The sequence below is a fragment of the Chiloscyllium punctatum genome, chromosome 3 (genome assembly GCF_047496795.1).
Source record: "Chiloscyllium punctatum isolate Juve2018m chromosome 3, sChiPun1.3, whole genome shotgun sequence".
In the NCBI taxonomy this organism is placed as follows: Eukaryota; Metazoa; Chordata; class Chondrichthyes; order Orectolobiformes; family Hemiscylliidae; genus Chiloscyllium; species Chiloscyllium punctatum.
Genome location: NC_092741.1, coordinates 64,076,128 through 64,284,542, shown reverse-complemented (window position 1 = coordinate 64,284,542; position 208,415 = coordinate 64,076,128). Strand labels below are relative to the sequence as shown.

General features: G+C 40.4%; 2 protein-coding genes across 11 annotated transcripts; one reads left to right on the top strand and one right to left on the bottom strand.

The window, feature by feature from the left end:
- Positions 1-6,798: 6,798 nt before the first annotated feature.
- On the bottom strand, positions 6,799-115,289 carry LOC140454088 (uncharacterized). The gene is made up of 4 exons (XM_072549028.1): positions 114,576-115,289; positions 89,859-89,987; positions 56,301-59,948; positions 6,799-16,979 (listed from the first exon to the last, which is right to left on the bottom strand). Exons 1-4 carry the CDS (start codon positions 114,613-114,615, stop codon positions 16,213-16,215), a joined length of 4,584 nt encoding a protein of 1,527 aa, XP_072405129.1. The 5' UTR covers positions 114,616-115,289; the 3' UTR covers positions 6,799-16,212.
- Positions 115,007-196,997, top strand: LOC140460005 (E3 ubiquitin-protein ligase RNF19A). Of its 10 annotated transcripts, none has more exons than XM_072554468.1 (11): positions 115,426-115,541; positions 169,137-170,002; positions 173,715-173,920; positions 180,691-180,835; positions 181,682-181,844; positions 184,737-184,851; positions 185,146-185,280; positions 188,969-189,167; positions 190,196-190,371; positions 190,664-190,842; positions 192,208-196,997. In XM_072554468.1, coding segments are annotated over exons 2-10 (1,626 nt in total). In that variant the 5' UTR covers positions 115,426-115,541; positions 169,137-169,517; the 3' UTR covers positions 190,666-190,842; positions 192,208-196,997. The 10 variants fall into 10 exon arrangements, with proteins under 10 accessions (XP_072410555.1, XP_072410535.1, XP_072410569.1 ...); XM_072554421.1 differs by adding an exon at positions 116,109-116,167 and having other exon boundaries at positions 115,441-115,541; positions 190,196-190,842; XM_072554428.1 differs by lacking the exon at positions 115,426-115,541 and adding exons at positions 115,575-115,679; positions 116,109-116,167 and having other exon boundaries at positions 190,196-190,842.
- Positions 196,998-208,415: the final 11,418 nt, after the last annotated feature.

Below are 208,415 nucleotides of genomic sequence, written 5' to 3'. Positions count from 1 at the left end.
TAGTCTTCTCACTGTTCATGATCAAGTTTTCACTTCAAACCTCTCACTGGTTTCTTCTTCACTGTACTCTCAAAGGTCCTGATCAGGCTTTCATATTAATCCACTCACTTCTCCCTTACTGCACCCAATCAGGTTAGTACTTGTAATGTACTCACTGCTTGAATCTAATAAGAGCAAGTGGTGTAGTGGTAATATCACCAGACCAATAATCTAATCTGCAGACCATTAGTCTGGGGTTTATCATTTCAAATCATTGTGGCAGATGATTCAATTTGAATTGAATAAAAGATGGTTGAATGAGAAAAATGCAAGCATAATTGATTTGCCATATCTGATTAGGATGGTATGTTGCCTCCCTGAGGCCAGGGTCAAGGATGTTACTGAACAGCTGCAGGATATTCTGAAGGGGGAGGGTGAACTGCCAGAGATTGTTGTTCAGATTGTGATCAACAAAGTTAGTAGAAAGAGAGGATCCCTTGCAACAAGAACATAAGGACATAAGTAGGAGATTGCATTACAGTTACTTCTGGAAAATATGTTACAAGGTTCAGAAATGGAACAGAATAAATCTGTGGAGTGTTATGACTTTGAAGACATGTACTGTATCTTTGAGAGTGAATGCTGTTTTTCACTAAGAGCTTACAAGCATCTTTTATAAGAAGATCTAGCAGTCTGTGTACTGGAAAATTGAAAATATGTAAAACATTTAGCTGTGAAATGGACACCTGAGTTTTGCTTGCTGTTTTGACAACAATTTGAATTTAACCAATCTGTTCAAACTGTGCCCCGGGATACTAAAACCCAGTTGAGTTTGAATTTTTTTTTGCCAATCTCGAAGCAATGAGACAATCAGATGTTTGTGGTATAAAGAACAAATGTTTTGAAAGTTAGACAGAGTGACTGCTAGCAAAACGCTGTCAAAGGTATCTTTTTCATGTAAAACATCTTCACAGAAAGACAACGACTCTGAGATCTTCAGCTGAAAGAAGAAAGACCCTGGCGATGACGGCTGCTGTATGGTTTTGAAATTGACGCAATTTTAATACAGGTTTTTATTGGAACAGTATATTGTTAGAGTTGGAGGCAGATAACAAGCAGTTGAGGGGGAGCTAAGAGTTGTGAATAGTTGTTTAATGTTCACGTTGAGTTAAAGAATAAATTGATATTTTCTTTAAATAGTGTAATTTGTACGTTTTCTATTACTCATTTTGATTAGATTAGATTAGATTAGATTGATTAGATTCCTTGCAGTGTGGAAACAGGCCCTTCGGCCCAACAAGTTCACACCGCCCCGCCGAAGCGCAACCCACCCAAACCCCTACATCTATCTACCCCTTACCTAACACTACGGGCAATTTAGCATGGCCAATTCACCTGACCTGCACATTTTTGGACTGTGGGAGGAAACCGGAGCACCCGGAGGAAACCCACGCAGACACGGGGAGAATGTGCAAACTCCACACAGTCAGTCGCCTGAGGCGGGAATTGAACCCGGGTCTCTGGCGCTGTGAGGCAGCAGTACTAACCATTTTAGCAGATTACAAGGCAAGGAGAGCTCTTCTGGGTGTTTGGTTTAATTAGCAGAAGGTTTCACTGCTGTGTTGTAACAGGAAAAAATTGTTAGTGCAGTTGTGGATGTATAATGTAGCAGAGGATGGGATACAGAGAGCAAGTACAATAGGGAGTGATGAACAGAAAAGTTATAGAACCAAGTTAATTTAGGCAGCATAAATATAGTAAAGGCTGGAGAGCATGGCAAGGCTGGTTGGCATTTGGTGCAGAGTCTTGAGGGTGTTGATTTGATAGAGGTGATTTTTTAAAAAATCACAGATGGTTGAGGGAGGGACAGGACTGGTAGCTCAACATTTTAGGGTATAAATCTGTGAGATGGGGGGGGGGGGGTGGTGGAGGTGAATGAGACATGTCAACAATATTGATCAAGGAGTTGGTGACTGCAATAAGGAGGAACGATGTCTTTGTTTCCTCAAATGGGCAGAACTTAGAGGGGGCAATAATAGTGGGGGTTTCCTGTAGACCCTCAAGCAATCAGTGAGAGATACCAAGACACGTAGCCAAATCTCAGTATATGACAATCGTACAGGATTTTAACTTTCCCATTTTTAACTGTGGGGGAACTTTTTGGTGACAGTGACCATAATTCAGTAAAAAGATAAATTTGGACAAGGACAAAGATGGGCAGGGAATAAATATTCTGAACTAGGAGATGCCAGTTTTAATAAGAAGGGATTGAACCAAAGTGAACTGAGCAGCTACCTGCAGGAAAGTCCACATCTCAGCATTGGGAAATATTCAAAAGGCTAATAGCGAGAATGTAGATACATGTTCCTGTAAAGGTAAAGGGTCTGTGGGGATCTATGATAATTTGGTAAACTTGAACCAAAATTGGCTTTGTGGCAGGAAGTGGAGGATGACAGTTGAGGGTTGGTTTTGTGACGCATAGCCTGTGTCCAGTGACATACCATAGGGATGGATCCTTTGCTATTTGCTTTTATGTACATTTATACCTCTTCCATTCATTCTTAGTTTATTAATCAGTAACTACATGGGTGACCTGAAAATTGATGATGCATTAAATTACAAAGCAGAAAGCCTTAGACTACAGGACAATAGAGATGTGCTGAGCAGTGGCAAATGGAATTTAATACAGAAAAGTATAATTTGATGCATTTTGGAAGGACTAACTGGGCAATTGCATACATTGCGTGTGGTCGGACCCTGGGAAATGCAGAAGATCAAGGGAGCTTGATGTGTATGTCCACAGAACCTTAGATAAGGTATTTAAGATTACATAAGGGCCTTTATTGAAGTACTGATTACAAGAACTGCAGGAACAATGTAATTGTGTGCAGAGGAAATTCACCAAAGTGTTGCCTCGGCTGGAGTATTTCAGATAGGAAGATAGACTTAGGCTGGAGTTTTTCTCCTTAGAACAGAGAAGGGCTAAGAGGTGATCTGCTTGTGCATGAGGTTTTAAGGACTGTGAGCAGGGTAGATAAAGAAGTCTTTCCCTTCAGTAAAGGGATCAATAACTAGGGGCACAGTTTTAAGGTAAGAATCAGGAGGGGGAAACGTTTTCATCCAGGTGATCAAAATCCCTACCTCAAAGGTAGAGGCAGAAACCTGCAAGATATTTAAGAACTATTTAATTTAACACTGGTCAGATTACTGGTCGGATGCTGGAAAATGGGATGAGAATGGATGGATGTTTGATGACCCAGTGCAAATATGATGGGCTAATGGGTCTCTTTCCATACTATAAAAACTGACCATATGACACTCCATCAGGCTTTCATGTTTAATCCATTTTCATTGCTCCCAATCTACCTTGGTCATAACCTGTTTCCATTGTTCCTGTTGAAGATCACCCTCTAATCCTCTCCCTGTACTCTCACTGCTCCTATTCAGAAGGTCGTTGTAATCCTCTCACAGCTTCTTCTCAAGCTTGTGCTTTGATCTCTCTGCCCCCTGTCATGCTCCAGATCAGGTTTGCACTTTAATTCGTTCACAATGTTAGTGCTGCTCCCAATCAGGCTTACACTTCTTCACCCTCTGTCAGTTAGCTCATGCTTCAGGTAGTAATCTGGAAATTATTACCTTTTTTGGATTTGCTTTCTAATTTGGCCCGTAATTGCTCATATTACCTCAATAGAATGTCTTTCCGCTTTCTACCTGTATCGTTCGTGCGCACATGAACCATGCCAACTGAATCTTGCCCTTCCCGTTCTAAATTCCTCTGCAGTCAAAATGAGAGCCTGGGCACGCGGCAAGCAACACAACCTTCAGGACTGTCAATCCTGGCCACAGCAAACTGTCAATTCCCCTGAATATATTATCCCCAATTGCAACTACAGTCCTCGAATGGCTCCCTACAACATGGTGTTATGGTCAGTTTGCTCATCATCCCTTCAGCCCTTGCTCTCATCCACACACTGAGCACAAATCTCAAGGGCTGAGGCGCCTTCAACACTATCTCTGAGAACATTCTACCTGCCTTGGCCATTGTCACACCCTCCTGTCCCTGACCACTGACTAAATTTGAGGGGTTACTATCTCCTGAAACACAACATTCAATAACTCACCCCCTTCCTGATGTGTTGCAGATTTTGAAACTCAGACTCCAGTTCATCGACTCTGACTAGGAGTTCCTCATGCAGCCAACACTTGCTACAGATGTGGTCACTATGAAACATAATGGGGTTCACAAGTTCATTGATTTCAGATGGTAAATCTTGTACCCAATTTGTATTTTCTTGTTTTTTAAATAATCTTTCTTCTTGCTATTGGTACAGCTTTTGTTTCTTTTCTTACCCTTTCCATTCATGATGGTGCTGGAGGACATGTTCTTTTGTCAATTAATCTCTGCTTCCACTCGCCCCATCACAGACCTGGATCCACACACCACTTGCTCAGATCTATTAGATCGTTAACATTTTTCTGTTTGACTTGAAATATTAACTTTTTCTCTCCAGATGTTGCCTAACCTGCTGAGTTTTCCCAGTATTTCCTGTTTCTATATCAGCAACTGCTGTACTCTGCTTTTTTGTGATAAATTGTAATGTTGATTCCAGTAAAAGTGGTATTACAATTGTGAAAGTTGCCAGGTTGTGTTAAAAGGCTTAGTGAGAACCTGGTGTGGTTGACGTTGAAAAAATTCTCATCTCTTCCTGAGCCACATAGAGGCTCACATCCGTTAAGGGGCTATTCCTTTTAGGGAATGTGGTATATGGTCTTCAATACCATGTAATCTGGTAGAACATATTCATAAGTATCTAAATGCGTAGTATGGGCCTAAACACACAGGCAGAAATTCAGCCGCAGAAATATTTTTGTAATAAGAGTTTTTACAAATACATTAAGGACAAAAGGATAATTAGGGAGAGAAAAGGGCCCCTTAAAGATCAGCAAGGTGGCCTTTGTGTGGAGCTGCAAAAGATGGAGCAAATATTAAACAAGTATTTTGCATCAGTATTTACTGTAGAAAAGGACATGGAAGATACAGAATGTAAGGAAATAGATGGTGACATCTTGAAAAATGTCCATTTTACAGAGGAGGAAGCGCTGGATGTCTTGAAACGCATAAAGGTGGATAAATCTCCAGGACCTGATCAGGTGTACCCTAGAACTCTGGGAAGCTAGAGAAGTGATTGCTGGGCCTCTTGCTGAAATATTTGTATCATTGATAGTCACATGTGAGGTGTCGGAAGACTGGAGGTTGGCTAATGTGGTGTCACTGTCTAAGAAAGGTGGTAAGGACAAGCCAGAGAACTATAGACCTGTGAGCCTGACATCGATGGTGGGCAAGTTGTTGGAGGGAATCCTGAGGGACAGGATGTTCATGTATCTGGAAAGTCAAAGACTGATTAGCGATAGACAACATGGCTTTGTGCGTGGGAAATCATGTCTCTCAAAATTGATTGCGTTTTTTGAAGAAGTAACAAAGAGGATTGATGAGGGCAGAGCAATAGATGTAATCTATATGGACTTCAGTAAGGCATTTGACAAGGTTCCACATGGGAGACTGGTGAGCAAGGTTAGATCTCATGGAATGCAAGGAGAACTTGTTGTCTGGATACAGAACTGGCTTGAAGGTAGAAGACAGGGTGGTAGGGAATGGTTGTTTTTCAGACGGGAGACCTGTGACCAGTGGAGTGCCACAAGGATTGGTGCTGAGTCTACTACTATTCATCATTTATATAAATGATTTGGATGTGAGCATGAGGTATAGTTAGTAAGTTTGCCAATGACACCAAAATTGGAGGTGTAGTGGACAATGAAGAAGGTTACATCAGATTACAAAGGGATCTTGATCAGATGGGTCAATGGGCTGAGGAGTGGCAGATGGAGTTTAATTCAGATAAATGTGAGGTTCTGCATTTTGGAAAAGTAAATCTTTGCAGGACTTATACACTTAATGGTAAGGGCCTAGGGAGTGTTGTTAAACAAAGAGACCTTGGAGTGCTGGTTCATAGCTGCTTGGAAGTGGAGTTGCAGGTAGACAGGATAGTGAAGAAGGCGTTTGGTATGCTTTTTCTTTACTGGTCAGAGTATTGAATACGGGAGTTGGAAGGTCATGTTGCGGCTGTACAGGACATTGGTTAGGCCACTGTTTGAATATTGTGTGCAGTTCTGGTCTTCCTATCGGAAGGATGTTGTGAAACTTGAAAGGGTTCAGAAAAGATTTACAAGGATGTTGCCAGGGTTGGAGGATTTCAGCTACAGGGAGAGGTTGAATAGGTGGGGGCGGAGGGGTGACCTTATAGAGGTTTATAAAATCATGAGGGTCATGGAGAGGGTAAATAGACAAAGTCTTATCCCTGGGGTGGGGGAGTCCAGAATGAGAGGGCATAGGTTTAGGGTGAGAGGGGAAAGATATAAAAGAGACCTAAGGGGCAACTTTTTCAGAGTGTGGTACATGTATGCAATGAGCTGCCAGAGGATGTGGTGAAGGCTGGTACAAATGCAACATATACCCAACCAGATGCCTTGTAAATGAATAGGAAGGATTTGGAGGGATATGGGCCAGGTGCTGGCAGGTGGGACTAGATTGGGTTGGAACAACTGGTCGGTAGAGACAGGTTGGACTGAAGGTCTGTTTCCATGCTGTACATCTCTATGACTAACTTTTGGATTGTGTTTAAAATATTTTAAAAGGGTATTCTGCTGAGGAAATAGCTAACTGATTTCAATAACACAATAAAATAATAAACAGTAAGGGATAAAGAGGGTTCTATAAATGATAATTCTCAATGTAATATGCTCAAATTTGAACATCACCTTTTATTAATATTTAACCAACAATTTCTGTATCTGAGCCATAATGGCTTTCACTTACAGACAGACTTAGACAAAGAATCTTTTCAGAGTCAAAACACAATATAATACCATACAATAAAAGACATCAGAATGACATGACATGATATGATACAGTAAATAAGACACTTAAATAGGTACAGTGAAATTAAGAAAAACTTTCGTGAGGCATGTGGTAAATAATCTACTGAATTTCTAAAACCTACAGCCATAGAGTTAATCATAAAGTGAACTCACCTGAATGATTATAAGATATCATGGGTGATTACAAAGAATAAAGGTACATCAGAACCAATGACAAATTTAAGGAAAGATGCTATTTCACAAGTACCACTATGCTGCACAGTGTGTTTTTTTTAAAATTAACCTAGTTTTCAAACCAAGCTGCTCAGGCATGTTTTTGCACACCACTGGAACAGGTTGCACTTGAACCTATACCTCCCAGCCCAGGAATAGGGATGCTACCACTGCACCACAGGACAGCCTATAATGTTGGTACTGATACACATTTGGCTGATTAATCACAAAGGTGAGGTAGATTCCACAATTCTTTCCAAAGAAATCAAGAACCTCCCAACACGAATCTGACTGAGGACTGAAAAGCTTCTGAGCGTTTGATTCTACTATCCAATAATAACTTTGTGTGGAAAAGTACTTTCTGTTATTAGTCTTGAACCTTTATCCGTTTCTACGATGTGCTCTCCTTGTAATCATAATTTTTGAAATGGGGCTCAATGTTAACATTGTTCTTATTCTAGTTGCTAGCTTGACAAGAATCCTTTTCATTGACCTTTCAAGGCTGAAGAGACACATATCCAGACGTCATAACTCAGTAGTAAATCAGATTCCAGAATTCAAATCTTTTCCTTGCACCTTTGTGGCAAAAAGTATTTTGCAATGCTCAAACAAGAAGATCCATCCCAGTCACAACATAAACCAAGTAGCTGTCTTTAAAATAAAAGATAATTTAAGCTGTTGTTGAACAGCCTTTTAAGGAACAATGAGATAGTTACACCAATGCATCAGTAAATGGAATATTACAATTTAACTTGGAGAAGCACCAGAAGAGGGATGAGGATATTTATTTGAACAATAAATAAGTAATTATCTTGTGAAATATGCTGTCTGAAAGGGCTGTGGAAGCAGATTTAGCAGTAACATTCAAAAGAAAATTGAATAAATACTTGGTGAGAATACATTATTGAACTATGGAAGAAGATCACTGAGACCAAATGGATAAGTCTTTCAAGAAACAGGCAGAGGCATGGTGGAGTGATAGATTTCCTTCTGTGCTGTATCAGTTTATGATTTTATGAAAGAAGTGGGTTTAGTAGATTGAAAATCACATTTCATTTCCACACTTTGTGTTCACAGTTCTGCTGCCAAATTTAGCTCTCATTTATAGATGTCTGATGTCTCAAGCACTTATGAGGTAGTTAGAAATTTTTAAAACATTTGAAGTTCTTGCCTCTGGCCTTTCTAAATATCCTATGCTGTTACTTAAAACATATATCTCGTAATTTGCCAGTTTTGGTGTAAGAGAAATCCTAGAGTGTTCATTTTAAACAACTGAAGGCAGATAGGAGGGTTTTGAACACTTGCTGCAAAGGGAGAGTAGATAGATGGATGAAGTTTGCACTGTTTTTCCTGGAGAGGGGATTTGACGGAAGTTTACAAGATCATGAAGGTCTAGGTGGAGTAGAAAGAGAGAAACTGTTCCTTATAAAAGAATTGAGAACAAAAGGACACAGATGAGACATAATTTGCAAAAGAAGCAATTTAAATAGGAATAGGAAGTTTCCTTCCATGGATCAAAGTGGGCAATGGGGAGAAAGTTGCAAAAATAGGGCAAAAATGAAAAAAACTCAGAACCTATCACATTCTCCCCATGTTTGCGAGGGTTTCCTCTGGGTGCTCCGGTTTCCTCCCACAGTCCAAAGATGTGTGGGCCAGGTGAATTGGCCATGCTAAATTGCCCATAGTGTTAGGTGCATTAGTCAGAGGGAAATGGGTCTGGGTGGGTTACTCTTCGGAGGGTGACTGGTTGGGCTGAAGGGCCTGTTTCCTCACTGTAGGGAATCTAATCTAAATCTAATCTATGCAACATGGAGACTTCTGAATCTTAATAAAAAGCAACCACTTTATTTCCATGCATTTGCACCTCATTTGTTGTTGAATTTCAACACCACTTCCAATTCTCCTCTTGTTTCTCGAGAAACTCAACAGCACAAATTCCTGACACGCAATCATGTCCTTGCTGTTAGGTGCAGCTCGCCAAATGCAGGCCTTTATTCAACTTTATCTTCACCGCAATGCAGCTGCATGTTTGATGACCACCATCCTCCACCAGCCTTCCTCCAAGCAAGTCAACACTGGCAAACCACCAGCCTCAGCACATCATCATGTCTGCGCTGGGTCCAGCTCTCAGCCCTTCAGAACTACAACCTGCCTGCTTCTGCCTGGTCACTTTGCATGGAGGGTCACACATTCACCTCAAAACAGTGCATCTTCTGGATCGTAGCTTCATTTATTTATTCTTCACGAATTTACATGTCATCCTTGGAAAAGCTACACTTATCTTCTCTGTTTCTCTCCAATATTAGTATGTGTATATAGCGTGCTTAATGAACAATGCTAGCCTCAGTGACTTGCATTGTTTATTCCTGCTTGTAAGCAGCACTGACTGTCAAGGGGGTGGACATGTTGAGATATAGAACCTGTTACATCAATATCACAACTACAGGCCATGCCAGCAACTCGTGTGTCGAACACCCTGCATTTTAAATTGCACTTCAACCAAATAACCCTGTGTGCAAGTCAAAGGGGATTAGTCCTTTGTAGGGTCAAAGCTAGTCAAGGATGCTGCCTCAGTTATTCAAGGGCTTGTCCAATTCTAGATGGTTAGTTATATGCTTGGTCCAATCATGTCCTTGCAATCATGGGATTGTGCCATGGTCAGTATTGCAGGTCAACTATAATGTTGGTAATTTCAGGAAGGTCAATTAGGGAGCTGGAATGTGCTCAGCTGGGGCTTGCTAAGTCATTCCGGTGTATGGATTGCAATCATTTGACGTGAAATTACAGAGAGGATGTGAAGATTTCACTCAGAGAAACTGAATGATTAATTCTTTCTTAAAATCAAACAATAACAGACCTGGAGGACTACAGAGAGTCATATTGTTCACCAGTCTAGGATAACCATGGAACCTATTGCAAGCAATTGTGTATGACATACACCAATCATTTAAAGTTGGAAAACAATCTAGAGATAAAATTGCATGCCTAAAATAAAAAAAAGTCACTATAGATGGTCATACATGGTCAAATAATTCAATTGTAAAACACCCTGACGGGAAACATCTGATGGACTGGATCAGGGAAATTTTCAATATATTAATGGCATTTGTAATGCCTGTATTTAAATAAGGTCTCATTGCTCTGCAACATTTCAGAAAGCATCATAACAAGTTACATCACCAATCACAACAGCAACATCCTCAAGTTGTACTCATTAATACCTAATTAAAGGAACAAAATATTTCAGATGTCCAATCACAGTGGAGCAGTAATCCACAAATAATTTAAAAAAAAATAAACACAGCTAGGAATAAGTCAGGAAAGGAGATTCTTAAGCTTTGCAATTTACTGGTCAAGAGTGCACCATATTAATGTCCAAGATGGTTCACAAAGATACAAGTGATACATTGAAGCCTTAGAGCTCGTACAAAAAAAAACAAGACTGTTACCTAACTTCAGAAGATCAACTTAAAGTGAAAGATCGTAAATTTGGGTTTTATAGCTGTTAATATTATTCAGTTATAAAGTAGATAAAATGGTATATGATACAAATTAAGTAGATCTGGAAAACTAATTGAGAAATGAAGACAAGGGAACAGAGGTAGGTAATGGGAGAGTCAAATTTATGTTAGATAAGATCTTCATACAAAGAGTCACTAACACAAGGAACAATAGTGATGCCAAGTGGGCAATGTTGTATGGGCCATCCCTTGTGCCACATTAACTCGAACTGGGTGGACAGTAGAACATGTAGCTGATACATTAGCATCTGTTTTTCATCTCCATTGAAGCATAAGTTACAAAGATGCTTCTGGTGCTTGTGGTTTTAAGGGTCAATGGGAATGATTGCTGTACTTAAATCATAACAGATGTGAATGTTATTATTGTTTACTAACTAAAGAATTTTACTCAGGAGAGAGCTGGCTTTGCTTATGTAATCCTGAAATACTGACTATGACAGACTTAGAGATCCAGCAAGCTGTGAATTCTACTCAATTAAAGGAGGGCATGTGGCGATGTCTGCATTTCTAGGTTACTGCGGTCACTGGTACATTTATTTTGTTCAGTGTTACAAAGTCAAAAGCATGTATGTTCACTTTAAAATAGAAAGTGTTTTCTGCATATTGAAGTAAACTTAAAGTGCAGGCTCAACTGCCTGAATGGAACAGCTGGGAGATGGGCTGTTCCAAAATAGAGTCCAGATTAGAGTGGGGCTAGATACGTGTAACAATTGGCTGTTAAATGGCTGTTACCTGAGTTTTGGTTGCTGTTTTAACAACAATTCAAATTTAACCAATTAGTTTAAATTATGACCCGGATACTAAAACCTAATTGAGTTTGAATTTATTGTTTTGAGAACAAAAATGACAGGGAACATTGTTGGGTGGTATAACACCAGGGCATTTTGAAAATTTGATTAGGAGAGCAATTGCCCATCGAAAATCTTGCTCTCAAAGAAATTAGATGACACTCTCAATCAGAGGTCCCTTTTCCTGTAGTAAAAAGAAAGAAAGAAGACCCAGAGAGATCCGCAGACAGAAGATCAAAGACAGTGGAGAAGAAAAAGAGCGTGTGGACTTGAGATTAAGTTAATGTAATGTTTAGTAAGTGTGTTATTGGTACAGCATTTTTATAGAGTTGGGGTAAGTAGTTAAGAAAAGGGGGCTTGGATTTGTGAATAGTTTTTGTTTAGTGTTTACTATTAGAGTTAGGAAAATAAATTGTTATGTTTCTTTAAGTAGTGGAAATTAGGAATTCTCTGTCACTCACTCACATTTTAACAGATCATGAGATGAGGCGAGCTTTTCTGACTGTTTAGTTTTAATTAGAGAGTGTCGACCTCGGCGTCAGAACAAGAGTGTGAGAAACCCATAAACTGAGCATAGCGTAGGCAATTTAAGAACGTCCATAGTGTAAATGATAGAATAGTGCTCCAGGACAGTTCAGTCTAATCCCCAATACTGCCGCAGTTACGCATTATGATTACTTTACAAATCCTACCACAAAGCCCTTGCAATTATGATCAATTAGAACTGCTGTGTGATCATAAACTTGATTGTTATGAAGTAGAGAGAGAGGCTGGCTTCACAATAATGCGACTGGGAAATGTGCAATGCGCATGATTTTGAAGGGTCCAGGTTTGATTGTTGTCTCCACTCAATTATCTGATCACAACTGGGACAACTGCAGAGACTTCTTCATGTTCCCCAAGTGAAAAGAACCATCAGCCAAGGGTCCAGCTCCTCACCATACTTCAGTGACCCTGGCTAGCTTTGAAATAAATGTGGATTTCCAGCAAGGACAGGATCTGGCCTCGTTCTGATGCCTACTCTGATTGGAGATCCTGTGGCTGGAATCATACAAAGAGTGACTGAATGATGTGTAGAATCACCTGCTTCAATTAAGGGCAGAAGACAACTAGGAGAAGGGAACAGAAGGTGGACTGTTTAAACTTTCTTGCATTGAAGGTCTTGATGCCACACACATAGGCCACTTTAACCAGGGGGCCTATTTATATGCATCAAGTTCGGGGACATGCTGGCATCATGGTATTATTACCAGCCTAGGCATCCATAGGCCCTGGGTATGCTCTGAGGTGGACATTTGGTGGCATTTGAATTCAATAATAAGTGTCGAATTGAAGTCTAGTCTCAATAATAATTTCGCAGTCACCATCATTGATTGTTGTAAAACTCCTTCTGGTTCACTCATGTTCTAATTAGAATCCCTACAGTGCGGAAACAGTCCTTTCGGCCTAACAAGTCCACACCAACCCTCCGAAGAGTAGCCCACCCAGACCCATTCCCCTACATTTAGCCTCTGACTAATGCACCCAACCTACCCATCCCCGAACACTGTAGACAATCTAGCATGTCCAAATCACCAAATCTTTGGATTGAGGGAGGAAACTGGAGCACCCAGAGGAAACCCATGCAGACATGGGAAGAATGTGCAATCTCCACACAGACAGTCGCCTGAGGCTGGAATTGAATCTAGGTCCCTGGCACTGTGAGGCAGCAGTGCTAACCACTGGGCCACTGTGCAGTTCCCTCAGGAAGGAAATCTGTCATCTTTAGTTGGTTTCACCCACGTGTGTCTCGAGACTCACAACATGATTGTTAACTCTCCACTGCTCTCTGAAATGGCTGAGCAAGTCACTCAGCCCTCAAGGTAGCCAGGTATTTATCATTCTCTTCGAATCGGGCTCCCAAGGTAAGAGCTTTTCATCAGTTTGTAGAGGATCAGTGCTGTCAGAGGAGGCTTCTGTATAGGAGGCTCTGCCTCCCTGCTTGACTGAAGTAGTCATTCTGGAAACATTAATACTGCATTGGAGCTACGTATGTGTCAGTGCAACATATCTGGGTAAAGAAAATACAGGTTAACCTTTCATTATAGACAGCAAAGTCCCACCTTCATGTTTCCACCTTTGTTAATTTGCTTACAGAATTCATAGAGGTCGACAGCATAGAAAATGGCTCTTAGGTCCATTGAGTCTGTATCAGTCAAAAACAAGCACCTAACTATTCTAATCCCACTTTCTAGACTTGTATGCCTTGCCGTCACAAGTGCACGTATAAATACAGTACTTCTTAAAGGCTCTGAGAGTTTCTGTCTGTTTACAGGCAGTGAGTTCCAGATTCCCACTAACATCTGGGTGAGAAAAAGATTTTCCTCACATCCCCTCTAAAACTCTGCTCCTTACCTGAAATCTATGTCATTGAACCCTCTACCAAGAGGAGAAGTTTCTTCCTGTTTACCCTATGTACGCCCCATGTAATTTTACACATCTCATTCATGGCCTCCCTCAGTCTCCCTTGCTCCAAGGAAAACAGCTCCAGTCTAAGTTCTCTTTATAACTAATTGTACACTTTACTGCTACTCACTGTGAGACAAATGTTTGCTTATCCACAAAGAAAAATAATTTCAAAGAAAACTTACTTCCTGGAATAGAAAGTGAAGTGCTGTACATGCACAGTCCATCATTTTCACAGTTAGCGGAAAACGACAATTTTCTGGGATTTCATCCACTGTGGGATATGAGTCTTTACCAGAAGAGAGGCAACTGTGATGTAGATATGAACCTGATACATTCATTTGTTGTTTCTCTTTGCAAATGCTGACTGACCTGTTTGGTTCCTGTTTTCATTTTGTTTCTAGTAAGATAAGTAAACTTCTTATTTCGGAATGAGAAATCATTTGTGTGAACTGTTACTGAAAGGGTTCCACCCAAAAGAAAAGTAACAACAGTGAAGGTGATTGAGGATGTTGCCTTTGCAAGAGCAGATAATTTCCAATGTTTTACTCCTGTTTCCATAGTTATGTACCCATTACCTACAGTCATATATGAACTGTGGTTTACGCAATTATTAACACTGCAACAGGATTGCCAGCAAGAGCCTCTTGCTTGTAAGTCAGAAATTCCAGCTTTCCAGAACCAAACAGTACATTCAGTGAATTGACTGATAGCAGCGGTCAGATTATTTTTTAAAATCCGGATCTGGTTGGAAGTCTGGAAGTTTCACAAGGCAATGTTTTACTATGAGAATGAGTCTCTCCTTTCGAGTAAGTTCCACTCAGGTACAGAAGAATGGATGAAGACAGTTTATTTCTACCCTATAGAATATCTTATCAGAAGGTAGAAGTGAAAGTAGCTTCCAGTGAAAAATAGTTGAGTGAACAGGTGATTTACTTCGCCCTTTGCTGCAATTACATTACTCCGTTGAAACCTTGAGGGCAATGGTACTTCAATCGGGGATTGCCACTTGTATAGCTATATAGCAGGTAGGTAAGTCTCAGAGGGTCCAGCTAACCTGTTAGTTATGATGTGATTTATAGCATCCTGTAATTGTCTTTCTCTCATATTCTCTGACAAACTGACATGAATTCTATGTCCAGAAATATCTATGCAACCTTGTGGCTTTCAGACAGAACGAGTAAAAAAAAATGAAAGCATGGTTAGTAAGTTTGCAGATGACACCAAGATTAGTGAACAGTGAAGAAGGTTGTCTAAGATTACAAAGAGATCTTGATCAATTGGACTGAAGAGTGGCAAATGGAGTTCATTTTGAGGTAAATGTGATGTATTACATTTTGGAAAAAAAAGACAAGATTTATACAACTAAAAGTAGGATCTTGGATAGTGTTGTAGAACAGACAGACATAGGGATTCAGGGACATAATTCTTTGAAGTTTGTATCACATATATACAAAGTAAGAAGACATTTAGCATGCTTGCCTTCATTGCTCAGACCTTTGAATATAGGAGTTGGGATGTTATGTTGAGGATGTACGAGATGTTAGTGAGACCTCTTCTGGAGTACTGTGTGCAGTTTGGTCCAGTTTGGTGCAGTTATAGGAAGGATATTATTAAAATGGAGAGGGTTCAGAAGAGATTTACCAGGATGTTGCTGGAAACGGAGGGTTTGAGTTATAATGAGAGGCTGGATTGCTTGGGACTTCTTTCACTGGAGCATAGGAGGTTGAGAGGTGACTTTATAGAAGTTTATATAATCATTAGGGGTATAGATAAGGTGAATGGCAGATGTCTTTTCTCTAGGGGATTTCAAGACTGGGGGGGATATTTTTAAGGTGAGAGGAGAAAGATTTTAAAAAGACATCAGATGCAGTTTTGTTTTACAGAGAGTATGTGGCTCGTGTGTGAAATGAACTTCCAGAGGAAGTGGAGTATGTGGATACAGTTACAGTATTTAAAAGATATTTCAATAAGTTCATGAATAAGAAATGTTTGGAGGGATTACGGGGCTGGTTTAGTTTGGGATTATGATCGGCATGGACTGATTAGACTGAAGGGTCTGTTTCTATGCTGTATGACTCTATGATTCTAGTAACCCGAGCAGGGTTTGGTGCAGGATGTCATGCTTTGGCGTACTGTCAAGAAGCACATGTTGTGAGACGGGTTTGATTATAAGTCAAGTATTCCTGAGGCTCAAGCGGTATGTACAAATCAGAGTTTTGCTTAGAAACAAAACCTCACAATAGAAGTCCAATAAAAATGGAATTCAACCATTTGTGTAGCACTGATATAGGTTCCAGTTGTTGACAAAACGTCCTGACAAAGAGTAATCAATCCATGTTCCTCAAGCCTGTCATGCCTGATTCTTGTCTTTGTTCCTGGAAGTCCTTCTGGGATCCATCCATCCATCCATGTGTCTTCTGGTGCCTTTTGTAGTTGTCCCAGTGTCCAGTGGTGTACTCGCACTGGGGACATTTGAACGGCTTCTCTCCAGTGTGCCTCAGCATGTGGCGTTTGAGATTCATGCTCTGGTTACAGCTGTAATTGCAGATATGGCACTTAAATGGTTTGTCGCCCGAGTGGATGCGTTCATGTCTCTTCAGGTTCGCCAGGTTGCCACAGGCATAATTGCACCGATCACACTTGAAGGGCTTCTCACCCGTATGAATGCGGACATGCCTCTTCAGATTGTCAAGGTGAGCTGAAGCGTACTGGCATTGCGAGCATTTGTATGGTTTTTCACCACTATGGGTTTTCATGTGCCTCATCAGGTGATTGGGATACTGAGAGATAAAAGTGCACAGCTTGCAAGGGAAAACCTTGTCACCTTTTTCTGGGCTGCTCTGTCCTCCTCCTAAATCCTCTCCTTCCCCTTCCTCCCCTAAACCATGGATCAAGCCATCAAAGACACACCTTGGGCAGTGCTGGCCGATCAAACAAGTTGCCGGTACAGAGTCATCCAGCACCATGCCACACCGCTGGCAAGTGAGAGGAAGCAACAGTCCTGGGAATGAGCCAGATTCCACCGCTCCATTCCCTGTGTCCAGCAGGTTTCCAGCTTCATCGGCACTCTGCAGGAAGTCCAAGACCTCGGAGTCTGCAAAAACAGAAAGAACACACAACACTGTCAGTGATTCCCTTTCAGCAGCAAATCTAGTGAAACATAATCTGTCCACTTAAGCATGTTGTGTCTACATTGTCAGGATGAGATAAAATTCTGATCATAAGATTTTCTGCAGTTTGTGACTGATCTACTGAACAACAATAGCTGATGTTTCTGTAGCACCTTCAACATGAAGAAGTGTCCCAAGGTGTTTCACAGACACTGAGCCACCGAAGGAAATAATAGATTCGATGACCAAAACCTTGGTCAAAGATATTAATTTGAAGGAATGCCATAAAGGAGGAAAGTGAGGTAGTGAGATGAAGGTAAAGAATTCCAGAACTTGGGACCTAGGCAATTAAAGGCACAGCCATCAATAGTGGAAGAATTAAAATGGGGAATATACCAAGATGATCATTAGAGGAGTATGAATGATATATCAGCAGGATGGGGGAGCTGGAGAAGATTACAGAGATGTAGAGTGGCAAGATGATGAAGGGATTTGAAAACAATGAAGGATAAGAACTATGAAATTAAGGCATCATTTGACTATGAGCTGATGTGCATCAGTGAGCACGGGGGTCATAGAGGAAAAAGACTTTCTGTGAGTGAAGAGACAAGGGTAAAGGTATAAGGTAAAGTCTCCATGGACCTCCTGGACCAGAGGCTCCTTTCTCATTAGAGAGAAGGAGTGGGAGATGACGTGAGGTTTAACCTGGGGGTCACCATGCCTTAAGTGAGCGGAGAATTTACCTTAAGCAGCAGAATTTTGAATGACCTCACATTTACAGAAGGTAAAATGTGGGTTGTTTTGGAATAATTAAGTAGAGGCACAAAGGAGGGTTTCAGCAGCAGGTAAGCTGAAACAAGGATGAAGTTGGGTGATATTATGAAAGTAGGAATAGGTAGTTCTAAAGATAGTACAAACATGAAATTTGTGATCTTGCTATTAAATATGACACCAAGGTTGCAATAGGCTGTTGCCAAAGAGAGGAATGGAGTTGGTAGCTAGAGAATAAAGTTTAGAGTAGAGATCAAAAACAGTGGCCCCAGTTTTTCAATAGTTTCTAAGAAACATATTCTGCTTAACCAGACCGGATGTCAGATAAGTAAAGTCATAATTTAGCAACAGTGGAAGAGTCAAGATGCACTGTTGTGAGATAGAATTTTGCTTTCAGATGATGGCGCCAAACAGCAACAGATAGATAAGAAATAGATGTGGCCCAAAAGGATGCATCGTCGAAGGCACCAGAGATAATGGTGAGTGAATGATGGCAAGTGAGTCTCTGACAGTGATGAAAGAAATAAGAGTGGAACCACATGAGCGCAGTCCCACCCAGATGGATAATATTGGAGAAGAATGACGTTGTAAACAGTGTCAAAGGATGTGGGCAATTACATCAGGATAAGGAGAGCAACCTTACCTTTGGCCAGTCAATTGGTTGTCATTTGTGCTTGGAAAAGAACCATTTTGCTCCTGAGGCAGGGATTGAAACATTATTGGGAAGCTTCAAACATGGAATTCTGGGAAAAATAAGAATTGATTTGGGAAGAAAGGGAGGTTGTAGCTGGGTGGGTAGTTTGTAAAGACGTTAGAGTAAAGAGGACTGTTTATTTGAGGTGAGGGACAAGGATATCAGATTTAAAGGAGAGAGGTACAACACCTAAAAAGGGAAAACTGCTTTCAGGAAGTAACATTGGAACCAGAAGGGGAAGATGGGTATTCAACAGTTTCGTGGGAATAGGGTTGAGCAACAGAAGGTTGATCACCTGAATGAGGTGAACTCAGAGAGGGCATGTCAATATCTCGGACAGGAACGAGAGAGAGATTGGAATTCAGGGTCGGGGCAAAGGCCAGCATTAAAGGATTTTTGGTTGGGTGTGCTTGAGGCAGAGTCAGCTGAATAGATTGAAACAATCTTAGTGACAAAGAAGCACAAAAATTAAATAATGAGAATAAAATGAGACTTTGAACATTTATGATGGCTTTTGCCATTAGCTGTAGTAGGCTTATAGCTCTCTGCTGTGCATGTTTATGTGGCATTGATGAGTTATATGATTACATTTAAAAAAAAACTTTAGTACAGCACATTTAAAGAAACAACTTATTTACTGTGACGCAATAATGAAAATTGTATGATTACATGAGAACAATATCAAGTAATTGACATTACAGTGATAATGATCTGTGGCTGTTCTCCATTTGCAGTTAGTCAAGGTTATCAGCACGACAGTTTAATCATGTTCTTATGAAACCATAACTATCCCATCTCTTTTTATTACTAATCATTACTTAGTTACCAGATAATCAAAAATATCAGATTTGGAGACTAAAACACTACTTCACCAGTTTCAACAGAATATCATAAAGCTATAACACAGAGAAGCAGAAGTAGAATTTGAGATGTACCAAGTTTGCTCTGCCATTCATTGAGATCATGGCTGATCTGATAACCCTCAACTCCATTTTCCTGCCTTTTCCCCAGAATCCTTAATTACCTTTCTAAATTAAAATCTGTCTATCTCGGCTTTGAGTATACTTAACAACACAGCCTGAACAGCGCTCTGCAGTAAAGAATTCTATGGAGTCACTACCCTCTAAGAGAAAATAATTCTCCTCATCTTTGTCTTAAAAGGTAATTCCTTACTCGGAGATTATGCCTTTGGAAGAAGGTGAACCAATATTTCCACATCTGTCCTATCAAGCCTCTTAAGAATATTATGTATCTCAATTATGTCTCCCCTTATTCTTTTAAATTGCAATTAATACAGGTCCAACATACTCAACCTCTCCCTGTAAGAAAATTCCTGCATACCTGGGATAAACACTTTGAACCTTCTCTGTGCTGCCTCCAATATCAATATATCTTTCCTCAGATAAGGGGACCAAAATGTTCATAGTATTCTAGGTGTGGTCAGACTAGTACTTTGCACGAGGTAACAACAATGACTGCAGATGCTGGAAACCAGATTCTGGATTAGTGGTGCTGGAAGAGCACAGTTCAGGCAGCATCCAAGGAGCTTCGAAATCGACGTTTCGGGCAAACGCCCTTCATCAGGAATAAAGGCAGTGAGCCAGAAGCGTGGAGAGATAAGCTAGAGGAGGGTGGGGGGTGGGGAGAAAGTAGCATAGAATACAATGGGTGAGTGGGAGGGGATGAAGGTGATAGGTCAGGGAGGAGAGGGTGGACTAGATAGGTGGAAAAGGAGATAGGCAGGTAGGACAAGTCCAGACAAGTCATGGGACAGTGCTGAGCTGGAAGTTTGGAACAAGGGTGAGGTGGGGGAAGGGGAAATGAGGAAACTGTTGAAGTCCACATTGATGCCCTGGGGTTGAAGTGTTCCGAGGTGGAAGATGAGGCGTTCTTCCTCCAGGCGTCTGGTGGTGAGAGAGCGGTGGTGAAGGAGGCCCAGGACCTCCATGTCCTCAGCAAAGTGGGAAGGGGAGTTAAAAGGTTGGGCCAAGGGGCGGTGTGGTTGATTGGTGCGGGTGTCCCGGAGATGTTCCGTAAAGCGCTCTGCTAGGAGGCGCCCAGTCTCCCCAATGTGGAGGAGACCACATCGGGAGCAACGGATACAATAAATGATATTGGTGGATGTGCAAGTAAAACTTTGATGGATGTGGAAGGCTCCTTTAGGAATTTATTGCCATGGAGTGCAGTGGAGGCTGGGACGTTGGGTGTCTTTAAGGCAGAGATTGATAAATTGTTGATCTTGTAAGGAATTAAGGGCTACGGGGAGAGTGCAGGTAAGGTGGAGTTGATTGGTGCAGGTGTCCCGGAGATGTTCCCTAAAGCGCTCTGCTAGGAGGCGCCCAGTCTCCCCAATGTAGAGGAGACCGCATCGGGAGCAACGGATGCAATAAATGATATTAGTGGATGTGCAAGTAAAACTTCGATGGATGTGGAAGGCTCCTTTAGGGCCTTGGATAGAGGTGAGGGAGGAGGTGTAGGTGCAGGTTTTACAGTTCCTGCGGTGGCAGGGGAAAGTGCCAGGATGGGAGATTGGGTTGTAGGGGGGCGGGGACCTGACCAGGTAGTCACGGAGGGAACGGTCTTTGCGGAAGGCAGAAAGGGGTGGGGAGGGAAATAGGGAAATATATTCCTGGTGGTGGGGTCTGTTTGGAGGTGGCGGAAATGTCGGCGGATGATTTGGTTAATGCAAAGGTTGGTAGGGTGGAAGGTGAGCACCAGGGGCATTCTGTCCTTGTTACGATTGGAGGAGTGGGGTCTGAGGGCAGAGGTGCGGGATGTGGACGAGATGCATTGGAGGGCATCTTTAACCACATGGGAAGGGAAATTGCGGTCTCTAAAGAAGGAGGCCATCTGGTGTGTTCTGTGGTGGAACTGGTCCTCCTGGGAGCAGATACGGCGGAGGCGGAGGAATTGGGAATACGGGATGGCATTTTTGCAAGAGTTAGGTGGGAAGAGGTGTAATCCAGGTAGCTGTGGGAGTCGGTGGGTTTGTAAAAAATGTCAGTGTCAAGTCGGTCGTCATTAATGGAGATGGAGAGGTCCAGGAAGGGGAGGAAGGTGTCAGAGATGGTCCAGGTAAATTTAAGGACAGGGTGGAATGTGTTGGTGAAGTTGACGAATTGCTCAACCTCATTGCGGGAACACGAGGTGGTGCCAATGCAGTCATCAATGTAGCGGAGGAAGGGGTGGGGAGTGGTGCCGGTGTAATTACGGAAGATCAACTGCTCTATGTTGTAATTACGGAAGATCAACTGCTCTATGTTGTAATTACGGAAGATCAACTGTTCTACATTGTAATTACGGAAGAGCAGTTGGCTACGTAGAGCAGTTGATCTTCCGTAATTTCGAAGCTCCTTGGATGCTGCCTGAACTGCTGTGTTTTCCTAGTACTTTGCACAGTTTAGCAAGACATCCCTATTTTAATCCTCCATTCCCATGAAACAAAAGCTAACATTCCACTTACCTTCCCCATTACTCAATGAACTTGGATATTAGCTTTTTGTGAATCTTGTATGAGGACCCCCAAGTCCCTCTGTGCTACAGCTTTCTGTAGTCTTTCCTTTTTAAATAATATTAAATCCTTCAATCCAAAATGCCCAACTTTATATTTTCCCACATGTTTCATCTGTTAGATTTTTGCCCATTCACTTAACCAGTCTGTATTCCTCTGTAGGTTCCTTCTGCTATCCTTACTATTTGATTTCCCACCTATTTTTGTGTCAGCAGCAAATTGCTGACAGTACATTTTCTTCCATCATCCATGTCATTGAAAGATATTGTTATTAACAGTGGGCAGAAGTTACAGACTGCCATCCTGAAAATGCTCTCTTTACCCGTACTTTCTGTGTTCTACAAGTTAGCCAATCCTCTATCCATGCAAACAAGGGGTGATGGCCATATTGGATTTGGTACTGGAAAATTAACCTGGCCAGATGTTAGATTTGGAGGTAGGTGAGCACTTTGGTGATAGTGACCATAATTTGGTTACATTTACAATAGCAATGGGCAGGGATAGATATATAGCACAGGAAAAGAGGTATTTCTGGGGGAAAGGCAATGATGATGCGATTAGGCAAGATTTAGGATGCATAGGATGGGGAAGGAAATTGCAGGGGATGGACACACTTGAAATATGGAGCTTATTCAAGGAGCAGCTAATGCAGGTCCTTGATAAGTATCTACCTGTCAGGCAGGGAGGTAATTGTTGAGAGAGGGAGCCATGGTTTACTAAAGAAGTTGAAGCTCTTGTCAAGAGGAAGAAGAAGGCTTATGTGAGGCATGAAGGCTCATTTCGGGGGCTTTAGAGTTATAAGTTAGCCAGAAAAGATCTAAAGGGAGGGCTAAGAAGAGCCAGGAGGGGACATGAGAAGTTGTTGGCGGATAGGATCAAGGAAACACTAAGGCCTTCTATAGGTATGTCAGGAATAAAAGAATGACTCGAGTAAGATTAGGGCCAATCAAAGACAGTAGTGGGAAGTTGTGTGTGGAATCTGAGGACACAGGGGAAGTGCTTAATGAATCCTTTTCATCAGTATTCACTTTGGAAAAGGGCAATGTTAGTGAGAATACTGAGATACAGGTTACTAGAATAGATGGGACAAAGAGGAGGTCTTAACAAATTTGGAAGATCTGAAAATAGATAAGACCCCTGGGCCGGATGGGATTTACCCTTGGATTCGCTGGGAAGCCAGGGAGGAGATTGCAGAGCCTTTGGCTTTGATCTTTATGTCATCATTGTCGACAACAGTAGTGCCAGAAGACAAGAGGATAGCAAATGTTGTGCCTTGTCTAAGAAGGGGAGTAGGGACAACCCTGGTAATTATATGTCAGTGCACCTTACTTTGGTTATGGTTAATGTGTTGGAAAAGATTATAAAAGACAGGATTTATAAAAATCTAGAAAGGAATAATTTGATTAGGGTAGTCAACATGGTTTTGTGAAGGGTAGGACGTGCCTCACTAACCTTATTGAATTCTTTGAGAAGGTGACAAAACAGGTGGATGAAGATAAAGCGGTTCATGTGGTGTATAAGGATTTCAGTAAGGTGTTTGAGAAGGTTCCACATGGTAGGCTATTGCACAAAATACGGAGTTTTGGGATTGAAGGTGATTTAACAGACAGAGGGTGGTGGTTGATGGGAAATGTTCACCTTGGAGCTCAGTTACCAGTGGTGTGCCACAAGGATCTGTTTTGGGGCCACTGCTGTTTGTCATTTTTATAAATGATGTGGATATGGGCATAGAAGGATGGGTTAGTAAATGTGCGGATGACACTAAGGCAGGCAGGGTTATGCATAGTGCCGAAGGATGTTATGGGTTACAGAGGGACTTATATAAGATGCAGAGCTGGGCTGAGAAGGGAAAATGGAGTTTAATGTGCAAAATGTGTGAGATAGTTCACTTCGGAAGAAATAACAGGAATGCAGAGTACTGCGCTAATGGTAAAATTCTTGGCAGTGTAGATGAACAGAGAGATCTCAGTGTCCAGGTACATAAATCCCTGAAAGTTGCCACCCAGGTTGGTAAGGTTGTGAAGAAGACATATGCTGTGTCGGCGTTTATTGGTAGGGGGAATGAGTTTTGGAGCCATGAGATCCTGCTTCAGCTATACAAGACACTGGTAAGGCCGCACCTGGATTACTGTGTACAGTTCTGGTCACTGCATTACAGGAAGAATGTGGAAGCTTTGGAAAGGGTTCAGAGGAGATTTACTAGGATGTTGCCTGGTATGGAAGGAAGGTCTTATGAGGAAAGGCGGAAGGAACTGAGGCTATTTTCGTTGAAGAGAAGAAGGTTGAGAGGTGACTTAATCGAGATATATAAGATAATCAGATGGTTTGATAGGGTGGACAGTGACAGCCTTTTTCCTCAGATGGTGAAGGCTAACGTGAGGGGATATAGCTTTAAATTGAGGGATGATAGATTTAAGACAGGTATCAGAGGTAGTCTCTTCACTCAGAGAGTAGTTGGGGCATGGAATGGCTTGCCTGCAACAGTAGTAGACTTGCCGACATTGAGGGCATTTAACTGGGCATTGGACATATGTATGGATAATAATGGAATGGTGTAGGTTAAGTGGACATCAGATTAATTTCATAGGTCAGCACAACATTAAGGGCCAAAGGGCCTGTACTGCGCTGTAACATTCTATATTCTATATTCAATATTCTACCTCCAACACCATGAATACTTATTTTATTAGGTAGTCTTACGTGTGGTACTTTATGAAACACCATTTAGAGAACCAAATACATTACAACAACTGATTCCTCTTATCTATTGTGCTTCTTACCTCCTCAAGGAACTGCAATCACTTTGTCAGGCATAATTTCCCCTTTGTGAAACCATGTTGACTCTGGCTTGATTACATTATGCATTTTCAAATGCTTTGCTATTATGCCCTTTATAATAGACTTTAACAGTTTCCCAACAAAAAGTATCGAACTGACTGGCTTATAGTTACCTGTTTTTCTTTTGTCTCTATCCCTTGTTGAAAAATTGGGTTACTTTTTCAGTCTTCCTGGACTTTTCCTGATACTAAGGATCCCTGGGAAATTACTACCAGTGCATCCATTATCCTGGGATGCATCCCATCATTTCCAGGGGACTTGTCGACCCCAGTTTACCAAGCACTTTTTCTCTCACAATAGTTATTGTATTTATTCTCCCTCCATTTTTTTATCCCTTGAATAGTTAGCAATTTTGGAATGCTATTAATGTGTTCTAACGTGAATAATAATGCAAATTATTTACTTAATTCCTTTGTCATTTCCTGGTTCTCCATTATTATTTGCCAGCCTAATTCTCTAAAGAACCTATGTAAATTCAAGAAGCTTTTGCAGTTGTTCTTGATACTATTTGCAAGTTTACCCTCAAAGTTTATTTTCTCCATCATTTCTTCATTGTTTGGTTGGTTTTTAAAACTTTCCCAATCTTCTGACTTTCCATTAATTTTTGCCAGATTGAAAAAACATTCTTATGCTTAACTTCCCTGGTTAACTGTGGTTGGCTTATCCCCATTACAGAATTTGTATTCCTCACTGGAGTATATCTTCTCTGTGAGCCATGAATTATTTTCTTAAACTTTTAAAATGATCCTCAACCATTTTTGCTGCTAAACTCCTTCTCAGTTCATTCCAGTCAGCACTGCCCTCATTCCTGGTGACAAGTGGGGTCTCACAGGGTTCAGTGTTGGGGATGCAGCTGTTCACTTTATATATTAATGACTGGATGAAGAGACTGAGGGCATTCTGGCAAAGTTCGCCGATGATGCGAAGTTAGGCAGACAGGCAGGTAGTACTGAGGAGGTGGGGAGGCTGCAGAAAGATTTGGACAGTTTAGGAGAGTGGTCCAGGAAATGGCTGATGAAATTCAATGTGAGCAAGTGCAAGGTCTTGCACTTTGGAAGAAAGAATACAGGCATGGACTATTTTTTAAACGTTAAGAAAATTCATAAAGCCAAAGTACAAAGAGATCTGGGAGTGCTAGTCCAGAATTCTCTAAAGATTCACAGATTGAGTCCATGATTAAGAAAGCAAATGTAATGTTGACATTTATCTCAAGAGAGTTGGAATATAAAAGCAGCAACGTGCTTCTGAGACTTTATAAAACTCTAGTTAGGCCTCTTTAGAATACTCTGTCCAGTTTTGAGCCCCACATCTCAGGATGGAGATACTGACACTGGGGCATGTCCAGTGGAGATTCACACGGATGATCCCTAGAATGGTATGCCTAACATATGATGAACGGCTGAGGATTCTTGGATTGTATTCACTTAGAGATTAGAATGTTGAGGTGAGATCTAATAGAAACTTACAAGCTAATGCATGGCTTAGAAAGGGTGGATGCTGGGATGTTGTTTCCATTAGGCGGGGAGACTAGGACCAGTGCGGACAGCCTTAGAATTAGAGGGGGTCAATTTAGAATGGAAATGAGGAGACATTTCTTCAGTCAGAGAGTGGTGGGCCTGTGGAATTCATTGCCACGGAACGCAGAGGAGGCTGGGACATTGGGTGTCTTCAAGGCAGAGATTGATAAATTCTTGATCTCGCAAGGAATTAAGGGCTATGGGGAGAGTGCAGGTAAGTTGCGTTGAAATGCCCATCAGCCATGATTGAATGGCGGAGTGGACTTGCTGGGCCAAATGGCCTTACTTCCACTCTTATGTCTTATGGTCTTATGGTAATTACCCTGATTTAAGCTTAGCATATTTGTTCATTGCTATCGTACTTATTCCATTAGCATGCAAACCAATTTATGATGATGCCTGGTATTGAACAGATGCTTGCTCCTGTGTTTGTGATGAGGAGACTGTTAAACCGATCATCACATTTTAGTAGACTTGCATCAGATTGCAACCAGTGCAAGATTCACATCTAAAGAAGGGTCGTCTCAGTGCATTTTATCTCTTCTACAGCACTTCTACAGAGATGATGACTCACAGTACTTTACGGGATAATTTAAAATGACTTAAATAATTTGAAGAAAGAATTTCAGAGTGGGCATATGAATGGAGGGCAACAACACTGGAACTTTCTGGAAAAGTGCTGCTCATCATGGAATGAAACGGCAAAGGATGTCAAGACGTTAAAACGTGGTTTCCAAAAACTACTGAGAAAAGGTTCTTTTATATATCGAATTATATTTCTGTGGACAACACCCTGAAAGGTTACAGTTTTTGAAATTATGTTTGACTAGAATTCCCTGATTGTTTATGAAACTTCTAATGTGAAAAGTATACAGTGCACTTCCACCCAGCTTCTCCCTATGTCTGGAAATCACCTGCATAGTTAAAACAGTTGATGCTTCAAGTGGCAGAAGGTATTTTATAGAAGCAGCATTTTAATGTTTCGATTAAAAGAAAAATGTGATAATATGTTTAAGCTCCAATTGGGCACCAGCCAAAAGTTCAGTTGTAGTGAAAGTCACAGTGTGCTGAGTTGATGACACAACATAGTTTTGTCAGTCAATGAGGGAAGAGTTTCATTTCAGTCATACAGTATTTGAATGGAGGCACAAAAGTTAGTGGCAGACAGAGAGTCATTGAGATATACAGCAAGGAAACAGACCCTTTGTTCCAATTTGCCCATGCCGACTAGATATCCCAACCCAGTCTAGTCCCACCTGCCAGCACCCAGCCCACATCCCTCCAAAACCTTCCTATTCATATACTCATCTATATGCCTTTTAAATGTTGCAATCTGGAAAGATTGTCTTGGTATTAACAGTTTTAATGAAAGTCACTGTGTGCTGAGTTGGTGACACAGCATAGTTTTGTTAGTCAACCCTGATTAATGTCTGTTTTATTATTAATTGCACCTCACTTTCATTTGAAAAAAGGTGCTCATTATTTCAATGGCTGCTGGTTGCAAAAGTTAAACATTTGTCATAAATTCAACAAAAGTTGCCCTGAATATTTGTCTGTGGATTGTGTTGACACATAGCCAGAGATTGGCAAGAAAGTTGATTGTATGATGTTGCTTACCAGAAACTGTTCAAACTTGATGCTCCCTAACTACTGTCGGTGTATTACAGTGGTGGTAACATGGGATGTGATGGCAGGGTGCGAGGCATTAACTAAAGTCACAAAAGTGATGTAAACACACATGTACACAATGAATTGGTGAGATCTACAAATTAGTAATAAGGTTTCAGATAACTTAAGCTGGGAGGAAATCCAAGTCTCCAAAATGTTTTCATTTTCCCCTTTATTTTCCCAATAACATCAGAAAGTTAGAAATTTGCATATACATAGCGCATTTCAAAATATCTAAAGTGCTTCAAAGTGAAATTTTTTTGAAGTGTCATTGCTGTTTTAATTAAGTGCAACCTGTGCTTCTATTGTGTTTTTTCTGTTTCATAGAGCTTTTATTGTACTAAAAATGTCAAAAGTACTTCACAGGCCTCAATCAGTAAAAACTGGCATTGAATCACTTACAGAGATACTAGGACAAGCAAGCAAAATTTGGTCAGAAGTAAATTTTAAGGAACTATTGAAAGAAAAGAAGGGTTACTGAGGCAGAGAGGTTTAAGCAGGAAATTCCAGACTTTCGGGTCGACATATCTGAAGACAGGGCTACCTAATGACCTGAAGTTGCTAACAGGCCAGAATTGGAAAGATGCAGAGATCTAAAAAGGGAACTGCATGTACATACCTCTCTCTGAAGGAGGGATGACATATTCTTTTAATGTTGTTCTTTGCAAACCGACGCATTAACTTCCCAATTCATCCCCAACCCAGAAGTGAGGTCTGAGTTCTTTTTTGGTGTAAATTGGTGGTGAAGCTTTGTATTTGTTTTATTTTGCAGAAAACATCAAGATCACTCAACTCAGGAGGTGAGAAAAAAAAACATTCAGGTATTGTCAAGAGTCAAATATATTCTGTGCAGCCATTTTGCTAAGAAACAGCACATAACTAGACAGACAGACGTTTGGAAACATTACTTCCATAACTAAGCTGCCATCAAATTTGGATGCTAGCCAGTTTTTTCAATGCCCTCACCACTTCATGTCACCTACACACCCCCTAATGGCACAGCTGCAGTACAGGAATTTGAAGGTAGATATTTACATCCCATAACCTTATAGTAATAACAAGAAGATCTCCCATTTGTAAGGTTTATAAATCATAAAAGCAAATTTTTAAAACCCATACTACAGCAGGATATCAGGATAAAGTTCATGCAACATCCTTTCCCAATCATTCAACAAACATCAGTTGCTGCTTTTTTTGAAGGGAGTGAGTCAGGTGACAACTAACAGGCCATCCCCCACCACCGAGGAAAATGTATCATACTGCCTGGCGATCAGCTCATTAAGAACCAACCAGTAGGACTTGACAAATCACAGGCCTTGCTGTTGGTGTCCCAGGTCGCCAGAAGCTGTTAGCCAATCACAGGCCAGTCCCGAAGTCTGATTCAACTGCATGAAGGTGTGTGCTTTATGCGCTTTTCTCATGGGTGGTGGGAGGAGGGAATCAGGAGAAAAGGGGCTAAGGGCAGTGAGGTGGCTTTCAAAGGGCACCTCCATAACCCCATCTGTGCCTCTATTTGCCCTTAACTGGGCTAATTGGAGTAAATGCCTCTGCCCACCTCACTACTCCCAGCAACCCCTCCACAACCCACAGACATATCACCACAGCTTCCGGATTGGGAAACTAACCAATTTTCATGCCTACCAGGGAAGCAAATGATCATGGAGGTGGTGGGTTGATGCCTTTCAGAAGCCATTCAATGACTGCTTACAGGTCTTAATCGGTCGTGGATGAAGAAAGATGCCCTGTACGATTTTGGGCTGCACTTTAACCTTTCAAGTCAAACATAATTATAGATATTTTCTAATCAACCTTTAGAGATATTATTACACACTCTGGAGCAAGTGGGACTTGAACCCAGGTCTCCTGGCTCAGAATAGGGTCATCACCATGCATCATAATAGACAATAGACAATAGGTGCAGGAGTAGGCCATTCATTATTATCATAGCTGATCATCCACAATCAGTATTCTTTTCCTACCTTATCCCCAGAACCCTTGATTCCACTATCATTTTTTTAGCATCCCTATAGAATGGAAACAGGCCCTTTGGCCCAACTAATCCACACCAACCCTCTGAACAGCAACCCACCCAGACCCATTCCCCTGAATGATGCACCTAACTCGACAGGCAATTTAGCATGCTTTGGACTGTGGGAGGAAACCAGAGCACCCGGAGGAAACCCACGCAGACACGGGGAGAATGTGCAAACTCCACACAGACAGTCACCCGAGGCTGGAATCGAACCCAGGTTCCTGGCGCTGTGAGGCAGCAGTGCTAACCACTGAGCCACTGTGCTGCCCTTTAAGAGCTCTATCCACCTTTTTCTTGAAAGTATCCAGAGACTTGGCCTCCACTGTCTTCTGGGACAGCGTATTCCATATATCCACCACGCTCTGGTTCTGGACTCACCCATCAGCAGAAAATGCGTACTGCTTCCAGAGTGTCCAATCCTTTAATAACCTTATATATCTCAATTAGATCCCCTCTCATCATTCTAACCTCAAGTGAATACAAGCCCAGTCGCTCCAATCTTTCAACATATGATAGTCCTGCCTTTCCGGGAATTGACCTCATGCACTCCCTCAATAGCCAGAATGTCCTTCCACAAATTTGGAGACCATAAATGCACACAATACTCCAGATGCGGTCTCACCAGGCTGCTGTACAGCTGCAGAAGGACCTCTTTGCTCATATACTCAATTCCTCTTGTTATGAAGCCCAGCATGCCATTAGATTTCTTCACTGCCTGCTGTATCTGCATGCTTGCTTTCATTGACTGATGTACAAGAACACCTAGATCTCGTTGTACCTCTCCTTTACCGAACTTGACTCCATTTAGATAGTAATCTGCCTTCCTGTTCTTGCCACCAAAGTGGATAACCACACATTTATCCACATTAAATTGCATCTGTATTGCACCCTTCCGCTCACCTAGCCTGTCCAAATTATCCTGTATTCTCATAACATCCTCCTCACATTTCACCCTGCCACCCAGCTTTGTGTCATTAGCAAATTTGCTAATATTACTTTTAATACCTTCATCTCTATCAGTAATGTATATTGTAAACAGCTGTGGTCCCAGCACTGAAACTTGTGATACCCCACTGGTCACTGCCTGCCATTCCGAAAGGAACCCGTTTAGTACTACTCTTTGCTTCCTGTCAGCCAGCCAATTTTCAATCCAAGTCAGTATTTTGCCCCCAGTACCATGTGCCTTAATTTTGCTCACTAATCTATCAAAGGCTTTCTGAAAGCCCAGGTACACTGCATCCACTGGCTCTCCCTTGTCCATCTTCATAGTTAAGTCGTCAAAAAATTCCAGATTCCCCATCATAAATCCATGCTGACTCTGACCTATCCTGTTACAACTATTCAAATGAGTCATAATTTCATCTTTTATAATTGACTCCAGCATCTTTCCCACCACTGATGTCAGGCTAACCGCTCTATAATTCCCTGTTTTCTTTCTCCCTACTTTCTTGAAAAGTGGGACAAGATTAGACACCCTCCAATCCGCAGGAACTGATCCTGAATCTATAGAATATTGAAAAGAGTTCAACTGTTAAAATTATAGACTGAAAGAACAAATTATAGTTTGAAAGAACAAATCTAAATTGTTTCTCATCCTGATTCGTTACAACACCCATTCCAAGTACAAACAGATAAGGACAAAAGAAGTGATTTTTAATAAAAGCAACAGTTTTCAGTTAGTGATTTCACTTAGTGATTCCAGTGTGCAACACTGGTTGACACTGCACAGATCTCTTGTTCTTTTCTGTTGAAGTTCTTCTTCTGTCTTCAGTTTTCCTTTCTTGTGCACAGCACTTATTAACCCTTACAGGCCAGCTAATGCCAGTTTATGATCAGAAACATCCTAAACTCTGTCTTATTAGTGCTGAACCCATTCATGGTCAACCTTAGATTGACTTGGTATTGGCTGTTCAATTTCTGATTGGTTTATTTCAAAATAATAATCATGTTCGTGACATCATTTCCTATCATTTCCTGACTGGTTCCTTGAGAGACCAATTATTGAAAGACCAACTCTTTTGCAGCAGATTGTCTCTCTTAGTAAGGATATATGGAGTTGGAAAGCTAAGATAATGCAATACAAATGAATAATTTATGCGTAGAGAAATTAGGAGCAGAAGTAGGCCTTTAATCCTTCAAGCCTTGTCCACCATTAAATATGATCATTGTTGGTTCTCTATTCAATGGTATTCCCTCATCTCAGTCCTAAATGGACTACCCTAGATCCTGAGACTGTGACCTTTGGTTCTCGACTATCCAACTACAGGAAACATCCTCCCTGCATCTCGCTTCTTCAGTGGAAGTGTGATAGTGGGAGATTCAGCAATGGTAATATCATTATATGTTCCTTGGTGAAACCCTGTTTAATCCACAAAGTGTCCAAATAATCCAATATCTTCCATTTCGCCACATAAATATAGATTCATGGTCGCAACATTTGAGAATGAGTCTCAACATAGAGAATGAGTCTTTTCCTGACCAAGGTTTTATCCAGAATTTTCCTGCACTGCAGAGTGATGTAAAGGAATTACAAATTCAGCCAGCTTTCATGAAGCAATGATTACAGGCTTTTACTCAGGACTACTTTTCAGCATTACAATGTTTTTTTGAGTTATGATGCTTTTTTTGCATCAGCTTTTCTTTAAATTGGTTAGTCAGATTTTCCAAAGTTTTGTAAAAAGGCATTCAGCATTCACGTCCAAGCATCTAATTTGAATGTCAGGTGCCACTCCCCCATTTACTAATATATGAGAGGTGAGGAAAGGTCAGGCAAGGTTGGGGTGTGGCGTTAACTCAGTCATACAATAATGTAAGTTTCAGTCATTTTCCAATCATGGAGATTGGAAATCCTCAAAGAAAGAGAATTGGGATTAGCCAACAACTGTAGACTATGGATCGAACATCTGCTGTGAGTTAGAAATATTAAAGAAAGCATAGTGAAATGCAAATAATAGATTTTACAAGAGAAAACCATGCTGATTGGTTAGCAATTGGTTGTCAATTCTTATTGTTGAGGCATTTAATGAGAAATCAAGGATGTTGCCAAGTTCCCAAATAATGCCTAAAAGACACAAGACGACAGATCCATGTTAAATGTATGTAGGTTAGGTGTGGTGTGAATGTTAACAGGTTATTCAAGAAATGTGAGATTTTGCAGGCAAAGGGAAATTCATTGGTTGCGAATGATTTAGTTTTCATAAAGGCATTTGTCACTGGCTTACAAAGATCCACAAGGCATCAACTAAAAACTAGCTTAACCAGAGCAAGTGTCTAACAGTTTTGATGGGTCTCTTACTGAAATATTTGTATCATCAATAGTCACAGGTAAGGTGCTGGAAGACTGAAGGTTAGCTAACAGGGTGCTACTGTTTAAGAAAGGTGGTAAGGACAAGCCAGGGAACAATAGACCAGTGAGGCTGATGTTGGTAATGGGCAAGTTGTTGGAGGGAATCCTGAGGGACAGGATGTACATGTATTTGGAAAAGGAACGACTGATAGGGATAGTCAACATGGCTTTGTGCGTGGGAAATCATGTCTCACAAAATTGATTGAGTATTTTGAAGACGTAACAAAGAGGATTGATGAGGGCAGAGCAGTGGATGTGATCTATATGGACTTCAGTAAGGCATTCGACAAGGTTCCCCATGGCAGACTGATTAGCAAGGTTAGATCTCACGGAATACAGGGACAACTTGCTATGTGGATGCAGAACTGGCTCGAAGGTGGAAGACAGAGGGTGGTGGTGGAGGGTTGTTTTCCAGACTGGAGGCCTGTGACCAGTGGAGTGCCACAAGGATCGGTGCTGGGTCCACTTCCTTTCGTCATTTATATAAATGATTTCGATGTGAGCATAAGAAGTACGGTTAATAAGTTTGCAGATGACACCAAAATTGGAGGTGTAGTGGTCAGCAAAGAAGGTTACCTCAGATTACAAAGGGATCTTGATCAGATAGGCCAATGAGCTGAGACGTGGCAGATTGAGTTTAATTAAGACAAATACAAGGTAGTGCATTTTGGGAAAGCAAATCTTAGCAGACTTATACACTGAATGGTAAGGTCCTCGGGAGTGTTGCTGAACAAAGAGACCTTGGAGTGCAGGTTCATAGCTCCTTAAAAGTGGAGTCGCAGGTAGATGGGATAGTGAAGGTGGCATTTGGTATGCTTTCCTTTATTGGTCACAGTATTTAGATTTTTAGATTACTTACAGTGTGGAAACAGGCCCTTCGGCCCAACAAGTCCACACCGCCCCGCTGAAGCGCAACCGACCCATACCCCTACGTCCACCCCTTACCTAACACTACGGGCAATTTAGGATGGCCAATTCACCTGACCTGCACATCTTTGGAGTGTGGGAGGAAACCGGAGCACCCGGAGGAAACCCACGCAGACACGGGGAGAATGTGCAAACTCCACACAGAGGGTCGCCTGAGGTGGGAATTGAACCCGGGTCTCTGGCGCTGTGAGGCAGCAGTGCTAACCACTGTGCCACCATGCCGCCCACAATGTTTGTATTGTATTGAGTACAGGAGTTGGAGGCCGTGTTGCAGCTGTACAGGACATTGATTACGCCACTGTTGGAATATTGCGGGCATTTCTGGTCTTCTTTCTATTGGAAAGATGTTGTTGAACTTGAAAGAGCTCAGAAAAGATTTACAAGGATGTTGCCAGGGTTGGAGGATTTGAGCTATAGGGGAAGGCTGAACAGACTGGGGCTGTTTTCCCTGGAGCGTCGGAGGCTGAAGGCTGACCTTATAGAGGTTTATAAAAATATGAGGGGCATCGATAGGATAAGTAGACAAAGTCTTTTCCCTGGGGGTGGGGGAGTCCAAAACTAGAAGGCATAGGTTTAGGGTGAGAGGGGAAAGATAGAAAAGAGACCTAAGGGGCAACTTTTTCACACAAAGGGTGGTACATGTATGGAATGAGGTGCTGGAGGATGTGGTGGAGGCTGTTACAATTGCAACATTTAAAAGGCATATGGATGGGTATATGAATAGGAAGGGTTTGGAGGGATATGGGCCGGGTGCTGGCAGGTGGATTAGATTGGGTTGGGATATCTGATTGGCAAGGCCAAGTTGGACCAAAGAGTCTGTTTGCAAGCTGTACATCTCTATGACTCTATGTGCAATATATTTGCTTCTTTTATTAACACAAAAGGGGCTGGATGATTTGGGAAGGCTAATGTGTGGAAATTGGGAAGTGAATGCACACTAATGGAGGACTGACTGAATACAGCATGCAGTGATGTTGAGATAAAAAAATAAGAAATGTACAAATGGATATGGATAGATTAGGTGAACGGGCTAAAATTTGGCAGGAGTCTAATGTGGATATCCATTTTTATCAGAGGAATAGAATGTTCTGAAGAAGGGTCATAGGACTTGAACCGTTAACTCTGTCACATTCGTTTCATAGTGACATGAATGTATGTCACTTTGAGCAAGCATAAATGAATCACATTATGATCTTGATGATTATCTTTATTTCTTTTTAGTGTAACTATAAGGACACGCTTGATGGTTCAGCAACAGTAATCTAGTTGTGGAATCATATCCATCAGCATGCATTTCCTTTTAGGTTTTGCAAACCCAACTTGGTTGAGTAAGTTCTGAACTGCATGTTCTTGCATTGTCCATTATGGAATGAATACAGACCAAAATCAATCAACCCATGCTTGCGAAACTAAAACCGAACATCTGCTGTAAGGTGTGATTTGGTGATTGCTCAGAAAGCTTTGAACAATCCTGAATGCACGAACAGTAACATGTAAAGCCAATTTAAGATAATGTAGTTCACTAGAAGCTACATATATTTAACATGGATCTGTTTTCTTGTGTCTTTTATGCATCATTTGGGAACTTGGCAACTTCTTTGATTTCTCAGTAAATACCTCAGCCAATAAGAATTAAGATGCTAACCAATCAGCATGCTTTTCTCTTGTAAAATATATTAGGATAATTTGAAATTTTGCATTCTTGTGTTGGTCATGATCATTGCAAAACAAATTTTTAGCAATATTCAGGTTCTGTGCTATGAAGTGTGCATTATTAAGTGAGTATATTAAATGAGTGTGATGAGTATTATGTTGTCTGTATTATAAGAAAACCGCATCAAGTGGGCTCATCTACCTGTGAACTGAAAACCAAAGTCAAACTCAATCTCATAACCTGGAATGTGTGAACCCTCATAGTCAATGAGCAGTCATCCTGAATGAAGAACTGCGCTGACTGCCCGTGGACTCAGACATTTCAACACTGATTTTGGATTAGAGTGGTGCTGGAAAAGCACAGCAGTTCAGGCAGCATCCGAGGAGCAGGAAAATCGACGTTTTGGGCAAAAGCCCTTCATCGATGCCATCAAGATAATGTATGGACCCTATATCCTTGGCCTCAAACAGGTGTGGAACACTTTTGTGAGACAGAGAAAATACCAGTCTCCAATGAAGAGAACATGTAAAAGAACTCCTAAACCATAATCCAATTGCTGATGAGGATGTGTTTAAGGAAATCCCCCAAATCTCCCTCAAAAATGATCTTGGACTCTCACCCAGTATGGCTGAAGTTGAAGCTATCATTAGACATGCGAAGAAGCAATAAGAGTTGCTGGGATAGCAGCAGAAATGTTTAAGCTTGGAGGAGCAGACATTATGCATCATCTCCATCAACTAGTCCTAAAAATTTGAAACAAAGAAGAAAACCTTACCGATCACAGGGATGCTGACATCACCACCAGCTATCAAGAAAGAAGACAAAGTGGACTGTGGGAACTACCATGAAATCTCCCTATTCTCCATTGCTTAGAAGATTATTGCCAAATCCTCGCCAGGCACCTTCTCCCTAGCTCGAAGGAAATCTTTCCTGAGAGCCAAGGGTAGCTTCCAATCAAACCATGTATCTATGGACATGATTTACATTGCTGAGTAACTCCAAGAGAGTTGTCAGGAACAACACCAACCACGCTACATCATCATCATCAATCTGACCAAGGCTTTTGACTCAGTCAGTCAATCAGGTAGTGCTATGGAAGACCCTTGTAAATGCTAGCTTCCTGTGAAATACATCAACCTATTCTGTCTCATCCATAACAAGATGTCAGCAATGATCCTTCCCAATGGTAAAGGGATCAAACAGCGATGCAACATTGTCTCCACCCTTTCTTACATCACCACCATGCTGGATCGTGTGGTGTGAACATTGACAACTTTCCTTCCATTCTGTAGTCAATATTAACCAGTTGAAGTCCAAGAACAAATTGAGGCCGACCTTCAGTCTGCAGATTACAGTGTCTCCTCTGCTCTCTTTGAAAAGAATCTTCAAGCTTCTCTGAATGCCTTCTTGAAAGCACACTGAAGAATGGGTCTCCGCATCAACCTCATGAAGACTCAAATCCTTTACCAACTCGGCTGGTCCAACCCTCCATTAAGATCAACAGAAAAATCCTCCCAAATGTGAAACATTTCCCCTACCTGGGAAGCCAAACCTCAACGAAGACTAACATTGACGCAGAATTAAAAAAAACACACAGCCCCAAGTTATAGTCCAACAGGTTAATTTGGAAGCACTAGCTTTTGGAGCACTCCTCCTTCATCAGGTGGTTATGCTGATGGCACAACTACCTGATGAAGGAGCAGCTCTTCAAAAGCTAGTGCTTCCAAATAAAACTGTTGGACTATAACCTGGTGTTGTGTGATTTTTAACTTTGTACACCCCAGTCCAACACCGGCACTTCCAAATCATTGATGCAGAGATTCAATGTTACATCCATTCTAAGAATACTGCCTTTGGAAGCATAAGGATGAGAAACTTTGAGGATTGTTACATTTGTACTGAAATCAAGATAATTGTACGTGCTTCAGTCATCCTTCTAATTCTTCTATGTGGCTGGACTATGTATAGATGTCACCTCAGCACGTTTGAGAAGTACCATCAATGCTGGTTGACAAGGTTTCTGTGCATCAGCGAGGAAGACTGGGATACTAATCTCAGTGTCCATGAAACCGCCAATAGCACCAGTATCAAGGCTATGATCATCTGAAAACAACTCTGGTGGGCGGCCAAGAGGTTGGGTTGCTTGAGTTCCAACTGCCAAAGCAAGCCTTCTTCGCCCAGCTGAAGGAAGGCACTCAAATGAGAGGAGGAAAAGAAAGAGTTTTAAAGACTTCTTAAAGACTTCCTGAAGATTTCCCCCAAATGCAATACAGATGGCAACACATGGAAGATCCTCATTCAGAAGAAATCGACTTGGAGGAAGCTGAATTATGTAGCTGGATAAGTGCAAAGAAACTGAGTCATGGTGTTTGAGAATGGAGTCCGAAGTTCAAATTCATGCTGGATTATACTGGGAGATGTAAAGCGGACACTGGGTCTCAACCTCCGTAATGGAGAGAAGACTCCGTAGTAGAATAGAAGAAGCGGTATCACAGATCACAGGAACTGGTGGCCATTCAGCCCACATACACTCACTCTAAAGATGCTGCAAATCTGTTCCAACTCTCCTGCCATTTGCACACACCCTCCAAATCTTCCCTTAAAAAGTTAAATTTACAAGTGGCCACAGATGGTTGCGGAGTAGGATGATTCACTAGAGCTCATCCGCTTCTTTCTGATTTTTTCCTTTTCTTTACTCCTGGCCTCAGTGTGGAACTGGTGAGGCGGCCTCTCAGCGGCCAGTGGCAATATCTTGGCATGCGAGCGAGTTCTGCCTGGGCACGTACCAGAGGCAGGAGGACGAGATCAGACAGGCAGCAGCTTCAACAGCAGCAACGAAGGCATCGTGGCCCAATGTGGAAAGAGTGAGTTGTGAGGGAGGCCCACCAGTATGTGCAGCAGCAGCAAGAACAGGCAGCTGAGGTCTCCTGGAGAATGTTGAACTTCTAACTTTATTCCTATATTTTTCTAGATTATATTAAGAAGGACTTCAATGTTAACTATTACTTTACTACTTTATTTTTCAACTTATTCTCTGAAAATGTTCAACTTTTTCAACTTTGTTTCTTTCACTACTTTGTACCTTTTTTTTGTACCTAGGTACCTTTGTACCCAAGATGGCGTGTGGTGACATTAGACACTTTTCACTTTTGACTCAGTCAATCGAGTAGTCCTATGGAAGACCCTGGTAAAGGCTGGCTGTCCAGTAAAATTCATCAACCTATTCTGTCTCCTCCATAACAAAATGTCAGCAATGATCCTCCCTGACAGTAAAGGAGTCAAACAGGGATGAGACATCAACTTCACCAACATATTCCACCCTGATCTTAAATTCACTTGGGCAATCTCAGCCACCGCCCTCCCCTTCCTGGACCTCTCCATCACTATCAACAATGACCGACTCAACACTGACATTTTCTATAAACCTACAACTCCTCCCACCCTGCTACCTGTAACATTGTTCCCAATTCTTCAGCCTCTGCTGCATCTGCTCCCAGGAGGACTAGTTCCACCACAGAACACACCAGATGGCCTTCTTCTTTAAGGACTGCAATTTCCCTCCCACGTGGTTGATATGCACATCTCATCCACTTCCTTGAATCCCACCCCTCCAACCACAACAAGGACAGAAGCCCCTGGTTCTTACCTTTCACCCCACCAACCTCCATATACATTGCATCATCCACCCATTTTTGCTACCTACTAACAGACCCCACCACCAGAGATATATTTCCTTCCCCACCACTATCCACTTTCCGAAAAGATCATTCCCTCTGTGACTACCTGGTCAGGTCCATGCCCCCCAACAACCCACCCTCCCCTCCTGGCACCTTCCCCTGCCACTGCAGGAATTGCAAAACCTGCACCCCCACCTCCCCCTCACCTCCATTCAAGGCCTCAAAGGAGCCTTCCACATCCAAAGTTTCACCTGCACTTCCACACATCATTTACTCTATCCATCACTCCTGATGTGGTCTCCTCTATATTGGGGAGACCGAATGCCTACTCACAGAGTGCTTCAGAGATCATCTCCAGGATACCCGCACCAACCAACTCTACCATCCCATGGCCGAATGCTTCAACTCACCTTCCCATTCCGCCGAGGACATGCAGGTCCTGGGCCTGCTCTATTGCCACTCTCTTACGACCCGACACCTGGAGGAAGAATGCCTCATCTTTCGCCTCAGGATACTCCAACCCCATGGCATCAATGTGGATTTCACCAGTTTCCTCATTTCCCCTCTCCTCACCTTATCCCAGTTCCACCTCAGCTCAGCATCACCCTCATAACTTGTTCATCTTCCTTCCCATCTATCTACTCCACCCTCTCCCTCCAACCTATCACCATTACCCCCACCTCCATCCACCTATCACACTCTCAGCTACCATACACACCCCCACCCAGCCCCATCCCCACCCCACTTCCATTTATCTCTCCATCCCGAGGCTCCCAGACTCATTCCTGATGAAGGGCTTTTGCCCGAAACGTCGATTTCCCTGCTCCTCGGAAGCTGCTTGAACTGCTGTGCTTTTCTGACACCATACTCTCAACTCTATTCTCCAGCATCTGCAGTCCTCACTTTGCACTGTACTCCTGTACTTGAGTAAATGACAACAAAATCTAAATAGAAGACTGAGAACTGACCGGATACAAGTTACCAGCATAGAAAGGATTTGATAGGGCAGATGTAGAAAAGATGTTTCTACTTGTGGATTGCACCAGAACTAAGGGGCAAAAACATTAGACAGTCATTAATCAATCCTTTAGGAATTTCAGGAGAACCCTCAATCCAGAGTCTAGTTAAAACAACAGTCTGAATGTAAAAAGCAGATATGCACTGAAGGATACTAAGTAAATATTAGAGAGCTATGGAAGGATATGCTGATGGGTGAGATAAAGGGGAATGGAAGATAGTATATAGCATATACACTAGTTATGCTGCATAACTTGTTTCATGCTTGAAATACCTTAATACTAAACGACCACATAGAATAGATAGTCACAATATTGTGTTAAATTCTATATGAAGTGAATGCTGAAAATTTGTTTTGAAATAACTTTTATTTAAATAGTGCCTTTCACAATGTCAGGACATGCCAAAGTGCTTCACAGTCAATGAAATATTGTTAACATTTAACCATTGTTGTACAGTAGGAAATAGGTCCCCAATTTGTGCACAGCAAGCTCCCACAATAAATACATGATCTGGATAAATGTTGACCTAGCCTTTGAGAGACCCTGCCCTTTCCCAACATTGTGTATTGCTATGTTCCTAGCTTGTTACCTATGACTATGACCAGTTGAGTGTGATATTACAGGATATTTGATAATACCTGATCCCAACAAAGGAATCAACAACTTAAAAGACAGAGCTGCAAATGAGAAAAGATAAGCAAGCAAAACTAAAGCTTTTATTAAAAGTGAGAAACAAGTTCATAATGAAAAACAAGCACATTTAGAAATGAATCAACTCATGGTGAATTTCCCATTGAGCTTGCAATCACATAACCTCCTACAACTTCCTGCTTTGAATGGCTTAGTTTTTAACTGAATATATTCATGGTGACCATCCAATGTTTCAAATTTAGTTAGGAAACAGCTTGTGCCTCTCATTAGTTGTTGTACAAAATATTCGACTGTGTGTGGAGGCAAATTAATTATACTTCAATTAAATCTATCAACATTGTCTCATTTGGAGGTGAAGTCACATGACACATTTCTGCAAGCTGTGTGAAAGGAGGGGGCCCAAGCAGTAATCTCACTTTATTTGAACTTCACACGCACAGCAGTAAAGTTTAAACTATTCTCTAGTGCTGTGTCTTCCAACATGATTGAGAATGTTTTAGCATCAATATTGAGGTCATGCCAGCTGTCCATAGTTAAATATAATTCAGATACTGATGAATGAAGCTTCATTGTGATTGCAACCACTCAGGCATACAATTCAAGTGCCTCTGCAATGTGGGGACTGACAGCATCGCTCTGATGGTTCCATATTTCAATACCCAAGTACCAAACTGTGACCGATCCTTGCAGAATAGGCGACCCCTTAAATGAAGTCTTGAACTAATTAATTTTTCCTCTGTTTTAGTGAAACCAGCAATTGTTTAGGCATTCCTCACTAGCAAAATAATGGATTCTGATTTCCACAAGCCTTAGGGATATTTACAAAATTTTGTAATGAGAAATTACAAAGTTTGATATTATCACAAATGCCTTCCTTTACACTGCAGAAACATTGACAAAATTGATTAGTCCTCTATTTGTATTGAATATATCAATTGAAGTTTGTGTCAATTACATTTACACAGCATCTTTAACATTTCAAAGTCAGTGAAGCTTCTCGAGCAAAGAAGTCACTGCTCAAGAGTGGAAACCAGTTAAAAGTGCTATCTAAATAGCATTGTGGGAACTTTCGCTATATTGAAATTACTAAAGTTGATCAATATCAAGTAGTGTAAATGTGGAAGCTTCAGTCTAAAAATGAACAATAAGTACCAATGTTAATGCACATTAGTGTAATATTTCAACATTTGATGAAACTAAGTAAGGCTTCACATGGTTTCAAACAGTAATTGATCTAAAGAAATAATTTCTAACCCGTGATGTGGCATTTGCACATTTTGCCAATGATTGCAGTCTTAAAACATGTCTTCACTTGTACAACTTTCTATTTGTATAATGCCTGTTTCCTCCAGTTTCTCTTCCATCTTCTTGGTTACATGGGCTAAAAGGCTTCAAGAATGTCATTGACACCCAGCTCCACATTAAACCCTTCAACAATTCCTTTTGATTGTGATTTCTGCCTCACATATATACAGACACTGAGTAGATAAAGAGGCTGATACAGTGTAAACATAAGAAATTGCAAAGCTATTCACTTTTGTCTTCAGAACAGAAAATTAGTTGATGAGAATTTGATATTCTTGGACAAGGAACACAGCATGCAGGTACAGCAGACAACTATAAGAGCAAATGGTGTATTAATATTTAGTACAGGGGGACTGGAATGCAAGGAATACTAAGCCTTGCTAGAATTGTCCAGGGCTTTGGCATGAGCATGCCTCAAAATTGGGTGCAGTTTGGAAGGATATACCTGTACTTGAGGCAATACCAGGTTCAAAGACTGATCCCTGGGATATCTGGGTTGTTCTGAACAGAAGCTGAATAAATTAGGTCTTTATTCTTCAGAGTTTCAAAAGAATGACAGGTGATCTCCTTAAAATATTCCAAATTATGAAGCAATTTGATAGGGTAAGTACTCAGAGGTTGTTTGCCTGGTTGGGAATCCAGAACAAGGTTTACATTTACATGAGACTAATCGCTTAAGACTTCTAAGAGGATTTTTCTCCTGCTCATGTAAAGATCTGAAAACTTTAGTAATTTTCTTCTTGACAGAGTTGTAGATGTAGTGTGATTAAGTATATTTAAGTTAAACATTACAATTTCCCTCCAAAACAGTTTTGGTTTGAGAGAACACACAAAACATGCAGGATGCATTGTCCAAAAGACCACCACATTCATGTCTATTATTAGACATGAAACAGAGGAAGACATCCACCAACCTAGCTGCCCTTAGGTCTATTAAGGGCCTTATGCAGCCAATTATTGCCGACATATTGCCACTGCCATAATACATTGCAGGGTGGCAGAAAGATGACGTTGGTTATTTGGGGGGCACCAATCCCAGAGATTTTATATACCTAGAGGGAGAAACTTATAATACACAAAAATTAATGTACTGATTGTAGTAGACCGCCATTCCAAAATATATGGATTGGGCCAGTGGGTGCCATTCAAAAGTTTTCCAGTTTATTTCTTCTAGGACCCACTTTGCACCTGCCCACCTAGCCTGGGAAACTCGCTCCTCTCCCTTGTAGGTCGAATCCTCCCTGACCTGAAAACCTAGGACTTACCTCTATCGCGTATCCTACTTTGATCTCTGTGGGGTTCCATACAGTGTCAGCAACACCCATTGTTGTATTGTGCTACTGCTAGGACTGTTAGAGCTGCCGAATTATTAGAGTTTTTATTAAATGTCATTAATTATTATTAAATGTTTATTAAATCCAGTTGTTTGGCACTGAGGAAGGGGAAGGGGAAAGATGATCTGTCCTTCTCCATCAAAATCCAATCCTTGGTCTAACATGGGATGAATGGTCATGAAACAGGCTGGGGTGGGGGGTGGTGTGTATGTCAACCCAAAGCTCATAATGACAGAGCACAATCAATGGACCATGTAGTCTTCTCTCACTCAAGAACCTTGCTTTCAGCGTAGTGCGATATAAGTAGTTCAAAAAGGGGAGTAGGGATAACCCTAGTAACTATAGGCCGGTGAGTCTCACTTCTGTTGTGGGCAAAGTCTTAGAGAGAATTGTAAGGGATAAGATTTATGAACATCTGGATAGGAATAATGTGATCAAGGATAGTCAGCATGGTTTTGTGAAGGGCAGGTCGTGCCTCACAAACCTTACTGAATTCTTTGAGAAGGTGACTAAGGAGGTGGACGAGGGTAAAGCGGTAGATGTGGTGTATATGGATTTTAGTAAGGCGTTTGATAAGGTTCCCCATGGTAGGCTACAGCAAAAAATACGGAGGTATGGCATTGAGGGGGAGTTGGAGGTTTGGATTAGGAATTGGCTGGCTGGAAGAAGACAGAGGGTAGTAGATGATGGTAAAGGTTCATCTTGGAGTGCAGTTACTAGCAGTGTTCCACAAGGATCGGTTTTGGGACCATTGCTGTTTGTCATTTTTATAAGTGACCTGGAGGAGGGGCTAGAAGGTTGGGTGAGCAAGTTTGCGGATGATACGAAAGTCGGTGGATTGTTGACAGTGAGGAAGGATGTGACAGGTTACAGCGGGATATAGATAAGCTGCAGAGCCAGGCAGAAAGATGGCAAATGGCGTTCAATGTAGGTAAGTGTGAAGTGATTCACTTTGGTAAGAGTAACAAGAAGATGGGGTACTGGTCTAATGGTCGGATACTTGGTAGTGTGGATGAGCAGAGGGATCTTGTTGTTCATGTACACAGATCTTTGAAAGTTGCCACCCAGGTAAATAGTGCTGTGAAGAAGGCATATGGCGTACTGGCTTTTATTGGTAGAGGATTGAGTTCCGGAGTCCTGAGGTCATGTTGCAGTTGTATAAGACTCTGGTGCGGCCGCATCTGGAGTATTGTGTCCAGTTTTGGTCGCCATATTATAGGAAGGATGTGGAGGCACTGGAACTGGTGCAGAGGAGGTTTACCAGGATGTTGCCTGGTATGGTAGGAAGATCGTATGAGGAAAGGCTGAGGCACTTGGGGCTGTTTTCATTGGAGAAAAGAAGGTTTAGGGGTGACTTGAGAGAGGTGTACAAGATGATTAGGGGTTTAGATAGGGTTGACCATGAGAACCTTTTTCCATGTATGGAGTCAGCTATTACGAGGGGGCATAGCTTTAAATTAAGGGGTGGTAGGTATAGGACAGATGTTAGGGGTAGGTTCTTTACTCATGAGTCGTGAGTTCATGGAATGCCCTGCCAGTAGCAGTGGTGGACTTTCCCTCTTTATGGGCATTTAAACGGGCATTGGATAGACATATGGAGGATAGTGGGCTAGTGTAGGTTAGGTGGGCTTGGATCGGTGCAACATCGAGGGCCAAAGGGCCTGTACTGCGCTGTATTTTTCTATGTTCTATGTTCTAAGTACCATTGTGTGCAGAATGAACCTCTGTAGAGGTGTAATCATATTTAAAAAACAATGAAACCCAATTAAAACAAAAAAAATGGTCAAATCAATTTCCTTTCTGTCACAACAGTTCATTTCCTGTTGTTATGATTAAGAATGTGCTACTAAGAGTGGGCGATATGAAGCCTCAGTGGTTAGCCTTGCAGCACCAGTAACTCAGGTTTGATTCCAGCCTCAGGCCATTGTCTCATGAGGTTTGCACATTCTCAGTGTCAGCCTGGATTTCCTCCGTGTACTCCGGTTTCCTCCACAGAGCAAATATGTGCAGTTTAGGTGGATTGACCATGCTAAATTGCTCAATGTCCAAGGATGTGCTCACTAGCTGGATTAGTATGGGATAAGCAGGGTTTCAAGGAAAGAGTAAGGGGGTGGGTGTTATGGTCTTTGAACAGTCAGTGTTGACTCAATGGGCTGATTGGCCTGCTTTCGGCGTGGCAGGATTCTATTTTGTGTGCAGCTATGTCTAAGTGCATCCATGTTCATGCCCTGCTATTTGCTGAAAAGGTGTGGGTGAGTATGGGTAAACCCAACAATTCAAGGCATGGAATTTCAATGAGCATTGCTTCACTTAAGTAACTTGCTGCAATGTCTTTATCACAAAAGACTAACTCAACAAACACCCAACTGGTGTCAATCGGGAGGGGGTAAATCAGAACTGGCAAGAGATAACATGCTTGTGATACTAAATATTGAAAGATAGATTTGCCTTGCTGTGAGCAGAGGTGGGTATGCTGGTGAAATGGCAACACAGCACTCTGACGGGATGGAGAGGAGCTCCTGGACAACAAAGAAATATAAAAATAAACCTTAAATCTTAATTTCTGATCCAGGATATGTTTAACTATTGATGCGGTTAGCACTACTCTCAGCTCAAACCTTTGATAGGTGTTGCAGTTTAGGTCAGCTCTACATATTCAAAACAGGAACCACAAGAACTGTGGATGCTGTAAATCAGAAACAAAAACAAAGGTTGCTAAGCAAGGGTCACCAGACCCCAAGCATTAACCGATTTCTCTTCACAGATGCTGCCAAACCACCTGAGCTTTTCCAGCAACTTACGTTTTTATAATTTAAAACAGGACTCCACTTCCTTTCTGCAACCCTTCTGTCCATTGGCTCACAAATGGCAAGAAGGACAGACTCCCTTTAGCAGAGAGGTAACTAGGGTAAATGAGTTCCTTTAGTTGACTGTCCACTATCCCACCCTCATCTTCTCATTTGGTTCCCCTCATCTGAGGCCAGTTAAGTCCAGGACGTGACAACCTTTCAGAAAAATAGTTGCAATTTAAACAAATTAAGTGACATGCTTAGAGTTTTTTTTAAAAAAAACAGAAAGACCAAAAAACTTCTGAAAAGTTTAACAAACGAGGCATGACGATAAAGGGCCTAAAAGATTAAATTTACTTTCCCTTACACTTCAAGGTTTTGATTTTCAGATATGTATTCATGTGTCTCTTTTCAAATTTAACAGGAAATACAACATGGAAATTAACAGAAAAAACACTTATTAGCAGCAAACATATGTAATTTAATATACAAAACTGGTAAATATATAACAGTAAGGATCATGTACTCTGTTTTCACATCCCAATGAAAGAAAATTCTAAATGTAGAACATTTCCCAAAAAAAAGCCGTACTCATCACTGGGATGTGCCATCAAACATTAGCAGACAGATTGTTACTTCATTTAAAATGTACATTTTGTAAGTTAAATTGAAGCTAAGAAAACTGGAGTAATGTGTGGCTCAAGTGTGGGAAGGACTAATTAGATGTTGCATTTGTGAAATAAAATTTTACATGCTCTTCTGTTTCTCAACCTGTGTGTTATAGTTTAGCAGCCTTATTCCTCCTTTAAATTTGCAACATTAGCAAGCAAAGAGACTTTTGTCTTTTAACGTCCAACATTTGACATTAGGTCTACTGTTTCACTTATCACAGGGATTTCTTTATACCACTGGAGAAAGAAAAGTGAAGAAACTTTGCATAATAGGAATACAACTCCATGAACAATATCCTACTAGCCATCAGACTGGTCAATTAATAGATCTAGTGACAAGTAACATTACAATATTATATGCTTTAAGAACCAGAATTTGTGAATTTTTCATGTTGGTATGACCAAATACTTTCACCAAAAAATTATAACTGATTTATGGAAATCAGTAATTGGAATTAAAATGCATTTAGCAAGTGAGGAAACACCATGGTCCCATGCAACAACCACACATACTTCACACAATCATTATAATGTCGGATTCGACCAGTGTAATCAGGATCTGAGATTGTTTTTCGAATTCTTCTATCTACAGGCTGATGTATGTGAACCGGCTACGTTTGGTATCTGCAATAACTGTGTCTTGCAGGTTCTTGCTTCTCAAAAGCACGAGAGTAATGGATAAACTGAAAAGACATTTGCATAACAAATATTACTTGCTGACCACTAGAACATATGAATTGAGAGCCTTATAACTATCTAGCTCCTAGTCATTTAAAAAAAAGATAAGTCTGATGAAAGTAGGCCTTGATGTTTATAATTAGATACATTTAACAGACTTTTTAAAAAAAACTCATGGGATGTAGTAGCACTGGCAAAAATAGGAGTTGTTGCTAATTCCTAATCGTCCTCAGGAAAATGGTGATCGGCCAGCTTATTGAACATGATATCAATACATCGACAGGGTTGTTAGAAAGGGAATTCCAGGATTTTGACCAATGAGTGAACAATGATTTTGTTCCAGTCAGGTTGGTGTATGGCTTGGAGGAGAACTTGCATGAGGTAATGGGTCCATGCATCTCCAACCCTTGACTTGGATAGTAGAGATTACAAGTTTGGAAAGTGCTGTCAAAGACACTTGGCAAGTTACTGTAGTGTACCCTGCATATAATACACATACAACCACTGTGCATGGTGATGAGTGAAAATTTACACCTGTACAGGGATAATCAACTAGTCTCCTTTGTGTTGGATGGCCTCAAGCTTCTTGAAGATTATCCAGATGAATGAAATTACTAGTGGAACATTCTTAACTTGTGATGGTTGACAAGCTTTTTGGAGTCAGGTGGCTCACATTTCCAGCCTCAGACTTGCTTTGGGAGTTACAGTATTTATCATAGAATATCTAATGTGGAAACAGCCATTTGGCTTAACAAGTCCACACCAACCCTCCAAAGAGTAACCCACCCTGACCCATTCTTGTACTCTATTATTCTACATTTCCCCTGACAAATGTGCCTACACATCCCTTAAGACTAGCATGGCCAATTCACCTAACCTGCACATCTTTGGACTTTAGGAGGAAAGCGGAACACCTGGAGGTAACCCATGCAGACACAGGAAGAATGCGCAAACCACCACCACACAAACAACCCAGTTCCTGGTGCTGTGAGGCAGCAGTGCTAACCACTAAGTCAATTTAGTTGGTCCAGTTCATTTTCTGGTCAATGATAACACTTGGATCTTATGCTGGGTGGTCATCGATGAAGTAGCTGAACATGGTTGGGCCTGGGACACCAGCCTGAGGAATTCAGGCAGAGGTGTCCTGGTTTTGAGATGATCACCTTTCTTCAACAACAACAACTTTCCTTTTGCCAAATAGGACTCCAGTCAATTGAGTTTTCTCCAATTATCATTAAATTAATTTTGCTAGGGCTCCATGATGACAACAAGGCAACATTTGATTTAGTGTAACAAAAATAATCACTTTTCTCTCATGAAGTCAGATCTTTTATCGACGTTTAGGCAGAGGCTTTGAGGTCTAGAGTTGAGTGAATCTGGCAAAGCCCAAACTGAGTACTGGTGAGCAGATTATTGATGAGTAAGTGCTCCTTGGTAACACCGTCAACAATACTTTCCTCACTTTCTAATGATGGACTACAGACTGATATAGGATTGTAAGAAGCTGGATTGGATATGTCCTACCTTTTGTGGCCAGGGCACCTCTGGGCTATTTTTCACATTGATAGATGCCAATGCTGTAGCTGTACTGGAACAGCTTGGCTAGGGGCACAACTAATTTTGGAGCACAAGCCAACAGTAGAGCTGCAAAGTTGTCAAGGCTCATTGATGGGTCCAATGTCTTTAGCCATTTCATAATATCAAAGTTAAAAAGAATCGATTTTTAAGGTTTCACACCTTTTGAATCACTTTCATTGTTAAAGTTAAAGCTTGATTCCGTTTGTAATTTATGAACTTTGGTGGTTACAAAAAATAGTTAATGTTAAGATTCTACTTTAGTCAAACATAATACACCAAGATCTCAAACCTTAGTTAGAAAACATGATGAACTGGTTAAGATCTACTATCCACGATCATTGTGTAGGAGAGAGAGAGCCAGGACGTCACCATATTAGATTTTATACTTTTAAGAAATGACAACTGTGAAGGATAATTTTAGTAATTTGGTTAAAACAAGTCCCCAATTTGTGTTATATTTAAAACATGGTTTTGCAGTTAATTTTAGTGAGTAATACAGAGAATGAAGTAAATGTGAACTACTGAGGGATATGATCTATAATCATTGCGTATCTCACTTCAGGGCTTTGATCATATATTATCATTGAGATAGTTATTGGCCCTCTTTTATATACAAAAATGATTTTCTTGATATTTATGTTTTAGAAACTTATAAACCTCTGACGTTGCGCAGAACCACACATTTATAACTTGCATAACATTGCATTAAAAAGTTGCACCAATAATTTGGAAATGTAAATATATTAATATTAGATAAGTATTTTTCAATGGCTTAAAATGCTTACTTTTACAACAGTAGTCGAAATCTTAATCCAGTAATTTGCACAGAAAAGCTACAATCCATTTCAATAATTATTTTTTCTCAGAAGAGTCAGTGATTTGCGACTATACAGATTGTTCTTTCAAACAGTTTCTTAAGAGAAAACATACAGTACTATTTGCTCATGAATGCCAGCTTATTAAAATAATTAAATCAGTTCAAATTTTGTCAAAAAATGAGAGACTGCAGTTGCTGGAAATTTGAAATATGACTGAAAATCCGAGAAATAGTCAGCATTGTCAGGCAGTATCTGTGGAAGAAGAGTTGGCATTAATGATGTTTAATCAAAACAGGAGGATAGAAGTAAAAGCTTTTAAGCCAACAGAAGTGAAGGGACAACATGAACTTGAGAAGTTCTGAGATAAGTTGAAGAGCAGGAGAGATTAACAGATGACTTCATGTGCAAAAGACAGAATAATACAGTAGAAAATTAAGATGCAATTCGCTATATTGCATATAAGTGAATGAAACACAAAAGGAATGAAAGATCAAAGTCACCTAACAAATGCAAAACGAAACCACAAACAGTCCATCACCAACATTACTCAGTAGCATTGTTTACTAACCATAAGATGCACTTCAGAAATTCGCCACAGTTCCTTAACCAACCTTCCAAAATCATAACCATTTCCATTAAGAACAAGATGATTAGCAGATAAATAAATCACCACTATCTGTAAGTTCCCTTCCAAACTTCTCTCCACCCTGATTTAGAAACGTTACTGTCATTCCTTCACTACTGCTGTTCAAAATCCGAAAATTCCCTCTTTAACAGCATTGTGGGTCTATCTACATCATATGCATTGCAGTAGTTCAAGGAGGAAGCTCACAATCACCTTCAAGGACAACAAATGCTGGCTCAGCTAGCAATGCTCATATCCAATGAGTGAATTAAAAAAGATACAGGCAGAGTTTAATGTTCTAAAATTGATGCAGTCAGAGAGTGCAGAAAGCTGTAGAGTGCCAGGATAAAAGATGAAGTGTTGGTCCTTCAGCTTGTGTTGTACTTTGCTGAGTACAAGAAATTAGCCTTAACCTCTGGCTACTTTGTCACCTGGCACTTAGCACTTTGGAAGATTGGGAGTGGGAAGGGGCAGGATGGGTGGTGGATGGGGCTTTACCTGTTCTGTTCATCACCTGTGCTACTTCACCTTTCTTAGCACACCTGGCCTGTCGCCTGAGGAATGTCAGGTGGACACTCATCTTAGTGAAGAAGGGCTTATGCCCGAAACGTCGATTCTACTTCTCCTTTGATGCTGCCTGACCTGCTGCGCTTTTCTAGCAACACACTTTTAAGCTATTATCACTCTGGCTTGGCATCATGAAATATTTTGTTAGTTAATCCCTCCTACTCTTGCAGACCTTCCTTTTGTTCTTCTAATCCATTGTTTCCCTCATTCCTGCCTACTGGTTTAAAAACTCATTTTTATCATCCTCCTGTTCTCAAAACAATAATTCGCTCTCTCCATGGACACTGTTTGGCCTGTTGCTACTTCCAGCATTTAAAAAATTACTTTCCCTGTTTTTGGAAGGACACATAATCTTGCATTGTCTTTTGAGAGAAGGAGATATTAGTCCGTATTCCGGTAGCAGTACATGTAGCATGCAACTCAGATTATAGACTGATATTTTGCTGACTATATTTTTTGACCTTTGTTTTACATTTACATGATTTTGCAATTGTGCCAGTGCATATCAGATCATTCTAGGATAATTATAGAAAATCAAATAAATTACCCTATGAGCTCACAAACAACTTTTTTTTAGACCAAGTACTAATGCCTTGAACAAAAGTTTAGTTTTCAACACTATACAATGGGTGCTGATGTAAGAATCCAAATATTGCCTGTAGTTTCGCTATTAACTAAACAAACCCATGGAAAATATGACATCCAAGAAAACCAAACTTTTCAAAAACCTTCTGAAAATTATGATTACACATCAATGTCAACATGGTTTTCAGAATCACACTTTTCTGGGCATTTTTTCTAAACTGAACTTATTTGTTCTTAAATTTTGAAAAACGATGGACATCATGTTCAATGAAATGTTTAAAGAATACTGAGAAATCCAGGAATGTCCCAGTTGTCAGTTTGCCTTCAGGTTAAATTAGTAAAATTACAGGGCTCTTAAGATATAGCACAACATTAAAGCAGTGAGGCTTGATGCACTCAGGTCGGAATTTTACAGTCCTCTGATGGCAAGTTTATAGAGGAGAGAGGCTCATAAAATGCCCAGATGGCCTTACTACTGACTTTTTGGGAGCTTGGGGTCTGATTCAGACATAACGCAAATAAATAAAAATTGTATGCAAGGGATAAAGACAAAATCTTCAACAATCATTACTCCATTTTTTTAAGATGAATTTTTTTTAAATAGACAGTAATTAAACTCAAACATTAAGTTAAGAGAGGGCACTCGGTCTGAGATAGACAAACCCAACTTGCTATGTGAGTACAGGCTATATGAGTACAGGCTTTATGTTGTTTAATGCATTTGGATGGTCAGCCAAACAGTGAAATGAAACGTTTGAACCATAAAACAGCGTACTCTAAACAGCAGCTACCAGATTTGCATGCTCAACCCCCATACCTGTTCCTCACCTGGTGTAGCTATGCAATCTTTGAATGAACAATGAACTTATTGTATTTCCAGCAAGTTCTGGCCCAATATTGCAGTTAGATAATGCCACTAACACAGACTGAAATTTACTATTGCAATATTTGAACTATTTCAAACTGCAGCTCCAATTCTGAATAAAATAATTTTGATATCAACATTTATTTTACATAAATAAGTTTTTTTTTGTAATGGAAGGTGTGAGATGTTTATATTGATAAATAGGCTAGATAATCAGAATTTAGTCCAATCACACTACTGTTAAAATCCTATAGAAAACAGCAGTGTTTCTTGCAGAAAAGCAATAACGTGGCTTAAATGTTTATTTTCTAAATGATTAACTTTGTTCAAAAGAAAACATTATCTTCCTTTCTACAAAAGCCACAAATAGTTTGAGCAAGTTCTCTTCTGGGGAATGAATTCAGAAGCATAAATCTTGTTATTTTCATGAGAGGAACCGTATGACTGTTGAATCTGAACATTATTTTCCATTTCCTAGGATGAAGGGGTTGACTATAAAGCGTAGCCAAACAAGATAGGCCCCTATTCATTAGCTTAGAAGAAAAGGGTCATCTTATGGAAACATACCAAATTCTAGGAGGGCTTGACAGGTTAGATTTTGAGATGATATCTCCAACTAGACAGAGAACTCTATTTAGGGAATATTTACAGAATAAGAGGGCAATAACTTAAACTTGAGATGCAAAGGAATTTCTTTAACCTGAGCTAGTGAATGTCAGGAATTCTCTGCACCTTAAAGCTGTGGAGGCTAGATCAAAGTATTTAAAGAGGAGGTAGATAGATCTTTGAAATAGCAGGAAGTTGAGGGCTATGGTGAGATGGTATGATAGAGGAGTTGAGGTTTGGGGCAAATCAACCACGATTTTGTTTAATGGTGAGGCAGTCTTGAGGTCTTCAATAGGCTACTACTGCTCCTACTTGCGTTCTTATTTATCAGTAAGTACTGATGAACAAACTTGCCAGCTACTTTGATTTGCCAATGCAAACACAGGAAATTCCAGGAAATGTACAGTACGCTGGGAAATATCTATGGAGAACACCAATATAAGCAACACTATTATGACCTGGATTCAATATGGACCTGCTTGATAAGTCATAAAGTTAAGCAGACAGACATTCTCTTTTCATTTAATCACCCCCAGCACTGGCTTCCAACACGTAAACTTGCAATTTACAAATCACACCTAAAATTCACTTTCAAAATTAAAATGTAAAAAAAACTATTGCCATTTCTCAGTAGAGCTGCACATCAGTAAAAATAAGCTAACTCAGGGAAACCCTGACTGCACAGATGTGGTTGCTGAGCCTTTAATACACTCCCCAAGTCAAAAGCATAAATAAAATATTCAACTCCTGAGCTTTTTTCTACTTATCAGATTTCATTGAAGTTATATGGATTTGGAACTAATACAACACGTAGAAGAGCAATTCCTTGACCTGAAATCTATATTAAGTATTAGTTCTTCCTGAATTGGAACTTATTTAGGTTAGTCCTGAACTACTCAAAACAAAAAAAAACATGATTTGTTACTAGGGTTACAGGCATCTGGTTTGTGCAGTCTAACTGGAACACCCATAATGCTTCACACATCATGTGGGAATATTGCAATCATGTACAATAAAGAGAGAATCTATGCACCACACACTAGACTGCGTCTTACTTGCATAAGCAGACAGCCTAGTGCAACAAAAACAAAATAAGAACTGCTCAAGATCTATAGAGGGGTTTGGGACCTACTGTTAGGGCTTTACTTCAAACTGACGGAAATTGCTAAATACACCTGCAAGTGAAGAATAAAACAGCATCCAAATTATCCATCTGCTGTAGAAAAACTGCACTGCATGGACAAGCCTACACTTGGAATCTAAAATGGTTTCAGCACAGGAGACCATTGAATCTGTTATATCTATGTTGCCTCTGCAACAACAACTCATCCATCCCATTGCCCTGCCTTCTCGGAACAGCGCTGCAATTTTTTTTTGAAGAAGTCATACAATTATCAAATTCCTGTTGGAAAGGCGTAGCTGAATCTGTCTCCAGAGACTGGCAGTGCATTCTAGATCCTAACTAGTCTACTCGGCTCTCTCATGGCATTGAGCACCTCTATCAATCTCCTCTCTGCTTTGTCTTTATCATAATTGCTAAAAGTGATATATTTTGGCATGTCAAGATGCATTTTAGAAGTATTTATATTAAATGAAACTCTCCAGTCAAAACTAAATATATAAGTTAGTGAAAAAAAAATCACAACCCATGCTTTATTTTTTAAATGATTAAAACGTTTCTTCAGATTTAATCTAAATCAACAAGCCCAGTGTAAATCTACTGTAGTATTCCTGGGAAAACTGAAGTTCAGCCTCCCTCAAAAGAAGTACAGGTACATCTTTGTATATTCAGCCAGTCACTGATCAATGCAAACCCACAAAGGAACAGCAGTATTTCCCCCATTTTCTAACATACATTCATTCATTAGGGTATTTAGCAATTAATGCCTATTTACATCATTTTAAACATAAGAAAATATAACATAAGAAATCTAAGTTTTATTTGGGGGGGGGGGGGGGGTAAGAAACAAAAATCAGTTCATCTCTTTAGTACCTGAACTGTCCCATTATATCATGAAGACCTTTAGTTTTTTTTTAAAAAAGAATATATCACCATTTATCATTCTTTGAGTAAAGCTCTTTCCAATAATCTATTTGAAGTGGACTTTTCACAGACAAGATTATGATGACCAATAGCCTTACGTTTGTGACTAAAACCTACTGGCTGCAAAAGAGATAAGCTGCATTATTCAGGTGGACATTCCACCAAATGGCAGTCTTCACTCTACTGGTGTTAAACAAAAAAAAATTAATGTGCATACAGATATATTTTTAAGATTTACAATGATTTCAAGTAAAGACATAAAAGTGGCACACAGCCTCTTGTTCATCAAAAACAAGTTCATACTATTTGGCCCTGCTGAATCTCTTCAGTCTCGTGGTGCTGGGATGTTCGTTCACCCACAGGTCCACCACAAGTGTTTGATCCTTCACTACGACATGTAGTAAAAACAACTGCATTGCTCCTTCTATCAATATCAAAGCTTTGAGTTCTGCTAATCAAAACTACCCAATTTGTTAAAATAGGCATCTCTGTCTTTCTCAATGGAGGCTTTTCCTTTATTGCACAGTTCTCCGTTAACTTGTGTGAACCCTGGCATGTCGCTTGAGGTTGGTCATAGAAGCACATGAGTAGTTACACTGGTCACACTGGAAAGTTTCTTTCTTTATATGGTTCCTCATATGCCGCTTAAGGTTGCCCAGTTGCGCAGAGACATAGTTACACTGTGAACATTTATATGGCCTTTTGTAGTTGTGTATGTTCATATGTCTTATGAGGTTGCTCTGGTACTGCGAGACAAAATTACACAATCTGCAAGAGAAGACTTTCTGTTCCTTACTAAGGCTATTTCCATCTTCCACTTCTTGTTTAATCTCCATCCTTGCCAGGTGTTTGTCTGTGTGGCGTTTAAAGGCTGCCTTGCTCTCGGATACAAACGCACATTGAGTACACTGATAGGATTCTTTTCCTGCATGTGTTCGAAGGTGCCGTTTGACATTGACCAATTGCGTGGAAGCATAATTGCACTGGCTGCATTTAAAAGGCTTTTCTCCTTTGTGGCTCCTGATATGTCTGTTAAGGTTCCCCAACTCTATAGTCTCATAATAGCAATGGGAACATTTATACGGTCTTCTCCGTTTCAAATTCCTTGAAACACGACTGTGGAAAGATCCACTTGATTGAGAGGAGACGTGTTCGGGAACATCATTTTCAAGCTTATCTTCCTGTAAACACAAATCATTCTCTTTTTCTTTTTTTATGCTAGTATTCTCCAGTTGTACATGATCAACTATTTGAGAAGATGAGGAATACAACTGGCTAGATGCTTGCTTCAAGTGCGTTTGTAAGTGCCTCTTCAAATTTGCAAAATTAATGGATGCGTAGTTGCATTTGTTGCATTTAAATGGCCTGACACCCAAGTGTACCTGGATATGGCGTTTGAAGTTCCCAGATTGTTTGGTAGTATAGTTGCAGTGGGAACACTGGTATTCACTTTTGCTGTTGCTGTGCGTTTTCATGTGTGTTTTCATGTGCATTATGAAGTGGTTTGGGTATTGGGTGACAAAACTGCACAACTTACAAGAAAATATGTTTTCACTACTATGATGAACAACAACTGTCTCTTTGGAAGGCACCTGGGAATCACTGGACACTGAGCCTGTGCTGTGTGTTTTCATATGTCCCATTAAATCATTGGGATATTGCGTAATGAAGTCACACAGATTGCAAGAAAAATATTTTTGGACATTTTCACACTCTCTCTCTTCCTTACAATGTAGCTCCCCTTCATTATCCATATGATTCTGCAAGTGTACCTTCCATCTGATTACACTACTAGTAGAGTAGATACATTTCTCACACCGGAAAGTTTTTTTACCTGTGCTTTTCCTCGTCGATTCTGCATGCGTCTTCACATGCCTTGCAAGTATACTTGGGTACTGGGCTTTAAAATTGCACAATACACAACAATAGGGTTTCTCGAATTTCACAGAACTGCTGCCTTCCCCCGAAAACGTTTTCTCTGCATGAATTAGCTTGTGCCGCTTCAAATTTTCCATGCGGCTACAGGTGTAATTACACTCATTGCATTTGAAGGGCTTTTCCCCAGTATGGATTAATATGTGCCGTTTAAGATTACCCTGTTGCACTGTTGCGTAGTTACAGTAGTGACACTTATAGGGTTTCTCTGAATTGTGCGTTTTCATGTGGCGCATGAGGTGGCCTGGGTACTCTGAGATAAAGTTACACAGCTTGCAGGAGTAAAGCTCTTGAGCTTTCTCATTTCCGTTCTCATCATCTTCCAACAGCAATTCTTTCTTGACATGACTCTCCTTATGTTCCTTCAATTCTATTACAGAGCTACAGGTGTAATAGCAGATGCCACATTTAAATGACTTGGGTCGAGAATGAGTTAATACATGACGCTTGAGATTTCCTGACTGGTGCGATGCATACTCACACTGATCACATTTGAAGGGCTTTTCTCCCAGATGAATCCGAATGTGCCTTTGAAGGTTCCCTGATAAAGAAGATACGTAATTACAGTATGTACATTTGTAAGGCTTCTTTTCTCCACTTGCGTTTTTCTCAGTATGTTCTTGCTGGTGTTGCTTTAGGTCTACCATGTTGTTACAGACATAGTCACATATGCGACATTTGAGCGATTTTCTGTGTGTGTGGGTCTGTCTGTGCCTCTTAAGGTGCCCTGACTGGTAAGTTGCATAGTCGCATTGGTCACATTTGAAAGGTTTCTCTCCCAGGTGAATTCGAGTGTGCCTTTGAAGATTCCCCAACAGTAGTGACGTATAGTCGCAATATGAACATTTATAAGGCTTTGCCTCTCCAATCTTTGTTGCAACTTGCTCAGGAGTATGGTTTGAGGCTGTATTGGTAACGCTCGATGTATCCTGTACGTTATTTTCCTCATCTTGTTGAAGCTTTCCTTTGATGTGAGTCTCTTTATGCTGTTTTAAGTCTAATAAATTACCACAGCTGTATCCACAATGGTGGCATTTGAACATTTTTTCCCGCGTGTGTGTGAGTGAATGACGCTTAAGGTTCCCCATTTGACAGGAGGAATAATCACATTTGTCACACTTGAAAGGTTTTTCTCCAAGATGAATACGGGTGTGTCGCTGGAGATTTCCAAGCAAAGGTGATGCATAGCTACAGTATAAACATTTATAAGGCTTTTCTTCACCATTTGCTTTAATTGCAGTTGCATCAGTTTCATTATTGCGCAGTAAACTTTTGTCATCTTTATGATTTTGCTTGTGCCGCATTAAATCTGCCATGCTATCCCCTGTGTAGTCACACTGGCTGCATTTGAAGGATTTTTTTCTTGTATGTATTAGCATATGACGCTTGAGATTTCCCATTTGACCAGATGCATAATCACATTGATTGCACGTGAAAGACTTTTTCTGTGTATGAGTTAGCTTATGGCGCTTCAAGTTCCCTGACTGGCCAGTTGCATAGTAGCACTGGTCACACTTAAAGGGCTTCTCTCCAAGGTGAATTCGAATGTGGCGCTGCAGGTTCCCCATCAATGATGATGTATAGCTACAATATGAGCAGTTGTAATACTTCTTTTCCTCACTTCCGACAGTAGATTGGTCACTTTCTGTCCGCAAGAGTTTACTTGAAAGAGTGCTCTTTCTTCCTAATGCAGGCTTATTTTTCAAGTGTTTCCTCTTGTGTCGCGTTAGGGTTACCACACGATCACAAGCAAAGTCACAGTAGCTACATTTGATGGTCTTTTTCAGAGTTGGAGTTTGAGTTTGAGTTTGAACAGGTGTTTCGAATTGGTCAGATGTATTGTCACATTGCAAAGGCTTCTGGCCTTCATGAATCAGGAAATGACACTTTATCTTACCCAACTGATTTGATGTATAGCTGCAGTCAGGACATTTATACAAGTTATCAGCCAGGACTTGGATTTTGTTCAGACCACCACAACCTGTGGAAGATTCATCAAAGCTACAGTCTTCTCCTAATATCGTGTCCACATTGGCTTCCATGCTGCTCTGATTGACCAAACCATTGGTCTGTTGAGGGGAATCAACAAAGCTGTCTGTGGGCATATCAAGTGGCCTTGGGGTAGATCCCACTTGGTTATCCACCATCTCAACATAATTTTGCGGCTCCTTCCCAATCTTGAGTCGTTTGCAGCTTGGTGAAAACACCCCATTGTCATTTGCATGAATAAATCCCAAGCTATCAGAACCTGCAAATAGAAATCAACACAAGCAATCAGTTAACTGGGCATTGCCAGCTGGCAAATTACACCAACAGATAAAATCTCATTCTATCATCAGAGCTACAATACAAAGTTGTGATGGGCAACAATCAAGACACGGAGTATCAAATGTTTCCCCTTGTGGGACAATCGAGATCAAGAGTCACAGTTTTAAGCTAAGAGACAGTAGATTTTAAACTGAAATGGTGAGAGATTACTTCATTAGAATTCCGACAGTGCAGAAAGAGGCCACTGAGTCTCCAACAACCCTCTGAACAGCATCCCACCCACACTCAACTCTCCCACCCTCTCCTACCCTATCCCACCCCATTAACCACAGCTAATCCACCTAGCCTGCACATCTCTGGATTGTGGGAAGAAATCACAGCATTCACTGGAAATCCACATAGACATCGAAAATGTGCAAACTTCACTCAGACGGAGAGTCACCCAAGGCTGAAATCAAAGCCAGGTTCCTGGCACTGTGAGGCAGCAGTTTTCCAAAAGGATCATGAATCCATGGGAATTCACTACCACAGTGCAGCGAGGATGCAAGGACAATAAATTTGAGGAGATCAACAGATTTTTAGTTAGTAATGGATTAAAGGGTTACTGGGATCGAGTAGGAAAGTGGAGTTGAGGTCAAGATGAGATCAACCATGAAAATAATAAGTGGCAGGGCAGGCTGAAGGGGCTTTATTCCTGCTCCTAGTTCTTATGACCTTAGATTAACACAACAGTATATTAACATGGTAGTTAACGTGCTGCATTTTCATTTCATATGCCCATTAAAAAAGGACTTTTTAAACAAAAACTGCTACTATATTGAGAAAGATGAAACAAAAAAAATCTATTCCCACACATGTTGCTCTGTGCAATGCACCAAATTGGATTGGATTAATAGCCTTTGTAATACAAAGATTTTCATTTCTCAGGTGGATATAAATTTAACCCAGATTAGTACCTTTGGGTTATGAAATAAGTACTGCACTTCAATTTTTTTTTTATTAAGTCATAGAATCAGAGTTGTAGAGCACAGAAACAGACCCTTTGGTCCAATTCATTCAAGCTGACCAGATATCCTAAATTAATTTAGTCACATTTGGCCTATGTTCCTCTAAACCCTCCCTAATAATGTATCCATTCAGATGCCTTTTAAAATGTTGTTATTCCACCAGCCTCCATCACTTTGTCCAGTAGCTCATTCCATACACGCATCACCCTCTGTGTGAAAAAGTTGCATCTTCGGTCACTTTTATATTTTTCCCCTCTCACCTTAAAGCTATGCCCTCTAGTTTTGGATTCCCCTATTCCTGGGAAAAAGACCTCGTCTATTCACCCTATCCATGCCCCTCATGATTCTTTAAGGTCATCCCCTCAGCCTCTTGACACTCCAGGGAATATAGCCGCAGTCTACTGAGCCTCTCCCTATTGCTCAAACCTCCAAATCTGCATTGAAATATCACAGAGAGCATAACAAAGGATTACAAGCTTCTGTTCTTTGCTGACTTTAAGTCATGTAATTAAAGATTAAAATAATCTGCAGTTGTCTTTTAAGGAATGCAAATCCTGCCAAAAAAAAGACCCAGGGAGACTGGGACTGCCACAGTGTTAAGGGATTGGATGGAGAGGAAGTTGTTAAGTGCGTACAAGAATATGTTTTGATTCAGTATCTGGACAGATTGACTAGCAAAGGTACAAAACCTTACCTCTTCTTGAGAAATAAGGCAAGTCAGGTGACTGAGGTGTCAATGGGGACACTAAGAACTTTCAAAAGCTTATTTGGGGCAGATGATTGCAGGTAACGGGATGGTTGGAAAAAGAAAAAGGTGGATAAATCCCTGCGACCTGATCAGATGTAACCTAGAACTCTGTAGAAAGCTAGGAAAGAGACTGCTGGGCCCCTTGCTGAGATATTTAGATCACTGACAGCCAGAAGAGTGGAGGTTAGCTAATGTGGTGCCACTACTTCAGGAAGATGGTAAGGAAAAGCCAGAGGACGAGAGACTGGTGAGCCTGACATTGTTGGTGGGCAAGTTGTTGGAGAGAATCCGGAGGGACAGGATTTACATGTATTTGGAAAGGCAAGGACTGATTAGGAGTAATGGGGTAGTCAACGTGGCTTTTTGCATGGGAAATAGTGTCTGATGAACATGATTGAGTTTGTTTGGAGAAGTAATAAAGAGGACTGATGAGGGCAGAGCAGCAGACGTGATCTATGTGGACTTCAGTAAGGCGTTCAACATGGTTCATCATGGTAGATTGGTTAGCAAGGTTAGATCACACAGAGGAAGAAGCGAAGGGGCGACTTTTTTTTTTGCAGAGGGTGGTGCATAGAAAGAATGAGGTGCTAGAGGAAGTGGTGTCGGCTGGTAAAATAACAACATCTTATAAGGTATCTGAATGGATAGAGGAATAGGAAGGCTTTAGAAGAATATGGGCCAAATGCTAACAAATGGGACTAGATTAATTTAGGATATCTGGTCAGCACAAACAAGTTGGACAGAAGGGTCTGTTACTGTGCTGTATATCTCTTTGAATCGATGACTCAAAGTGGAATAAGACAAGTGCCGGGGGCAAAAAAAGCAGTGATTTTATTTTTAGAATGGGAGAAAGGACTGACTACCTTTAAGGAGCATGATGGACGGGGTGTCAATGGCAGCGAGATGCAAGACATTCTTCTGGGGTGAAACTAAAAGTGATTTAATCGAGTTCCAACCCATGATTACCTCTGATCTTTCATCACAGATAAAAAGTTGCTCACGAGTACATGGCAAGATATTCATAAAGTTGCTTGTGAACAAAAAACAAAAAAATTGAGAATATAGACAGCAATAATGGAAGAATGCATTCCATTTAATGGCTTAATATCATACTTTATTTTTCTTAATTGTTCAATTCAAAAATGGTAGTCACATGTGACTTGTGAAGTCTCCTCCTTACTATTCCATATGTTACATGTGGAGGCTGGTACAATTGCAACATTTAACAGGCATTTGGATGGGTATATGAATAGGAAGCATTTGGAGGGATATGGGCCAGGTGCTGGCAGGTGGGACTAGATTGGGTTGGGACATCTGATCGGCATGGACAGGTTGGACCGAAGGGTCTGTTTCCATGCTGTACATCTCTGACTAGGACTCTATAATGCCAAGGTCAAACTTTAACAGATTAGACAAAGGATTTAATCCAACTAACAGTAATGGGGAAAACGTGGCTAACTATGGAGAAAATTGTTAAACCAGGATAAGTTACTTTGACTGCCTATTTTAGGCATTTCCACGTTTTCAATGAGAACAGGGTGGTTCATTTCGTCTCATAAGAGGTAAAGGGGCTTCATTTCTTTTTCATGCCTGGATTAAATTTCCAACAGGTATATTATACTTAGATTATATATAAATTCAGAAAGAAAAAGGTGTTTTATCATCTTCCTAGTTTCCTCCTGCTCTTAGTCAGAGTCATAGAGATGTACAGCATGGAAACAGAACCTTCGGTCCAATTTGTACATGCTGACCGGTTATCCTAACCTAATCTAGTGCCATTTGTCAGTACTTGGACCATATGTGTTCAAACCCTTCCTATTCCTATACCCATCCAGATACCTTTTAAATGTTGTAATTCATCCAGCCCAGGGAAAAGACTTTGTCTATTTATCTTATCCATGCTTCTCATGATTTTATAAACCTCCATACGGTTACCCATCAGCCTTTGACGCTCCAGGGAAAACAGCCCCAGCCTATTCAGCCTCTCCCTATAGCTCGAATCTTCCAACGCTGGCAACATCCTTGTCAATCTTTTCTGAACCCTTTCAAATTTCACAACATCCTTCCGATAGGAAGATCAAATTTGAACACAATATTCCAACAGTGGCCTAACCAATGTCCTGTACAGCTGCAACATGACCTCCCAACTCCTGTACTCAATACTCTGACCAGTAAAGGAAAGCATACCAAACGCCTTCTTCATTATCTACCTACGACACCACTTCCAAGGAATTATGAAACTGCACTCCAAAGTCTCTTTGTTCAACAACACTCCCCAGGACCTTACCATTAGGTGCATAAGATCTACCCTGTTTGCTTTTCCAAAATGCAGTACCTTGCATTTATTTAAATTAAACTACAACTGCCATTCTGGGCCCATTAGCCCATCTGATCAAGATCCCGTTGTACTCTGAGGTAACTTCGTTGTCCAATACACCTCCAATTTTGGTGTCATCTGCAAACTTACTAAATATGCCTCCTATGTTCACACCTGAATCATTTATATAAATAACGAAAAGCTGTGGACCCTGTAATGTTTCTTGTGGCACTCCATTGGTCACAGGCCTCCAGTCTGAAAAGCAATCCTCCACCACAACTCTGTCTTCTACTTTTGAGCCAGTTCTGTACACAAATGGCTAGTTCTCCCACTATTCTATGAGATCTAACCTTGCTAACCAGTCTCCCATGGGGAATTTTGTCGAATGCCTTATTGAAGTTGATACAGATCACGTTGATTGCTCTGCCTTCATCATTCCTCTTTGTTACTTCTTCAAAAAACTAAAATCAAGCGCTTGTGAGATAGGATTTCCCATATGCAAAGCCATGTTGACTGTCTCTAACCAGTCCCTGCCTTTCCAAATACATGTAAATCCCAAGGGACAGGATTCCCTCCAACAACTTGCCCACCACTGACGTCAAGCTCACTGGTCTATAGTTCCCTGGCTTTTCCTTACCACCTTTCTTAGACAGTGGCACCACATTAGCCAACCTTCAGTCTTCCAGCACCTCACCTGCGACTATCAATGATACAAATATCTCATCAAAGGGCCCAACAATCACTTCCCTAGCTTCCCACAGAGTTCCAGGATACACATGATCAGGTCCTGGGGATTTATCCACTTTTTTCTGTTTCAAGACATCTAGCACCACATCCTCTGTAATATGGACATTTTTCAAGATGTTACCATCTATTTCCCCACATCTTCCATGTCCTTCTCCACAGTAAACAATGATGTAAAATATTTGTTTAATATCTCCCCCATCTCCTGCAGCTCCACAAATAGGCTGCCTTGCTAATCTTTAGGGAGAGAATAGGGCCCCTGAATTACCCTTTTGTCCTTAAACATATTTGTAAAAACCCTTTGGCTTCTCCTTAACCCTATTTGCCAAAGCTATCTAACGTCCCCTTTTTTTGCCCTCCTGATTTCTCTCAAATATACTCCTACTGCCTTTATATTCTTCTAAGGATTCACTCAATCTCTGCTGTCTATACCTGACATATGCTTCCTTCTTTTTCTTAACTAAATCTCAATTTCTCTAGTCATACAGCATTCCCTATACTAACCAGCCTTTCCTTTCACTGTAACAGGTATATATTGTCTCTGGACTCTCATTATCTCATTTCTGAAGGTTTCCCATTTTCCAGCCGTCCCTTTACCTGTAAACATCTACCCCCAATCAGCTTTCGAAAGTTGTCTAATACCATCAAAATTAGCCTTCCTCTGATTTAGAACTTCAACTTTTGGGTCCAGTCTATCATTTTTCATCACTATTTTAAAACTCAGAATTATAGTCACTGGCCCCAAAGTGCTCCTATACTTACACCTCAGTTACCAGCACTGCCTTATTTCCCAAGAGTAGGTCAAGTTTTGCACCTTCCCTAGTTGGAACATCCACACACTGAATCAGAAAATTTTCTCGTACACACTTAAATTCCTCTCCATCTAAACCCATAATACCATGGCATTTCTAGTCCACGTTTGGAAAGTTAAACCCCCCACCATAACCTCCCTACTATTATTCTTATAATAGATCTCCTTACAAATTTGTTTCTTAATTTCCCATTAATAGGGGAGTCTATAATACAATCCCCAAGTAACTTCCCCGGATGTATTCCCACAAATATCTTCCCTCAGCACTGCTGTAATGCTATCCCTTACCAAAAACACCACTCCCCCTCCTCTTTTGCCTCCCTTTCTATCCTTCATGTAGCGTTTGTATCACAGAACATTAAGCTGCCAGCCCTGTCCATCCCTGAACCATGCTTCTGTAATTGCTATGATATCCCAATCCCATGTTCCCAACCAGTCCTAAGTTCATCTGCCTTCCCTGTTTGGCTCCTTGCACTGAAATAAATGCAGTTTAATTTATCAGTTCTATCTTGTTCTCTGCTTTGTTCCTTCCTGCCCTGACTGTTTGACTCGCTCCCTTTCCCAACTGTACCAGTCTCAGATTGATCTGTTTCCTCAGTATTTCCCTGGGTCCCAACCGCCCACCTTACTAGCTTAAATTCGCTCGAGCAACTCTAGCAAATCTCCCTACCAGAATATTAGTCCCATTCCAATTCAAGTGCAATCCATCCTTCTTGTACAGGTCACTTCTACCCCAAAAGAGATTCCAATGGTCAAACAATGTGAACCCTTCTCTCATGCACCAGCTCCTCAGCAAACACGTTCATCTGCTCTATCTTCCTATTTCTACCCTCTCTAGCTTGTAGCACCAGGAGTAATCCAGATATTACTACCCTCAAGGACCTCCTTTTTAAATTCCTGCCTAACTTCTATATTCTCCCTTCAGAATCTCATCCTTTTCCCTTCCTATGTCATTGGTTCCAATGTGTACAATGACCTCCTGCTGGTCCTTCACCCCTTTGAGAACATTTTGCAACCTCTCAGACATCCTTGATCTGGCACCAGGGAAGTACTGGGGTACAATTCCACAAACAAAGAATACCCTCTGCTATTTCACCTAGCTGTTTGCGCTTTATATTTAGGTAGCTCACACACAAATACGCCAGGAACCTCCGGATAATGATCAGGCATGAGGATCTTAAATTTTTACTTCGCCCAGGCCAAGAGAAACTAAAACTGTAGTAATTCCTCTCCTGCTGCCTCAGCGGCAATGTATTTGTTCTGTACAGACCAAACATTTTGTGAGCTTTGTGGTTTACGTGGTTCAGTAGCACTGCAAATGGTGCATTTACAGGGTAAACCACTTTGGGAGCTAAATTACAGTTTTTTTCCAACATCTAAATCCCTTGGCTAGTAGGACTGATGCTGCAGTGCCAAAACCTCAAACTAAATGACAAACAAAAATTTGAATTATGTGTTCACTAGCTGATGAATTCCGAGAACTTACTGGAAGCAAATTTTGCCAAATTATTTCTTTAAGATAACAGTTCCTGGCTGCCTCTAGTGGGTCTAGCAAATAGTTAAGAAATTGGCAGCAACATCTATAACTCATCATTATGTCATTCTCAGAATCCCATGTTAATTGAATAGTGTCTACATGAGATTTAGAGGTGATCATAACCAGAATACTGTACCCACTGGCAACAGGCTTCCCAGAATGAGGCAAATAGTTATCATCAGTCATGTTATCTGGGAAAATCATACCAAAGCATTAACATTTTCATGGAACTATCAGAGGATAAATTGATGAAATCCTTCATGCAGTGCAGTTAAAAATAACAAACTAGGCACACATTTGCATTAACAAGATATAAAAGTGAAAATGTGGTTGAACATGAATGGACAGAAAAGGGTCAGCAGACCAGTATTTTAAGGTTACGTCTGCCCTTGCAAACACAGACAAAGATGATTCCATACATTGTAAATACAAGATCGGAGAAAAAGCTAAAAACTGTTTCTCATTAAAATTATGGAAAAAAAATAAACTCAAATATTAGTTGAAATATTTCAGATCGTGAACATTCTATTTGAAAAAAAAAGTGAAATTACTCTCATTTCTGGTGAAGGTTCTACAATTTAAGACCTGGAAGAATCAGGAATTAGAAAGAAATAAAGATGACTTCAGAAATCTTTTTCCCACCCAAAGGCTGATTGTGCTGCACAAAGTACCAACAACAATTAATTGGGGAACAGTTTAGTGAATTGAAGATAATGAGTTTCTGAGGGGGAAGATGTAAACACAGGAAGGAGGAAAGAGAAGTCAGCTGAAAAACAAACAGGTGGCTCTTCTTGTGGTGCAACTGTAGCAACTCAGCTCTGAGCCAGAAACCTGGGTTCACTTGCTTCAGAGGTAAAATCATAACATGTCTAAACAGGTAGATCAAAAAACCCCATAAAACAAGGAGCAGCTTGTTGGACCAAATTTCCTAAAAAATCTAACGTTAGACTGTTAGCTTTCTTAGTGACAGAATTCAAGACTAGAAACAATAAACAATAACTTGAAACAAAAGAGAGAACATGTCATATCACAAGGGAAAAACAGCAGCAATTGGACAGTGTTACAAAGAAAAATAATTTGCATATAACAAGATTTATACAAGGAACTGCTTAGTTCAGTTGGCCTCAGGGCCAGCACGTATCAGAACAACACCAGCAACTTTGGATTAAATCCCACTGCAGCTCAAGTGCATTTGGGATCCACCTCCTTTCCCTACCCACAAGACTGGAAGGCAATGGCAAAATATCACTGACAAAACCTGTCAAGCTCTTGATAAAGACCATAAGGTATTGGAGCAAAATTAGGCCATTCTGCCCATCTAGTCTGCTCTGCCATTCAATCAAGGCCGATAGGTTTTTCAATCCCATTCTCCTGCCTTCTCCCAATTATCGTTGATCCCCCTACTGAGTAGGCCTCCACACCCTACTGCAGCAATGAGTTCCACAAATTCACCACCCTCTGGCTGCAGAAAGTCCCTTTCACCTCAGTTCTAAAGGGTCTTCCCTTCACACTGAGCCCGTGCCATCAGGTTCTAGTTTCTTCTATGAGTGGAAACATCCTCTCCACCTCCACTCTATCCAAGCTTCTCAGTGTTCTGTCAGTTTCAATGAGATTCCCCCACATCCTCCTCAACTCCATCAAGTACAGACCTAGAGTCCTTAACTATTCCTCATATGACAAGCTCTCCGTTCCCAGGGACATTTTTATAAAAACCCCTCTTGACCACCTCCAAGACCAGCAGATCCTTAGTTAGATACAGGGCCCAAAGTTGCTCACAATATTCCAAATGCGGTCTGACCAAAACCTTGTACTGCTTCAGCAACACATCCTGGCTCTAGGATTCTAGCCTGCTAGAAATGAATGCTAGCATTGCATTTGCCATCCTAACTGCCAAATGAACCTGCATATTAACCTTAAAAGAATCCTGAACTAGGACCACCAAATAAAACCCTTTTCGCTTCAGATTTCAGAAGTCTTTCCCCATTTAAAAAATAGTCTACACCTCTATTCTTCCTACCAAAATACATAACCTACACCTTACCACATTGCATTCCAACTGCCACTTCTTTGACCACCCGTTTAGATGGTCCAAGTCCTTCTGCAGCCTCCTCACTTTCTGCATTTAACTTTTCCCTTCACCTATTTTTGTGTCATCTGCAAACTTAGCAACAATGCTCTCAGTTCCTTTGTCCAGATTGTTAACAGAAAGTGTTAATAGTCGTGTTTCAACACTGACCCGTGTGGAACTCCACTAGTCACTGACTGCCATCCTGTAAAAGACACCTTTATCCCCTCCCTTTGACTGACTGGCAGAAGACACTTTGCTAACCGCACCAGTACCTTGCTCCTAACAGCATGGGTTGTCATCTAATTGAGCAGCTATCTGTGCAGCACCTTGACAAAGGCCTTCCGAAATTCCAGATAGATCTTTTCCACTGGCTCTCCTTTGTCTAACTTGCTCCTTAATCCCTCAAAGAATTCTAACAGATTAGTCAGGCGTGATCTCCCTTTAACAAAGCACTGATGACTGAGCCCAATTTTATTATGCACCTCAGAGTACTCTACATGCTCATCCTTAATAATAGAGTCTAAAATCTTACCATCAATCGAGGTCAGGCTAATTAGTGTAAAATTTCCCATTTTCTGCCTCTCTCCTTCTTAAACGGAGGCATCACATTAGCCATTTTCAAGTTCCCTGGGATCCTCCCTGGTTCTAGTGATTCCAGAAGATCACCACCAATGCTTCCACAATAACCTCAGCTAGCTCCTTCAGAACTTGGTGTGTAGTTCATCCAGTCGAGGTGATTTATCCACCTTGAGGCCTTTCAGCTTTCACAGCAACTTGTCGTTAGTGGTGCCCACTTCATTCTGCCCCTTAACTCGCTTGAAGTTCTGGTATAGTTATTGGTGTCTTCCACTGTGAAGACTGACCAAAGTCCTTATTCAGTGTCTCTGCCATTTTTATTCCCCATTCCTACTTTTCTAGTCTCATTTTCCAGTCATCCATTGTTCATTCTTGCCTCTCTCTCACATTTTATATAACCTGTTACAGTTTCTCAAAATATGCCCACACAGATTCTACACCTTCTGATCCTATATCACTTCTTGTCAGCAACTTAATTTCATCTGTTACTAAGAAGGCAATTCCACTCCCACTGCTCATCTGCCTGCCATTTCAAGAGGATGTGTATCCTTGAATGTTTAGGTCCCAGCCCTGATCCCCTTGCAGCCCATCTCTGAAGTCGGCACAACAGTGGAGCTGCCACTTTCAATCTGCGCTACAAGCTCATTTATCTTCTTTCATATAATGTGCATATTTACATACAAAATCTCAGTCCTTCATTGATCTCTCCTGTCTCCTTATCTGCTGTGTCTGAAGTTAGCTTCCTGACCTTTTCCATACTCTTTGTTCTATTACTTATTCTGGAACTTTAAACTAGTTAAAGGGGCGATGATACAAGAGTTATTAAAGTCCTTGTTACCACCCTATTTAGCCTCTCTTCTAGGATCCTTGTCCCAGATCAGTTCAGATGGAGCTGTCACAATGCTGATGCCAATGCCCCCCAAAATGGAATCCCTCTTTCCTGCACCATTCCTTTCCTTCTCATTTTCTCATCTCTATGCCAATTTGCAGGAGGCTCAAGCAATAATCCAGAATTTATACCCCTCTAGGTAATTTTCTTTAAACTGTGTTCCTAATATTCCAGGAACTCTTGCCTATGCTGTTGGTCCCAAAATGAACCACAACAACTGGATCCTCCCCCTGCCACTCCAATATCCTTTCAAACTTGCTCAAGATGTCCCTTACCTTAGCATGTGGTAGGAAACACACCATATGGCACTCTCAATCCTGGATGTGATCTATACCTCCATTTACAAAATCTCTGAACATGACCACTTTTCCTTTTGCTGTTCCTGCTTGAATGATGTTCTGTACCATGATGCAGTGGTCAGTTTGCATATCCTCCCTATAATCCATTTCCTCATCCACACAGGGCGCAAGTACATCAAATCTGTCGAATAATGTCAAGAGCTGAAGCACCTCTAAAGATAAATTCAGGATTCCTCTATCTGTCTGGAAAGCACCAGCAAATAAAGAGCCAAAGATTGGTCTGTGATGGAAATAGAAGATTTGCATTTTGGACAAGATCACAGTTTAACCTTGCAACAGTTTTTAATAGAGAAACTCAGGCTACCAACAAGGCTTGTTGGTTCATTCGTAAATTAACCAAATGTTTACTGACAGAAAACAAAATCACTTCAGAAAGAATGTTCTAATCGTACTGCAGTAAGGAAACAAAATGACAATTAGGAAAAATTAAGTCATGTTGCCCATCACTGACCAGAAATAATACTAGACTGAAGTTATTCCAAAAATTATTTGTAAAAAATTAATCTGTAAACACGAAGAAAATTTCTATTTCAGTGCAGGAGCGCTACTTACCATAACTGTGATCATTGTTGGGGCTTAGACCAGAGTTGCTGAAGAACAAACACAAAGTGCAGAAATGGTTTGTTTTCCCTGTGTTATTAAATTCATACTTTTGAAAAAGCCACTATTGCAAGAGTCTGCTAATAAACATACAAAGGCATCCTATTTTTAAACTTTGAGACCACGGATGCCACGTTTTTAGTTGGTTGGAACTCTGCATATATCTTAAATTGACCTGCTAGCTCTTTTTAAAAATAAAAAAAAAATCACAATATTGGAAAGGTGGGCATTTATTGTACAATTCTTGAAGAGGTGGCAGTGGTGAACCACCTTCTTACAAACTGATGGGCTTGCTGGGTTATTCACACAAAAACAGTCAGACGCTTAAACATCCAGTGGTCAGACCAGGGAAGGGTCTTAAAATTTCTGTTTTCAAGGACATTAGTGAAATAGATTGAGTTTTTACAATAATCAAATAGTTACTGATGCTAGGTCTTCTTTCCATATTTATTTGAATATAAATACCAAAAAAGTTAAATTTCCTAGCTGCCATCGTGGAACAAAAACGCTTATTTCTGGATCCCTATTCCAGTCATGCAAACAGGATATCACCATTCCTCTTGGTAAACTATTGCTTCATTACTGCAATACAAAGTAGACCCTCTCAAGTTCATAGCCTGGGCTAGCATGGAAACAGTTTGTGTCAAATAATACAGGACTAGCATTAGTATTTCACAAATTTGTCTTACTTGATGTAACAGCCCATCAAAATGTAAAAATACAAACACACAAGGTTGTTCTGGACATCTTTAAGTAATCAAAAAAATCTGTACTTTAACAATGTTCACCACATCCTCAACAACAATTTTAAAAAGTACATTTTTCATTAATTTTCTCCCTTTCCTAAAAGTGATGTTCTAGACTACAATCCTGTGATTCAACTGCTCATCACTGCCTCTTCCAAATACACAAACTTCATATGTTAGTTTAGACAATGAAAGGCACCAACTTTACAAAACTGGATCCCAGTTTTTTCTTTCCTTCCTTGATGCCCACATGTTCCACCCTGGAATCACAAACTGTCAGCAGCCCTCCCATTTCACGCTCCAGTTTACATATGTTACTACACCTATCTCCGTTTGATTTAAGTAACAAAAGCTTAGTTGGACTTTATTTTCTAACGGTGAGAAAATTCATAAAGCCAAAGTACAAAGGGATCCGGGAGTGCTAGTATAGGATTCTGTAAAGATTGACTGGCAGGGTTGAGTCCGTGGTTAAGAAAGCAAATGTAACATTGTCATTTATCTCAAGAGGGTTGGAAGGTAAAAGCAGTGATGTGCTTCTGAGACTTGATAAAATTCTAATTAGGCCCCACTTAAATACTGTGTCCAGTTTTGAGCCCCACATCTCAGGATGGATATATTAGCACCGAGCATGTCCACTGGAGATTCACACGCATGATCCCTGGAATGGTAGTCCTAACATACGACGAATGGCTGAGGATCCTGGGATTGTATTCATCAGAGTTTAGAAGGTTGAGGGGAGATCTAATAGAAACTTACAAGATAATGCATGGCTTAGAAAGGGATGGGAATTTGTTTCCATTAGGCGGGGAGACTAGGACCCGTGGGCACAGCCTTAGAAGTAGAGGGGGTCAATTTAGAACGGAAATGAGGAGACATTCCTTCAGCCAGAGTGTGGTGGGCCTGTGGAATTTATTAGGTAGGTAAAAACAATGACTGCAGATGCTGGAAACCAGATTCTGGATTAGTGGTGCTGGAAGAGCACAGCAGTTCAGGCAGCATCCAAGGAGCAGCAAAATCGACGTTTCGGGCAAAACCCCTTCATCAGGAATAAAGGCAGAGAGCCTGAAGCGTGGAGAGATAAGCTAGAGGAGGGTGGGGATGGGGAGAAAGTAGCATAGAGTACAATAGGTGAGTGGGGGAGGGGATGAAGGTGATAGGTCAGGGAGGAGAGGGTGGAGTGGATAGGTGGAAAAGGAGATAGGCAGGTAGGACAAGTCCGGACAAGTCATGGGGACAGTGCTGAGCTGGAAGTTTGGAACAAGGGTGAGGTGGGGGAAGGGGAAATGAGGAAACTGTTGAAGTCCACATTGATGCCCTGGGGTTGAAGTGTTCCGAGGTGGAAGATGAGGCGTTCTTCCTCCAGGGGTCTGGTGGTGAGGGACCAGCGGTGGAGGCGGCCCAGGACCTCCATGTCCTCGGCAGAGTGGGAGGGGGAGTTGAAATGTTGGGCCACGGGGGCGGTGTGGTTGATTGGTGCAGGTGTCCTGGAGATGTTCCGTAAAGTGCTCTGCCAGGAGGCGCCCAGTCTCCCCAATGTAGAGGAGACTGCATCGGGAGCAACGGATACAATAAATGATATTAGTGGATGTGCAAGTAAATCTTTGATGGATGTGGAAGGCTCCTTTAGGAATTTATTGCCATGGAGTGCAGTGGAGGCTGGGACGTTGGGTGTCTTTAAGGCAGAGATTGATAAATTGTTGATCTTGCAAGGAATTAAGGGCTACGGGGAGAGTGCAGGTAAGGTGGAGTTGAAATGCAATGAGTGGACCCAATGGACTTACTTCCACTCCTATGTGTTATGGTCTTAAGTACGGTCTGTTTTTAAATTGTACAGGTGGAATTTTCCCTCAACACATGCTGAAAGATGTCAAGTGTTTGAATCTGGAAGACAAACCGATTGTTTCAATTTACTGAAAATGCGCCACAGAAGGAGATTTCAGAATTCAAAAGCTGTATCTACCTGCTAACAATCGTTTATTTAATAAGAATCGGAATCTTCACATTTCTGGCAGTGATTCATACACACTTGCAGTTAATGTTTTACTTCAACTTTCTATATACTCACATCTAATAAACATCTTCCTGCCGAAATTGGTGTTTTGCTACAGCATGATGTTTTATTTTGAACAAAAGTTGTCAAGTGGAGAAATAAGATATTTCGTCTGTTATGGTTATCTAGCAAGATTTCAAAATTTTTCGTCCTATTCTCAGCTTTAGGGTATCACTGTACAGGATCTTTATTTAGTTAATATGGACATTCAATTTCAAATAAGTTTGCGCATATGAAAACGATTATAGAAGAAAGGAGATGAAGGAATAGAAAAATTGGAAGGGGAGAGAAAGCTACGCTGGGCAAGAGAAAGAATGGGAGGGAGGGCGGCTTTTAATTTTTTTTATCTGAAGAATTAATGCAGATGGACAGAACTTGCAAACAAATTAAAATCACCATACACTGTAAAACCTGTCTGTAAATGGACAAAAAAGCTGATACAGAATTTTGCATTCCAAGTCAATTGCTTGTTGGATAATTGCAACATCTTTAGCTTGTGTAGATCTGAAATGACACAACATTATTCTGCAGTAATATTAACATTTGAACGCAAGGAAAAGATTTCCAATACACTGTACTGCAGAGTATCAAGGCAATCTTTAATTTAGATTCAGAGGCAATTGGGAAATTCTGCTCAATTCAAGACCATGTGAAGGCCTTATAACTAATTAAACAACATAAATAAGTCACAGAATGAACTATGCAACATATCTCACGAGGCCTCTCATTCCACAGGTCATGAGGTCACTTCCCAAGGAAGGTGTAACATGACATCAGTTTACTCAAATGGATACACAGTCAGTTCCATGTAAATACACTTATAATCCCAGCACTCTCAACTGTTGACAGTTAGAAGATTAGTAGATTCCCAAACTTTGATCTCTTATTAGCAGAAAATTAGTGCCAAGTCATTCTTGGTTTGGAATTAATTTTGTCATTGCAATTGCAAAGTATTGGCAATGCCAGAGCAAGTTCTTATCTTTGCTTAGATTCAGAAACACAAACATACACTTTTGTGCGCTTTTGAACCAGTCCTACAAAAACATCATATCCTATTCATGCCCATACATAGTTTGCCCAGACTTTAATTAAATGACTTTTGTCATCACAAATCAAATTTTTACTTGAGTATTCATACATTAACGTTCGGTACAAAGCAAAAGACCACAAACTATTAGTTGATTTGACTTAGACATAAGCATAGAATAAACAGCATTAAAAATAAAGTGTTAAGTAGCAATTACAAAGATAGCACAATTTTATACGTCAATTTGTGATGATTGTGAAGTGGAATTGATATGTTGAAAAAGCTGATCCTCTTCAAATCAGTAATTACTACCATACTTAGCTTTTGGACTAAGTGCAGTTTGTTCTGCTATATTTCAATCTGCAACTTAGTTGTAAATTGTCTGGAGTGCAAGTATCACTTCACAAAATGCTAAGAAATATTACTCTCAAGTTAAAAGCAATTGCACACAACCACACAAATTACTTAATTTTGATAAAATTTCAACCTTCAACAGACTGATGCAACACTAATTATTTTTTCACAAATCATGTATTAAACACTCGCAATAAAGGAGCTGTTATGATGGCATTTGTAAGATGTGACCTTCCTTTGGAGTAAGTGGTGGATGGAACATAGTAGTTTATTTATGAGTGACATCGAACAATCTTTAGGATTTATTTTCATTTCAGTTTCTCCAGAACTGTCTGGTCTGAATACTCCAACTGCAGACACAAATTGGTGCAATATATCTTTTTCAAGATTATGAATTCCACAATGAAGTTTAGAACATTCTAGAACAATATATTTCCATCATGCATGGGAGTGGATCAGAAAATACAACCAGATTAGATTTCCTAGATGGTGCGTTCTTGCAAAGGTTACCTTTACGGTTAAACATACATCATTACAAAGAATATTTCCGTGGCATGAAATTTCCCGATTATATTTGCTGGGTAAGAAGTTGATCAACCCTTTTAAAAAACAGATGATATTTCTACAAAGACTTAATAAAATCTTTGAATAAACTATAAACAGAAAGAAAAATGCTTGAATACATTACAGTTGGAGCATCTTGGATCTGTGTTTCTGAGTATGAGGTGCTTGAGACTGACGCTATGGTTGCATCTGTAGTTCCAAGTGTCAGACCTGAAAAGGCTAAGTGGCTTCACTGCTGCTGCTGCAGGCATATTCACATATTACATTTGAAGGGCTTTTTGCCTGTGAGAATTCATATGTATTGCTTGTGGCTTTCCAGGTGGCAGCTGAACAGCTTTGCAGTTCAGTCAGAGGCAGTGTTCTCTTTCAATAAACTCTGTAGGCTGCATTTTGTTTCAGATGTGTTATACATGCACTGGTCCACCTCATCCTCAGTCTTTTCTAACCCGGAGAAACTTCACCAAAGTCAAAACTCTAAAACTGCATTTAATGCTATGTGCAGATTACTTGTCTTTCTCAAAATACAGTGCACTTCACTAAATTGCATATTTGTTTAGATTTTGGAACATGTCCTGTAGAAGAGGAAAATCCCATCTTAAAATATTTGAAAAGAACTTTCATAGCTGTGGTGTTCCATTTAATTTAGCAGCAAAGCTTCGTATATGCTGAGTGTTCATGAGCTACTTTCTCTCTTCATCTGGGTAGAGAAAGTTTGGAACCTCTGCCCTCTACAGTACTTTCTCAGATAAATAAGCTCAAGTTTTTTTTATGAGCTGATAAAACAAGAGACGAAGAGAAAACCAATAACCATTGCTAATGATAATTCTCATCAGTTTCTCGATTAACACGATAACTATACTGAAGGTTTATCCATATTATCACTTCAATTTTTTCATTCCACACTTGGTAAGAAACTTAAACAATTATTTGAAAATATTATTTCCTTCTTTGTCTCAGAGCATTGACTTGAACGCTGGGCAGATTCTATTGATCCAAAGAAAGAAAGAAAGACAGGAGACAGAAACCAACAAATGATAGGTGAGTTAGACTGAAAACTATCATTAGGAAAATATTTTAATTTCAGACTCCAGTTCATCAACTCAGAGTCAGAATTCCTCCCACAACCAACACTTGCTACAGATGTGGTCATGATGCACCATTATGGGGGTCCACCAACTCCCACATCATGCAGTTATAGCCTGGCTCAGCATCTCTATTTTAATTACGTAGTTCTTAACTTCTGATTTTTAGCCAAATATTTCCATTCTTTACCTTCAATTTAACGTAACCTACAATAGCCATTGCACAAGAGGTCTTGTCATTAAGGATTTTAGTTAGCCAGTCGTCTACACTAAGGCGATAGGAAACAGTTAGAAAATATAGGCCATCTTCAGGTTGGTAAACTGTAACTAATGAAATACGACAGGGGCCTTGACTATTTCAGAGCTGAATGACTTGGTGAAACGACCAACTGTATTGTTACCCAATTTGCTGATAATCTAAAGGTAGGTAAGAAACCAAGGGTGACATAGAAACAGAATCTATAAAGAAAAATTAAATGATTGCAGAAAAATTTTGCAGATTGAATACATTTTGCAAAACTTTGGCAGGAAGAATAGAAAACAGAACATTTAAATGGACACTGCAGAATGGTGCAGAGGGGCCTGGGTGTCCTTGTTCATGAATCACAAAAATGTACGAGTACAGCAAGTAATTAGGAAGGTAAATAGAATATTGCAAGAGGAATGGGGTAGAAGAGTAGGGAAATCTTGCAGCAACTGACCAGGCAATGATCAGACTCCAACTAAGAGTACTGTAGCAATTTGATTTCTTTAAGGATGCGTGTACTTACATTAGAAGCAGTTCACGGGACTAATTCCTGGAATGAGGAGCTGTCTTATGAGCAAAGGTTGGGCCGATACTCACTGGGGTTAAGAAGAAGGAGAAGTGATCTCATCGAAACAAGATTCTGCGAGGCCTTGACAGGGTAGACCCGAGATGAGAGTTTAATTTTGTGGGCAAATCAGGAAATGAGGCACAATTTACCAAAGCAGTCAACTGGCCACTAGGCTTCTCAAGTGTGACATCTGATACTACAGCTCCAACTAGATTATATTCAAGTAGATAAGTTAGCAGATGGGTACAAAAAGAATCATGCTGAGAAATGTTGGCCTTTATCTCAAGGTGGCTGGAATACGAAGCAGAGAAAGCCATCACGCTTTGGCCAGATCCCAGTTAGACTGTTTTGGTCATCTTTGAGCACATTTCAGGAATGGCCTTCCAGATGGAGAGAATGAAACACTTGTTTCTGAAGCTTATATAACAGGATGCATAAACTTGCTTTGTACTTCCTCAAGTAGAGAAGACGAAGGGTAATATACAGTAATATAAAATATTAAACTGATTTGATAGAGTTGATTTGGAGAAAAGAATCAAGAACATGTTGACTGTCTTAAAATTGGAGTTAAGGATGCATAATGAAGAAACATTTGCGCATGCTAGTCAATATCTGGAACCCTTCCACCCACTCAAAAAGATCTGATGCTAGGAAAGCTGCAGCCTTTCAAGGCTGAAATTGATACTTTGTTAACCGAAGTTATCAAGGAATATGGAGATAAAAAGGTACAGATCAGCTATGGTCTAATTCCATGGCACATCAGGCTTCATGAGGTGAGGTGTTGTCTCTTCATTTATTGTATTTAACTGTACAAAATTCTTTCCAACTGAACACGTACAAATTTCATTACGATAATCTTATATTACTGAAATTTTCTTCATAAATTAACTACATAACATTATTTAACCAAAAAGCTAAAATCAGGTCATGATTGCCATGTTGTGAATAATGTTCCATAATGTAATCTAAGCTGCCCACTTCTTTGATCATAGTCCAATCCATCTCAACACATCTGTGCTGAAACCTTCCATCAATGCTTCAGATCCAACCAATAGACTCTCCTACCAAACATTTCATCTCAGTCATTCATGAAGTTCAGTTCATCTAAATATCTTGCCGATACAGAAACACTCAATGCATCATAGGTAATTTAGCTTCTCAAATGATTTCCGATCCTCAAGATATTCAAGTGTATCCCAACATTTAGTTAGCTCAGCTTCCTTACCCATAGACCACAATCAGTGAAGATAGACAACTGCACACCTCCTCCACAATAACCTTCAAAACTGAAACCCTCCAAGAATGCATGCTAGCCCCCTACTCTACTCCCTGTGCTAAATTCTGAATGAATGCCATTTACAAGTTTACTGATGACACTGTGGTAGGATGGATATCAAACAATGATCAGAGTACAGAAAGGAGATACAGGGCTTGGTGTCATGGTGCAATGATAACAACCTCCCTCAATACCACCAAAACAAAAGAACTGATCATTGACTTCAAGAAGGGAGGAAGAGAATATGCCTCCCCATCTATATCAATGAAACAGAGGTTGAGAGCGTCAAGTTCCTAGGAATGATAATAACCGATCTGTCCTGGATTTCCTACATAGATGCAATGATCAAGAAGGCGCAACGACAGTTTTTCTTCCTTAGGTGGCTTAGGAAATTAGGCATGTCCATAAAGGACCCTCACCAATGTTGACAGATGCACCACAAAAAGCATACTATCCAGATGCACAAGGATCTGGAGCGGCACCTGCTCTGCCCAGGACTGTAAAAAACTACAGAAGGTTGCAAGAACAGCCCAGACAATCACAGAAGCCAATCTTCCATCCGTAGACTATATTTACACTTCTCGTCCCTGTGGAAAGGCTGCCAACATCAAAGAGCCCTCCCACCTTGGTAATACTCTCTTCCAATCTCTAATGTCAGGCAGAAGATACAGAAGCTTAAACACATGCAACAACAGCTTCTTGTCTGCAATACTGATGCTGATGGATGGACACTCTAGCTTCAAATAATGTTGATCTTGCTTCACGCGCCTCTTGTACAGTGTAAGCTGTATGGCTCATTATGTCTAAGCACCCTATGATCTGTATGATTTTGTTTGCCATGATCTACCTGTACTGCTTGCAAACAAAGCTTTTCACTGTACTTAGGTACACATGACAATAATAAATCAAGTGTACAAATGGTAAATATTCAGTTCACAGTTATTTGGAAGTCAAGTTCAAAGGGAATAAATGAGTCATGCATAAACAGAAAATGCTAGGAATACTCAACAGATCAAGCAGAAGATTTGGACAGAGAAAGCCATTTTTATATGGGGGGGGGGGGGGGGTGGTGATGCTTAAAACGTGTCAACACAGAGTCCAGAAAGTACAATCTGAGAAGACAAGTTAACAATGCCTGAAATAGTTTAGAATATAGATTCTGAACAGATGACAGTGCAAGACAAATGGAGTTGGTACAGGCATAAATAAAAAAAAAGGAATTCAGATTTCCAGTCCTTTGCTATATTCATCAGGATTCTTTTCTTCTGAAGACTAGCATCTTCACGTTTGTTGCCAGCTTCTCTCGTTTGAAGTGATTGCTTGTATCTTGTCCAGTATTTTTAAACCTCCTTGTTTACAACCAGTTTCACTTGCTTACTTATTGTATCTGGACTACAATGTCTGACAGGTGATGTCTGTTATTCTTCATTAGCTTGTTTTTAAACCATCCTTAAGGTCCCTTAGCTTATTAGCACTCTACTGTTTTCAGAGTTAATTAGACATTTTATAACTACAGATGCCATTATGCCTGTACGCTTTGCCACTTCTCTATAGTCGAATATTTTTCAGAATTTTGCTGTATCAGCACAACATTTAGCATGCAGACCTTATACACTTCATCATATGAAAAAGCATTTGTTCTTTACAGGTCACAATTTTGAATATTTTGTCTGTCAACAATTAAAAATTACAGCCTCACTTTGAAAGTGCATGTATTAATTGGCAACAAACACAGAAGGTCTCGCAGCATCTGTGAAGAGGGAGAACTGGAATTTCTGAGTAAGTTAAGCTGGACTCAAAACACTGTTTGTCTCTCCACAGATACTGCCAGACCTGCTGAAATTCTTGAAGATTCTTGGCAATCGTTTCAGATTTCCAGTAGCTGCAGTACTTCGCTTTTACATTATTTGATCTTTTTCTCAAGACTTCACTTGAAACAAAAATTCAGAATTTTTTTTGCTCAGAACGTGAATCATACATATGTACATACATTTTTGCAGGCAACAGCATTTCACCCCATTTTCACGAGACCTTTTATTTTCAACCCATCATTGATTGCCCTGCCTTCAGCTTTTTAGGCTCACTGCCACGTTTGTGTTCCTTGCTGACTCTCTCTTGCCCGTACCCCCCTCTGCTCCAAATCCTTCATCACTTCTTTAAATGATCTTCGAAAATCCCATCTTTTAATCGAGTTTTGATTCACCCCTGCTACTGTCTCCTTGGAGTGTGCGTCTGTTTACACTTCAATGAAGACTGTGAGAATGTTATTCTACAGATTAATGCAGGCGGTCACTAAACATATCCTATCATGCTTCAATCACATTTACAGGCAAGCAAATAGTTTTTGAAATATTAATCAATTAGACGAACTCCTACACATCGCTAGCCAACGAGGCTTGGACTACTGACCTTCTGGACTCATGAACAGTTGAAGTTAACAACCTACTTTTATTCAGAGAGTACTTAAGTTTCTAAAATAACTCAACATGCAAAGTGCACAAAGAAATCCAAGTTATCATCTCAATCATCTCTCTTCAAAATTATAATGATAGGCTGACAGAACAGAACCTGAAGCTTGGAATTATTCTCTCCTGAATCCGAAAGATAATATGGGCATGACTATCTTTCCACTTCTAAAGATGAATGGTCCAGATCTTGAAACTGCTTACCTAACAGTATTTTTAATAGTACCTTCTTCGTGCTGCAACAGTTCAGGATGGTGACCTGTCAGGGCAACTAAGGATAGGTCATAGATGTCAGTATTGCTAGTCATGCCCATAATCACAAAATTAATTTTAAAAGAGATGGAATTCCAATGATAGAGGCAACCTTGGACTTTTTGGGTACAACGTAAGTGGCATACATTAGGAGTATGTGACTGTCCCAGTCCATTTTCTCAATTAAGTAAATGATCAAATATGAAGGCCCACTGAATTAGTTAAAATGACCTGTTTAGATTTCTAATTAAATGCAGAATCATGTCTCAGTAATGCTAATATTTATAATACTGGTGCATTGGCCGGATGGTAAACATCTATATTATCTAAGGGCAGAAAAATAAGCAGGATTCTACTTCTACTTTCACACTCTCTAATTCTCTTTTTGGAGTGTGGAGCCAAACTTGCTGGGGAATCTAGCATAAAAATTAGAAATGGTGAACTCAACCGACATTGATCAGGGGAACCGTTTGAATAAGGTTAGAGCAAAATCAAACTTTTGATACAGAACTAACAATCCAGAGGTTGCAAGCACAAATCTAGTGATAACAAGTTCTGAAATCTGGGAGTTTATGGCCAATACCAGAAATAAATACCTGTGGAAACGTGTTGGACAGGAAAACTAGTTTGACTTGACCAGCATAAAACTAATGCTGTATCCCCTCACAACTTTAGCATCGATTTTTTGTCTGATTACGTTTTTGTGAAGCAATTGGGAAAAGTTCTCATGTTGAAGCCAACAAGGCAAAGTAAACACCTTGTGATGGAACAGCTTGGTGCGTGGAAAGGAACCACCAGAATGTTTGGGCTGCAGTTTGTACTGGCAATGATAAGGAAAACTCTGGCCTCTATCATCTTCAGCAGTTCCCCACCCTGCGGTTCACTCAATTCAACAAAGTGTTTTAAAAAAAAAATGAAGAGTCAATCTAAAAAGTAAAAACTCACTTTTGAATAGGAAGATGAAATGCTTTTTACTTTCAGGAAATATTGGCATTTCTATTTTTCTTAAGAACCACTAACATTTGAATACCATCTCTTCCCCAAAAACAATGTTTAATTCACTCAACTTCTCTTCATCATAAAAATGGGGAATTTAGAATGGCTAGAATGCCAAGTAGCAATACAGAGGAGTTACAACACAAACAGGTAAAGCATTTACTCTCCACAAATAGTTCCTAAACATTTTATCATTCACTTTATCTCATCCTTCTGTAAAACATAACCTTTAACTTGGATATTCGCTTCTACTTTGACTACAAGAGATTAATTCTCTCAACTCAAAATGTTGTGTGGAAAACTATTCTTCTTTATGTTCATTATTGACGGAAGTTCACCCTAAAGCCCCAAATAAATGTAAATTACTTGCTTCCATTGACTTTGCCCATCCATTCACAATGTTAAACATTTCCATCAAAATGTCCTGTAATTGATATTGTTCCAACAAAAAATGTTCTGATCTTTGTCAAGTGTCCTTCAGCATTAATCTTTCCTTCTAAACAGACAGCAACTCAGTAAGTTTGCATTGCAGCCTTTGTAAACATCCAGAATCCTTCCTTTAGTGAGCAGCCCAACATTAGACTCCACCTTCTTGCTGTCACATTCTGAACAATGACAAAAGACAGAATTATATTGTTACGGCCAGAGTGCACCTGTAACTGCTAGTTTCTGTTTTTCTAAAGTTGGGATAAACAGAGTTTATTACCTGATCTCAGTGTCCCTTGTATTGGAATAATTATTCTAATTTGGCCATCTTTATTGTATAGGTGACCTTACATTAGCTTCCATCTGACAACACTTCAATTTTCAAATTCCTGAAGTCAAGTTCCTCCAAGGCTTTACATCTCCCCATTTCCTTCAGCTCTTTCATCTGGAGAAATCTCTGCACATACCCACTGCTGTCCTCCTGTAGAATCCATATTTTCTTTGCCTCACAACTAGCAGCCAAGTCTTCAGCTCTCTGGGTTTGAACATTTTGCTAAGACTTTTGTCACTTGCTCTGTGTCGTCCTTTACTTTGTCACAATATATTGCTTTGAGATGTTTTGTGAACTTTAAGGCAATTGATAAATTTAAAGTATCTATGATCGTACCCTTCCAACTCTCAATCTGTTTGCTCCCTTCTAGATCCACACTTCATTCCTTGACAGTCTGCATAATACCTTGACGGATTTCCAGACATTTACATTGCTATGAGTAAAGGAGATCCGAATATTTTGTGAAAAATTATGACATACATACAAATACCTTAAAATTTTAAATAAAGACACTTTGCTAAGGAAAAAGGGCATTGGATACAACAATAACAACAAGCAGCAGGGAGCATGGATGTGGAGGACTTTCACAAAGATCATATGTCGCAAATGTGATAAGACCATTTCATATTTGAACTCAAAAAATATGACCAGCCTGAACAGCATTAAGTGGACAGGGCCTGGGAAATGAATAGTCAGGGCTACATGTGCTATCGTAAGGACAGACTGACGGGCAAAGGAGGTGGGGTGGCCATGTTGGTAAGGGATGATATTCAGTCCCTTGCGCGGGGGCACCTAGAGTCCGGGGATGTAGAGTCAGTGTGGATAGAGCTGAGAAATTCTAAGGGTAAAAAGATCCTCTCGGGAGTTATCTACAGGCCCCCAAACAGTAGTCTGGATGTCGGATGTAAGTTGAATCAGGAGCTGAAATTGGCCTGTTGCAAAGATGACACTACAGTTGTTATGGGGGATTTTAACATGCAGGTAGACTGGGAGAATCAGGATGGTATTGGACCTCATAAAGAGACTTTGTGGAGTGCCTCAGAGATGGATTCTTAGAACAGCTGGTGCTGGAGCCGATCAGGGAGAAGGCAATTCTGGATCTGGTATTGTGCAGCGAACCAGAATTGATCAGGGACCTCGAAGTGAAGAAGCCATTGGGAAGTAGAGACCATAAGACAATAAGCTTCAATCTGCAATTTGAGAGGGAGAGGGTACAATCGGAAGTGACAATATTTCTGTTGAATAAAGCGAACTATGGAGCTATGAGGGAGGAGCTGGCCAAAGTTCAATGGTGTAATACCTTAGCAGGGATGACAGTGGAGGAACAATGGCAGATATTTCTGTGTATAATGCAGAAGTTGCAGGATCAGTTCATTCCAAAAAGGAAGAAAGATCCTAGGAGGAGGCATGGGTGGCCGTGGCTGACGAAGGAAGTTAAGAAACATATAAAGTTAAAAGAGAAAAAGTATAACATAGCAAAGATAAATGGGAAAACTGAGGACTGGGAAGCTTTTAAAGAACAACAGAGGATCACTAAGAAGGAAATACGCAGAGAAAAAAATGAGGTACGAAGGTAAACTAGCCAAAAATATAAAGGAGGATAGTAAAAGCTTTTTTAGCTATGTGAAATGCAAAAAAATGGTTAAGACTAAAATTGGGCTCTTGAAGACAAAAACAGGGGAATATATTACAGGGAACAAAGAAATGGCAGTAGAATTGAATTGGTACTTCAGATCTGTGTTCCCTGGGAAAGACACAAGCAATCTCCCTGAGGCAACAGTGGCTGAAGGACCTGAACCAAAGGGAATTTATATTTGCCAGGAATTGGTGTTGGAGAGACTGTTAGGTCTGAAGGTTGATAAGTCCCCAGGGCCTGATGGTCTACATCCCAGGGCACTGAAGGAGGTGGCTTGAGAAATCACGGATGCGTTGGTGATTATTTTCCACAGTTCGATAGATTCGGGATCAGTTCCTGCGGATTGGAGGGTGGCTAATGTTGTGCCTCTTTTTAAGAAAGGTGGGAGAGAGAAAGCAGGAAATTATAGACCGGTTAGTCTGACCTCAGTGGTGGGAAAGATGCTGGAGTCTATTATAAAGGATGAAATTGCGACACATCTGGATAGTAGTAACAGGATAGGTCAGAGTCAGCATGGATTTATGAAGGGGAAATCATGCTTGACTAATCTTCTGGAATTTTTTGAGGATGTAACTCTGAAGATGGAGAGGGAGATCCAGTAGATGTAGTGTACCTGGACTTTTAGAAAGCTTTTGATAAAGTCCCACATAGGAGGTATGTGAGCAAAATTAGGGTGCATGGTATTGGGGGCAAAGTACTAACTTGGATTGAAAGTTGATTGGCTGACAGGAAACAAAGAGGAGTGATAAACAGCTCCATTTCGGAATGGCAGGCAGTGAGTGACCAGTGGGGTACCGCAGGGATCAGTACTGGGACCGCAGCTTTTTACAATATATATTAATGATATAGAAGATGGTATTAGTAATAACAGTAGCAAATTTGCTGATGATACTAAGCTGGGTGGCAGGGCGAAACGTGAGGAGGATGTTAGGAGATTACAGGGTGACCTGGAAAAGGTTAGGTGAGTGGTCAGATGCAGTTTAATGTGGATAAATGTATGGTTATCCACTTTGGTGGGAAGAACAGGAAGGAAGATTACTACCTAAATGGAATCAAGTTAGGGTAAAGGGGCAGTACAAAGAGATCTGGGTGTTCTTGTACACCAGTCAATGAAGGTAAGCATGCAGGTACAGCAGGTAGTGAAGAAGGCTAATAGCATGCTGGCCTTCAGAACAAGAGGGATTGAGTATAGAAGCAAAGAGGTTCTTCTGCAGCTGTACAGGGCCCTGGTGAGACCACACCTGGAGTAGTGTGTGCAGTTCTGGTCTCCAAATTTGAGGAAAGACATTCTGGCTATTGAGGGAGTGCAGCATAGGTTCACGAGGTCAATTCCTGGAATGGCAGGACTACCTTACGCTGAAAGACCGGAGTGACTGGGCTTGTATACCTTTGAGTTTAGAAGACTGAGAGGGGATCTGATTGAGACATGTAAGATTATTAAAGGATTGGACACTCTGGCGGCAGGAAACATGTTTCCGCTGATGGGCGAGTGCCGAACCAGAGGACACAGCTTAAAAATACGGGATAGACCATTTAGGACAGAGATTAGGGGAGACTTCTTCACCCAGAGTGTGGTGGCTGTGTGGAATGCTCTGCCCCAGATGGCAGTGGGGGCCCAGTCTCTGGATTCATTTAAGAAAAAGAGTTGGATAGAGCTCTCAAGGATTGTGGAATCAAGAGTTATGGAGATAAGGCAGGAACATGATACTGATTAAGGATGATCAGCCATGATCATATTGAATGGTGGTGAAGGCTCGAAGGGCAGAATGGCCTACTCCTGCGCCTATTGTCTATTGTCATTAGCATATCATCCTCTCTCTCTTCCTTTGTAAAACATCTCAGCCAAGTGTGAAGCTGAAAACTCCCAAAAGTCATCTTTACCACTCAAAGGACTTCCAGACAGGATTTGTTGGCCTCTGTTCCACCGTGGTCAACAAAGGGATTGCAGTCAATAATAAATGGTACGGGGAGGTGATGGTCTAGTGGTATTATCTCTGGACTGTTAATCCAAAGACCAAAGTAATGTTCTGGGGATCAGATTCAACAGATGGTGGAATTTAACTTCAGCAAAAATCTGGAATTAACAGTCTAACGATGACCATGAATCCATGATCAATTGTTGGTAAAAATTCCATCGAGTTCACTAATGCCCTTTATGAAGGGAAACCTCCATCCTTATCCGATCTGGCCAAATGTGACTCCAGAACCACAGAAAAGTGGCTGACTCTTAACTGTCCTTTGGACAATTAGGGATGGGCACTAAAGGCTGACCCAGCCGGTGATGCCCTCATTCCCTGAATTCATATTAAAAAAAAGTTCGAGGAAGATATGGCAGTGCCAACAGCTTATGTATGCAAAATAACTCCAGAATCAGAACATCATTTGGCACAAGTTGCGAATCCTTCATTTTTCATGATTTTAACTATTACTCAGTTAAAATACTTTAAAGTTGAAAACTCCAATTTTTATACTTCTGTGTCTCTTCTAAAGAAGGATAGATATTTATGTTTGCATAATTCAAACTTGTGGGAATAATCTTTACATCTTTGTATGACTAAAGATCATTTTGGTAATAAATCAGTTATTTACTGCTGACTAAAAAAAACTTGACTGACTGGTTACTAATACTAACCCTGACAGAGTCTAAGACCTACATAATTGCCAATCATAGAATCCCTACAACGTAGATAGGTGTCAGTCATCCCATGGAATCTGGACCAACCTTCCAAACAGCATCCCATCCTATTCCTGTAACCCTGCATTTACCATGGCTAATCCACCTCGCCTGCACATCTTCCAACTATGGGAGGAAACTAGAGCACGTGGCAGAAATTCACACAGACATGGGGAGAATGTACAAGATCCACACAGTTATTTGAGGCTGGAATTGAACCGGGTCCCGAGCCGGAAGTAGCAGTTGAACTACCAAGCCACCGATATCGACCACCTGCTCAAACTTTGTATTTGTTATGACCAGCAAGAAGTGGGATGAGAATAGGAAACAGTGCACCCTTCCCAACCTCGGCTCTAACAACATTCACTGAATATTCCCACGTACCATGTTTAGTATTTTTGCCGATATACAACTCTGCAGCTTGAAAAGCACAGCACACTCTTTTGAAATATGCAGAAACATTTCTAGCTCTAAGTTTTATCCACATTAAAGAAAAGACTCAAATATCTTTTCTACCACAGATGTCAAAGCTAAATAGTCTGCAATTGGCAAATTTGCTGTCCCTCTTTTTCCTAATACAGGCAATGCATTGTCCACTCTCCAGCTAGCCAGCACACATCTACATTCAACTGAGCTTCAGATCAGGATCAGCTGGAAACTTTAGGCGACTGTTTAAATTGAACGAAAGCTGTGTGCTTTAAGCCCATATCGACCTTCTTAAAGATAAGCCAAAGGATTTGATAGACTTTCCTTATATGCCCAATCTCAACATCATCAGGTCAGCTGTTCAAATCAAAGATATCTCATTCTGGGTGGGCAGTACCAGGGAGATTCAATAACCAACAATTTCTCCATCAGCATGCAGATTTTATTTGAAGATCATTTGAAAGTAAGTTTCACTTGTCTTCAAAGCTCCACCTATACACAAAAACACAGCCTTATTCATTCAGAATGAAGGGCTAGTTGGATTTCACCACTAACAGAGAAGCTATACAACTGATCAACAGAAGCAATGCTTACAAAGACTTGAGTGTAGCTGCCAACTCTTCCCTGCCCTAGAGATATGGGTCCCACCCTACTTGCATTAACTTTCTAGGAACATAATACAAAATACAATGATGAAATTAAACTAAAGGAGCTTTTTTTTTTGCATGGCATTGTTAATTTAGCTGAGTACTTTGTAGATTTCTTGCAATGGGGGAAGGGGAAAAAAAAGCTTTAGTTTTTGCAACTCAACGTACTTTTATATTAGTTTCAACATGACCATCATTACTATACCCTGGTCCCCAAAAGTTTTTCATTTTGTTTTTTAGCAGGATCACGTGAAATACAGGTTTAACTAATCCAAAGAGAAATTTTTTTTAAAAAGTAAATGGCAAAGTGCAAAAGACAAATTGCCCTGGACATCATTAATCTAAACATCTGGTACACAGAAGATAAATATTTCCATCCTGTTATTTTGGCTCATAAACATTAAGTCTTGGGGAAGTGTAATTCTCACAATCATGGTATGGGAGCACAAAAAAAAAGTTCTTCAAACCTTTTGAATCTTTTTCAAAGCCCATGATCTTCTTAGAAGATTCAAACTCCAGGTCTTGCCCTAGCATCATGTCACTCTGCAGGACCAGTTCTTCAGGCCCATTTTGTTCACAGCCATCCTCTGACTCAACTGCAGAATTAAAATAGTTCACTGTTCAGTCAACATCACTGTATAAATATTCAATTATTTTATTACTTTTAAGCATGGTGGTCATCCATTTTGAAATATAGACTGGTTTGATGCAAAACCTGACTTGTTATTTAGCAGCTCCAGTATGAACATTGCCAAGGCCTTGCTACTGGTGGACAGGGATTGGTTCAGCATCCAAAAAGTTCTGAATAGAACTGAAGTCATAAATGTACAAACATCCCACTTCTGACCTTTTAATAAACTGAATTTGGTTCTGCCAAGGAAAGTTCTCTGAAGAACTTCAGTCAAGTCCTGAGCTTATGGACCAGCCTATAACAATCACTTTCCTTTATCTGAAATCTGTTTCCACCCACTGGAGAGTTCATCCTGATTTCTTTGGAATTCAATTTTCCTAGGGCTCCTAAATGCCACACGAGTCAAATGCAACCTTGATGTTAGCCTTACCTCTAGAATTCAGCTTTTTTGTCCTATTTTACCAAGGTTGGAACGGGGTTCTGGTGCAGAGAGACTCGATTGGATTCCAAACTAAGCACTGCTGAGCAGAACAGTGACAATGAGAAGTGAGAGAGAACAATGATAAGGCAGGAATTGGCTCAATTGGATTTGTCTTTTTTGTTACTGATCGGATGGACCTGGGCCATTGGGTAGCTGTACAGGAACAACTTGACTACAGGCGAAACTTATTCTGGAGCACAAGTCTCCAGAACTACAATGAGATGTTGCTTGCGCCCATAACTTTAGATATATTTAGTGCCTTCAGCGATTTCTTAATATCATGTGAAGTGAATCAAATTGCTGGATATCTGCAATGCTGGAAACCTTGGAGGAGTTGGGAAGGGGTCCAAGATAATTATCCACTCAACACCTCTTGCTAAAGGCAAATGTTTCAGCCTTAACTTTTGCATTGCTATGTTTAACTCCAACTGAATCAAGGCCAATAACATCAGATAGGATGCAAAGGTGGTCCAGCAAGGCAAATATCATGTTAGCTTTTACTGCAAGGGGCATGGAGTACAGTTATTTTTAAAAAGTCATGCTGCAAAGTTTTTGGGTTTTGAGGAGACCACACTTGGTGTACTGCGAAGAGTTTATGTCTCTGTACATAAGGAAGATTTGCACTAGTTTTCTGGGATAAAGGGGTTGTCCTCAGACTTCTTTTGAAATGATTTGTTAAGAGGATGTGGGAATCACTGGCTAGGCTGGCACGTGGGGCCCATGCTTAATTGCCCTTGGTAGTGTACTTGCTTGACAAAAGCATTAGTAGACTGAGCCTATGTTCACTAAAGTTAACAAGATTAACCAGTCATTTCACTGGATCAGAAGAATCTGAGATATTGAACTGGATAGATATAAAAAACTAAAAATAGGCAACGTAGTCTCAGGATAAGAGTTGGCCATTTAGGAGGAGGAGAATTTACTCAGTTGTGAATATTTGGAATTTTCTACCTAGGGGCTGTCAAGACTCAGTCACTGAGAACATACATGAACGTTCGAAGCCTCTGTAAAGGAACTAAGGGATATGGGCATTAGACTGAAAGGTGGTGTTGACATCCAGAATTATTCAGCTTAGCAAAAGACATAGGCTCAAGTGGTCATGTCTCCTGGCCCCAATCTTTTAATGTTCTTTATTATTAGCATATGCAAAAACCATCTTCATGCTTCAGGTATCATCAGTGGCATCTAAATTGTGCACAGGAGATATCCAAGGACTACAGTGGATTTTTTCTTGATAATATGTTTTTGGAGATAAGTCTCTCGATTAAACTTAAAATATAAGCCATAGCTATTAATTTAACCTGGGGGAGTGTTTGTAGAGGAATAAGACGGTGTTATTTTCTGGGTCTGTAGATTGCGAAGTGGCTAAAATGGCCTTTGCAGTGATATGTACTTCTCGTCAGATGTGGGAGTTTAAAGAGGGTTTAAGGGTTACTGCGATTATATCTGCCATAAATGCTGTTGGATGCAAATCTAATCAGATCGAGTGGATCGGTTGGAGAGACAAATAGAAGCGATGAGGAATTTGCAACAGCGACAGTATGTGATGGATGGCAGTTATAGGAAGAGGGAAAGTCTCAGATACAGTCACATAGATGAGTTAACTCAAGGAAGGGTAAGAGAGGTAGGCAGCTACAGCAGAAGTCTTTTGTGGATATACCCATTTCAAACAGGTATGCGGTTTTGGAAAATGTAGGGGGGTGATGGATTCTCAGGGGAACGTAGCACGAACAGCCAAGTTTCTGGTATTGAGACTGGCTCTAATGCAGCGAGGGGTTGGCTTCCAAGAGATCAATTGTGATAGGGGATTCTGTAGTCAAAGGTACAGACAGATGTTTCTGTGGCCAGCAGAGAAAAAGCAGAATGGTTTGTTGTTTCCCTGGTGCCAGGATCAAAGATGTCTCAGAGATGGCGCAGAATGTTCTCACAGGGGAGAGGGGCCAGCAGGAGGTCATTGTCCACATTGGAATCAACGACACTGGAAGGGAAAAGGTTGAGATTCTGAAGGGAGATTACAGAGAGTTAGGCAGAAATTTAAAAAGGAGGTCCTCAAGGATAGTAATATCTGGATTACTCCCAGTGCTACGAGCTAGTGAGGGCAGGAATAGGAGGATAGAGCAGATGAATGCATGGCTGAGGAGCTGGTGTATGGGAGAAGGATTCACATTTTTGGATCATTGGAATCTCTTTTGGGGTAGAAGTGACCTGTACAAGAAGGATGGATTTCACCTAAATTGGAAGGGGACTAATATACTGGCAGGGAAATTTGCTAGAACTGCTTGGGAGGATTTAAATTAGTAAGGTGGGGGGGGTGGGGGGTGGGACCCAGGGAGATAGTGAGGAAAGAGATCAATCTGAGACCGGTACAGCTGAGAACAGAAGTGAGTCAAACGGTCAGGGCAGGCAGGGACAAAGTAGGACTAATAAATTAAACTGCATTTATTTCAATGCAAGGGGCCTAACAGGGAAGGCAGATGAACTCAGGGCATGGTTAGGAACATGGAACTGGGATATCATAGCAATTACGGAAACATGGCTCAGGGATGGGGAGGACTGGCAGCTGAATGTTCCAGGATACAAATGCTACAGGAAGGATAGAAAAGGAGGCAAAAGAGGAGGGGAAGTGACATTTCTGATAAGGGATAGCATTACAGCTGTGCTGAGGGAGGATATTCCCAGAAACACATCTAGGGAAGTTATTTGGGTGGAACTGAGAAATAAGAAAGGGATGATCACCTTATTGGGATTGTATTATAGACCCCCCAACAGCCAGAGGGAAATTGAGAAACAAACTTGTAAGGAGATCTCCGCTATCTGTAAGAATAATAGGGTGGTTATGGTCGGGGATTTTAACTTTCCAAACATCCACTGGGACTGCCATAGTGTTACATGTTTACATGGAGAGGAATTTCTTAAGTGTGTACAACACAATTTTCTGATTCAGTATGTGAATGTACCTAATAGAGAAGGTGCAAAACTTGACCTACTCTTGGGAAATAAGGCAGGGCATGTGACTGAGGTGTCAGTGGTGGAGCACTTTGAGGCCAGTGACCATAATTCTATTCGTTTTAAAATAGTGATGGAAAAGGATAGACCAGATCTAAAAGTTGAAGTTCTAAATTGGAGAAAGGCCAATTTTGACAGTATTAGGCAAGAACTTTCAAAAGCTGATTGGAGGCAGATGTTCGCAGGTAAAGGGACGGCTGGAAAATGGGAAGCCTTCAGAAATGAGATAACAAGAATCCAGAGAAAGTACATTCCTGTCCGGGTGAAAGGGAAGGCTGGTAGGTATAGGGAATGCTGGATGACTAAAGAAATTGAGGGTTTGGTTAAGAAAAAGAAGGAAGCATATGTCAGGTACAGACAGGATAGATCGAGTGAATCCTAAGAAGAGTATAAAGAGAGTAGGAGTATACTTAAGAGGGAAATGAGGAGGGCAAAACAGGGACATGAGATAGCTTTGGCAAATAGAATTAAGGAGAATCCAAAGGGGTTTTACAAATAAATTAAGGACAAAAGGGTAACTAGGGAGAGAATAGGGCCCCGCAAGGATCAGCAAGGTGGCCTTTGTGTGGAGCCACAGAAAATGGGGGAGATACTAAATGAATATTTTGCATCAGTATTTACTGTGGAAAAGGATATGGAAGATTTCGACTGTAGGGAAATAGATAGTGACATCTTGCAAAATATCCAGATTACAGAGGAGGAAGTGCTGGATGCCTTGAAATGGTTAAAGGTGGATAAATCCCCAGGACCTGATCAGGTGTACCCGAGAACTCTGTGGGACGCTAGAGAAGTGATTGCTGGGCCTCTTGCTGAGATATTTGTATCATCGATAGTCACAGGTGAGGTACCGGAAGACTGGAGGTTGGCAAACGTGGTGCACTGTTTAAGAAGGGTGGTGAGGACAAGCCAGGGAACTATAGACCAGTGAGCCTGACCTTGGTGGTGGACAAGTTGTTGGAGGGAATCCTGAGGGACAGGATGTACATGTATTTGGAAAGGCAAGGACTGATTAGGGATAGTCAACATGGCTTTGTGCATGGGAAATCATGTCTCATAAACTTGACTGAGTTTTTTGAAGAAGTAACAAAGAAGATTGATGAGGGCAGAGCAGTACATGTGATCTATATGGACTTCAGTAAGGCATTCGACAAGGTTCCCCAAGGGAGATTGATTCGCAAGGTTAGATCTCATGGAATACAGGGAGAACTAGCCATTTGGATACAGAACTGGCTCAAAGATAGAAGACAGAGGATGGTGGTGGAGAGATGTTTTTCAGACTGGAGACCTGTGACCAGTGGAGTGCCACAAGGATCGGTGCTGGGCCCTCTACTTTTTGTCATTTACATAAATGATTTGGATGCAAGCATAAGAGGTACAGTTAGTAAGTTTGCAGATGACACCAAAATTGGAGTGTAGTGGACAGCGAAGAGGGTTACCTCAGATTATAACAGGATCTTGACCAGATGGGCCAATGGGCTGAGGAGTGGCAGATGGAGTTCAATTCAGATAAATGCGAGGTGCTGCATTTTGGAAAAGCAAATCTTAGCAGGACTTATACACTTAATCGTAAGGTCCTAGGGAGCGTCGCTGAACAAAGAGACCTTGGAGTGCAGGTTCATAGCTCCTTAAAAGCAGAGTCACAGGTAGATAGGATAGTGAAGGCGGCGTTTGGTATGCTTTCCTTTACTGGTCAAGAGTATTGAGTACAGGACTTGGGAGATCATGTTGTACCTGTACAGGACATTGGTTAGGCCACTGTTGGAATATTGTGTGCAATTCTGGTCTCCTTCCTATCGGAAAGATGTTGTGAAACTTGAAAGGGTTCAGAAAAGATTTACAAGGATGTTGCCAGGGTTGCAGGATCTGAGCTACAGGGAGACGCTGAACAGGCTGGGGCTGTTTTTCCTGGAGCGTTGGAGGCAGAGGGGTGACCTTATAGAGGTTTACAAAATTATGAGGGGCATGGATAGGATTAATAGGCAAAGTCTTTTCCCTGGGGTCGGGGAGTCCAGAACTAGAGGGCATAGGTTTAGGGTGAGAGGGGAAAGATATAAAAGAGACCTAAGGGGCAACTTTTTCACTATACGTGTATGGAATGAGCTGACAGAGGAAGTGGTGGAGGCTGGTACAATTGCAACATTTAAGAGGCATTTGGATGGGTATATGAATAGGAAGGGTTTGAAGGGATATGGGTCGGGTGCTGGCAGGTGGGACTAGATTGGGTTGGGATATCTGGTCGGCATGGATGGGTTGGACTGAAGGGTCTGTTTCCATGCTGTACATCTCTATGAGTGTATCTCTGATGCACCTTTTGACCATGAATGTGTACAAGGAAACATTATTTATGGCATCACTGAAGTGGAAGAAAGAGCGAACAGTACCACAAAACAAGTTGTTACGATATTGATGGGAGAATGCATGGCTAGAAGCTGGAATGCAGAGGTGGAAAGGAAGCAAATTGAAAGCTGCATGATTGAGTGAAAAAGAAGGAATTAAAACAGCACAAGTCTCTGGAAAACTGAAAGATGGATGCCTCAAAGGTTCAGGCAAACAAAAGCATGAGTATTTGGAGGTGGTAGAGGTAGCAGAGTAGATACTTGTTATCATAAATGCAATAAGTACTTTGCTGTCTCATGTCCAGGATTAAACTAGAAGGAGAAGACAAATTACTGGAAAGGATTATGCTTTTTTAGTGAATTGAATCAGGCAAGTGGATGTCTGGAATAGACAACACTGAAGGGAAACATCAATACTATTCAAAAATTAAGATTCTGAATGTCCTGGAATGAGGGATGGTGAAATCATACTATGTTCTGAATGAAGTCAGGCATCTGAAGTTTTGTTATTGTGAGGGAAAAGGCACACATCAAAACCTATAGAAAATCTAGCTTTCACACGTCTACAATTAGTCCAGAGACCTGAATAATGTTCTGGGGATTAGTGGTGCTGGAAGAGCACAGCAGTTCAGGCAGCATCCAAGGAGCTGTAAAATCGACGTTTCGGGCAAAAGCCGTTCATCAGGAATACAGGCAGAGTGCCTGAAGGGTGGAGAGATAACACTGACATTTTTTTTTTACAAACCCACCGACTCCGACAGCTACCTGGATTACACCTCTTCCCACTCTTCCTCCTGCAAAAATGCCATCCGTATTCCCAATTCCTCTGCCTCCACAGTATCTGCTCCCAGGAGGACCAGTTCCACCACAGAACACACCAGATGGCCTCCTTCTTTAGAGACTGCAATTTCCCTTCCCACGTGGTTAAAGATGCTCTCCAACGCATCTCGTCCACATCCCGCACCTCTGCCCTCAGACCCCCACCCCTCCAATCGTAACAAGGACAGAACGCCCCTGGTACTCACCTTCCATCTTCGCATAAACCAAATCATCCGCCGACATTTCTGCTACCTCCAAACGGACCCCACCACAAGGGATATATTTCCCTCCCCACCCCTTTCTGCCTTCCGCAAAGACCATTTCCTCCATGACTACCTGGTCAGGTCCACGCCACCCCACAACTCACCCTCCCATCCTGGCACCTTCCCCAGCCACCGCACAAATTGCAAAACCTGCACCCATACCTCCTCCCTCACCTCCATCCAAAGCCCTAAAGGAGCCTTCCACATCCAGTTTTACCTGCACATCCACCAATATCATTTATTTTACCCATTGCTCCTGGTGCAATCTCCTCTACATTTGGGAGACTGGACACCTCCTAACAGAGCGCTTTAAGGAACATCTCTGTGACACCCGCACCAATCAACCACACCGCCCCGTGGCCCAACATTTCAACGCCCCCTTCCACTCTGCCGAGGACATGGAAGTCCTGGGCCTCCTTCACCGTCGCTCCCTCACCACCCGACGCCTCGAGGAAGAATGCCTCATCTTCCACCTCGGAACACTTCAACCCCAGGGCATCAATGTGGACTTCAACAGTTTCCTCATTTCCTCTTCCCCCACCTCACCCCAGTTCCAAACTTCCAGCTCAGCATGGTCCCCATGACTTGTCCTACCTGCCTATCTTCTTTTCCACCTATCCACTCAACTTCCTCCCTGACCTATCACCTTCACCCCCTACCCCACTCACCTATTGTACTCTATGCTTTCTCTCCACCCCCACCCTCCTTTCATTTATCTCTCCACCCTTCAGACTCTCTGCCCGAAACGTTGATTTTATTGCTCCTTGGATACTGCCTGAACAGCTGTGCTCTTCCAGCACCACTAATCCAGAATCTGGTTTCCAGCATCTCCAGTCATTGTTTTTACCTAATGCTCTGGGGAGCCAGGTTCGAATTTTTGAAATTGGAAATTTTTCAATTTAAAAAACCTGGAATTCAGAGTCTAATGATAACTAAGAATCCATTGTCGATTGTTGGGAAAACCCTTCTGATTAACTAATGTCGTCTAGGGAAGAAAATTGCCAGCCTTAGCTACTCTAGCCTGAATGTCACTCCAGACCCACAGCAATGTGGGTGACTCTTAACTGCCCTCTAGACAATCAGGGATGGGCAATAATTGCTAGCCAGCAACGCCCTCATCCCATAAATGAAGTTTAAAAAAAAAGACAGGCTCAAACAAATTGGTGGGGTGGGGAGGGGGAATGCTGTACAAAAGAACAGCTGCAATTGCATTTTTTTAAAAAGGAAGAGATTGTTTTGTGTTTACCTCCTGTTCACCTCAGAAGGTGAACCTCACTTGTCCTCTCTCTACAAGTGTATACCTGTATTACCTCAGGGATGGAGACCAGGCTGCATATAATTCTCTAGGTGCTCACCAATGTACTGTATAATTTAAGCAGGGCTTCCTTTTCCTAAATTCAAACTATTCTGTGATACAGGCTAACATACTACATACCTTCAGAAGTGCATGCTGCAACTGCATGTTAGCTTTCAGTGACTTATGAACAAGAGTTCCCAAGTTCCCTTGGATATCAACCCCATTTTAGAAATATTCTGTACCTGCATGCCTCTGAACAAACTGGATAATCTCACACTTACCTACATTATATTCCATCTGCATTGCTTTTGCTCACTCACTGAGTCTGCCTAAGTCACTTGAAACTGCTGCATCCTTCTCAGTTCATATTTCCACCAAGTTTTGTAGCTGCAGACAAGGGAATATTACAATTGGTTCCCACATTCAAATCATTAATATTGATGGTGAACAGTGGGTCCTGTGTACTAATTCCTGCAGTAACTACACTGGTCACAGCCTGCCAATTTGAGAATTATCCATTTATTCCTATGCTGCTTTTTCAAAAACCAATCGTTAACCCATGCTATCTTATTCCCCTGAACCCTGTTGGGTATGTCTTAATTCTGTTTCTGAATCTCTTGTGGGAGACTTTATCCAAAGCCTTCTGAAAATCCAAAATCACCACTTCATTGGTTCCCCCTAATTGACTCCACCAGTGACATCCTCAAAAATTCAGACTTGTCAAACAGGGTTACCTCTTCATAAATCTGTGTTGAATCTATCTAATCAGAAAACTATCTTCTCAATATCCAATAATCTATTATCACCATAACAGTCTCTAACACTTTCCCTCGTACATTTTAAAAGAATGAGCAGAGATCAAATTGAGGTCTTCAAGATGATAAAGTTTATGGTTAAGATGAATGTGGAGCAGGTGCTTTCTCTTGTGGGGCATTCTAGAACGAGACACCATCGTCTGAGGATAAGGGGCAGCAAATTTGAAAGCGTTGAGGAGAAACTGCTTCTCCCAAAAGGGTTGTGAATCTGTGAAATTTGCTTCCCAAAGTGCAGTGGATGCTGGGACAGTGAGTAAATTTAAGGAGTTAAACAGATTTTTAATTGGTAATGGGTTGAAGGGATAATGGGGAGAAGGCAGGAAAACGGGGATGAGGAGCTTATCAGCCATGATCAGCAGATTCAATGGGCTGAATGGCTTAATTCTGTTCCTATATCTTATGAACATATTAGGTAACAGAGCTGCAAGATCCCACTTTGTCTCCCTCCTTTTTAAACAGTTTAAACCTGCAACCTTCTAATCTGCAGGCACCACTGCAAAATGAACAGAATTTGAAAGATGATCACTAATACACTCACAACCTCTGTAGTCAACTATCAACACTCCAAAGTCAGGTCCCAGGGATGTCAACTTTCAGTCCCATTAATTTTTCCGAAACTACTACTTTTAATGTTTTCTTTCAATTATACACTTTCACTGGAAACTGGATCTTAATTATGTCAGGAAGACTTGTTTTCTTTTGAGAGGACAAATATAGCATTTATTAGCTCATCTGCCAGTTCTGTTTCCCGTTATAAATTTTCCTATCTCTGCCAGAATGAAACAATATTTGGTTTTGTTACTCTTTTCCTTTTCACAAACCTATCGAAACATTTGCAATCTATTTTTACACTTCTGGCTATTTTACATTCATATTCTGTTTCCTCTTTCCTCAATTTCTTGGTCTTTCTTTGTTGAATACAAAACTTCTCTCAATCCTTAGACTAACAACTTTTTTTTTGCAGGCAACTTTGAGTGTCATCTTCTTTGATGTAAAACTTGAAATTGGATCTAATAGCCTTTAAATTCCTTGTAAAGCCAAGGTGTGCACAGTTTTCCTGTTGAGACTTTTTCCCTTTAAAAGGCATGTTTAATTTTTAACATAAAACCAAGCACTATTTAAATGTTAACCATTGCCTATTGTCAAGGTTTCGGATCCATTTTTTTGATCTAGTCAACATTCTCATATCCTTAGACAGTAATTGCCCCAATATTTATTTAAGATACTAAATTGATTAAATGCCACTTTTTCATTTAGTTTCAAAATAATATGTCATATTATTGTCATTCAATTCAAGTTCTTTTGCGACATTATCAGTAGTACATACTTATTGCATGATATTAGGCCTGAAATAGCCTGTTCCCTCTTTTGCTCAATGTATTGCTCCAGAAAATGATCCTGAATACACTTAGAGGAGTCCAGAACTAAAAGGCATTGGTTTAAGGTGAGGGGACAAAGATTTACATAGGGACCTAAAGGGCAATATTTTCATGCAAACGGTGGTGCGTGTACGGAATGAGCTGCCTGAGGTAGTGGTGGAGGCTGGTACAAATACGACACTTAAAAGGCATCTGGACAGGTATACGAATAGCAGGGGTTTAGAGGGATACTTGCTGGCAAATGGGAATACATTAATTTTGGCTATCTGGTCAGCATGGACAAGTGGACCATATTCATTTCCATGCTGTATATTTCTAGGAGTCTATGACATTTCAGGATTTCATCCTCCACAGTATTGGTGCTCAATTGATTTTCTCAGGTTTACATGAAGATTGAACTCATCCATGATCCCTCCTATATTTCCCTCTAATTACCATGACTGTTTAGAAGACAATAAACTATTCTTATAAAATGCTTCCTGCCACTTGTGTTTTTAAGCTCCACCCAAATTCCATTTACCTCCTATTCTTCGGATCGAACATGATCTCACTAACACATGGATCCATTCCTTTTTATTAGCATTACATGACTTCCTGTCCCTTTTGACCAATCCAATCAGCTCCCAATCTTGGTCACCTTGTAGCCACATCTCCATAATGGAAAATAATGGGCGGAATGGTGGCACAGCAGTTAGCACTGCTGCCTCACAGCGCCAGAGACCCGGGTTCAATTCCTGCTTCAGGCACTCACTGTTCGGAGTTTGCACATTCTCCCAGTGTCTGCATGGGTTTCCTCCGATTTCCTCCCACAGTCCAAAAGTGTGCAGGTCAGATGAACTGGCCAAGCTAAATTGCCTGCAGTGTTGGGGCAGGGGTAAATGTAGGGGAATGGGTCTGGGTGGGTTGCGCTTCGGCAGGTCGGTGTGGACTTGTTGGGCCGAAGGGCCTGTTTCCACACTAAGTAAGCTAATAAATGATACGTTTTTACTTCTACTAGTGCCATCAATTCAGCTATCTTGTTGCAAATGCTGTATACTGATAGAATGCTTTTATTTCTACCTTTAAAACTATTCGGCAAGAGAACTGATTGATTCTAGGATTTGTTTCTGCTGCTTTCTACTTTCATGCACAACTTCTCTACGTCATACAACTAGCTTTGTTTCTATTCTGAATTCCATCTCAAGATTCCAGACTATATAACCAAGATGATTTAAACACCATCACCACACTAAATAGCACGAGCAAATCTCCTCAACTCCCTCAAGGTCCCAAAAGCCCCAGCTTCTTGCCTAATTCCCTCAATTGTGCTTTGCCACATGAAAGAGATCAGATTTCAGGATTTTAACAATATTATTTGTTATAGTTTATTTGTAATCTTTGAGGCTATGAGGTTTGGAAAACTGATCAGGTAGCATATGTTAACATTTTAAAAATTTTGATTCCAAGTAAACCTCGAATCAAATAAATAATAAAGTTGTAAATTTTAAAAACCACAAAATTGAAGCAGGTTTAAAACACTAACATCTGTTCTTCACATCCCACCTGGAAATAATTTCCTCAATGTCCAACTATCTTTGAGGGCATACTTTCAAGAAAGTACCAGCATTCAATAATTTTCCATCTCTTGCCTTCAAGTTCTCCCATTATCTATTTTATCACTACTACTTTGATTTTGTTTTTCAAACCTTCCTTGCATTTTCAGTCCCTTCTTGCTTGCTGTGTTAAAAATTTAATTTATTACTCAATTTTGTTTTGGCTACCTCAAAATTTTGAAATGCACGCCCCTCAGAATTGTACTTCCACCAAGCCTCAAGTGTTAAAAACCAAGTGAGATCACTCCACCACTTCTTGATTTACTTCCTCTTCTACTTAACCTTCATGTTATCTTTCACTATTATGCCTTGACTGAAACAATCTTTGTTTTTGCATAAAGAACAATCTAATTGTTTGCCTGAAAATTAGCTTTGAATCCAAAGAAGACCTCAGTCTACTTACAGACTATTATAAAAACATTTTCTTTTCCAAGAAAATCTGTCCCATTATACTTGTACAAATGAACAGTGGTAGTTTTCATGGAACATGATTTACAGCTTTCAGATATAGAGGTTTCCTATTGCAATTCTTAGTTTACATATGCTACGAACTCCCTGAATATGAGAGCTTTATTAAACAGGGAATATGTCACTGGGGGAAATACAAGGAATACAGTGTAGCAACACACCTGCCACTGATCTTCTGAACAATCAAAAAAAATTTAAAATCATAATCTTTCTATGTTGCAATAGCCTTAGGGTTCTGTGGAAACCCATTGCAAATGCATTGGTGAATTTCGGCTGGTCAAGGTTGAAACAAGTATTCAGCTTAATTTCATTTTCTCAAAAAAAAATTACAAATGAAATTTCAAATCAATGGATGAATCAGGAGTCGTCAGCCATTTGGCACTTCAACGCTGCTCCAGTACTTCACTTTTCCAGACAACGTTTTCATGACTTATGTTTGCTGACACAGCTTTAGGAAAAGACCATGGGGGTGGACACGTGCTTTTATGTAAGCACCGATTCATGTCTAATGATGCCTATGTCTGAGGCCTTGGATGTTCAGGGAGGGAGGTGGTTCAGCACAAGTACGACTTTTACCAAGCTGCGAACAGTTCTGATGAAGACTCACTGGACTTTATGCATTAACTCTGCTTTCTTCCCGCAGATGCTGCCAGACCTGCTGAGTTTATTGAGCAACCTGCTTTGGTTCCAGATCTATTTCAACTATTTATTTTCTCTTTGTTCCTAACTCAACTCTTTTTGCTTCCCTTGTCCAGTCCCTTCCTACTTACAGCTCCGATCCTTCTGATGCATTACATCAGTTTCAAAATGTCCAGTTCATTGGCAGCAGCCACCTCCTCTTCAGCATTGATGTGCAAATATTTGACACACCCATTCCGCCATCAAGATGGTCTCTAGGCTCTCCGCTTCTTCCTGGAGAGAAGGCCTGCAGCCAACATCAGCTTCCTCCACCTGCCGAGCTCATCCTCACCTTGAACAATTTGTCCTTTAACGCCTCTCACTTTCTTCAAATCAAAGGTGTGGCATGGGTACCTGCATAAGCCCCTTCCTCTTTGCGGGATACATGGAACATTCCTTGCTCCAATCCTTCTCGGGTCCCTCACCCCAACTCTCGCTCTGGTACTTCAATGACATCATCAGCACTGCTTTCCTCTCTTACTGAACCGGAATAATTTATTAATTTCGCTTCCGATATTCACCCTGCCCTGACCTTCACCTGGTCCATCTCAGACTTTTTCTTTCCTTTAGTCAACTATTTCAATGTCATAGACTCCTTAAATGATACACCCTTACATCCCGCTTCCTGCAAGGACGCCATCCCATTCTCGCAGTTTCTCAATCTCCATCGCATCTGATCTGACGATGCCACATTCACACCGGGGGGGCCTCCAAAATATCCACCCTTTTCCTCAACTGAGGTTGACAGGGCTCTTAAGCCATGTTTGATCCAATCTCCATACTTCTGTTTTCACCCCTTCCCCTCCCTCCAAGAACAATGATAAGGGTCCCCTGGTTCTCACTGCCCACACCACCAGCCTCTGCATCCACAGGATTTAAGCTGCCATTTCCTCCACCTCCAAAGGGATGCCGAAACCAGAGACACATTCCCTTCCATTGCCAGCGGTCCAAAAGATCTGATCCCTCCAGGAGCTTGGTCCACTCTTCCTCTTTTTCCAAGATCTCCTCACAACCCAGGGCACGTTCCCATGCAATTGCAGATGGTGTAATGTCTTGCCTGTCATCCCTCCTCACCACCCAAGTCTCCAGACATACCTACCAATAGAATCAGCAATCTAACTATACTTCCTTCAATCTAGATGACACCAAAATTGGAGTTGTTGTGGACAGTGAAGGTTACCTTGGGAGCTTGATCAGATGGGCCAAGGAGAGGCACATGGCGTTGAATTTAGATTAGTGCGAGGTGCTGCATTTTGGAAAGGCAAATCAGGACAGGACTTATTTACTTAATGATAAGGTCCAGGGGAGTGTTACTGAAGAATGAGACCTTGGAGTGCATGTTCATAGTTGCTTGAAAGTTGAGTCGCAGATAGATAGGATAGTGAAGGTGGTGTTTGGTGTGCTTTCCTTTATTGGTTACAGCACTGAATATAGGAGTTAGGAGGTCATGTTGCAGTTGTACAGGACATTGGTTAGACCATCTTTGGAATACTGTGTGCAATTCTGGCCTCCCTCCTACTGGAACAATGCTGTGAAACTTGAAAGGGTTCAGAAAAGATTTACAAGGATGTTGCCAGGATTGGAGAATTTAAGCTACAGGGAGAGGCTGAATCAGCTGGGACTGTTCTCCCTGGAGTGTCGGAGGCAGAGGGTGACCTCATCGAGGTTTATAAATTCTGATGGGCATGAATAGGATAAACAAAGTCTTTTCCCTGGGGTGTGGGAGTCCAGAACTAAGAGGGTATATGTGAGAAGGGAAAGATTTAAAAGTGACCTAAGGAGCATTTTTTTCACGCAGAAGGTAGTGAGTGTAAGGAATGAGCTACCAGTGGAATTGGTGAAGGCTTGCACAATTATAACATTTAAAAGGCATCTGAATGGGTATATGAATAGGAAGGGTCAAGTTTGGCAAATGGGACTGATTAATTTAGGATATTTGGTCGGTTTGAACGGGTTGGACCAAAGGATCTGTTTCCATGCTGTACATCTCTATGACTTTACTATATTTGCTGTCCACAAAGTCATCTCCTCTACACTGGGGATACGAAATACAGACTAGGTAATTGCTTTGCGGAACAGCTACGTCTATCCACAAAATGACTCAGAGCTTCTAGTTGCCTGCCAGTTCAAACACCTTGCCAACACTGCTGTCCCATGCCTGCTGCAATATTTCAGCAAGCCTCAGAGCAAGCTCGAAGCACAGCATCTCATTTTCTGCTTGGGGACTCCGTACCCTCTCGAATTCAACACAGAGTTCAAAAACTTTACAGCCTGATTCCATTCTTCCATGATTGTTACCAACCTCACACCTGGTCCTGTTATGACATTGGTTGCTTTAAGCACAGACACCCATTCTCACACTGTATGGGTTGCATTCAGTACAGATCACCCATTTTTTTCTTACTCTTAGCTCTTACTACCACTTATTCATTTTTCTTCTGTCCTGACCTGGTTTCCTCAAAATAATCTATATTTTTTTCCTGGGCTTGATTGCCACCTCTCCTCTCCCAAATTCATCTTCACCATAAATATCACTATTTCCTAGCTGCTAACAGTTCTGATGAAGAGTCATGAGACTCCCAAAATGTTAATTCTATTTTCTTCCCATATATGCTGGTCTGACCCACTGAAGGTCTCTGAACTGGTGGATTAGAAAATATCTCACCTACCATCTTGTCCATCTGTCTGAGATTCTGTCATAGTTTTATTTCAAGACTGACCAGCTCAAGTTTCTGCCACCTCCCCTCATCGCTTACCTTCCTGGTTATATTTCTGCAGTTTCCAGGATCCGAATTATCAAACTGGATACCGTTTAAGTTAAGGAGTGACTAGGTTATGTTGTTGTTTTATTGTTTTATCGGTTTTACAAACACCACTTCATTTAGCTTATCACTCTATTCATGTTGTTGAGGATGACTGTTTAAGTGTTGAGTCAGCATCTTTTTTAGCCGAATAAATCAGTTCATTTTATACACCAAAAAGCAAGTAGCAATCAATTCATTTAAATTGATTCAGATTTTCTTCCTTAATTTCATAAAACCTAAACTATGAACTATTGCTTCAATCACTAACAGGCTTTTGAAGTATTTAAACAGCCACAAGAAATTCAATCACAATTTAGATGAACTACAGATTTGAAAAATTCTTCTTGGGTTTCTGAATCCATGCCTTTTATGCAAATTAAAAACAATCAGAACCTCAACACCGATTCCTAAAAGGAAAACAAAAAATATTTAAATCACATCTTGAATGAGGAAAACCTCAAGGTACTGTTCAGAGGCATAACAAAACCAGAATATGACATACAGCCTTTCGAGTCAGTTCAATCATTCAATATGACCATGCTTCAATATCCCTTGATTCCCTGAGACACGAAATGTTTGCAAAATTTTCCTCAAGTATTGTTAATGATGATGCACCCACAATGCGCTGGAGTGAGGGATTTCAACAGTTCATAACACATCAAATGAAAGAATTTCTCCTAATCTCAGTCCTAAATGAAACTGATTCTTGTTCTAGGTTCCTCAGACAGGGGAAACATCTTGATGTCTACTGTATTAAGCCCATTCATAATCTTGAATGATTCATAGAGATCACTTCTCATTCAACTCAGTTTCAGATTATCGAGAGCCAAATCTACCCAGTTTATAATAAGACAAACTGCAGGGCTCTTGTGGCACAGTGGTAGTGTCCTTACCTTTGAGCCAGGTTCAAGTTCCACATGCCCAAAGGTACATAAAACCATGTTCAAACAGGCTGATCTAAAAGTGATAACAGGACAATCCTTTCTTACAAACAAGGAACAAAAGCAAGTTGCTCAGCCCTTTGAGCTTGCTCTGCCATTTCCTAAGATCATGGCTGACCTGATTTTAACCTCATACTGCGGTGTATTCCTTGATAATCTTTCATCCCCTTGATCATCAAGGATTTCTGTAATTTTACCCTAAAAAAATTCTACACCCACTGTCTTTTGACGAAGGGAATTCCAAAGGTGGCCGAGAAAAATGGTTTCCTCATCTGTCTTAAATGTGCAGCCTGTTATTTTCAAACTATAACTCCCAGTTCTAGATTCTCCTGTACAAATAAATATGCTTTGGACATCCACCAGGTCAAGTTCCCTCAGGGTCTTATGCTCAATCTTCTAAACTCCAGAGGATACAGGCTTGGTCTGTTTAGCTTTTCTTCATAAAGACAATCCATTCTTTCCAAGTATTAGTCTAGTAAATGGCATAACCAACCTACTGAACCTTCACTGTACAATCACAAGTATATTCTTCTTTAATTATCTAAACTGAGACTGCATAGTGTTCCAGGTTTGCTCTCTATAAAAGCCCCATACAATCACAAATAAAAAAAGTTATTTATTCTTGTACTCGAAACTGCTTACAATAAAGGATAGCATGGGGCCAAAGGAGATTAGAGCAATAGCACATGAGAATGGAGGGATTTGATGAAGTAAGAATTTTAAAGATCAAGATTTCACTTGATCAGGAGTCAACGTTGGTGAACAAAAACAAGGAATGAAAAGTGATCAGTACTTGATGTGCTGAAGACATGCCAGAGTTTTGGACGACCTGGAGTCTATGGAGGGTAGAATATGGAGACCGGTCAACACTGAAGTATTGCACTCAGTATTTCCATCCATTTTGGCATGACCTTCCTAACGAGTACCCACTGGAGATGAAATGCCAATCAAGTAAGTTGCTTTACCCTGGATAGTGTCAAACCTCTTGTGCGTTGTTGATGGTGCAGCCAATCCAGCCAAGCAGAGAATTTTCCATAACACTTCTATTTCATATTTAGATCCTAATTTTACTGCTAATACTTAACACTTTATGTAACAATCTAATTAATGATATAATGAAACACTAATACTTCACTAGATTTAAACACAAAAACCAGTACTTTCCAATTCTAATACAGTTAACATTGTTAGTATACATCTGCACTGCATACAAATGCATTATAAAATTATTTCCATATAAATATTTATACTCAGATGCCCTTATTATTCACACCCACAATACTGGGACTCCCTTCAGCAATGCACTGTGGTACACCTACCATGGACGAGTGGCTCACAAACACGTTCTCACAGGCAATAAGGGATTGGCAATAAATGCTGGCCTAATCCTCATGAACAAGTGTTAAAAAAGAAAAAAATGCGGCAAATGAAAACAACATCAGATTGGTGGATTGGTTGGAATGGAAAAGCCAACAGAAAATGTAAAACCTTTAAGACCTGATTCAATTCAAGAATCTGCCCATCAAATCATTAATACCTGCTTAAATAATTTTGTAGCACGCTCAATTTTCTTTCTGCCTTCCTGTCCTGAACATAGTTTCAGGAATCAATATCTTAATTTGCAAAGGCACATGATTCATTGCATCCAGCCTATGCAGCAAGTATTGGCAGGCTATTCAAACACTGAGCTGAAAAATGTGTTGCTGGAAAAGCACAGCAGGTCAGGCAGCATCCGAGGAGCAGGAGAATCGACGTTTTGGGCATAAGCCCTTCTTCAGGAATACGGAAGGTGTGCCAAGCAGGCCAAGATAAAAGGTAGGGGGGAGGGGCGCTGGGAATACGATAGGTGGGAGGTGGTTAAGGTGAGGGTGATAAGCCAGAGAGGGGGTGGGGGCGGAGAGGTCGGGAAGACGACTGCAGGTCAGGAAGGCGGTGCTGAGTCCAAGGGTTGGGACTGAGATAAGGTGGGGGTTGGGGAAATGAGGAAGCTGGAGAAATCTGCATTCATCCCTTGTGGTTGGAGGGTTCCTAGGTGGAAGATGAGGCGCTCTTCCTCCAGGTGTTGGGTTGCCATGGTCTGGCAATGGAGGAGGCCAAGGACCTGCATATCCTTGGCGGAGTGGGAGGGGGAGTTAAAGTGTTCAGCCACAGGGTGGTTGGGTTGGTTGGTCCGGGTGTCCCAGAGGTGTTCTCTGAAACATTCCGCAAGTAGGCGGCCTATCTCCCCAATGTAGAGGAGGCCACATCAGGTGCAGTGGATGCAGTAAATGATGTGTGTGGAGGTGCAGGTGAATTTGTGATGGACATGGAAGGATCCCTTGGGGCCTTGGAGGGAAGTGAGGGGGGAGGTGTGGGCGCAAGTTTTGCATTTATTGCGGTTGCAGGGGAAGGTGCCAGGAGTGGAGATTGGGTTGGTGGGGGGTGTGGACCTGACGAGGGAGTCGTGGAGGGCGTGGTCTTTCCGGAACGCTGATAGGGGAGAGGAGGGAAATATATCCTTGGTGGTGGGGTCTGTTTGGAGGTGGCGGAAATGACGAAGGATGATACGCTGTATCTGGAGGTTGGTGGGGTGGTAGGTGAGGACCAGTTGAGTTCTGTGCTGGTGGCGATTGGAGGGGCGGGGTTCAAGGGTGGAGGAACGGGAATTGGAGGAGATGCGGTGGAGAGCATCGTCAACCATGTCTGAGGGGAAATTGCGGTGTTTGAAGAAGGAGGCCATCTGGGTTGTACGGTATTGGAATTGGAATTGATTCTCCTGGAAGCAGATGCGACGGAGGCGAAGGAATTGGGAATATGGGATGGCATTTTTACAGGGGGCAGGGTGGGAGGAGGTGTAGTCTAGGTAGCTGTGGGAGTTGGTCGGTTTATAGTAAATGTCCGTGTTGAGTCGGTCACTCAAGATAGAAATGGAGAGGTCTAGGAAGGGGAGGGAGGAGTCTGAGACGGTCCAGGTAAATTTGAGGTTGGGGTGGAAGGTGTTAGTAAAGTGGATGAACTGTTCAACCTCCTCGTGGGAGCACGAGGTAGCGCCGATCAGTCATCGATGTAGCGGAGGAAAAGGTGGGGGGTGGTGCCAATGTAGCTGCAGAAGATGGACTTTCCACATGCCCGACAAAGAGGCAGGCATAGCTGGGGCCCATGCGGGTGTCCATGGTTACTCCTTTGGTTTGGAGGAAGTGGGAGGATTGGAAAGAGACGTTGTTCAGAGTCAGGACCAGTTCAGTCAGTTGAAGGAGGGTGTCAGTGGAAGGGTACTGGTTGGGTTGGTGGGAAAGGAAGAAGCAGGTGGCTTTGAGGCTGTTCAAACATAAAGGAGGGCATATCTAAGGGCAGTCCTGGCCCCTCTCAGCCTGTACAGCTGTACTGCCAGCAGAGATCATGGGATGAGATCCAAATTACAAAGTTTGGGCAATTCGACCCCTCTCCACGTTACACTAAAGACACAGCAATGAATTGTAATGCCTGACTACTGGTCATTATTGAGATCAGGTATCTCTAAAAACTGCAGATTAAAACTGGAATCTTCCTCATCACAGAAAAAGGCCTTTGAAACAAGTGGAAAACTAGCATCACACCTTTCAAAAGGATATCAAGCATGGTTTTGTCTAAAACTTGCTTCAAAACCCAGTTAGAGATGCAAGAGTACATCTCACAAATTAATTTTTTTTTAAATAGCAAGACAGTAGGAAGCTACAGTTATAAGGACATCCCTCAGCATTCTGACACTCCAGGGAAGACAGCCCCAGTCCATGCAGCTTCTCCCAATAGTTCAAACCTTCCAACTCTGGCAACATCCTTGTAAGTCTTTTCCCAACCCTTTCAAGTTTCACAACGTCCTTTCTGAAGGAGGGAGGCCAAGAATTGAATTAAGTATTCTAACAACGACCTAACCAACATCCTGTATGGCTGCAACATCTCCCAGCTCCTATACTCAACACACTGACCAATAGAGACAAGCATACCAAACACCTTCTTCACTATCCTATCTACCTGCGACTTCACTTTCAAGGAACTATGAACCTGCATTCCAAGGTCTCGTTGTTCAGTGACACTTCTCAGGACCTGTGTGTAAGTCCTGCCCTGATTAGCCTATTCAAAATACAGCATTTATCTAAATTAAATCCCAGCTGCCACTCCTCGATCCATTGGCCTATCTGATCAAGATCCCTTTGTAATCTGAGGTAACCTTCTTCACTGTCCACTGCACCTCCAATTTTGGTGTCATCTGCAAACTTATTAACCATACCTCTAATGTTCACATCCAAATCATTTAGATAAGCAGTGGGCCTAGCACCGATCCTTGTGGCACTCCACTGGTCACAGGCCTCCAGTCTGAAAAGCAACCATCTACCACCCCCCTCTGTCTTCTACCTTCATGCCAGTTCTGTATCCAAATGGCCAGTTCTCCCTGTATTCCATGAGATCTAATCTTGCTAACTAATGTACCATGAGGAACCTTGTTGATTGTTCTGCCATTCAATAAATGGTGGCTGATTTAACTGTGGCCTTACCTATACTTTCCTGCCATTGGTAATGGGCAAGTTGTTGGGGGGAATCCTGAAGGACAGGACTTGCATATATTTGGAAAGGCAAGAACTGATTAGGGATAGCCAACATGGCTTTGCGCATGGGAAATTATGTCTCACAAACTTAATTTAGTTTTTTGAAGAATTAACAAAAAGGATTGATGAAGGCAGAGCAGTGAACGTGATCTATATGGACTTCAAGGCATTCAACAAGGTTCCCCATGGAAGACTGGTTAGCAAGGTTAGATCTCAAGGAATACATATGGAGTGTGGTGGGGGTTCCCAGAACTCAAGGGCATGGGTTTAGGGTGAGAGGGGAACGCTACAAAAGGGACCTAAGGGGCAACTATTTCATGTAGAGGGTGGTGCTTGTATGGAACTAGCTGCCAGAGGTAGTGGAGGAGGCTAGTACAATTGCAACATTTAAAAGGCATCTGGATGGGTATATGAGGCCAACTGCTGGCAAATGGGACTAAATTAGATTGGGATCATCTGGTCAACCTGGACGAAGTGGACTGAAGGGTCTGCTTCCCCGATATACATGTCTATGACTCTTTGTAACCTTCAACTCACTTATAGAGCAAAAATCTGTCCAACTCTATCTTGAATATTTTCAATAACCTTGCCTCCAGTGCTCACTGAAGGAAATTCCAGAGATGAACAATATTTAGAACAAATGGTCTGCATTACCATCTTCTATGTGAGACAGAGGTTTCTAATTCTCTTATCAAGCCTCCTCAGAATTTTGGATTTCAATAGGTTCAGTGGTCCCAAGTATCACAGATGCTAATCTTCAGCCAATTCAATTCATTCCACATGATATCAAGAATCGGCTGAAGGCACTGGATACTGCCAAGGTAACAGGTCCTGACAACATTCCAATAATAGTACTGAAGACTTGTGCTCCAGGAACTGGCCACACCTAGCCAAGCTGCCTGAGAACACAGTTACAACACTAGAATCAACTAGACAGTGTAGGAGGTTACGCAGCATTTCCTGTGCACAAAAACCTGGTCAAATTCAACTGGCCAATTACCACTCTCAATCTTTTCTTCATCATTAGCACCATGATGAAAAGGGGTTATCAGCAATGCTGTCAAGTAGCACTTGCAAAGGGATACGCTGCTCACTGACATTCAGTTTGGGTTCTGTCAAGGCAGAAAGTGAGGACGACAGATGTTGGAGATCAGAATCCAAAAGTGTGGCACTGAAAAAGCACAGCAGGTCAGGCAGCATCTGAGGAGCAGGACAGTCGACGTTTTGGGCATAAGCCTTTCATCAGGAATGTGACACCTTCCAGTTCTGCCAAGGCAACCAACCTCCATGCCTCATTACAATCTTGGTTCATGCATGGATATAGAGCTGAGCATTACTACCCTTGTCAATACTATCTGACATCAAGCAGTCCCAGCAAAACTGCAGTCTAAGTGGAAAAATCTCTGCTGGATGTTGTCATTCCTAACAAACAAAAAAAGACGCTTGTGTTTGTTGGAGATGTGTCATCTCAGTCCAAGAACATCACTGCCGAAGATCCTCTGGGTACTGCCCTAGGTCCAATCTGCTTCAACTGCTTCAACAATTATATTCCTTTGATTGTAAGGTCAAATGTTGTGACAGAATACTCTTCACCAGCCTGGATAAATGTAGCTCCAACAATACTCAAGAAGCTTGACATCATTCAAGACAAAGTAGATTGATTGATTTGGCATTCCCATCTACCCACAGATGTAGAGAGGCTGCAGTGTACAGCATCCCTTTAGAAACAAGATTGTGGGCTTCCCAGCATTCGAAGAATAGTAATGTTTAAGAAGGTAGCTCATCACTACCTTCCCCAGGGCAATCAGGGGTGGACATTAAATGCTCACAAAGCTAGCAGCGTCCATATCCCACGAACAAAAAACAAATTAAAATTAATTTGCTCCTAATTCCAGTCCGAACCCTAGCTATTCACTGGAAGCAAAGCAGAAACTGTGATGTTGGAATGAAAACACGAAATGTTGAAAGTGCTCAACTGGTCAGGCAGCATCGACAGTGTCAGAAACAGGTAATAGAAATTTGAGCTGTGTATCTATGGAGAGAGAAACTATCACACCTATTGAGTATCCCCAATATTTTCTCTCATTATTTAAGATGGTAAGCAGGTACAATAACCTGTTTTTTTGACACTGGCCTTGGAATCCCTTTGATCGAAATCGAAGCAAACCCTACATTCTACACATCATCTGGATTACATCCTTCAATCTCTGTAACATCATTCATATCCACCCTAATATTATTAAAACCATTATCCAGGACAGGATTTGGTCAGCTTGACTCCATTTTTTCAGTGTCCTTTTCAGCACCTTTATAAACTCAAAATATATACAAACCTCAGAATTTCACATTTTGATCTGAACCACTGTCTATCGATCCATTTTTCTCTTCGCATTGGCCACCAGTACAGCAAATTGAAAATTACTAGTCTCTCCTTCAATTCCAAAATGGGCTCATATCATCTTGTTTCAGCTATTTCAGACAAGGTTACATACTTTTCAACACCCTTAAAATCTGTTTTCTACTTCTTTCTGTAACCCATACCCCTCCCCTACTCTTACCACCAGAACATTGGTCAGATTGAGTTATGGCTCTGTGGCCAAAGTGAAACTGCCTCCCCTCTAATCATACAGAATTAGCCTTTCTGTCCATTTCCACAGCCAAATCTTGCATCTTGGATTGTCATTCATTTTGTACAGGAGAAATGATTTTTCAATTCTCCTGTACAAAATGGCATGATCAAAATTACAGATGCCACTCAATAAACTGCACCAATATCAGGTGTCAAATTACTTTGGCCAATCCAATTTTAACTCTGCCACCTCAGTTTCCAACTCAGGCATCGCAGGCCTCTGCCACCACTTGTAGAAAGTGACACAAAAAGAGCTGCAGACTGCACTGCTTGAAACCAACATTCAAAAGTGTTAGCATTTCCTCCGAATTCCCATCACAACGGAGTCAATAAACACCAGTTAAGACTTTTTATTTCTGTTTAATCAAACGAATCTTGAGTTGAGATCAAGTGAGAGAAATCAAGTTTACCAGAAACTGGAGAGGAAGCCCCAACTCCCACTTCGCTTTTCCTCATTTACACAGACTGCAAATGACTACTTACTTTTCACAGGTTGAGGATTGGACTGTTTCCTTCTGGGCATTTTTCACTTCAGCTTAACTTTGCCCCAAAACGTGCGGAGTTAAAAAGCAACATCCAGATGCATCTAATACTCATTTAATTTTTTTTTAAAGTTGCGTTTCAATTTCATTTACTTCCTGTTTTAAACTAACAGCCATTAATAAAACACCAGTCCCAAGGAGAGCGAGTCCAGGAAGGAAACCCAACAGCAGCGCTTCCTCCCTCTGTCTTTCTCACTCCCCCACCCCCAACAGCACGCTCCCCGATGACCTCATCGCGCACACGCGCCCGTAGTGACGACGTCACGACGCACGTCTGATCCCGGTCCGTGACGCCAACGCCGGGCCGCGCCCCGTTGCGACACGAACGGCCTTGTGGGTAATGTAGTCTTGCGATCGCATCGTCGGAACCCGAATGATAGGACTGTCCCGCGGGGTCTGGAGGAGGGAATGATCGAACCCTCGCCGCAAACACAAGGAATAATCCTCTCGTCGATACTTTCCAATGGTCGGTAAGTACGAGCCGTGCGTGACCCGTTCGTAAGACTGCGATTACCAGAATGCACTGCGCCGCCCCGGCCGGCGAACGTGATCTTTCTTTGAAAAATATAAACGAATGAAATCAGTTAGTGCGGAACCAAATAATACGCCGTGGAAATTGGGATTTTCCTTTTTTTCAGTTTTGTCACATCCCCTCCTCTCGTGGAGGTGTGTTCGTGTGAGGGTGATCGGGGCGGGGAAGAGGGGGCGTTTCGGTCGTGAAGGGAATCCCGTCAGAGGACGTAGTGTTTACACAGAGCGCGATGACGTATGGCGGTGCGCATGTTGTGATGACGTTTCGCGGAAGGTGGATCAGCTGCTGCAGGATCGGGAGCTTCTGGTGACTGAGGGGGAGATAACACACAGAGAAAGAGAGAGAAAAGGAGGTAGAGCACAGGGCGTGTTGGGGGTGAGTGTCCGACTCAGGTGACCAGGCCCGCACGTTGCAGCTTGACACTGCACTGCTACAGACTCGCGAGTACACCACGGCTCGTAGTGTAGCACAGCCCAGAGCCTGAAGAGCCAAGCCCCTTTCTGTGTCTAAAGGGTTTGTATGGCTGCAGTTTCTACTCCCCTAATAATTTTGGGGTAATGTATCTTTTTTTTCTTTCTGCTCCCAGATTATGCCGAAGTGAAGCTTTATCAGTTTTACTCTGGTATTACGGGTGTAACCTTTGATTTGATGGACGAACGAGAAGGAATATAGCAAGGTTTTTTTTTAAACAAATAGTTGGATATATGCCATCCACTTGGATCTGGTCTGTCCCCACTAGTGTCGAGTTTCAGGTCTTCTGTAGGTGCGTAAAATGCTGCAAAACAGATTTCTTGGGGTCTAAAATATCTGATTCGACCTAACTTCTGTTGGATATTACTAATTCCAGTTATGAAGGTTTCGATTTCTGCGTGTTTCCTATTATTGAGTGTTATGAAAATATTCTGTCAGTGAATTGTTCTTATTGATGATGTTTTATCCCAGGAAAGCAATCTAATGACAATCTCCAGTGCCCTTGCTGCATTTCTGAACTGATGCCAGAGGTACAAACTGACATTTGATTGTCTTTTGCTGTCTGCTGTATATCATCTTTCACTGTGCAAAGTGACCTCTCCTTCCTCCTAGTTTATTTAAAGTAATGCATTAATGTAAAAGTGAAGGATTGATACAGGTAGTAATTATGAAGTTAAAATGCATTTTTTTTGAAAACAGCAATAAACATGTAACAGTGGGAATGAAGGTTTATGGGCAGCAGCTGCTTTGTACTTTATAACCAAATGTGCTTCCAAGTGCTTAATGCAGGCGGTTTGTGATTATTTCAAGTTCTTGATTGTCTGTGCTGTTGAAGATGTCATGAGAAGAGGAATCTGAAAAATGATGTTTAAGTCACCAAAGACTTTGTACATATTGTTGAAGGAGGTTCACTGCTGTTTCATTTTGTCCAACAAGCTGTGTGTGCTATTTTCCAGTAAAATCAGAAAACAAAGCCTTATTAAAGGATTTTTTTTACAGCTGTCAATAAATCCTGAAGCCCAATTGTTTAGGCATGGCGGTAACAGAAACCTCTTGATGGGTATAGGATTGGAAAAATGTAAATCTTACTGTTCCATAGTTCTTAATTATTAGATGGGAGAAAGTGAGGACTGCAGGTGTTGGAGATCAGAATCAATAGTGTGGTGCTGGAAAAGCACATCAGGTCAGCCAGCATCCAAGGAGCAGAAGCATCGATATTTTGGGCATAAGCCCTTCATCCTGATGAAGGGTTTTTGCCTGAAACATCGATTCTCCTGCTCCTCAGATGCTCTTGACTTGCTGTGCTTTTCCAACACCACAATCTCAACTCTTAATTATTAGGTTCCTGGTTTCTTCCAGAATTAGAAACCTGCTGGACATGTCTGCTGATGAGGTTTGGAACAATACTTGTGAAAAAATCATATTGTATTGTTGCTGACAGCTGATCTTTTTGTATCTCTGTAACAAAGCCTCTTGTGCACCACCAGTTTCTCAGCTGTTGGGTTAGTTTTCTCTGAAGCTGTCAAGCTTCTGTTGATTTTCCACCCATCCAACAAATTGCATGGTGAATGACAGAATTCCTTACTCTCAGTGCCAAAAACTTTTGAACGACTAAAATCTTGTTATAGTTCTGTAATTTGCAGGCTATGTGCACTCTTAGGATTCTTTTTCCTGTTTCGTGGCCCCACAATATGCCTTTGCCCATCCAAACGTTCACCTATCACCTGTAGGGACTGACTTTTTTTTTCTTCCACTATTTCCTCTCCTCCATCTCATCTTAGTTTATTTAATTTAAAATTGGTGTTTAATCTGCTCTGATTACTTATTCTTCTCCACTTTATTTAAATTGGAAAACATTGTGAAAGCCTGTCTTTTCCTCCTAGAGTTTTAATCCTTTCTTGCATATCAGACTATGTTGGCTTCTCCTTTTTATTCTTTTTATATTTTTCCTCTCACTGCTTCCTCTTTTTTTTTGTAAACCCAACTCTAGGGGGATGAAAAAAAACACTGTGGCCATTTTAAAACCCTTTAAAAATAAAACTTGGTGGACCTTTACACATTGAAGTTATATGTTACGTGTTGAACAGTGTATTTTTTAATAGTATGTGTTTTGAATGACCACTTGCAGCAATAAAAAGACACTTAACTGTCACTTTGTGTTTTTTGAAGTGTTTAAGGTGCATTTGGATAGTTGGCATGATCCTGTTGTCAGTGACTTTGGTCATGAAGTAGGTTGTATGCTGTTACGAATACAGTTACATTTCAGATGGAAATATGCAATTAACCTGATTTTAATATATCATACATCTGAAGCATTATTTTTAATTGTTGTAAGTAAATGATGGACTTGTAAGCACTTTGTACTTCACTTTGATGTTATAGCTGTGATTCCTTTGAACATAGCTCCAGGTTGTAAGGGCAATGTTTTTAACTGTACTGCTGCCATTCTTCACAATTTAAATGGTGTAAGGCAGAAATATCACATTCCTACCATTGCATTTCACTTGTTTCTTTTGGCAATACTAGAATGCTGTGAGAATTTTCAGATCCTTGAAAGAGTAAAGTTGGAAAGTTTGGTTCAATCAGAGCTGTTTGTCAGGGTTTGTTCTCTAACACAAAGTGGCAGTGAGAAGATTGGAATCACTACATAACATGAAATTTTGATCTTAAATTCATGATTTGCATGAAAATGTTAAAACATCGCTGCCACTTCAGATGTGTCAATGACAATCATGTTATGTGATAAGAAGTAAGAACAAAAGTAGGCCATTCAGCCCATCAAGCCTGCACAGTCATTCATAGAGACAATGGCAGATCCAGTAATCCTCAACTTCACATGCTCGCCATATCTCCATAACCTTTGGTTCCCTTACTAATTAAAGACCTGTCTGAGCCTTGAATGTACTTCTCAACCTATTTCAGCCCTCTGCAATAAAGAATTGTGTGGATTCACTGTCCTTTGAGGGAAGAAATTATTCTTCATCTGCGTCATAAATGGGCAACCCCTTATTCTGGCATTATGCCTTCTGCTCTGAAACTCTCCCCAAAGGGAAACAACTTTTTTGCATCTACTCTTTCGAGTCCCCTGTGAATCTTATGTTTCAATAAGGTGTCTCAATCTTCTAAATTCCAATCAGTACAAGTCCAAACTACTCAGTCTCTCCTCAAAAGACAATCCCTCCATATCTCTTTTGGTTGCCTGTTTAATAAAGAAGAAAACATCATTATCCTGATATTTCATTTAAGATAGATATGTGCTTTTGTATTTATTGCATTTCAGAACACCTTAATATAAATTAAAGATATGCAGAGGTTAAACTAAACATAGAAGATAAAATGGAGTTTTCTTTTTATACTTTTATTCGAAGACAAATAACTATGACCAAGTGCAAATTTGCCAGCAACATTATTCCAAATGTGCTGAATAATTTGGCAGAATACTTAATATTCAACCCAACTGAATGCCAAACTAAACTAGAGCTCTTTCAACTCTCAAGCAAATGACATTTACCAATATCATTTATTGTGTCCGTTGCTCCCGATGCAGTCTCCTCTACATTAAAGAGACTGGATGCCTCCTCGCAAAGCGCTTCAGGGAACATCTCCGGGACACCCGCACCGATCAACCCCACTGCCCCGTGGCCCAACATTTCAACTCCCCCTCCGACTCTGCTGAGGACATGCAGGTCCTGGGCCGCCTCCATAGTTGCTCCCTCACCACTCGATGCCTGGAGGAAGAACGCCTCATAGAATCATAGAGATGTACAGCATGGAAACAGACCCTTCAGTCCAACCCATCCATGCCGACCAGATATCCCAACCCAATCTAGTCCCACCTGCCAGCACCCTGCCCATATCCTTCCAAACCTTTCCTATTCATATACCCATCCAAATGCCTCTTAAATGTTGCAATTGTACCAGCCTCCACCACATCCTCTGGCAGCTCATTCCATACACATACCACCCTCTGCGTGGAAAAGTTGCCCCTTAGGTCTCTTTGATATCTTTCCTGTCTCACCCTAAACTTATGCCGTCTAGTTCTGGACTCCTGACCCCAGAGAAAAGATTTTGTCTATTTATCCTATCCATGCCCCTCATAATTTTTTTAAACCTCTATAAGGTCACCCCTCAGCCTCCGACTCTCCAGGAAAAACAGCCCCAGCCTGTTTAGCCTCTCCCTGTAGCTCAGATCCTCCAACCCTGGCAACATCCTTGTAAATCTTTTCTGAACCCTTTCAAGTTTCACAACAACTTTCCAATAGGAAGGAGATCAGAATTGCACGCAGTATTCCAACAGTGGCTTAACCATTGTCCTGTACAGCTGCAACATGACCTCCCAACTCCTGTACTCAATACTCTGACTAGTAAAGGAAAGCATACCAAATGCCGCCTTCACTATCCTATCTACCTGCGACTCCACTTTCAAGGAGCTATGAAGCTGCACTCCAAGGTCTCTTTGTTCAGCAACACTCTCTAGGACCTTACCATTAAGTGTATAGGTCCTACTAAGATTTGCTTTCCCAAAATGCAGCACCTCTCAATTATTTGAATTAAACTCCATCTGCCACTTCTCAGCCCATTGGCCCATCTCGTCCAGATCCTGTTGTAATCTGAGGTAACCCTCTTCGCTATCCACTACACCTCCAATTTTGGTGTCATCTGCAAACTTACTAACTGTACCTCTTTTGCTTGCATCCAAATCATTAATGTAAATGACAAAAAGTAGAGGGCCCAGCACCGATCCTGTGGCACTCCACTAGTCACAGGCCTCCAGTCTGAAAAACAACCCTCCACCACCTTCCTCTGACTTCTACCTTTGAGCCAGTTCTGTATCCAAATGGCTAGTTCTCCCTGTATTCCAGGAGATCTAAGCTTGCTCATCAGTCTCCCATGGGGAACCTTGTCGAACGCCTTACTGAAGTCCATATAGATCACATGTACTGCTCTGCCCTCATCAATCTTCTTTGTTACTTCTTCCAAAAACTCAATCTTAAGTTTGTAAGACATGATTTTCCACACAGAAAGCCATGTTGACTATCCTGAATCAGTCCTTGCCTTTCCAAATACATGTCCATCCTGTCCCTCAGGATTCCCTCCAACAACTTGCCCACCACCGAGGTCAGGCTCACTGGTCTATAGTTCCCTGGCTTGCCTTTACCACCCTTCTTAAGCAGTGGCACCACGTTTGCTGCCGTCTTCCGCCTTGGAACACTTCATCCCCAGGGCATCACTGTGGACTTCACCAGTTTCCTCATTTCCCTCCCCCGCACCTTACCCCAGTTCCAACCTTCCAGCTCAGCACCAACCTCATGACCTGTCCTACCTGCCAATCTTCCTTCGCACATATTCGCTCCACCCTCCCCTCTGACCGATCACCTCCGTCCCCACCTCCATTCACTTATTGTATTCTTTGCTATCTTCTCCCCAGCCTGCCCACCCACTCCCCCACCTCCCCACTTATCTCTCCACCCTGGAGCCTCCCTGCCTCCCTTCCTGATGAAGGGCTTTTGCCCGAAACGTCAATTTTCCTGCTCCTTGGATGCTGCCTGACCTGTTGTGCTTTTTCAGCACCACTCTAATCTAAACTCTTCTGTCATCTCTTAGCTATGTAGTGCTACCATGCAGTAACAACCATGCCCTGAGAAAAATGTATCAGTGCCTACTGATCTGCATTTTGCTCTTAATGAAACAACATCTCGATTTTAAAATTCACTTTTATTTTCAAATTCTTCTGTTTCCCTGCTCATTCCTATTTCTGAAATCACCACTGGCATTCTTTTAGTTCTGACTTATTTTGTATTCCTGTTTTTAATTGCTCTACAATTGGTGGCCAGGTCTTCAGTTATCCAGGCCCCAAGCTCTGGAATACCTTTCTTATACCTCCTTGCCTCTCCACATAACTTTTTTCCTTTAAACCACTCTTTAAAACCTACCCCTATGGTCAAGCTTATGACCAATCTGCCACATTTCTTTGTGGCTGGGTTTCATGCTCTTCTTCATAATACTGCATTCATGTGCCTTAGGATGTTTTGTTATGTTCAAGGCATTAAGTCAATATATACTGTCGATGTTATGGGCATGATGCAATCAGATTGTTTAATAATATCTCACAACTGTCAGTGAACTCATGAGCACTTTATTTTGAAATTTTAAAAAAAACAGCATGGCACAATAATGCAGATCTGCATGGTGTCATGACTTCATGTACAAACTGTGGGAAAACACACATTTCCAAGCTACAGCAAAGGGTTTTCAGCCTATGAGGAAGTGCAGACTGTGTTTCCTGATGGGAACTGGACATTTGCCAGTGTTTTTTACATAGACCCTTTCAGTGTGGAAACAAGACCAATTAGTCCATGCCGAACATGTTCCCATACTAAACTAGTTCCACCTGCCTGCAATTGGCTTACATCCCTCCAATCTTTCTTATTCATAAACTTATCCAACTGTCTTTTCAACATTGTGACTGTACCTGCATCCACCACTTTCTCTGGCAGTTCATTCCATATATGAACCACTCTGTTAAAAATAAAAAGTCTTTCTCCTCTCAGCTTAAAAATATACTCCCTAGTTTTTTACTCACCCACTCGAGGGAAAAGACTCTTGTTATTGACCTTATCTATGCCCCTCATGATTTATAAACCTCAAAGTCACCTTTCAATCTCCTACGCTCCAGTGACTGAACTTGGATGCTAGATCTTTATGATTCTTGGACTCAAACCGAAGATCACTTTCTGCAGTCTTTCCCCTTTAGATAATACTCAGCACTTCTATTCTCCCTCTCAAAGTGCATGATCTCTTATTTTCCCACATTATATTCCATCTGCCAATTCTTTTCACTTAACGTGCCAGCCTTTCTCTATACTACCTTTCACAAAAATAGATTGAAAGATATTTGCCAGCTTAGCAATAATACATTCTGTAAGAAGTAATTAGCTTGCTGATATTTTCAGTCAATAAAAATTGGTTGAATTTCAATAGCACAATTTTAAAAATTTATTCCTGTACCAAGCACAAAGTCAGTTGTGTTTATTTTAGAATTACATTGAATTCTTGGAACTCTACAAAAATTGGAAGTTGACTATTACTGCTGTTAATTGAGCAATATTTCCCAGATTGTAGGAAGGCGTGTACTGGAATAGATGTTACTCTGCTGTTGCTAGATTTCCAACCTTGAATGTGGATGCCAAACAGTGTTTATTTCTATTGAAGTGAAGTAGCTAGTCCACGGTTCTTATGACTGGCAAATATATTAGAGGCACTAAACTAATCTCGAGTGATTCGAGTTAATAGACTTCTCTGATGACAATAGGCAAATTGACAATTTAGTGATTTTGAATATCAATGCTGATATTCCACAACTCATCATTCGGCCACTATTTATTGTCCCTTTAGCTTCCAAAACCCTAAGATTTAAAATTCCCTCTCTTGACTTCATTGCCCTGCGCTCTCACCTCACGTTACAAATTTCCATTTTGATCAATTATTTAAGTTACCTGTACTGCTATGTGTCCTTTTTTTTATTTTCAAAAGATTTGTGGGCCAACATTTATTGTCCATCTCTGGTTTCACTTGAAAACATGACTAAATGTAAAATTTTGAAAGTTCTATTAAATGCATATAATTATTTTTACTGCATTAAAACTGCTGCAAAAAATGCACTAATGGTCCTATTGAATCACAGACTCTTCATTTCAACTTGCTTTGGAAAGCTACATTAGATCCCTACAGTTTTAGTATTCCCCTCTTTTTCAAACATTCTCAAAATTATACCTCGAAGCATTTCCCTTGCCACTGTAGCCATCTTGCTGATTTGATGTCACCTCTTCATAACATTGGGGATGTTTTGTTCTGTTAAAAACTATGATAGTTAAAAAAGCAAGTTATTGTTTAGAGAACTATTTGTGCAGTGTCACTTGCTGTTTTCAGTCATGTTCTGCTTGCATGATAATGGATAACACAACATCGGCTTAACCACCTAAATTTTATTTGATTGGCCATGACACTTAATGGAACAAGAGAAAGATAATACTTTAACTAGAAGTTCATTGTGGACTGCTCTAAAATTTGAAAAGGACAATGTTGTCAATAACTATGGAAGAGAGAACCTGGGTATTTTTACTTTTGGGGTGGTTTCTTTGAAAGTAACAAATATTTGGTTTCACACTTCAAAATATGTTTCATTCTGACAACAATACCACAACCTGTCCTTTCTCCCTGTCTCTCAATCAAAGTACCAAGTTAGATGAGAGAAGTTAAATTATAACGATTTTTAAAAAATAGACTCAATTATTATAATAAACCTACCAGCTTCCACTTGGATAATGGGAGTTTAAATGTCTGTGATTGTGTCTTTGATCAGATCAGTGCTAAAAATATAAGTTTTTGACATCAATGTATATCTTGTCCTAATAGAATAAAATGGTAATTAATATTAAATCAGGTCCATGAAGCGCAAGTCGGCCATATAGCCCATCCAGTGTCCTCTGCCATTCAGTGTGGTCATGGCTGATCTGATAATCTTCAATTCCATTTTCCTATCTTTTCCCTTGACTCCCATACAGATTAAAAATCTGTCTGTCTCAGCCTTGACTATACTTAATAACCCTATCTGTACAGACCCCACAATGAAAAGAGTTCCACCGATTCACTACCCTCTGAGAAGAAATTCCTCATCTCGCTCCTAACTGGGAAACGCTCTCCTCTGAGATTAGTTCTGAACTGGGTTTAATGGTTAGAGACAAAGGCTATTTGTGTGGCTGAAGGCCAGTGTCTCATCATGGATCAGTGCTGGGTCCTATATTGTTCATGACATGTATGAACTATTTGGATGAGAATGTTTGTGGGGATGATAAATAAGCTTATGGATTACTGGAATATTTGTCAGGTCGTTAATCGAGAGGGAGAAGGTCTTAGGTTACAGGAGGATATCAACAGTTTGGACAGATGGGCAGATCAGTGGCAGATGGATTTTAATCCTGATATGTGAGGTGATTCACTTTCGAAGAAGTAACCAGACAAGGGAGTCCTTGATGAATGGCAGGATACTAGGAAGCTGTGAGAAACAAAACGCTCTTGGGGTGGTTATTAACAGAACCTTGAAGGTGGCAGCACAGGTTAATAGGGTGGTTAGGATGGCATGCAGAAAACCTGCCTTTATCAGTCGTGGCATAGACTATATGAGCAGAGAAACATACCGGTTTCCTCCCACAATCCAAAAATGTGCAGGTTAGGTGACCTGGCCACGCTAAATTGCCCGTAGTGTTAGGTGTCGGGGTCTGGGTGGGTTGCGCTTCGGCGGGTCGGTGTGGACTTGTTGGGCCGACGGGCCTGTTTCCACGCTGTAAGTAATCTAATCTAAACTCTAATTGACCGAGGCATTACCAGATAATCTGAGTCGAGTTGCCACCCAATCGGCATGTGGTATAAGAACTGCAATTTGATATTCTTGCATTTATCCTGATAAGTTAAAGTCAACAATATTCAAAGTTGATACTAACAGCATTTTATTTTCAACCTAGAAAATATGCGCTGAAGTGTGTGGTTTGATTGTTTGGTTATCTTCAAACAGCACCTTCATGGAAGTGAAGGATTTCATAGATACTAATTCTTTTAGTTTGGCAGCCTAAACTGACCGTTGTTAAATGTAACCTTGAACAGATTAATGTGAGGAGAACCATGTTTATTCAGTATGTGAACATTCTTTATAGAGCCAGTGCATTTGGAGGTGAGATACTTAGGCAGGAAGGTGTATGCAGATGTTGTACATTTTCTCCGTACGTTTTTACCTGCAAAAGGTAAAATTCAAGTCAGCTTCCATATCTCTGGAGAATTTGTTAGAGATTTCATTGAACACTCATTGCTTTTTCATTATTACAGTTTTAAGTTTCAGATATTTCCTTTTGCTGCTGCTTTTTGGCACAACAAAATTATTACCAGATAATATTTGATTTTTAGTTTACTCTTACAGAAGGGATCGGTCAGGAGAATAGAGTGCTGGGACAGATTAGCCATGATCTTACAGAATGGCAAGGTTAGATCCTCTTATATCTTATGTTCTTCTGTTTTATTTGTGTATTATCTTGTTTACTCTTTTGTAAAGCGTGCAATGTTTGAAATACAGTGGAAATTTTTTTGTCATTGTTTATATTAGGAAGAAAAGAGAATGTTTGTTTGCTGATTTTCAAAATCCTGCTTCCAGTAGTTGTGATGGCATGTGAAGTGCATGAACTATTTGAGCAGACTGAAAATTATTTATTTAAAAACAGTTTTGAGCTATGATTTGCTAATGTATGTTGGAGTTGATTTCTACTTTCATTGTGTGAATGTTGCTCAGTCATTCTTTACCATTTGATGGTTTTCCACTGTGCTCTTAGTTGTGGCCAGGATAGTCATAGGAATAGCCAGTTAAAAAAAGTGGGTTCATCAAAAAGTAGTACAGCCAGCAGATAATGGTCAATGTCCTTAACTTGATTGAGTAGGGAAGGTGCAGAGCAGAGTGTCTGCTTTCCTTAAGGAGAGAAGAAATCAAACTAGAAACTTGTTTTGTCAAAATTTACAGAAACTCCTTATGGAATTAAATGTTTTAGGAATCATTCATCCACCTCCCTTCTTTTTTTTTAAACCCATTTTGTGTGTGTGCAGGTGTGAGACACAGTGAAAGACACAAGGTGCACGAATCTTTATTGAAATTTCCACCACCAGGAAGAAAAGAAACACCCGAGTGGCCAGTGACAAGCAGTGCCCGTCACATCAAAGGGCAATGCTGTGTGATCAAACAGTGAAGGGGAGGGCAGGGACTAAATCAACATATAATAGGATGGGAAATAATGTACTCCACTCCCTTCGGCGTCCACCTCTCCCTGAACAACTCCAGGTTGTTGGTGGACACCGCGTGCTCCTTTTCCAGAGACACCCAGGCTCTAACATAACCACGCAAGAGGGGCAGGCTGTCGGCCCTAACGACCCCCTCCACCTCCCTTCTTCTCTGTGGAATGCTGTCAATGGCACAATTAAACAATGACAACACTTGCTGACTTGTTGTGAAATGTATTATTTCTTACGGTCTTCAAAATATTGATTACACTTATGCTGGAAGCAATGAGCTATTGTTTCTTAAAGGACATGTCCCAGGTAACTCCTATGATCTATAACTGTCTTGAGTGTCTTGGCAAGTGTCCATGTTTTGTGTGAATGCAGATGAAAGCCTTGATAGGATAATTCCCATTAACTGTTTCATTTTCCATTGAGAGCGGAAAAGATCAGCAATTGCTCATCCTTTCCATAAGAAGGAACACCAGTCTATGAATCAAATCAAGGTGGAAAGTCTCCTCCATTTTGTTTGCTGAATGTTGCACAGGGTAAAAACAATGACTGCAGATGCTGGAAACCAGATTCTGGATTAGTGGTGCTGGAAGAGCACAGCAGTTCAGGCAGCATCCGAGGAGCGGTAAAATTGACATTTCGGGCAAAAGCCCTTCATCAGGAATAAATAAATAAAACATTTTAAATCCAATAAGGAGTTTCTTTATTCCTGATGAAGGGCTTTTGGCCGAAACGTCGATTTTACTGTTCCTCGGATGCTGCCTGAACTGCTATGCTCTTCCAGCACCACTAATCCAGAATGTAGCACAGACCAAGGCCAGAGATATCAGGTTGCTTTGGTTGCTTTTCAGATTTGTTTCTTTAACTTATAGAATTACACTTCAAATATGTCAATAATTAAATAGTTTGTTACTTAACATCCATCATTTAATTTAGTAATGCAGCCATTATAAGACATATGAATTTGGTTCCTATGTTCTTTCCCGCCAGTTGTTTCAGGGTAATTTCAAGCAGAGGGTCAGAAGCTAAGTGCAACAATTCCTTTTAATATTGCATTTATGTTAGAGTAATGCCATCTCTGGCAACTGCGGGGGAATGTCAGAGTACAGCATCCTCTGACACCAAGCAGAGTCAGACCTACTGGGTGCTACTGAAAATTAACAGCTACAGCTGGGTAATGTCATGGGCCACTTTTTTTCAGGCCTTAGGCAGACTTCTCATTTCCAAACAATAGTATAATTCCACAAGCTATTAAAATTTTGCAAATAAACTTGCACCATTTTCACAAAGTTAGTTTTCATGAAATATGAGCATCACTGCAGGGCACATCCTAATTGCCCCTGAAAAAATGGTGCTGATTTGCCTCCTTCAATCACAATTGTCCACTTTAGGTATGCTCAGAGTATTCTTCCGAAAGGAGTGATGCTTTTTGACTCAATCGTGGTGTAGGAGTCATGATACGGTTCCAATTTCACAGACGACAAGGCTGTGCCAATCAAGCAGGCTGTTTTGACCAAGGTGATGTTGATGCTGCACCTGACCAAGCAAGTGAAGAGTTTTACGTTGCTTTTGTGACTTGTTCCATGTGAGTGGTAATTAGGCTTTAGGAATCAGAAGCATGCTAATTGCCACAATTCCAAACTTCTGATCTTATGAAGTTTGGATACAGAATAAAGAACCTCAAAAGACTAAAACAGGTTTGTTTAATTTTGATGAGTATAATATACTATTAAACAGAACCAAGTGCATATTCACTTAACAGGTTACAGTTTTCATACCCAATAATAATAATTCCCACCATTTAAAAATTACATGATGATCTCATTTGTTAGGATAATTTTAGAAGGTTAGCAGTCTCTTGAAAATGCTGAGTGTTGGTCTTCATGAAGCACAACTATTTTAGAATTAATAAAATACCTTGGGTAATTGATACTGTCTACCGTCATCAATATCCCTACATGACCTTGTGTTTCAAATAAATTTATGAACATGTTATTTCTGTCAGGACAGTGCAGAACAGTCATAAGATGTCCTTCTCCTGGAACTTTGGTTTGAACCTTCTCTAATAAGGTTAAGTGGATTTATCACTGAATATAGAGTCTAGGGTGAAACAATAATATGACACTATCTGCAGTGTTTATATCCTGCATTAGGTTTGAAATCTTAAAATGCTTACTTAATAGAAAAATGCCATTTAGGAAAGGCTATATCCTTGTATTTCATTTTTATATTTTTATTCATTTATGAAGAATTTTTAACAAGCCATCCTTTAAAATTACACCTTATCATTAGCTGCATGGCATATTATTGTTGAAAGATTGTTGAGAGCAGTGTTTGGCAGTTGGGGCGGGCGGGCGGGGGGCGGGGGGGGGGGGGGGGATATTGGATCTATTTGCTATGGAATATTATGTGGAGTATTTTGTGATCCTTTGCAAATGAGAGAGAAGCATTGGATTACCAATGAAATTATTTCCAGTCATACAGTTGGGCCAGGAGCAACCTGTGAAGCAGTGAAAACTGGGTGGGGTATGGCAAAGATATCTAAGTTGATTGTCTTTTTTTTTAAAGTAGATTTTGGAGTTTTGTTTTGCTGTTAATGTTTATGCATGGTTTTGTGAACATGTTTGAGAAACCCTAACTTAATAGTTTTATAAAAAGAATAGATTCAGATCAGGAGGCAAAGTATATCAATGAATGGCTTGAAGTTAATTGCAATTTGAAATGTGTTACTTTAGCATAGCCTCAAATCCGGTAACTTGATAAAGAACAATGCTTTTTTTTTTGTTTTTCACGCATGGAGAGTAGCTGTGAAATAATAAGTGAACGTCTATACATTACGAGAATTGTTAGAGAAGTTGCCATGTCTTAGTCCTCACTGTGCTGTTTCCTGGCGTTTTGAAAAGCTAACCTCGAGTTATACAATTTGCCACTGTGATGTGATTAGATTAGATTACTTGGCTTCAGCAGAGTTTCCATTCACGATTCCTATCCATGCTGAAAATTACATGTACATTTGAATGTAGGCTGAGAGCTGAATCAGAATTTACAGATCTTGTTTGCACTCGCTATTTTGACAAGTCCATGAGAAATTATTGCTTTGACAGTGTTTTGGAGGGTTGTTAAAATCTGTGGACATCTCCAGGAAGAGAGATAAAAATAAAACTTTATATTAGTAGTCCAGCATGGCAGTATGTAACATGTTTCTTCTTTTGAGCAAAATATATTTCTTTGTTTCCAGAAACTAGAAAAATGATCTCTGGATGATGATTCTGAGTAAAGTGGTACTTCAGGAGACATTTGCTAACTGTAAAATTAGAAAACCATGATTTGGGACAAGAAAAGGAATTTCAACTGCAGGTGTTATCACAGTCTCTATTTTGCAAATTGAAGGGAAATCCATATTGTCACTTGACTCTTTTCCTCCGGTGAATTTTCTAACAACTTGGTCAGGAAATTATCTTGATTACCCAAAGCAAGTAAACAAATGTCTGTCAATACACCCTTCCCCTCAGGCACTTGAAGATTGGAATTTGCAATTTGAAAGCTACAACAACCAATTGCCTACAGTATTTAATATTCTGGTAATTTGTTTTATTATTTCAGTACTTTCACAGCAACATTGATAATTTGTAGGCATGAGTTGAGGTGGACGGCTATGAGTTGTATGCTGTTACAAACAAGTAACTGCAGAGCGAGTAAGATTGGGAAAACCGGAGTGAGGTGGCAGTCTTAATAATAGTCAAAATCTGTGTTTCAATGAGAGAGGATTTTGGATCAAAGAATCAAGATGTAAAATCAGTTTGATTGGAGCTGGGAGATAGCAAGTACATCAATGGTGTGTTGTTTGTAAGCCACCAAAAGATACATGTTGTTCTGCTAGAACATTGTGTTGCTGTAATGCAATTGACGAACTGGGGACCCTGTTTAAAAAAAAGTGCAAACTTTTAAAACGTGTTGGCTGTAACATGATTACTTCGCCAACACTTTAAGTACAATTTTTCTATTATGCAGGGTTGCATAAGAAAGCAACCATTGTGTTATAGAAGAACTACCTGTAGTGGTAAAGTAGGACATGATGCAAATCAGGAAAATGGAGATTCATGTAATGTGGGTAATGCAATAGTAATGGGTGACATCAATTTGCATTAAAAAACCAAAAGAACTGTGGATGCTGTAATTCACAAAAAAAACAAAAGTTGCTGGAAAAGCTCAGCACGTCTAGCAGCATCTGTGAAGAGAAATCAGAGTTTATGTTTCGAATCCAGTGACCCTTCCTCAGAATTAGTAGCTTGGATAACATCAGTTTATATGCAGAAGATAGGGTGGGGGGTGAGGGGTTAAGGAGCAAACCATAGGTAGGAATAGAGCCCAAAGAGAGAGAAGAGCAGTCGGACAAAGGAGTGGATAACAATGGCTAGGAGGGTGAATAGCTGTTAATGGAGACTGTTAGTGGCTAACAATAGGTAGTATATAATGGCGAACTATGTGATAACAAGACCTGGTGTGTGGGGTAGGGGGTGAAGACATGGGAGAGTTCAGGCCCTAAAATTATTATACTCTATATTGAGTCTGGAGGGCTGTGGGGTTCCCAAGTGGATAGTGTGGTGTTCTTCCAGCTGGCGTTGAACTTTGCTGGAACACTGCAGCAAGCCTAAGACAAAGATGTTGACCAGGGAACAGGTTGGTGTGTTAAAGTTGCAGGCAACTAAAAGCTCAGGGTCTTCTTTGCAGGCAGAACATAGATGTTCTGCAAAGTGGTCACCCAGTCTACTCTTCATTTTCCCCCATGTAGAGGAGACCACATTGTGAGCAATGAATGCATTAAAGTGCTGCTTCACCTGGAAGAGGTACGTTTGTGCTCGTCGATACTGAGTAGGGAGGTGGTAAATGGGCAGATATACCTTTTGGTGTTTGCAGGGGAAAATGCTGTGGGGCATGTTGGGTGTGAAGGATGAATGGACCTGTGTGTGCTGGAGGGAACAGACCCTGCGGAAGGTGAACAAGGGTGGGGGGAGGGGGGGAGATATGTACCTCGTGGTGACACCTTGCTGGAGGTGGCAGAAATGGTGGCGGCTGGTCTGGTGGGATGGTAGGTACAGAGAATGGAAACCCTATTGCTGTTGTTTGAGGGAAGAAATGGTGGGAGAGCGGAAGCGAGGGAAATGAGTTGGGGCTGGTTTAAGGCCCTGTTAACAATGGTGCTGGGTAATCCTCCATTGAGGAAGAAGGTGGACATTTTGGAGGCTCCCCTGCCAAAGTTGGCATCATCGGGACACATGCGACAAAGGTGGAGCAACGGGGAGAATGGAATGGAATCTTTACAGGAAGCAAGGTGTGTTGATGTATAGTCCAGGTTGCTGTGGGAGGCAGTGTGCTTATAGTGAATATTAGTGGCCAGTCCATCCCCAAAAATGGAAACCAATGTTGAGGAGGAAAAGGAAGGAGACAGACCAGGTGAAAGTCAGGATAGGGTGGAATTTGGAAGGGAGATCTATGAACTTCTCCAGTTCCAAAAGAGAGGGGGATGCAGCACTGATGATATCATAAATGTATCAGAGAAAGAGTTTTGGGTGGGGACCAGAATAGGACTGGAGCAAAGACTGTTACACAAACACCATGAAGAGACCAGCATAACTGGTACCCATGGCCACACCTTGACCTGAAGAAAATGAGAGCAGTTAAAAGAAGTTGCTGAGGGTGAGGACGAGCTTGGCCAGGCAGAGGAGGGTGATGGTAGGTGGGGATTGTTTAGGCCTTTGCTCCAGGAAAAAGTGGAGAGCCCTGAAACGATCTTGGTGGGGATGGACATGTAAAGGGATTGCACGTCCATGGTAAAGAGGTGGCTGGAACCTGCAAACTGCAAATTCCAAAACTGACATAAAGCATCAGTGGAATCACGACTGTAAGTGGGCACGGACTGGACCAGGGGAGAAAAGACTGAGTCGAGGTAGGAAGAGATGAGTTCTGTGGGACAGGCTGAAACAATGTGTCTATCCAGGCAGTCCTGCTTGTGGATTTTCAGAAGGTGGTAGAAGCAAACTGTGCAGGGTTGGTGGACTATCAGCTTAGAGGCAGTGGAAGGGTGATCACCAGATGAAATGACATCAGTGACTGTAGTTGATACAAAGGCCTGATGTGCTCTGGTGAGGTCATGGTCCAGGGATAGTATGCCAGACTACAAAAGCACCACCCTTATTGCTAGTCTTAATAACAAAGTTAAGGTTGGATCTAAGTGCACAGAATGCAGTCAGTTCAGAGGGAGATAGGTTGGATTGGGTAAGGGGGAGGGGGCAAAGAAATTGAAGTGACCAATGTCACGTCAACAGTTCTCGATTTGCATTTAGTCTGGATGAGCCTAATTAGCTGTAATGCTTTGGAGAATGTGTATGAGATGGCTTTCTGGAACTGTGCATTGAAGAACCACTGATGGAGGGGGCTATTTTAGATTCAGGATCACATAATGAGAAAGGGCTAATTAATTTTCTGTAAAGGAACTTTTGAGAAATGGTGACCATAGTCACGAAGCCTGTGGTGGATTGAGAAAATGTGCTTTAAAACGTTGATAGTTGACAGTCAGGTAGTTAGTATTTCAAGAATTATTAAATGGTCAACAACAGAAAAAAAAACTTCTTCAATGGCGCAAACACCCAATAGGAGAAGAGAATCAGTCATAGATTTTTTAAAAAATTACAGTAGATCAAAGGAAGGGGCTTACAAAGATGCTAGATAAAAGTAGCAAGCTTGAGGGATTGGAGGCAACTTAGAAACCAGCAATGATTGACCATGAAATTTATGAACAAAAGCCATAGACTTGAATCAATTTGTTCCAAGAATGTGGGTTTCACTGGATAGGACAATATTTATTCCCCATCCCTAATTTCCCTTGAGAATATGGTATTCTTGGAGAAAGTGAGGACTGCAAATGCTGGGGATCAGAGCTGAAAAATGTGTTGCTGGAAAAGCGCAGCAGGTCAGGCAGCATCCAAGGAGCAGGAGAATCGACGTTTCGGGCATAAGCCCTTCTTCAGAAATCCTGAAGAAGGGCTTATGCCCGAAACATCGATTCTCCTGCTCCTTGGATGCTGCCTGACCTGCTGCGCTTTTCCAGCAACACATTTTTCAACATGGTATTCTTCAAATGCTACAATCCTTGGGATGTAGGGATGACTATGGAGCTGTTGGGACGAGACTGAAGAATTTTGACAAAACGGTGATATAGTTCCAAGTCAGGATGGGGTGTGGCTTGGAACAGGCACTTAAAGTTGTGGTGTTACTATCCATTTGCTGCTCTTGTGCTCCCAGGTGATCAGCATTGTGGCTTTAGATGATGTTGCTGAAAGAGCCATGACACACTCCTGTAGTGACGCCCTGGGACCAAGGTGATTGACTTCAACAAATCACAGCCATCTTCCATCTTGCTGTGTATAACTTCAACCCATGGAGAGCTTTCCCTCTGATTTCCATTGATTCCAGTTTTCCTTGGGCAACTTGCTGCCATATTTGATTGTTGCCTTCATGTCAAAGGCAGTCACATTTTACCTTTGGAGTCCACTTCTTTGTTTGTGTTTGGACCAATGCTGAATGAAGTCAGGGGCTGAGGGTCACCATGCAAGATGGCAAAAAAAAGTTTGATTGGAGACTGTTAAAGCCTCTTCAAGGAATGTGAAAAGGAAAAGATTAGCTAGGATCAATGTGGGTCCATTATAGGTGGAGAAAGGAGAATCTATAATCGTTAATGAAACTGGCTGAGAAACTAATCAATTACTGTGTCTGTCTTCATGGAGGAAACAATAGGACACCACCCTGAAATTGTTGGCAACCAAGACACTGGTTAAATTGAAGAACTGAAAGAAATTGGTATTGGCAAAGGACTTCAAAAGCTAACTTTTTTTTTCATTTACGGAATGGCCATCTTTTATTGCCCATCTCCAACTGCCCATAGGGCAATTCTTCAGTGTCAGCAACATTGCTGTTGGTCTGGGGACTCAGGTGGACCGCACAGGGAAGGTTGGCAGTTTCCTTCATGAAGGGAGAGGCTGATAGAGTTTCATGTGGATAAATGTAAGGTATTGCATTTTGGTAATACAAACAAGGACAGGACTTATAATTAATGGTACAGCCTTGGGTAGTGTTGTAGAACAGAATACTAAGGGTTCAGGTACATGATTCTTTGAAGTTTGCATCACCGGTAGACCGGGCATTTAAGAAGGCATTTAGCACACTTGCCTTAGTTGCTCAGATTATTTGAGTATAGGAGTTGAGAAGTTATTTTGAGGCTGTGCAGGATATTGGTGAGTACTGTATGTAGTTGTAGTTACCCTGTCATAAGAAGGATATTATTAAACTAGAGACGATTCAGAAAAGATTTAGCTGCATGTTGCTAGGAATGGATGGTTTCAGATATAAAAGTAGATAGAGAAGGCTGTGATTTTTGTTTTCTTTCTTTGGAGCATAGCAAGTTGAGGGGTGACCTTCATTGAGGTTTATAAAATCGTGTGGAGCATGGATAGGGTGAATGACAAGAGTCTTTTCCCTCGGTGGGGGGTAATTCAAAATGAGAGACCGTATTTTTAGGGTGAGACAAGAGAGATTTTAAAAGGGCATCAGGGACAACTTTTTTCTTACGCAGTGGTTTGTATGTGGAATGAACTGACAAAGTGTTGGGTACACATACTAGGTTTAAAAGCTATTTGGATCATTCATGGATAGGAAAGGTAGGACTAGTTTAGTTTGGGAACATGGTTGGCGTGGATTGGTTGGACTGAAGGATCTGTTTCCATTCTGCATGACTCTATAACTTAAAATTTTATGGATTCTGGGAAGGTTAATCCAACTGGAAAGTAGCAAATATAACCCCTCCATTTTAGAAGGAAGGTGAGACAAATGGAGAACTACAGATCTGTTAGTTTGACATCAGTATGAACATAGGAATTTGAAGCGGGTCTAGGCTAAAGGTCTCTTGAGCCTGCTCTGACGTTGAGTAAAGCCCAAGAGTGATTTGGTTACTTCACATTTCCACCACCCTGTCATACTGTACTCCTTGTTTATCAAGAAACTGTCTTAAAGGTAATCAAGCACTTTGCCTCCACTGTCTTTTGAGATAGTTGTGAATACTTGGAACTTTATCAATGAAAAAAAAGTCTCCTAATCTGTGTCTGAAATGGAAACACCTTCTTCTTGAATGATGACTCCTAGTTCTGGTTTTTCCATGAGAGGAAACATACTTTCAACATCCATCCTATCAGGAATTCTCAGGATCTTGCATTTTGATCAAGTCACTTTTTTGTTTTCTTCTAAACTCTCGTGAATAAAGCTCCAGACTGTTCAAAAGTTTGTCTAAAGACATAATTAGTTAACAGTGGCAGAGAATGAATCACTCATGGCAAGAAATGGAACTTGTCTTAACAGTGTTGATAGTAATAGGTACAAATTACACTGGATAGTTAGACTTAACTATGAAGAATGTCAGGAACCAGGAATAACACATCTGACCCCATCAGGATCTGAGGCTGGATTTGAATGGATAGGCAATGAATGCAGAATTTTAAAATATTTTTAAGGCAGAAGTCGATAGATTTTTGGTTGCTAAGGATCAATAAGATTATTAGCAAAATGCAGAATCCAGCATTAACTCTGCCACATCATTTGTCTTGAACAGCATTCAGTACAAGCCTTTCAAGGCTGATTTTATTCCTCAAATGCACGACAACTCTCTTGTACCTCAGTTTTTTTGTTCATTTATTTGTGGGCAAGGCCAGCAGTACAAGAGACCAATAATTTCAGGTTTGAACAGGAAAGGCTTTCAGATCAACTAAATCGTACCTGATGGTACTCATCGGCTCAGTAACATTGATCAAAAGGGCACATTTGAAGTGCAGCTTTGGGAATTGAAATGACTGTTCCTTGACATGAGCACACTGTATGCAAGATGATCGATTTTCATTATCCCCTTCATCCCATTTTAAGAAAAGTTTGAGAAAATTAATTCATGTGTAAAAAGGAGCCTTCTAAATATGCGCAGAACAATTAACTAACAACAATTGTCAAATATTGGGGTGAGGGAGAAATGGAAATGAACATCAGAAAACTTGAAGTTAAAGCTGAAAAAAACATTTTTTTAAAAAGGAAACTAAGCAGGAAATGAATAAGTAGCAAAAAACAGAAGGTTGAAGTCTGCAGAAAGCTGATTAATGAAACTATTTGTTTTTATAGAACATAAATACTTTTTGTTGGATACTAATGGGCTTGCAATTTCTAAGAATCAAATGTAATGCAGTATCAAAAAAAGGCAAAGTTTTGCCTTGCCTTGCATTTGTGCAAGTCTTTGCTTTTGGTTTCATTCTTCGTTTCTTTTGAACTAATCTTTGAATATTTGTTCATTTATTCAGTCCACTTTACTATGGTCCAATTGTTTCTCATCCCTTCAAAGTTTGCCTTAATTAAATTTTCAGCCTTGATTTATGACATTCCGTTCTAATCTCAAGCAGAATAAGAAATTCAGTGAAATTGACCATAATATTTAGAAGGTCCTCCTTGGAGCCTTTTTATCAACTAAAATAATAAAATTCTTCTCCTAGCCTTCTCTGTTTCCACATGTGTCCTGATACACTCATCCTCTCAATCAAACCAACCACTTTGTAAATCTGTTCTGCACTCTCCAGGACTTCAATTTTTCTTTTGTAGAGTGGTACAGTCCGTTCAAGTGTTGTCTAACCAAGGTTTTGTGTGAGTTTAACATACTTAATTTTCATTTCTATTCCTCTAAAAATGATCCACTGAACTTTACATTATTTACAGCCTTATTATCTAACTTCTATTGCAACCTTTTGTGGATTTATTTATTTAAATATCTTTGTTTCTTGATCTCAGTTAACTTCCAAGGAACAAGCAGCCACATTCTTCTCTGTAAAAGTAACTCTCACAATTGATAATATCGAATTTGTTTGACATTTATCTGCTGTTGGATAATGGCTCTGAAAGAGTTGGTGTTTGAGTCACACTGAACTCCAGCCAGTCTGATGGTGTCACAAAGCATTGGGACAAGCAGTAGGATTCTGGCACTTGTTTCCTATTGTTGGCATGCATGTCTTCACAATTACTTGTTTCTAATTGTTTATATGCCTAACATTCAGTAACCAGTGTCTTTCTCATAAAAGACACAATCCTCCTCTTTTGTGGCCTATTCTCCACCATAAGCTCATGAACAGCCCCTTGAATAAGCATAGAAGGAAAGAGTGGTCAGAATTCTACCCTAACCTTTGAGTTTGCAACCGGTGTGTGCATGTGCACTGGGTGCACAAATCAGTGTAATGTTTGTTTCATAACTTGAAATGGGGGTATTTTACTATTTTTTAAATAAACCTAAGCCATGAAGATATTCAATCCCTGCTAATGTTTAATAATTAGACTGTTTTCATTGACATGACATGGTGAACAGTTTGGGAAACATTGTGCTGACTAGGGCTATCCTGTTTTACAGTCAGTGAGCAAAGCTACTGATAGAACGCATGGTTGACAATCTTAAATTGTGCTCAAGTGCATGGAACAACCTTCAATTTCTTTGGTTGTTAAAATGTTGGAGAGTGTTGAAAACACTGACTTGCTGGACAAATCCCTATTGAGGGGTCAATTTAACTCTTTTCAGAAAGACAAGTGATCAGAATGTGTGCTGGTTCAATAGCAATATCAATAGAGGTTATCACCATATTGTCAGATGTTCAGAAGATTTCCTAATTTAAGTTGGGAAATTAGATCAGCAGACTTTCAAGTAGAATTTATAATATTTAAACAGTGTTCACTGCTAGTATTTCTCAATTTGGATGTGTTGGATACAGGAAAAAAAAGCCATTAAAATTTGCCTCAGAATTCAGAACAAAAATCTGTGCACACTTAACATACCAGGATGAACAGTCAATGAGCTTATAAATTGTATAAACATATGGAGTATAGTAGCGCCTCGACTTACGAACTTAATCCGTTCCGGGACCCGGTTCGCGAACCGAAAAGTTCGCGTACTGAATCAACTTTCCCATTGTCCGGATATTTCCGGAGTCTTTTCTCTTTTTTTGTCTCTTTGGAGGTTTGTGATGCCACAAGAAAACAATCCAGCGAAACTTGTTTTTTTCCTTTGTTGCAGAATTTTCCAAAAATGAGACATCATATTATCATTTAAAATGTTCACCTTCGTTCGTACCTTGAATTTCATACGTACGTTGAAGCAAAATTTTACGTACAATCCTGTTCGTAAACCGATTTGTTTGTGAATGGCGTTGTTCGTATGTCGAGGTGCTACTGTACATTATAAGACCAGTTCAGAGTCAGGTTAGGCTTTCATATTCATCAAGTAGAATTCTTTTAATTTAGACACCAAGCCCACAGAATCCAGAGATTACTTGGTGAGCAGGTGCTTAGAGAAAGGTTTCTTGTAAATTTTCATTGTAGCTAGCAAATTTGGGATCGAATCTATCTCCATGAAAACTTTCCAGAAAGAGATTTTCTTGACAGCCCAAAAAAGTAAGGATGGCAGTAACTCCAAAACAAACCTCCTTCCAGGCTGATGAAACTTAAAGATCCTAAGTACAAAGCTGATGGTTATATAACAAGATGTGCAAGGTGTGCACATCAGTACTCATCCATTTTGCAGGGCATATGCCACAAAAAGTGGTTGTCAGAGGCGAGGTTTAATACAGATAGAGCCATATACTGACTCAACAGGCATTTGGCGTACTTCCAAATTTTAATAAAGACCATCTGGTATCTGCCAGAGGCCAATGTATGAAGTGATTTAACAACCTTATCAATACAATACAACAAAGGGTAATGAACGTGTGTTGCACACTGTCAATCTCCTGGAAACCATCAAAGTCATCACACCATCCAAAATTTGTGGCTAGCACCAAAATTTATAGCTCTATGATTTTTTTTAATAAAGTACAGAGATGGGAAAACCACAGCAAAACCTTTGGAAGTGAAGGTTTCAACACACAAATGTTCATTTAGTTCTATGTGCTGGATAAATTGTTGGCCAGTACAGTCAATATGTCTGGATATTGCTGGTAGATACTGATAGAAGAGCAATTGCAGTTTACTGTGAACTTGCACTTGTCATAATCTATGGATGACTCCAGCATTGACACACTAGAAACCACAACACACTTAACTAAACTCATGAAAAACTGAATATGAAAGATGAACGAAATACTTGACTGACTTCCATATCCGTGGAGCTTAAATCTCAACACTCTCTGTTGTTGGTTGATTGATTAAAGTTGAACAGAGGAAAAAAAAGCCATGAGCTCAGTGAAAGTCCAAACTGGAGAAAGCTATCTCTGAGTTGTATTCGATAGAGAATACCTCCACTCAACTCTCGAAGGTGAGTGAAGATTTGTTGGAGAAAGAAAGGATGCACAATGGACTAGAGGCTCTGTATCAACAATCCAGTGAAAGGATTAGAGGTTTACTGAAAGATTTGGAGCAGCCCACATGCAAAACCGATCAAACTCAACAGGAGCAGTATCAGAAGCATCAGCTTGAGCTCAAACGGGTCCTTGAGAAAATGATTGATCTACAAAAACAGACAAAGGCATATGGCACAAGCGAGCAACTACAAATCACTCATGAGATTGACCTTTCAGAAATAAATGCAAGCAGTCATACCTGAATAAATCCTCCAGCAGGACTAAGAGAAGCCAAATGGTCATGGAAGCACAAAGTGGAAGAGGTCCAGCCTTCCAAGAATACCAAAAATAAACCAGTCAGAGGCTGACTGTTATTAAAGTAGATTATAAAGGAAAGAGAATGGACAAATGAGGCCAAAGTTTGGCCTTATGTTGGAAGATTCTGGAATGTGAAAACAAGGTTCAAAGTGAGTTGGAACTTCTTGAGGAATAAAGCAGTAAATACTGAGATATGAACCACTGGAAGAGTTTGGGGAAAGAAATTAATCAGTGGTTCCATCGCATCAGAATAGGTCAATTCTGGGATAGCAACTGCCATCAATGAAAGAAGGTTTGACAACGCAAACTGAAATAGTCATTAGAGATGTACAGCATGGAAACAGACCATTCGGTCCAACCTGTCCATGCTGACCATGTCCCAACCCAATCTAGTCCCACCTGCCAGCACCCAGCCCATATCCCTCCAAACCCTTCCTATTCATATACCCATCCAGATGCCTCTTAAATGTTGCAATTGTACTAGCCTCCACCACTTCCTCTGGTAGCTCATTCCATATACGTACCACCCACTTGTGAAAAAGTTGCCTCTTAGATCTCTTTTTTAAATTTTTCCCCCTCTCACCCTAAACCTATGCCCTCTAGTTCGAGACTCTCCGATGCTCCAGGGAAAACAGCCCCAGTCTGTTCAGCCTCACCCTGTAGCTCAGATCCTCCAACCCTGGCAACATCCTTGTAAATCTTTTCTGAACCCTTTCAAGTTTCACAACATCTTTCCGATAGGAAGGAGACCAGAATTGCATGCAATATCCCAACAGTGGCCTAACCAATGTCCTGTACAGCTGCAACATGACCTCCCAACTCCTGTAATCAATACTCTGACCAATAAAGGAAAGCATACCGAAAGCCGCCTTCACTATCCTATCTACCTGTGACTCCACTTTCAAGGAGCTATGAACCTGCACTCCAAGGTCTCTTTGTTCAGCAACACTCCCTTGGACCTTACCATTAAGTGTATAGGTCCTGCTAAGATTTCCTTTCCCAAAATGCAGCACTTCACATTTATTGGAATCAAACTCCATCTGCCACTTCTCAGCCCATCTGGTCCAGATCCTGTTGTAATCTGAGGTAACCCTCTTTGCTGTCCATTACATCTCCAATTTTGGTGTCACCTGCAAGCTTACTAACTGTACCTCTTATGCCGGCATCCAAATCATTTAAGTAAATGACAAAAAGTAGAGGGCCCAGCACCAATCCTTGTGGTAGGTACTCCACTGGTCATAGGCATCCAGTCTGAAAAACAACCCTCCGCCACCAACGTCTGCCTTCTACCTTTGAGCCAGTTCTGTATCCAGATGGCTAGTTCTCCCTGTATTCCATGAGATCTAACCTTGCTAACCAGTCTCCCATGGGGTACCTTGTCGAATGCCTTACTGAAGTCCATATAGATCACATTTACTGCTCTGCACTCATCAATCCTCCTTTACGGTCAAAATCACTGACTGGGTTCTCCAGTCAAAAGTTTCTATCTTATTGCCCTCATATATTATAAAGACTTGGGCTCACTTATTAGTGTAAATTGTTGATTTTGTTTTTCCTTTGGAAAGATAGGGTATGTGTTAGTTTTGAAGAAGGGTCACTGGACTTGAAAGGTTAACTGCTTTTTCTCCACAGATGCTGCCAGACCTGAAATTGAACAATTTGTTGTTGTTATAGATTTCCAGCATCTGCAATTCTTTGTTTTTACATTTAAAAAGTAGCTCCTTGTATTTCAAAGGAGATCTCTTAAATGCTTTTCCAAAATCTCAAGTCTCAAAACTATTGATTCTATACAAAGTCAGTCATTTTCTTAGAGGAAATAAGACAGGAGGTCATCAATTTGAAATTTATAAGTGGTGACAATCGAACTCAGCAGTTTATAAGTAGCTTCAAGTGCTTGAATTTGCTTAGTTCCCTGTGAACTATCACTGCCATGCTCAAGGGACAAAGCGCCTCGGAGTAAATTCATGGCAAGTTGGTGGTCCAAGGTTAAGAGTAATTTTTTCCAGTCCCCATCCCTTACCAATGCTTTCAAAAATGTCTTTTGTTTTGATAGTGAATGATGATGTAGTCAACCATGCATGGCAGATGATTTAACGCAAGCAATTCAAGCTGCAGACTCGCAGAAATGATGACTGACTAATAACCTTCTGCTGATACTTGGCACCCTTGTAGTGCTTGGCTCAGCAGTTCAACCACATCAGTTTCCCACCAAAGCCATTAGCACTCAGTGTTTAAAAAAAACCAAACAGCTGTGAAAAGTTAGAATACAGTAAACAGGGTCACCAGTTGCTAATATTTGCCAATGATTTACCAAGCACATGTGCATGACTAATCCATTTTGATTTCATAATTTTAATTTGGTGTGGTTTCTTTTTCCCTTTCTATTTGTTAACAATACTAAATATTTTCCTCTATCCCACTTAACTATGCATAGACAAGTTTTAACCTTGCTTTGTAGTTCGGTTCTTTGCACAAGAATATGGTTGCTGAAAGCTCAATGCAGTCTTTGTTTCAAAACTGGGAGGTAAAAAGTAAATACGGATGAAAGCAAAATATTGCAAAAATCTGAAATGCTGAATGCAGAGTAGATCTGGCAGCATCTTTGGAAAGAGAAACAGAATCAACATTTTGAGTCCAGTGTGATGATTCTTTGGAACCCAAAGGATATGGAAATGTTTTGCGTTTTATGGTGTTGAAAAGAGAAGAGATTGAATTAAATTAGAAGACAGGAAAGATAAAATAGCAAAGCTGTCATGGATCAAAGGGAATGGAAGTGGTTGCTGTAAAGAATCAAAACATTGGTCGATAGCAAGCGTCAATGGCAGAATACTGGGCATTTCTGTCTGAAAACAAATGCATGAAACAAGATGCAGTTTGGAACTAAGCAACAGATCAAAATGGAGAACGGTCTTAAGTTGTTGAAGTCTGTGTCTAGCCCAGAAGGCTGCAATGTACACAATTGGAAGAGGTGTTGGGACGTCTTGTTGAGGTCGTACAGGACATTGATGAGGCTTCTTCAGGAATGTATGCAGTTCTGGTCGCCCTGTTAGAGGAAGGATGGTATTAAACTGGAGAGGTTTCAGAAACTATTCACCAGGATATTGCTGGAAATGGGCTACAAATAGACTGAAAAGCCTGGGACGACTTCTCCCTAGAACTTTGGAGGTTGAACTTATTGAGGTTTATAAAAGCATATGGACTGCCACACGAAGTGGTGGTTGTGGGTATGGTTACAGCATCTAAAAGATATTTTGCTAAGTATATGAATAGGCAAGCTTTGAAGGGATATAGGCCAACCACAGGCAGGTGGACTCTGGTGGTGTTGCTCAAACTTGCCTTGAGCTTCACCTAAATATTGCAGCAGACTGAGGACAAAAGTGAGTGTCAGAGCAAGGTAGTGAATTAAAATGACAAGCCATGAGAAAGTTGGATCATACTTGCAGAGAAAGCAGTGGCTTTCTGAAACGTGATCACCTGGTCTGTGTTTAGCTTCCCTCGTGTAGAGGACTGCGTTGTGAGCAATGAATATAGTATACAAAATTGAAAAATATGCAAGTAAATTGCTGCTTCATCTGAGGCCACAAACAATTCTTTCAGGTGTTAGGGAGACGGGAGGTAAAAAGGCACTTATTAAGCTCCTGTGATTGCATGGGAAGTTATTTGGAAAGGGGACAAGTAATTAGATGTGTTCGAGAAATGATCAGGGTGTCATAGAAAACATTAGTCCCATCAGAAATGCTGATTGGGGAAGCTGTGTTCGGTGGTGGTATTGTGCTGAATGTGGTAGTGAGTGAGTGCAGAAGCACAAGAATTGGGATGGACGCAATTGAGACCCACGTCAACCAAATTCGAGTGAAGGAGAACGCAAGACTTATCAAAAGTATAGTGTGAAAGGTAGCATCATCAGAAAATGTGACTGACGCGTAGAAACTGGAAGAATGGAATGAAGTTCTTATCGGAAGAAAGTGTGGGAGGCAGTGGCTTCCTAATGAATATTAGTCCATAGTCCACTTCCAAAATGGCAACGGAAATCAAGGAAGACAAGTTTTGAAGATGGACCATGTGACCATAAGGGAAGGATGGAAATTGGAAGTAAAGTTGATGGGTTTTTTTCCTGTTCCAGGCAATAGCAGGAAACAGTACTTATAGATCAATGTACCTGAATAACATTTGAGGGAGAGAGATTGAGCACGACTGTAACAAGAAATTTCCATGTACTTTACAGAAACACACAACATAATATAAATATGATTACCAGCTGATATAGTTCATAGATCATGTAAGTACTAATTAAACTGTCCTATTGCAGCGATAGTTTTTTAAGTAAGCTGAGTGAGGGGAGTGTGGTAAATCTAGTTGCTTACTTTAACCATTCCTCAAGTGAGCCAGTTCCGAATCTGCCACATTGTCTTACTGTCACATATCAGTACCCCAGTCAATGTTATAGGTCAGAATATGACTTAGACTCTGACCTTCCACTTTCACCAACAGAGTCCTGTTTGCCCCTCAAACCTGTTCCATTACTGAAAGAAAAATTACAGTTGTTCAGGAAATATCTCAACCTCAGTTCATCATATTTGCTCTCCACATCCCTGCCTGAGAAAATCAAACTGATCCCCTTCTGAAGATTTCAATTGACACTGCATCCAAATTCATTTTGAGATGCAGGTTCCAGATTTCCACTAGCCTTTTGTGTATATATAAATAAGAAACTACTGGATTTACTCCTAAATTCTTTAGCTAAACTTACAGATCTTTTGATCTGGATTCTTTAATGAGAGGGATTAGTTTGTGTGTCTGCAAAGTGCATTTCTTAATTCCAATATATCAATGACATCACTTCAAATCTTTTGAACTCAATAATGCAAGGCATGTAATATAAATTGTTCTTGTCATTGAAACTTTAAAAATTTCGAGTAGTTTCCTAAATTTATCTGCAGATTTTTTCTGGAGGCTTGATGCCAAAGTGGAATGTTGTTACCCCATCTAACTGGGGTCGCAATCTTGAAATCAAGCCACACTATACCCAGAATTGTCGCAAAAGCTAAGTGCTGTTAGTTTGATTCTTAAAGATTCAGCAATCCCTTCCGCAGTCTTTGATTTTTAAAATAGTCCTTAGCGAGTTTTGAGAAGATTTGTAGCTCAGGTTGAGGTTCTAGATGTAAGTTTGCTCATTGAGCTGGAAGGTTCGATTTCAGACATTTAATCACTGTACCACGTAACATCAGTGAGCCTCCGGTGAAGCCCTGGTGTTAGTGACCCACTTTCTATTTGTGTTTAGGTTTCCTTGGATTGGTCATGTCATTTCCTGATGTTTTTTTCAGAGGGTGGTAAATGGGGTCTAAGTCAATGTGTTTGTTGATAGAGTTCCAATTAGAATACCATGCTTCTAGGAATTCTTGTGCATGTCTCTATTTGGCTTGTCCTCGGATGGATGTGTTGTCCCAGTCGAAGTGGTATCTTTCCTCACTTAGCCACAAAAAGACATGACTCACTCTCACATAGACATGAGCAAGGACACCACCACTTCAACTGGGGCAACACATCTATCCTCGGATGAGCCAAACAGGCACGCACGAAAATTCCTCGAAGCATGGCATTCCAACCGGAACTCTATCAACAAACACAGTGACTTAGTCCCCATTTACCACCGTCCTGAGAAAAAAAACAGGAAATGACATCACCAACCGAAAGAAACCTAAACACATAAATAGAAAACGGGTCACTAACACCGGTGCTTCAACGGAGGCTCACTGATGTTACCTAGTATGATGACAAAATGTCTGAAAACTAACCTCCCAGCTCAGCGAGCAAACCTACATCCAAAACTGTCTTTCTCCCATTTCAATTCAAGTCAAAAATACAGAAAAATAAAAAGATATGGTCTTTATATTGTTCTCCACATGGGCAGACCAAGGCACTGTATAACAGAAGTACACTACTTCACTTTGAATTTAAAGTACTTTAAATAAAGGTTAACATTTTATTAGCTTCTTTTTAAAAAGTTTTATACCTCTGTTCCAGCTTTTAGTTGTCTGCACATGAACATGTACAATTTCTTTGAGATTCCTATAATCTTACCAAACGAGTTTAACACCTGAACGTGAAAATAAACGATTAATTAATGTAAATTACTAATGTACTAAAAGGCAATCCTCTCTATTTAGTGTTTAATTGCCACATAAAATAATTTTATCTTTGATCCAAAATTCACAATTGACCAGCAACACCCACATCCCACTAATGTATTTACGAAAAGGCAGCCAGTTTGCACATAGGGACACTCCATGAACCAGAAATCAAGCAAAGTGGCATTTCATTTTGTTGTTTTGGTTCTGCTGGCTGTTGGCCAGGACAGCAAGATACTTGTTACTTTTTTGATTCATGCATGGGTATTTTTCATCCATTAGAACAAGTAATTGAGCTTGAGTTTAACATCTCATCTGAAATCCGGCACTTCTGCCTGTGCAGCATTCTTTCAATATTGCATTGAAATGTTGGTCTAGATTAGATGCACTGAGACTTACACCCATGACCTTTAGACTTGAACACATTGCAGCTGAAGCACAGGGTCTTTTAGTAGAATTGTCATCTCCTTCTCAGTAATCATCTTCAACTCCAGAAGTTTGGGACATAATCTAGTTTGATTGATGTCAAAATAGTGTACCCTTTACACTTTTTTTAACTATTAATGTGCATATTCTGTTCATTTAACTTACAGTATCTTTTAATTTTGTTTTGCTTGGCTGTGCACACAATATTGTAACGAAGCCAACTTGAGTGGCATGACCGGTACCTACCAGGTCAATGCACTGCAGCAGAGGTGTACACTTTAGAGGGATCATTGGTGTCAAATTGAGGTTAGCAGCTAACCATGAGTAACAAATTATAGACCGTTAGATGTTTGAAAAATTATAGTTCTGTTGTTTTTCCTTTCAATGCAGCTAGAATGGAAGATTTAAGAGCAGAAATGTGTTAACGTACCAGCTGGTCTTTTCCTGTTTGATTTGGGATTTTCTTATTTTTATTTAATCTCCTTTTTTGGACTGAACTGCATGACAGTGGGCAGCACAGTGGCTCAGTAGTTAGCAGGGACCAGGGTTCAATTCCAGCCTCGGGCGACTGCCTGTGTGGAGTTTGCATATGCTCCCTGTGTCTGCGTGGGTTTGCTCCGGTTTCCCCCCACAGTCCAAAGATGTGAGGTTAGGTGAATTGGTTATGCTAAATTGCCTGTAGTGTTAGGTGCACTAGTCAGGGGGAATGGGTGTGGGTGGCTTGCTCTTCATAGGGTTGGTGTGGATTAGTTGGGCCAAAAGGCCTGTTTCCACACAAGGGTGTATAACCAAGATATGGTATTGTTCATTAGATTACTCATCCCTGAGCACAGGATACTCCATTATTATCTACCAAAATGGACTTAGTCTCTTAAAATTAAAATTTTAAGGAACTGTTAACCTTGAGAAGAATAGCTGAAACTGTTAGCCATTCCCAAGCAGTCATGTATCACAGGATTGAAGTCATGTTGATGATAAATTTCTCAAACTTCACAAACAATTTATAACTCGGTCTGAGTCTTTTGCTGGCTCTTCTTTCTTTCGGCCCACACCACCTAAGTAGTCATACACTAAAGTGTATGATCTGACTTATATTTCATGGTCTTTACAGAAAAGAAATCCAGTGTCATTCCAAATCAGTGTGAACTAAAGGCTGAAATTCGACCATTTTTGTAACATTTACAAAAAAGACTTAATTAGTTGGTGTTTCACTATCAAGAGCCATAGCTTTTGGTATATGTGTAGATTTAGATTTGTAGAAAGGGATTCAGACAAGTCTAACTACTTTGAGCTAACTTTTCCATGTTTCACTGCACTTAACCAAATTACTCTGCAGGAAAGGTCAACAATTCTGCGAATGTGTTGTTGTCTATGTGAATTGAGTAATGATTGTAGTTTTACTCCTTTATATTTGGTTACTGCTGATTTGATGAGTCAAGTAATGTTCAAGACAACATGTAGTATTTGTAACTGTTAAACCACCTCATTTGTTATTTGCGTCAGATTAAATATACATTGTGACTGTTCTTCAGCTCTGACTGTTATAGAGTCAGAGATATACACCATTGAAACAGACCCTTCAGTCTGACCTGTCCATGCCGACCAGATATCCCAACCCAATCTAGTCCCACCTGCCAGCACCCAGCCCATGTCCCTTCAAACCCTTCCTATTCATATACCCATTCAAATGCCTCTTAAATGTTGCAATTGTGCCAACCTCCACCACATCCTCTGGCAGCTCATTGCATACATGTACCACACTCTGTATGAAAAAGTTGCCCCTTAGGTCTCTTTTATATCTTTCCCCTCTCAACCTAAACCTATGCCCTCTAGTTCTGGACTCCACAACCCCAGAGAAAAGACTTTGTCTATTTATCCTATCCATGCACCTCATAACTTTGTAAACATCTATAAGGTCACCCCTCAGCCTCTGATGCTCCAGGGAAAACAGCCCCAGTCTGTTCAGCCTCTCCCTATCGCTCAAATCCTCCAACCCTGGCAACATCCTTGTAAATCTTTTCTGAACCCATTCAAGTTTCACAACATCTTTCTGATAGGAAGGAGACCAGAATTGCACACAATATTCCAACAGTGGCCTAAGCAATATCCTAGACAGCCGCAACATGACCTCCCAACTCCTGTACTCAATACTCTGACCAAAAAAGGAAAGCATACCAAATGTTGTCTTCACGATCCTATCTACCTGCGGCTCCACTTTCAAGGAGCTGTGAACCTGCACTCCAAGGTCTCTTTGTTCAGCAACACTCTCCAGGACCTTACCATTAAGTGTATAAGTCCTGCTAAGATTTGCCTTCCCAAAATGCAGGACCTCACATTTATCTGAATTAAACTCTATCTGCCAATTCTCAGTCCATTGTCCCATCTGATCAAGATCCTGTTGTAATCTGAGGTAGCCCTCTTTGCTGTCCACTGCACCTCCAATTTTGGTGTCATCTGCAAACTTATTAACTGTACCTCTTATGCTCACATCCAAATCATTTATGTAAATGACAAAAAGTAGAGATGAAAAATGTGTTGCTGGAAAAGCGCAGCAGGTCAGGCAGCATCCAAGGAGCAGGAGAATCGATGTTTCGGGCATAAGCCCTTCTTCAGGAAAAAAGTAGAGGACCCAGCACCAATTCTTGTGGCACTCCACTGGTCACGGGCCTCTAGTCTGAAAAACAACCCTCCACCACCACCCTCTGTCTTCTACCTTTTGAGCCAGTTCTGCATCCAAATGGCTAGTTCTCCCTGTATTCCATGAGATCTAACCTTGCTAATCAGTCTCCCATGGGGAACCTTGTCGAACGCCTTACTGAAGTCCATATGCATCACATCTACTGCTCTGCCCTCATCAATTTTCTTTGTTACTTCTTCAAAAAACTCAGTCAAGTTTGTGAGACATGATTTCCCACGCACAAAGCCATGTTGACTTATCCCTAATCAGTCCTTGCCTTTCCAAATACATGTCCATCCTGTCCCTCAGGATTCCCTCCAACAACTTGCCCACCACTGAGGTCAGGCTCACCGGTTTATAGTTCCCTGGCTTGTCTTTACCGCCCTTCTTAAACAGTGGCACCACATTTGCCAACCTCCAATCTTCGAGCACCTCCCCTGTGACTATCGATGATACAAATATCTCAGCAAGAGGCCCAGCAATCACTTCTCTAACTTCCCACAGAGTTCTCTGGTACACATGATCAAGTCCTGGAGATTTATCCACCTTTAACCGTTCCAAGACATCCAGCCCTTCCTCCTCTGTAATCTAGACATTTTGCAAGATGTCACCATCTATTTCCCTACAGTCTATATCTTCCATATCCTTTTCCACAGTAAATACTGATGCAAAATATTCATTTAGTATCACCCCCGTTTTCTGTGGCTCCACACAAAGGCCACCTTGCTGATCCTTGAGGGGTCCTATTCTCTCCCTAGTTACCCTTTTGTCCTCAATATATTTATAAAAACCCTTTGGATTCTCCTTAATTCTATTTGCCAAAGCTATCTCATGTCCCTGTTTTGCCGCCCTCATTTCCCTCTTAAGTATACTCCTACTCTCTTTATACTCTTCTAAGGATTCACTTGATCTATCCTGTCTGTACCTGACATATGCTTCCTTCTTTTTCTTAACCAAACCCTCAATTTCTTTAGTCATCCAGCATTCCCTATGCCTACCAGCCTTCCCTTTCACCCTGACAGGAATGTACTTTCTCTGGATTCTTGTTATCTCATTTCTGAAGGCTTCCCATTTTCCAGCCGTCCCTTTACCTGCGAACATCTGCCTCCAATCAGCATTTGAAAGTTCTTGCCTAATACTGTCAAAATCGGCCTTTCTCCAATTTAGAACTTCAACTTTTTAGATCTGGTCTATCCTTTTCCATCACTATTTTAAGACGAATAGAATTATGGTCACTGGCCCCAAAGTGCTCCCCCACTGACACCTCAGTCACATGCCCTGCCTTATTTCCCAAGAATAGGTCATGTTTTGCACCTTCTCTAGTAGGTACATCCACATACTGAATCAGAAAATTGTGTTGTACACACTTAAGAAATTCCTCTCCATGTAAACCTTTAACACTATGGCAGTCCCTGTGGATGTTTGGAAAGTTAAAATCCCCTACCATAACCACCCTATTATTCTTATAGATAGCGGAGATCTCCTTACAAGTTTGTTTCTCAATTTCCCTCTGACTATTGGGGGGTCTATAATACAATACCCAATAAGGTGATCATCCCTTTCTTATTTCTCGGTTCCACCCAAATAACTTCCCTGGATGTATTTCCGGTCATATCCTCCCTCAGCACAGCTATAATGTTATCCTTTATCAAAAATGCCACTCCCCATCCTCTCTTGCCTCCCTTTCTATCCTTCCTGAAGCATTTGTATCCTGGAACATTAAGCTGCCAGTCCTCCCCATCCCTGAGCCATGTTTCCATAGTTGCTATGATATCCCAGTCCCATGTTCCTAACCATGCCCTGAGTTCATCTGCCTTCCCTGTTAGGCCCTTTGCATTGAAATAAATGCAGTTTAATGTATTAGTCCTACATTGTCCTTGCCTGCCCTGACTGTTTGACTCACTTCTGTTCTCAGCTGTACCCATCTCAGATCAATCTCTTTCCTCACTATCTTCCTGGGTCCCACCCTCCCCCACCTCCCCCACCTTACTAGTTTAAATCCTCCCTAGCAAATTTCCCTGCCAGTAGGTTAGTCCCCTTCCAATTTAGGTGCAATCCATCCTTCTTGTACAGGTCACTTCTACCCCAAAAGTGATTCCAATGATCCAAAAGTGTGAATCCTTCTCCCATACACCAGCTCCTCATCTATGCATTCATCTGCTCTATCCTCCTATTCCTGCCCTCACTAGCTCGTAGCACTGGGAGTAATCCCGATATTACTACCCTTGAGGGACTCCTTTTTAAATTCCTGCCGAACTCTCTGTAATCTCCCTTCAGAGTCTCAACCTTTTCCTTTCCTATGTCGTTGGTTCCAATGTGGACAATGACCTCCTGCTGGCCTCTCTTCCCCCATGAGAACATTCTGCACCCTCTCTGAGACATCTTTGATCCTGGCACCAGGGAAACAACACACCATTCTGCTTTTTCTCTGCTGGCCACAGAAATGTCTGTCTTTACCTCAGACTACTGGACCCCCTAACACAATTGACCTCTTAGAAGCCATCGTATACCTCGTTGCATTAGAGCCAGTCTCAATACCAGAAACGTGGCAGTTCGTGCTACGTTCCCCTGAGTCCTGCACTAGCTGCCTACCTCTCTTAACTTTCCCGGAGTTAACCCATCTATGTGATTGTATCTGAGACTTTCCCTCTTCCTATAACTGCCATCCATCACATACTGTTGCTGTTGCAAGTTCCTCTTCGCTTCTGTCTGTCTCTCCAACCGATCCTCTCGATCTGATCAGATTTGCATCCAACAGCATTTATGGCAGATATAATCTGCAGTAACCCTTAAACCCTCTTTAAACTGCCACATCTGACAAGAAGTACATATCACTGCAAAGGCCATTTTAGCCACTTCACAATCTACAGACCCAGAAAATAACACCGTCTTATTCCTCTACAAACACTGCCCCAGGTTAAATTAATAGCTATGGCTTATATTTTAAGTTTAATCAAGAGACTTATCTCCGAAAACATAGAACCCACTGTACTCACTAATACAGCCTTTCTCTTGGACAGACTTAAAACAACGATTAACTTATCTGCTTCTGTGCTGTGAACTTCGCCCAACAGTTACTCCAAGACTCGTTGTAAATGTAACTGTTTTTAATTTTCCCAAATGCACTCCGATGTCCAACGATACACGATATCAACAGCAAAGGCGGTAACTGTGCAGGCTCTCGCGCTCTCTCTCTCTCTCTCTCTCTTGCACTCACTCTCTCGCTCTCGCTCCTCGCTCTTTCTTGCTCTCGCGCTCTCTCTCTCTCTTTCTCTCTCGCTCTCTGTGACAATGCCACCAAACCTTTGAATTAAGTCTAGGATGGTAACGTGAACTGTTGCAAAAAATCATTAAACGCATTCCCCTTGCACCTGTACTACAAGTGAATGTGATCAAACAAACTAGACTGATACCTTCGTGAGAAAATTCTAACGAGTTAAGTTGAAGGGTGTGAAGAAATGCCTTTACATTCCTTTGTGTAAGGGCTATACCTCTCTCCCTGTTTAGGCCATTCAACCCTGCATCATGAATGGATCATTGACTGAAGAAACAGGAAGAAGTGCCTAAATTAATCTAAATTTTTTTGTTCCTTGTTGATGTCAACAAATAAACATTTAGGATTATGATTCATAATCTGCTATGTAATTAAATACTGATCCTTTTTCAGGTAAAGTTAGTACGTTAATGCACTATAATTACTAAAGAAAAATATTTAACTTTTTTTGAAATACTTTTGGAAATATTTTTGAATACCACCTTTCATAATGAATGTTTTCCTGTTTTATCATTGTCAGTGTTTATTAAGCAGAATATCTTGCATAACATAGAAACAAATTTTATATCTTGGCTGTTCAGTGTAACCTCCTGTTCCCATAATGAACAGAAAAACAATAGTCTTTTGAATGGCCTTTTTGGAATGTTTACTTATGAACAGATTCAAGGTGCCTGTATTTGAGTAGGATTACTTACTATTCACATGGGGTGTTAATGTAAACTATTGAAGATTTGCTGTTTTTAAATGTTGCTTTGATTCAATTTCAGAATCTGTTTCAATTCTGAATTATTGGCCAGAATGTGAGTATGGAATATAATAAAGCACTGTATGCATTATTCACTATTTCCCTCATTCACATTGTGTGAAAACTGATTGAAGTACAAAATGTGAGAAGTAGTATACCACAAGTAGGGAATAAAATTTTATCCCATTCCAGTTTACATAATTTCATTTGACTGGAGGTTGGGACTGCCATATGTTGAACGTCTGCAACTACCACTAAGTTAATTATAGTTTATCATAATTTTGTAGCTTCTGCATTATGGTTACTGCATTCATATACATTTGAAGAAGAAACATAAATGCGTTTTTAAAATCTTTCAATTGCAAGAATGTGGCTTGCTTCAACCTTCGCGCGATAAGATGGATTGAAAAGTTAAATATAAATTGAATTTTGGCTTCTTGTTGTTTTGTTGTTGACTAGCCAAATAAGATTTTTAAGAAGTCAACTCTCTACTTGGAAAAACTGGTCTGCTGGGGAATGTGCTCCTCCTTCCTTCCACCCTTAGCATGAGCCTAAATCTTTTAAAGGATCAACAGTTGTCAGCCAAATCCATTTTAACAGATTAAGACCACCAAATATAAAATAATAGGTTAATAGTCTTTGTACTCTTCTATATTTTGTTCACCTGAGCTTATCTACAAATGTCATTTATTTTGTTCCATATTGCACTAAATAATTGTATCAAGTACAAGCTTTAATCCTAACTTTCTCAGTAAATGTTATATCTTTTTTAACAACTCTTGTAAGGATGTGTCAGTTATTTGTCATGAAAATAAGTCTCCTATTATGTGTGTTTTTTTTATTTTACCACGTTTGTCTGTTTATGTCTGTTTAGTCTGAGCTCAGTTTGGAAAGTTACAAAACTTTAATTGACATATTTTGATGCCTGGCAATTCGGTAGCAAAATAGAATATCCTCCAAAAAAGTTGTTTATTTTTGGAAAAGGAGACCTTAAGCCAGCTAAAAATGATCTTTTTCTCGCAAAAGTTATCTCCGTCAATAGAGTTCCCTTGTGGAGAAAGAATTTAGTATTTAAGAATGTTTCTCTTTCCGAGAGAAAAGAGAACCTTGTATAGTCTGAGACTGCTTTTTGGCAGACTTTACTGGTGAGCGATCACGTCTAACCAAACTAACTGGATCCAACTTGGACGCTGTTGCCTTGGCATTCAGAACCTCAGCACTTTCCCGATCATTCCTGCAGCAAAAAACTGTCTATGGATCTAACAAAGTTAATCTCTTTCACATCTTGTTGACACTCAATTGAATCTCATAATCGGAGTCCTCTGCTCAATATCACTTCCCTGCCTCCTGTTCTTTCAAACACCACATTTTCCACATCTCCTCCACCAACCAAAAAAAACCCACAAGCTGATTGAAACCATCATTATTGCAGGGTGCATTCCACTCCCCAATGGCCAATCAATTCATGCATTGCCCATATTTCATCTCTACTTAATAGAGTAACCTTCCGAGCATCCTCTGGATCAAGGGGTTAGGAAACACAGGAAGTTGCCAATAGATTTTTTGTGATTAACCCAATCTAATGAAAGGCAGTGCTTTGAACAACCATGGTGAGAGTCGTCTTTCCAGAACCGGTTTAAGATCCAACCAATAAAAAAAATTGCTGTTTTCCCAGAATTCTCAAATCCTGGGAATGCATACAAAAATTATATTGAGGACTTTAACTGCACTATTTCATATTTGCACTTATAGAGTTATAAAAAAATATATTTCTTGTACACTGCCCGTGATGTGGCTAGTGAAAGTTCTGCTCCCCATCCTTTCTACAGTTGGGCAAAGTTCACAGCACAGAATCAGATAAGTTAATTGTTTTAAGTCTGTTCAAGAGAAAGGCTGTATTAGTGAGTACAGTGGGTTCTTTCTTGATTATATGCTTTTGGAGATAAGTCTCTTGATTAAACTTAAAATATAAGCCATAGTTATTAATTTAACCTGGGGCAGTATTTGTAGAGGAATAAGACGGTGTTATTTTCTGGGTCTGTAGATTGTGAAGGAGCAGTGATATGTACTACTTGTCAGATGTGGGAGTTTAGAGAGTTTAAGGGTTACTGCGGATTATATATGCTATAAATGCAGTTGGATGCGAATCTGATCAGCTCGAGTGGATTGGTTGGAGAGACAGATAGAAGTGATGAGGAATTTACAACAGCAACAGCAGGTGATGGATGGCAGTTATAGGAAAGGGGGAAAGTCTCAGATACAATCACATCGATGGGTTAACTCCGGGAAGGGTAAGAGAGGTAGGCAGCTAGTGCAGGAGTCTTTTGTAGATATACACATTTCAAACAGGTATGCTGTTTTGGAAAATGTAGGGGGTGATGGGTTTTTAAGGCAACATAGCATGAACAACCAAGTTTCTGGTATTGAGACTGGCTTTAATGCCAACGAAGGATATGCCGGTTTCCAAGAGATCAATTGTGTTCGGGGATTCTGTCGTCTGAGGTACAGACAGACATTTCTGTGGCCAGCAAAGAAAAGACAGAATAATGTGTTGTTTCCCTGGTGCCAGGATCAAGGATGTCTCAGAGAGGGTGCAGAATGTTCTCATGGGGGAGAGAGGCCAGCAAGAGGTAATTGTCGTTGGTTCTAATGTGGACATTGGAAGGGAAAAGGTTGAGACTCTGAAGGGAGATTACAGAGAGTTAGGCAGAAATTTAAAAAGGAGGTCCTCAAGGGTAGTAATATCTGGATTACTCCCAGTGCTACGAGCTAGTGAAGGCAGGAATAGGAGGATAGAGCAGATGAATGCATGGCTGAGGAGCTGGTGTATGGGAGAAGGATTCACATTTTTGGATCATTGGAATCTCTTTTGGGGTAGAAGTGACCTGTACAAGAAGGATGGATTGCACCTAAATTGGAAGGGGACTAACAGACTGGCAGGGAAATTTGCTAGAACTGCTTGGGAGGATTTAAACTAATAAGGTGGGGGGGTGGGGGGTGGGACCCAGGAAGATAGTGAGGAAAGAGAGCAATCTGAGACGGTTACAGCTGAGAACAGAAGTGAGTCAAACAGTCAGGGCAGGCAGGGACAATGTAGGACTAATACATTAAACTGCATTTATTTCAATGCAAGGGGCCTAACAGGGAAGGCAGATGAACTCAGGGCATGGTTAGGAACATGGGTCTGGGATATCATAACAATTACAGAAACATGAATCAGGGATGGGCAGGACTGGCAGCTTAATGTTCCAAGATACAAATGCTACAGGAAGGATAGAAAGGGAGACAAGAGAGGAGGGGGAGTGGCATTTTTGATAAGGGATAACATTACAGCTGTGATAAGGGAGGATATTCCTGGAAATACATCCGGGGAAGTTAATTGGGTGGAACTGAGAAATAAGAAAGGGATGATCACCTTATTGGGATTGTATTCTAGACCCCCAATAGTCAGAGGGAAATTGAAAAACAAACTTGTAAGGAGATCTCCGCTATCTGTAAGAATAATAGGGTAGTTATGGTAGGGGATTTTAACTTTCCAAACATCGACTGGGACTGCCATAGTGTTAAAGGTTAGATGGAGAGGAATTTCTTAAGTATGTACAAGACAATTTTCTGATTCAGCATGTGGATGTACTTACTAGAGAAGGTGCAAAACTTGACCTCTTGGGAAATAAGGCAGGGCAGGTGACTAAGGTGTCAGTGAGGGAGCACTTTGGGGCCAGCAACCATAATTCGATTCATTTTAAAATAGTGATGGAAAAGGATAGACCAGATCTAAAAGTTGAAGTTCTAAATTGGAGGAAGGCCAATTTTGACAGTATTAGGCAAGAACTTTCAAAAGCTGATTGGAGGCAGACGTTCGCAGGTAAAGGGACGGCTGGAAAATGGGAAGCCTTCAGAAATGAGACAACAAGAATCCAGAGAAAGTATGTTCCTTTCAGGGTGAAAGGGAAGGCTGGTAGCTCTAAGGAATGCTGGATGACGAACGAAATTCAGGGTTTAGATAAGAAAAAGAAGGCAGCATATGTCAGGTACAGACAGGATAGATCAAGTGAATCCTTCGAGTATAACGAAAGTAGGAGTATACTTAAGAGGGAAATGAGGAGGGCAAAACGGAGACATGAGATAGCTTTGGCAAATAGAATTAAGGAGAATCCAAAGGGTTTTTACAAATATATTAAGGACAAAAGGGTGACGAGGGAGAGAATAGGGCCCCTCAAAGATCAGCAAGGCGGCCTTTGTGTGGAGCCACAGAAAATGGGGGTGATACTAAATGAATATTTTGCATCAGTATTTACTGTGAGAAAGGATATGGAAGATATAGACTGTAGGGAAATAGATGGTGACATCTTGCAAAATATCTAGATTACAGAGGAAGAAGTGCTGGTTGTCTTGAAACAGTTCAAGGTGGATTAATCCCCAGGACCTGATAATGTGTACCCTAGAACTCTGGGAAGCTAGAGAAGTGATTGTTGGGCCTCTTGCTGAGATATTTGTCTCATCGATATGCACAGGTGAGGTGCCGAAAGACTGGAGGTTGGCAAATGTGGTGCCACTGTTTAAGAAGGGTGGTAAGGACAAGCCAGGGAACTATAGACCGGTGAGCCTGACCTCAGTGGTGGGCAAGTTGTTGGACGGAATCCTGAGGGACAGGATGTACAAGTATTTGGAAAGGCAGGGACTGATTTGGGATAGTCAACATGGCTTTGTGCGAGGGAAATCATGTCTCACAAACTTGACTGAGTTTTTTGAAGAAGTAACAAAGAGGATTGATGAGGGCAGAGCAATAGATGTGATCTATATGGACTTCAGTAAGGCGTTCGACCAAGGTTCCCCATGGGAGACTGGTAAGCAAGGTTAGATCTCAGAACACAGGGAGAACTAGCCATTTGGATACATAATTGGCTCAAAGGTAGAAGACAGAGGGTAGTGGTGGAGGGTTGTTTTTCAGACCGCAGGCCTGTGACCAGTGGAGTGCCACAAGGATCAGTGCTGGGTCCTCTACTTTTTGCCATTTACATAAGTGATTTGGATGCGAGCATAAGAGATACAGTTAGTTTTTTTCCCTGGGATCGGGAGTCCAGAACTAGAGGGCATAGTTTTAGGGTGAAAGGGGAAAGATATAAACAAGACCTAAGGGGCAACCTTTTCACACAGAGTGGTAGGTGTATGGAATGAGCTTCCAGAGGAAGTGGTGGAGGCTGGTACAATTGCAACATTTAAGAGGCATTTGATGGGTATATGAATAGGAAGGGTTTGGAGGGATATGGGCCGGGTGCTGGCAGGTTGGACTAGATTGGGTTGGGATATATGGACGGGTTGGACCGAAGGGTCTGTTTCCATGCTGTACATCTCTATGACTCTCTGACTCTTTCTGTACCTGTCACATATTAAAACTAAATTTCTTCAGATTATATGTTAATTCCTTCTCCTCTTGAGTTTTTTTTTGTAGCTCATTTTGCTGTGGATGCTGAATAATTTTCTTTTTCCTTTTCAATAATTTTGCTGGCAATGCTTCCACGGTGATTTCAATAAAATGGACCCAAAAGTAGTATTCTTATCATTACACAATGGTCCAGTGAAAACGTATTCTGCAGTTCAATCTCATCCAACATGAAGTCATGGAGAAAAAAGTATTTTTCATTCCAGTAACTTTCAAAAACTTTCTTTGGATATTGGTCTTTAAAACTGTCAAGGAATATAAATCTTTTCACTACCTCTCATTAGCAATTGAGGAGAAACCATCAGAATGACATTTTAACAACTTGGAATATTAAGGTCAACTCACTGACGAAGTGCTTTTCTATAACCAGGATGAATGGATGGTGATTTGTTTCTTTGTGAAGTTCTTTTGTTGTGATCAGGCATTTCTTTATTTGGAATTGCAAGTATTTTTTCCTGACCGACTTACTGATCAGCATTTCTGGATTAGATGTCTGCCTTAACAGGCAGTGCCCCTAATTATTGGTTGCACTGGCAATGTCATAGCTACCAAAACTTTGCGCAAGCACTTTGAAAATCGTGTTTGATATTTTTGCTTCAAGAGCGAGTCTCACACCAATGCTGGCCAACACTAACTCAGTGAAAAACCTACCCGTGCCAGGAGAAAATGTCAACCTTCCACACTAGCAATGAATAGTAACATCCAATAACCACTGCCAATATGACAGCTAGCACTTGAAGTAAGTCTTGCAGCAGATAGGCAAGAAGTCAACTCACCACCACTTCCTCAAAGGCAACGAGAGAAGGGCAATAAATGCTGGCCAGCCAGCCCCACCCACATCCCACAAATGATTTTTTTTTACAATTTGTGGGCAATTTACCATGAGGTGTAGAGCAAAAATAGTTTTTAATGCAAATGAGACGAGATTTATTCAGAATATCTGGCCAGCATGGAAGAGTTGGACCAAAGGGTCTTTTTCTGTGCTGTATATCTCTGACTCTGTGACAAGCAGCACTTGTAATATGTTTTAGTCCATCTTCTGCCTAAGGGGTGATGTGGGCATCCTCCCCTCGCCATTTCCCCCTTGCAATACTATATCTTTCATAATACCAACAAATCAAATTATTGGGGACCAATCTACCCAAGACATTCCAGATGGGTCAGCAGGATTTCAGTGATAATAATACGAGTACTGGCAACCATTCTTTTCAAAGACCAAAAGAACTAGGCACAGGAGTATGCAATTTGGTCCTTGAACCTGCTCCTCCATTCAATACGATAATGGCTAATTTCACCTCCGCCTCAATTCAGCATTCCAATCTGCTAAACACTTCAACTCACTACGAATTACAAATGTCTGTTGCCTCCTTTAAAGTTACTTAATGCCTCAGCATCCACCTGTGGATCAGTAAATTCTACAGATTCACAACTCTTTGAGAGAAGTAATTTAACCACCTCTCTCGTAAATCTGTGACCACTAAAGCTATGACCTCCTGTTCAAGATTGCCCTACAAGAGAAAATATTCCATTAATGTCAAGTTTGTCATAGAGTCATAGAGATTTACAGCACACAAACAGATCCTTCGGTCCAACTCATCCACGCCGACCAGATATCCCAACCCAATCTAGGCCCACCTGCCAGTACCCGGCCCATATCCCTCCAAACCCTTCTTATTCATATACCCATCCAGATGCCTTTTAAATATTGCAATTGTACTAGCCTCCACCATTTTCTCTGGCACCTCATTCCATACCGTACCACCCTTTGTGTGGAAAAAGTTGCCCTTTAAGTCTCTTTTATATCTTTCCTCTCTCGCCCTAAACCTATGCCCTCTAGTTCTGGACTCTGCCACTCCAGGGAAAAGACTTTGTCTATTTATTCTATCTATGTCCCTCATGATTTTATAACCCTCTATAAGGTCACTGCTCAGCCTCCAATGCTGCAGGGAAAACAGCACCAGCCTATTAAACCTCTCCTTATAGCTCAAACCCTCCATCCCTGGCAACATCCTTGTAGATCTTTTCTGAACCCTTTCAAGTTTCACAGCATCCTTCCGATAGGAAGGAGATCAGACTTGCACGCAGTATTCCAACAGTGGTCTAACCAATGTCCTGTACAGCCGCAACATGACCTCCAACTCCTGTACTCAGAACTTTGACCAATAAAGGAAAGCATACCAAACGCTTCCTTCACTATCCTATCTACCCATGACACCACCTTCAAGGAGCTAAGAACCTGCACTACCCTTTTGCATCTTTTATACCTCAATTAGATCTCCTTTCATTTTTCTAAACTCTAGAGAATATAGGTTCAATCACTCTTTGTAAGACAACTCCCACATCTCTGGAATCAATCTAGTGAACCTCTGAACTGCCTCTAATACAACTATATCCCTCAGTTTGTAGTACTCCAGGCGCAATCTCACTAATGCCTTGCACAGTAACACTTGCAGCAATAAATATAAATATTCCATTTACCTTTCTTATCATCTGCTGAACCTGCATAAGTTTTCTGCTATTCAGGTCCCTCTGCGCCAAAGAAGTCTGCAATTTCTCTCCATTAAGATAACCAGCTGTCTTTCTTTTCCTGTGATCAAAATGAATAACCTCACAGTTAGAGTCATAGAGATATACAGCACAGAAAAGACTTTGTCTATTTACCCTATCCATGCCCCTCATAATTTTGTAAACCACTATAAGGTCACGCCTCAGCTTTCGACGCTCCAGAGAAAACAGCCCCAGCCTGTTCAGCCTCTCCCTGTAGCTCAAATCCTCCAACCCTATCAACATCCTTGTAAATCTTTTCTGAACCCTTTCAAATTTCACAACATCCTTCCGATAGGAAGGAGACCAGAATTGGATACAATATTCCAACAGTGGCCTAACCAATGTCCTATACAGCTGCAACATGACCTCCCAACTCCTGTACTCAATACTCTGACCAATAAAGGAAAGCATACCAAACGCCGCCTTCACTATTCTGTCTACCTGCGACTCCACTTTCAAGGAGCTGTGATCCTGCACTCCAAGGTCTCTTTGTTCAGCAACACTCCCTAGGACCTTACCATTAAGTGTATAATGCCTGCTAAGATTTGCTTTCCCAAAATGCAGCACCTCGTATTTATATGAATTAAACTCCATCTGCCACTTCTCAGCCCATTGGCCCATCTGGTCCAGATCCTGTTGTAATCTGAGGTAACCCTCTTTGCTGTCCACTATATCTCCAATTTTGGGGTCATCTGCAAATTTGCTAACTGTACTTCTCATGCTCGCATCCAAATCAGTTATGTAAATGACAAAAAGTAGAGGACCCAGCACCGATCCTTGTGGCACTCCGCTGGTCACAGGCCTCCAGTCTGATAAACAACCCTCCACCACCACCCTTGTGTTATCCTCATTAAACTTCATCTGCCAAATTTTGGCACATTCACCTAATCTATCCATATCAATTTGTAAATGTCTTATTTCTTCCTTGGAGCCTACTTTGTATCATTGAGCACTTTTCATTATCAAGGGCTGTCAACTGTGACAGTGCTTTCACAAGATGGTCCAGAACTCCAACCTATGCTTTACAAACAGGAAAAAGAATCTGTGAACTATCTTTCATTATAACGTACATTTTACATGGTTCCAATGAATTGAACTTCAGCAGAAGATGAAGTGTGGTGGTAATTCTAGAGTTGGCTTGACATTTTCTTCAACTATTTTCAACGTTGCAAAATGCTTTGTTATTGGAATCAGCTACTGTACACAAAAGATAATTGAAAATCATTAGATACTTTGTCCAGTGGCACTAACAGGACAGTACGTTCTGTGCCCATTATGTTGCATTGTTCTGTATCTACTGCAAGATAACTAACTTCCCAATTAACATATTTGTTGTTGCAAGGTATTGCAGCCACATGAGTGAAAGAAGCCAGAGCAACAACTTGAGCTGCTTAATGTTTCAGAGATGTACAATTTTGGATTAAATATCACCTCTGCAATGAGGATTTCTTAACATTTGGTTCAGACAACTTTGCATGCTCCAGTGGAAATTTATATAAAAACTTGCAGTTAATGGCACAAACATAGACTTCATATGATGTAACCCTTGTTTTGGTGTGTTGCAGCAGCAGTGGGGGAAGTGGTGATGATTGCAACACAGTGGAAAGCTCTTTAGTTTACATCAGTAGAAGGCAAATTATATGAGCAGATTTGTTTTCATTATTCATGTATTCTAACCATTCAATCTTGCCAATTGGTGGAATTGGCATTCTGATTATGACTTGTTAAGAAAGTTTGTTTTATGCCCTTTTAATGGGAAGGCATTTTTCGGGAGGGCAGTGGGGGAGGTCATGTAGTTGACCCTCCTGTCCAAAGGTGTCAGTCTTTCCTGTGTGGTTTCGTTATGACGACTTAGAATTTCCTCTTCCTGTTTAATGAGGAGTATGCATTTTTAAACTGTTCAATTAAAGTCATAGAGTCATATACATTGGAAACAGACCCTTCAGTCTAATTAGTCCATGCCATGTTATAAACTAAACTAGTCCCACCTGACTGTTTTTTGGAGGGATACAGACCAAGCTTTCCTATTCATCTAACAATTCTAATGTCATTTAAATATTGTAACTCTACCTGCATCTACCACTTCTTCCAGTGGTTCATTACCCACACTAACCAGACTTGATGTTTTTAAAAAAAAGTTGCCTCTCGTCCTTTTTAAATCTTTTTCCTCTTAGTTTAAAAATATGCCCCCTAATTTTTAACTCCCCACATTAGTCATTGTCATTCACTTTCTGCTCCTCATGATTTTATCAGTTCTTATAAATTATTAGTTACCTTAATATACAATGCAACCGACAGAATTTGATAAATTTGTTTGAGATTTCTGAAGTTACATCTGAGACGAATGGAAAATTTTCTATGAAAACTTGCAGTTAATGGCCCAAACATAGACTTCATATCAGCCATTTTTGAACGTAACTGTGTGATGTATTGTTATTGGCAATGTGGTTACATCAAAGAAATAATTTCATTCAGCAACAGGAATTTTAAATTGAAAGCAAGTTGCAATCTCTGTCTTAATTTTTATCCAGACACATGTGTTTTTGTGCCTTACAACAATCCATGTTTCAATATTTGAGGAGGGACACTATCTTGTAATGCTTAAGTTTTGTAGATGGAGGTACTTTATGCTATAATTACACTGTTCTAGTTGTTCACCGATATCCATTCCCAGCAGGTATACTGAACACTATCTTCTTGGATCAAATAATAACTTCAACATTACAATGAAGCCATTAAAACATGTGGACCTTGCTTAAAGAAAGAACAATGCAATCATAATTACAAATCATAGACAACTAAGATTCATTTTTGCTTAAGGCAAATAAACATTTTGCAATCCATAAAAATCAACGTCAAAATTCTTCATCATCTTCATCGTGAAGAAAAGGAAGATTTTGTGCTCATTTCAATGTTAAAAGCAATGGCAAGTGTAACACAAGGCAAGTTATAGTAATTGCATTCTCCTGAAGTTAAAGATGAGCAAATATTTGGGTGCCTTCCTTCTAGTACACTCTTCTCCAACTAGAAATCAAAAAATAATCAATAGGAAAGTGGAAAAGAACTGAAGTTGCCAGGAAAGTCCTTGGATAAAACAACAGTTCTGAATTAAGCAGATTGTAGTATGGAGGACAGCCCTTCCCAATACAAGCTCACATCGCAAATGCTGTTTTGCATTATCACCTGTTTGATCAACAGTTGTTAACATGAAGCTACAAGCATACAAGCTGCCCTTCCTTGTGGCTGTAGGTAGACAAGCAGGAGGCTGGAAGAAAACAGCAAGCTGGGCAGCAGCAGGTTGTGGAGATGTTGACGTTTCTGGTGTAACCCTTCTTCAGGACTGGAGTGGCCTGTCTGAAGGAGTAATATTTCTTCTTGAACACCCAGTGTAATGAAACACCTTTTGGTTCCATATGAGGACATTACATAGAATCATAGAATCCCTACAGTGTGGAAACAAGCCCTTTGGCCCAACAAGTCCACACTGACCCTCTGAAGAGTAACCCACTCAAACCCATTTCTCCACCCCACTACTCAACATTTACCCATGACTAATGCACCTAACCTACACATTCCTGAACACTATAGGTGAATTGGCCATGCTAAGTTGCCCAATCTGTGCATTGTTGGAAAGCTTTAAATCAATTGGAAACACTAATTTTTAGTGAACAACAAGAAAAGCAACTTTTATTTTCTGTTGTGTTCTCTTTGCATATTTCTGGGAATGATAAAGGAACAGCTTGCCTTTCAAGCATTGGCAGATTTGCTGTTAATGAGCAATCTCTTCATCCAACTCAGTTATTGGAAGCGGCTGTCATTTAAGTCCACCCAGCATATGGTGCATGACACTGCATTACTGTGTTATACTGAAGGTGATGTTCCTCCTGCTCAGGTTGTGTATCTTCCATTGATGACTGCTGCCATTCCCCCAGTTCTTCACCTTCCATCTCTTTCCTCTTTCCGTGTTCCAGTTGCACAGGACGCAAAGGATATGCGGCACACTGTGGACTGTACTAAAACCCACCACCTCGTTCAAAAAATGAAGGACTGATCCAAACATCATTATCTTGTCTGTAATAAAGCAAACAATTGCAGATACTGGAGATCCAAAACGAACAGAAGTCATTGGGGGAACTCAGCAAGTCAGAGAAAACACAGATTTCCCTCCACAGATGCTGCCAGACCTATTGCATTTCTCCAGCAATTTTGATTTTAGTTTCTTATCGTAACCTCATCTTCAGGAGGCCTGTCATCTGTTCCAAGATTGTCCAAGCCTTAGAGTAAGATGCGTTGTACCTACGCTCATCCTCAGTCAATGGCTTACACAATAAAGTCATCAGCCATCGCTGTAGAAGGTAGCCTTTGTCCTTCAGTAGCCAACCTTGTATGGCATTCAGCCCTTGAAATGAGGAGCAAGGAAGTTCTCAAGGATACAGGTATTAAGACACCTTCCAACGAAGCTTATGCAGACTTCTAGCATGTGGTATCAGTGATCATGGATGACTGTACATTGTGGGAATGAACCGATTTCAGTTGATGCAACCTGTTTCATTGTAGGAAAAGCAATAGAATTGGTCTGTGGTTCTGTTTGTTTGTTTGTCAGTCACTGGACAATGCTTATCAATAAGTAGATAAGGAAAATATGCATTTAGTTCCAAATATGGAAATATCTGATCCAGCAAAAGAACTTCAGAAAGAAACAACAACAGAAATCAAAGGCATAAGATAAGTAAAAGTGGAAGGGAAAAAAACAAGGGCAAAAACAAATTGAGTCACAGTATAAAATAAAGCTGAATCATAAACAAGGTTAAAAGATAAGTCTAAAGATTTAATGTCTAAATGCAAGGAGTATTCGCAACAAGCTAGGTGAATTAGCAGTACAAACAGATTATAAATAATAATGACATAATTGTAGTTACAAAGACATGGCTGCAGGGTTACCAAAGATGGTGACAGAGCTATTCATCTTTTAGGAAAGATAGACAAAAAAAGAAAAGAGCTGGTGAAGCATTGTTAGTACAAAGATTAAGCCAATGTATTAGTGGGAAAGCATATTGGCTTGGGAAATCATGATGGGGAATCTGTTTGGGTAGAGACAAGAAATACGAATGGGCAAAAAACATTGCTGCGGATTATCTATACGTTTCCCAAAATTAGTGGAAATGTCAGGGAAGTTATTAACCAATAAATCAGAGATGCATGCTATAAGGATATAGCTGTAATCATGGGTAACTTTAACTTCCATATAGATTAGCTAAACCAAACATAGTATTGCAAAGTGAAATTCCCTTGAGTGTGTATGTGATGGATTTTAGATTACTGTGTTGAGGAGCCAACTAGAGGTTAGGCATAGCCTATTCTAGACTGGGTACTGTGCCATGAGAGAGGATTAGTTAACAATCCTGTTGTGCCCTAAGAGCAACTGCAGTATGATAGAATTCTTTTTTTAAGATGGGAAGTGAAGTGGTCAAATCCAAAGCTATGGTTCTGGAGCAGTACAGTAGCTCAGTGGTTAGCACTGCTGCCTCACAGCACCAGGGACCAGGATTTGATACCACCCTCAGGTGACTATCTTGGTGGAGTTGACACATTCTCCATGTGTCTGCTTAGATTTCCTCCAGCTGCCCCAGTTTCCTCCCACAGTCCATAGATGTGCAAGTTAGGTGGATTGGCTGTGCTAAATTGCCCATAGTGTCCAGGAATGTGCAGGCTCGGTGGGTTAGCCAAGGGAAATGAAGGGTTACCAGGCTAGGGTGGGGTGGGGTGGACTGCGTCTGGATGGGATGCTTTTTGGATGGTTGATGTGGACTTGATGGGCCAAATAGCCTCATCTGCAATGTAGGGATTCTGTGATCCCACAAAATCTAAATAAATGGAATTGAGAGGGTGTGAGCCACAAATTGGCATGGATAAATTGGAGAACCTTAATGAAGGAGTTGATGATGAATAGGCAGTGTTTCATATTTAAAGCATGTTTACACTATTAACAACAATGATTATTCATACTTGTCCAATGCAAAAATGAAACAGAAAAGGTGGTGTAACTAGGGTTTACAAAATAAGTTAGAGATAGAATAAGATCTAAAGAGGAGGCATGTAAAATTGCTAGAAAAAAAAGACAACAAGTCTGAGAACTGGGAACATTTTAGGATAGAGCAAAAGAGAACAAAAAGTTGTATCAAGAGAGAAAATAGTGTATGAGAGTAAAATTTGTAGGAAACACAGCTGACCATTCAAGCCTTAATAAATAGGTGAAGCAAAAGACAAATATAGATCCCTTACCGTCAGAAGCTGGGGAAATTATAATGGAGAACAAAGAGGTAGTTTAAGAATTTAACAAATAATTTGGTTCTATCCTCTCAAAAGAGAAAACTAGCAACCTGTCAGAAATGTTAGGGAACCAAGGATGGAATGAGAATGTGGAATTGAAGGAAATTCATATTAGCAAGAAAATGGGGAAACTAATGAGTTTAAAGGCTGACAGATCATCAAGGCCTGATGATCTGCATCCCAAAGTACTTAAAGTAAGTGACACTAGAAATATTGGTCGACTTACAAAATTTTTAGATTCTGGAGCAGTCCTACAGATTGAAGATCTAACCAGATTATTTTAAAAAAAGGGAGGGTGATTTAAAATAAAAAACAGAATTACAAAAGTTACCCTAACATTAGAGGTGGGTTAAATGCTGGAGTCTCAAATAAACGATGTGATAGCAGAACGTTTGGAAAGCATTATTAGGATTGGACAATGCCAGCATGGTTTTTATGAAACGATCATGCTTAGCAAATTTACTGGAATGTTTTGAGGATGTAACTAGTAAAACAGTTAAGGGAGAACCAGTGAACGTGATGAACTTAGATGTTCAGAAGGCTTTTAATAAGATTTCTCTTGACAGAGCACTGGTCTAAGTTAGAGCACATGCGATGAGGGTGATGTATTAGCCTGGATCAAGAATTGATTGACACAATGAACAGAAAATGGGAATGAATAGGTCTTTTTGCAGGTGGGGTAGTCGGGTACTGCAATAATTGTTGCTTGGCTATATATATATATTCTAACCATATGTGTGGTGAGTGTTTTAATCATGCTGGTCAGACCTGCTGTGTCACACTTCTGGAACAGGTAGACTTGAACCAAGGCTTTCTGGCCTGCAGGTAGGAATACAGCCACAGTGCCACAAAACACGTTCTGTGCGCTCAGCAGCAGAGCTCAGATTTAAATGTGAAAATGGACCAGACCTGCAGGGAGTCATTGTGAAAGGAGATATTTGAACAAACTGGACTTTTAACAATTTTCTAATCAATTAACATTTATAACTCTAGCATTAGTGTAGTGCAGCAACAATCACATTTCACATTAATAATAAGGAAGTCAGTAACTTTCCTACTCTTGGTAAGTGACTGATGTTCCTGAGTTTAGTTTTGAGACTGATTTTCAAAGTGTGGTTTTATAATTTTGTGTAGAACTCATAATCTAGTGTAACAAATTAACACACCTTGGTTCTAACCTATTGAGAGTATTGTTTGCAGGTAATTTTAGGTTCAATTGAAAATTTCTGTCAGTGGAAAGGTATTTGTCATGTGATCTTGCTTTAGATGAACAACTGAAATGTTACTGCTTGGATAAACTTTATATAAATTGAAAATATTGAAGCATGTTTTTAAATGCAAGAATTTTTGTAAACTGATTTCACCTCCTTTTGCTTTCAACTTTTTCTAGATTTCCTCACACAATTGGACACAGCAATGAATATTGCAAGGTGACATCATAATATCCAACAGCTGTTCAACTCTGGCACTACTTAACATCTCAGCTTGCTACGTGAATCTGTTCTCTGTTCAGACATTTAAAAATCAGTGTTGTGATTCATGCTTCACGTGAATTCCATTGAACAAAACACAAGTTGTTTCAGTATTGCTAATTATATTTAGAACAACTTGGATCTCCAAAGTGGATTAAGAAACTTGCCATATTTTCTTTTTACAGTATGTCCTAATAATTTTGTCTTTCAATGATCGGAGACTGTGGTCAACCACTTTGTAAAGTAATAAAGAGACGCAACCTTGATCACTGTTGTAACTTCGTAATATATTCAAGATCATGAGGAGACCAAATAAACATCGACAGCTCCAATTTTTTAGTCTCTTCAGCAGGAAACCTAAATCAAAATCAAAGCTGGAGATGTCCACAGTTGCAGTTGAGGGAACACATGCAAAAACTGAAAATCAGGATGAAAAGAAAATGTCCTCCACTAACAGGACAACACATTCATCCAGTAATGAACAGTTGTTGGGTACTTTAGAGTGCCCACTCTGCCTTCTTAGCCAACCTCGATCCCGGTTCCCAGAGATCACTTCTTGTCACCATCGTTCTTGCCTGGATTGCTTGCAGCAATATTTGAAGATTGAAATTACAGAGAGTCGGGTCAATGTTGCCTGTCCAGAATGTTCAGAGTTATTTCATCCATCAGACATTCGTATGATTCTCAACAATGGCGCTTTGATGGAAAAGTACGAGGAGTTCATGCTGCGAAGGTACCTTGCATCTGACCCAGACGCTCGATGGTGCCCTGCACCTGACTGTAGGTATGTCCTGCAAGGCTAATCAATTTGATTAATTTGAAGTATGTGTGTTTTATTTTCCCCAATTAATTACTATAAAAATGAAGGATGTTGAACTGACTATGTAAGAGTCACTACTTTTGTGACTGATTTTTATCACTAAATATACTGAGTTCTTTTATGTTCATTCATGGCATGTTGCTGGGTTGACCAACATTTATTGCTCATCCCTAATTGGCCAGAGGGTCGTTTAGAGTCATCTATTTTGTGGGTCTGAAGTTACATGCTGGCCAGATCAGGTTAAGGACAGCAGTTTCCTTCCCTCAGCTACATTAGTGAACTAGATGGGTATTTCCAAAAACCAACAATGCTTCCATGGTCTTCATTTGACTCTTAATTCCAGATGTTTGCATTCTATATGCCATGGTGAGATTCAGGTACCCAGAACAGTATCTAGTCTCTGGATTAAGATTTTAGTGTTAATACTATTGGGCCATCACCTTCCAAGGTTATCATTGCTAATAATACAGCGAATACATATGCAAGCTTAGAAAATCATACAAGGAATATGTACATGAGTTGGTTCCTCAAGTTGCTCCTCATAGCTGATTTTTGACCTCACTCTGCTTTCCCATCTGAGCTTTGCATCCCTGGATTTCCTTTAATATCAAAAAAGTTTTTTTTTTAATTCTTGAGTCTACTCATCAACTGAGTATCTCCAGCTCTCTGAAGTGAAGATTTTTAAAGGTTCACTGCTGTTTGAGTAAAAAAAATCTCATCACCTCCACCCTAAGGGCCCAGCCAACCCCTTTCTCCTGGCATTATACTGGATAGTTCAGTTTAATCTGTAGTATCTCTAGTTTATTTTTCCCTTTGGTTTCATGACTGGCGTCATCCTGAAGATGTTAAATTCTATCGGAAGAACAATCCTTGGCCTGTGACTCTGGCTTCAGCCAGACATTGTTCCTCAACCCAGGTATTGGATAGCTAGAAGAAAGTAACCTTTTGATAATGTATGTGTAGTTGAAATGAGTAGAACTGTGACAAGTGTACCTGGGACTTCTTGCTTTTTGTCGTCTTCATGATAGCCTGAAGAAAAAAGATTGAGTCTCACCATAGGAGATCATAATGCGTTTTTTTTCCCCCTGCCTCCCTCAAATTTGGACTTGTATGTCCACGTAATCAGTTCCACTGAGCTGACCATTTGGGGCAGTGGGGAGAAAATGGTTTTGAGGGCAAGGATAGCTATGATCTAGTTGAATGGTAGGGTAAGTTTGCTGGGCTAAATGGCCAACTTCTGCCCCTATTTCTTATGTTCCTATGTTTAGTGACACTATGTTTTCGACCTGCCAATATTATATGCTGCATATGACATTTGAATGTACTCACTTCATCTCTAATTTATAGTATTTAATAAAGCCTTGCATAGCACATGCACAGGCATAGAGTTATGCTACAATTTTCCTTGGTCATTCTTTATAAGTCTAGACCTCTGGAACATTTTACATATTCTGTTACATTTTAGGAGAAGTTTGAAAGGGTTTTTGCAAACCTGTATATTGGAACAGTTTGTTTGTAATATTACATTGCAATGTGGGCCTTCTGCTATATTTGGGAACTTAAATTTGGTGTGATTCTCATTGGAGTCTTGGCTCAAGGATTTTTATTTAAGATTTATTTGTGCGTTTGCTGACAGAAGTAAACTGTTCAGTTTGGGTTTTCTGAGGGAAAAGGAGATAATAGATCTGTTTTAGTTTATACAATCAAGTTTTTTTTAGAAAGGTGAAATATTGTGCCAAGGCACTTTACAGCCTTTAGGACTCATCAACAATGTCGTACTTTCTATTGGTCTGCTCTCAGCAATACCAGTCTATTTTTGAGTATTCACACCTACCTATTTTGCATCTATATCTTTCTTTAATTCCAGTTAGTGTTCCCATCATATTGTGCTCTGGACACAATATCTGTTCCACTCACTCCCCTTCCCTTTTAACAGCATGGAAAAACATTTTACAGCCCCCTTCAGTCTGAAGGAGAGTCATATTGGACTCAATGTTAACTCTGTTTCTCTCTCAACAGATGTTATGAGACCTGCTGAATTTCTCCACCGCTTTCTTTTTTTTATCTGATCTTTATATCTGCTGTTATTAAAATGCTGGGAGTCTGATTTGTTTAAATTGATTGAATGCAACTTTCTTTTTTAAAAAAAATGAATACCTTACTGCCATTTGAGTGAGAAAATGTCTCATTACCTCTACCCTAAAGGCCCAGCCAACCCTTTCCCCTGGCATTATACTGGACAGTTCAGTTTAATCTGTAATATCTCTAGTTTATTTTTCCCTTGGTTTCATGTCTGGCATCGTCCTGAAGATGTTAAATTCTGTCAGAAGAACAGTCCTTGGCATGTGACTCGGACTTCAGCCAGACATTGTCCCTCAACCCAGGTATTGGATAGCTAGAAGAAAGTAACCTTTTTGATAATGTATGCTGTAGCTGAAATGAGTAGAACTGTGACAAGTGTACCTGGGACTTCAGGCTATCGTGAAGAAGACAAAGAGCAAGAAGAAAAAAGCTTGAGCCTCACCATAGGGGATAGTGCAAATTTTTTCCCTGCAATCTTCAAATGATGTCAAAGCCTGTCATTTTGGCATAATTGGAGCAGTCAGCATAATGGTGATTCACTTGGTATTTCGACATGTATTGTAATGTGTAATAGACAGATAAAGGAAACTGCCCTTTTGAATTGGATATCACTGCTTAATGTTTTTCAAATCTGGCAAGGTGTGGTACCTTGGTGCTCTATATCCATCACAGACTAAATGTTCGCTGCTGGGAATAGGCAATTGTGATACTGGCTATTAAGCCCAACTTTACCTTATTTCTCGGGAAAGCCTTTGAATCATGGTTGTGGAGGTTAGAAAGTCATCAATAGAACTGACTTTTCCAATTTTCCATTCTGCAATGATAAAAGACTTTTTTTAGCGAAGCATGTTTTGGGTACGACTTTAATAACAATAGAATAAAGACAATGCAGAAGGACACCATTTGCTCCATTGAGATAACACTGGTTCTTTATCAAGCAACCAAGTTGTTCTATTTCCCTGCTCTATCCCAGCAGCCCTACAAATTTTTTTTAACCCCTCAAATACCCATCCAGTTTCCTTCTTAAATTAATTGATTGTTTCTGTTTCCACTCTTGTTGTTTGTAACAAGTTCCAGAAAATACAACATTCAAGTTTTATTAATAACTGTTAACAAACCTAACTTTTGCAAGCAAAGATCCTTTGCACCTTCTTGTAATGTATGTAAACTTTGAATGCAGCAGTTATGAATGCCTGCATTCTGTTCAGGTCAGTTCGATGTATTGAGACAGAAGCATATACTGTTTGATAGTGAGGTGTGTTGCAAAGCTATTTTTTTCTAAGAAATGTCTTCAGTTGATTAATATCTACTGTGTATTTTAGAGAAACTCCCTGTTCAGGCAACTTTAGACCTCTTCTAGCAATATTGGCTTCTAAGTAATTCAGTGTTACAAGGCATAACAGTTTTGTGGGTTAGACTGACTCTTTGCATAACTACATCTTAACTAAGATGCTGCAGTTTACCAACTTGTGCAATGTTTGTGTTTTTTGGATGTAAAAATGTTGAATGATCATATGTAGCAGGTATCTTGTGGGATATTGGGGTCTTTTAAGAAACAAAGGATGTTTTGTGAACTTGGACTCTCTCTTTACAGTTATGGAGTAATCGCCAGTGGCTGTGCAACTTGTCCAAAGCTGACATGCGAGCGGTCAGGGTGTGCAACTGAATTCTGTTACCACTGCAAACAACTTTGGCATCCAGACCAAACTTGCAGTGAGGCTCGTAAGCAGAGGGATGTATTTGTGGCTGGAATAGAAAAACACTCTACCTCTCTTATTCACAGTGAAGAATCAGATAATGGTAAATATTGCTTTTCCTAGAAGGCAAGACGTTCGCACAAGTTTTTTTCCTTACAACTTGATATATGACATGTCTTAAAATACATTGCTCAAAAGTGTTCTGAACAAATAGAATGCAAGTGACTGGACTCGCTATGATGGTTCATCAGCAAGGTTAAATATTAACAAACCTCTGCACAGTTGTGTAAACGTTGTTCAATTGAGACATTCAAGCAGGTATTGGATGATTGTTTTGAATAAAAATAATGTGCAAAGGGCATGGGCGAAAGGCAGGAGATTAGTACTAGATAATCATGCATATTTAACAAGCTGGTGCAGGCACGATGGGCTCCTTCTGCATTGTAACACTTCTATGATAGTGCCTGTGATTTCCTCAAAAGGGTAGCAAGCTACTGAATTGTGGAAGTCAACAATAAATGATATTTTTGAGTAGTTTTATGCATTGTATAGGTATTAATTTAGAGGCATCTAAATTGCTATTACTTGTAGTCATTTGACTTTTGTAAAGAAGTCAGGAAGTGACAAGGAGTTTGGAACTACAGTTAGTATTTTACTGGCCGGGTGAATAAGCCTGTTTTTGAGATTTCTACAGCAAATCCAGATCTTCCTCTCTGCTCATTGTGAAACAGAAATTGAAGGATACAATCTAAAACAGTGAAGTCAGGCAAGTTTTGCCAATGTTAAATCCAGCAAGCAATGTAAAGTTTTTTTTTCCTCATAATTTTTTTCTCTCCCTTATTCTGTTTGCCTTCACTTTAATTTTGTGTGATACTCATTTAAAGTATTAAAAGTTCCAATTCTAATTATGAAATGAGCTTACAACCTAACAGGAAAGTTTGATTCCCATTTGCATATTAGGAGCTAGAAAAAGGTTTTGCCTCAGCCTTTCTAGTTGATCTCTAGGTCATCTTTGAACTATATCTCTTAACCACTTCGATTCTTTTCTTTTCCCTTTTTTTCTAATCAACCTGGTCAGTGATGATTTTACACTCCTATAGAGCTGGTGTGAATTGAACCTGGGCCCCTCGATCCAGAGATGGGGACACTGCCCCTGCATCACAAAAGGGCCCTGTCACCTTTTTTTTTCCCCTGTTGAAATCTAATGTATTTTTCTTTCTGCACAGCCGTGATATTATATATATCTGGACACTTTTTATTTCCTTACAAATCATATACGTTACTCATTAAAAGAAGAAGTATCGAACATTGCCCGCCAGACTAGTGCAATAATAAGTACAGGGGAATGAGAGTAAAGAAGGGAACCAAATTGTAAAGTCTAATGAGAGTAGATGCATGGCTAATTAAAGGCAATCTCTCCAGATAGTTCACAAATTACAAGCTATCCAATTGGTGATTTGGTTGCAAAATATTCATCAATGGAAGTAGATTCAGTTGCCACAGTACTGTGATCAGGACACTGTGATTTGAATTTAAGGCATCTGTCATTCCAGTGGTATGACAAGTACCCATTGTTGAGCTTTTATGCAGCCCTGAATTATCTTAGTTTTGTTGATCTAAACTGCTGTTTAAACTCTTGCCTTCAAAGAAATGTGTTTTCCTTACAGGAGAAAGTGAGGACTGCAGATGCTGGCGATCAGAGTTGAAGAGTGTGGTGCTGGAAAAGTCCAGCTGGTCAGGCAGCATCCTAGGAGCAGGAGAATCGACTTTTTGAGCATAAGCTCCTCATCAGGAATGAGGCTTGTGGCCCAAGAGGGCTGAGAGATAAATCGGAGCAGGGTGGAACAGTTCATCAACTTCACTAACACCTTCCATCCCCACCTCAAGTTCACTTGGATCATCTCAGACATCTCCATCCCCTTCCTGGACCTCTCCATCTCCATTTCCAGCAACCCGACTCAACACTGGCATCTACGACAAACCCACTAACTCCCACAGCTCCCTGGACTATACCTCCTCCCACCCCGCCTCCTGTAAAAACGCCAGCCCTTATTCCCAATTCCTCCGCCTCTGCTGCATCTGCTCCCAGGAGGACCAGTTCCACAATAGAACATCCCAGATGGCCTCTTTCTTCAAAATGCAATTTCCCCTCCCATGTGGTTGACCATACCCTCCAGCGCATCTCCTCCACTTCTCGCACCTCTGCCCATGAATCCCATCCCTCCAGACACAACAAGGACAGAACCATCCTGGTTCTCACCTTACACCCCACCAACCTTTGGATACATCGCATCATCCTCTGCCATTTCCACCACCAACAAACAGACCCCACCACCAGGGATGTATTTCCTTCCACACCCCTATCTGCATTCCAGAGAGACTATTCCCTCTGCGACTCTCTTGTTAGGTCTACGCTCCCCAACAACCCACCCTCCACTGGTGGCATCTTGCCCTTTCCACTGCAAGAAAAACCTCCCCCTTACCTCCGTCCAAGGCCCCAAAAGATCCTTCCACATCCGACAATGATCTACTTGTACTTCCACAGACATCATCTACTGTCTCCGTTGCTCCCAACATGGTCTCCTCTACTTTGGGGAGACAGGGTGCCAACTTGCAGAATATTTCAGAGAACATCTCTGGGACACACTTATTAAACAACCCCACCACCTATTGGTTGAATACTTTAACTCCTGCCTCCCACTCTGCCAAAGACATGCAAATCCTGGGCCTCTTCCACAGCCAAACCCTAACCACCCGACACATGAAGGAAGAATGCCTTATCTTCCCCTTTGGGACCCTCCTACCACACAGGGTCAATGTGGATTTCACCAATTTCCTCTTTTTCCCCCCCCCCCCCCCCAACCTTATCCCAGATCCAGCCTTCCATCTCAGCACCGCCCTCTTGAACTGTTATTCATGTTCATCTTCCTTCCCACTGATCTGCTCCACTCTGTTCTCCGACCTATCAGCTTCACCCCCACCTTCATGTACATGTCATATTTCCAGCTACCTTTCCCCTACTCCCCCAGCCCCTCTCTCTCCCATTTATCTCTTAGTCCCCTTGGGCCACAAGCCTCATTCCTGATGAAGGGCTTGCGCTTGAAATGTCGATTCCCATGTTTTCCTTGTACTCCGACTCAGAAATTTTACAACATGTTAACAGGCTTAAGACATTGACAGACAACTTTTCTGATCCATCTGCCAAATCTGGACAAAGAGTTGAATGGCACAGGGAAGGAATGAATTAAGATAATGACATTCTTCATGAGATTCGTTATGATATTCCCACCTTCCACTGAGCTGCTTTTATCATATAGCACGAAATAAACTAAACAATTAGAGTGGCAGGATCGGACAGATTCAGCATAGATTTGCAAAAGGAAAATAATGCTTGAGAAATCTACTGGATTTCTTGGAAGTAGTAACTAGTAGAGTTGATAAAGAGGAGCAGTGGATGTGGTTTATTTGGACTTTCAGAAAGCTTTTGATGTAGCCCCACACAAGACATCAGTGTGTAAAATTAAAGTGTCTGGGTGTAGTGTATCGAAATGGATAGAAAACAAGATGGTAGACAGGAAGTAGTATAAGAATAAATGGTATGGTTTCTTAATGGCAGGCATTGACAAGCTGGGTACCATAGAAATCAGTACTAGGATCCCAGCTATGCACAAAATATGTTCATGATTTTGATTGTTATGACAGGGGGACAGTAAGAGTCTAAGTGTGGCACTGGAAAAGCACAGCAGGTCAGGCAGCATCCGAGGAACTGGAGAGTCGACCTTTCAGGCGTAAGCCCTTCAGGAATGTCACATTACTGATGAAGGGCTTATGCCTGAAACGTCGATTCTCCTGCTCCTCGGATGCTGCTCGTCTTGCTGTGCTTTTCCAGCACCACACTTTTCGACTCTGACTCTCCAGCATCTGCAGTCCTCACTTTCTCCCAGTGGTTCAGTAAGCCAAATCTCATCAGCTTCCCTCTCCCTGTATTCACATCACAATTGAATTAAAGCATTCAATGATTCTCAAAATTGCTGCAACAATTCCTAACCAGACTTTAAGAATAACAAATATCAGACATCAGGTTTATAGCTCAAACAAAAATTAACAATTTATTTTTATTACTGGAACACCAGCAGAGCATAACTAAACTACAATGTATTCTAATTAATGTCTATGATTCAAACCCAATCTTTTCTGAAAATAGCCCCCACTCTTTCATAGACACGCGCACACAGTTATGGGATAAAGTAAAAGAAAAATAAGTGATGCAATTGGCCAGTTTTAATGTTGCTTAATTACAAAGGAATTGCATTTTGCTTGATTTCTGAAAACACCGGTCAATGCAAACAGCTTCCAGTAGGCACAGAGGAATACTCTTATTTCTTATAACTGGGATTCTATTCCATGAACTTTCAATGAGTTGATAACTGGAGAGCAACCAAAACTACTTCCACTAGCTTTCAGTCACAGTCTATCTGTCTAAAAACATAGTTCAAAGCCAGTTCAGTCAATTATTTCTCTTTTTGTTTTCACAATCTCTTTGCTTGGCTGGTCAACACTGGCCTCCCTTTGATGGGCCCTTTTAACATCCAAGCCGTCACTAGTCATTTGAGCATAATGCATCCCAGGTGCTGAAATGTCTGCTGTGTTTTTGAAACAATCCCTATCCTGTTATTAACTCTCTCGGCCAGTTCCCACAAACCAATATCAGTTTGTTTCTTTTTCTTAAGACAAACTATTACTCAAAGTTCAACTCTCAACTTCAGCTTACAGTTGCAAACCAAAAATGAGAAACTAAAGAAAATGGGGTTGTAACAAGATGGAGGAAACTGTAATATCTCCAAATTTGCAGATGACACAAAGCTGAGGTGCAAGTGTGAGCTGTGAAGAGGGTAGAGAGATGCTTCAGTGTGATTTAGACAAGTTGAATGAGTGGACAAATGCATGACATTTGCAGTATAATATGAATAAATGTGAGCTTACCCATTTCAATAGCAAAACGAGGAAGGCAGATTATTATCTGGCTATAAATTGAGAGAAGGGAATGTGCAACGAGACCTGGGTGTCCTCCTACTAGTTGCTGAAGGTAAGATGCCAGTGCAACAGATTGTATTTGCTTGAGCTCAGGAGAATATGGGGGTATCTTCATGGAAACATATAAAATTCTATCAGGACATAACAGGGTAGATGCAGGCAGGATGTTCTTAATGATGGGGGAGTTCAGAATTATGGATATTGGATAAGTCATTTTTTGACTGAGATGAGAAGAAATATATTTACCCAGAGTAGTGAATTTGGAATTTGCTACGAGAGATAACAATCCAGGTCAAAATATTGTTGATTCCAAAAAGAGTTGGATAAAACACTTGGGGCTGCAGGGATCAAAGGGGGAAAAGAGGGAACAGGCTGTTGAGTTGGATGATCATAATGAATGGCAGAACAGGCTTGAAGAGTCGACTGGCCTTTTCCTGCTCGTTTTCTGTTTGAGTCCTTGAACAGAACACATTCCTTCTGAATGGAAATCAGCAGATTTGATTTTTGCCAAGTATGCTTTTCCTTATATCATATATAATGATCAAACCCTTTATCAAGCTAATTAATTTATTGACTTATATGGGGTTTTTCACCACTTTCTTCTTTATCTTAGAAGATGGAAAATAACACTCTTATAGCCCATTAAGCACTGGTTGAAAGTAATTACTTGCAGATGAATTAATATAGCAAAGCCAAAAGATTGCAGTATCCCAGCATAATTATAAATAAACTTCATTGTATGTGAGCAAGGTAACAGTTTTAAACAAGGATCACACCACAACTGAAATTCTTGCAGGTCCTCTCAGTATTTTATTAAAACTATACCGGTAAATACTTTTAATTACTGTATTTCTCAATTCCTCTTATCCTGTGTATGTATACAGACTTGGTGAGTAGAAGACTGAAGTAATCAAGAGGACCCCTGGACTATAAGAGTAACTTTTCTTCTTAAAGTTCAAACAGAATTTTTGATTGTATCACTGATCTACTTTGATTCATTCAGCAGCAAACAAGTGATTTTTTTACTCTGACAATGGCACTAATCCCAATCATGCTTGGCAATAATTGTCACCTTTTATTACAGCACTTTCAGTAGTAAATTTGAGTTCACTGAATGCCAGAGAAGTTGATCTCTCTTGACTAGCTATATGCATTTAAAATCTTTTATCTTAACCACAAAGTATCTTTAAATTGTGATTTCTAAACAAAAGACACTTGGTTTTTTTTGCAAACTTTGTCATTCCATCTTGAGTCTGAGCGACAGTGCATGATCGCAGTCTTCATTTTGCCATTAACTATTTTAAATCCATGAGTAATAGCCTGATAGGTGCATGTTTCTCAAAACATTTTCTGCCCATCCAGCTCTCAAGTTTCAATTCCAGAGATAGTGACCCTCCAGAACGTGTGTGTTGCAAATGTCTATGATTTTCTTCACATCGATGCACACGAGAATGTCTAATTGATGTAGTTAAGGTCAATTAGAAGGTGAATCTTTACCCCACCCCATTCCATGTTGCATCATATGATCCTTTTCGAAATTGAGTTTAATGGTTGTGCAAATTTTCACCAAAATATTTTGCACATAATACAAAATGGCTGTTCTGTTACAGAATTAGTTTTCAGTTAGCTTTCCTGTTATGTGATGTTTCCTTTAGTTTCGCAGACTGTAATCTCCTTGAAAGAAAAGAAGAAAGATGTTTTGGCTTAGAGTGGGGTGGGAAAGAGAGGTTAAATCAGCGTAATTTCATTATGGACAGTTTTTCGTGTGAATATGATTTGAGGCTTGTTAGTTACAGAATAAGAATCTGTTTCCTTCTCATTATTATTCATTTTTTGTAGCTGAAGAGATCAAGCCATGTCCACGCTGTGGTGCTTTTATCCTGAAGATGAATGATGGAAGTTGCAATAGGATGACATGTGCTGTGTGTGGTTGCCAGTTCTGCTGGCTGTGTATGAAGGAGATTACAGATCTGCACTACCTCAGGTATGGCAACTCAGATTTACAACGATACTTATGGCTGCTTGTTATTCATTTCTGTAACCTGAACGTGGGATCTGCCAGTATTCTGTACCTAATGCAAGTGATAGAAATGAACAGAAGGTTCTCTGTAGCCATACATAGCACTATCTGTGACTGAAGGATAGGAGAAAAGGTGCGTTGTATTTTTGTTGTCTCCCTAACCATTTACAGTCGTTATTCCTGAGTCTGACTTATCCAGTAATGAGATCAGCTGGGATCATAGCACACTGAGTAGCCCTTGCAAAGAAAAAAATCAACATTTGCCTTCCTAATCTCTTACTATACCTACTTGCCAACTTTTTGTGATACATTCATCAAAACTCCAGCACTCACTATATCATAGTTCAGCAGTCTGTCTCCAATCCAGTAACGCGCAGTTATTATATATCAGCATGTATGGATACGCAGCTGGTGTCCGTGGCTTGTTAATAGAGGTTGGTTAAAGGATGATGCAGATTTAAAGTGATTGCTCAAAGGATTAGAGGGGACATGAAGAAAAAGGTGGGTGTCTGAAGTGCAGTGGAATTTCAGGAGCACGTGGAATTAGGATGGGAAGCAAGATTATTAGCTAACATAGACAAGTGGGCTGATTAATTTCTTTCTGTGCAGAAACTTTTATAAGTACCAATAAGTACCATGGTCAACTTTGAATGAAAAACATCAAAACATTGCAGTTATATACAACTTTCCTTTTTAAAAAGTTTAGCTGGCATGAATACTTCCTGTATTCATGGCTGATGTAAGTCACCAGGCTTCATTTCAAAGGGAATGTGATACCACGTTAACATTATTTAAAATTTTCAATTACAGTCCCTCTGGCTGCACTTTTTGGGGTAAGAAACCCTGGAGCCGGAAAAAGAAGATTCTCTGGCAAGTGGGCATGTTGGTTGGTGCTCCAATTGGAATTACCTTGATTGCGGGCATTGCTGTTCCAGTTATGATGGTTGGGCTTCCCATCTACGTAGGCCGAAAGGTAACAACACACAATGGATCAAACATTTGGGCCTTCATTAGGTCTCTTTAGATTTTGTCAAAATTTATGTAAGATTTTTATTGAATTATTTCCTCACGCTTTGATGATACAGCGCTTGTGTTTTGCTATGGGCTCTGAACTGCTACTGCATTTACGACTAGAAAACACCAATAGACTGAATTGAATGATTGCAACAGGAGTCTCACTTTTAAGTTGGAGAATGGCGGGGTGAGGGGGAGATCTGAGGTAATTTACCAGGTAATCAGGCATGAACTTGGAGATCTTGAGGCCTGTGACTCAATTAAGGCTCAGCTAGAATCGAGAAGCTGTCTGCTGTCCAGTACTGGCAGCAACTGTGGCTGCTGTTGCCACTGTCATAATGACTCAAACTTGGAAGAGGAGTTCGAACATGGATACCCGGTCTGCTGTGAGTGTAGGCAGGATGGGAGTCAATGGGAGGGATTTGTCAGCCACTGAGATGTTGGGAGGCATGCATGGGTAGTGTGGAGGGAGGGGGTGGTGTCTACAGGTTTGCCCAGCGACTGACTCTTTGCAGGGTAATACCTTTCTCCTGATGCCAGATCTTGGGCACAGGGTACCATTAAATGATGGTTCCCAAAGCATCCCCCCCCAAATTGAGGTATGTGACTTAAATATACCTAGCCTGTGTGCACTGGGTTTCTATGTTTCATTGGAGCACATTGGCATTATCCATTGACATAAGAAATTGTCTAATTGTGTCCAGTACACAAACAAATAGGACAAATCCAAACAGTCTGCTCTTAATCATTGTTACTGTGCTATCAAGCAGCACTGGCTTTGTAATAAACTGCTGATTGTCCAGTGTGGGTTCTGCCAGTGCCATTCCGCTCCTTGCTTCTTTACAGCCTTAGTCCAAACGTGGACAAAGAGATAAGTTCTGAAGGTATGGGGAGAGTAATTGCCCTTGATATAAAAGCCACATTTAATTGAGTGTGGGATCTAGAAGTTTTAGTAAAACTGGAGTAAATGGGAATCAATAAGGGAAAGTTCTCCACAGGTTATTTTTCTTTTCCTTTTGTGCAGGGTGTGAGAGTTGGATGCCAGTCATTTCAGCTCCAGGACATCTCTGCAGGAATTCCTCAGGGTAATGTCCTAGGCTACTCCTTCAGTAGCAGCAGTGTGCATATACAAGATTGGGGGCAGTAGGTAGCCATCACCAAAATATAAAGTATATGTGAATTAACCCATTTGTTATCAGCTTGGTGCTGCAGAATTATTTCCTGCGTGTTCCCATTCTATGCATACATGGGCTCTTGGAAGTCAGTATACTGATGTGAGCAAGTGGCAAACACTTTAAACAGAAAGGGGAAAGAAATCTGATATTGACAGAACAAAACTAAAGAATACTGGAGAGTGCACATTGCTTGCAATTAATTTTTAAAAGGGACAGCAGATATGAGACTAAATCCCATAATTTACTCTGTGCCAAGAAATTAGAATTTTCATATTGTATTGGAGTTCATACAATCTTTGAATTTTATGGTTGCTTATAGATCTATAGGCAATTAATCGAAATAAAATTTCAACACAAATACAGAATCTATGTCTTCAAGATGTGAGTAGCACAGTGGCTCAGTGGTTAGCACTGCTGCCTTACAGCACCAGGGTCCCAGGTTTGATTCCAGACTTGGGTGACTGTCTGTGTGGAGTTTGGACATTCTCACCGTGTCTGCATGGGTTTCCTCCAGGTGCTCCGGTTTCCTCCCACAGTCCAAAGACGTGTGGGTCAGGTGAATTGGCCATGCTAATCCATGTTAAATTGCCCATAGAGCTAGGTGCTTAGTCAGGGGGAAATGGGTCTGGGTGGGTTACTCTTCAGAGGGTCGGTGTGTACTGGTTGGGCCAAAGGGCCTGTTTCCACACTGTAGGGAATCGAATCGAATCTTATAACAGCATTTCATAATAAAGTCATTAGTGGGAACACGTAGCTCCTGAAAATTAAAATCCCTCCATTTCGATGTGAGCTCTCACCCATAAAAATTGTTTTGATCCTATTCTAAAGGTGGTCATGGATGGTACGTTGTAAATGCAGTCTTTTGTGGTGTCATTTTTTTGATGTACTGTGTGCTTTGTACTTCCTTTTCAGCACTGCCAGCTAGTTTTTGATGTATTTGAAACTTTCAAGTCATGTTAATCTAGATTTCACTATTTTAAGAATATGCTGTTGTACTCTCCTAAATGGGATTTTATGAATCAGATCAGGGAAGGTCCCACATAATTATTAATATGCAGTACTTTGCTCAGATTTAAAACAAAATGTGGATTTTTAGGTAATTTAAAATAATATAACTAAAAGAAACAAAAGCACTATTTGGTAGAGAAATTGAGTACGTCTGGCAGAATCTGGATAGGAAAATACTTAGCATTTCAAGTCCAGCAGTTTTCCTCCAGTTCTGAAGAAGGGTCACTAGACTTCAATTAGATTCCCTACAGTATGGAAACAGGCCCTTCAGCCCAACAAGTCCACACCAACCCTCTGAAGAGTAACCCATCCAGACCCATTCCTCTACCCTATATTTATCCCTGACTAATGCACCTAACACTATGGGCAGTTTAGCATGGCCAGTTCACCTGACCTGCAGATCTTTTGGATTGTGGGAGGAAACCCACAAGACACTAGGAGAATGTGCAAACTCCACACAGACAGTCGGCCAAGGTGGGAATCTAACCCGGGCCCTGGTGCCGTGAGGCAGCAGTGCTAACCACTGAGCTACCGTGTCACTCAACTTGAAAAGTTAACTCTGTTTTCTTTCTACAGATGCTGTCAGACTGGCTGAGTTTCTCCAGCATTCACAGTTTTTTTTTGTTTTGTTTTAATGTAACTAAACTTTGTTCTTGTACATTTTTAAGATTTACAACCGTTGTGAAAGTAACAAAATATCAAAACATAGACGGAGACTTGCTGTGGCTGGAGGAGTGGTTCTATCGATTATTGTCTCTCCTGTGTTAGCTGCAGTGACAGTCGGTAAGGTTAAATCTCAGGATCGTAATATTCAGTAGATTCTTCAACTTTTATAAAAATGGCAAATGTTGGGAGTTTTTTTTTACTGTCTTTTCAATGAGGGAAAAATACTATGTGAATGTTTTTCTTGTATACTTATAGATACACATGTGTAAAATTTCCTGCCCAGGCTACTGTCCTCCTTATTCAATCACAACTAAGAGCTTTGTAAGGTTTTCCTTATTTTATTTGAAACGTGTGATTAATTTTTGAAGTTACTCCCTTCCAGCAAACTATTTCTCTTTTTGTAATTTTAAGGTATTGGGGTGCCTGTAATGCTTGCCTACGTTTATGGTGTTGTTCCAGTGTCGCTGTGTCGCAGCGATTGGTGTGGAGTTACAACTGGAAACGGAAAAGGAGTGAAAATTGAAATAGATGAAGATGCTGCTTCTGGTAAGTATAGAAAATGTTTATTTAAGAAAAGTTGCATAGTTAACCTTATTTTAAATACTTCCACGTGCACTTAACTTCTAAGTTTGATAATATGTGTTCAAGTTTCAGAATTATCTGGGAAACTATCACAAGTGTAAATCCTCGTAATCATCATCATAAGTAACTTGTGTTGCTAATTACAGAATATTGCATTGGAAAACAATGGAATTTAAAAGCCATACGGAAGAATGTATTTCGTGAGGATGATTTACACCAATTGCACATTTCAAGTTTTACATAAAAGAAATATTTTATGCTTGTCTGGCCCAACAAGAATGATTTGTTTTTCACCTTCTGTCTGATGCCTTTTTTTTTTCCAATTTTGGGTTGCAGAATTTAGAAATTCTGTAGACAAAGTGGAGAACAATTCTTCATTGAACCCCATCTCCTTTCCAAATTGCCTTTCAGAATATAATTATTTTCAATCAGTGTATTTGAGAGTAAAACAAACAAAACCAAACCAGCAGGTAACTTCCACAAGTATAGGGAGAAATTCCCATGGTTTCTGCCTGCCAAAATCATGGTTTGCTTGATTTTATGCTGTGTACTGAGACTTGATCCTTGAATAGCTGCTCGTTGGATGACAAGTATCACTTGAAAAGGTCATGTCCCAGTTCTCACTGTTTCTTGTTTCCTACCTCCCTACCTCCCTAATCAGCTCCCTGTGTATCCCATCTGGCACTCTTCAAATCTGTGTGCCTCAATATTACTTGCCAGATTCCTTCACAATTTCTGTCAACTGCTTCCGAAAAATGTATTTTCTTTATCCTGAAACTACCTCTTGAATAACAAAATATCCTATCTTTATAATTGTTGCTAACTCTATAAAAGTTGACCTGCTTCAGTTTGTTGTTTGTTAATAAGTATAACCTGCTAGGCAGTATAATGTAGATAAGGTTGGCTTTGGAGAAGATGCATATTTTGTTATCTATGATTGCACAATGACCAAAAGGTAATCATCAGCGAAAACACAGCATCATTTTCCATAAGTAAAGTGACTATGTCTAGTTCTACTTTGCTATCAACTCTTAACTCCACCACTATCTCTGATTTTTAAGTTGCTTTTTAAACGTTCAATAAAGGTTGGACAGAAACTTTCTCCAACCAAATATTGGAAACACCAAAACCATTGTCTTTGCTGCAAACTCCTTTCCATAACTACTTATTCTAAACCTCTTCTGCCAACTGTCTAAGGCTGAAACAGACAGATAGTGAAAACAAATGCTGTGGAAGCTGAAAATGTTGGAAACATTCAACAGATCTGGCAGTATCTGAGAAGAGAAAAACAGTTAATGCTTGAAATCTGTGACCATTGATCAGACCTGAAAAAGATTAGAGCTGTAACAGGTTTATTGCAAGTTCAGAGGCACAGCGAGAGTATGTGAGCAAGCAACACAATAATGAAACACCCCAATGTAGTTTACAGGAGCATTTTTATATAAAAAAAACAAAGTATGATATATGAAGATTTCGGGTCAGATGGCTGAAAACTTAGTGAGGTAATTATTTAGGAGTATCTTTGAAAGATACAGGGCAGGGAGATGGAGAGATTTAGGAAGGGAGTTTCAGAGCTCGGTCCTAGGCAATTGAAGATATGGCTACCAATAGTGGAGCCACAATAATTGGGAGGTCACAAGAGTCCAAAATTAGAGGAGGACAGACATCCTACAAATACGGCGATGGGTAGTGGTGAGGTCATGGAGGAAATTGAAAATGACCTGAGAATAATAAAAATCAAGACTTTGTTTGACTGACAGCCGGTGTAGACACATGAACGCAGATGTTAGGGGCCCAGGACTTGCCACAATTGGGTCAGCTCCACTCAGTCTACATGTATAACCCTGAACCTCTGGGTAACCTGTCATGTTAACTCTCCACTCCACTCCTACTCAGACCTTTGTGTCTTCAGCCTTCTACGCTATTTGAGTGAACATCCACAAAAGCTCAAGGTGCAGTATCTCATTTCTCAAGGAGACATTTGTACTGCTTTGCAAAACTCAACATTGTGTTCAGTAATTTCAGATCATAACACCTACCCCTACAATCTTGGTTTTTGTTCATGTTTGTGTTTTATTTAGCTTTGCTTTTAAATGTCAGCTGTTGGAAATGGTTGTGCTTTTTCTATTTAAACCGCTTCTGGACCCATCTTTCCTTTCCTGACCTGTTATCATATCTTCTGTCATTTATTTTTCCTGCCTTTCACGCCTATTGCAAATCTTTCTTGTCTGACTCCTTGCATAAAACTTACTTATCTCTAAATTTTTCTCATTATGTTGAAAGGCCAGGGGATTGAAAACGTAAATCTTTTTTCTCTCTTTGCCAAATCTGCTGAGTATTTTGAATATTCCAATTTCAGACTGTTGACAACTTAGCTGCCATATTGCTGAGATAAACTTGTGAATAGGTGTCAAGGCCATTACTTTTTCAGAAAACCCACACATTTCTACTACTTTATCATTGCCCAACTCTGCTGTACCTCAGTGGATCTGTAGCTGATACCTTTTATCTATATTTTCGGTAAGTTTTCGACTCAGCTATGCTAATACAGTCTGTTTTCTCTATAAATTTGAGGTTACCCAGAATTCTGATATGCACTAAGTGCCGTTCACCCATCGCCACTGCTGTTGTTGATTTAGTTGGCTTCTGAATAGGCTATGCTTGGTTTAAAAAAAATTATTATTTTTGAATTCTTCCATGGCTTTGGCCCTCACTATCGCTTTAGCACCTTCAGGGCCTGCAACCTTTCAAGATGTCTGCAGTCCTACAACTACATAGTCTCTTTTATCAATAGTAGGTTTTGAGGAGCTTCTGAGAAAGGAAGAGGTGGTGATGTTTTGGGAGGCAGTTCCAGAACTTTGAAACTAGACAACTGAAGGTGTTTTAAAGACTGCTATAGGAGAATAATGCAAGAGACATGGCACTCACTCTTTCCATTGAATTTTATACCCTAATGTGCTTAAAAAATATTGTAACAAAGAATCATTGAGATTGGAACAATTGGAAGGTATTGAGTCAGGGTAAAGAGGCATCAGATCTACTGTTAGGTTTTTTTATCAGCCTTCACTGAAGACATTGCTTAATGACAAATCCTGCTGTTTGATCTATGTGTGGCACAGATGATCTCTGTAAAATTTCAGAGTCATTGGTAACATAGCTTGCAGAACTGACCTGTATTTTCCTGCAAGTTCTCCTTCAGACTAAGACTGGGACGATGCAATGGTGTAACTTTCTTGAATCACATTATTTCTGTCCAATTTATATTTGACTACTTCATGAATTTTAAAATTTGTCGTATGGCGATTACTCTTTTTGTTCTTGTGTCTGCCATCATTGGCAAACACGTGTTAAAATAGCTTTCTGGTGGGCCTTTTGTTTACTTGGACACTTTTTTTGTTGTCTGAACTTCTTGAATGTTGACATTACATGGTATGGTAAAGAGAGCTCATGTTGTAAGTACCACAATTAGTTGATTTTTTTTTTAAATTCATGGTATGTCGGCATTGCCAGCTAGGCCAATGTTTTTCTTCACCATCTCTAATTGCCCTTGAGATCATTACGTTTTTGAATATTAAAATGTTCTGTTTCTTCGGAAACATAGCGTGTTTGGAACACAGATGAAAATAAGGCTTAAGTATCAATGCCTTTACATATTCTGCAGTTAATGAGCCACGACCTAGACTACATAACCACAGCATCAGCGGGAGCAGTGTTCAAGAGGTGACCAGTGGCCTGAGTGCAAGTGGAAGCAATCTAGACAGAGCTGGTGTGAAATTAGAAAATGATCAATCAGCAAGCAATGTAGCATTGGCAGGAAGCATGCTGAGTGCAGAACAGGATTCTTCAAACAGGTGAATGCATACTAAAGTCACTTAAAATGCTCTTACAAATTGATTTGGGTAAATTGCAACAATCTTAATCTTTTGTTGAGCCAGCAATCAGAAGTAGCATTTAATAGCTTTATTCTGAACATGAATTGTGTGAATTATTATTAGTCGTTACTTTTATGAACAAGTTGATTTATCAACTGCAAGACTAATTGTTTGAGCTGTTTTATTTGAATAAACTGGATCAGAGCTCTGCCAAAGCTATCCAACCCATTACAATTAGAATCCAAGAACTGACCCCTTACTACTCAAATGATTACAAGGGAAATGGGTGACTTAACTTCTTTTGTATTTGTATTTGTTTTCATTTATTCTTTCATCAGACATGGGTATCACTGAGAAGGCCAGAGTTTATTACCCATCCCAAACTGCCCTTAAACAGAATGGCTTGCCAGACCAGTTCAGAAAGTGGTTAAGAGTCAACCACATTGTTTTGGGTCTGGAGTCACATGTAGGCCTGACTGGGTGAGAATCACAGATTCCTTCTTAAAAAGGCCATAGTGAACAAGATGGGTTTTTACAAAAATTGGCAATAATACAATGGCTACAATTGCAGAGAATAAGTTAAAATTACAGATTTATTACTTGAATTCAAATTTTGGGATTTGGATCAGTGTCCCCAGCTGATTTACCTGGGCCACCAGATTATAAGTGCAGCAACATTTCCATCAGATCATCAATCTTTCTTTTCTCCTGGGCAACATAAAACAAATGGTAGAAATATACAGCATGCCCACCAGTTTGTTTTTTTTTGTCTGGAATCAGTACCAAGCCCGAATGTCTACGTTTAATTTCCTTTTCTAAACGCTTATTGACCTGATGTATCAGGTCAGCATTTTCTGTTTTTTCTATATTCTGTTTTAAATATTAAAATTTCCAGCATCTATACATTTTTAATCCTTTGCTCTTAGCTTTTCTGTTATTATTTGTATTTCATGATACAACAATGCATTGTGGTTTTGGAAACTTACGAAATGCTGCTTTTGTTTTAGGGAAGGAAAGAACATAGAAGTCCACGTGGATATTGAGACAGAACCTGGTGGTGCTAAAGACCGCAGTAGCAGTAGCTACTTGTCAGTTCACAGTTTATCTATGGAGTCACCAAACTGCTCAAGAGAACTATTGTGTGGCACTAGTCCAAATACTGAACGGATTTCCATTCAGACCTGTGTGTGAAAAGAGTTTCAAACTTTTTTTTTAAATGCAGTAGTTTCTAACCCCCATAAATCAAAGATTAAATTAAACAACTATGCAGAATGCGACATTTCTGAGTTTTACAGCTATAAACGCTGATAACATCTCAACCCATCTAATTACAAGACTGCTGTCATCTGCCTGCATAAATTTTAACCTTCCCTATTTTAAAAGTTTTACTTTTCCTTTAATTAAAATAAATTCTTGACTTTTAATACTGTTTATCTGATTTTTGCCTGAAAGTTTACAGACTTTCCAACCCACAGGATTCCCAGACATTTTGAAGCTTTTGTCCTGCCTGTTGCACTTTGATGTTTACACCACTTTCAGCTGCATTAGAGGTGTCATAGAATGTGATTTCTACTGTTTACCACCATCTCCGCTCTGTTAAAATGTTGATTATTCATCTAACCCAAGTACAATTAAGAACTTAATGTATAAAAAGGTAAGAAACTCTTGTACAAATTTAATCAAAATTATTTTGCACTAAAACTGCAAAGTTGTATAATGAAGCACTTGTTGGCTGATATTGGATATAGTAATTACTAAAATTGATCAATTATGACAGTCAAAGCCTTAAGCTTTTTTCCCTTTCTCTTCACAATGGTACTTGGGGCATTTCTTTTCTTTGCATTTTAAAAATATTTAATGGTTTAGTTTTAAAAATAAACAAAGTACCTAGGAGCCATAAAAAATGAAAACCCTATTACATTAGGATTTCAATTTCTACCTCTTCTCCTAACAGAATATTAATGATATCATTGCTACTGGTTTGGATATTAAGGAAATGGCCAATGGAAAGGGAGAAGTTCTCGCTGCTTTGTTTATTTGGCAGATTTATTCAACAATGTGATGACAACTTCAATATGTTAACAAAATTGATTCAATATGGCTAAAAATAATACTTTTGAGTTCAATCTATATGTTTATATTAAATGTAAAACTAAAAAACTGAAATTTTGACAGATTTTGTACAGGATTTGACTAAAGATATGCAGTCATGGAATTATAATCCTGACTATGCTTCAACAGCAATTTATTCAGCGTGTAAGTTAAAAATAATGGTGTTTATCTGCTCTTACATCTGCTCTTACACAAACCTTGCATTTCATGCAGGCTCTCCCAATTTTAGGCTGGAATCCATTAGAAACAGCTATTTTTGGTACATTACACTCCTGGGATGTTCAGCTTATCTTCCACCAGCATTATAGTGAGCAATTAGCATTGCTCCCACTAAATTAAGGGTGTTCAAAATCAGCCATTTTCTTCACACAGGCACACGTGACTATCATTAATTATTTGCAATTTGCAGTTGCTGAATGTTCTTAGTTTGGGCACTAACCTTAATCCTTGCTTTAGTGGGTCAGATGCTTTGTTTATGTTCATTATGCTTTGCCTGAGTTCAGTGATGTCTGTTAGTGCTTGGCTCCCTGATGGATCCCTGTTGAGGATTCATTAATAAACAAGATTTTCAATCCTCTTTGAGCCAAGTTTAAAACTCAACTAAATTGAGACAAATGGCTATTCCAATTACACTATTTTTCCTGAACTAAACATTGCCCATCTTGCATCAACAAATGTTCTTGCCTTCACAAAAAAAAAGGAGGAACATTGTCATTACTTTTCAGGAACCCTACTTGATAAAAAACAGAGTTTACTGATGTAAAAACTCAGGCTTAAAATTTCAGTAATTTGTTTTCAAAGTCTCTGACTTTTTGCTGATATTGACCACTGGAGGGGGTGGCTGTTCATTAAAGTACAACATTACTTTAGCTGTAGAAGTAACAAGTGATTTTCTGATTTTCTTCAGGATTGATTGTGTCACCTTCTGATTGTGGCTCAGTGAAAATCCACCAGAAGACACTTTAACTCATGAGCTCAATTTCAAACCATGACAACAGCATGCTGGCTTTTCAATTCTGATACTGTGATGTGAAATTTGTCTTCTGCGTGCAATGAGATAGAGACTAAACACAAACATGCAGTTTCACTACTGTCTGACTCTGGAATTGTATGACCAGTGTAATTTATTTTTGCCTATTTTAATGGCCAACTTGCTGGAAAGTATTGCTATTACATAACCAGGAGTATCTGGGAAATACAGATTCGAAGTTGGCACAGCCTTTCCATAATGTGTCAGATTCGATTTCTCTGTAGGTCTGGAGACCACAAAGTGCCAGGAATGTTTGTTTTGGTATCTGGAATTCTTATAGAGAAACTGAACAGCATCAACTTTAAAAAGACCTAAGTCATTACAAAAATGTATGCTGAATCAATTGAAAGCTTCAAAATGCTCAGCAGAAAACATTAACCTGTAAGAGTTTGGTACAGCATGTTTAATATCTCAAATGTGCATAATAACAGCAAATAAGTTACTGGGTGTTGTTGAATTAAATGTATCAGCTTTAGCCTTATGTCAGCTCAGAAATGTTATTTATGTGATTAACTCTGATTCTGGTCCCCTGACGAGCATTATATGATAATTGGCACATTACAATCTCTGTATTCTAAATTGTAAAACTTTTTGCTGCAGAACATGTTGAGCATGTCCCATTAAAATCAATGACCCGCTGCCATATTGGATTGTGCACTACAGATTGGCTAGTTCCATCTGCAAGAAATTGTTTCAGTAACTTAAAGGAGCATTCCTTCATAAAAAGGGCACTGTGTTCACATTGCTAGTATCACACAAAGAAAGCAGTTCTATACAATTTCCATAGCACTGCTTATTCCAAAAACTATCATTCTAAAAACACGAATAATGAATTACAGTGCTCCGCACACAACGTACATTGTTTTGTGCACTAACAGCTGAAACACTGCTAGTTTAGTCTGTGAAGATTATCTTTGGACCATTGTGTTACTTCCAAGTTGCAAAGGTGGATCATAACTTCTGAAAAATGTGTACATTTTAATTGAGGATGTCTTGCATTAGATGTAATTTAATACAATTTTTTGATCAGCATTTATAAGTCACTAAGTGAATATTTTGCAATATTTTAAATGTTTTGCAAGTTGTTTGTCAAGGAATGCTCCACATAAAATGTGTGGTTTGCTTAAACTTAATTCATGCCTATTAAACAAAAGCCAAATTTTAATAACATATTCAGTCACTATTCATTATAAGTTCCGCTTCACTGTGGAAGTAGCATAACCAATAAGATCGTAAGATATAACAGCAAGTAGGCCATTCAGCCAATTGAGTCAGTCCTTCCATTCGCTGAGATCAAGTCTCATGTGATAATCCTCAACTTCCCAATGGTCTTTGCATGTGTGCACATGTCAATATGGCAGCTGAGACAGTAAAATCACTTACCATTAGACCTGGTATAATAATTGTAAACTGCTCCTTTACATATGTTATGATTATATAAAACTATATAAATTCTCTCGTTTACACATTTCTGAGAGTGGTGGATACAGTCACAAAGGGGTTGTGCAGTTACTTCTATTACAGGACACATTATGATACATATAAAGTTTGAAATGGAAATGCCTTTAATATAAACAAGCTTGAGTGAGAAAATTTTTCAGTGCACACTTTTTGCATCTCAAAAAAAATTGACTTTGTTCTGCTGAGGGCTACAAAATTAGTATTTTAGTGCCCAGTAGTCTTTAATTGATGAATCTGCAATGAATTCTCTATTTTCCCTAAATTTTCTTTATGCATCTATGACAATAATTCATGCTAAATATCCAGAAGTATGAATTCAGAAGAAAACTTGTTCAGTATTCTATGTGATGCCTCCATTTAGAAGTGTGTATAACTGTGCTAATAATTAATGGATTCTCAGCTGTTAACGAGTTGTTTTAAAATCCATTTCTGAAGGATCAATCATCTATTATTGTTGAACTGTGCAAGATTAGAAGTGTGCTCAGTTTCTGTCTTGGTTCAACAAGCCTTCAACTTGTTCCAACATATTGTTCCAGAAGTTTAAGTTGAACTCTCTGGGACAGTTCAACTGGAGAAATTTGGTTGAAAATCTAAACAAACTTATTTATGATCTGAGGATATTTGATTTTACTAGTTATTGTTTAAAGAAAAATGTACCTCCTGAGTAAGTCCTTCTGCTGAAATCATGTGCGCAACCAAACAAATATCATTTATTTACAGTAAATTGATGCTTCACCCTCCAGTTTGTTAAATTTCTCTTTCCTTGTCTAGAACATAAATTAAATCTATTTAATAAGATAATGTCTGTCTGTGGATATTAACTTATTGATTCTAATTTTTAAATATTTTATCTGATTTTTAATTATTTTAGTTGTCATCAACAAATAAGTTTTTTTTAAATTGGGAAACACAATTTCCATTCACTTCTAACTGGTCTTTTTCAAGCTTGATAATACATTTTTATTTTTAGAATTCCACTTCAGATTTTAACTTGAGGGCTGCTTTCACACGCTCCATATTCCCTTTGAGAACAGACATGATAGTTGAATACCCATTGTTAAAGATTTTTTTTGTTACTTTTTATCATTAATAAATACCTTGGTTTAAACATTATTACCTGTTTTTCTTAAATTCACCAGATGTGTCAACTCCTCTAACTTGAAAAATTTCAGTTTTTGAGACTATTGAAAGATTTAACTCTTTGATCCTTGATTTCCCAGCATGGAAACAGGAGAGACACCTTGTTCCACCATTCAGTCAAATCCTAGCTGCTCTGTTCCTCAAATCTATGAACTATATAATATCCTTGGATACCCTTGACTGGTAGAAGTCTGTCAATCTGAGTCTTAAATTTCAATTTACTCTGCATCTAGTCACTTTCAGGGAAGAAGCTCCAGATTTCCACCATCCTTTGTATGGAAAGGTGCTTTTGTATTTCATTTCTGAATTGTTAGCTCTATTGTAAGATTCTGCCTCCTTGTTCTGAATGCCATCCTACTCAATCTAATTTTAAATATCCAAAGTAAATTAACCTTTGTCCTTCTAAAATCAACAGAACTCACCTTTGGTCTGTAGAATTTTCTCAACTTTCATCAAAAATGAAAACTATTTTAACTGAAGTAAAGACTGGATTATTTTATAATAAAATTGAGTGCAGGATGAGGTGGGGTGGGGTGCATAGGTGGGAAGTCTTGGCATCTTTCTGAATGAATAAATTAAAATAGGCTGAATGATCTACCCTGTCTTTAATTATCTTCTGGAATGATCAGAACAAAAGTATGAACACATTTAAATTTTAACTTTGATACAAATTACATTTTGCCTATCGAAATAAGTCCAAACTGAACTATCTATTTTGAGTATACATTGAAGCTCTTCCTCAAGTTTTTAATCTGGAAGTTTATTTGCTTTCTCTAGATATTGTCAACAAAAATTATTTAGAATAATCCTAACCTGCATAAACAAGAAACTTAAACAATGCTTCTTCAGGTTTTCTCTGGATACAAGACTTCTTCCCTTCCTTTGACTTTTATTCCTCCTTAGAAGTTAGGCTTTGAGGAAAATGAGTACTTGTACAGATCTATAAGTGGCTTATGCCCTCTATAGCTAAATTTTTTTTTTGCATTTTTAAACTACATTTTGCAATTGTTTTAATTGCCATGCTAAAATTATTTAATGTACATGAATGTATTTACCAAATGAAGCCCTTAAATACTGTGCTAAATGTGCTAATAGCGCACGTGCTTCCAAATGCACTAATCTGGTGATGTGCCAGTACTATTGTACAAACTCATATTGCATTGTAGTATCTTTTACCTGAATCTGTCTTGTTGCTTGCATAAATAGTCTTTTAGTTTGTAGTGATGTCTGCATGTTTGTGTTTTTTCTGCACATTACAATGTAATTCTTATTGAATGATTTGCCAACTCATTTTACCAAGTTCTTAAAGCATTTTTTATTTAAAGCTTTTGTATTCTTTCTAAAATATTTTTATATTCATTCATGGGATGCAAGTGTTGCTGGCAAAGCTGGCATTTTTTTCACATCCTTAGTTGTACCTGGGGAAAATAGTTGTGAGCCACCACCTTGGACAGCTGCTGGCCATATGATACCCACAGCACAAGTAAGTTTCAAGAATTTTGACCGAATAATGGAAAAGGGTCAATGATATAGTTAGAAATTGGAATGGTGTGCCTTGAAGGGGAAGTTGCAGGTAATTGTGTTTCCATTTATCCGCTTCCCTTGCTCTTCCAGATGATAGAGGCATGAGTCTGAAAGGTGCTGTTGAAAGAGTCTCAGCAAGTGGCTATAGTACATCTTGTCAACGACTCATACTGCAACTAAGCTGTTGCAATGAGGAAATGAGTATTCAAGTTGGTGCATCAGGAATCATGTTGTATCAGTCCAGGTAAATGGAGAGTATCCCATTAAATTCCCCCTTGCGACAGTGAAAAGGCTTTAGGGAATCAAAAGGTGATTAACTATAGAATTCCTAGCCTTTAACATGATCTTGTCGCCTCAGTAAATTTGCAGCTAGTCTAGTTGGGTTTTTGTTCAAAGGTTTGCAAGTATTCTTTCACTGCCTTTCCGAGTTAGGGTTTTTCTACAAATCTAAATCTGTGTAAAAATGACCCCTGAAAAATTAACATCTAATTGCAGTGTATATTTTTTCAATTTTCTTCATTAAAGGAACAAAGACAACACAACTGTAGTAAATACTTGTATTTTTATTGATGTACAATTGGAAAAGATGAATTAAGAATGTTATTTAATAACTCCAGATTGTATAGTTGGATTTTTTTTTCTTACTTCTCCTTAACTTGCAGCATAACACTTCACCATTTAGGCATGTGTTTCAGACTGCTATCATTCAGCACTGGTCTTTGTAAAACAATGTGAAGCTAATGATCAGAAAATATGTGCTTGGATACACTGGCATACATTATAATCTCAACATTGACTATCGATTTAAATTCAAAAGGACATTTTTGTAAAGGGAGTACAATAGACTTTCAAGTTTAAGTACCTGCAGTTGGTCTGCTAGAAGTTTGTTGTCGGTGTAGGTATATACTCGTAAGCTCGAGTTTGTGCCTGTGATGGTGTGCTTTGCTCCTTCACTTGTCAGAGTAATATTGATGGAAAGTGGGCTCAGACTGAAGTTTGTTCATGGGGCAAGTTAGAAGGATCAATGCCTCACCATGGTGTCAGCACATCAGAACATGGAGTCTCTTGAATTGTTGTTGCTTAGAACCTCTCCTTTCCAGTCAGACACCAATTGGAATTTAGTCCCAGCTGCGTGTGACATCATGACAAGCTGTTAACAAAACTTTCCAGTGTGCTTCCCTTTGATGCTCTACTTAGGCCTTGCCTTGGCACCATCACAAATCTGAGTTGACGAAAGAGCATGGAATTATGAAATGAAACAGACCCTCTGTTATAATTAGCCCATGACATTTCTCAGTAATTATTGAGACCTAACTGTAAGCTGCCTTAAGTGGTGTAGTTATCTCAAATAGCAGTACAGGTATTGTGGATATTATGGACAATGTGCAACTAAACCACATTAAGACATTGTCTATTGTGTAAGCTAGTGGACAGAAATCCAGATTGGCATGAAATAGCCATATGTGTGGAGTTTGACCATTTTGTGTATTAGCTGGTAGTTAAAAGTAGAGGGTACAAATGACTTTTTTTTAAACCATTATATACCCTTTTCTTCCTTGGTTAAATATTAATTATCTGCTCCAATTGTGTTTGTCAGACAGTCCATGAGCGACGAATGCTGTCAAGACAGTCAGTAAAGGATGGTTGAGTTCAAATTAAATCCTTCATGACTGATTGTTGTAAGCAAGTATCCAACAAAAACAATCTTCTTGAATGTTATTGGAGCTTAGCTGATCCAGGCAAGTGGGGAGTATTCCATAACATTCCTGACTTTTGCTTTGTGGATGGTGGATAGGCTTTGGGAAGTCAGGAGGGGAGTTACCTGCCACAGTATTCCTAACCTCTGACCTGCTGTTGTAGTCATTGTCTTTATTTGACAAGTTCAATTGAGTTACTGGTAAAAGTTAACCCCCAGGATGTTGATAGAGGGAGAATTCAGTGAGGATAACGCCAGTGAATGTTATGGGGCAGTGGTTAAAATGTCGCTTACTGGAGATGGTCATTACTTGCTATTTGTGTGGAAAGTATGTTACTTGCCACTTGTCAGCCCAAGATTGGATATTGCCCAGATCTTGTTGCATTCGAACATGGACTTCTTCAATATCTGAAGAGTTACGTATGGTACTAAGCATTGTGCAATCATCAACGAATATCCCCGCTTCTAACCTTATCCTGGAGGGAATGTCATTGATGAAGCAGCTGAAGATGGTTGGGCCTAGGATAACACCCTGAGGAACTCTTGCAGAGGAGTTGAGATAACTGACCTCCAACAACCACAGCCATCCTCCTATGCACCAGGTATGACTCCAGTTGGTGGAGAGTTTGACCCATGATTCGCATCAACTATTCCCATTTGCTAACATGTCAGTCTGTTTCTTTTGATTAAGTTTGCCCTAGAAAACAATGACAAAACGAATACCATGAAGCAGCCATATATATCACAACAGTCAGAATTTGACACTGCCTTGTACTAGATTTTGTTCTGTGGCCCCAAGTTGAAACAATGATTTTCCTATAGGGGGAAAAAATAATTGGCATCAACCAATTTGTTCTGATGTGGTATGCAGTAAAGATGTAATGACATTGTAACTAATACCACCAGTTAGCATCACCAGAAGTGGGAGAATGAGGGTTGATTTTTTTTCTTCTCCCCAGTCTAATCTCTTTCTAATTTGAGCTGTGCCAAATAGAACAATGGCAACATGCATTTATTTGGGACATGTAAAGTTAATGACCTTGGGCCCTGAAACAAAAGCGCATAGACCATGGGAGGGTTTGGTTGACTAGAGGTCTAGAAAAATGCTATCCAACACCCCCCTTCTAGGGCAGAGGGACACTTCCTTAAGGATGAAGAAATACTAATGACTAACTCAAAATCATAAAGCTTTTGGCACGGTGGCTCAGCGGTTGGCACTGCTGGCTCACAGCGCCAGGGACCTGGATCCAATTCCCGCCTCGGACGACTGTGTGGAGTTTGCACGTTCTCCCTGTGTCTGTGCGGGTTTCCTCCGGGTGCTCCAGTTTCCTCCCACAGTCCAAAGATGTGCAGGTCAGGTGAATTGGCCATGCTAAATTGCTCGTAGTGTTAGGTAAGGGGTAAATGTAGGGGTCTGGGTGGGTTGCGCTTCGGCGGGTCGGTATGGACTTGTTGGGCCGAAGGGCCTGTTTCCACACTGTAAGTAATCTAATCTAATTTAATCTAATCCCATCAAGTCTGCCCCACCATCGATCACAGTTGATAGGGCTTTCATCTCCATTCTCCTGCCTTCTCCCAGTAACTCTTGATCCCCCTACTAATAAAAAAAATCTGTCTGTCTTAAAGACACTCAATAAACTTGTCCTTCAGAGCCTTCTGCAGAAATGATTTCAAAGATTGACAAACCTTGAGATGGAGAAATTCCTTCTGATCTCAATTCTAAAGGTTCACCCCTTCACTCCGTGGCTATGCTCTCAGGTTTTAATGTCATGTTCTATGGAAGCATCTTCTCCACCTTCATCTAGGCCTCTTAGTATTCTGTAAGTTTCAATGAGATCGCCACTCAATCTTCTAAATTCCATTGTGTACAGACCCAGAGTCCTCTCATAGCAAGGTCTTTATCCCCAGATCATTCTTGTAATCCTTCTCTGGAACCCCCTCCAATGCCAGCAGATCATTCTTTAGATACAGAACCCAGAACTGCTCACAATATTCCAAATGCGGTCTGACCAGAGCCCGATACAGCCTCAGCAGGACATATCTGCAGTTATATTCTGGTCCTCCAGTTAACACTGTATTTGCCTTCCTAACTGCCAACTGAATCTGTATCTCAACCTTAAGAGAATCTTGAACATGAACTCCTAAGTCCCTTTGTGCTTCAAATTTCTGATACCCTTCTCCATTTAGAAAAAGATCTGTACCTCTAAATCCAAAGGTTAAGGAACTTATTCATTTGAGAATTCGAAAATGTTTCATTTATTCAGAAATTAGTCTAATGATTCACATGATGCTTTATCAGACTGGATTAGATTACCTACAGTATGGAAACAAGTTATTCTGCAGAGTAACCCACCCAGACCCATTCCCCTACCCTGTATTTACCCCGACTAATGCGCCTAACACTATGGGCAATTTAGTATGGCCAATTCACCTCACCTGCACATCTCTGGACTGTGGAAGGAAACTGGATGAATGAGCTCCTTCTGTTCCTATGTATTGTTGTCTTATGATATAGATAGATAATACTTCAAAGTAACCAGGTGAAAGATCTTGTCTGATATTTTGTTTGTTTTTAACATTTTGACTAATAGCTATACTCTCAGCTGCACCTCAAATTCCAGTTCAACTAATTAATAAGGTCACTTAATAAAAGTTTGAAATTGAAGTTATTCTCAGTTTCATGATAATCCTCGATTGTCACTAGTGAACCAGATGATATTTTTAAAAAATATATAAAACAAAAAACTATGGATGCTGGAAATCTGTAATACAGGTAGAAAATCTGGCGTAGGGTCATGAACCGCTAACTCTGTACAAATGCTGCCAGACCTTAGTTTTTTTTTAAGTGTCCTTGAGGGAAGAAAATCTGCCAGCCTTAGTTTGACTGGCCTGCATTTGACTCCAGACCTGCAATGATGTTGACTCATAAGTACCCTTTGAAATAGCCTAAAGACCACTCAGTTCCAGACTAATTGGGGATAGGCAATAAATATTGGCCTTACCAGCAACACTCATCCAACATTTTTTAAAATATAAATTAACCAAGACTTCTCTGTTCTTGTGTATATGCTCATTGAAAGGTAGTGGAAAGCTGATATACTTTCTTGAGTTGCTATATCAAGCACAATCCAATAAAATTTAGAAGCAAAGCTAAATTTCAGAAAACATCTCATTTCACCTTGCAATGATTTGTTTCCCTGCAATTCATTTTAGAAAGCAAAGTCCTCTAGTCCATCAAAAGTTGTTTGGATGTGACTTCTGTGAAAATTTCTCCCAGTTCTGTCAATTCAGCTGAAGGTCTCTGAAATCTGGTTAAGTGGCATTCAGTTCAAAAGTTACAAAGGACATGAGAACTCCTTGGATATTTGCTCCCCATATTTTTATTGGAATCTAATGCCATGAGATCCTCATATGTCTGTGAAATTTTGAGACACTTTGTTCTAATTTAGACACAAATGTGAACAATTAGATCAACCATTTCCAAAGAGAGTAAATTTTTAAAATTAGAAACACCTACTGGAGTCATTGTTCAAAGTTCTATCTTGCCTCTAATTGGCCTGAAGTTCTGCTTAAGAAATTAACTTCTCACCTAATGAGGCTCTACATTCTGGCTTTAAAGGCATTTAACATAATTTGGGTTCACTTGAGATTAATGCAAACCATGTTATAGGCTATAATGTTTCTCTACCGAATGACACTATATTCTTTGATCAACTGTGAGCATCTGTTAGTCAAAAGTTCTTTGATGTTTTGAGAAGAAAAATGGAAAACCCTAAAAAGTTATGACAGCTCGGAACATTTTCAGAAAAATGGCTTTAGAAATTTTAACTCCACAGACAACAAAATATTTGGATTTATTTTACTATCATCAGCACTTCGAAAGCATTTGTAGTGGGTCTCTGGTGCACAGATTGCTGAGTGCTGTGTGCATTGTGAAACTGACACCCACCCATGCATGTCTTGCACCTAACCAGGGTGTGTTTCACACCAGGCATTGTTTACTGTCAATCAGCTTCTTAATCTCATTTATTTTCTTATCATGTCACCTTATCGGGGTGTGATTCACATCACTTTGACTCCCTGGAAGGGAGAATCAGATTCAATATCAACCTGAACAGGGAATAAATCCTGAAACATGTGCCCCCAAACCCAACACCATCTTCAGCCGAGATAAATACATAAGTATTTTCTGGTGCCATAGAGTCATACAGTACAGAAGAGGTCTTTTGGTCCATCAGGTCTGTACCACCAAAAGTGCCTTTTATAAGGAGTTGATGGCCGAACCGAATACAGCGATTGGATAATTGGAGGTATGTAAGTGACAGAACTGAAGAAGTGCAGATATCCCGGCTAAGGAAAAGGGTTTCTGAACAAGAACAAAAATGTTAACATCAAGATGTTGCCTAACCAGAAGTCAATGGGCAGCAAGAACAAGGATGAAGGTTGAATGACAGGGAGATTTGGATGATCTTATGTTTATGGAGAATGCAAAATAAGAGGCTTTGGTAGCAATTATGTATCAAGAATTACATTATGCACTCTAAGCTTCACTGATGAAGAGTCATTTATACTCCATGTTAGCTTGCTTTCTCTGCATGGAAGCTGCCTGACCCACTATGATCTCCAGTATTTGTTGTTTTCATCAGTTGGCTAAATGGTTGGTTTGTGATGAAGTGATTCAATTCCTGAACTGGCTGAGGTTACCTTAAAGGATTCTGCAACCCAACCTTTCCTATCGCCTGAGGTGTGGTTACGCTCAGGTTAAACTACTACCAGTTGTTTCTCTGTATTGGGAGAGTAGTGCTTTGGTCCAGTAGGACAACGATGATTGTACCTTTGCCTTTTTACCATTAGACAGCATATGGAAAGAGAATAATATAATCTGTCTAAATAGCATGTGCAGGCATGCTTCTAACTATTTTAATGTTCTTTCTCAAATTCAGAAGTGTGTTGATACAGACTTGTCCAGAACCTAGCAAAAGCATGCACAATGGTAGCTGTAGCATGTAAGCTTACATCAGAAAAGGTGAGGACTGCAGATGCTGGAGATCAGAGGCGAGAGTGTGTTGCTGGGAAAGCACAGCAGGTCAGGCAGCATCCGACCAATAGGAGAATCGACATTTCGGAAACAGCCCTTCGTCAGGAATGAGGCTTATGGGTGGTGGGAGGGGCTGAGACATAAATGAGAGGGGGGGGGGGGAAATGGGGGGGAAGGTAGCTGAGAAAGCAATAGGTGGATGAAGGTGATGTGCCAGAGGGGACAGTGATGGATAGGTCAGGAGGGTCATGCCGAATTGGAGGCTTGGGACTGGTACAATTTCTTCTAGACTAGATTAGATTCCCTACAGTGTGGAAACAAGCCCTTCGGTCCACCAACTCCACACTGACCCTCCGAAGAGCAACCCACCCAGACCCATTTCCCTACACTTAACCCCTGCACCTAACACTATGGGCAATTTAGCATGGCCAATTTACCTGGCCTGCACATCTTTGGACTGTGGGAGGAAACTGGAGCACCCGGAGGAAACCCATGCAGACACAGTGAGAATGTGCAAACTCTACACAGACAGTTGCCCGAGGCAGGAATTGAACCCAGATCCCTGGTGCTGTGAGACAGCAGTGCTAACCACTGAGCCACTGTGCCAACTCTAGGGGGAGAGGGAAAGGGAAATACGGAACCTGTTTATCTCGCATTCTTGCAGGGTCCCAAGACAGAATATGAAGCGTTCTTCCTCCAGGCGTCAGGTGGTAACTGTGGCGGCGGAGGAGGCCCAGGACCTGCATGTCCTTGAGGAAGTGGGAGGGGGAGTTGAAGTGCGGGTGTCCCAGAGATGTTTTCTGAAACAGTTGCGATCTTGGAAGAAGGCGGCCATTTGGGACTTTGAGATGGAATTGGTCATCCTTTGAACAGATGCGGCGATGGTGGAGGAATTGGGAATAAGGGAGTTTCAGAGAACATCTCTCGGACACCCGCACCCACCAACCACACCGCTCCGTGGCTGAACACTTCAACTCCCCTTCCCACTCCAAGGACATGCAGGTCCTGGGCCGCCTCCACTGCCAAACCATTACCACCTGACGCCTGGAGGAAGAACACCTCATTTTCCGCCTTGGGACCATGCAACCATACAGGATAAATGTGGATTTCAACAGCATCCTCATATCCCCTCGCCCCCCACATTATCCTAGTCCGAAGCCTCCAACTCGACACCACACTCCTAACATGTCTATCACTTCCCCCCTGACCTATCACCTTCGCCCTCACCTTCATCCACCTATTGCTTTCTCAGCTACCACCCGCCCCACCCCCTCATCCCCATCCCTCTCCCATTTCTCCCTCAGTCCCCGCCCACAAGGCTCATTACTGATGAAGGGTTTATGCCTGAAATGTCGATTCTCCTCGGATGCTGCCTGACCTGCTGTGCTTTCCCAGCAACACAATCTCAAAAGTTAGATAGGAGGCAGACAATGTTACAGAAGTGAAAATAGGTGGTCTTAATGTTGACATGGTTGTGTTTTTAGGAGCCCATCTCACTTCAAACACAATTCCAATATTACAAACAATCTGGTTCAGCCTCAAAAAGTTCCCAAGAAGAAAGCTGGAGGCTGTGGCTCAGGAAGAGCGTTTTTCTTTTGTTTTTGGTTTAAATGATTTCAAAATTCCACAAAATTGAGGTTAATTGTGAATCAATTGCAGAAACGATAAGCTTATAAATTTACTGAGATTCTAAACTATTAATGTAAGTTTAAAGAAAGAAATTCAGGGGAAATATGCATTCAATGTCATGAAATAGTGAGCTAGACATCTAAATTTGCTTCTCCTTCATTGACTCAAACGAATGGGATGTACCTGTGTTGAGTTTAATAAAAATTTGATGTAGTCATGCATTAGACTAATTGACAATGATCTTGCTTTGCAATTTCCTGCAGAGGAAATGCTTGATCTCAAATCTAGAAAATGCAAGTAACAATTGTTTTTCATACGATCTTTAGAGACTTGGGAAAAGGTTATCTATCCAGTGTGCACAAAAATGCAAGAGGCAAAACTGAAAGAAGAATTTTAACAAAATAATTTTAACCATAGAAAATTAAAACTTTAATGGTGCATTTTCAACCAATAATAAAATAGACGATAGCTTTCAAAATGGCAAACCCCTCACGTTTGACTCTTGCAATTGTAGGAAAATAGTTGCTTTTTAAGAAATCCTTAGTGATGATCACTGCAATCATAAAGTCTTGAAGGAACTGTGTAAGTTTCCTATATTATGAAAAGTGCAGTAACACTGGTTCAACAGGTGCCTGTCAAATTTCTGTTTAAACTTTTACATAAAATATTCAATGTTCTATTTAACAGTACTTTGAACATTTTAACTTGACAAAATCCATTTATTTGGGCAGTTATAAAGAGGCCCAGTTCTGTTTCTGGGAAACCATTCCACTACGAAAGATGTTATTTGTGAGACTTCGTTAATAGCATTTTGTGCAGAATTTTGAGTTTTGTGGAAAATAGTTTGTCACGGCTATAGTTTTCCTACATTTTCAATAACTATTAAAATATAGTTTGATTTCAGTCCATTGATCATGTTGTAGAAATTTGATCTAAATTCATTTATACTACTCCACTCAGTGCAGGAGTAAGAGCTAGTGTAGTCTCAGCAGTCTGCTAAACATAAGATATGAAAATTCAATTTCTTAGTGAATACATATGTGACATGACTGAAGTAGGAACCAAAAGTTATGATATTTAGAATTGTGTTGATAATTTTATATCCACACATTATGTCCATGTACGCACCTTCACCTTGCTATTACTCATTCATCATACTTTTATGTCAAACCTTCCTATTTTTCTTGGCAAATAGTTTTTCAAACTGATTGGGTATGGTTCCAGAGGACGTGGAGCATGGGACAATACCTCAAAGTTAATCTAGTTGAGTGCAGCCAGCCTGTAAAACTGGACTGAGATGAGTGCATGGGCTTATATTTGGGAGAGGACCTGGAACATGAATTATCTGAAACTTATGAAAAGTAGAGGCCAGGAGGGTGCCAAGAAAAATGCCAGATTCAATGATCCTTGAGCTTTCACCAGCACAAGGTATGCAAAAGAAACATGCACTTATAATGACCTAGAGACGAAAGCAAACCTGGTGATGCAGCAAGTTCAGGATGTGGTAAACTGATTGTCAAGGTTGGAGGCTCCTTATCTAAGCTTGATTAAGCAGTTAGAGGTTGTTGAAGTTGTTTCCAAAGACAACAATTGAGTTATAAAGAGCTAAACAGGATGGTTTGACTTTTACCAGCAATAAGTTAACTCGACCAGATCTTGATGTTGGAAAAGCAGTCATTAAAATATAGCAAGAGTCCTGGAGCTAATAATGTTTGGGTGAGAAGAGTGAAGGAAGATTGGCATGTCTTTTTTTGACATGTAGAAGCAACAGTTATGCTTGTAAATAGAGGATGATCCTTGTATAGCCTTGGGAAATATCAGAATGATGTGCAGCAGTAAAAAATAAAGTTGAGGAAATAAGTTAACTTTGTTAGGGGTAGTATAATGGAACTGCCAGAGAGTTGACCAACAGAAAAATATAGAGAAAAGCTAATGTTTCTCAAAACAATATGCTTCTTTATAAGACATCAGAAGAATGAGAAAAACAGCAGGCTCAAGGGGTTGAGTGGCCTACACTTGTTCCTTGTTTGTATATTCATATGCCTTTATTGAAATATATAAGCATCTTAGGAGGTTTGACAGGGTAGATGTGGGGAGGATACATTCCTTTTTGAGTGTGTCTAGGAACAGAGTGCATAATCTCAGAGTAAGGGGTCACCCATTTGAGACGAAGAAAAGAAATATTTTCTGAGAATTCTGTACCATAGCGGTCTGTTGAGCTGAGTCCATTCAAAAATATGCATCTCAGAATTGAATATTCTTAATTAGTAAGGGAATCAAGGGTCATGGGGAAAAGACAGGAAAGTGGAATTGAGGATCTTCAGATCAGCCATGATCTCACTGAATGTAAGAGGAATGGGCTGAATGGCCCTAGTTCCACTCGTACATATTCTGGTTTTCAATCCTTTGGAAGTCAAAAAGTGAAGAAAACTGGACATCACTCTTTTACTGAATACTTGATTTTATTTTCAGGATGCAACAATTATATCCATCTCTCTCCACCCTTATTGTTTGAGAACACACTTTATATATACTCAAGGTGCTTGACGAATCACTGCCCTTCACTGAGTATCTTTGACTTTAGTGCAATGATCTCTGAAAGGGCGTATTTAACCCTTTATTCCCTCTTTTAGAGTAGACGAGATTCTGGTTTCTTTCTTTCATATGTTTATTCATGTACGTATGGGAAATCTTTGGTACAAACATTTTTTCACAGTTAACAAGCTTCCAATCAACAATTTCTACAGATGTGATGGGCTCCTAAACACCCAACTATGTCAACATTAAGAACACCTATTTCCACTTCTGTAACATTGTCTGACTCCTAGGCTGCAGTAACCGTTGTGAATGCTTTTGCTAGGGTCTGAACTAGTCTAGATTAGAGTAGTGCTGAAAAAGCACAACAGGTCAGGCAGCATCCGAGCAGCAGGAAAATCGACATTTTGAGCAGGAATGAGGCTGGAAGCCTCTGTGGTGGAGAGATAAATGGGAGTGGAGCCGATAGGTGGGAAGGAAGATTGACAGGTGGGACAGGTGATGAGGTTGGTGCTGAGCTGGAAGTTTGGAACTAGGGTAAGGTGGGGTTGGGGGGGGGGGGGGAGGGGAAGGGGAGGAGAAATGAGGCAACTGGTGAAGTCCACATTGATGCCCTGGAGTTGAAGGGTTCTGAGGCGGAAGATGAGGCGTTCTTCTTCCAGCTGTCGGGTGGTGAGGGAGTGGTGGTGGAGTAGGCCCAGGACCTGCATGTCCTCGGCAGAGTGGGAGGGGGAGTTGAAGTGTTTGGCCACAGGGCAGTGGGGTTGATTGGTGCGGGCCCACCGCCCCCCTCCTCTGCCTGACCTGCTGTGCTTTTCCAGCACCATTCTAATCTTGGCTCTAATCTCCAGCATCTGCAATCCTCACTTTCACCTTTGGATAAGTCTACTTCAACACACTACTGAATTTGACAAAGAACATTAAAATAGTTAGAAGCAGGCCTGCATATTGCTATTTAGATATATTATTTTATTCACTTTCCAGATGCTGTCTAATGGTAAAATGGCAAAGGTAAAATCATCATAGTCCTACTGGACCAAAGGACTACTCTCCCATTACAGA

Bases quoted from the DNA above. Each gene is read 5' to 3' on its own strand.
- LOC140454088 (XM_072549028.1), bottom strand. From the start codon at position 114,615: ATGCCCAGAAGGAAACAGTCCAATCCTCAACCTGTGAAAA. The intron at 89,988-114,575 runs GTAAGTAGTCAT...TTAATTCTGCAG, and splicing joins CAATCCTCAACCTGTGAAAA to TTGAGTCAGAGGATGGCTGT. The intron at 59,949-89,858 runs GTTTGAAGAACT...TTCTATTTGCAG, and splicing joins CTTTGAAAAAGATTCAAAAG to GTTCTGATAGCTTGGGATTT.
- LOC140460005 (XM_072554454.1), top strand. From the start codon at position 169,518: ATGAGGAGACCAAATAAACATCGACAGCTCCAATTTTTTAGTCTCTTC. The intron at 173,921-180,690 runs GTAAATATTGCT...CATTTTTTGTAG, and splicing joins CAGTGAAGAATCAGATAATG to CTGAAGAGATCAAGCCATGT. The intron at 180,836-181,681 runs GTATGGCAACTC...TTTCAATTACAG, and splicing joins ACAGATCTGCACTACCTCAG to TCCCTCTGGCTGCACTTTTT.